The sequence below is a fragment of the Anabrus simplex genome, chromosome 1, assembly GCF_040414725.1.
Source record: "Anabrus simplex isolate iqAnaSimp1 chromosome 1, ASM4041472v1, whole genome shotgun sequence".
Taxonomy (NCBI): domain Eukaryota; kingdom Metazoa; phylum Arthropoda; class Insecta; order Orthoptera; family Tettigoniidae; genus Anabrus; species Anabrus simplex.
This window is the reverse complement of record NC_090265.1, coordinates 1097659978-1097948335: the sequence shown is the minus strand read 5'-3', so window position 1 is coordinate 1097948335 and position 288358 is coordinate 1097659978. Positions and strand designations below refer to the sequence as shown.

The window sequence follows — 288358 nt, the reverse complement described above, 5'->3', positions numbered from 1 at the left end:
AGACTCGCGGACGACTATCTGACCGATAGAATGCGAAACGGGATGTATCCGAGAATAGTACAGGGTGCTAGTGCCTTTGCTGCCAGCGCAGAGCAAACTTCAATCACCTGCAGGTAGGCTCCTACTTGCGTGGGTCATCGGGATCTTAAATTGGCCTCTTGAAGCCAGTTTTTTACTGTTTCTTTACTGACTCGTTCTCCAGAAATCTGCTGTAAGTCTCGTATTGCTTCGTGCTGTAACTTGGCAGTTGGGAAAATTCATAGAGGCACAAAACGATCCTGAGCTTCGGATATTTAGCTTTGACGGCCAGTCACAAAACGATCCTGAGCTTCGGATATTTAGCTTTGACGGCCAGGCACAAAACGATCCTGAGCTTCGAATATTTAGCTTTGACGGCCAGTCACAAAACGATCCTGAGCTTCGGATATTTAGCTTTGACGGTCAGTCACAAAACGATCCTGAGCTTCGGATATTTAGCTTTGACGGTCAGTCACAAAACGATCCTGAGCTTCGGATATTTAGCTTTGACGGCCAGTCACAAAACGATCCCGAGATTTGGATATTTAGCTTTGACGGTCAGTCACAAAACGATCCTGAGCTTCGATTATTTAGCTTAGACGGCCAGTCACAAAACGATCCTGAGCTTCTTATAATTAGCTTTGACGGCCAGTCACAAAACGATCCCGAGATTTGGATATTTAGCTTTGACGGCCAGTCACTAAAAGATCCTGAGCTTCGGATATTTAGCTTTGACGGCCAGTCACAAAACGATCCCGAGATTTGGATATTTAGCTTTGACGGCCAGTCACTAAAAGATCCTGAGCTTCGGATATTTAGCTTTGACGGCCAGTCACAAAACGATCCTGAGCTTCGGATATTTAGCTTTGACGGCCAGTCACAAAACGATCCTGAGCTTCGAATATTTAGCTTTGACGGCCAGTCACAAAACGATCCTGAGCTTCGGATATTTAGCTTTGACGGTCAGTCACAAAACGATCCTGAGCTTCGGATATTTAGCTTTGACGGCCAGTCACAAAACGATCCTGAGCTTCGATTATTTAGCTTTGACGGCCAGTCACAAAACGATCCTGAGCTTCTTATAATTAGCTTTGACGGCCAGTTACAAAACGATCCTGAGCTTCGCATATTTAGCTTTGACGAACAGTCACAAAACGATCCTGAGCTGGGGCTATTTAGTTTTGACGGCCAGTATCAGGGCGCCTGGCACCTCCTTCAGTCCCCTGAGAACACTACATCAAGTGCCAAATGTTAGTATAAATCAACCATAGCATTCTGGCAACGAACTTCTGCGAGTAGCCTTCTTGAAGCATTATAAAGGCAGGAGTGGCTTCATTCCGTTATGTAAATAGGATTTGTTACAGCCGTAATGGTCAAATAGAAAATTAGAAAAATCTCCAGACTAAACAGGAAATTATACTCTATAAAGAAATATTAAATTGGAAATACAATTCTTTTACTCATAAATATGTCCCTTACCTCTTACAAATTATCGATTTCATCTAAATGTAAGGAAATGAAATTCGTAATTTATGGTACACTACGCATCGTTAAGAGCAAGAAAACGTCCTCTTCTTCGCCCAGTGTATGAAGTGACTTCTAATTAGTGATCATTTTGTTCCTTTAGAACGGTTACCTCGAGTGTCTTCTAAAATAAAATGTTATAACTTGATTACGAGTAGCCTCCGTGGCTCAGACGGCAGCGCATCGGCCTCGCACCGCTGGATACCGTGGTTCAAATCCCGGTCATTCCATGTGAGATTTGTGCTGGACAAAGCGGAGGCGGGACCGGTTTTTCTCCGGGTACTCCGGTTTTCCCTGTCATCTTTCATTCCAGCAACACTCTCCATTATCATTTCATAGCATCTATCATTCATTAATAAATCACTTTGGGAGTGGCGACCTCATCGTACTAATAGCCTACATATGATTCATTCATTACATCCCTGACCCGTTCAATGACTAGAAAACAGGTTGTAGGTTTTCATTTTCATTTTCAACTTGTTTACGAAGGACACCTAAGAGCATATGCAATATGGTAAACACGAATGTTGACATGGTTGCACGTTAATATGAAAAAAAAAATGAAAAAAGATTGATCACTTTTAATTCGGTAACCACTCGCTTAAACCAACACGTTTGTAAGAATAAATCACCAAAGACCTTACTACTTTATGTAAAGCAAATCATTACAAAGAAATGTGTGGATATGTCTTCAAAAGATTTGCGACCTTATTTTATGTGAATTTTTTAAAGGAATTAGGACGGGAAATGATTAACGTCGGGACAAACTATGGAAATGTAAACATCGTAGATATAATGCCATATCCAACAACAGACGGTAAGCATATCATGCAAATGAAATACAAAATAAATGAATGTCACAAGTTATAACTGCAATAGAAGGCAACGCATGCGTTATGCGGTGTTGTTTCTTAGGCGATAGTATATTCAAGCGGTGGGGGGGGGGCATTAAATGTATGGCTGAGTACAATCAACGTATTACGTTTGCTAGCCGGTCGACGTAGAACCGAGAAATCTAAATCGAACCCACATCCTTCTGGGTGAATCGCCTCAGCAAAGCAGGCCTCCTTTCATATGTGTTTACGTGTATTCGAAAAACCTATCAGCAGTGTGGATATGGAATGAGAGTCTATGACGCTGTTGATGGTGATTCGTCCGTCGGATGGAGACTTCAAGACTTGAGCAGACCGCTTGATTCTACTCAACAAGAGTAAGATATGTGCAGGCACCAGGTTTAACTCTCTCTCTCTCTCTCTCTCTCTCTCTCTCTTCCTACTACCATCTGTCTGTTAGGTCATCAGCCCAGAGGCTGGTTGGATCCTCAAATAGCACCACCAAAGGTTATGCAGTTATAAGGAAACCCCAAAAACCAATGGCAGAACCAAAATGAGGCGTACTAGGCAAGATGAGGAGTGAGGTAGTTTGCCATTGCTTTCCTCACTGGGTCAGAAAGTACTTTTGCAGCACGACTGACCCTATGAGCAGCACCCACTGATCTCTATACATGGATGGCTGGTGGCTTGGGTAGCAGTAAGCCGAATAGATGATGACTGGCGTAGTAAGATGGCATCGAGCGCACGGTGCAGTAGACCCATTGAATAGACCACGAGGGGCGCTTGCTTTGTTTTGCTTAGTTCAGTGACGCCAACCCCTTTGATTGTAGTTCCACGGGTGGTCTGTGCTGTGTTATTTCAAAAGAAATAGTAGTGTATTTTATGAATTTAGGTTTGTTGTCTTGTAGTATGCTTGTAAATTCGTTCGTTCGTAATCTGTTTATCCTCCAGGGTTGGTTTTTCCCTCGGACTCAGCGAGGGATCCCACCTCTATCGCCTCAAGGGCAGTGTCCTGGAGATTCAGACTTCCAGTCGGGGATACAACTGGGGAGTATGGCCAGTACCTCGCAAGGCGGCTTCACCTGCTATGCTGAACAGGGGCTTTGTTGGGGGATGGGAAGTTTGGAAGGGATAGAGACAAGGAAGAGGGAAGGAAGCGGCCTTGGCCTTAAGTTAGGTACCATCCCGTCATTTGCCTGGAGGAGAAGTGGGAAACCACGGAAAACCACTTCCACGATGGCTGAGGAGGGAATCGAACCCCCCTCTACTCAGTTGACCTCCCGAGGCTGAGTGGACCTCGTTCCAGCCCTCATACCACTTTTCAAATTTCGTGGCAGAGCCGGGAATCGAACCCAGGCCTCTGGGGGTGGCAGCTAATCACACTAACCACTACACCACAGAGGCGGACACTGCTTGTAAATTACAAAATTAAATTTAAATGTGCATGCATTTATGTGAAATCCGAATGAAGAAACATCCTACCGGGTATTAACATAGCGCAGTGTTCAGCTTATGGATGTACAAACAGAAACGATCAGCAGAAGGAAAAATCATTTCATCGGTGAATAATCTCTCTAGGGTAGTGTTTTGAGTTTTAGGTTTATTGTATCTTATTTCGCATATTCTGGGAGCAAAATGGCAATTTTTCTAGGTTTCCTTTCTCGAAACCCGAACATCTAAGATCATGAATTAGGAGTATCAGGCGGGAGATTTGGGAGCCTCCTAAAACAGCTGTTCTCTGCTCCCATCACTTTGAGGAAGACTGTTTAGATAAAAATGGACAAACTGCACGCCTTAGAAATGATGTATAGCCAACTGTTTTCAATTTTACTGAACATTAACTGCAAGTAAAGATTTACTTATATTTTTATTTATTTGTCATAATTAAACTGACGGTTTTAATGAAATAATTGACGTGACCTTATAACAATCTTAGAAAATGAAGTCTGGAGGAATTCTAGACCTTATTTACATCAGTAATAATTACGGGTTTCAGACACTGGAGTGGTGGGAGAAGGCAATGTGTGGTGGGTGTTTTAGGCTATCCCATTATACTAGTTGTGGTATTTGGTGGCTCATTTAACGGGTGTTACATATTACTGATGATGACCATCAATATTGCTTTGGTAGCTGAATTTAATTAAAGAGGTCTGTAATAGTAAATTAAGCTGCAGGTAATGTGATATTTTGACGAGTTTTGAATATTTTCTGGTTTTATGAATGTGTACATTTGCTTCAATTATATTTTAATTTGATAAACTGCGCGTTATTTCATAGAAACAGCAAACAGGAATTCATTATCAAGCACCAATTATGGTGTGTCGAATCTAGGCCTGTATAGTGAGCTACGTTTATAGGTACATCATTTTAAGAATGCATAATTTCGTGACATACATGTATACAATTTACAGCAATGTTTCCAGAAACTGATTTTCACTCGTATTGTGTTACAGATCGCTAATTGTATGTATTCAGCATCTAAGTTAATATTAGTCGGCCGTTATTATACACTCATTTTTATTGCTATCCCGGAGATTTACTGACCTAGGAACGACGTGTCAGTGATCCCAATGTCCTTATGCTTTGAATGAACATGTCCCTATATTTTTAATTATTCCAACGCGCCATTAATTGCGATTTAAAATTGACTATATTATCATTGCTTCCCCATAAGGAGAGCTCTAGGTTGGGTACGCCAACATGGCGAACCGCGCGCTCAACTTGGCGTACTTTCTCCTGCAGCGGAGAGCTGCCATCAGCGATCCATGTATAGAGATCAAGTGGCAGCACCTTTCATAACACACAGATGCACTAGTCATGCTCTGAATGTCATTACTCAGCACTACCCACACCCCAGCAACTTCCATATTGTCACAGCCATGGATGTTGACTGGGACTTCAGTGGAAGCTACACTTTACTCTGGCCTGTGCCAAGAGATGGATGCAAAAGTACTGTATCCATCAAGAAATGACAGCAGGCTGTATACCACGACATTCATTTCATCTCTGATGAGGGCATCCGGTCGTAAAAACTTTCTACAGGGATTCGTCTTACTACAAACTTGACCCCGCAGAGAAACGGGACAAGGGTTGGATACACACGCGTGTGCGTGTGTGTGCTGAATATAGCAAAGGCTGTCGTACTGCGGAAGATTACAAACTCGACATCCACCTTGTTCCTTGGGTAGAGCGCAAAGCCAGGGTGAGTAACCCTAACGATGCGCACGACTCGAGATTCTCGTGGCGACGTGAGCTGTGTCGCGCAAGAAACGTGAACAGGCACAAACAATCTAGCGCTCTTCATCGTGAACACATCCGGAACGACCTACGATAAGGCCATTCCCACGGACCGAATACTATTCATAGATTTTGGTATTAATAACTAATAACACCTAGCTTATACGATATTCTCCAGCTATGACTTCGTTAACTTAGCATATTAAAACAGCATAACTACTACTACTCCTGTTATCTATATAAATAAAATTGTTTCTGTTTGTCTGTTTGTCTGTCTGTTTGTCTGTTCCACCATCACGTCGAAACGGCTGGATAGATCTCAACCAAACTTCATATTTAGAGTATACTGACCCCGGGGAAGGTTTCGATATGCATATCATTTTAAAATCTTTGAAAAGACGGGGGTTTTATAGGAAAAACGGTTTTCCTCCATTTTCTCTTATACTATTATAGGCAAAATATCGAATTTGTCGTATAAGGACGAGACAAAGCTCAATTTAATCCTCTTGACGCAAAGAACAAAACTCGGTAAGCCCTACGGGCCCGAAAACCATGTTTTAAGGCCCTAAAACCAACCGTTACGGAGATATTGGCACCACACTACCCCTGCTCTAGGAATCGGATAAAGAAATGAACTGCCGTAACCATGGCAACGTCAGCTCCAGGATTCTAGAGCAGTGAGATTATGCATGTACGTTTGGGCATAGCTGTCAACCAAAATAGGTACAAATAAGACTTAATATCTGGGAAAAAAATATACTGTTGTGTAAGGGACTCATAGGACTCCTTTGGGCGGGGATGGAAAGGGGGTGAAGAACGAGTGTAAAAATCTATATAAATAAAATTGTTTCTGTTTGTCTGTCTGTTTGTCTGTTCCACCATCACGTCGAAACGGCTGGATAGATCTCAACCAAACTTCATATTTAGGGTATACTCATCCCGGAGAAGGTTTTGATATGCACATCATTTTAAAATCCTTGAATAGACAGGGGGTTTATAGGAAAACCAGAATGGTTTTTCCACCATCACGTCGAAACGGCTGGATAGATCTCAACCAAACTTCATATTTAGAGGATACTCATCGCGGGGAAGTTTTCCATATGCATATCATTTTAAAATATTTGAATATATGGGGGGTTTATAGGAAAATCAGAATGGTTTTTCCACCATCACGTCGAAACGGCTGGATGGATCTCAACCAAACATTGTATTTAGAGCATACTAATCCCGGGGAAGGTTTAGATATGCATATCATTTTAAAATCCTTGAATAGACGGGGGGTTTATAGGAAAACCAGAGTGGTTTTCCCACCATCACGTCGAAACGGCTGGATAGATCTCAGCCAAACTTCATATTTAGAGTATACTCATCCCAGGAAAGGTTCCGATATGCATATAATTTTAAAATCTTTGAATAGACGGGGTGTTTATAGGAAAACCACAGTGGTTTTCCTCTATTTTCTCTTATACTATTGATTTTCTGTAAACTTCGTTTACCGTACGTGAAACGTCTCTTCATTATAAACAACTTTCGTTATGTTCATAATTTACCTTACTCTTCACATGACGGAGAAATTTACAATTTTCTGCTGGTATCATGCTCTGCATTTAGTGACCGACAGACCGACAACGAACCTACAGGTTACCATGGCAACGTCTCTGACTGCATGCCAGTAGGGAAGTAACGTATTGCCATTTTCCTCATCATGCTTTTAAATTCGTGGTTGTTCCTTGGGTAGATGGCAAGAGAGGCATCAATCGGCTCATCTGCGGGATATTGGCGGAATATCGTTGGAGGTTATAACCGCCCTCGAATAGATTAAGTAATAACACCATTAGTCATCTTCATATTTGTTTACCTAAGAATCACTGAACCTAAATTTCTCCTCTGTTAGCGCTTTATTATATCCATAACTCACGGCATTTATTTATTTGTCGTTATCCGGCTGTCCTCAGTTATAATCCATTTTCTATTAGTTTCAACATTCTTAACTGTATTATTTTCTTCCTTAATTACGCCGTATGTACGTGAATGCTAGAAACTACTGGATGCATTTCCACCAAGATTCGTATTTAGAATACACCTGTCCTTGATAGGTTTCAGGGCAAATATTGTTTCTAAATCCCTGAACTAACTGGGGGTTTATACGAAACCGAAACAGTGATTTTGCACTTCCAAAAAATATACACAACAAAAGTTTATGGAAGTCTACCTACCTTGGTAGAAATTAATGTCTAAACCTTTTTTCTCATGTGCATCATTTCGATACGAGGATCAATAAGGGAGATATCATTAAAGGACCGTTTTTCTGTACAAGTCCCATCGGACTTAACTCACGAGCGGGTGCGTGTAAAGCGTATTCCTTACAACTTGAAAACTACTGAAGACATTCGAAACAAAATTTATATTTAGCATCCACCTGTCAAAAGGTAGGTTTTAAACGTAAATAACATTTCATGTTCCGGAATGGACTGGCGGTTTATAAGGAACCGAAATGGTGATTTTACTCTTCCACAATATATACAGAACAAGACCAACCTGACTGGAAATCGACCAAACCTGATGGAATTCCACCTCTAAACCTTCTTTTTTCATGTGCATTTTTTCGTCAGGAGGATTAATAAGGGAGATATCATGAATGGTCACTTTTGCAGGTTAAGTCCAGCGGACATAGCCCAAAAGGTGTTTTACATGGAGCAGATTCCTTATCTATATAAATCAAATCGTAACGACTGTGTACCTCTACACTGACTATTTTGGCGAAATTTTCGTACAGCTTTCCGTTTAAGGGGTAATAATAACAATCTCCATAATTTTTGATTTCCTGAAAGTCCTAATTTTTACCCGCCTCGCCCAAAATCCACATTGTGGCATAATCTGCCAGAAGAATAAGAAGATAATTGAAATTTGACAAAATTATACGTTTTAGCCTGTAACAAATGAAAAATCCTATATCATTAAATTTTTCATTTTTTATCCCCGAAGAATATCGAAATATGCAGGCAATTTTAATGATGGTGCAGACCTTCGGAAATTCCTATCACGTAACGGATTGCACAATCTCCGTTCAATTTGGAATGATCTACAACCTTGGTCTTATGACTTTATGCCGTATCTGTATCCCTTTTACGTTTGATTTTTCTCTATTAATCGATGTTAAGTCAATTTGGAATTTTCACATGCATTATTCATACTTTCAATTACTTATATGAAATACAGAATCATCAAACTCTTCACGAAAATTGGCCACTCAGTAGCCATATGTGAGCCAAATGCTACGTATGTAGCTGTCACATTATTATCCGAAAAGTAATGTAATGTGAGATGATCTTACAAAACCTTTACCCTGTTCCACGTTTCTAAATCTGACCCAAGAATAGATGACATATCATTGGACCAGCCATTTAGGCCACTAAATCCGGCGTGTCTTATGGTATAATCCTTTGTCGATATGACGTACGTTTAGTAGCAGTTAATCTGTAAATGAAGGTCTTCAATATTGTAAACACGCATATACTTTCGTATGTCGATCTATATATATTCACTGATGTCGATTTAGCGATCGAGAAAGGGTCGGTCTGCTATTGTAATCAGTACTCCCCACACCGACTTTGACTGGCAGTAGGAAAGGGTTCCTTCTCCAACTCCTGTGTAACTGTCATTAGTAAGGAAGGCCTACAATTGTAATGAATAGTTCCCTTCTCGATTTGACTTGCAGAAGGTAAGTGAGCATGCAGTTTTGTTTAAAACTCCCCTACCCGATTGTGTTTGGCAGTAGGCAAGGGTGCCCGCCATTATAAAGAAATGTACTCATCTAAAATGTGACTGGCATTAGGCATAGTGGCCTGCTATTTTGATGGAAACTCACCAACTTGGTGTGACTGGCAGTACGCTGGCTGGCAGTAGGAAAAGGGGCCTGTCATTATAATGATAACTGCACAACTCAATTTCGAGTGATAGTAGGGTAATTGCCTGCCATTATAATAAAAACTGTAATCTGTCTGGAGGTAGGAAAGGGGGGCTGCCATTTTAACGAAAACTCCCCAAATCGATTCTGTCCGCATAGTAGGCAATGGGGCCTGCAATTATAATGTAAACTTCCCAACCTGATTGTGAATGCCAGTAGGCAAGTGAGCCTGCCGTCATATCACAAATCCGTAACAAACACTTTACATTGGAAACGTACGGGGACCTCCCCATGCTCTTTCTCGGATAACGCTAAGAGGCATGCAATTTTAAAACTATCTTATTTACTGCATGTACACTATTTACTTCGATATTCGAATACAATGTAGAATACCGTAGCGAAGCACGGGTACATTCGCTAGTATCAAATAATATTAGTATAATAATAAATAACCAACACAAACACTGTCACTTATCTTCACTGATGTTCCAACCTTACACCACGGAAGACAAAGTTCTGCTGGCTCTTTTTTTTTTTTTTTTGCTAGTTATTATTATTATTATTATTATTATTATTATTATTATTATTATTATTATTATTAGCTGATCCGACAGACGTCGTTCTGTCAACAAGAAATGACAATGGAACGAACTGAAATTCAGTCAGTACTGCACGCAAAAATCAGAATAATGCAAATGACTACATTATCAACATCAAATGAGTTAATTTTCTACTGCTGCCAAAAGTTAGTAACAAACTACTGGAAAAACGTGTTTTCATTTCCTACAATATTAATATCTTGATTGCGAATAAGAAAATGCTCAAATAGATCACAGCAAATCACTACCCAGAAATGACCCTAATTGACTGCAACGTAGATGGGAACTGTTCAGCACGTCTTCAAATCCCTCACAAAGCCATAATTATCCCCCGTTTCAAATCAAGTAATTTGATAAGTTGATGGCGTGAAGATAATGTGGCTAAAGTTACTCCTCTTTCTTCGTAGGAAATAACTATCATAGAAAACGCTGATTCCAATGAAATGAAATGGCGTATGGCTTTTAGTGCCGCGAGTGTCCGAAAACAAGTTCAGCTCGCCAGATGCTGGTCTTTTGATTTGACTCCCGTAGGCGACCTGCGCGGCGTGATGAGGATGAAATGATGATGAAGATGACACATACACCCAGCCCCAGTGCCAGCGAAATTAACCAATTAAGGTTAAAATTCCCGACCCTGCCGGGAATCGAACCCGGGACCCCTGTGACCAAAGGCCAGCACGCTAACCATTTAGCCATGGAGCCGGACACTGATTCCAATGAACATTATGAAGATATTTTTCATTGTAAAGCTTTAAGGTACACGATATTTTTGTTTGATTATCTGGCGCGTAAACAAACAAAGTTGATGGTTTTCCAACACGGGAACAGGTAACATACAACTGGCCATGCGAGAAACATGACTTTTCAAGATTAATGCCGCGAAGACTCAATGACTGCCCCTGGGATTTATTCATGGTCATAGCAAAAGCGAGCCGCATCGGAAACTGCAGTTGTTTAAATTCAAAGTGATAACCATCTTCACCTTGCCAAAATATGATGAGATATTTTAGCGCATCGTATGAGCGGTGTGTTTCATACACACGCTGTAACTGATCATTCCGGCGATGTAAAACAATATCACGGGCTTCTGAATTTTCTCCAACTATAACAATGGCTATTTCATCAATTGTTGGCGCATTGAAACGTCTTGCATGTTGGCCGATAGGAGTTTTATCAGCTCTGATTACAATTTTGTGATTATCATATAGCATGAGATCCAGTGCAGTTTTGAACGATGTAATCAACTGGTTGTGTTGATGAAAGAAAGTTTGTAATTGTTCTACAATAGATCACTTCACTGAACTGTTATGTGCACAACGCAGATCAATTTCTTGTATTGAATTGCCCATGAAATAAATTTGCAGGAATTTGAAGTCGCCATCCAACACCGGCAACAGTCAACCTGCTCTGTGATATATTTGGCTTTGTGTCTGTAAATTAAGAACAGGTTTATTATTTTTGTCACAAAAACTATAAAATAAACAAAGCAATATGGGGGATAAGTCCGTTTGTTATATGTTAAAAGAAAGCAACGTTATATGTTACCTGAAAGTTGGCATGAAATTGTCCTGAAGTACATTTGTTGCCCCAAATGAAGTCATATGAAAGCATTTGTTATATTTTTGTATATTTGTAAGGAAATGTATGGAATCTGTTCCTGTTCCTGAAACCAATGAGTACAATGGATCTGGTGGTGGAATCAATAGCACTAATTTCACTTTGCCATTTGCGCGCAACACAAGCCAGCGGCTTCATTTTTGTATTTCAATCCCTTACAATTTTGGCAAACTGAGTTCATAGATCCAATAGCAACGCATTGGTAGGCACTGTAGTCAATTGAAACATCGTAACTGAAAGCAGCTCGATTCAAACTTACAAGATTAATAGCTGAACGACGCGCTCCGCGGGTTTGTGATATTCGAATCCTTTCAGTTTTACTTCGCTCTCCACGTTGTTGTGCAGTCCGATTAGACTGAAAATTAGCTTGGCTTGTAGCATTTCGAGTTCTTCGACCGAAGTTGCTCCGCCCGCTTCTTATAGCCGGCATGAGTCTTGAAATGAGTATACTGTACCGTATATGGAAGCACACACAAAATAAACCACAGATATCGATGAACTTGTTTGTTGGGAAGCGAAGATTTAAAAACAATCAGGGTGGACAAAGATCTTCAACTATAACAAAACACGACACTGCATGCGACTGTCTGGAGAGCGTGTTTGGGAGATCCGTACCGGCAGTCGAGGCAGCCAGGCAGCCAGCCAGCCTCACGCGCGAAACCAAACCTCAAGGATATATTCTTCCTGTCACAAACTGAGAACTAAGCGTGATAAGAACTTGGGGTTTGTTTTAAAAATAACTTCCATATCTGAAGACAATTTGCCTCGCTTTGACCACCCATGCAAATCCAATAGCAAAGAAGTTGGCCAGCGACTGACATTTCCGTGCCTGCACATAAAAATCTCTGAACATGACTGAAAAGAAACACAAATAGTGCATGTTCTTATCATTTAAATTTAAAAACAAACTTATCTACGTCGAGCTGAAATGTTCCTTTACCAGCAATTAAAAAATTACAAATATAGTGAATATAAAATAGGAGTTATAACATGATAAGTTCTATGCAATGAAGATTTTGCATTTGAGGTAACATTCCATTATATTAACATTTTCACACTCAATTATTTTGTAAACTTTTTTTGTTAACGGCATCAAATGCGGTTTGAAATTTTCAACATAATCCGACATTCACCCATTTTAACCGATAACATTCAGATTTACGGACATTTGGCAAACGCGCTGGATTAGAAGAGGACAGCGCTAAGCGCAAACTTGAGAGAAGGAAAGAGAGACGAACAGTTTGAATGGAAAAAAGAGAAATGGGGCTTTTACGTTTTTCCAGGCATTTTTCCAATTTTTCTCTTCGTAGAAACCTTACTCGGACTTCGACGAATATTTGAAAAAAGAATTAGCCGAATTGGTCCAGCCGTTTCCGAGTTTTGCACTTAGCAACACATTTAGCGATTCATTTTTATTTATATAGATTATTATTATTATTATTATTATTATTATTATTATTATTATTATTATTATTATTATTAGACTTTTTCCTAATTTATCTGCGTCGGTATTTGAAGTGTTTTTCGCTCAATTTTCCGGCCGGATGTCTTTCCTGATGCCAACACACTACGCGGAGTGATGTATTCACTATTGATTGTTTCTGTAGTACTTCGTAGTATGGTGTGTTGCGTGCAGCTGAAGATGGATATTAAGGTGAACACAAACACCCAGTCCCCGAGCCAGAGGAATTAACCATAAGCAGTCAATATCCCCGAGAGCGTCGGAAATTGAACCTAGGACCCACTGAACCGAAAGCCAGTAAGCAGGTGATTCAGCCATGCATCCAAAAGTATTATTATTATTATTATTATTATTATTATTATTATTATTATTAATGCGAATAAGCTGATCAGACTACGCAAAGTACTTAGAGACATGCATTTGCCTTGCTTTGTGCCCATATTTATTTCATTCTTTTACTGTAAGTTTCGTTTCTGTCTTCAGACCAGGTTGTTCGAGTGTTCTCGTTTGGTCTTTCCTCTTGGTCTACTTGCTGTTTTTGAATTTGAGATCTGAAGTTTACCCTGTTTTGGACATCTGTTGGTGTAATTCCTGCCTGTTTCAAACCGGTTTTGATTTTTCCAATCCATTTCATTGTGTCTATTCTGGCTTTCCTCCTGTTTTCGTAGAATTCGACTATTTGGTTTGTATTCATAAATCTGTCTGGATGCATTATTTTAATATGTCCATAGAAAACCTGCGTTTTCTAATGTCACTGTGAATATTTTTGTATTATTTTGATTTCCTGTCTGCCTCTGAGTCATATTGCCCGTCAGCAATTATTCTTATGATTTTGCATTCCTTTTTTTTTTTTTTTTGAATGTTTTTAATATCTGATCTCCTGTTCAAAATTAGCGTTTCTGACCCATGAAGATATTCTGGTATTCTGGTTTAATGACTGTATTGTAATATCTTAGATTTGCGTGGTTGGTGATACACTTTTGTTGTAGATATTTTGGGTTAGTAGTCAGTAAGCAGTTTTCATTTTCTGGCATCTAATTTCATTGGCTTCGAGTCCATTTCCCTGAAGTGTTTCACGAAGATACTTAAATGTTGGCACTAGTTTAATTCTGCCAAATTTCGTCTCCAATCATTTTGGTGCTTGTTTGTTGCAGTCAAGTTTTTTGTCTTTTCAAAGGATATCAGAAGGCCGACATTTTTCGCAATTTTTTATTATTATTATTATTATTATTATTATTATTATTATTATTATTATTATTATTATTTTAAGAGTACTGGTTAGGGATAGCGAGCCTACCTCCACGGGGAAGCCCCGGGTTCGATACCAAATCAGGTCGGGCATTTTTATCTAAATCTGAAGACTGGTTCGTGGTCTACTCAGTCTAAGTGAGGATTCGTCGCGTTGACCATGTGTCAACTGTAATCTGCAGGTCTTCGGGCTGAGCAGCGGTTGCTTGGTAGGTGAAGGACGTCAGGGCTGTACCATGGGGTTTGGGTATATTTGATGTTTTCCTCAAGCCAACCTCCGGTATGATGACTTAGCTGCAGAAGGACACTGTACTGGACGATATCATCTCTGGCCTGGCCTAGTGAGCTGAGAGACAATTGTAGAGTCAGGTACAGTAACACCGTGGGTTCAGATACATATCCTCGTCAGCTGAGAGTGGATAGCGGAAATTAAGACAGAGGAACATTACCATAATTAGAGGGGGACAGGTCGCACTTAACGGTGAAGGTTATGAAGTCCAGGAAATGAGATAAATGTTATCAACGCGCACGGACAGCTTGCTCTTGCACAGACATCATGGGAACTGAGAGTAGCGGGGTCAATCGAGCGAGCAGATAATATTACGTCTAATGAAAAAATGAAAACTTTCTTTAATTTCTTCTGTTATAAAATAACAGTGTAGATGATTTTGAAATCCTCATAGACTCGTAGTTCTCCATGGCCAGTTTATGTTGTACTAGCCTTTTTATTTCTACATAACTACATTCTTCTATATAAATTATAATCTACTTTCAATATTCATGCTTTGGTCCACCCTAGAGCTCTACGTCACTGCATACCAATACCTTCTTGCAAGTTGCTTTACGTCGCACCGACACAGATAGGTCTTAAGGCGACGATGGGACAGGAGAGGGCTAGGAGTGGGAAGGAAGCGGCCGTGGCCTTAATTAAGGTACAGCCCCAGCATTTGCCTGGTGTGAAAATGGGAAACCACGGAAAACCATATTCAGGGCTGCCGACAGTGGGGTTCGAACCTACTATCTCCCGAATACTGGATACTGGCCGCACTTAAGCGACTGCAGCTATCGAGCTCGGTGCATACCAATACCCGCGCTATCCCTGAATTTAAATGCCGAAGTGCAATAAAATATATTCAGCCACTTGTCCGTGATGTTGCCACAGAAAAACAAATAGATAGATAAGCGGGCATCTTTGTGATCAACATGGGCTGATGACTGGTTTTTGCATCTTATAAAATAATCACGATATAAGTTAATGGCACCGTGAATCAACATCAGCAGTTAACTTGACTCTATGTCGTCTTCTTCTTATGTCCTAGCCGTATACAGAATGTAACAATAAGATGCAGTCAAACTTTCAGGACACATTACTCAAATGCAGAAGAAGAAAATATTTTATATGGGCATGGTTCATGGTGTGGGTTACCGTAATCACGTCCTAGTTCGTGAACCATGGGCAACAGCTGAGTGGCCTAGTAACTGGTCCTGAGAGTCGGGATATCAGTTGCTATGGAATGGGAGTAGGCATCTCGGACATATTCGGAGTCATGGCTCAGACGGCTAGGACTATACAATCCACCAGTGCTCCCTAACACGTTAGAGGAGAGATCCTCCCTTGGACTATGAGTAAGTAGGGTAGCATCCTGCTTCACGAAATTTACCGAGCTCAGAACAGTTTAAGCAAGCCTCGGACCTATGGGAGTAACGGAGTCCCATTACCATTTGACAGGAGAAGGACTCCTTGGAAACAACTTGACAAACGAAACGGAATTCGATGGGGAGCTATCCATATAAACTGGACTTATAGAAGAAAGAAAGTAGAACTGGCTGAGTCAGCAAAGAGGGTGCATCTGGATGTGCTAGGAGTAAGTGATATTCGGGTAAGGGGAGACAACGAGAAAGAGATAGGAGATTATAAAGCGTACTTGACGGGTTTTAATAAGGGAAGGGCAGAGTATGGGGTAGGACTGCTTATCAGGAATACTACTGCAGGCAAAATAGTTTCTGCCAGACACGTAAATGAGCGAATGATGTGGGTAGATTTGGCTGTTGGAGGAATTAGGGCGAGAATTGTCTCAGTTTATTCACCATGTAAGGGTGCAGATGAGGATGAAATTGACAAGATTCATGAAGCATTGAGTGACATCGTAGTCAGGGTCAACAGCAAGGATAGGATACTGCTAATGGGCGATTTCATTGTGAGAGTTGGAAATAGAACTGAAGGATACGAAAGGGTGATTGGTAAGTGTGGGGAAGATATGGAAGCTAATAGGAGTGAGAAGCGTTTACTGGACTTCTGTGCTAGTATGGGATTAGCAGTTACGGATACATTCTTCAAGCATAAGGCTATTCACCACTACACATAGGAGGGTAGGGGCACCAGATCCATAACAGACTATATCTTTACCGACTTCGAATTCGGGAAATCTGTTAGGAAAGTACGGGTTTTTCGGAGACTTTTCGATGAAACAGACCACTATTTGATCTGTAGTAAACTAAGTATCTCTAGACCTAGGACAAAGTGAAATCTGTCTGCAAACGAATAAGGGCAGAAAATCTCCAGGACGAGGAAATTAGACAGAAGTACATGGATATAATTACTGAGAAGTTCCGAACAGTGGACAGTAAGCTGGTACAGGATATATAAAGAGAATGGGTGGCATACAGGGATGCAGTAGTAGCAACAGCAAGGGAATGCGTAGGAACAACTGTGTGTGAAGATAGGAAGTAGCTAACATCTTGGTGGAATGATGAAGTGAGAGCAGCTTGTAAACGTAAAAAGGAGGCTTATAAGAAATGACTCCAAACAAGGGCTGATGCAGACGGGGAATTGTACATAGATGAAAGAAACAGAGCGGACAAATAGTTATTGAATCCAGAAAGAAGTCGTGGGAAGATTTTGGTAATAAACTGGAAAGGATATGTCAAGCAGACGGGAAACCTTTCTGGACAATAATAACGAACCTTAGGAAGGGAGGGAAAAATGAACAGTGTTTTTGGCTTAAAAAAAATGGTGTATGGCTTTTAGTGCCGGGAGTGTCTGAGGACAAGTTCGGCTCGCCAGATGCAGGATTGCAACAACTATGGAGGTATCTCATTGATTATTACACCAGGCAAAGTATTCACTGGCATCTTGGAAGGGAGGGTGCGATCAGTGGTTGAGAGGAACTTGGATGAAAACCAGTGTGGTTTCAGACCACAGAGGGGATGTCAGGATCAGATTTCCAGTATGCGCCAGGTAATTCAAAAATACTACGAGAGGAACAGACAGTTGTGTTTATATTTCGTAGTTCTAGATATAGCACATGAAAGGGTACGGAGGGAATAGATGTTCACCATACTGGGGGACTATGGGACCAAGAGTAGATTTATTAAAACCAATCAAAGTCATTTATGTTGACAATTGGGCTGCAGTGAAAATTGATGGTAGAATGAGTTCTTGGTTCAGGGTACTTACAGGGGTTAGACAATGCTGTAATATTTCACCTTTGCTGTTCGTAATTTACATGGATCAGCTGCTGAAAGGTATAAAGTGGTAGGGAGGGATTCGGGCAGGTGGAAATGTAGTATGCAGTCTGGCCTATGCTGATGACTTGGTATTAATGGCAGATTGTACCGAAAGCCTGCAGTAGGTAATAAATTCAACAGAATTGAATGTCAGATTGGTGATACAAAGCTAGAACTGGTAGGTAATTCCAAGTATTTAGGATGTGTGTTCTTCCAGGATGGTAATATAGTAAGTGAGATTGTATCAAGATGCACCAAAGCTAATGCAGTGAGCTCGCAGTTACGATCAACAGTATTCTGTAAGAAGGAAGTCAGCTCCCGAACGAAACACTCTTTACCTTAGTCTGTTTTCAGACTAACTTTGCTTTACGGGAGCGAAAGCTGAGTGGACTCAGGATATCTTATTCATAAGTTAGAACTGACATGAAAGTACCGAGAATGATTGCTGATACAAACAGGTGGGAACAATGACAGGAGGGCATTCGGAATGAGGATATAAGGACTAAGTTAGGAATGAACTCGATGAAGCTGTACGCATAAACCGGCTTCGGTGTTGTGGTCATGTGAGGCGAATGGTGGAGTATAGGTTACCTAGGAGAATAATGGATTCTGCTATGGAGGGTAAGAGAAGTGGAAGTCGACCAAGACGATGATGGTTAGACTCTGTTTCTAACGATTTAAAGATAAGAGGTATAGAACTAAATGAGGCCACAGCACTAGTTGCAAATAGAGGATTGTGGCGACGTTTAGTAAATTCACAGAAGCTTGCAGGCTGGACGCTGAAAGGCATAACGGTCTATAATGGCGATGTTTTTTTGCTAGCGGCTTTACGTCGCACCGACACAGATAGGTCTTATGGCAACGATGGGATAGGAAAGGCCTAGGAGTTGGAAGGAATCGGCCGTGGCCTTAATTATGGTACAGCCCCAGCATTTGCCTGGTGTGAAAATGGGAAACCACGGAAAACCATCTTCAGGGCTGCCGATAGTGGGATTCGAACCTACTATCTCCCGGATGCAAGCTCACAGCCGCGCGCCTCTACGCGCACGGCCAACTCGCCCGGTATAATGGCGATGTATGTATGTATGTATGCGTCCGAAAACACTTTATTTCCATGTTAGAACTCGTTTTCTACAACTCTTCATAGTACACTATTCATGTGAAATACACAGCGGTTTGATGCAACTAAATGCTAATGGAAGGTATTTTGAACATTTCATCTAATAATAATAATAATAATAATAATAATAATAATAATAATAATAATAATAATAATAATGTTATTGGCTTTACGTCCCACTAACTACATTTTCGGTTTTCGGAGACGCCGAGGTGCCAGAAGTTTGTCCCACAGCAATTCTTTCACGTGCCAGTAAGTGTCCCGACACGATGCTGGCGTATTTGAGCATCTTCAAATAGGCCTACGATCAGACTGAGCCAGGACCGAACCTGCCAAGTCTCAACGGTCTGAACTACTCAGCCAGGCTGAGAAAGAGTTTCATGTGGCGTTCCGTTCTGTGTGTTTCCCGTGATTAATGCACTACGTACAGTTGAAGAAAACAAGTTCTAACATGGAAATAAAGAATTTTCGGACCCATGACCAAGTAGCATATTTTCTTCTTCTACGTGTGCGGAATATATCCTGAAAGTTTGCCTGTACCTTATTGGTACGCCCTGTAGGTACCCATAAAATGGCACTCCCGAGCTCACTCCGGGTGGACTCGTCTGACTCGGAGAGACTATGCCCGATGCTGTCGCACGAGATTTAGCGGCACTTCACTCTTCCATAGCAGCCACAGCAGTTCGTTAATTTCCATGTTACCGGGCGAGTTGGCCGTGCGGTTAGGGGCGCGCAGCTGTGAGCTTGCATCCGGGAGACAGTGGGTTCGAACCCCACTGTCGGCAGCTCTGAAGATGGTTTTCCGTGGTTTCCCATTGTCACACCAGGCAAATGCTGGGGCTGTACCTTAATTAAGGCCACGGCCGCTTCCTTTCCACTCCTAGGCCTTCCCTATCCCATCGTCACCATAATATCTATCTGTGTCGGTGCGACATAAAGAAAATAGTAAAAACAAACAATATAACCTTTGTAGTGAACCCATAACTCTACGATGAGAATTTTTTTTATTCCAAATATTTATTTCAGCTACAAACTACTTTTTGTGAGCAGCCATGTTTTTATTTCAAGAGTCTGGCTGTCTCGTGGGAACGAACTCCCTGTGACGAGCAAGCCGCGAGCTCGTGAAATACCGGGACACTTTGGTGGACTTCGAATATTGAACAATTTATCAAATTCAAGAAATTCTTCATAACGAGAGATTTTGGTGATATGGTAAATCCAGGAATAAAGAATCTAAATTATTCATAAACCATATGTGAAGATAGAATCCCCAGGGTAAATATAAATGCAGTTAAGCCTAGAGAAGAGTTTGCGTCCGGCTCCCAAATTAGCGGCACGTGGCAAGGCCAATGGATGACGAAAAACCCGCGAAACGCCCTGGCAGAAATAATTCATTTCGCCCGTTGCGAGTATGGGAAAAATATGAAATTAACACCACAATGAATCGTAAGTCTGTCCGAAGTTATGGAACAAATTTCAGGAAAATTGCTCTATTGGATGAGGAATTAGGATATTGCACAACCAAGCTTCATGATGAGGGTAGCGTCCTCCTAGGGGGTATAAAAGAAATCTCCCTCCGTCTATTTCTCACACCTTATCCGGTTGTCTGAACAGCGAAGCTCACGTCACTGGTCTGGAAGAAAGTGCGGGGTTTTGTTCTCCAAGTAATTTGTTACATGTGCGTGTCAACGGTTCAAGTAAAAATATTAAAGTAATGGGTGATATAAATTTTCCTGAACTGCCGCAGGTGATAACTTTCAAGGTTTATGTAGTTAGCTAAAATATGTAGCTGAGAGTCTCCCTGTATTACAAACAGGTGCGTTTAATATTTGTTAAAAGTGAAGTCTGGGAGGTGGCAGCGAGGTCCGATTTGTCTTATCTGTTTGGAACACCTGGCCAGTAGTAGGGCGAACGAAAGCAGAATCTTGGGGAAACAGTGGTCGTTGCCATTTGAAAAGAGTGCTCGTCGCCTGTTAAACGTGTTGAAAGTGCGTTGTTTGCGGTGTCGATCGACCCCGAGTGTAAATTGTTGTGTAATTTAAGTTTTATGTATAAGAAGATGATGGTAAATGTAGCCATGGAAGGCTAGGCGTAAGGTCTGCTGGCCTAAGAGCAGCCAAAAATCCAGGATGACGGCTAAGATCACAGGTCTGTAACTTCTTTTATCAATGTTGTAGTTAGAATATTGTTTGTCCCAACCAATTTCCAATGTGTGTGTCGGGTTGGTATTTAACAATGATAAGACGAATGTATTACATTTCTGGTCGTCGTGTGAAACTCTTCAGTGCTGTAAAATTCGCGTCAAGAAACTATAAAATGCGAAGTTTAAATAATGTGTTAATATTCATGGAGATATTGTTCAAATAGAGTAAAATTAGGAAGATGATAACGATAATGTAGTCGTGGTGAATGTCTTAATTTCAAATATCATATGAATTCAGAATTTTTTGTCGAAATAATAATAATAATAATAATACTTTAATGTTTACCGCGGGATAAAATTTTCTATGTTAAAAGTGGATTTAACAGTTATGTTCAATAAGGTTTGCGTGTGTCTCGAAATCCAGCGAAATCTGATAAAGTTATGTTTTATTCATGGGAAGTAAAATTTTGTGACATCGTGTATGTCGGTGATATAGGAAATCATGGTGTGTTGTTGTAATCCTGAGGTCCGAAAGTTGAAGTAAAAATAAATGAAAAGGTATTTTATAAAAGTTGTTTGTCACGAGAGGATTGAGGTTTGAAAAGTCTTGGAACATAAGAAAAAGGATTGTGTCGGAATTTTTCATATGTTGAGATAAGAGGTGTATAGATAATGAAGGCAAAGGAAGCCTGGATTTCATGTAATACCGCCGTGAGAAGGCGATGAGAATGAATTTTTGGTGACAGGCTATATTTGTTGATGGCGAAGAATTTTTGAGACAGGCTGTATGTGGCAGGCTGTAGTATATTCCGCTAACAATCCGGAACAAGCTGACCAGGAGAAGGTTGGTTCGAGATGAGTATGCATAGTAAGATTTCAAGTTAAGATCCCAAGTGAGAAACAATTTCTGGTGAAGATTGTAACTCTTGGTAGTTAAATCCAAGTGACTGGTTTACGTAAAGTCTGCATAATGAATATTATAGTAATATGACCTCAAGGGTAGAAGAGCATTCTGAATACACGGTTGGCGTTATTTGACTGTAATGACAAGTTTCCAATCCGTACATTTCATAAAGTACAGATGATAAATTATCATTAAATCGGAAACATTGTGGGATGAGATATTGGACGTTATTAAAGCGATAGTTTGGCTGTGTAGATTCATTGGATTTCGCTTCACTGGATAGTCATGGATGTGGATATTTGGAATTATGAGATGGTAGGCGATTTGAGGGCTTCACCCTAAAATTACAGCGTGGATTTTGTTTTGGTGGTGATGATTATTGTTTGGCGATAGTCACGTAATGTTAGACGTGTGTTGGAAGTCATTATTATTTTTCCAAACGTCACTGCGCATGCTGAGATCGTGTTTGAGTTGTGGATTGCTTGCCACGCGTTATTTATTTTCAATTTCACGTTTTAGTAACAAGATAGGGACTTAGTTGCATTTCCCGACTTGCGTTAATTCTGTGGCAAGATTCGTTTCGTTGTGTGTTATTAGTTTCGACAAGGTTTACAGCTAAAATATCTAAGAGTGTGTTTGAAGTTCCGATTTCGCCTGATATGCTAGAGGAAGCGTATACGACCCAATTTCCGCTCGACAATAGATTTAGATCGTCACATGTTATCCTAGGAGTATATTGATGATGAGGCGTTCTAGTTCACACTCAACGATAGGTTTAGGAAGGTGTGTGTGTACATAGAGGTTAGTGTTAGGGTATGCAGATATTAGGTAGGCCCGACGATAGGCCTGGGATGTCAGCTGTATATACTCAAGTCTTAGATTAGATGTTTTTTTAGCCGGGCTGAGTGGCTCAGACGGTTAAGGCGCTGGCCTTCTGACCCCAACTTGGCAGGTTCGATCCTGGCTCAGTCCGGTGGTATTTGAAGGTGCTCAAATACGTCAGCCTCGTGTCGGTAGATTTACTGGCACGTAAAAGAACTCCTGCTGGACTAAATTCCGGCACCTTGGCGTCTCCGAAAACCGTAAAAGAGTAGTTAGTGGGACGTAAAACAAATAACATTATTATTTGATGTTTTTTACGAAGTGACTTGAGCGATGGTAGTGTCTGCCGTAGTGCATGCAATGCGAAGAGTTTTAGCTGAGTAATATTAATGCCATGCTTGCGCGCAGCCCTCATCAGCTGGAAGGTGTTTACCTAAGATTATGGAACCACTAATGGCATGTGAGGGTTGTCCAATATTAGGTACTGAGTTAATGGTGATTAAATATTTACTGCAGTTCGCCATGCGTGTTTTTGAGTTCAATGAACTTCAGTATTTTTATTTTACGGATTTAATTGTTTTGTCGTTCTGACGTCCGAGTGCTTTGCTAGTGTGCGTGTTGACACTTAGTTCGATAGGTGAGACTTGAGGAATGCGGGTTCGATTCATCAGCCGGTAATACATTTTTATTTTTCAATTTTTGTCGTTCTTTCATTTTTATACGTAGTTGAGTGCGGTCAATTGATAACCTTGTAGGTAGTGTGTTGGGACAAACAATAAGTAGATGGATCTGTGATGGTAGTCATTGTCAAAAAGGAAAGAATTCTTAGGTTTTCATTTTTATTTTACCATGTGGACTTGTAATTTTATTAAGCGTAACGTAACCATTTATAACCTGAAATTTGGTTTTATAATACTATTTTTCAAGTGATTTACCACTTTTTATTTAACTTCAGTGTTCGGCATTTCTTCTAAATGCGTGATGAATAAGTGTTTCCTGCATTTCGCAGCTTTGTTCCTTCAGAACGACGTAACGTAAGATCCTCTCGGATCGTGTTGCCGTTGGTTCCTTCTGAACAGCTGTTTGGGTGATGCACGTTTCAGCATCGGGATTATTTTATAACTTAAGGGTGTCATGAAATGACAATACATGGTGGAATTTTGTTTTCAATTTTAAATGCTGCTGTTAACTTGTAGTGAACACCATGCTTTCCAATAATATCTCGCAACCTATCCAAAGCAACTGATAGTCAATTTGGTTCGATTAAGGGTCCATTCGGCAGGTGTTTCTATCCGACAGGGTATTCGACTGGTGGATAACCTTAATTAAGAGTAAATCCGGCATTCTACTTGTTGAAGGTCAGATTTTCCACGGATCGTGTGGATTAATTCTCAGTTATCGTTTGGATCAATAGGTGCCCGATTTTCAGGTTTTCTTTTCACTTTTTCAGTTTCGCTGTCCACTAATCTGTGAGATTTCTACTTTTCTCCGAAGAAAATTCTTCGATATTGTAATCAATAAAATAACGCCATGAAATGTGACTGCGTTTGAAACATTTAATAAGTTTTTGATCAAGGATTTATATAAATAACTTTTTTGTGCAGTTAATTGATTCAATAAAAGTTAGTAAGCACATATTTGCTCCTCATTTCAAGTAGTCAGGCTCTCTTCTGAACCCCATCGTTTGGTTAAGATCGTGACCGAATTATTCCCGCAACGACCCCAAGATTTAAGAGTTCAATAATGCTCTACTGCAGCGGCTGTGGCCGACCAACGATGGAATGGTAAGTTAAGGGTTCAGTATGTCCTGTGCCTCTCTGCGGCTCCTCGATGGCATGAGCTTTCTGTACTACATGGTGTTTTACACATCTTCTGACGTGGCCGTTCCAGCGAAGCTGTTTTTCCTCCATCTCGTCAGTGACGGGCACAACTTTAAAAGATGTTCATGTATGTTTATTGCGCACTTTGTCACATAAAGTGACGCCCGACGACAATCACTGCATTCGCATCTGTGACATGCATTTGATGGTCTTGACTCTCCTACCTTGCACAACATTCGGAGCCGTACATGAGGGCAGGCCGGGTAGTGGTTTTGAACACTTGCTCTTCTACTTGACTGGCATCCGCTTATCACAAAGAACACCATTAACGGACCGCCATGTCTTCCAAGCAATACTCATGCACTGCTCGACATCTGCGTCAAAATTACCATGAGTTGTAATGACTCATCCGAGATACCTGAAATTGACGGTCATCATTATCTAGCAAGGAAGACGATGTTGTGTTACAATTGAACATAAATATATGCAGTAGATGAATACGTAGATAGAAAATAAAATAAATAAAATAAATTAATAAGTACATAAATAGACAGAGAAACAATGAACTGAACCTACTTTCGACTACTGCAGCCCATACCTAATTCGAGATAAAAAGTATGCGGAAAAAATCTGAAGTGTACAGACAAAATGATAATTTTACTCATATAGATAGCCTATTTCTCGCCACTTGAAACTGGAAAGGCCTGGTCTTCACTGTGCAATGTCGTAAATCAAGCACAGTCACCCCTGTATGGATTATGGAAGGCTTGGAACCTCAGCGCGAAGTAAACTAGAATGGTAAACCTAAGTCCTCTCGCCTTTGACCCTAATAATAAATAGGATAATAACGCTGAGTGAAATCCAGAGTTAAACTCGCACACCTTTTGTCCGGGTTTCGAACTGTACTCGCCGGGCTGAGTGGCTCAGACGGTTAAGGCGCTGGCCTTCTAACTCTAACTTGGCAGGTTCGATCCTGGCTCAGTCCGGTGGTATTTGAAGGTGCTCAAATATGACAGCCTCGTGTCGGTAGATTTACTGGCACGTAAAAGAACTCCCGAGGGACTAAATTCCGGCACCTCGGCATCTCCGAAGACCGTAAAAGCAGTTAGTGGGACGTAAAACAAATAACATTATTATTATTACGAGCTGTACTCACCTTCGCGGAAAGCTAGTGATGATGTCAGGGGCCCCCTTCCTCTCAGAAGGCTCTTCCCTGCAAGCAAATTACTATGGACCTCCAGTAAAACAAATCAGACAGAACTCAAAACAATTATTGTGTAATTAAACATTGAATATATTGTTTTGTTTTGTTTCGTCTCAAAATAAACAACAGCTTTTAAAGAAGGAGAGGATGACAGGCTTCCAGCTCATGGCTCGAACTCTATTCCTGTCGTGTCTCTATGCAGACGCAGTAACGTTTAGATTTCAACACACATTGATTAACCCTCAAACACACGCCTATGGGGTGGAATCCACCCCAGGCCATTTTATTTCCCAGTGAAATGTACAAATAACTTTTCTGTCCGCTCTTGTAACTTTCTGGCTGGATCCCCGCAGAAAGAGTCATTCTTACATAATCTATCTTAAAATCACCAATTCATACAGTGATTCATATTTTACAATACAATGATATGTGGGGTGGAAAGCACCCCACGCGTGTGTTTGCGTCCTAAGATCTGGTGCGTGTGCTTGAGGGTTAAGAACGCCATTGTACGTAGTCAGGAGAATCGCGGTATTTTGATTATGTTCAACAGACATGCCTAACAGAGTAATTTCGATGATGACACTCACGATCTGCTTTTATAGTTTCATTTCCTGTTTAGGAACGGCAAGTCTAGTTGAAGCTAACTTCTAAAGAGAACCTTCCTCCTCGTCGTGCAAGATGTCCTCTTAGGACCTTGAGATACCGTATTGGCCGGTCAACAGCGTCTTCAGCCTAGAGTGGAACATCTTAGCAACGGTGAAACTGGAAGCTATCGCTCTGAGAGCTTGTCCAAAACTAGCCCCATCTTATCTTCCCTCTAGTTGATGACCCATCAAATTGGCGTAAGATGGCATGGTTTGTGACAAGCTTGTGGAGGTATATGTATTTTATCCAACAGGGCAATCATAATATCATTATCCATTGTTGCCCATCAGCACTCACTGAGCTAGCGTCTTGTAGACCGTGGAATTTAGACGGAATGGCGGTCAATTGTCAGTTAGTAGAGAGGTGAATTCCCGCCAACACTCATCCTTGCTGACACATTGCCTCTGATGCCACGATCACCATGGATTTGGAAACCAAGATAGCAATATCCACCTATTTCGTCAGGGTTGAGTACGTCAGAAGTAGAGAGCTGGGCTTCTGAAGGATAGTTGGTGGTTTCGATCCGACTCGGTCCAGTGATGTATAAAGTTGTTCAAATACGTCAGCCTCATGTCAATAGATTTACTGGCACATGGGAACTCCACCAGAAGAAAATTCATCGGGCGAGTTGGCCGTGCGGTAAGGGGCGCGCAGCTGTGAGCTTGCATCCGGGAGATAGTGGGTTCGAGCCCCACTGTCGGCAGGCCTGAAGATGGTTTTCCGTGGTTTTCCATGTTCACACCAGGCAAATGCTGGGGCTGTACCTTAATGAAGGCCACGGCCGGTTCCTTCCCCCTCCTAGCCCTTTCCTACCCCATCGTCGCCGTAAGACCTGTCTGTGTAGGTGCGACGTAAAGCAAATAGCAAAATATATATAATAATATTAATAATTACAAATAACTTGAAAATTTATCGAAAATTTCCCTTGATAAATAATTACTCCTCGTGCTGCCCAACTGGTCGGCTGAATGGTCAGCGTACTGGCCATCAATTCAGATGGTCCTGGATTCGATTCCCGGCCGGGTCGGGGATTTTGACCTTTATTATTTAATTCCATTGGCCAGTGGGCTGGGTGTTTGTGCTGTTCCCAACATGACTGCAACTCACACTACACACATAACATTATCCTCCACCACAATAACACGCAGTTACTTACACATGGCAGATGCCGCCCACCTCCATCGGAGGGTCTGCCTTACAAGAGCTGCACTCGGTTAGAAATAGCCACACGAAATTATTATTACTCCTCGTCCTATAAATAAATATTTGCCCCAATTTGTCTTCTTCAATTCCAATTTTATCTTTATATTATGATATTTCCTCGTTTTAAAAGCTCCGCACCGGGCGAGTTGGCCGTGCGCGTAGAGGCGCGCGGCTGTGAGCTTGCATCCGGGAGATAGTAGGTTCGAATCCCACTATCGGCAGCCCTGAAGATGGTTTTCCGTGGTTTCCCATTTTCACACCAGGCAAATGCTGGGGCTGTACCTTAATTAAGGCCACGGCCGCTTCCTTCCAATTCCTAGGCCTTTCCTATCCCATCGTCGCCATAAGACCTAACTGTGTCGGTGCGACGTAAAGCCCCTAGCAAAAAAAAAAATAGCTCCGCATCAATGTTCATTCCACATGTCTACGTCTCACACGAAGTTAAACGACCACAGAGCACGGTATGTGTGTGCTGTGCACACTCAACAATCTGTTTTACATCTCTGTTCAACCTTGAACAATTAGAGTTGCCATATTGGGAAGCACATATGGTGTGCCAGAGGCCACCACCGGTATCTACTACACTCGTCCACCGTTAACAACTTTTCACCATACTGAATTTTATAGCACAGGTTCATGACAGTAACGATATGTCCGTTCAGTAGGGTTATTCATTAGATTGAGAAGTGGCACTTCTTTATTTATCATCCTATAGATACATCCAACGGCCCGGCTCCTTGAATTGTCAGCGTCAAACCCTTCGGTTCAGAGAGTCCAGGGTTCGATTCTCGTCAAGATCGGTGGTTTTAGTTGTGTATAGTTAATTCACTTGTTATTTGTGTGTGTCTTAACACACATCATTTCAGCTACACAAAACGAACCACATTGCCAACGACCATAGTAACACGCAATAGTAAGAACGACCTTCAACATAAGGTTGGCGTCAAGAAGGGCATCCGGCCTTAAATGAGGCCGAAGTCCACATGTACAAATCAGTTCGCACCTGCAACCCCACCAGGGTTTGGGAAAAGCGGTAGAAGAAGAATATAGGTCAGCCGTCCTGAGGTACTCAAGTGGTTGAGGCGTTGGTTTTCTGAGCCGAGGTTGGCGAGTTCGATCCCAACTCTGTCCGGTGGTATATACAGGTGCTCAAATACGCCAGCGTCATGTTGGTAGATTTACCGGCACTTAAAAGAATACTTACGGAACAAAATTCTCGCCGTCTAAGAAACCCGTAAAAATGGTTAGTGGGACATAAATCCAGCAACATTATTATTATTATTATTATTATTATTATTATTATTATTATTATTATTATTATTATTATTAGTAGTAGTAGTAGTAGTAGTAGTAGTAGTAGTAGTAGTAGTAGTAGTAGTAGTAGTAGTAGTAGTAGTAGTAGTAGTAATGTTTACAGATAGCTATCTCAGTAGAGTAGTGAAAAGGCATCGGATCCCATGATCAAGATTTTAAGCTAGTTGGATCTTTGACGAACAGAAAACGCTCTGTTTTACACTCCTTATCGCAGGATGTTAACGATCTCTGGTAAAATGTTCGAAGTTTACCCCCAAAAATAAATTGATACCAATAGTGTACCTATCACAATTCGAGTTTCTCTGTCACCTGATGGAGTAAAATAGAACCTCAAAGTTGACACGTAGCACACGGTAGCTAAGTAGGCGTTATTAATAATAATAATAATAATAATAATAATAATAATAATAATAATAATAATAATAATAATAATAATACTCTGTTCTACACTCCCTATCGTAGGATGTTAAAGATCTCTGGTGAAATGTTCGAAGTTTACCCCCAAAAATAAATTGATACCAATAGTGTACCTAACTACTTTAACGGTTTTCGGAGACGACAAGGTGCCGGAATTTAGTCTCGAATAAGATCTTTTACATGCCAGTAAATCTGCCGACACGAGTCTGGCGTATTTGAGCACCTTCAAATACCATAGGACTGAGGCAGGATCAAACTTTTCAAGTTGGGGCCAGAAGGCCAACGCCTCAACCGTCTGAGCCAAACAGTCTGGCTATTATTATTATTATTATTATTATTATTATTATTATTATTATTATTATTATTATTATTATTATTATTATTATTATTATTATTATTATCGTAGAAATGACATGGTTTTATCATCAACACAGGTACACATTTTAATGCAATGTCATGTTAAAACAGGCTGACTAGTGCAGATATTTAGTAAACACCCTGTGAATGCCAGTACTGCTATCACAAAGGCTGATTAGCAGAGCTCTTCATGAACATCCTATGAATTGAAATAATGCCATTTTAACACAGAGTCAATAGTACAGATACTTACTGAACACTCTGTGAATGAAAACTATTATGATATAATAGGCTGTAGTCTATCCTGTAAATGGCGGTAATGCCAATTTGAGATAGAGCGAATTGTACAGGTATTTACTGAACACCTTGTGAATGAAAACTATTATGATATAATAGGCTGTACCCTGTGAATGGCGGTAATGCCAATTTGAGATAGAGTGAATGGTACAGGTATTTACTAAACACCCTGTGACTGGCGGTAATGTCACCAAACGAGCGAGCACGTGATGAGTAGTATTATTTCCAGCAGCACTGTTCTGTACAGTTACCAAGTGAGGACCGTTAACAAAGGGAGGAACCTGGTCGTCACACAGCCTCCACAGGTATCACTCTCAGATCTCCGACATTCTCATCTGTTCCCTCTCACTCGGTCACGGTTCCTACTATCACTCATTACCAGCTTGGAACCAGAGTTGCGTTTTATTGGTCTGATAAGAAAGTATCCTTCTTACGACACCCCGTTCTATGTTAACCACCGGAGCTACTTGTATGCTTGAATGAATAAAGCAGGAATGGAAAACTGAGCGCTAGGTGGCAACGGCTACATTGAGTTTATTTCCCACGATGGCTAAACTCTTTCATCAGAAGGTCTTCCTAACAATATCCGTACGAAATTACTGAAGGACAAGTCATCTCTGCGCAGGCCATGACAGCCCCTGGAGGAATAGAAAATGTCCCAAACGTCGGCACTAAGTGAGATAGAGGGGCCGTACTTACCACCAGGAATAAACCTGATACTGCTATTGTAAGCTGTGTGAACGCCAGGGTCAAATGGCTCTCCAAAACAGGCAGTCTTCTTTCTAAACTGTCAGCTTCATAGAGGGGACTTAAACCTACGTCCATCTGGCTTTACTGAGCAACGCCTAACTCCCTCAGCTCCTCAGACATTATTATTATTATTATTATTATTATTATTATTATTATTATTATTATTATTATTATTATTATTATTATTATTAGCCTCCGTGGCTCAGGTGGCAGCGCGCCCGCCTCTGGCCACAGAGTTCCCAGGTTCAAATTGCGGTCACTCCATGTGGGATTTGCGCTGGACAAAGCGGAGACGGAACAGGTTTTTCTCCGGGTACTCCAGTTTTCCTTGTCATCTTTCATTCCAGCAACACTTTCCATTAACATTTCATTGCAACTGTCAGCCATTAATCATTGCCCCGGAGGAGTGCGACAGGCTTCGGCAGCCGGCACAATTCCAACCCTTGCTGCTAGATGGGGGCTTCATTTATTACATTCCTGACACAGTCGAATGACTGGAAACAGGCTGCGGATTTTCATTCATTTATTATTGTTATTATTATTATTAGCATTATTATCATCATCATCATCATCACAGTTGTTCGTGGACTGGGTTCCTGTTGTCACGTCCTAGTTTGTGAACCATGGACAACGGCTGAGTGACCTAGTAAGTGGTTCTCAGAGTCGGTACCAGTTGCTATGGAGTAGGAATAGGTATCATGTACTGTATCATGTATCATGATCCATCGTCTTCCCTGTGCTCAGCCAGCTTGAACTACATAATTTACATAATGTTAAAGTGCAAATTATCACTGGGACTCTTTCTAAGTAAGATTAGCACTCCACTTCACAGAAATTCATTGAGCACTCCCGCGTGCGTGTTAATTCATTGAGGCCTACAGACTGAAAGGCATAACAGTCTATAATGAAGTTGTATGTATGAATTAGTGACCAGCCCTAGCTTCGCACAGTAATTTATGGTGATAAACCTGGTAAAAAATCCTTGTAGTCGGCATTAAATGTTTTTTTTTTCGCCTAATGTATGTACTTAGCTCAGTGTACCGTTTTCAGAACGTCCTTCCGACCGCCTACCTGTCACCTCGCGTTCTCTCCATTGATTTTTAAACCACCCCTGAGCATTCACTAAAACGACGATGACTACTAAACTATTCATGAAAATTATATGTTGTAAAGGGTATGTTTATCCTGATAAGATTATTGAGGCGAATAAACCACCTTTGTTGATAAGGAGTACATTGGATATGGAAGAAGATGACCAAGACAGGTTGAACACAGAATTTTTAAAAATCTTGAAGAAAGCTTAGGAAAAGATGGAGGACTCTTGAAAGAAATGACCACATATTAACACATTCAGTTTTTGGAAAATATAATTGAAGGATAGATCCTAGGGAAGAAAGGAACAGGAAGACCAAGAAAGAAGTACATGAATGGTATAAAGAGGAGAATGGATTTCAGGAGTTACTGTACGAAGAACTGAAAAGAGTGGCAGAAATAGGAAACAATGGTTGCAGTGACAAGGAGTAGACTTTAGTCCACGATGATGATGATGATGATGATGAGGAGGAGGAGGAGGAGGATGGATGGATGGATGGATGGATGGATGGATGGATTACATTATTAATATCAAAATGTAGTTTCTAACTTCAAGATTGATTTTTCGGTATAAAATACTGTATAAAATGTGAAAGATTATAAAGTGCTACCATTTACAGATAAGTGCATATCTTCCAGGATTGTTTGTAGAGCTTTTTATGCTCATCAATTCTTTGTAGACAGCATAAGTCAAGAAAGCGCTCTGATAGCCGTTATGTTCTTCAACTTTCTTCACTAAAATCACATGTGGCCAACTTTTGTTGTTTAATGTTCCATGCGCTTAAAACCTTCCTCAATAATAATGTTTTATACAACGGCGAAAACCACATAGCCCGTACAAACACACTCAGGGCGATTTTATTTTATAATGTGCATAGATGTTTTCGACCAACGGCCAAGTAATGCTGAAACACCAGACGTCGTGAGATCTCCTACGTTAAAGAACATTGGGCGTGATCACCACTTGAATGTCCGACTCGTTGGCTGAACGGTCAGCGTACTGGCCTTCGGTTCAGAGGGTCCCGGGTTCGATTCTCGGCCGGGTCGGGGATTTTAACCTTAATTGGTTAATTCCATTGGCACGGGGGCTTGGTGTATGTGTTGTCTTCATCATCATTTCATTCTCATCACGACGCGCAGGTCGCCTACGGGAGTCAAATAGAAAGACCTCCACCTGGCGAGCCGAACCCGTCCTGGGATATCCCGGCACTAAAAGCCATACGACATTTCATTTACCACTTGAATGGGTAGGCACATACTGTTGATAAGAGAATAGGAACTGGTCTACCTATCGCAAGTAAACTGTGGCTCAGGATGTGTGATTATCGGACCTTGGCCTTGCTAGTGGCGCTGACCAGGTCGCCAGAGTCCAGATTTGGATAAGGCACTTCGTGGATTGATGCATACAAAATCAATGAGTACGGGATCTCGAATACGTAAATAGGCATTCCGCTTTTGAGATAGTAGGTTCGAACCCCACTGTCGGCAGCCCTGAAAATGGTTTGCTGCAATTTTCCATTTTCACACTAGGCAAATGCTGGGCCGCTTCCTTCCCACTCCTAGCCCTTCCCTGTCCCATCGTCGCCATGAGACCTATCTGTGTCAGTGCGACGTACAGCAAATAGCTTTTGAGGAAACTCTTCACCGTAGTTCTGTCTCACGATCATTGTACTGAATACAAAGACACCTTTGCAAAGCCCGCAAGTGTGCATAAAACAAAGACGTTAGACTAAAACGTTTCATTCACTGCATGCAAGGAATGTTTCGTAGATACTATAAATATTTAAAAAATTTCACTTCAATGCAGCTAGCCGAGAAATACACAGTTGGATCGACTCCCGACAAAAATGGCCTTACCTTCCGAGTAATGAGGACGAGGGGAGTAATTAACGAAGGACAGGAGTTGTAAAGATAAATATATACCAACTAGGATAGAATAAAGAGGATAAGTAGGATGAGCTAGAAGATTAACAACGAGAGAACTGCCTGCCTTAGGGTTGGAATCATAAGAAAGCGACGAAGGCCGGTTAACTGCTAGAACGTGAAGTTGGCCTAAAAAGCTTGAACATAAAACGAGTTATATAAAAGTTATATTAGAAACCAGGTGAATATCTCAGTAGTAAAATATGAACATAATCTTTGTAAGAAATTGGAAAGTAGAAGTATGCAACAATTAAAATGAAAGTGAATTCCTAGAGAAGTGACATGGGCAATAAAATAAAAAATTCTAGCTTGCTCATCCCGGCACGAGAAAATTATATTCATTTTGTAGCGCCGCAGGTGATCAGTCTATTTAGTCTCAAAGTCAGAAATAAATAATGTGACCGTAAGTTCTGGAGAAATATGTAGTGAGTCGAAGATAAATATTACAATATCCTAGAAGTAGAATTGAAGTGAAGCGCTTTGCTTGTCGGGAAACCTTTAGAATTCAAGTATGAACGCGAAGCATTGCTTACATGCAGGCTTGGTTTGTTTTTTTGTTTTGTTTTGTTTTGTTTTACTTTTTAGAAGAATTGTTTGTATAAACATGAGGGGAAAATGGCAGGAGGGCACTCACAATGAAAATATAAAGGCTATCGTACAACTTGAAAAAATAAAAACAAATCAGGTATATATTGTCATAAGTTTGTGACGGTGGCTGTCCCTTCTCGTTGCTCTAATCGCAGCGGTGGCGGTAATGAAATCTTTACCTCTGCTGCGGCAACGAAAGTGACGCGGTTAGTGGTACCAAAGTGTCAACTCTACTTCGCATTCTCTTTTAAAACCACCGTGTACTCCTGATCGAATGAAGAAAGTTCTTATCGTTTCATTTCTTATTTTAGGATATGAAGAAGAGTCAAGCTTTATAATATTTTTCATGCCGGTACCTTTAATGTTTCTTCTTGCTATGCAGGGGTTTTGTTTTCAGGAAGAAAATAATGTTGGTTCGCGACATACATCTAGAGCGCAAACACTTGAGAGACAACTTCGACAGGATAAAAACCGCTCCTACACGTATTTTAGAATAACGAGTGATTGTTTCGATGAAATACTATTTTTTAACAAAGAATACATTACAAAAATGCACACAAATTATCGTGATGACGTATCTGCCGAAGAACAACTTGCTATAACATTAAGGTACAACAAATATGTTTTGTAAATTTTGTTGCACAAAAAAACCAATTTTCCAAAGATCACACGCTAGACAATTACTGCCCAGAACAATTACTGAAGGAGAATAACAATTAAAACACGCATTTATGTACCGTAAATTACAAAATATCTTTATGTAGATCCATCCTGTATGTGATTTTTTAATCCAGGCATAATTTGAACAACCGAAATTGAATGAGTTAATTTTATGTAGAATGAATCTGCTATACTTGCCAATTTTATCTCTTTTCAAGTTCATCCATGAAATTATGACTAAATCTCTTCTAGCGTCTTGGAAAAGCGTGGCAATCCAACTGACGAGCCCACACGACATAACCAGGATGAAATGCAACACACACACACACACACACACACACACACACACACACACACACACACACACACACACACACACACACACACACACACACACACACACACACACACACACACACACAGCCTATTGCTGTTACTTGTTTAAATATCTTCTAATAGCAATAAGAAGGCTGTTAAATAATAAATGAAAGAAATATATAAGTGCGAGGTAAGCTTAGATGAAGTGCATATTATCGTTTCGCCCGTAAAAACCGCTATGTGAATTATTTCAGCTTAGAATTTTGGCCGGTTGAGATCCGTCATTTATGGTTCAATATTGTGCGAGTATATTCAAAGAATTCTCGCTCTGGATGACGTGTGTGTTGCGGGTCAGTATTTCTGCTACAACATTATCACATAGCGGCTTTTCCAGGTGCAATGACGACATTTTGATTTGGAAACAGAAATAGCTTTGTTCTGCATCTATAAATAAAAGTACCGGGTGAGTTGGCCGTGCGCGTAGAGGCGCGCGGCTGTGAAGCTTGCATCCGGGAGATAGTAGGTTCGAATCCCACTATCGGCAGCCCTGAAAATGGTTTTCCGTGGTTTCCCATTTTCACATCAGGCAAATGCTGGGGCTGTACCTTAATTAAGGCCACGGCCGCTTCCTTCCAACTCCTAGGCCTTTTCTATCCCATCGTCGCCATAAGACCTATCTGTGTCGGTGCGACGTAAAGCCCATAGCAAATAAAATAAATAAATAAAAGTAAATATTCTCAGTATTATTTAAGGGTTTCTTTTTTGTTTTTGTTTTTTACCCCCGAGGTAGGCTGAGTGTGCCGGGCTGAGTCACTCAGACGGTTGAGGCGCTGGTTTTCTGACACCAAATTGGCAGGTTCAATCCTGGCTCAGTCCATTGGTGTTTGGAGGTGCTCAAATACTCCAGCCTCGTGTCGGTAGATTTGCTGACACGTATGATATGATATGATATGATATGATATGATATGATATGATATGATATGATATGATATGATATGATATGATATGATATGATATGATATGATATGATATGATATGATATGATATGATATGATATGATATGATACGATACGATACGATACGATACGATACGATACGATACGATACGATACGATACGATACGATACGATACGATACGATACGATACGATACGATGATGCTGGATTTAGAATGCTCAAATAAGTAGATTTACTGGCACGTAAAAGAACTACTGCAGGACAATATTCCGGCACATAAGCGTTTCCGAAACCCTCAAAAAGTAGTTAATGGGACGTAAAAACAATAACCTGATGAGGCTTAGTGTGTCGAAAATTACTCTCACGAATAATGCCTGCTACAAAGCATCTTTTGTCTTTCTTTCTTAATCTGTTTACCCTCCAGGTTCGGCTTTCCCCTCGGACTCAGCGAGGGATCCCACCTCTACCGCCTCAAGTGCACTGCCCTGGAGCGTGAGACTTTGGGTCGGGGGATACAACTGAGGCCGCCTCATCTGCTATGCTGAACAGGGGCCTTGTGGGGGAATGAGAAGTTTGGAAGGGATAGGCAAGGAAGAGGGAAGGAAGCAGCCGTGCCTTTAAGTTAGGTACAATCCCGACATTTGCCTTCAGAAGAAGTGGAAAACCACGGAAAACCATGTCGAGGATGGTTGAGGTGGGAATCTAATGCCCATCTACTCAGTTGACCTCCCGAGGCTGAGTTGACCCCGTTTCAGTCCTCGCATCACTTTTCAAATTTCGTGGCCGAGCCGGGAATCGAACCCGGGCCTCCGGGGGTGGCATCTAATCACACTAACCACTACACCATAGAGGTGGATTGCGGAGCATCCTGGAGAAAGTTCGGCTGGACGTGGGTTTTTGTTTGGTCAGAGATAAAGAGCTAGAATAGCCGGGCCAAGAACCTTGCTTCCTCGTCTGTAGTGAGAAGTCCTTTTACCCTGCTAAGAAACATTCTCCTTATCTGTGCAACGGTACGAGGCTGCAGATTAAGTCCCTACACGAACATCTCGTAGAAGCGACCATTTTCTAGGTACTGGGGGTGGAGAAATTTTATCGTTTTAATATCACGCATTCCTCTCATCCAATCAAATCAGTCCTTTCAGTTTAAAAGAGTCCAGTTCCCTATTAAGGTCTGCATTGCAGTGGCTGCAAGTAAAAACCAGGAGCGGTCTCTAGGGGTGACTAGCGTGAATTTGAGAACTGACTGTTTCTCCCACGGACAGCTCTACGTGGCCTCTTGAGTGAACACCGCCACAGCTTGGTAACTCGCCAGCCAGAAGGAAGAATAATTTCATATTTTAAGGAAGTTCTGATAAATTTAGCGCTAGTAGTGGTAGCAGATGATATTGTAAGGGAGAAGGGTCATCAGCCTATACAATTAGGAAGTTAAATGAAGACTTCACACCCGTTTTTAAATGAGAGGAGCTGCTTAATGGTAGTAAAATTTAACGACTCCCTTGGCACGAAAACCTAACACCATCAGGGTTAGAAGATAATAAGAGTAGACCAACAGAGTGCAATAGGAGAGAGCCTGGTACAAGCAGAAGCAATACCAGACGTACCTAGGAACCTGTACCACATTACCAGTTTTTCCTCCTGATATTAAGTTACCTTTTTTTTTTCTCCTACTGCAGGTAAAGTGTGTATTCTACAGGCTTCAGTGAAAGTGAGATTTCCAAAATGTCTTAATTTGAATTGTTTAAGGAACCATACGTTTAAAACTGCAGTGAAGCACGGATATAAAATTTCTGCGTTTTGTTTCTTGTACAACTGGAAGCGTGACTTAGATGGTGCTGCTTTGACGCCATTCGCTGACATCTTAGGCCAACACCTTCACTCTTTTCTGAAGTAATAATAAAATCTCCAAGTGATAAACGTATACACGATGCTAGAAAAAGGAAGCTGCGAGCATTCAGTGTAACAACGTTAGATGAGGATGTGATTCGATCCGCTATCACCATGATTTTGCGAACTGATAGAAAAAGTAAGAAGAGTGTGGCCAGGGTTGTAGACAGCTCAAGGATTTCAGATTATTTATTTCAGAAACTAACATTAGAAGAGCGAACCACATATCACAAAGTATTAAGGTTAACGTTTTGGAAAATTGAATAGGTTTTGCAGCGTGTACACTCCACTTACACAAGACAAGGATACTATATTACACTACTGTATTTGTTTTCGCCCTAATTATTTATACGACATTCGAAAACGTCGAGGAACTAGAGGTTGGAGTATTTGCTAGTTTTCGTCTAACACTGCAATTTTAGCATTCGTGAGGCAGCGATTGGGTGTGACATTTCACCGAGGGTAGCTCAGAAATGGATACAGCAGTGGCGGGTGCCGGGAGACATTGGATGTCTACCGGGCACTGATTTAAAGCAGGTTTCTACTAGGGAAGAAGACATCAGATTAGTTGAAACTTCACAGGAGAACTCGTTCTTAAACTCGGTGGAGCTCATGTAGGTGACCAAATTTCCTGGATGTTCTTACACAGTCCATAAACGATTACGAGAAGCCGGACTCCATTGCAGAAAAACTGCCAGCAAATAGTCTCTCTCCGATGAACAGATTGTGACTTTGTCGTGATGGATTTAAATCATAATTGGGATCATGTGATCTCTGAAAAGACTTCTTTCAGTTCGGCGGAGATCGGGCCGGTTCATGTTTACAGGGCCACAGGGAGGCCGGTACAACAAATGATATATAGCCGTGCGTTCACTCAGGGACCTGTTATCTGTGTGTCGTGTTGGGTGTGCATATCGTCTGATGAAGCTGGATTTCTTTATTGGATAGATGACCATCTCACATTGGTCCAATATTTGAACATTCTTCATAATATTATGGTTTCGAGTGTGAGAGATGAAGCAATACAGGTCTTGGAAGACATCTCCCCAATCCACACGATCGGTCGTGTTCGATGATGCTTTTCTGAGTTGGACTCATAGAACTGCTCAATTGGGTCCTTTGTGCTCCAGGCTTGAACCCCATTGAACATGCGTGCGCAAGGTGGAAACGCCATATAAACACTGGCCTCACCCTCCCCCACGAGCGGATGATGCTTTATGGGGCGTTATGTTGGACGCATGGAAGGAGATCGCCCTCGACGAGGAATACTTTAGGAAGCTTGTTGAGTCAATACCACGTCGGCTCCGACAAGTTGTTCAAGCGGATGTATACTGGACTAGGTATTAAGATGTCAAAACAGTCCTTTTCAGGACTAACATAATTAGAACGTGTCAGATTTCGCAATGAATAGAAATACACACGTATTTGATTAACGGACACTCTATAAAAGTTTTAGAAAAGTAATTCATAGAGAAAGACTCGAACCCTGTTTCTCACGCTCCCTCAGAGCTAACGGGCATCCGCATGAACACACGTAATATTGTAAGGCTACTCTGCGCTATGCATGGCACGTAGCATATTTACATCTCTGTAACAGTCCTTCGAGTGGCCAGTGATGATAAACTACGCGCTCATTGCAAGCATTTGGAATGAAAATGCAAAGACTCTTAGTATGGTGCAGTTACACAATAGAGTAACAGAATTCAGTAAAAAATTGTTGTTATTGATGTGTCCTCGGATACAATTATGAAAGAGCCCAGTGTTCTTTGAGCATACCACGCTGATTCGACGCATTACCTTATGTTTATGACTTCTGAATAATGTAATTTCCGAGTGAGTATAGAATTCTCTATATAGGCCTACTAAGATTATTTGCGTGCTTTAATTAGATGCCATAGCTAAGATGCATATATGATTTGTATGTCTGTTTTATTATTGTGTGTTGCAAATGCATGCGCATTTTTCACCTATGTATATTCCTTTCAGATTTGGATGCTGCTAACGATTAATTTTGCTCGTGTCTTGATGTGCATTTGATTCGCCATATTTTTAGCAGATTCTTGTTTTTTTGTGACAACGTTGATATTTTATTGTGCTTCTACTTTATTATTGTAGTGTACATCATCGAATGCCATTGCGTTGCTTTGTTTATTTTATGGATCGCGTCTCTTTCGAATTGTCAATCTTACTTTATGCTTAATTGCATATATTCCTTTATTTTGCAAATAGGAATTACGGAAAAATAACGACATCCGAAATCTACTCTGTAACTTCGAAATGAAATATAAAAAATAACAAATTATAAAATGCATACGTAAAGTTAGATGAATTCCAGAACGATGCTGTGTGAAATTCCTTCTTTGCTTTATGTTGTGGGTTGTTTAGTGTTTCGTGAATTGGGAAGACAATTTTTATCCAATGGCACCAAGGTACGAGATGTGTGATGGCCTGCGGAAAGGCCATAGAACCACCAAAATACGGATGGGGAAAACTAAACAAGATAAGCGTGCAATTAGACCTGCAAGGCTGAAGGGTATCCAGATAAAACACACCAGGTTTGTCCGTGACCTAATTTGTGAAGTGTGTGGTCATGTACCATATGAGAAATGAGCGATGGAGTTATTGAAGGTTTCCAAGGATAAGAGAACTCTGAAATTCCTGAAGAGGAGGTTGGGTACCCACATCCGGGCCAAGAGGAAGCGTGAAGAATTAAGCAACATTCTTACTCAGATGAGAAAGGCTCAAGCGCAAGCTAAATAAACACTTTGAAATGTACATCTGTTTTCTTCAATAAAAACTAAATTGGTGTATTTAAAAAATCTCAATCTAAAGATTATGGTCTGATGTGTTAGCTAGCTATGTTTTAAAGTAATTCAGTTAAATATTTTATTTACAGCATGTTATTTGAAACACAGACCGGTTATGGAATTCAACAGCCACTGATACTATTATTGCAGACGTTGAATAATTTATAGAGGTAGAGTTGAACGAGTTGAATTTGTCTTGAGATCAGTATCAGGGATTTCTTTGTAATCTTTGCTGATAACCTAACTGTCCATCCACATTTTTAAAATTTTTCTTAAATATGAATAAATGGTGTTATAATCGCCCGTTTTAGTGCACGCGTTGTGTTATTATTTATGGTATCGTCGACGTACCCTCTTCCATACTCAATATTGGTCGTATAAGTATACCTTCGCGCGAGACATCTCTTCGACCATACATATTTGGCCTTCTACCTTTATCCATGTTATTCACACCTGAGAAAGAAAGAAGATGATCTTGAAGAAGAAGTTAAAGGTAAAGGATGTGAAACCTACTGAATATCAGAGGCATATTTTATGTGCCGATACTCCCAGGCTATGAAATGGCATACTATGTATGGCCCGCTTCTTTGGAGGCTGCAGGTTAGATCAGTGAGAGCGAAAATGTTGGACATGTTATTAGTTAGTGAATGTTGCACGCTACAATTTCACGGTAAGGCTCTTGTGAAAAAGTAAGCTACCTGCTAACGAATCGGCCAGCAATTAATGAAGCATCTACTAAACGAATAAATACACTAGCGTGTAAATTACTTTTAAAGACAATTTAAAAATATAAAGAATTAATTATTTTAATTTATTCCGTACAGGTGATGCCAAGATTTGGTATTTATAATGAGGTCTCTACTTAGAAATATTATTGTCTAGCAAAGAAATAATTTAAGGGCTTTGCAAAAGTGTTGTACAGGTCTTTTACATTGTTACATCGTGTTTTTTATGAGTATCAGAGTTTACTGAAGGAGTACGTAAGGGGTGCACTGTGCAATTGGGAGTACAGATGTAAATGAAATATGCCAGAGTCACACGTCCATAAGTAGCACTCGAAATGCACCAACTATGCTTGAAGTGGGTTTTGTTCTTAGAGTTTCAACGGAAGGGCTCATAGATAGATGGATGAATACACGAATGAAAAAACTGGAGGGCGAATGGACGCATGAACAACGGATCTGTTCAAGAAATTCGATGAATCCATTGGCCAGCGATGATTCTACAAGCATATTTCCTGTCACATAAAGTGATCGGGTGAAAGTGATTAAATCTCCTATTGCAACCACAACCTATTTTATCTAAACTTTGCAAATAAAAAGATACACTTCTCTCCTTTTAGAGCGAATGTATGTGATAGCATTCACTACATTTTTTCGTAAACTCTGCTTGCCACTTTCCTAACATAACACAACTACACAAGTTGTTCGGCAAAGTGTGTATTGAACAAATGTGTAGTGAAGAGTAAGACAGGAGCGTACAACATTCGACGCTGATTTTTCCGTATACGAGTCTCTTCAATTTTTGTGTCAGGAAGTTTATTTTTGCAATGTTTCCTTCTCCCCATTGTTTATTATTGTTATACATTATATACCTAAAACATGTAACTAATTTCACTGATCTTCGCGCAGTACATCTCATTCCTTATTGTATAATTATTTTACCATAGTACGGAGTTGTATGCTTATTGAAATCCTATATTATTCCCATAGAGACTGATAATCTGATGGAGTCTGTCTCTTGTACTTTCTTCACAGGCGGCTTTTTCCTTGTTTCCACGCACAGTCAGCAGGAACCCGTCATCATATTTTATTTTCACAGCAGTTATTTGTCTATATCGTCGAGTCTCTGTTACTTCTTCATTCCATACCATCTTTGCAAAGTGCAGCTAGGTCAACGTTATCAGATCCTTTTGAATTTCTTTTATATTTACATTATTGCATTATTTCCGCTAAGCCGTGCGCGTAGAGGCGCGCGGCTGTGAGGTTGGATCCGGGAGATAGTAGGTTCGAATCCCACTATCGGCAGCCCTGAAGATGGTTTTCCGTGGTTTCCCATTTTCACACCAGGCAAATGCTGGGGCTGTACCTTAATTAAGGCCACGGCCGCTTCCTTCCAACTCCTAGGCCTTGCCTATCCCATCGTCGCCATAAGACCTATCTGTGTCTGTGCGACGTAAAGCCCCTAGCAAAAAAAAAAAATATATATTTCCGCTAAACAATTCTCCGTCTCATTCAAGAAGCTATGCTTAAGGTTCTGTAGTTGTTTTCCTAAAGCATGCAGGGATATGATCACAAGTAACTACGCGTCCAGATGGCACATGTTCTTATTGGCTAATACTAAACTGACGTCTCTATTGTGACCAAGACGTGCCTTTCTTGCTATTTGCAGATCTCTGATAAGTCGAACGTTATTATTTGCTTACAGATGGCACTGTCTTCTTCCTGGGTTCTAGCACCTGTTCGGCTTCTATAGATTTAATGACTCAAACAGCTGACGTCAATAACATGCACGACGTTAGGAATGAAGCAGATTAGCTTTTAACACCTATACACTACGTAGTTGTATGTTGAAAATAGTCGTTGTTGCTATCTCTTCTAAAGTATGCCTGACCGAGAGTTAAAGGCGTGCTCAGTTTACTCGCAAGGGCGTGGGTTTGATTCCGCGTCAAGAAGTTGTAAATGTAGGAAGGAGATTTCCACTTCTGGAAAGGCACATGGCCTTGAGGTTCACTCAGCCTGCACCTAAAATGAGCATCATATTAATTCCTGAGGAGGGACAAACTATCCCCATTTAGTGGTGGATGCCTTTATCTTCCACTCCTCCATGAGCCTGTATGGCTTACACGAAGACGGCTTTACTTTTCGGTATCTCTTCTACCAAGACTTCTAGAAAATCAATTAGGATACAGTAGGAGAGTATTAAGGCTAAACATGTGTTAAATTTTTAGAATTGAAGGCTATTAATATAGTTGACGTCAAACAGTAAGTCATGCAGAAAATTGTTGGGATTAATAAACTTCAAGGAATTACCAAAGTACCTAGCCATATTATTATAAGTGTTTACATTTCTGGGATTATGAAGTAATTTGTAAAGTCAGAGTCATTTGTCTGGAGCATACTTCTCAATGAATATGAAAGTTAGATGTTAGGAAAACATGAAAAGCAGTAGAAATGTGTATGTACCGCAAAAAATCAAGAACTAGATGGACAGAAAGGAAAATAAATAGACGAGTAGTAAGAGAAGTAGAAATGGAGAGAAGATGGTTAGAAGAAATTGAAAGTTAAGAAGGATATACCATTAGCCATAACGCCACCTTCATCACCACTATTTTCGAAAGCGAAATGTTAGAGAATAAAGGCAGCGCTCAAGTTAAAAATATGCATCTAGAAGACATCAAGATGAAACGAGTAAAAAAAAAAAAAGGCAGAGAGGAGTGGAACATGAATAAATGAATAACATATCAGTTTGTTGATTTACATAATTCGCTTATATTTTTTAAACTTGTCGATGAAATTTAATTAATATTCTTCCAAAACTCCTTATACACTGACTGACAGAGCAAATGCAACACCAAGAAGGAGTGGTCAGAACTTTATGCCAATTGCAGGGTAGACTGACGTCACTGAGGTATGCTCATGATGTGAAATGCGCCGCTGTGCTGCGTATGTAGCGAACGATAAATGGGACACGGCGTTGGCGAATGGCCCACTTCGTACCGTGATTTCTCAGCCGACAGTCATTGTAGAACGTGTTGTCGTGTGCCACAGGACACGTGTATAGCTAAGAATGCCAGGCCGCCGTCAACGGAGGCATTTCCAGCAGACAGACGACTTTACGAGGGGTATGGTGATCGGGCTGAGAAGGGCAGGTTGGTCGCTTCGTCAAATCGCAGCCGATACCCATAGGGATGTGTCCACGGTGCAGCGCCTGTGGCGAAGATGGTTGGCGCAGGGACATGTGGCACGTGCGAGGGGTCCAGGCGCAGCCCGAGTGACGTCAGCACGCGAGGATCGGCGCATCCGCCGCCAAGCGGTGGCAGCCCCGCACGCCACGTCAACCGCCATTCTTCAGCATGTGCAAGACACCCTGGCTGTTCCAATATCGACCAGAACAATTTCCCGTCGATTGGTTGAAGGAGGCCTGCACTCCCGGCGTCCGCTCAGAAGACTACCATTGACTCCACAGCATAGACGTGCACGCCTGGCATGGTGCCGGGCTAGAGCGACTTGGATGAGGGAATGGCGGAACGTCGTGTTCTCCGATGAGTCACGCTTCTGTTCTGTCAGTCACCGCAGACGAGTGTGGCGTCGGCGTGGAGAAAGGTCAAATCCGGCAGTAACTGTGGAGCGCCCTACCGCTAGACAACGCGGCATCATGGTTTGGGGCCCTATTGCGTATGATTCCACGTCCCCTCTAGTGCGTATTCAAGGCACGTTAAATGCCCACCGCTACGTGCAGCATGTGCTGCGGCCGGTGGCACTCCCGTACCTTCAGGGGCTGCCCAATGCTCTGTTTCAGCAGGATAATGCCCGCCCACACACTGCTCGCATCTCCCAACAGGCTCTACGAGGTGTACAGATGCTTCCGTGGCCAGCGCACTCTCCGGATCTCTCACCAATCGAACACGTGTGGGATCTCATTGGACGCCGTTTGCAAACTCTGCCCCAGCCTCGTACGGACGACCAACTGTGGCAAATGGTTGACAGAGAATGGAGAACCATCCCTCAGGACACCATCCGCACTCTTATTGACTCTGTACCTCGACGTGTTTCTGCGTGCATCGCCGCTCGCGGTGGTCCTACATCCTACTGAGTCGATGCCGTGCGCATTGTGTAACCTGCATATCGGTTTGAAATAAACATCAATTATTCGTCCGTGCCGTCTCTGTTTTTTCCCCAACTTTCATTCCTTTCGAACCACTCCTTCTTGGTGTTGCATTTGCTCTGTCAGTCAGTGTACAAGCAACTATATGAAAGTGTAATGAATGAACTTGAATTTAACATGTTAACTATTAAAATAACTTAAAAATCAATTCTACAGTGTCTATTATCATCAGTGTTGTTGGTGTCCGGCTCCATGGCTAGATGGTTAGCGTGCTGGCCTTTGCTCCAGGAGGTTCCGGAATCAATTCCCGGCCGGATCGGGGATTTAAAACTTGATCAGTTAATTTCCACAGCACGGGGCTAGGTATATGTGCCATCTTCAGCAATAGAATTCATTATAGGTAGGTTCCCATCCTCAAAAGACTGGGAGGTAAGGTATCAACTCAGAGCCAGGATCCCTGCATGTCGCAACTTAAGTACTATCCAAGTGCTTGGGAAACAGAAATTCAAGACTCTTTCTGCTCGGAGGAAAGTACCCGACCTAAAGCTGCTATACAAAGCAGCTAATGGTCTATTTAGGTCTCCAGATTTAGTTTTCCTTATTCCCCCTCCACGTCCCATCCCGTTGTACTAGAATGAAGACCCTATTCCATATTCCCTACTCCCGGCTTTCTCTCACCCAAAAGTCCCTTTCTGTACATATTCCACCAATGTTTAATACCTTATCTATCAACAAGAACTTAGATATCTTCGTAACATTTCCTTCCTTCTGTCATGATATTTCTCATTTAACTTAATTTTCCTTCTTGTTCTTTCCTGTTCTGCTCCTGTATTTACTGTAAATGTACTTTCCTTTGTTAACGTCGTTGTTTATGGAAATATGTATTAAATATGAATGTACAGTTTTACTGTGTATATTTGAGTCCTTTGTAAATAATTATATTTCATTTTAGATTAATATCTATTGTACATAGCTCGGATCTTTGTAATTCGGCGTTACGGTATTGCTGATCCTGAATAAATAAATAAATAAATAAATAAATAAATAAATAAATAAATAAATAAAAAGACCTTCATCAGGCCTCTTCGGAGGCCGCACTTCATTGTTGGTATTTTATGTGTCCTCCTTTTGCATTAATTATCGTCACAATTCTCCACGACATGCTTTCAATGAATCTCGGGATGGTGGTGTTGATGTTTTAAAAGCAAAAGAATCGTGTTAATATTCAGAGAACTCAATTTATCTGCGAAAATTACAACATTCGAATTTGATAATTACTAAGACATTGAGCATTATTCCATAAATGATACCGGGACGAACGTCCATCGAGATCCGTGGGAAATGCAGGTGAGGTATATTCTAGGTGTAAGTGTCTCGGTTTGAGACGTGTGCGGTAGTGGTGTTGTGAGTTCATTAATGGTCGAGAAGACCTTAATTTTTTTTTTTTGCTAGTTGTTTTACGTCGCACCGACACAGATAGGACTTACGGCGACGATGGGACAGGATAGGGCTAGGAGTGGGAAGGAAGCGGCCGTGGCCTTAATTAAGGTACAGCCCCAGCATTTGCCTGGTGTGAAAATGGGAAACCACGGAAAACCATTTTCAGGGCTGCCGATAGTGGGGTTCGAACCTACTATCTCCCGAATACTGGATACTGGCCGCACTTAAGCGGCTGCAGCTATCGAGCTCGGTAAGACCTTAATTACAATGAGCGGTAGGTACAGGCCAACACCTTCTAAGGCGTTGGACAGCATCGCGCCACACTCACATCACCACGTATTCGATCAGGTGAAGAAGTTCCTGGGAAGTCAGAGGTTCATTTTCAACAAAGTAGTGAATACATTCCTCTGTATAAGGTTAGCGTAAAGCTGAACCAAATCCATGTCAATTGCCGACCCCTATAAATTGAGAAAAAGGCCAGGAATAATAATAATAATAATAATAATAATAATAATAATAATAATAATAATAATAATATTTAAATTTAATTGACCACATTTTTTCCATTTTCACTTCCACGCAAATGCCGGAACAGTTCCTTTCCATCGATCACCGCCGATTCCTACCACCTCCTCAGCCATTTTCATCACCATTATCCGGCTCCATGGCTAAATGGTTAGCGTGCTAGCCTTTGGTCACATGGCAGGGTCAGGAATTTTAACCATAATTGGTTAATTCCGCTGGCCCTGGGGCTGGGTGTATGTGTCGTCTTCATCATCATTTCATCCTCATCACGATGCGCAGGTCGTCTACGGGCTTCAGATCAAAAGACCTGCAGCTGGCGAGCCGAAGTCCTCGGACACATCCCGGCACTAAAAGCCATACGCCATTTCATCACCATTATGCATTTAATCTTCATTGACTTCTGAATTGAGGGATCCCACCTCCACCGCCTCAAGGACAGTGTCCTGAAGCGTGAGACATTTGGTTGGGGATACAACTGGGGAGGAGGGCCAGTAGCTCTCCCAGGCGGCCTCACCTGTTAAGCTGAACAGGGGCCTTGTGGAAGAATGTAAGATTGGAAGGGATAGAGAAGGGAGGGAAGGAAGCGACCATGGCCTTAAGTTAGGTACCATCCAGGCATTTGCCTGGGGAAGAAGTGCGAAGCTACGGAAAACCACTCCGAGGATGGCTCAGGTGGGATGCGAACCTCTCTACTCACTTGACATCCTGAGGCTAAGTGGACCCCGTTCCATTCCTCGTACACTTTTCAAATGTCGTGGCAGAGCCGGCAATCGAATCCAGGCCTTGGGGGGGTTGGGGGGTGGCACCTAACCACACTGACAACTACACCACAGAGACGGACCATATCAAGAACATACACTAGAATATCATATTCTTTCAGAAAGTTCTTTTTTGATACCATTCGCATTTATTCTCGAACTTTTTCAAATGTAATTAATTACTTTATCACTTTTTTGACAAATTGCTTTCGCACCGACACAGATAGGTCTTATAGCGACAATGGGATAGGAAAGGCCTATGAGTGGGAAGGAAGCGGTCATGGCCTTAATTATTGTAGCATTTGCCTGGTGTAAAAATTGGAAAACACGGAAAACCATCTTCAGGGCTGCCGACATTGGGATACGAGCCCATTACCTCCTGAATGTAAGCTCAAAGCTGCGTGACCCTAACCGCACGGCCAACTCGTTCTGTACCTGTAACAAAGAAGAGAACCTAGAGCATGCTGTTAGTGTAAATAAAATAGAAAAAATTGAAACTTTATGGAAATATATTTCATAGTTTTCGAACTATGGTGAAAACCATATGTAGAAATAGAAGTTTTAAAAAATGAGCAACAAACATCTGGCAGAGTAGCATGTATCAAATGAACATTTACAAACATATATTTTGAAAAGGACTCGCATATAAGTTACCACTAAAACAATTGAAAAATACAATTTTTTGACCCATAAATATCCATCTTCCCTATTGAGTGAGAAATGAGCCTTTTCTCTAAAATACGGATGTGTTTGTTGCGTTTCATCGTTACTCGAACAATGTAAAGGAAACCATAAGCCTTCCTTGATAATACTGCCACCGAGCTCGATAGCTGCAGTCGCTTAAGTGCGGCCAGTATCCAGTATTCGGGCGATAGTGGGTTCGAACCACACTGTCAGCAGCCCTGAAGATGGTTTTCCGTGGTTTCCCATTTTCACACCAGGCAAATGCCGGAGCTGTGCCTTAATTAAGGCCATGGCCGCTTCCTTCCCAGTCCTAGCCCTTTCCTGTCCCATCGTCGCCATAAGACCTATCTGTGTCTGTGCGACGTAAAGCCAATAGCAAAAAAAGGAGATAATACTGCCCTTTCCGTGATGGATGTAGATGTGGAAATACGGGAAATAGTTTATCTTTCAAACAGTCCCACAGAAATTAAAATCGCGAGGATTTAAATCTGGGCTGCCGGGAGGCCAAAAAATGTGATACGATGGCGCTGTGGGTAACAATGGGATACGATTACGGAACAACAGAATAGTCTTCTCAGCAAAGACAGTTCAAAAAATATGAATCCTTTATTGCCTCGAACTGTTAAAGATATATGTGACTGGAACACGGGGAGATAAACGAAGATTTGTGCCGGAAAATCATCAGAAATATATCCACTCACCTTGAAGGCGCTGGACGCCGCAAACGAGGCCGTATTCTACACATGTGATATAGTGAACTGTATTTACAAGGACCAGTGTGCCTATTGGTGAAGCATAATTGTTCTATTTTATAAAATAATGTTTTTATGAAAATATTAAATGCGACACCTCTTCGTGCGCCGCCATGAAGGATGCTTGACAGTCATCACGAAGCACATGAACCTTTCCTTCTTCACAAAAATGTTGTTTCGTCCATTACATTTTGGAGGAAAGTGAATTGTAACTATTTCAAAATTTAACGAATAATGACAATATCTATAGAATATTTGTGAATTTTACTGTCCTTACCGTCCAGTTTTCCAATAGGTTTTGAATCTTCATCACAGCAGTAAGAGATTTTAGAGGGCCGGGTGGGATTTCTAACCCTGTTTATTCAATCTTCGATGTTCAGTTCTTGTAGATACCATCACATCATTGATATTGAGTTTACTATTACCTTTCCAGCTTTACTCACGGACTGTCGGTATTTTAGTATCATTATGATCTGAGTGCATCTCATTTTCCCACACGATAACATTCTAAACCTTTACCATTTTCTTTTTTTTTTTAAATCTGACAGACTCTATAGACTCATTCTTCTGGCTAGTATCGAAATGGCAGACTTTTCTGGGTTAACTTGTTTGCTCCCATCACAATAAATAAAATGTTTGTCCATAAAGAATGAGGAAATGCATTGTCGTATGTAGAATTTCTTGAGAGTCGGTACGAAGGATCGGTATATCCTTTGGCTGCTATTAAACAGCAGCTACTCTAAGCAAGAATTGCCTACTTGTTCTTTAATATCTATATATAAACCAGCCACATGTTAATTTAATATTGACAAGACTTTATGTTTATATTCTTAGAACTCAAAGACACCTGTGTGTTGAATATTGAAGTTTATTATTTTCACAACGTTGTGACCAACTATGGAGCGCAATTGAACTTATTTAGCAGATGAATTTGCTTTCTTCTATTTCCAGAGTCTCTTCATCCTGTCGCTGTGATTTTTCTTCCATTCCTCCGTCCATGCAGTGGTGGTTCTCATCTTGGGTATTTCAGCAAAATTATATTTGTTCACCAACGTTCTAAAGCTAGGCCTGTCCCATAAAATGTCATCTGTTATGCTAATTTCTTGAAGGTCTCTTTCAGTTTCGATCATCCAATAATTATGCTTGACTTTTAGTGAGGAGGTATAATAAAAAAAATTTAGTAAGTCTTTCGTTGTCCATTCTTTGAATATGGCCATAACTGTCAGCTTGCATTCGGGAGTTAATGGGTTCGAGCCGCACTGTCGGCAGCCCTGAAGATTCCATGGTTTCCCCATTTTCACACCAGGCAAATGCTGGGGCTGTACCTTAATTAAGGCCACGGTCGCTTTATTCCCACTCCTAGCCCTTTCCTGTGTCATACTCGCCGTTAGACCTGTCTGTGTCGGTGCGACGTAAAGCAAATTGTATAGATGTATTATTATTATTATTATTATTATTATTATTATTATTATTATTATTATTATTATTATTATTTCCTGTCACAGGTTAACTTTGAATGTGAAGAACTATTACAGAGATTCAATATATTTATTGTTTTATGTTTCAGTTAAAAAGAGAAGTTCAAATGATCATGGGAGGGAGGTTATACCTGGTAACCCTCACCCCCTTGCCTACGGCATGGAGAAAAGTATAAATTAAAGGTAGTTTAGCAGGAAACAAACGCGAATACTCTTCAGTGTATCTCAAGCAAGAATAGCCTACCTACAAAAGCCAGACCCTCACTGAAACTGATACGGGACTGAATAAACACTTACCAAGAGGAGCTAAGCCACTACAAGTGCAACTGTTGTCAACAAAAGAGCGTAAATAAACTTTTCAAAGCAACATTTACATCTAGAGCAAACATGATTTCAATAGCTCATAAATCAAAGAAATGAAGAATTTATATGATGAGAGCTACTTATCCGAGGTGGCAAAGGTGTGCTCGGTGCACTCGGAATGGTACGGGCTCGATTCCCTCTGGATTTCATTCAGCTTACTTCAGAAATTACTACCAGTTTAATTACTGGAGGCAAAGGTGGCCGAGCATGCCACTTAGTACCAAGGTTACGGATAGTGGAATCCTTTGGCTTTCGAGACTTCGCCTTTATGGCTGTGCGTGATTCTCTACTTGCACTCTGACTCTAGCTCCTACGCCACTCCTCTTACCCTTCATAACCTTTTGTTACGTAGCCTATCCTGGGCTCACATTTAGAGACATACAATATGTCTGGACGAACATAGACATTACCTTTCAAACAGAGTGGATTATTTTTATCCCACAGAACTTCATATGGCGCTCCTCATACAAAACAGGTACAGTTAACCTCTTAGTGATATCTGTATTTTCATGTGCATAATCCTGCATCACCGATCCAAGATATTTGGTTACCTCTTCACTCATGGAGAAATTGCAGCAGAGATAAGAACAAGTATAAAAATTTGATCGATGGTTTAACAAAGCAGAATTGTAAGCAAGCTTGTAGTTTTATGTGACTGTGAATATCATAATCATAGCCATAGAACCTCCATTTTTACCTGGAATCCAACTCATTGGAGCGTGGGATTTAATTTTTAAACTCCCACATTCATTGGCCGGGACTCGAAACGTGGCTGCCTTGGTGAGAGGCCAGTGACTATGGCACTTGTTTATCACTCCCTACATCAGATCGGTGTTCTGTGTTACGCCGAGTGATAAGAGGGAAACTGTAGGTAAACTTAATGTTTATGAATAATTTGCATAGATTCAGAATTAAACCACGACTTTACTAACAATGCTGAACTTTGAATTCAATAATTTCTCCATTGCGAAATGGTATCCTCGTTCGTCACTGGATAACACAAATTGACACACTATATGCCATTATATACAGAAAACTATTTCACGTTACAATATTTTGATTTATAATAGTATTTATAACATTATAAATTATTATTTGTTTTTAAGGGATCTCAATACGTTAAAATGTTTCTCCACAGGACTTCTTAAAACAATGGATGCTGCGATTCATGTAAGCGCACTATTCTTAATGTCACCAATATCAACAGGTATCAAACCGATATCCATCAGGTCAGAAGAACAACGACTAACCGACCATGTCACTTAAGTTAACCAGTAACAATGTTATAAATATATAATTTATTCTATTGTCTACAATTATTTTTCATTATTATTATTATTATTATTATTATTATTATTATTATTATTATTATTATTATTATTATCATCATTATTATAATAGTCTACAAGATCTCTGGACATGATATGTCGGTTTTTTTTACAATATGTTTCACGTCGCACCGACACAGATAGGTCTTATGGCGGCGATGGAATAGGAAAGAGATATGAATGGGAAAGAAATGAACGTGGCCTTAACTGAGGTACATCCTCAGCATTTGACTGGTGTGAAAATGAGAAACCACGGAACTTATTGTTTTTCTTGTAGAGTGTATTTTCTGTCACTTTAGGTTTATCGTCACTCTAACTCAGATTAGATTTTCGGCGACGATGGGACAAAAAAAGGATTTGGGCTAGAATGAAAGGGCCCGTGGTGCTTGACACGTGGAAAGCAACGGATAAAGAGCCTCAGGGGTGACCATAATGGGTTCTAGCCCACCATCTTCTGAATAGCTCATAACTACGCGGCGCGTTCTTCGTAGCCAACTAACTCGATCTGAAGAGTGTGAAGAAACTTGGATATAATACAGACAAGTACAGTCAATAAATATCCAGCTCCTTGGCTGAATGGTCAGTGCAGTAATCCTCGGTTCAGAGGGTCTCGGGTTTGATTCTCTCGCGGACCGGGGATTTTAGCTGCGTCTGGTTAATTCCTCCCGTTGGGGGGCAGGTGTTTATGATCGACTTAATTTAGGGCCTACATCTCCATTCACATACAACACATCACGCTACAAACCACCACAGAAAACATGCAACAGGCGACACATCTCTCCACATAGGGTCGTAAGGAGAACATCTGGCGTTAAAATAGGGCTTAACCCATTCTAGTGCCGACCCCACATAAGTGGGTATAGGCCGGAAAGGATGAGTAGAAGAAGAAGAGGAATAGTCGATAAGTGTGACCGTAATTGGGTTGAACCATGAACTTTAGCTTCCAAGTCCTATCATGGAGTATATCTTAGGGTGAAGAAAGGTGGGATTATAGATGATACGAATAAGTTTTCAGACTACCTCGCTGGTCTTGCAAGTGGCAGCACAGGATCTGTTCAGGAAATAGGCTTCTGTCCCGTGAGGACACTTCTAACAGGCAATGGCTACGACCGGCGGTAGAATACATCGTGTTGATCGTATGATGTCCAGTCATTCTCCAAAAGGTCAGCCATGGGTTGGCAGGCCAAGTATCTAAAGCAATCTTGTAGACATCCTGAGGATTGGCTTTACTAACACCTTCAGATTCAGCCAATAAATAAATCAATAAATGAATAAATAAATAAATAAATAAATAAATAAATAAATAAATAAATAAATAAATAAATAAATAAATAAACCTTAACAGAGTGAGTTGACGTCACGGTGCGGGCCGTATAGCTATTAGATTGAGGAAGGTTATCGGCGACAATATCATAGCAAAGTGTTAGAACTGGGAATGAAGCAACCGTAGCCTTAATTCAGGCATAGCCCCAGTTTACATTTGCCTAGTGTGAAAATGAAAAACCCCGAGAGACAATGTTCAAGGCTGCCGATATTCAGGTTAGAACCCATCATCCCACGAATACTGACTTAATGAGTCATTAAACTTCTACAAACAAAAAGCAAAACAAACCCCATAGTGCTACAGCACTGATGGGTGTTGGCCTACAAAGCGACCACTACTCAGTTCAAAGGTCTGCTTGGTCAGAGTGATAAATCCCTTTGGCCATTATTCTTGGCTTTCTAGACCGGGGCCGCTACCTGACCGTCAGATAACTCCACAAATGTCCTGAATGGAAATCGAATTAGCCCTCAAACACATGTAAAATTCCCTGATATGGCTGAAAATCGAACTCTGGGCTTCCGGGTCAGGGGCAGGCTTGCTACTCCTAGATCACGATGTTAAAGTACTAGAAAAGAATTATCTCGTACTTATGAAATTTATTGTCAAAACTTGCAATTAAACTTCACATAATTGGTAGTTCTGGTGGGCATTATGTATAAAATTAAAGGCAACTGGGCAATAAACTCTCGAAAGGAAACTGAGAGTGAAGAGTCAGTACCATGATTTAAAGAACCCTTCACAATAGCTTCAATACTTGAGAACACTTCAGCATCCTTCAGTCTGTAACGACTGTCTTGTAAATGTGCCATCATATTCGGTTGACATCAACTAAGTGCTCATTGAAACTTCACGACTGAAATTCTGTTTCTTCTTTCTTTTTTGGAACTATTTTTGCAGACTGGCAGGAGACTCTTGTGTGGAGCAGAATCCAGGAAGTGAGTCAATGTATGATATGCACCGACCATGACAGTGAAAACAGTTTTAGGAGCATCTCAAAAGTAAGCGGCACCTGTAAAGCTCTCAGCCAATGAGAGATGCTCCCAGGCGCAGTTTAACCAATAAGATGCTTCTCAAGTGGCCCTTATAAAAGAGACCAGTGTGGAAGACAGGCTACAGTCGCTCCCCGTCCGCAGGAGTGAGAACAAGGAGTGTTACGTTCTTAGTGTGTGACCTGAAGAAGCCGGCACCACGGTAGGCACATCTCCAAGTACAGTGAACGACCAACTGCTGCATTCATAGTGACAGTGAAACAGTGCTACGTGACTTAAGTGTTTTCCCAATACATAGAGCTGAAAAGTTTGCCTCGTCCTGGACTTACCAAAGCGCCAACCAGAGAAAACTTGGGATTTAGCTCAATGTATTTGGAAAATTCAAAATCAGATGTGATCTAAAAATCAATTTTAGAGTCTTCTTCGCTCAGTTTACATGGCCTTTGTCAAATTTTATTCACATATTTGCCATGTACAGTACATTTAGAAATGTGTTTATTTTGGCAAATAACTTACGAGCGAAGAAGACACCAGAGAATGTAAGCGGTTGGTCACCATACTCATTGAGAGACTCTGTTATTGTGTTCTGTTTCGTAAACTATACGAGCATCTACATCGTATAAGCTTCTCATAATTTCATGATTTGTCACAAAATATATGTATTTTAAAGTCGTTTGGTAACTTACACGAGTAATAGTACCATACAGCGTATAAAATTGAATATATATGAAGTTGATATAAATTATGGGAAGCCAGTTTTGAGAGTAACATCTGAACAGCAGATAGTTCTTGTAGAAAATTACACTTTTTTTTGTCTTTTTAGAAACAGGGCAGAAATAGTTACCAAATATTTATCCTTGTAGTATAGAGAAGTTATTCAATAAAATTATTTTAACTTTAATCTAAGTGAAATGAAAGATAGCTATTCGTAAAAAACATGGAATTTCTCTTTGAATATTCCTTTTACAAGAAGCAGGTCTATTAATTCAACTTGAAAACTCCAAATTAGCTAATACATATGCGAACTTTTCGATCTATTTTATTGCGAACTGAAGTTCTTGAAACCCGATGTTTCGCCCTTATTTGAGATGGTAGTTCTCATTTCTAATTAACATTGCACGACGAAATAACGTACTGAAACGTATTACTTATTTTAAATCAGGTCGTAAATATTTACTCAGTAAGACAGCTCAAATGAGATAGGAAGGATAGCAGATAAACAGCGACACAAGGAAGAAAGAAGTCCACGTTAAGATAATAATATAAGTAACAAAATTAGACAATAGCGTTCACTTTGATTAACCTCTAGATCAATGTTTGGAGTTCGATTTTAAAAAAGGAAATTAGCGAAAATATTCGGAAAAGCATGGCAGGAAACGAAAAAGGATTCCTTCTATAGTGCACAATTGCAGTCTGTTTGATATCACATTTCCCCAGTATTCGAAACCTATAAAAGTATAATTCATATTTTTCATTTATATTTTCTATTGTTGGCATAGTTTGCCAATTTCTGTGCCATTTTGTCGAAAAGCGAACTCCTGTAACCGAGAATGTCTGCATAACCGTCTACAGTATGTTTGGTAAACTTTCTTCTCCCGTTTGAAGTCCCAAAATGCATAACAGATTATACAAGAGTCTGCTGTAGCAGAGCCCATATGAGAACCCGGTCATCCACTTGGAGCTGTAACTTATAGTATTCTTCTTACGGTGCCATCTGGTGGATGTATCTCTAAATTAGGATATTATGTTTCGGATTCAGGTTCATTTATTTTATTTTATTTTATTTTATTTTATTTTATTTTATTTTATTTTATTTTATTTTAAGATGTTTTCATTCTTCTAGCTGTTAAACGTTGTGCTAACACAGTCACGTTTTCGGCGAGGCAACGCTAGGAGAGGAAAGAGAAGGTACTGGTCGTAATTTTAATTAAGATATGCTTGATATGAAAATGAGGAACTTTGGAAAACCATCTTCAATGGCTGGAGGATAGGACGGGGTTCGAACACTTCATCTCTGAAATCTAAGCGTCAACTATAAAACCGGTACCATGTAGTCAATTCTCCCAGTTTATCTTACTTTAATACTGAAGTATTATTATTATTATTATTATTATTATTATTATTATTATTATTATTATTATTATTATTATTATTATTATTTGACAATATGTTGTACTCTATATTTCAAGTTTTACTAAAGGCGCTAACATTAGTATAATAACAACAGCCAGGAAGAGAAGAAGAATGTTTATTTAAATGTATCTAGGCCTACGCAAATAAGCAAGCTCACAGTTTTTATTGATTTGATATCATGAGCATAGCCATGGGACCTCCAGTTTGACGAGGACTTAACTTTTAATTTAAAAATACCGTACCAAACCTATTGCTTGCCTTAATGAGAAGCCACCCGCCTAACATGCCCCTAAGTTTCTACTCCTTCACTTAAACCTAGATTAATTTTTCGACATTATCCTGCTTACATTACTTCCATTGTATCCCATTTTGAAAACAAAAGACAATAAGCTACCCAAGAAAGGAAAGAAGCGCACATTAAGTCCACCTTAGCAACACAGCAAGGAACTAATATTTACTTGACTATGTTTCGATCTGCCGGCCCCGTGGTGTAGGGTAGCGTGCGTGCCTCTTACCCGGAGGCCCCAGGTTCGATTTCCGGCCAGGTTAGGGATTTTTACCTGGACCTGAGGGCTGGTTCGATGTCAACTCACCCTACGTGATTAGAATTGAGGAGCTATCTGACGGTGAGATAGCGGCCCCGGTGTAGAAAGCCAAGAATAACGGCCGAGAGGGTTCGTCGTGCTGATCACACGACACCTCGTAATCTACAGGCCTTCGGGCTGAGCAGCGGTCACTTGGAAGGCCAAGACCCTTCAAGGGCTGTAGTGCCATGGGGTTTGGGTTTAGTTTATGTTTCTACTCCTAAATAAGTAAGAATAGTTAAACAAGGTCAGAGCTAATTACTGAGAAACTGTGCCAATACGAACACAATTTCTCGGTACATCTGTTTATTTTGAATTATAAATTAAATGAATGTCTTACGCTTCGTCTGAAAATAAGTTGACTTGGAAGCTCGTCAGCTCCTGTATCTCTTTATTATTCATATTCATAACACTGCACACTCGCGGAAGACATTAACACCAGCGGCCGAACAGGTTTCTTTGCGATCATTGCTTTGTGCGAAGACACTCCACACCAGTAATGGCAAGTAGCCTACTTCTGGTATTACATTTATCTGATCGGCCAGTTCAGAATGAGATAATCAACACCACTCCGACCACTCTTACACGTGTGGGTAATTATTCTCTCGCATTCCTTACCGCACTTTCTTCAAGCAGCTAAGTGAGTTACGATAATCAGAGTCAAGGTAAGGAAAAAAAAAGACATTCCCCGCGTGCGAATCAACGACCTCCTGCATAGAGAATCGTCTGGCAGAGGCAAGTAATAGGATTCCTCACACGTAATATTAACACACAGTTTCATAGTTCAATATAGAGAGTAAATCTGTCCAGTAAATTGTTTAGGGACCGAGCGAGTTGGCCATGTGATTAGGAACGCACAGCTTTGAGCTTGCATTCGGGAGATGATTGGTTCGAACCGCACTTTCGGCAGCCCTGAGGATGGCTTTACGTGGTTTCCCATTTTTCACACCAAGCAAATACCGGGGCTGTACCTTACTTTAGGCCATGTCCCCTTCCTTCTCACTCCCAGCCGCTTTCCTATCCATCGTCGCCATAAGACCTATCTGTGTCGGTGCGATGTCTTACAAAAGACTGCTTAGGAGAACATACTAGTATAAATGCATCCGGATGTAATCTTCGTTGGAAACCGATGCGGATATCCTCCAGTAGTATTTAGCCTGGTCTCAGAAAGAGGGGCTACCCAGCTGAGGCGGTAAAGGCGTGCTCGGATCATATGGAAGGACATGGGTTCGATTCCTCGTCAGGAAGTCGAAAATTTTAAGAAACGAGATTTCCACTTCCAGAGCGGCGCATGGCCCCGAGATTCACTCAGCCTACACCAGAACTGAGTACTAGGTTAATTTGTGGCGGCAAAGCCGGACGAGCGTAAGGTTATGGATACCTTCCACTCCTCCAAAGACCTTCATGACCTCTAAGGAGATGACCTTCCTTTTGTTTACTTTGCTGTTCTCAGAATGACTATCAGGGGAAATTTATTTTCATCTCCAACCATTAATGACAATAGCCGAATGACTATTAAACGTCACAATCCGGACTCTTGGTTGTAGGGGCCTTCGGTTCAGAGGGTCCCGAGTTGAATCCCGGCCGGGTCGGGGTTTTAACTGTATCTGATTAATACGCTTGGCTCGCTGACTAGGTGTTTGTGTTCGTCTCAGAACACACCTCCTCATATATACACAACACATCGCATTACGATTATGAATATTGCTCTCAGATGTACATTGTTATTAAATGTGGTTAAGTGTAAGAGAGGACCATGAGTCCTAACTTCGCCACTACAAATAAAGGCAAATATAATATAATTACGAATCACCACAGCACACAATAGTTAATATATTTCTCCACAGAGAGTTGGCATCAGGATAGGCATCCGCCAGCAAAACAGGACCAAGTAATCCGGTAATCTTCTGCGACTATGGGAAAGGAGAAGTCACGCCTCTTGTGATTGGTTTAATATTAAAATACAGCGGCGGCATTTGCCTGGAGTGAAAATGGGAAACCACAGAAACACATCGTCACGGCTGTTGATGAAGGGGCTCGAAACTGCCATCTCCCAATGCAAACTTATAGCAGCATGACCTCTACCACATTGTCAATATGTATTGTGCCAAATTTATACTGGACACGCCAATCTTAACCATCTCAAGAGGGAAAATGGTAGGCATACGGAGCTGAAGATTACAGGAGACATACTGTAGTATTAATTCCATATTGTTTTACATTAATGGAACGTTTATCTAGGTCTTCTTGGGAATGTTTTCTGTTGGAATATCATTTAGACATAGTCCTGCACTACAGATAAAGCAAGAGATAATTATTTCTTATAAAGCACGTATTCTGAAATCTGATACTTTCCAGACTCCGCCTGTTGCCATTTCTTGGTGGATGCTGTACTTTAGCATCTGTCCCATGGCAAAAGCCAGAGCAAACTGTAGCTTCCACCGGAGTCCCAGTCTCAACAATGGCAGTGACAACATGATAGCAGTAGAGGTATAGGTGGTGCTGAGTAATGACATTCAGAACACGGTTAATTCGTCTGAGTGTTATGAAAGGTGGTACTCATAGAGTCAGTGGTGCTACAATAGCACTTTCTGGCCCAATGAGGAAAGCAATGGGAAACTACCTCACTCCTCATCTTGCTTATTACACCTCAGTTTGACGCCGCCATAGGTTTCTGCGGTTTGCCTATAACAGCATAACCGTTGGTGGTGCTATTTGATAATCTGGGCTGATGACCTAACAGGCAGACTTTCCATACGAACGAATTTCTGGCCCCAAGAAGTGTCTAACTTGCAGGCAAGCTAAACAGAAACATGACTCGAACAATATCTGCATTCATTTCATTTCCTTTCATTAAAAATGTATAACCTACAGGTATACGAGCAGTTAAATCAACTTTTTGAGTTTAAAAAAAGAAAATACCGGGCGAGTTGGCCATGCGGTCAGGGGCGCGAGGCTGTGAGCTTGCATGGTGGGTTTGAATACCACTGTCGGCAGCCTTGAAGATAGTTTTCCGTGGTTTGCTATTTTCAAACCAGGCACGTGCTGGGGCTGTACGTTAATTAAGGCCACGGCTGCTTCCTTCCTACTCCTAGGCCTTTCCTATCCCATCGTCGCCATAAGACCTATCTGTGTCGGTGCGACGTAAAGCCATTAGCAAAACAAAAAAAGATATATTTTTGAAAAAATAATATTACAGACTTCCCTTAATTGAAAGCAAGTCCTGACATTGTCCTCAGTCTTATTCATTTTATCTTATGGCTGCGAAAAGTGTGCAAAGGTAAAACTTAAAAGACGTATTACCGAGCTCGATAGCTGCAGTCGCTTAGGTGCGGCCAGTATCCAGTATTCGGGAGATAGTAGGTTCGAATCCCACTGTCGGCAGCCCTGAAAATGGTATTCCGTGGTTTCCCATTTTCTCACCAGGCAAATGCTGGGGCTGTACCTTAATTAAAGCCACGGCCACTTCTTTCCCACTTTTAGCCCTTTCCTCTCCCATCATCGCCGTAAGACCTATCTGTGTCGGTGCGACGTAAAGCAACTAACAAAGAAAACAAAAAAACAAATACGTATTATTCCTACAGGGTGGTCGGGAACAAGGTGGAGCGGGTATATGAGGGTTAGAGGGTTGGACATACTGATAAATAATTCAAAAAAAAGTAATTCGATATCTCACGCCGTTGTATAAGCTGCTGAACTTAGACAATCAGATCGTTTCGCAGGCGAAATTTTTCAAATTATTTAACTATTTAATTTAATTATTTAACTACAGTATTTCATTATTTATTTATTTAATTATTTTACATGTAATGATCGTTTTCTTCTGATAACGGTTGAAAATTAAATCAATGACTTGTACTATGAGAACCGATATAACATGACATAAATTTTTACTTCCTGGCACGAAAGATATATCATTACATTGTTTGGCAAATTACACAAAACGCTAGCGCCTGTGTATTATCAAATCTCTATTTAAACACCAATGTTATCTAGAGGTTAAAGTTGTCTCACCCAGGAAGCTCAAGTTTCCCTAGAGTACAGTATTTAAATTTACGATCGATGTGTATTAAGCCTCGAAATGACAGCTTAGGAAAGAACTGAGTTCAAAGCCTACTCACGGCCATATACTTAAAACCAAGATGAATGCTAGGTAGTTACCTAACATAGGTACCAATTGCGCCTACTTCGTTTCCAATCCTAGTCACAATTAGTCAATTATTAGATATTCATCAGAACAAACACCTTACCCACCCAGGTTGACTCAAACGAACTTCATGCGTGCACATCGCAGTTGACCACGATGGTGGTCGTAGTGATTGTTGTTTTAAGGTAAGGTAAGGGTTATTCTGCCCGAAGGCAGGTCCGAACCTCCGCAGAGGTGTTCCTGAGCCGGAGTTTACATGCGGTAGGGTGGCCAGTTCCTTTCCGCTCCTCCATTCCCTTACCCCCACCAACAGCGCGTGGCAACCCATCCAACTCCTGGCCACGCCCAATGTTGCTTAACTTCGGAGATCTCACGGGATCCGGTGTTTCAACACAGCTACGGCCGTTGGCGTTGTTTTAAGAGAAAGTAGAGAAAGGTAGTCCTCACCTCTTAACTCTAATTAGAGAAATAGAGAAAGAAGTTTATTTTTTATGACCATCGTTCTTAGGACATTTGGTCACCAACAATGTACAATGAATAAAATATTACAGCAAATAAAGAGAAAAACAATTGGAAAAAAGTTGAGGAAGAAATACATCGAAGGATTAAGGTATCAGCAAAATAAAAGAAAGACGTGAAAATGAAAATCTCCCTAGGCGTCGTAAATCTAATACGGTTGTTGTCCGAGGGAAACAAGGTTTGACTACAGGAGGTCAGTTAAGAAAGATGAAATGAAGTGCCCGATACAAGTCGATGGGAGCAATGCTAGACCAACGAGGTTCGCCACTTGACGTTCCCAATTTGACGGCCCTATTTTCGTCTTCAGGTTGGCATGCCACTCACAAGATGTCCGAAATACAAAGAGGTTAACCAGCAACAGCAAAAACAAGAATAAAGTTGATAGTTGAAGTTTATCGTGCTTGTAGGCCGTCTCCAATGTCTGCAAATTGAGTAAACCGGATCTTTGAAGATACCGAACGTAGTTTTGGTCGATACCTCGAAAATTTCAAATAACTTCTTCTTCTTAATCTGTTTACCCTCCAGGGTCGGTTTTCCCCTCGGACTCAGCGAGGGATCCCACCTCTTCCGCCACAAGGGCAGTGTCCGGGAGCTTCAGACTCTGGGTCGGGAGATACAACTGGGGAGGATGACCAGTACCTCACCTGCTATGCTGAACAGGAGCCTTGTTGGGGTTGGGAAGATTGGAAGGGATAGACAAGGAAGAGGGAAGGAAGCTGCCGTGGCCTTAAGTTAGGTACCACCCCGGCATTTGCCAGGAGGAGAAGTGAGAAACCACGGAAAACCACTTCCAGGATGGCTGAGGTGGGAATCGAACCCCCCTCTACTCAGTTGTCCTCTCGAGGCTGAGTGGACCCCGTTCCAGCCCTCGTACCACTTTTCAAATTTCGTGGCAGAGCCACACTAACCACTACACCACAGAGGCGGACACTTCAAATCATACTGGACTGTATCCTTTAAGTATGCACAATTTCTATTATATCATTGAAGCAACAGCAACAATAAAAGTTTCGACCCGAGCAATGAAAGCGAATAAAAATTAACGTCAAGGGAACATTTACAAAAAATCCTTCTCGAACTTTAATATTGGAGTCACTCAGGGGCTTCTATAATAACTGCAGCATCTGATAAGCTCACCGTAAATATGGTCATCGGTGTCTTTCGGCTCGCCCTACGTTGTTGAGCACTAGGTTCTACTCCACTCCCATACAGCCTCGTAAGCTTACCTACTAGGTCATCTCGATCCAAAAGTCAACGAGAGGACTCTTTAATGTCTGTCGAGCTCAAAGCAATAACGTATTTTTAATTAACCTAGAGTTTGACTGCAGAAGGCGAGCCGCACTTTCAAACCAAGCGCCCACAAGTAGAGTATGGGGACTCGATTAGTAACAAGAGACGGAGAGCTATAAAATAGTCCTAACTGTTGATCTCCATAGCAACGCCACGTGGAACAATACGGGCGCGCTGCAAGTTCAGTTCAACGACTGCTCTGCTCTGCTCTTGGGCACGAATTGACCTGTGCAGTGCTCGCAAGAATGTGTGCATTCTGCCTTCACTTCATCTCATCCGAGAAAAAGTATATTTCATTATTATTGAAAAATGAAATCATAAAATGAAAATGGAGGAGATTCACTGGTTATACATTAATGCAGCCCTCCTTAAAGTTACTGTAATCTTTCAAATCTTTATCGAGAATACAAGCTTGTAGTTTTGTGTCTGTTAATGCTATAACCTCTAGTTTTATGCGGAATTAGAACCACTGAAACGTGAATTTTTATTTCAAAAATCTCAAAAATCTATCCTTAAAGAGTTTCCCTCAGAGCCTCCGTGGCTCAGGCGGCACCGCGCCAGCCTCTCACCGCTGGATTCCGTGGTTAAAATCCCGGTCACCCCATGTGAGATTTGTGCTGGACAAAGCGGAGGTGGGACAGGTTTTTCTCCGGGTACTCCGGTTTTCCCTGTCATATTTCATTCCAGTAACACTCTCCAATATCATTTCACTTGTCTTTCATTAATCATTGCCCAGCAAAGTAATTTCCAATTTTTCCACCAGGCCTTTCTTGCTCATAAGGCATTCCGCTGCATTATTATTATTATTACTATTATTATTATTATTATTATTATTATTATTATTATTATTATTATTATTATTATTATTTTTGCTAGGGGCTTTACGTCGCACCGACACAGATAGGTCTTATGGCGACGATGGGATAGGAAAGGCCTAGGAGTTGGAAGGAAGCGGCCGTGGCCTTAATTAAGGTACAGCCCCAGCATTTGCCTGGTGTGAAAATGGGAAACCACGGAAAACCATTTTCAGGGCTGCCGATAGTGGTATTCGAACCTACTATCTCCCGGATGCAAGCTCACAGCCGCGCGCCTCTACGCGCACGGCCAACTCGCCCGGTATTATTATTATTATTATTATTATTATTATTATTATTATTATTATTATTATTATTATTATTATTATTATTATAGCCTAAATTGTCTTTAAACATCATAAACACATAATATTACAATATTGGTCCACATACCGGTAGTGAATATCCGCCATCTCTACTGAGAGCAACACGTTCCACCGTTTTCGTAGCGAGTTCGAAGTGGTGAAGAGGCTCGCCTGCATTGGAGCGTTACAATTGCTTTCCGTTCATTATCCAAACAAAGAGCCATTTACTGTCCTCCACTGAGGATAATCGACTTTTTCTCCTTCTTCTTCTTCTTCTTCTTCTCCTTCAGTAAAGAAGACTCGACAAAACAAACACAAATATTTCCTTTTCATTTAACATCCAACGTAATAAAAGGGAAAAAGAGGATTATACTGGGAAGGTATGTTTTACTATGACAGAAGCGCTTCAGCATAAGTTGAAAGTACGGATACTTTAGTGCAGAGTAAATATGAAAGGGTGAGGTAGCTAAATGTGTCCAAACTCATCCTCTTACTGTAATTTAGTGTAATTCTCTGACTGCATCAATCTTAATTACTACAGAAACGCTATTAACCTTGCCCCCACAACATTGCACTTGTTCATTTCATTCGCTGTTCCATCGAGTATACTGTAGAGTAGTGATTCACTAACTATAACGTCTTGGATTTTATCATTTGTAATTTAAATTCGTGTACTTGGATACTCCTCTGCTATCAAGGTGGGATTAGAAGATAAGTTCCTTAGGTTTCCGGTACCGAAGACCTACGGTGTCATAGTTGGCTATGTTCCTGGTCAGAAGATTGTTACTCTCTCAGCAAGCGCGTCATAGAACACCTTGGACTTTTGCCTTTGGAGACATGTAAAGTCTGTCGTGTGTTTGACTGCTGTTGATTATGAACCAGCCGAAAGGTCGGGTAGATCTTGAATTTTGCATGTCCGGACTCATTTTGTCTCCTCTCTATGAAAATGAAAACCTACAACCTGTTTTCCAGTCAATGACCAGGTCAGGGATGGGATGAATGAAGCCCCCACCTTGCGGAAGGATACGAATTGCGCCGGCTGCCGAGGCCTGTCGCACTCCTCTGAGGCAATGATTAATGACTGACAGATGAAATGAAGTGATAGTGGAGAGCGTTGCTGGAATAAAAGATGACAGGGAAAACCGGGGTAACCGGAGAAAAACCTGTCCCGCCTCTGCTTTGTCCAGCATAAATCTCACATGGAGTGACCGGAATTTGAACCACAGAACCCAGCGATGAAAGGCCGGCGGACGGCCGCTTGAGCCACGTAGGCTACATGAAAGTTAGAAGCCTGGCAAAATAAAGCAGAAGGAACGTCAGACTCAGACTAGCCCATCCTCCCTAGTTGAGAGACCTTGGAAGAAAAATGCATGTATTTTTCAATGACTCATTCGCAAAGTAGTCTGTGATTTTAAAAGTACCTTGAACATTTCAGTCATCACTGTACTGCACTTCAATATTTAAAAGAGATATTGGGGGTGGATATCCTTTGAACAGTTGACTCTGACTCGACTTTAGAATCTCCATTCGGTCACGATCGCTGGATGGGGAAGAACCAGAGGTTAAGAAAAAACAAGAAGTGGAGTTCTTTTTTTTTTTCTATAGGACTAGACAGGACGCGGACCGAAACGGGCGTTGCTCCTGTCGCCCGAACAGTGCCATTGACAAGGTCTCAGTGCTCCATTCACGTAATTTCCCGCGTAACAACGATATTATAATAACAACATCCCTTCGACTGTGACAGATTCTGAGAGACGATAGAATTTTACCTTGAAAGGAGATTCTTTAATGTGCTAGGAAATGTAATGCGGAGGTTTCTAGCATGTAAACTATCCTGAATTTTCAGCGACTGAGCCGGATTCGATCCTGAAATCAAACCATATCTCAGTTATCGCTTTGCTGACTTTCTGACGTGATGACATCTATTGTTATCATTGTTATCTAAAGGAAAACCATGTAACCTATAAACTACTTCCCATCCCTGCAAGAAAGTACAATTATCTCTGATACTGAACGTAGATCTCGCCAGCATCAGATCAGCATTGCAATCGTCTATAAACAGTGTACTGTCGAACTCAAAATTCTCAGGAGGCCATTTCTAACAGTAACGATGTCGACAATACTGTAGTTCTCCTCTCCAGACAATAACTTTGCTTTCGAAGACATGTCCTCAACAGGAAGTTAGAAAACTCCTCTTAGTATGCAGACATCACTTCACCAAACACAGAAATGCAATTCACAAGAACAAATTGTTACCGTAAGAGGCATTGCCCGCTGTCACACAAGGTGAATAGAATCTCTGTTCCACAATACAAGAGCTTATACAGTGTATACAAGCATCGTCCTATGTAGTTTTGACAAGAGCAGTTTTTCATTCTTAATATCAATATATCAATTCACTGATAATAATAATAATAATAATAATAATAATAATAATAATAATAATAATAATAATAATCATCATCATCATCATCATCATCATCATTACTGTTATGGGCGTATTAATATTACTTTTTTTGCAAGTTTGTTTACGTCGCACCGACACAGTTAAGTCTTATGACGACGATAGGAGAGGAAAGGGCTAGAAGTGGGAAGGAAGTGGCCGTGGCTTTATTTACGGCACAGACCCAGCATTTGTCTAATGTGAAAATGGGAAATCACGGAAAACCACCTTCAGGGCTGCCGACAGTAGTGCTCGAACCCACTATCTCCCGAGTACTGGATACTGGCCGCACTAAAGCGACTGCAGCTATTGAGCTCGGTTTTATATTAAAAGTTGGAAGAGTGATTTCAATGCACGTATCTTAACCGAACCTTTTCTTGACTACAGATTACTTTTAGGTAACTTTTCTAGACCCACTTCAGTATTTGAGAACATTAAGTGATACTTCAATATAAAACAGGGAAACCAAAGTTAAGTGTATGATTACGAGACAATCATATGCTGAATATGGCCCCTAAGCAGCAACATGAATTTTCTGTAAACTGTACGAATGACCTTTATTTTAAGGTGATGAATGAAATTAATATCTAAACTTACATTAACTTACAGACACAATTGCTTCTTTAAGCCGAGTTGTTATAATAATAATAATAATAATAATAATAATAATAATAATAATAATAATAATAATAATAATAATAATAATAATAATAATAATAATAATAATAAAGCCATTGGTTTTAGTTCACATTAACTACTTTTACGGTTTTTGAGAAGCCGAGGTGTCCGCCTCTGTGGTGTAGTGGTTAGTGTGATTAGCTGCCACCCCCGGAGGCCTGCGTTCGGTTCCCGGCTCTGACACGAAATTTGAAAAGTGGTACGAGGGCTGGAACGGAGTCCACTCAGCCTCTGGAGGTCAACTGAGTAGAGGTGGGTTCGATTCCCATCTCAGCCATCCTGGAAGTGGTTTTCCGTGGTTTCCCACTTCTCCTCCAGGCAAATGCTGGGGCTGTACCTTAATAAGGCCACGGTCGCTTCCTTCCTATTCCTACGCCTTTCCTATCCCATCGTCGCCATAAGACCTTTCTGTGTCGTGCGACGTAAAGCAAATAGCAAAAAAGATCTATATGTGCGACGCAGCTCGCATTCACGATCCCACCGAAGTGGCAGAAAAATAAGATTAGTTGAGAGGATGGTTGGCCAGTTGTACGCCCTCTTAAAAGAATAATCACCACCATCACCAGCACCCTACTTCACCTCCAAATTAACTGTCTCGAGTATCCACAGAAGAACGGTGGTTAATGCACAAGTCATGTGTAACAGTTTAACGGTTTATGTCTTGTCATGTCGGTATTCAATAGCCTACACTGTGCTCATCCTCCTTTTTGTAATCTTCTTTGAAATGCTCTCCAAGTTACAATGACCTTCAAGGACTTTTCTCATAAAAGTAGTCTAACGGAGCTAGAGAATTGCTCGATCACGAAGCTGTGTGCTGAACACTTCAATGAGTGCTCGCCCAGGACGACAGGTAATGTCATTATAGACAGGATCTATCTTTTAGCAAGTCACGTGCCTACAGGGACTGACAAGACGTTCACTCCCACACTCCTCAATAATAAATGAAGATCTCACTCTTGTATATCAAAATTATAACCGAGAACACTCGTGGGTTTTCATATTCCAGCCCCAGAATTCCACTGTAGGCTACTGTAGAATGTTTGTAGGTCGCGTGCATCCGCTTTAATATTAGCAAATTCCTCCTTGTTGCTATTGCTGTCGATTCATACTAGGGATTAGGGACAAATTTGATCCTAATCTCTAGATGCATGTGAAACTTGCAACTGTATGACAACCTGTCTCATTGTAGTATCTATAGTAGTGTGTTTAACAGTAATCACTAGAGTCAGGAATTTAAACAAATGTACCTGGAACATCCGAACATTTCCAAAAGTGAGCAATAAAATCATCGTTAGGACGACCGACAAACTTTGCCTCATGGATAAAGCTATTCAACTTGTCTTTTAAGTCCTATCAAGGTGGAATAATAATAATAATAATAATAATAATAATAATAATAATAATAATAATAATAATAATAATAACTTAGTGATCAGCCGGGCCGAGAATTTTAGCCGCGTTTGGTTAATTCCTTTCGATGTGGGGGCTGGGGGTTTACATACATTTACACTATCAACCACCACAGAAACACACAAAGATGAACACTCTACATAGTGTTGGCGTCGGGAAGAGTCTTCGACCATAAAACTGGCCTTAATCAACATATATATAATCCAGAAATGTTATAAAGTAATGGCCATGTGTACGGCCTATCAACTGTACATATCTCCGCTGTATTTTTTCGGACAAGTGAAATAGCCGGGACATTATCTTTTATACTAGATTCTTAATGTACCGTACAATGTTTAGTATTTCCTGTGATGACGAAGGTAATTGAGAATACAGTATATTTCAAAATTTTCTCTAAACTATTCTGCAATAATCAAGTAACTTATGGTCTGACTGCCATCAGCCCTATACCTTAACTTTTATATAGAGTTTTGTAAAATTACAACCAGTCTTTTAGGTAATATTTTGACAAACAAATAAACACCGGGCCTAGTTTTGACCTTTGCTTTCCTCCTCTGCGGCAAAGACAAAACTTGGAACAAATACTCAAAGTTTACATGTAATATTACAGTATATGTTTACATATAGATATCGTTTGTTGAATTATAACTTCCAAGATTTGTTAAGGGTACCAACTCACGTTGTTCAACTTTCAGGACTCTACTGACACCTTGACTATGATAGATGTAATGTTAAATGAATGGAGAAGAGTCCAGTGTTTGATCGCTCACAATCTCCCCTGTGGGAGAAAGAGACGCCAAGTGCTCTAAGAGATCACTCATTTCCTGGCCGCAAAGTTCTTAAGAAGATGAACGTCATACTGTGAGGGACCACTCGAGCCTACAAAGGCAAACCGTTTGTTGCTTGTGGCATGACTTTGCAGGGAATGACGGCCATTGACACTGCCAGCATGACGTACGTCTTTTGTACTTACAAGAACAAAAACATTCAAAGGGAAATAGAAACTTCATTTCAAGAAATTTTGTTTTATTTTACTGTTGATTTCTCTCTGTGATTATCAAGCTTCTCATTTGTATGAGTTAACTTACTACGTCATATACACGGTGAGTGCATCCCACACACCCACTCACATTCGTTTCTGTCCTGAAAAAATCCCATTATTTTTATTAAATAATTTAAGAATTAATTGTCTTTACATCGCTTTGTTTTGAAACCAACTCTACTGTGCGGGAGCGAAAGCCGGTTCGAATCAGGGTATCATATTCAATTCTTCGCTCGGTGCTCCACGGGAGTCAGAAGGGAGTGTTCACCGACCTTGAATTCCAGGCAAAACTCTATATTTTCGGAGTTATGGTCTGCTACCAATGATTACGATGTTGCAAAAATGTACGGAGGGGCGTAAGCAACAAAAGACGGAAATACGTTCCTACCTAAACATTGGTCGCAAATCTACTAGCGTGTTCTATTGTCTTATTTTGTAGATGGGGCATATCTTACGCAAGAACACGTCTTCAATGCCTGTGATGCAATTCGCCAACAGCCAAGAGTGTTTCAAAGAATGCGTCGTTCCATGCGACGTAGGGTGAAAGGCTGCATTGCAATGGAGGTGGTCACATGAAAATATGGTGATCATTGATAGTAACGGACCGTAACTCTTGGTTTGCGACCAATGTTTATAGGATCTTTTTTGCTTCGTTTGTTGAGTGCTTCCTCTTCTTTAAATATTGGAACCTTTTTTTAAGGACACCCTGTTTACAAAATAAGAGTTTTATCGGTACATTGCTCAGATTTTTTTTAAAAAATGGTATTTCTGTATCAGTCGAATCCACAGTAACAAGGAAATGCACTTCTTAATTTTCCGTCATGTCTGTCTGTCTGTCTGTCTGTCTGTCTGTCTGTCTGTCTGTCTGTCTGTCTGTCTGTACGTGGATCACGAGAAAACAACTGAAGACAATAATAAAAATCGGTATGTAAAGTTGGGGAATAAGGCACAACAATCTAGGTTATAAATCATTTTATTCATGCTGAGTGAAATGGTATTTTAGGGGAATACCTTGAATTTAATTCTCAAAAATCTATGTTGTTGGTGGTCCTGTCGATAAATACTACATAAATAAAGTTATACAGATTTACATTACAGATAATTTATGTATTATTTACCTACTTAGCGTATGATGCTACAGTTGATAATCGACTATGTACAAGTTCTTAACAGGCACTAATTTATGTATGATACAGTTTTACTGTAGTGGCTATGACAACAGAGGTATTCATGAATTTCGATTTTTGCTGCTAAATCCATATCAACGCGGAGCCGCGACAAAATGGGTTAACAAAATTTAATAAAAATCGGTATGTAATGTCGAGGAATAATGCACCACATTCTAGGCTATAAATAATTTTATTCGCGCAGGATGAAATGGTAGTTTAGGGGAAGGTGCCAAAAATTAAGACCGGGCGAGTTGGCCGTGCGATTAGGGGCCCGCAGCTGTGAGCTTGCATCGGGGAGATAGTGGGTTCGAACTCCACTGTCCGCAGGCCCGAAGATGGTTTTCAATGGTTTCCCATTTTCACACCAGGCAAATTCCGGGGCTGTACCTTAATTAGGGCCACAGCCACTTCCTTCCCACCCCTAGGTCTTTCCCACCCCATCGTCGCCATAAGACCTATCTGTGTCGGTGCGACGTAAAGTAAATTGCAAAGAATACAAAAATCGAGATTGAACCTTAAAGTACCCTACAAGTGTCTCCTGGGTGCTGTTAAGAATGCAACACAATTGGCAATCAGACAATTCTTGTGATGTCCTCTCACATTTCACATCACAAACTGAGGATCAAAAAGATGCAATATTATATTAAGGGACATTTAAAAAAAATCATTCTCATTTCTTCAAATAAGAGAAGGAAAGGATTATTAATTTTAGTCTAAAAGACTGCTTATGTATATCGAATATTTGGTGCTGTTCTCAATCTTAACCTGTACGAATTGAAATCCTGCTATTCATGAATCCAGCCCAATTCAGGGCCAATTACTCCACAGTCTACAACTTGTTTCTTGTGCTACAAATATCTGGAATGGATCCTGAGAACTCAAAATCTTGCATGCGAAAGGTTCTCACAGATGTATAGTTAGACCTGAAAGTACGGGAGGTCAGCAATTGCAGGTAATTTCCTTAAGTGTGCTCATTTCTGAGGCTCTATTGTGAATACTGCAAACCGCAATTTTAAAAAGCATCACAGATGACTTGCGCTTTAACAAATAAATGTTTAATATATCTCTGGCCATCAGACTGTCTTCACAAGCTGGCCACCTGTCGCGGATCATCTGACAAGGGTGCAACAACCGCAGAAACAGGAAGTGGCTGAGGTATGATGTTAAACTCCGTAAATATGAAAAGTCTAGCTTCGCACGTGCAGTCCTTATTCTGCGTGCCTGACTTTCAACAACGGGAACGAGAAGTCACAGGCAGTAAAGTTGGTAGTCCTATTGCTTACTTATATAAATACTATACACATATAAAAGGCTTTAACTAAGCGGCAATGAAAATCACCTGGAATGGACAGTGCTACAGTTTGATCAACTTGATGCTGTTCCTATTTTCTTTCGTATCTGAGCTCGCAACGTCCCGCTACGAATAGGAAGCTAGAGTTGAGTGGATCAATCTGAACCAAATTGACTTCCGGAATCGTCGCGATTCACTGTAGGAAAATTACTGAGTTAACAAACGTGCACTTAGATATTTTCACCTGCACACATATACATGAATTTTGCACTCAGTATGTTGTATTTGGCTAAAATAACTTCAAAATATTAACAAAAAATGTTTAGTATGTTTTGCTAGGTTGTTTAATGACGTGCAGCATATATGCTACATCAGGTCTCGGAGGTGGTTTTCCTACCATTATTATATTTTCTCTTTTTTGTATTGTACTAGGCCTATTGTACATACACAAAACCGCATGTAGAGTATATGCTACCTACGGACTGAGGAGGTTACAGACTACTATGCCTTTCAGTGTTGTCTACAGGTCTCTGTGAATGAACTACACACATATGCGATCTTCTTCTTGCAATTACCTCTGTAGTCTGGTTTAGTTCCACACCTCTTCCCTTTAAATAATTTAAAACTGATTCTAACGATCATCACCTTAGTCTTACTCTGCCGTTCTTACCTTCCATGGCCGAATCCATTATTATCCTACGTAAGCTATACTTCTTTATTCAGATTACATGGCCCAACCACCGAAGCCGGTCCATGCACACAGCTTCATCCATTAAGTCCATTCTAATTTACCTTTTATCTCTTTATTATTGTAAAAAAAACTTGATTAACAGTGTGTCCTGTCACTTTCCTTGCCTGTTTGTACCAGAAATGATTCTCGCTACTTTCATGTCTGCTTTTGCGAGCTTGTGGATATGGTACTCTGAATGCAGCCAGTTTTCACTCCTGTACATGGAAGTCTGCCTGAAAACAGAGCGATATAAAGATAACGTCTTCGGAGTTCCCTTCTTTCTTACAAAATATTATTGATCGCAAACCTTGCAGTACTGTAGACTGTTTGTCCACACACAGGTTCATGAGGTTGACGACTGAAAATGTTCCTGGGAAAATATTATCCACAACAGCATATAGCTGCGCGGATATACAAAATAGTATCCGCATCCGCAGTTCTTTCATCCGCACCCGCATCCCCAAATGGTTATCTGCATCCGCGAATTGTTATCCACATCCGCGAATTGTTATCCGTGGATACTGTAAATATTTAACTACGTTGCATTACACCCAAGTTATTGTAACTGATAGATATGTTAACATAATATAACCGGGTGAGTTGGCCGTGCGGTTAGTGTCACGCAGTTGTGAGCTTGCATCCGGGAGATAGTGGGTTCGAAACCCACTGTCGGCATCCCTGAAGATGGTTTTCCGTGGTTTCCCATTTTCACACCAGGCAAATGCTGGGGCTGTATCTTCATTAAGGCCACGGTTGGTTCCTTCCAACTCCTAGGCCTTCCCTATCCCATCGTCACCATAAGACCTATCTGTGTCGGTGCGACGTAAAGCCACTAGCAAAAAAAGAATACAATATGTCTGACACCTGGCACCAGAACTCCTACAGTCACAGTTTTATGACTGGTTTTCTCTTGCGACAACTACCAACGTATTGAACTTTGATCCTTCCTTCCATTAACTGCGGACAGGAATCAGGTAGGTTCAGGTCAGATTTACGGCTTTATAGTTTCAAGGCTCTTTATATATCACCATTTCCGCAGTCGCCTAATCACGAGAAAAAATACGAGTATATCTGAGTGAAAATCAATAAACGTCATTATTTAGAAATTATCAGCAAAATTATCCGCACTGCCATACAGTTTGTATCCGCCAAGACACTTTCGCGGATATATGCGGGGCTGTACATATAGCCTCATAGTCTGGTCATTTCTTCCTACACTACTGGTGCCCATTCTCCTGCCGCCCTCCATGTCCTCACTACTAATTTCCTCTACATCACCTTGCCATCTCATTCTGGGTCTTCCTCTCCTTCTCTCATTATCAGGCTTACCCTCGAACACTCTCTTTACAGCGCTTTCCTCTGGCATTCTCATCCGATGTCCCAATCATTTCATTCCAAGCCTGCCACCCTCAGTTTCGGGTAATATTTTTCAGATAAACTAATCCAAAGCTAGAAACACTAGGTGAATATGAATATGAATATGAACATCTCTTTATTGCCCACCCTAGTATCCACCATCGGCTTACAGGCAATAAAGACAACAAAACACACAGAAACAAAACAAAACTTTAAGCAAACAATATCTAATCTATGTCTCTTAAAACTACTAACTACTTACCCTAACTAATTTGGTGGCGTAGCCCAGGCGGATCCCCATACCATGGGCTGCGCCACCCTACCCTAAACTAACAAAATCTACTATATTTCTCTTAAAACTACTTAACTCTATAAAACAACTTATTCCATACTTAAACTAATTTAGTGCTGCAGAGGCGGATAGCCGGACCATAAGCTGCACCACTCTTCACTAAAACTAAAAATTCTACTCCCTACAACTAACTAACAAAAGAAAACAGAGACACCTGACTGATCGCGGTATCCCCTGGTAATGAGGGAACCCCTTCCCGCCATGATACCGCTCTCAGCCACACCCGTGGGTCAGATGTCATCCCCACCTAAACCTCTATGACAATGTGTAGAAACACTAGGTGAGAGAAGTAGTGCCAAACATAAACCTGGGGCCGATGACCTGGATGTTAGGCCCCTTTGAACAACAATAATCATTATCATCATCATCATCATCAAACATAAACCTGAGCACATATCACGCTGCTGCTGCTGCTTTCATTGTAAACGTCTTCTGGTAACTAACTCGTTATGAGCACAGTGCTACAGTTTGTGATTTCATTCAGGTACTTGGTGTGCCCTATTTAGTGTCTAACATTTGCCTCGCAGCAGTGTCGGTACGACATTTGTTAAGGCGACACTGCGGAGATAAAAAGATGTCTTTACCTAATGCATGGATTTTCACGAAACTTTGCTGGAATGTCACCTACATAAAAGTAGAGATATCACGAATATTTCTTTCATATACAATTAATAGTTTTTCCAAAATACTTTTTTTTGAAATTTTTATTTCATTTTTTCAGGAAATTTAATTAACATGTTAATTTAAATTCTTAATTAGGTAGATAATACTTCTTTTAAAAGCACTACGTATCGACTTTTCTGTACATATTTTTATAGAAGGAGATATACCGTAGTAAAGTTTGTGTAATTTTTACGTTCTAAAATTTTGGACGTAAAAATCCCTACTAATTGGAAAAAGTCTGCAATCCATTTTCTATATGTAGGTTTCTTAACATAGCTGTGATACATATACCGTACAAATTTTGTTACATTTGGCAGAATATTATGGGAGAAAATGGGATTTAAATGTAAAATTACAATTGGCAAACAAAGCATTATTACAGTGATAAATTGTTTGAATTCAGCGGAGTAACTTCGTGACAAGAAAAAAAAACTCAATTCTTTCAATTTCAGTCATAAAAAATTTCACCAAAATAGCAAGAATATCGATTTTTATATCCGGAGTGTCGCCTTCTCTCACACCCTTCTCCTCAGAACACTCCCGGCAGATCTGTGCGTTGTCAGGAAAAGAAGAAGTAGGAAGTGCAATAATCAGTTACACATGCATAAATGCTCACGAACTCGTAGTTCTGCTCTGTAAACAAGAGTTAATCAACTCAGGAGAGACCCACGATGCTCGCTCTGGGAATACAACTCTTACAAATGGGAGCAGAATCTTAGTCACATTGTTATTGTTTGAAAGTGATTTAAAAGTGTTTATCTTGGGTGCTACAGGTCTGAGGGTCAAACCAGCAAATGGCGATCGTGGCTTGAAGGATACCCCGCAATAAATTCAGACTTGAAGTAAAAGGGAAGATAAATGTCACCACCGGTTCCCGTTAAACATATTAGTGCGGTTGGCAGCCCGGAAGATGTTTTTTTCCGTGGTTTCCTGTACTTGTATAGGACAAACTCTGGGGCTGTACTTTAACAAAGGACACGGCCGCTATCTTCTCAACCTTAGCCCTTTCACACCCTTGCGTAACCTAAAACCTTGGACGTTTAATGCGGCAGTGAATCACTAGTAAAAAAAAAGAATGAGGACTTGCATTCAGCTTCGCCGAGCTGGTTGAACGTTCGTACTTATGAACCGCGATAGTTCCGATTCTGGAATTGATATAGTTTGGGGTTCTTTCTTCTCACTGAGTTAAAATGGCAGGGTAATGTCCAGGACTCTCATCTCAAACTTAGGTCCTAATAGTCTAATTCAGCGTTTATCAACCGGCCGCACACGAACCACTGGTAGTACTTGAATTGTTGTGGGCGGTACGAGGTGGCTGGGCAAAATTGTATTTTAATAAAACCTTAAAATGATATTAGAAAGTGCTCATTTTTATAAATAATTGTGGCATAGTCTTTAATATCTTAATTTTTCATAAGTCTGCTACCTATTAGTAGACGAGCAAATGACATGGCAAAATCTCTTTTCTAAATATATTATTTCTGACTTCTAGATTAAAACGCGGTTTGACTATTCTGAGCTTACCGGGAGGGCAATAAAGTTCTTGGTGCCCTTTTGGATGTCATTTTCAACACTTTTATTTATCAAAGACAAATACCGTAAATGCATGTGGAGACCGATCTAATTCTAATACTGAACAAAATTCATCCTGATGTATAAACTGGAGTCAGTGGTGTAAGCTCAAGTTCTACTCACGTTTTTGAAATCACAATATAAATTGCGAATTACTTATCTAGCCATTGAAACAAGAATTATTACTTATTGTTATTAGATTACGAGTCAGTCATTATAACATTATTTTCTCTAGAATTAAGGTATCGGTGGTACTTAAGAAAACTGGAACAGGAGAAATGGTATTTCACACAAAAAGGTTGAGAAACATTGGTCTAAATGTTTTTCTCACACCTTCTTAGCTCAAGTTGGCAGGTTCGATCCTGGCTCAGTCAGGTGGAATTCGAAGGTGCTCAAATACGGCAGACTCGTGTAGGTAGCGAGTTAGCCGTGTTGTTAGGGCTACTTAGCTGTAAGTTTGCTTTCGGAAGATAGTGGGTTCGAATCCCATCATTGGCAGCCCCTAAGATGGTTCTCCGTGGTTTCCCATTTTCACACCAAGAAAATTGTAAGGCTGTACCATAAGTGAGGCCACGGCCGCTACCTTCCCAATCGTAGCCCTTTTCCATCCTTACTTCGCCGAAAACCTTGAATGTGTTACTACGGCGTTAAAACCAATAGCAAAAGAAAAAAAAAGCTCATGTCGGTAGATTTACAGGCACGTTAAAGAACTTCACGAGAAGTCAACGCGTTTTCTATTCGTGTCCTTGGTGCTCTGTCACTTCATAAGACCTTCACTGTAGCGTGAGGATATCATCATTGATTTCAAAGTTCATTCCTTGAATAACTGGGTTACAATTCCCTTTGACAGTCCCTTTGAAGACCAGTGTAAAGTAGACTGTGTACTGGTCCATGATGACCAACAGAGCAGAACCTAGAGAAACTATCCGCTGTAACCAATGTGGAACAAGCCTGGGAACAACTCTAGCAGAGATACGATTTTCAGGAGACAAATTATGCATTGTTATAAATATTCTTTTAACATTACCCTTCACACAATATCTTTAAGAAACTTTCAATTAATTTACTGAAGAAGTCAGTAAGAAGGAAACAAAGACAATATTGTTCGAAATTTGAATTACCGTAAAACATTTTCGATCGTAATCTTCCCTCATGGTTCCTTTCTTTACCTAAGCACAGATATTCACAAGCTTAGCGTATATAAATATTTGTCTTGGGGCTGTGGGATTTCAGTGTGCAATACGACGGTTGAGTATGAAAAGGAACACATGAGGTGGGAGAAAAAGGTTGGGTTTTTCACGGAAGATACATCGGTTAGTGTAAAGCAAAACAACGAACTTTCGAGGGCAGATTTTGTTATTCAGGCCAGAGATATGCCGTTACCTGATTCGTAATTGAAAACCAGAAAGAAAAAAAAAGGACCAAAATTTCGCTAACCGCTGTACAGTCAAATACTAGCCCGCAACACATGCTCATTGAAGGTTGATAACACCTAGACTTCGGTTTGGAAATTGTTATGCGTGTTGCATAACGCATTCACTCGTTCACCATAACAATATAATACGGTTGAAAATGTCTTAATTTGACCACGTGATATTCCAGCTTCTCCAGGTCATTTGGCTAGAAACCCGTAGTCTTGGCAGGCCAAGGTCCAAAAATGGGCTGTGTGTGCCACGGGGATTCTTTATATCGTATATGCAACTGCATATCTGGGATAGTTTTCCTCCTTTAAGAGTCCATTTTAATATATTATGGACAATGCATGTTATTTATTTGATGTACGTCATAGCAAGCTGTACATTATTCGTTATCTCCTCCCTTGTTCAGGAAGATGAACTGATCTGATAGCCGCTAGATAGATGTGGTTTATCTGTCTGCAACTCAGTTAGATAAGAACTGATTTCTGGATTTATTCTTATAAGAAAGTTGACATTTTCCCACTTAGCGAATATCATTGCCTTCCGCACACCATTAGTTTTCCTCACTCTCAGGTTGTTGTGCTGGAACAAGTTTGTGGTCTATAACACTTAATTTACAACGCCTAAGGTGGAAAGAAATATTAGTGAAGTATTGAATGCATAATTTCAGGAATTTATATAATTTTTAACAAGTGAAAGAGTTTTGTTTTGCAAATGTTGGAGCACGAATGTATTAAGTTCTGCAGTATCTTCAAATGACGTCGCACAATAACTTGAATGCGATCTATCTGAACAAAAACGCCAACATATTGCCACTACAGTTTTAGTTAAACCTGGAGCAACGCGAAGTAAATTCAGTTAAGATCAATACAAAATACTTATCCTAGCAAAAATACCATTGGTTAAGATAATAATCTGCATGCCTGCGGATCTGTTCTTTGCGTTCAATTATAACTAACTGGTGGTAGAATTGGATTGAAAGTGACGATATTCTTTATGATAGGTTTCTTCACAGCATTCTCCAGAGTTTGAAATCTCTCGCGTGGCAAAGAAGGAAATCGAAATAAGTACAACTGAACGGGATGCTCTTATGCGACTATGGCTCTGTGCAATAACATCGATAAGATATTCGAAACGATAAACTGTCAGTTTTACATTTAAAAATAAGCTATATCCAGAAAAGTGAGTTCCTAACAGTTTATGGAAAACTGAATCGTTGCCTTAACTTAAAATAGATATGAAAGTTCGCAGGCTAGAAGACAGATAGCATAGATCAACTAATTTTTGAGCAAAATAACATATAAATTAGCAGCTCTTCTTTTGTGTCCATAGATTTTTTTTTTACAGTTCACTTTACGTCGCACGGACGCATAATAAACATTATTTTCACATTTCATAGAGCTTACGGTGACGATGTGATGGAAAAGACCTAGGAGTGAGAAGAAAATGGTATCGCCCCCCAGCAGTTTGCTGGTTTAAAAATAGGAAACCACGTGAAAGCATAGTGAGGGCTGTCGACAATGTGATACGAACCCACTGCTACATGACGCAAACCACGCAGCCATTCGCTCGGTTTCAATATTTTTTACTACATGAAATATAGTAGAACTCAAAAACCACATTCAACGTTCACTGATCGCTCTAGTAGGATGTAAAAACTGCTCTCTTGCTGCGCCATTCTGTTCGTCAGTGATGCAGAACGTTCTTTAAGACCATACTGCCAGAGTTTATAACTGTTAACTCAATTATTTTACGCCAGAAAACCAAGACGAAAGATCTGCTGAGGCAGGGAAAATGAACTTGCTGGGAAGTGTTAGTGTAGCAATGTTGCAAACTATAAAAATGTATTCCGCGAAGTATGAACACAATTATGCAAAAGGAATGAGAGGGAAGGTGATTTCTTTTTATCGATGCATTGAGACATTTTGAAGATATAGGTACTTCTTATCCTATCAAGCCTCAAACTTTATCTATGTCACTATTATCAGGTGTCATTGGGCAAAGGATTTCTTCTTCAGATATCCAACGAAATGTCAGCTCGAGAACACTAAGAGTGTGAAGAACACATTATTAAGTTACTAACGCAGGAGTATCCAAGCGAAACAGCAGAGGGTTTATACATGTCCCATGGATTACTATTCTTAAAAGAAACTAAATCCGTGTTGGAAGTTGGAGACTCAACTCACTCCTGGTGATTGGCCTGGGAAGCTCTATAGTTCAGAGATCTTAGGCTTAAATCTCGATGCTAACATGGTTACATTAAGTAAAGACTGTTTCCAAAATGTTCCCACATTCACTCAATAAAATAATTACATCCTTATATCAAGGTCCGAGCATATTAGTCCCAGATAGTTCGCTGTCATCCATCCACATGGGACCTAGACCAAAGGTCTCTCTTATTCCCTCACATTCACAAACAAAAGTGAATATTAAAACTTACTTTTAGAGTGAATACTTCAGTGAGTCACTAAAGTGAATCTTATTTCCTAACTCTCTTTCAAACAACAGATGATACGATATACAGACATTACATTTCTTGCTCCGAACTTCTAACTACTACTTTTCCTAAATCATTAGTTGTTTAGCTTGCATATAATATGATATTACTTTTTTGACAGACAGCAAAAGTTATGAACAGTTTGCAGTGTGGGACGATATGCGGGTATTGACAGCTGTTATTGTTTTTCCAGATGTAAATAGAGATCGATCCAACTGATTATAGAGTAACATCTCATTAACAACACGTGCGGGTACGGTTTAATTCATATCGTATACAGAGTGATCGTAACTTCATGTACATCATTTGAAGAGTACATTCCTTGTTGAATTCTATATCATTTTAACCCAACATACCTTAGTACTAATCATCTTAGTTTACGAGGTGGACAAGCCTTTAGTTAGGAACTTTGGATGACGATTTCCGTAATAGGGCACTAATAACCACATGGCAATAATCTATACAAAAGAGCTATTTGAAAAGATACAGAAAGAGCTGACTAAAGGAGGTCGGATGGAGTAGGTTACACTGTTGATCACTGGAATTCTGAGCTTGATCCCAGCTCAGTCCAGTGATATTCGAAGGTGCTCAAATACGCCAGCTTCATATCGGTAGATTTGCCGGTAAATAAAAGAACTACTGCGAGTGCAAATTCAGGTACGTTGGCGTCTCAGAGAACCATAAAAGTAATTAGTAGGACGTAAAAACAGTAAAATTGTAATGTCAATGGAAACAATGCCAGATTCAGCTATAAGTCCAATGGTGCTGCTCTACACTTCTACGTTGGTGTTCCTGAGGGGAAATAAATATTCAATGGACGCATTACAAAAGCAATTCCGGGCCTTGCAAACCCAATAGTTCATTTTATCTTTGCCAGTGGATTAACGTTATAATAATTCGGGTAAGATTTCGGCGACGATGGGACAGGAAAGGGTTAAGACTAGGAAGGAAGCTGGCATGGTCTTAATTAAAGTGCAGCTTCAGCATTTACCTGTAGTGAAAATGAGAAACCACGGAAAAGCATATTCAGGGATCGCGTTGGTGAGGTTTGAACCCACCACCTCCCAAATGTAAGCTTACGGCTACGTGACCAGTACCGCGTACTCAACTCACTCTGTAAGCCTAAGAGCGTCGTAATCCGGAGAAACAACCCTTGACCGAGGGTTTTCGGACAGGAAAGAAGACAGTGACCTCCTGGCACAAGTAAGAACTCAACTGGCAACCCGTGGTCACCACGGTTGGACACCAGAGGAGAGGATCCCAGCCGTAGGTCTCAGTAACTGTCATTCACAAGTCGTGGGAGCCGTAGACTGTTCTAATTTTAGTCCCAGCGTTATAATGACTGACCGTACGTGGTGCCCGCACCCATACTCGGCCCGTTACGGTCAGCTGAACGTGACGGAGGGATCACTCCCGTTAGCGTGCCGGCACGGCAGCCTCGGTCGGTCCGTTCACACGCACTTGTTCGCCATGCACACACGTGCCAGCGTGATCCAGAACTTCACTTTGTGCTGCTTCTGAATACACAATGATGTCGTCTCCATAGAAAACGACATCGTCAGTCGTGACAGCACTACCTGTTCAGAGTTCATAACAAACACTCCATTGGTGGGTAGTGACGGAGTCGCAAACAACTTCTCCCAAAATTACTCGACAGCTCTGTTGTTTGTAACTGAACACGTGACAGTGGCTCTGCATACTTAACAAGGAAGACGACTGTGGAACTGTAAGCTCCCTCAGCTTCTTCAAAATCCACATAGCAATTACAATAGCTATACAACGAAAACAATGTCTTCTTTTATTGGATTTAAGTCGCACCAACTTAGACATGTATTATGGCGTGGCAAGGATAGGGAAATATGCAACCGTGGACAGCCCCATTATTTGTCTCGTGTGAAAATCGGAAACCACGGAAAATCATTTTCATGGTTGCCGACAGTGGGGTTCGAACAGACCATGTTCCGAATATAACTACACGGCCCGAACCACACGCAGCCATCTCCCTCGGTCTTAACACCTGAACTTTTTTTTCCGGCTATTTGTTTAACGTCGCACTAACACATCGAAGGTTTTCGGCGACGGAAGGGTGGGAGATTGGGAAAGTAGCGGCCATGGCCTTCATTAAGGTACAGCTCCAGCATTTGCCTGGTGTGAAAATAGGAAACCACGAAAAACCATCTTCAGGGCTGCCGACAGTGGGGTTCGAACCCACTATCTCCCGAATGCAAGTTCACAGCTGCGCGACCCTAACCGCACGGCCACTTGCTCGGTACCTGACCTGTTAGACGTATCGGCATTCTACTTTCATCTGGATGACTGGTAGTAACAAAATCTAACATAGCAACATGGAATGTTTCTCCTTATCGTTATGAATAATTCTTTGTAGAGCCTGTCCCGCCAAGGCCGTAAAGACATGCTCGGTTCACCCGGAAGGACCTGACTTCGATTTATATAAGGAAGTCAAAAAAACGTTGGGAGAAGCACACGCCTATAGCGGTCTCTCAATCTACACCAGAAATGAGAAGCAGGTTAATATCTGGGGGTAAAAGCGGTGAGACATGTAGCTAACCACTTAGTGCCGAGGTTACGAATAGTGGAAGCCTTTAAGTTCCACTCCTCCAAGGGTGTTCATGACCTGAACGGAGATGGTTTTACTTTTCTCTCACGTTCTTTTTTTTAACTTAAATATGAATACAGTTGGAGTGATTTCTGTCAGCCCACAGTAGTTCCTGAGTATGCAAATTTTACATTGGTGCCACTTCTACAATTTTAATTTCGTGTGGCTATTTCTAGCCGAGTGCAACCCTTGTAAGGCAGACCCTCCGATGAGGGTGGGTGGCATCTGCCATGCGTAGGTAATTGCGTGTTACTGTGGTGGAGGATAGTGTTATGTGTGGTGTGTGAGTTGCAGGGATGTTGGGGTCAGCACAAATACCCAGCCCCCGAGCCACTGGAATTAACCAATGAAGGTTAAAATTACCGGTCTGACCGGGAATCGAGCCCGGGACCCTCTGATCCGAAGGCCAGTACGCTGACCATTCAGCCAACGAGTTGGACACTTCTACAATGAGACAAATGCTCTGGAAGGAATTGTCGTTAGTACACTAAGTTAGCTTTCCTCCAGGTTCGCCTAGTTTCGATTAACGGCTCTGCTATGAAAAATGTGGGGATTGGAACAAGGTGGTCTTAGCCTCACAAGGATAACTTAGAAGGCAAGTAGGTTTCAACCCCACCCACAGAAATCCTACGGGAAAAATCTTCAGCATCAAAATGCAGATAAAACTGACCATGAAAATCCCTGAAAAGAACTTTGCTAAACATATCAAGTAACCCAGAAAGTATACTGTATTTCGTCCTTAGCAATGAAAATCTTCCACTGTCATTGGGGTCGGCTTCAGAAGGCCGAGTTAATGAACCAGGAATGACGGAACAGGAAGGGAGAATATTCACGATTAAAGTATGTCATAACACTTGCTTACTCACCAATTTACGACGAAGTAGTCCCAGTCCGTTAGCTCCTCGTTTCAACACTATAGCGTAACTAAAATTATTACCGGCTTCTCCTGTGACAAATGATATAAAATTGCTGAGGTTTCCAGTTAAGTAAGAGAAACAACAACCTTTGACATCAATTTATGAAGAAACTCGGAAATAGTCAAGAATAACTGCACGAGCTAACAAGTTGCCCTAACGGAGGTATTTCAAGCCACTGCTTGAGTAATGGTTCTTTTTTATATACAAAGGAAATGTTACAGTGACGTCCGGGAGATGTACAAAAATAATATTATATGCAGCATCGTCTACTTCATGTCGTCATTGCAGAACGGTACATTGCATGGTACCTTCTGAATGTTCTAGAATTCTACACACATTTTTCTAGTTAATGGCGCACTAGCAGGTGGTCTGTTGTGTTGCCTAATGTATATGATTTTGTTTATTTATTTACTAGCAATAGCCGTGGCTCCACCCGCATTGAAGTCAGAACTAGAAATCAGATTTGACACCTGTTGGTAACAATAGCGAACAGTCCAATGACGACTTATCTCTGACCGAGCGAGTGGCCCCGCAGTTCGGGTCACGTAGTTATCAGCTTGCATTCGGGAGATAGTGGGTTCGAAACACACTGTTGGCAGTTCTGAAGATTGTTTTCCGTGGTTTCCCATTTTCACACCAGCACATGCTGGGGGTGTACCTTAATCAAGGCCACAGCCGCTTCCTTCCTAGTCCTAGCCCTTTCTTATCCCATCGTGGCCATAAGACCTATCTGTGTCGGTGCGACGTAAAGCAAACTGTAATAACGTACCTCTGATCAACCTCCCTGTCACGTTTTATCTCTCTTCTCAGCTTCTACATTAACTGGTGTGTCAGTTTCCGTAGCTAAGGAGCATTGCTTGTACTTCTAACAGATTAGGCAGTGTGTTCTATTTTAAGGATTCCAGGTATACGTACAGTCGTTCAAAATAAGCGCAAGTCACTCGTGGGTACACCTTTCTCAGAAACAATTGAACCTATGGATGTAGTATTTGTTATGGATATCCATAGATATGTATCCACATGGTAGGTGAATTATATTTTGACAATAATTAAAATTAAATCTGATACAATGTTAAATTCGAGGAACATACAGCATCATGCTGTCATTCACCTTGCTCCTCATTTTTTTTTTTTTTTTTTTACTATTTGCTTTTCGTCGCACCAACACAGATAGGTCTTAAAGCGACGATGGGATAGGAAAGGGCTAGCAGTGGGAAGGAAACGGCCGTCGCCTTCATTAAGGTACAGCCCCAACATTTTCCTGGTGTGGAAATGGGAAACTACGAAAAACCATCTTCAGAGCTACTGACAGTCGGGTTCGAATCCATATTTTCTTCCATTGCCCCCCACCTTAACAAAGTTTCTGTCACAGAATAAAAAGCATAGCGATTTTTGGACTTACAGTACTAATCGATACCCATAACGATTTGCACCCTAATTCAATCAGCTGTACTACGCTCGACATGTAAGTCCTCGAAATCCTCCTTTAATACGTAAGAGCGTAATTTACTGGTTAAATTCAGAAGTGACATATAATTAGGAATGCTAGCTCCCACTGGATCAGTGGTAGAATGTCATTTTAACCTCGACAGAAGAAAGCCCATTCGGCACTCCATGCCGTACGACGTCAACACGTAAAAGATCTCTAGTGACGTACTCTTCATGCTTACCCGCCATTAGTAATTGAAACTCACCGATAAATTGTACAATAGCGTTGACCCTGATCTGCTATCTGGTAGAGTAAAGCGTTACGCAGGCGGCCTAAATGGTTTCAGATCAAAATGCCTGGGTAGCATAGGGTAGCAAAGGTTATATTATTATTATTATTATTATTATTATTATTATTATTATTATTATTATTATTATTATTATTATTATTATTATTATTATTATTATTATTATTATTATTATTATTATTATTATTATTATTATGAAATGAAATAGCGGATAGCTTTTAGTGCCAGGAGATCCCAGGACGGATTCGGCTCGCCAGGTGCAGGTCTTTTGGTTTTACTCCCGTAGGCGACCTGCGCGTCGTGATGAGGATGAATATAGCAATCAATATATAATTCACATTCAGGAATAAAAAGGAGAAGCAAGTGACTGATATCTTGTGTATAAGCACAAGACCATCACTATCACGACGACGAGACTTTTCATTTCACGTGCACTGACCAGGATTCGAACCGCAGGTACCACAACATTCGGGACTAAGGTTCGGTTAGGTGTTTCGAGAGTTGAAGTAAGCTTCCTTCCAGCGTTTACTTTCACTTAATATGGAAACATTTAAGAGCAAGACACAGTCGGGATAAGGACTCTCTGCGCTGATATTCGAATCTTGAATCTCTGAATAGTACAGCTCAATCCTACCGTCCCGGGCGAGTTAGCCGTGCGGTTAGGGGCGCGCAGCTGTGAGCTCGCATCCGGGAGATAGTGAATCCCACTGTCAGCAGCCCTGAAGATGGTTTTACGTGGTTTCCCATTTTCACACCAGGCAAATGCTGGGGCTGTACCTTAATTAAGACCACGGCCGCTTCCTTCCCATTCCTAGGTCGTTCCTGTCCCATCGTCGCCATAAGACCTATCTGTGTCGACGATCGGATAGGAAAGAGCTGGCCTTAATTAAGGTTCATCCCCAGTATTTACCTGGTGTGAAAATGGGAAACCACGGAAAACCATCTTCAGTGCTGTCGACAGTGGGGTTTGAACCCACTAACTCACAGCTGCGCGCCCCTAATCGCACGGCCAACTCGCTCGGTCAAACATTTTGTACTCATTAGATCTCCCAGCTAGAGACAGACTCATTTACAAGATGCCTCGCAGGATAAGCGGAGCAAAGAAGATCTACTTTATCCCGCATAGTGCCGAGATTGGAGATAATATAAGGCTTTAACTTCCACTATTTCAGGGGTCTTCATGGCCTGTAGTAGGTCGAGGGAAATTATTTAGTCCTCGGGATAATGCAGCCACTCTTGGGTCAGGGAGACTATCTTCGGAATATCAGGCAGTACAAAATACAAACTATAATGGCAGCCCCATTCTCCTCGAGAGGTTATAAGACCCACGAACACATTGCGTGCGTTGATGATGGTGGAAGCAACCGTACAATCGACATGATTGCTATAGACCGTGAAAACGGATACTATGCTTAGGCTATACTGGATCCTACCATCAGAAGTGAGGTCATCTCCAGTCAGCCAGAAAACCTCGATGCAGGGGTACGGGCAATATACGAATCTATCTCCGCGTACTTCAAAGATACGTATGCCTACAAAATTTCCATCATAAGGATTATGGAAATGTTCATAGGAACAACAGATACAATATCAAAACCTTATTTACCTCATTTTTATTGTGTGGATTCTTCTAAGAATATATACGCTGATCTAGCCATTTTAGCCGTCAATGGTTCACAAATTATTTACACCTATACAATGTGATTATACACTTGGATCAAATTTAGGCCCTACTGCACCTGTAAATACATTTACTTTATTTCAATATGAAATTGACATTAGTGGAAGGGCCAGTGACTTTGACGTTTGGCTCCAAAAAGTCGGGCTGAGTGGCTTTCCAATCCCAAGGTGGAAGATTCGATCCTGGCTCAGTCCGGTAGTATTTGATGGTGCTTAAACACGCCAGCCTCGTGTCAGTAGGTTTACCAGCACTTAAAGTAACTCCTGCGGGGCAAACTTTCGGCATTTTGACGTCTCCAAAAACCGTAAAACTAGTTAGTGGGACGTAAAACTATTATTGTTATTATTATTATTATTACTATTATTATTATTATTATTATTATTATTATTATTATTATTATTATTATTATTATTATTATTATTATCGGCTCCATAAGATAGGATTCCTCATGATGATCATTTCAGCACAACATTTACATATTCAGTTAATTATAAGCTGCCAGTCAACGCCTGTCTGTAAGGTCATCAGCCTAGAGGATGAATAGATCCTCAAATAGTACCACCAAAGATTATACACTTGGTTTTATGGAAACCGCAAAAACCGAAGGTGGTGCTATAATAAGGCATACTCTGCAAGACGAGGAATGATTTTTCCTTACTGAGGCAGAAAATGTAAGTACCACTGACGCTATGAGTAGCACCTTTCACAGCATCCAGGAGTGCTAGTCGTACTCTGAATGACATTACGCACTTGTTAGCACCACTCATACCTCGGCAGCTTCCATACTGTCAGAGCCTTAAATGAGATTGAGACTCTCGTGGAAGCTGCACTCATAACCTGTTCATGTAAAAATACTGCATCTATCAATAAATAGTCACAGGTGGTTCAATAAGTGTATGAATTACAAATAAATGAATAAGAGATTTACAGTAGTTCGTCACAGATCATTTGACATGACTTTTATTGGTCTGTGTGACTTTGCTATGAAAGATTATTAGCAACAATAAATTACAGTAAATGAAAGATGAGACGTCTGCAAGAGTGTTCCGAACTCCGATTACGACCGGCATTATTAACATCGTGGAATGCATTTCTCTGTTCCCACAGCACCTGCTCTGTTGTCACAAGCTTCAAAGATTTTATGACCTCAATAAAATATATAACTCTGGAACCTATTAAGCAATTTATAGGATATTATGTGTCAGACATAAAAACTGAACTGATTGGTGTCATGTGTCAGGATGGGAACTGTGCTATATAATGGAGAGAGGTGAGTGGAACGAACGTTTACAACATTTGTTTAATACTGGGAAAATATATTTACTTACAATAGCTTATCACTTAGTTAGGGATTTTAGAGCTGAATACATAAGATTAATATTTTCTAAATAGACCTAATAATTAGTTTTAACAAGTTTGTATGTTTAGCGGGAAAACGGTGATATCTTCCATTACTACCAATAAAAGCGAAGGAACAACGATGGAACATCTCAAAGAGTGTGAATATCGGCTAAAGAATAAGGAAGGTCAAGAAAGGCTCCCTGCGCCTCATTCATTTTGGGATCGGAAGGACTAAAAGAAGGTAGGGTATATGACGGAAGAGCCTTAGCAGAAGTAGTAACGCCACGCTTTCCACCTCAGGGATGGCTCATAATGAGAAGAAGCCTGACATAACAACCATTCGAGTTCGTGTTACAAAGACTATTCTTACTAGCATCACAAATGATAAAGTCTTCCTTTGATTGAAGCTGGTGTGCGACCCAGCACACTAGGTTCTTAAATGTCCGGATCCTTGCCTGTATGGTCAGCGTAGTGGTCTTCGGTTCAGAGGGCTCTGGGTTCCATTCCCAGTCGGCTCGAGGATTCTAATCTTAAGTATTGTTAATTCCCTTGGCTCGGGGACGGGATTTTTTGTGCTGTCTCAAACATCCGTGTAAAGCGGACACCTCACACAACATTATTCTCGACCACAATAACACGCAGTTTCCTGTACACGGCAGATGTCACCCACCCTGGTCGAAGGGTCTGCCTTACAAAGGCTGAACAAGGCTAGCAAACACCTAACGAAATTATTATCATTGTTACGTGCTTAAATGCGAAGTACGTGTTTAGGATTAAGATGGTTAGTATGCCTAATGCATTTGCCTTAGAAAACGGTAGAACATTGAAATTAAGACATTCGAGAGATAAATAACAGTTGTTGTTTATCAGTCTGAATAATCTATAATTTCACGGGGAAACCTCCTTTATTCTTACGACCAGCAAACAATTATAGTGCATATAACAGGTTCCTTTTTTCTGCACATGGCATTCGATGAGAAGAATAACCTCTGAATTTCAGCCAGAAATTGGCGTCTTCTTATGAGGGAGGAAAAAATATGCTACTCTAAAATTTTATTGGAGCTAATTCACACTTCCCAACAACAAGAACAAATATTATTTGAGTTTACCGCAGTCAGCATCCATGTTAACTGATGTGCCTTGCGAATTCTCTTCAGCGTTTTACTTGATATGTTTTAGTGTTTAGTTCAGGATAGCGCGGGGCTGATGATCTAGATGTTACGCCCCTTTAAATAATAATCATCACTATCAGGACAATGTTAATAATAATTAGCCTTCCTTCAGTTGTAATACAGTTCATAAGCCTACGAATGTTATATTTCATCGTTCTTCAGTACTTTTATATCATTGCCATTGGTGTTTTAAGGTAAAATAAATTTAAATTCCATATGTTTATTACACCCGATACAGCCCTCGTAAGGCAGTTCCATAGATTAGAGTGGGCGGCGTTTACTGTGTGGAGAAAACTGAGTGTCAGTTTAGTCCATTCACGGCTGAAATCTCACAACCCGGGCAGGAATCGAACTTGAGACCCTGACAGCCAACGACCAAGACGCTGCATTATAGTGAGTCTGTGCTACAAATATGTTAGGGACTGAACAATCACCTACCCTCTTAAACCACACGAATTAACCACAAGCAGTTAAAGTCCCATGACGCAGCTGGAAGTCGAACCCGGAATCTCCTGGTCCAAATACCAGAATACTGACCAATCATCCTCGCAGTCAGGCTGTTTTGAGGTAATCTTTGCGCTTAGCTTCGCGTAGATAACTCGTTTTGCTGGTTATTATTGTTTTAAAGGGAAATACAACTGGGCAACCATCCTTCTGACAACTTGTTGTGTTGTCCGTATATGGAAAAACAGTAATTCTTCAGAAATATAATTATTCAATACGATTATTATTAAGTCATTCAATGAACGTTCCTCGCCGTACTTCTGGTTCGTCGGTCTGCAGAAGTTCTTCAAAAGATGCGTGACCTGTAAGATGTCTGGACATCCTCGGACGTACTTTAATGAAGTTCTCCGTATCCAACATTCTTATCCTCTGATGACAATATAAAGTGTACAGTTAGGATCACGTCCGTTATTACCAGTTTTACATAGCTGAGGCGCGCTCAAGCAAGCCCAGTTATTAACATATCACTACTATTTCCCGTTTCTTTACAGTAAACTTGCTACTGACACTATATAATCATTTATTAATTTATGTAATATCGGACTGAGTGGCTCAGATGGTAGAGCGATGGCTTTCTGACCCCAACTTGGTGGGTTCAATACCGGCACAGTCCAATGACAGGCATATTTGAAGGTTTCAAATACGTCGACCTCGTGTCGGTAGATTACTGGCACGTGAAAGAACTACGGGACAAACTTCTGAAATTTCGCGCTCTGTAAAAGTGGTTATTGAGACATAAAATTATTATTATTATTATTATTATTATTATTATTATTATTATTATTATTATTATTATTATTATTATTATTATGTACAGGGGGTGAAACTGGAAGATAAGTAAGATACATGAAAGTAGTGAGAATTATCGCTGGTACAAACATGTGGGAACAATGGCAGGAGGGTACTCAGAATGACGAGAAGTATTCTTACGTACATAGAAAAACTAAAGGGAGACTGTGTGAATGTGCCAAATGTGCCAAATGTGCCAAATGTGCCAATTTTCTATGCTGTTATTGGCCGGGTGTGATGAAGGAAAGTTTACTGTTGTGTCCGATAGAGCTCGCGTTACGTCTGGTCTCGGTGAAAATAAGAGACACACCCAGTTTCAAATTATTGCAGACGAATGGTCTCGTCACTAGGCGGACTTAATCTAAGCAAACCAATGATCTAATCTCTAACTAAACCAGACCCATGGCCTAAGCAGACCTATATTGTTGTGCAGGTATAATTCAACTTTTGTCCATTCTCGAACACACAGTGCACTGCCGTGCCATGTTTTTGCTGTACAGGTTATTGTGCCAATGTTGGCCCAACGTCGGAGGGTCGGTGCATGCAGAGTGGGTCTCGGCCCACAAGTGAATCGCCGAGTCTTGTAGTTGATATATAAATTACATGTCTGAAGCAGGGATGCACGGCTGGTCCGTGGTCCAACAGCTCTACACTCTGACCGGCCAACCGAGCAGAGGAGGGGTGGTCACGGCTCTACTGTGGCTCTACGCCTCTGTATTTGGGAGACGGGACAGGGCTGGTCCCCACCGTCGGCTGTCCTGAGAATGGTTTTCCGTGGTTTTCCATTCTCCTGCATTAAGGCAAATGCCGGAACAGTTCCTAGTATAGGCCACGGCCGCCAACCCCATCACCTTCTCCGAGCATCTCCTTCATCGTCACAAATCTCCCGACCTGAGGGACAGCGTTACCGTCTAAAAATGAAAACAGTTTAGTGCTAGTAGCCATCGTCGGCTGCCTTGTTTACAGAATGTTGACGTCGTCCGAACCGCGCCATTTCTCGGTGGATGCAGTGTCCCTTGACACAGGCCAGAGCAAATGTAGCATTTATCAAAGTCTCTGTCTCATTTATGGCTGTGACAGTATGAAAGCTGCTGAGATATGACTGGTACTGACCACAAGTGAATCTGGATGTTTATCCTGCAATAGCATTTTTTTTTTCTTTGGCCCGATGATGAAAGCAGTCACAAACCACCTCACTCTTTGCCCAGAACGCCTCATTTAAGTGTCATATTTGGTTTTGTGGTTACCGGGCGAATTGACCATACGGTTAGGAGCGGTAGCTCTGAGCTTGCATCCGGGAGATAGTGGATTCGAACACCACTGTCGGCAGCCCTAAATATGGTTTTCCGTGGTTTCCCATTTTCACACAGCTGTATCTTAATTAAGGCCACGGCCGCGTCCTTCCCACTCCTAGGCCTTTCCTATCCCATCGTCGCCATAAGACCTATCTGTGTCGATCGGACGTAAAGCAAAGTGTAATTTTTTTTTTTTTTTTTTTGTGGTTTCTCTATAACGACATAATCTTTGGTAGTGCTGTTTGGAGATCCAACAAGCCTCCAGGCTGATGATCTAACCAGACAGACGTAAGGCTATTTCGGTTCAAATAAGCTGGGCTTTTTACTTCTAATTTCTTCAATTACTCCTATAATAATACAAGAGAGTTCCAACCAGGCGATCGCGTGTCAAAGTGTAGAGTTTTGAAATTACAGTGGAGAATGTCAGGTGACAAAAAAATCCAGTCCATTGTGGTAATAAAGAGCCCTGAGCACTACAGAGACGAATAAGAATAACAAGACCATGTAGCCACCTTAACGTGCAACATTAAGGTTAAAGTTCTATTCACAAATAGCATGCTTCCTCCGATAACTCATACAAGTTCAAGAGTGTACACAGGTAATAGAATAAAGTGCATAGATACCTTCATCTAAGAGAGTCATCTATTTGTATCTCGACGCATACTGTATCTTGTTAGAAATCAGTAGCCCATTGTCGTCGTAGATCTTGAGTCTCTCGCTAGTACTGGGCCTGTAGCCTTGTTGATGCGGTAAATGCAAGCTCGGTTCACTCTGAAGAACTTGGGTTCGCTCCGTCAGGAAGTCGAAACATTTAGAAATGAGATTTCCCCTTCTGGGGAAGCGCATGACCCTGGGATTCACTCAGCCTACACTAATTCCTAGAAACAAAGGTGTCGGGTACAGAGCTAAACCCTCTATCCCAGTTAGTGCCGAGGTTACGGACAATGGAAGCTTTTACCTTCCAATCCTCCAAAGGCCTTGATGACCTGTACGGAGATGGAACTTGGACAATTACGGTAACTATTTTAAGTATTTTTAGTGAGAACGCTGTCCTGCAGTTCTTCTTATTCTGAAGTGATGTTTCACTGTTGTAGAGGCAGAACTGCATACTAGGCAAACTAAGAAATTTTTTTCACTCACGTTTTGAATAATATAAAAAGCAAACCCCATGCCACAACAGCTCCGAAGGAAAGGTATCGGCATACCAAGCGGCCGCTGCTCAGCCCGAAAGCCTGCAGATTACTATGTGTTATGTGATCGGCACGTCGAATCCCCTCGGCCGTCATTCTTGGCTTTCTAGACCGGGGCCGCTATCTCACCGTCAGATAGCTCCTCATTTGTATTCATGTAGGCTGAGTGGAGCTCGCACCAGCTCTCAAATCCAGCTAAAAATCCCTAACCTGGTCGGGAATCAAACCCGCGGCCTCCGAGTAAGAGACAGGCACGCTACCAACTGATAGACCGGAGGACCACGCTACACCTACAAAACAAAACAATTCAGCAACTCACTTTGCGAAAAATGTTACTTTAATGGTTTATCGTCCCTTCCATTGGTATACAATTTTAGAGAGTTCGAGGTGCTGTTGTTTGTTTTCTCATCCCACCGCCCCCCACAGGAGCTCCTTAATGCGCTAAAAGTCGATGACACAGAATTATCGCACTTACCTGCAATCTCGGTCGGTATCGAACACACTATCTTCGGATCAGAATGACAATGACAAACCGACTGAGCGAGCTGGCTGCATGGTTTGAGGCGTGTAGCTGTCAGCCTGAATTTGGAAGATAGTGGATTCGAACTCCATTGTCGGCAGCCCTGAATATAGTTCTCCATGGTTTCTCGTTTTCACATTAGGCAAACGCTGGAGTTGTACCCTAATTAAGGCCATGATCGCTTCCTTCCCATTCCAAGCCCTTCGATATCCAATCGTCGGTGTGACGTAAAACAAATAACAAAAAATCCGAGTGAGGTTGTGAATTTGTTTATTTCAGTGTAGAAGATCAGTAAAATTAAGGCATGATTAAAGCCCGGAAGTTCAGGCATTTATTTTTTCTAAAATAGGCAGGCAAATGAGCACTTAACATTTAGGAAATAGGCAGTAAAAGCATTAAAATAGGCGTTTATAATGACAAAAATAGACACGAAAATATTGCTTTAATGTAAGCTGCGTAACACACATCTGCATCACATATTAGTACTTAATTTTACATCCCCCTGTGGGTGGGGATGATGGAATAACGTCAGTGGTATTCCCTGTCTGTCGTAAGGGGAGGCGAATAAAAGGGCGACCAGGGCCTCTCAGCTTGCGAGTGTGGGTTAGCGACCACGGTTCCCCTAGCTGAGTCTGGCGTTCCTTCCTCTTACTTGTGTCAGGTTCCTCGCTCTTGCCTTTCCTGTCTGACCTGGCTTGGTCAACTCTTCTTCTTTTCCGACCCTCGAGACCACGCTCTTCGTGGTCCTTCATTTTCTTTTGCCGATGCCTTCATTTTTCGAAGTATCGGACCTCTTCCATTTTTCTTCTGATTAGTGTTAACAGAGGATGGTTACCAAGTTGCTCTTCCTCTTAAAACAATAATTACCATCCACACTTAATTTTGCATAGCAAGGACGGGACGTGGCAACCCTCTCGACCATTTGGCTTGTGGAGGTTTCAGTAGAGATTTGTGTAAAATGAAAATATCGTTTGTGTTAATGTTATTTCTTATCTATTATATATAATTAATTTTTCTTTATTATTAATACAGTACAGCCTCCGTGGCTCAGGCGACAGCGCGCCGGCCTCTCACCGCTGGGTACCGTGGTTCAAATCCCGGTCACTCCATGTGAGATTTGTGCTGGACAAATCGGAGGCGGGACAGGTTTTTCTCCGGGTACTCCGGTTTTCCCTGTCATATTTCATTCCAGCAACACTCTCCAATATCACTTCATTTCATCTGTCAGTCATTAGCCATTGTCCCAGAGGAGTCAGACAGGCTTCGGCAGCTGGCACAATTCCTATCCTCGCCGCTAAACGGGGGCTTTATTCATTCCATTCCGAATGACTGGAAACAGGCTGTGGATTTTCATTAATACAGTACATTGGAATTATATCTTTCCACTGATTAATTTTTATACATAAATAAATAACAGCAGAAAATATCCACAACAACTTAAAAAGGCAAAAAAATCTTTAAACTGTCAAATACGGAGGACATAACACTTTGCTAGTGGCTTTACGTCGCACCGACACAGATAGGTCTTATGGCGACGATAGGAGTTGGAAGGAAGCGGTCGTGGCCTTAATTAAGGTACAACCCCAGCATTTGCCTGATGTGAAAATGGGAAACCACGGAAAACCATCTTCACGGGTGCCGACAGTGGGATTCGAACCCACTATCTCCCGGATGCAAGCTCACAGCCGCGCGACCAACTCGCCTGGTCACAAATAACTATCCACACTGAAGAGAACATAACGATTTGAAGGTCCGCCTCCTGTAACAGTGCAGAGCCCTTCGAGAAAGACGTCACACGGACAGCCCCGGGATATTTTCAAAGCAGTCATCCTCTTTCTTAACCGCAATGTCATCAACAACTACTTCACATTCCGAGACTGCAGCACTTCCGGATTGTGGACGCTTACCGCAACACAACACACCGCACTCTATTGCATCGACCAAGAGATTCCCGTCACGCTCTGCACGTACGGTTAAATTTCACCTCGAGTTATTTATATTGCAGTAACCTTGCTCTGAGTTGAATAACCACACACTCCTCCACACAGAGTGTTCCAGCGAGCAGGTGAGGTATTATCGCTTTGGACGTTGCTTCACGTACAACTCTAGCTGCGAGAAGTACATTGCTGATTGTTGTGTAGGTTCAAGCAGTTGATTTCACGGTCAGGTTAAAGATCAAAGTGAAGCTTAACAGCTGCACTACAGAAACAACGGTACACCTAATCCAAGTAACCGAACACACCGAGAGAAATAGCTATTTTAGGTCAACCGAAAATTGAGGAGGCGTTCACACGGTCTAGGGGTAGCGATTTCCACTCAGCCTACGTGAGAGCAACTGAGGAGCTATCTGACTATGAGATAGTGGCCCCGGTAAAGTCAAGAATAACGACCGAGAAGGTTCGTAATATTGACCACGCGTCACTTCGTAATCCGCATACCTTCCAGCTGAGCAATGATCACTTGGTAGGTAGCACCATAGAGTTTTGAAAATTGAGATCTATGAAGTTTATTAATGAGTTCTTTAAATAATTGTCAGACTATTCAACATTGGAGGGATGTGTTGCTTGTTTATGTAGTAGATGGTAGTGTAATCTGTTGTACGTAATAAACGCCCAGCTCTCAAGCTAGAAGAATTAATCAGTTCTGCTGAGAATCGAATCCGGGGCCTTATGAACCGAAGGTCACTAAGCTCACCATTCAGCCAAAGAGCCAAATTAACGAAACACGGCTGTAACTTCTAATAATATAAATATCCGCCACACATCCGGATATATTATATTTCAGATTGAAAGAAGAAACATACACACTTCATTTAGCTGGCTGGTAAGATACTCAGGTTATAAAGCAACATTTAAGAGTACTGCGAATAGCAGAATCCATGTGTGAGGAAACTGAACCTGTGTGTTCAAAGGGACTCCCTTTCTTCTAAAGCTTGTCTTCACAGCTCACACTTTCGCTCAAGGGATGGGGAGTGGTAGAGGTCGATGACCTGACAACCGTGCAGGTAGAAGGGCCTGCCTGTAGCTTAGGAGTCTTCTAAAAAAACTCTCGATTGTACAGTGTCACATGTCACGACATTCGAGAAGCTACAAAAAAGGGTTTCAGTTTTATTAGTTTGCTCTCCTCCTAGTTCTGACCGCCGCTTGAGGACAAAGCCTGTATGACACCTGTTATTGATTAGAAAAGTCCGTAATGTAGGAAATAAAACCAAACTTATTCTGGCAGTTCTTTATTGTTACTGGAATATATACCTTAAAAATAACGAAATAATTTAATACCACATTTAACCGTTACACAAAATTATTATTTATTTATTTATTTATTTATTTATTTATTTATTTATTTATGTATTTATTTATTTATTTATTTATTTATTTATTTATTTATTTATTTATTTATTTATTTAATTCGTTTACCCCGTGGTACGAGGGCTAGAACGAGGTCCACTCAGCCTCGGGAGGTCAACTGAGTAGAGGTGGGTTCGATTCCCACCTCAGCCATCCTGGAGGGTAAGCAGATTAAGAAGAAGAAAAGAAAGAAGAATTCGTTTACCCTCTAGGGTTGGTTTTTCCCCCGGACTCAGCGAGGGATCCCAACTCTACCGCCTCAAAGACAGTGTCGTGGAGCGTGAGACATTTGGTCGGGGATAAAACTGGGAAGGAGGACCAGTACCTCATCCAGGAGGCCTCACCTGCTATGCTGAACAGGGGCCGTGTGAGGGATGGAAAGATTGAAAGGGATAGGGAAGGAAGAGGGAAGGAAGCTGCCGTAGCCTTAAGTTAATACCATCCCGGCATTTGTCTGGAAAAGAAGTGGGAAATCACGGAAAACCACTTCGAGGATGGTTGGGACAGGAATCGAACCCCTCTACTCATTTGACCTCCCGAAGCTGAGTGGACCTCGTTTCAGTCCTCGTACCATTTTTCATATTTCATGGCAGAGCCGGTATCCGAACCCGGATCTCCGGAGGTACCAGCTAATTTCACTAAATACTTCACCACGGAGACGGAATATACAAAATTATATCGGTTAAAATACAGTAGATTGAGTGTATCGTGTGATTTACAACTCATGCACTCAGAAGAAAGAGAAGAATATGTTACAATAACTCTTACATTTCAAATCATCAGTAAGATGTTAATGATGAGCGACATCTAGATGTCTTCTTACTCCCCCCTTTGATAGTTTTTAAAAGAGTTTCTGGCTGAGAAGAAGTGGTCGTGCTCTTACTTAATTAAGGTACTGTTCCAGCAACATTGGTCTGATGTGAAAATAGAAATCAGATAAAAACCGTAATTAGGGCGGGTTTTTTTTTATGCTAGTTGCTTTACGTCGCACCGACACAGATAGGTCTTATGGCGACAATGGGACAGGGAAGGGCTAGGAGTAGGAAGGAAGCGGCCGTGGCCTTAATTAAGGTACAGCCCCAGCATTTGCCTAGTATGAAGATGGGAAACCACGGAAAACCATTTTCAGGGCTGCTGACAGTGGGGTTCGAACCTACTATCTCCCGAATATTGGATACTGGTCGCACTTACGCGACTGCAGCTATCGAGCTCGGTCGTCGGGCTTCTAATCCACCATCTTCTGAATGCAAGCTTACAGCTACACTACTCAAACCACGTAGCCAACTCGCTCATTGTAAATTCTAGACGTTTCTATATTGATCTTTGCCAGTTTCAAGATCTGCCTATATATTTTTCTGTTCATAGACCCACTTTTTTTTAATCCTTACCTAGTAAAAGTGATAATATTCTTGAATTCATTTAGTTTCTTTCTGTCTTTCTGATGCGTATGTGGAAGAAATAAAAGCTATTTTTTTGTACTTGTTTTCAACGTCACATTAATACATCGAAGGTTTTCGGCGACGGAGGGGTGGGAAACTAGGAGTGGGAAGGTAGCAGCTGTGGTCTTAATTAAGGTGCATCCCCGGCATTTTGCCTGGTGTGAAAATGGAAAATCGAGAAAAACCATCTTCAGGGCTGACGACGGTAGGATTCGAACCCACTATCTCCCGAATTCAAGCTCACAGCTGCGCACAGCCTACTCACTCGGTAGAAATGAAAGACGAGTACCGGTACATGAACATATGGATTGATATCCGAAGTTTACCAAAGTTAACACAGCGTTTCAAGTTTGCAGTGAATGAATGGATCCCTTCCAAATATTAAGCTGATTCTATCTTATTAGGAGAAGAGAGCGAGATTTACACGTTTTGATAACATTTATGGTGAGTCTAAATTTGAATGCGTAGGGGTATGATGCTCACCCGCCGTACAAAACGTCACTACATATTATTATTATTATTATTATTATTATTATTATTATTATTATTATTATTATTATTATTATTATTATTATTATTATTATTATACAATAATAGTACAAAACTGAGATGACCTAACCTAAAAGTATTAAAATTTTATAACCTATTATTATGTTTGTGATGAAATAAAACAACGTAAAAAGATGGCCTCAAGAACGTCCAGTTTTCAAGCAGTGCACCTAAGGCGTACGACTTTAAACCTCAAAATATTAAACAATTCTCAGCATCCAACTTCTGAAATAAGCGTGCCTACCGTATCAGGTCATTAAAATTGAAATAATATAATTCCAAAATAACAGCGAGCTTCCCTGTATTATGTATCAAGCAATATAGAGAAGGACTTGTCTTGCAGTCCATTCGGCAATCAAGTCCCTTCAGAAGGAAAACAACCGGCGGTCTTTAGCGAGCAGTTAACGTGCCACAAACAAATACTACAACATTGAGAGACTAAGGCGTTAAAATAGGACGCAGGACCATAAACGACAGAACTAACGGGTACCTTAGCCCTCGAAACTTAGTGTCATTGGAAATTCGAAGAGATCAAGGTATAACCAAGGAAGATCAGGCATTGAAGTCTGTGCAACCCTGGTAGGCCTAACGGTGAGGTCTGCATTCCGCTACTGGTGTAACGGCTCAACGAGAGTGTCACTGCTGACTTACATTCGCATTTCTTGACCTGTTTGTTGAGAGTAGAACACGGCTTAAATGCTATTTAAAATATATTAAATAGTCATCCTATTTTCTTTCTTGTTGGTTATCGTAAAACAAAGTGAAGTAAATCTTTTTTTTTCAATTTATTTTACGTCCCACTGACACAGATAGGTACAGATAGGTTCAGATAGGTCTTATGGCGACGACGGGATAGGAAAGACCTAGGAGTGGGAAGGAAGCGGCCGTGGCATTAATTAAGGTGCAGCCCCAGCATTTTCCTGGTGTGAAAACGGGAAACCACGGAAAACCATCTTCAGGGCTGCCGACAGTGGGATTCGAACCCACTATCTCCCGGATGCAAGCTCACAGCTGCGCGCCCCTAACCGCACGGCCAACTTTCCCGGTGAAGTAAGTCTAACCAGTGTCTATTTGCTGGACAGGTAACATATTTGAATATTTAGAAGCCGTTTTTAGTAAATTCTCTAATTGTTTTCAGAAATACAGTATATACTTCTTCTTAGAAAGACAAAGGAATTAAATGGATTCAAGAACATGTATGACATTTACCATGTAAGAATCACAAAAATTACTTATGTCTATGTATAAACATGCCAAAGAACAAGTACAATTCTACAGAACATGTACAGGGATGTAAAGATGGGTACACTGAGCTAATTACTTTCAAATTCATATGATTTTAAGTTTATTTATTTATTTATTTATTTATTTATTTATTTATTTATTTATTTATTTATTTATTTATTTATTTATTTATTTATTTATTTTAGAAGATTGCACCGTTGAGTCCTCAGCTCTTTTAGGAAAAAATATTGCTAAGCCTACGATTTGCACGCTATATACATCTTGGACATTCGTGAACTTAGTCTACCTTAATCTACAGTATTTTGCCCGTAGCTGTCATCTTGCATTCGGGAGATAGTGGGTTCGAAAACTCCACTGTCGGCAGCCCTGAAAATGGTTTTTCGCGGTCTCCCAATATAACACCAGGCAAATGCTGGGGATGTACCTGAATTAAGGCCATGGTCGCTTCCTTCCCACTCCTAGCCCTTTCTTATCCCATCGTCGCCATAAGACCTATCTGTATCGCTGCGACGTAAAGCAACTTGTAAAGTATGAACGTATTCCTAAATCACCAGGAAATGCTGAGACTGAGACCAGAGGCATTTATTCCAGTCCCAGGCGAAATAATTACATTTGCCGTATGTCAACCTAATTCCTCAATTTCACAAGTTATCTAACAGTTGCTAAGATGAAATTTGCCAATTGTAGGAGTAGCTCCCCGATATGACACGCTATTCCGTACCTATCGTTTGAAGCTGACGTATTGTGTCTACTATTTGAAGCATGCCGGAGGGTTTTGTAAATGATACAACTTCGTGTATTGAAGTAATTTGTTCACATTGTGATGTAGCCACTGAGTGACTGGGGTATTAATCACCTCGTCAAGGAAAATATCAACGCGTTGCTAGTTACTTTGAGCGACATAACAGAAGTTCCCGTTGCCGCTGTTACTTCTGCAAATATCTGAGCGCAGTGGAGTCGCGGCCAAGTTGAAGGGCACAGTGAAGGGCAAGGTCACTTCGCGTTCCCAGAGAATTATATAACACGGCAGGTGTCGACCCTACCCTTTTTTGTGCCCCGTTTTCAAGAGAGGGGAGAAGACAAGAAAAGAAGACCAAGCCTCATGCTACTTCTCGACGAAGTGGGATGAAGACAAGAAGTCACAGACTCTACCAAGTTCAAGTTCTCCAGCAGATATTCGTCTGATAATACCATCAGCTAAATCCAAGAGAGTTTGAATCCCACTGTCGGCAGCCCTGAAGATGGTTTTCTGTGGTTTCCCATTTTTACACCAGGCAAATGCTGGGGCTGTACCTTAATTGAGGCCACGGCCGCTTCCTTCCAACTCCTAGCCCTTTCCTATCCCATCGTTGCCATACGACCTGTCTGTGTCGGTGCGACGTAAATCCACTAGCAAAAAAAAAAAAATCCAAGAGACCAAGGACATTACATTGCTAGTGATATACGATTCTTACCTCATGGTTTCCATTCGGGAGACATGAGTTCGAATTCAGTCGGTGTCCTTGAAAATAGTTTACTGTGGTTTCATTTTAAGGCAGAAACAGGTTCAAGGAAGGACATTCAAGGGATCATTAATGAACAAGGGGAGTTTATATGCGAGGGCTTACATAAGGCAAAAGAATTCAGTCAGCAGTATGTAAAGATAGCTGGATGCAAGGATAGTGTCCTAGTAGAGGTGGTGACTAATACTTGCAAAGTATTGAGATTTGCCTATGGTAATAAATGCATTTACCGGCCCCACGGTGTAGGGGTTGCGTGCCTGCCTCTTACGCAGAGACCCCGGGTTCGATTCCTGGCCGGTCAGGGAATTTTACCTGCATCTGAGGGCTGGTTCGAGGTCCACTCAGCCTAAGTGATTACAATTGAGGAACTATCTGACGGTGAGACAGCGTCTCTGGTCTAGAAAGACAAGAATAACGGCCGAGAGGTTCCGTCATGCTGACCACATGACACCTCGTAATCTGCAGGCCTTCGAGCTGAGCAGCGGTCGCTTGGTAGGCCATGGCCCTTCGGGGCCGTTGCGCCATGGGTTTTTTTAATAAAGACATTTACAAAAAAGATACAAACATTGAAAGCTAGACAAGCAGCTAGGATTGATAAGATTTCGTTGTGCTCGTTTTCCTATGCTGACGGGTAAGCGAAAATGAAGCTTACATGCATTATACACTAGGAGTGCTTAAATACGTCATGCAAACATACCATATGTTCCTAAAGTACAGTACAGTAAGGTTCATTTTTCTTTACACATTAGTATACGAAAACGAACACAACAAATATTGTTCTGATGGACTGCATATCCATATGTGGCTGAGAGGCGTGACCAGTCTTAAGGAGAACAATGAATACGAAGGACATTGTGGGATATGAGGTTTTGCCGGTGCAGCGACGATATAACAAAGGCAATAGTTTGGGATGTAGCGCAGTAAGAAAATCCACAGACTGTTTCCAGTCATTCGACCGGGTCAGGGATGGAATGAATGAAGCCTCCATCTAGCGGCGGGGATAGGAATTGTGCCGGCTGCCGAAGCCTGTCGCACTCCTCTGGGGCAATGATTAGTGAATGACAGATGAAATGAAATGATACTGGAGAGTGTTGCAGGAATGAAAGATGACAGGGAAAACCGGAGTACCTGGAGAAAAACCTGTCCCGCCTCCACTTTGTCCAGCACAAATCTCACATAAAGTGACCGGGATTTGAACCACGGAACCCAGTGGTAAGAGGCCGGCGTACTGCCGCCTGAGGCACGGAGGCTCATGTAGAGCAGTATCTGAAATATTTATTTGACTACTGTTTGCATGAAGTATCTATATCAAATGACTGGAAAGTTGCTATAGTAGCCCCAGTGTACTAAGAAAAGGGTGATAAACCTAAGGTGGATAATTACAGGCCAGTCAGTTTGACACGTGTTACTTGTAAGCAACGCGTTTGAGAAATGAATACAGGATTCCAGCAAGATATAGCAGATATTTTAGATTCAAGATTTTATGTTATTGATTTACGTCTCACTAACTACTTTTGCGGTTTTCGGAGATACAGGATGCCAAATGGATTGTGTTTTGACCTATTCAAGGATATTGATGGGGTAGATCACGGAAGACTACTGACAAAAACGAGGGTCATTGGACTAGACAAAAGCGTTACTTAATGGGTGCCTAAATTTCCAGAAAATAAAACTCGAAGAATAAAAGTAGGTGAAGCATTATTCAATCCTGTAATTATTAAGAGGGGGCAGGGGGTTCCGCAAGGCAGTATTTAGACCATTTTGTTTTCTTTTTTATATATATATATAAGTAAAAATGGAATCACAGATAAGGCTTTTTGCGAATGAAAGAATAGGCCTACTGTATATAGTAGTAAATAAGTTACAGGATTGTGAGTGCGTGCAAAAAGACTCCGACAATATTGATATTGTGAGATGGACAGCAGACAATGAACGAGATAAAATGTCAGGTTGTAAGTTTCACCAAGAGGAGTCCTCTCAGTTTTAATTACTGTACTGGTGGGAATCACTGTAAGTATTTAGGTACTGAGCTCGATAGCTGCAGTCGCTTAAGTGCGGCCAGTATCCAGTATTCGGGAGATAGTGGGTTCGAACCCCACTGTCGGCAGCCCTGAAGATGGTTTTCCGTGGTTTCCCATTTTCACACCAGACAAATGCTGGGGCTGTACCTTAATTAAGGCCACGGACGCTTCCTTCCCATTCCTAGGCCTTTCCTGTCCCATCGTCGCCATAAGACCTATCTGTGTCGGTGCGACGTAAAGCAAATAGCAAAAAGAAAAAAAAAAGTATTTAGGTGTTAATATGAGGTAAGATCTTCATCAGAGGAATCACATTAACGAGGTTGTATATAAAGGATAGAGATCTATTCATATGGTGATGAGGGTGTTTTGGGGTTGTAGTAAGGATGTAAAGCAGGGAGCGTGTAAAACCTCAATTAGAATATATTTCCTGCGTATGGGGCTCACACCAGGACTACTTGATGCCAGAACTGGAAAAGGTCCGAAGGAAAGCAGCACGATTTGTTGTGCGTGATTTCCGACAAAGGAGTAATGTTACGAAAATGTTGCAAACTTTGGGCTGGGAAGACCTGGAAGTAAGGAGACGAGTTGCTCGTTGTTGCTCGCTGTTCCGCGCTGTCAGTGAAGAGATGGCGTGGAATGACACTAGCAGACGAATAAGCTTGAGTGGAGCTTTTCAAGGTAGGAAAGATCAGAATATGAAGATTAAGTTGGGATTCAGGTGGGAAAATTGGGGCAGATATTAATTTATAAGAACATAAATTACGGATTGAAAAACATTTTCAAGGGATTTGTTTGATAAATTGTCAAGTCCTTTGAAATCATTTAAAGAAAGGCAAGATAAACAAAAGAGAGGGAATCTGCCACCTTGACGGCAGCCCTAAGTGGGGATGATTGATTGATTGATTGATTGATTGATTGATTGATTGATTGATTGATTGATTGATTGATTGATTGATTGATTGATTGATTGATTGATTGATTGATTGATTGATTGATTGATTGATTGATTGATTGATTGATTGATTGATTGATTGATTGATTGATTGAGCAATAAATAAACATAAATATTTCCACAAAAGAAAAAATACTTTGTACTTCAAGTTTATGTAGATTGCTGTGAACTGATGAGGCCTACTTGGTTTTCCCCGAAGAGCATGGGTTCGATTGTTCTTCAAAAAGTCGAATAATTCCACTTCTTGATAGGCACATGTCTTTGTGGTCCCAAACTGAAATGAGTACCAGGTTAATTTGTGCCAGTAAAGGTGGCCGAACGTAGAGTTCACTCTATCCTAATAAATATCGAAGTAGCAGATAGTGGAAGCCTTCATGACAAAACAAAACAAAAAATGGATTTCCTTTTTTTTTCAACTCGTAATGCTGCATAATTTTTATAAACTTCCCACACAGTTGTACCTTACCATCTCATTCTGCAATCTACGAATCTACGTCCGAACTCTTCTAGTTAATGTCACCTTTCTTAATATACATAACAAACCTCTGATTGCTAACTAAATCGAAACTTGACTTTGCACTGACCACGAATAAAGAAGACTGTTGACCCGTACCAGAAAGAGACAGAAGTGTAGGTCGACCTTGACGGAACTTGGTAACGAGTGCGTAACCCACTTATCGAAAACTGACATCGCGCACAAAGTGCTTCCGGAATTTGTACAACCTCCAGCAGTGAACTACAATCACTGCCTTCGATTCCGAGAAGTGGAAAGGACTTTTTGATGTATCATGATGTTTAAATGAATCCCGGTAGGAAAAGGAGAACGAGGAAGAAAAGAATAGAACTAGTAATGCGGACTTCCTTGTCATCAGTTTCCTTTGTATGTTCTATTTGGCTTAAAGAAAAGTTACTGGCTCAAAGTAGTAATGAAATTCATTCAACGATACATTCTCAAAGTTTTACGTGTCCATCCATGGGCCTTAGTGCAGGTTGAACGCGTGTGGACGCCTTTCTCGAGATATTTTCAGCAGGGAACTGCTTTTTCCATGGGAAACATAATCTCCTGGCTCTATTAGCATTTTTCTTAGTTAAACGTTTGACATCGCTGCCTGAGAAATAACTAAATGAGCAACTGAGATACTCCTAAACATGCCGAATTCGTTACTGTTTCGTTCCGGTGGCCAGTAGGCCTATAATTTTTAGGTGAGTCCTCCCCCATCAACCTGCCCACTTTGTATTAGGAATTAGACCCTGTGTACACCACTCTCTGATTTCATGAGGACTTTGTGGTCGGATATACTCGTATTCATGTGAATTGACAGGTCGAGGTAGACAACGACTGGTAGATTAATTCTAAAACACACCTTATTTAGGACCACGATAAAACAAGGGCACTTATAATCGATGTTCTTAAAATACTGCAGCGATGTATTCAGAATCACAATTAACGTTTTATTGGTCATCGAAGTAAATTATTATCTATAGTTGTCAAACACAAGGGAAAGGGAAGGACGATCATATGTGTCTTAGCGCCGTATGGTAATATTTATTCCTTTAATGAAATAACTTTATTATGGAGACTCAGTACCTTTCAGGTAGGTCGTCATGGAACATTATACTAAACTGCCCTACATAGAATTGTCCCAGGCTATTAGAATAGCATTATTGTATGAGGAAGCCAACTTTTTCTACTTCAAGAAAGCAAAGCCATCTCTGTACAGGCCATAAAGGCCCTTGGAGAAGTGGAAGGTAAAGGCGTCCGCTATTCGTAACCTCGGCACTAAACGAGATAAGTTGGGTAGCTCTACGCGCGGCCGCTTTTACCCCACTGGTATTCACTGTTTGTGCAGGCTGCGCGAACTTCAGGCCCCTGTGCCCTTTTAGAAGTGAAAATGTCCTTTCTAAATTGTTTCGAATTCCTAACAGGAATCTAACCCACGTCCTTGCAGAACGCCTCTACCGCCTCGACTAGGTAGCCTCTTTCTATGTCAAAAAGCTGGATATAGGCTACTCACCACGTGTTAATCTAATTAATCCACATGCATATAATAATCACTTCATTTGCCTTAAGTACACAGAATGGAGGTACTTTTCATAGTTTTCATTTTGAACAACAGTGAAGAATTTACACCGTACGCCGCAGCATAGGAAATCCTTGGAATGTTGCCGTGCACTTCAGGGTTATTTACTGTATTATCATAGCTCTTTGAATCCACCTGTTTCCATACCTTGATGGAAGCGTAATTTTGCATCTGTCTCTTGACAGAGATCAGAGCAAAATGTAGCTTCCACCGAAGTCCCAGTCTCATTGATGGCTGTGGCAGTATGGAAGCTGCCGAGATATGGGCGATGCTGGGTAATGACATTCAGAGCAAAACTTGAATGTGTAAGTGTTAAGAAAGGGGCTATTCATAAGGCTGGCCGTGCTGCAATAGCACTTTCTGGCCCAGTGAGGAAAGCAATGGCAAACTACCTCACTCCTCATCCTGCCTTAGTACGCCTCATTTTGGCACCACTATTGGTTTCTACAGTTTCCCTATAAACGTATAGCATTTTGTGGTGCTATTTCACGATCCAATCAGTCTTTGGATTGATGACCTAACAGATAGACAGCTCTTCGACCACGCCGTGTGACAAAATATAACTGTTATTGATTTAAGGATATTATTTGCTATGTATTTATTACGTGTGGGTGTAGAACCTCTCCTAACAGCTTGTATCAAAATACTTAAACAATACTTAATACTTAAAGCATCTTTAGAAGAATTTGCTTTACGTCGCACCGACACAGATAGGTCTTATGGCGACGATGGGATACTAAACGTCAGGAGTGGGCCTTAATTAAGGTACAGCCTGAGCATTTGCCTGGTGTGAAGAATGGGAAACCACGGAAATCCATCTTCAGGGCTGCCGACACTAGGGTTCGAACTCACTATTTCCCGAATGCAAGCTGATAGCTACGTGACCCAAGCCGCGCGATCACTTGCTCGGTCTTAAGGCATCTAAGCATATATAATTAAGCTGCGGTTCAGAAGGGCGTATTCCCCTCCAATTAAAATAGCGCACAATTGCCTGAATAATAAATAACAAGAGAATAGGTCATGTCCAGGCTATCGATGGCGTTAATAACATTATAACTATGTATAGAACAATGTCAACGTTTTATATGTCAACATGTTGTCCACATTCCCACAAGTTACCCTAATTAACTGAGACTCCGTTAAGTCTCACAACAATAATGCCCATGAATGAGGCTGCTAGTGGGTGGCTTTTACAAAATGAGGTACCTCCGTAATTGTGGAAAGTCTTGTAGATGCGCATTCAGTGGAGCGAAACACTTTTTTCTTTCGTATTGTGTTGGCAGGCTAATGTAACGGGTCCTTGGCCTTCTTCCTGCCAAGCAGCCCAACATAATGCTGTCTTCCGCGTCTCCTACTTCAAGCAAGTTCACTTATTGTAGAAATTATATAAGCAACTGTACTATTTGTTCGCAGTTAATAAAGTTCAGTGAACTAATTCGATGGACAAAGGAGATGATACGAGATCTTACTTCGCTTTAGTTGCACTTCAACGCTGAATTTCACCATAATGTCCTTTAAGATTAAAGTAAAGCAGTTGTTCTTGTTTAATTTGTTTCAAAGTGTCATTGGAAACAACCCAGCATAATTATCGTGTGTATCACTAGTTCACTTTAATATGTTTAGACGTCATAGACACGGTGGCAAGAGGTATTGACAACATAGCTCTGAATTCCTATTAACTATCTCAACAGGATTTTTTCATTTTTTGTCAAAACTGATCTACTTTAAGAATATAATTGTCTGATACACCCCTTCTACAGCAGCTTTGTGTCTCAAGTTTTAAGCGGTGTGATAGCGTAGTTGTTTTTCACTCAGGCGGATGTCATTTGAATTCCAGTCAGTATGCATATTTTCGAAAAGAAAAATCATATCAGTGAGGTTTTGACCTATGATCTCAAGATATCTACAGGCACGAAATACCCAAAACTTGTTTTCCTAGTGCTCGACACTGAGGTCAAGATGAAAAAAACCTGTTGACCTCAATCGGACAGAAATTTGTTGACTGGGGTTCGAATGCTATTCCCTTCTATTCCGATCAGTTCCATATATTCTGCTGAGAGTGAAGTTTTACTATTTAGATCTACCCACATACTCTTTCTTTCGGGATATTTTATTACTGTATCTTAGGGACTGGCCTTCATTTTCCCTGATGTTTGTCTTAATTAAAAATATATGGATTACTCCCAAGTAAGAACATTCTTGTGGACAAATAAATGGTTCTTCTACTTCGTAGTAACTCAGAGAACTGCACACTGAGATAGTTCTGTACGTTCTTGCCTCTAGCAGGCGGCAAGCACCACAATGTGCCTGCGGCCAACAGGAAGCGAGTACGCATAGTCTCACAGCACGCAGCAAAAACAACCAAGCGCGTGCTGAACTTTATGATTGTTGGTAACTAGCTTCACCTTGAAAACAATAGAAGACGTAATAGTACAAATCTAGATTATAATTAGCCTTTACGAGGTTGTGGTAAACAATTTAGATTAACTGACACCAGTGGGTTCGAACCCCATTATCGGTAGCCCTGAAGATGGTTATCCGTGGTTTCTCATTTTCACACCTGGCAAATGCTGGACCTCAACCTCAATAAAGGCCACGGTTACTTCCTTCCCAATCCTAATCCTGCCCTATCGCGTTGCCACCATAAGACTTGTCTCAGTCGGTGCGACGCAAAGCAAATAGAAAACAATGTTGAAAGAACGGGACAAATACCTCTGAATTTTGTACAGGCAGTAATTCTACCATTGCTTCGGGCGGAAATAAAAAACGCCACTCAGGTTTTGAACCATTGGACTTTTGACTTCAAGGTTTACACACATGCGTAATAGTTTAGGTGCAATAAGTGTAATAGTTTAGATCGGCATTCATTTCAGTAATCAGTTACATATTTAATCATCCTGTTCAACTCAAGACGTTTCTGACCGATTAGAAGTCATGCTATTCGCGGCCAACTGGTTAACACCGAGAATATTTAAAGTTCACAGTCCGTCGAACAGAAGTTCAGACATAAGAGCTGAAAAAGACGTTATTAGAATAGAATAATTTGATTGCCATTAAACAACATACAGCTGTAACTGACATAGCCTATCGCATAGCAAAATAGTTGAATCTGTTATGTACATGTAAATACATTAATTGCTTATTTTATATTAATGGGCAAAGCTAGTCAACAAATTATTGAATTATTTTGAAGCTGTTAAATGTATGGTTAAATGCACTTTATAATGGCGATGAACGAAAGGAGGGAGGGGATAATATTATGGCATTAGCCGTGGCAGTTTAAAAAGCTCAAAATGGCAATGACAGACTATTCCTAAACATATCAATGTGAAGAACTAAGTATGGTTTTAATTTCAGTCTCGTACCGGAAAACAGTTTTCGATGTATCGTACGATCGTTTGTTAGTTTAATATTTCTACCTGTCAGCTAGATAGTTATTGAACTCTTAACGATATTATACGAGAGAAATAATCATAGGAGACTTCAATGCGTGTTCATAACAGAAGCTTTTACTTAACCCGAAACTAGAGGAGCAATTAAAACGAAGTCTCATCACCACATAAAAGCATGACTATATGAACTACTCCCACAATTTAGTGGTGTTCGTATACTTTTTGAGGTTATAGTCCATTAGTCTCACCATGACATGACCTTAAAACAAGTCGGTCGAGTGAAGAAATAGGTCAGTTTACTACAAAGATCAGGGGAGGTCACAACAAAATCTTGCAGCTACTAAATGAAGTGCTCTGACCCCGCATTGTTGCACCGACGTCCATAGAATAAATTATTTTCAGAGAAGTAGGCAACTTTAGTAAAGTTAATGTTGATTTGCAGAGAATTTTGAATTGTAGAGAAATGTGCCGGAAGTAATTACAACAAAACTTGCGAGAAGAATATGACTTTATCATTACTCCGTCTTCTGTTATGCTGTGATGGTACTTGATGTTAATCACAATTTCTGGACCTATAATTGGGCTACACTACATGCATGAAAACAATACGCATTACTTAAGACAAACACATTCCAATACTAATCTCATAGTCAAGCGAGTTAAATAGTGAATCATGAAATAAACTAGAATCTGAAGCCTTCGGGTTCAAATCCTCGCCATGGTAACATGTATCGGCCATTCTAAATAAGTATGTACTCTTCGGTTTCGCACCACTAACGCATTAGAATACAATAGGCTACTTACGTAAAGTCTCGCGGCAACTCACCAAAAAAATATTCACACACTGGTAAAGACACTGCAGTAATACATATTATACATGCACGCAGAAACTACAAGGTCTTACTGATGACCACGAAGTCGCTAGTCCTGAAATTAAGCAACAGAAAAATGCAGTAAAGGTTGAACGAAAATTAAGTTCTATTTAGAGTGAAGCGCTGTAGTAGTAATAGTAAGAGGGGGAAGTGGAATAGCAGAGATTAAAATGTAGTGTTACTTTGCGATGCCTTTCCATGCAACCTTTTCTTATGTACGGCAGTAAATTGTCCTGTTGGTCTCATTCCAAGATTATGGGTAGAGGAATGTCTATTTATTTGACAGAGACAAAACCATTCAACTGTACGTTAAAATTTTAAGTTAACACGAAGTTATGTGAAAGAAATGAGGGCCCAGTGAGATGCTCTTGGTATGACTTGCACATGTGCAGATTTCATACACTTGTGTGCAGTGATGCAGAACCCAGCCACGAACTCTTACGGAATATTTGTACAAACCACATGGAAGTGGCCTACTTGAGGCATTTCCTCGTTTCAGTACCAAATGTAGTGGGCGACACTGTAAGTAGAGCACAAGGACGAGTTCGCGACTCGCCAGTTTATAAGACAACTCTTTCCTAATGAGCGGTGTGAAAGGTCATTGCTGACTTCCAATAGGTAATATAGGATAGCGAAAGGGATCCGTTGCTAAAGTTTGTTAATATTATGACATTCAATTAGAGTTTAATAATTCGCCGTAATACCTGGCAATCCCAGGCTTTTCAAAATGGTTTTCATTGATTTGAAGCTTGATTCTTACCGCTACTTGTACTCGTTTATCATCATTGTTAATTCCTTAAATTACTTTTATAATTATTATAATTTCAAAACGGGCATAGTGGTAGTTTTATAGGAATGTGAGTGTGAAATATGCTAACTTTTGAGATTAAACAAAATGAATCAAATGACCTACAAAATCTTACGATGTCCTAATTTTGTACAAAACAAAATAACGCTGAAGTCGAGACCGTTCTTCTACTAATAGTGAACGATCAAAACCTGACCAACATGCTTAAGAACAGAAATCTCTTTATCCATGCTTTTTCATACTTCAGTATGTTATTTGTCTTAACGCTCGCTAAAAGCTTATGATACTCCCTAAAATCTTACGTCCATTAAGGACCCTGAAAGAATAGTGGATAGTTTTTCTAATTCTGTGATGCGTATAATAATGAACCTCCTTGAGGCCGTACAGTATATGGACAGTATAACATTTCAGAAGCTCAGCAAAACGAATGCCTTCTCTTACTGCCATGCCTAAAAGATTTGTTATGGAATTCAGAGGCGTTTCTCCAATTTCTTGCACAGCTATGATGCTACTATGCTTAGTTCTTAGAAAAATAAACATTCATTCAAAGAAAGTGTTAAGTTTAGAAGTAAACTTATACAATTTTTCTGATAGAAAGAGAAATTAGGGATTGAAATAATCCACCAAGGGAGATCTTCGATAAATTTCCAACTTCTTTGAAATAATTTAAAGAGAGACAAGGTAAACAATTGTTAGAGAATCTGCCATCTGGGCAACATATCTAAATGCAGAGATCAGTGGTGACGGATGATTAATTACCCTCTTACACATGGATGTTCTGTCCTTAGGAAAACAAACAATAATTCATTCAAAGGAACTGTAAAATTCAAAAGTATACAATTTTGTAGACATTCGTATAAAAATATGGAAATTAGACTGGTAAAGACTGTAACGAAGTAACAAGTTTAACTAATAGCTCACAGAACGGCAATTACTAGTCTAGAAACATGTGACAAAGCACGGCGGTGATAGAAATTGCATAAACCTCTCAACTCCATAACAAAACTTTTAGATATGGCAGTAAGAGACTTACTTCTATATCTTCAAATATTTTACGCACCGGTACATCTTTCTTACTTCCCGTTTAGTTAACAGTTATTTAATATAGGTACGGAATTTACCACATCGTCATTAATTCCGCACCGTATTGCAGTACTTCCACTCCTGTCGCGAGCTCAAACTTCGTTAGCTAAATGCACTAAGTCACGACTTCATCTCTTACCAGCTCAAGGCGTCGACTGCAACAATCATTTTATACCATATCACACTTAATCGAAGATAGCCCATGTCACTGTCGTTAATTAAGCACTTTGTTTCACTAATAAAATTCCATTGTAGTTCCAGTCTTCTTCAGTTTCAAATAATATCCTAGAGAACTAAATTCTAAAATAACACGCGGTGTATAAAAATGGGACTAGAACGGTTCAGAACTGGGCAGCCAGTTTGAGCATGAATCAACTACGTTTTGTAGTTTAGGTTAGTCCGTAGATAGGCTCTTCGTCAATATGAAGAATACTCAAACTGAAGGTGAATATCTGGCGAAGTTTTGTTATCCAATTTTTAATACCAATTAACATATTCAAGTATAGGCTAAGTGAATGGTTCAGAAAAACAGTATAACAAGCCAGATTAAGTGATATACGAGAAACTGAGAATTCGTTGCTCATGAATGAGAATGGAGACTGACGAAGACAAATTTCGGTTCGATGAAATATGGAAAACAGTGAGTCCTAACCAAGTCGACGTTCCTTCCAAGCTGTAACTTCTGGAGACTTAAACGTTTGAAACAAAAGTTTAAGGTTGTCGGAAAGTGTAAGATCAGTGGACTTTAACTCGTTGACCTATTTTATAACAAAGTTAACACCAATAATACGATGCAGAATGGTACCGGAATGTGACCATATAGTGTAGGCGCGTGCAATGACTTCCTCTAACCAGTAACGGGTCGTCTCCACTACTGACCTACATGTTCCAAGATGACCGCATGTCCCGTTGTACGGCAGAGGAGGGCGGGTACAGGCGGCGGGGCCGTTCACTTCTGGGTCTTGAGACAGTCGCACAGATTCAGGTGAGGAGTACACATCGTGAGTAGCTCGACATTACCTACGAGTGTATGTGAATGATCGTGTGAAGTGATAGTTCTTCATGTTCGTAGTTGGAGCATCTCTTTTCCGCATACTGGTGGCCAACTGTAGTTGAACAGAGCTTCAGGAATTCTCCAAGAAGTTTTACCATCAGTTAGTTACTGGTATCAATAGTATTAAAGTTTCCTTTGTTTTGCATATTACTCCACAATACTCAGTTAAACGTCCTGCAGCGTAAAAATTCTTCAGTGTGTTTACTGTTTGACGTGAACTGATATGCAGCAGTAGAGTGCATAATTATGCACAAACTTTACTCTGCAGAACTTGTTAATATTATTGCAGATAAGCTTAAGCAAGCTATCTCCTTACAGTCCATAAAGGACCTAGACTTCCCTATCTGTTACGTCTGCTCTTGTGGGACAGAGTGGTTTGCTCTATGTCCTGCCACTTTTGCCCACCATGAATCAACGTCGTACTCATTTTTGGTGTAAGCAGAGTGAACATTAGGGCCATGTGCCTCTCCAGGAGAGGAAATCTCGTTTCTAAAATCTTCGACTCCCTGACGGTGAATTGAACCCATGTCCTTCCAGGTGAACCGAGTACGCCTTTATCGTTTTGTCTAGGCAGCCCTTCTTATTGTAGATAACAATGCCAAATAACTCCTTGCAACTTTCTCGTTACGTATTCGTTAAGTCCAGAGGAAATACTGTACAGTTGACATAGTTTGAGGATTGACTGGTGTTAAACCAAGTCCGACAATATTTCCATTCTTGCAATGAGAATACTTTGTGACATTGAAGTATAAACCGTAAAAATGGAACCATTTAGGAATATAAAAGAAACTGAGGATTGTGGCTCTTATTTTCAACGTGCATGAGGCACAGTTAGAGTACTCAGTAAGGAAGTGGACTCTCGTAACACTGCTTTTCGAACAATGTATTTGTGCTATAAAAAGATAATGATAATTATAAGATGAACCCATTTACAGAACGTTCCTTCATAGTAAATAACTCACGTCTCCGTAAGACCTATCTATGTCGGTGCAACGTAAAGCAAATAGCAAAAAGAAATAATAATAATAATATAGTTACTATGGATGGACTTGTATAGTTGTTTTAAACGCAATTAGTAACGATAGTGATATTAGCATTTGTCGAAGAAACTTACTATGAAATGGTTTACCGAACTTCCTGTGATAAGAATAGTGTTTTAAGCCTTTATAATCAATATGTTATTATTTCCCAGCAAGGGTTAACTGATCGATGGAATCTTAAGAATGTAAGGCCTCATAAGATGTTCAAAGTTAACTTGCTTGTAGCCTAGTCTCCGTGGTCAGAACCGAAATGACAATTCACCATAGAAAAGCATTCAAATGTTTTATGAATAATATCGTAGGGGTTGATCAAGAGCTACGGACACGTTTAGTCAACCACCTCGTATCGTATGGTATATGTATTACTGTGTTATCTATAGAAATGTATACAGATGCTGTGCTAAATAGTTCCTTATTTACAGTTAGTACCTTTGTTGTTTATTCCCATAAAATAGTCCCCTCCGCCATCGTTTTAGGCACTAGCTGTAAGAAACTAGTCAACCCACAAGCTAAACACATTTCCACAGGTACCGGTAACACTCTATTTTTATTAATTTATGGCCAATGTTACATTTTATCCGGCTTTGTCAAGATAGCCCATCGCTATTTGTTCCAGTTAATTTGTTCAGAGAGGATGGTTACCTAGTTGTACTTCCTCTTAAAAAAGAAAAATTGCCACCACCACCACCTTTCACACTCAAAAGTTAATCAGAAACCTCTTTGATTCCATCGGCTGCTCATCTTCTGTTAATAAAACTGGGTTGCAACGGGTCAGTATTTTCGTGGCGGTTGTGGTTCTGTCAGTGTGTCGTACCCATGATTCAGCCGATTGCTTAGTGCTTACTCGCTCTGTTTATCTTCATCCAGTCACATCATTCAATACAGTGGCCATGACCTCAAGAAGGCTGTTAGAACAACGAAGTGTCCGAGTCACTCAGATGTTTTAAGTTCAGCAGCGAACGAAAGTCATTAAGAATAAATCAGTCTCTACGTCCATATCCGAATGATGTAGACCAAAAATCAATACAGCCAAGTCCCCCTTTCTATCTTCTGGTCCAATTTTCAAATTTTCCCAAAGAGGTAAAGGCCCTGTGTCAACGCACTTAAACTGTCTAAATTCAATTTTGTCCGACTCCGTGATCAATGTCTTGGCTTTCGGGTCTTGGGTTCGATTCTCGGCTGGATCGTAGGCAGGCCAGCACACACGATTCTTTTTAATGGGGACGCGGGGGGTTGGGGGATCAAATCAGAAAGCTAATTTTATCTAGTCTGGCATTTGATATTGTAATATAAATTAGATTCGGTTATGCCTTACTGTTGGATTGCAGTAACACTTTTAATATTTTTAATATACAAAGACAAAATTGTATTATCATGTTTTTATTTACAATTAGTTGTACTTGCCCACCGTTATTAACCACACAGACGAAATGTAAAGACATATTTATTAAAAATGTAGTCATACGTTTTTTCCCGGAAAATGTATTTTCTATAATATATGGAATATATTTACAAATATACTTTTCATTTTTCGCTTCCTAGCAGCAGGGGGGCGCTTTCCTGTCTAGTGGGGTTCAGTTGGCGCTCTGCTCGTCTTTGAGAAATTTTAGAAATTTTATCCTATCGAAATTTTGAACAGAACAGAAGTTGTAAATTAAGTTGTAACCACAAAACTCGTATCAAGGCAGATGTTTTAAAATGTTATGTTTTATGCTTTTTTTACTAAGTATGGTAGAATTTAGATTTTAATTTTGAAACAAAATTCACACTGAACTTCAATCTGAATACAAAATTTCTTGCATGATAATACAACTGACAGACAGATATGAATCGATTTCCTACCGTCATTTGCCTTAAATGGATATGAAAGGTGTAAGCAAATATTTTGTTAAGGAAGGCATACTTTCCAGTACCATAACTTAAAAGCTTTTCAGTCTGTTGAACAAAAATTCAATAAAAGTATTAGGCCCTACACTATAACATATCTGTAAAAAGCACACTATTGAACAAGGAACAAAAATACATGGTATTAAACAAAGAATGATATGTTTCTTTCTTAAAAGAACATCATCAGTTTCTATCAAGTCATACTCGGTATTTGGAAATATTTATGTTTATTTCTGTCCAAACACCTAGAATTTGAAACTTCTCTTAATGAAGTACAGATAGGGAATCTGCCACATGGGCAACAGTCCTAAATTCAGATCAGTGGCGATTGATTGATTGATTGGTTGATCAGTAGTTAGTATCAGGTAAAGCACTGAAAAATGAGATCATTGGAAAGTTGCTAATGAGGAGACCTTGATGAAGGAGGTCCCATTTACTTCCACTTGTAGTGTACTCAAAAGTTTGATGGAAGAACCACATACACTTAACTTATCTTACATTCAGTGGTCTTTTCTGGCATGATCATTGGTACCATACTCCTTGCATTAGATAGAAGTCAGAGAAGTGTTATACTGTACAGTACTGTGTCATTAAGGGATAAGTAACCACAACAAATGTTGAGTTTTGAACTTGTAAATTAAACTAAAATATTAGTTATTGCTGAACTGAGTTGCCAACTTTGTGTGAAAATAAGTTCATAATACTGCAAAGGAAGTTACCCTTACAGATAGCAAATATGTTTCTAGTTTCTCTTCCTAGAAGATGTTTATATACAGACAAAAGCTATTTTAAAAAATTGAATCCCATGGTCTTTTACCTGGCCTTAAACTTAACATTCTTGGATTTTAATCCTGAATTAAGGGTAACAATGTGGTTCACCCAATCTTTCAACTTACCAATAAGCTGTCTGTCATACAAGGCAGCGAACTCAGTCTCAAGAGTCAAACAATATTATTGAGGAATCGGCACAGTGATCAAATCACATCACACAGCAAGCAGGCCCAAGCCCCTTAAAAGGTAATATGGGCCATGAGTTCTTTTTTCTTAGTGACTACACTTACCTGATTCTTCATTTTCCATTTTGTACCACCATTTATTGTAGCCATAAAGTAAGAGATGGATTACAATTAAAAAATTAAATGGATTTTGCACTGAAAAGTGCAATTGTCTAAATATGTTTTCATTAATTTCAGTTAATTCTGACATGGAGAGGAATGGTACAGCCAAATACATTTTGGTAGACACCTTACATTGTTCAAATATAGAAACATAGTATATTAGAGACAGAACACAGAAATATTTGAACATCAGAAAATGAAAATAGAAAACAAGTTATTGTACACAATATCACAAAAATCTATTATCCTGAGAAAAGGGATTGAAATTCTTAGCATAACAAAGGCAAGAGATATTACAGGGAAAGTCAAATACTATAATGTTTTTAATACTAACAAATTGGTTACAATGTAATTACAAATATGCAAAATTTTATTGGATACCATAAAAGTTAAAATCTATGAAGTACTCACTGTATGGCATAATATAGTAATAGTTCTAGAAACAGAATCAGGAAATTGTATTATTTTATAAATTACTGTAACAAAGCTTCTTCCTGCATCACTAATAATATAACAATAATTTTGTCTGCAGGTCACAATGGAGCGCTCTGGAACACCAATGTTCAGGTGGACAACAGCTGTACTACTTCTGTCATGCCTACTGCCAGCATGGGGTATGTTACATTAGTTTATATTTTATGAAAGAAACCAAACCTTTCACTTACCAATTTAATAGCAATTGAAGTACTAGCACTATCTTCAAGATCAATTATATTTTCATCTCATCCTGGCTACTCCTGTTTATTTTTCAACGCATCAAAACATAAATAGAAATTCACATTTTGTAGACAAACGATAACAGAAATGAACTTAGCGAGCTCAATAGCTATAGTCTCTTAAGTGCGGCCAGTATCCAGTATTCGGGAGATAGTGGGTTCGAACCCCACTGTTGGCAGTCCTGAAGATAGTTTTCCGTGGTTTCCCATTTTTATACCAGGCAAATGCTGGGGCTGTACCTTAATTAAGGCCATGCCCACTTCCTTCCTACTTCTAGCCCTTTCCCGTCCCATCATCGCCAAAAGACGGTGCGACATAAAAAAATAACTTGTAAAAAAAGAAATGTACTTGGTTTGTTCTCTGTTTGGGTTGTATAACTCTAAGTTTAGATCATGTGAACTACCTATTTGATTTCACCACCATCTACCAAATTATGTTCTATATCAGTAAAGTACTGACTGACCACCAGATCAGAAACTACACAGCAATCTGCATTCTCTAGCATGTTCTTCTCTTGCACAAGTAAATCATTTTTTACATCATATTCTGTACTGCCATTTTATGATACTCCTCTATAAACTGCACAGGAGGTATGAAAGTAGCATTGTTCTAATGTCGTGAGTACGGTAATGGAAAGAGTACATTGGAAACTTCTAATCAGGACTAAATTTCAAGTTGAGTCACAATCCAGAGATATTAGGTGTGTATTAAGAGTGGATACCTTCAAGCCAGCACTTCCAGTTCCTTATTTATAATTCGCAGTTTTCCAATTGGCACCACTGTATTAACTAAGAATAATAACAAATAGAACAAGTTTTGTGTTTATCATCTTCCTGAGTAACAACTGATTACAACTGATTTGTGTCATAGGTCGGGTAGCCTTTGAGAAGCTGACTGAGATGGACTACCGAGGGACCACATACTACACAGTAAAGAACCTCACCCTGTACGAGTGTCAAGGGTGGTGTCGTGAGGAACCTGATTGTCAGGCTGCATCATTCAGGTAAGATGTTTATCAGTAGCTTTCATCATTCAAAACTGAGTACAAATATTGATTCACATTCATAAACCTGTTGTTAGCATGTTGTGCTTCAGTGGTGAAAACTGTTTACTTCGCAAATGAAAATTGCATTTTACAAGCAGCATTTATCCAATTCACATCCTGGTATGCTTGACGATTACAATTTAATAGCATGTATAATTATGTGTTGCAGTTTTGTAGTGAATCCCCTGACACCAAAGCAAGAGACATTGTGTCAACTTCAGAATGAGACATCTGCGACAAACCCAGCAGCTTCTCCACAGCGTTCAGTCAACTTGTACTACATGGTAAAGATGCAGATCAGATCAGGTGAGAGCTATTGACTGACTTGAGGTTTTAGAACATGATTATATAAGCTTAAATGTAATATAAAATTTCAATTTGGCCATGTGGAATTTTACAGATAATGTGTGTCTACGGCCATGGGCCTTTGAACGAATTCCTAATAAAATGATTCGTGGACTGGATAATGCTCTCATCTATACATCCACCAAAGAGGCCTGTTTGGCTGCATGTCTTAATGAGGTAAGAGAATAATAGCATCATATATATCACCATTTATCCCTAGAAGATAAGGCCAAGATCCTTACATAGCTCAATATTTATCTGAATCTCAGACAATTGTTAATAAAACCTAATTACCGTATATCTAATTACACTATCCACTATTCGGTTACACTGTTCTTACTCTGACTAACCCTGACACATGTTGTTTCATGGTTTAATAGATTGAGGTATGCAAAACTAGCTGGTAATTTGTCTTTTGACCTGAAATTAGCAGTATGGTGGAATACAATTTGTAACAGATAGATCATGCACCAAAGCCTGGACTTAAAAAATTCTAAACCTTACCCTGGCACTTATGATACTTTTACTGCTAATGCATCAATATTGGGATGTACACTGATGTTCTTCAACAATCAATCATGAGGAGAGTCAGACTTTGAAGAAGAAAGATCACAATTCAAACAAAATCAGCTTGATTATTTCTGCTCGGTTAGGCTTTCATAATTCAGTTCATTTGTTAAGTTAATTCTTCAAATATTTTTCAATTATGCAGATAAATTTTGTTTGACCAATAGTTTCCAATTTCATATTGTTTCTGGCCATTATATGATTGCCATTAAACTTGTGATTCACCATGAATATTTTATACATCTTACTGTAGTATGGGGTGAGCCTCCGTGGCACAGGCAGCAGTGCACCGGCCTCTCACTGCTGGATTCCGTGGTTCAAATCCCGGTCACTCGTTGTGAGCGCAGGTGGGACAGGTTTTTCTCTGGGTACTCCAGTTTTTCCTGTCATTTTCATTTCTGTAACACTCTCCAATATCATTTCATTTCCTCTGTTAGTCATTACTTATTGCTCCAGAGGAGTGCGACAGGCTTCAGCAGCCGGCCCAATTCCAATCCTTGCCGCTCGATGAGGGCTTCATTCATTCCATTCCTGACCCAGTCGAATGACTGGAAACAGGTTGAGGATTTTTTTTCACTGTAGTATGGAACTGACCTAACATCTCAATTTTCTCTCTTCTACTTCTGTGAACTATTTTTACATACAATAAAAGATAAATTTTAAAACTTATATAATATCCTCCTAAACCATGTTTTGCAAGAGGAATCAGAGGATTATTTTCTGTACCTACTCTGATACTGAGATGAGGTTTTGTAACCAACGCAGTGAACTATTTTTCATTCACGGCTCATGTTGCAAGTTAAAAGCCTCCTTAGATCATTTGGAAAAATATAATTCCTGTATCCTATAGATCATTCACCTATCCAGAGGAAGATTTTTTTTTTTTTTTTGCACCTCCCTAAGGAAAAGCTTTCATCATTTTCCAGTAGGTAAGGTTTTCCATTAGCAGCTAATATTGCATCAGCAAATAAGACATTATGTGGTGCTTCCAAAAGTATCAAAAACATTATGTTTCATCAACCCTGAAGTAGGATAGGTTCCTTGTTAGTGTATGAGTGAAGCCTGTCTGATTCTTTTTTGTTACAGTCTCTGTGCTAGTAGGTGCTTTTGTAATTAGGTAGTGGCTGTAAGGCTAATTTAGACAAGGAAAGTTTAGAAAAGTCAAGCACATGAAGCCTCTAAACCTGAATCCAAGTAGAGTGCACACAGAAAGTTTTGTGGTGTTTCATTGGTTTTATTAGACCAAATTACTATCAAATAGGTTGTGAATGTAAGGTGATAGGCATACAGTAAGTCTGACATTAAAATACCTTAAGGTCATAATCCAAGCACAGTTGTCCAAAAGGTACAAAAATGTATCAAGAGAAAGACTAGGAAGAGGAAAACTTGGGGTTAGGGTAAGGGTTCATATGCAAGACATGCATGAAACCTGAAAAAATTGGCTGCAGAGCATCCCATTTCCTATATGGTATGAACCAACAGTTCAGTAATTCAAAAATGTTAATTTCTTATGTATGCTTTCAACATCAACAGAGTCTGGTTTTTCAGTTCAAGGACAAGCCTCTCAACCATAACTTCCCACTTGTTTCAATTTACATAGTCACTGTGCTGTACATTCCACAAAATTTCATATTTCTTGTGCACTTTTAAGAAATTAACATTCTTTACTCATTTTTGAAAATGCCTTTGAACATCTTGATAAAGTCACGTGAAAAGGACGGCAAGTTGAGGTCTATACATGGACAGTAGTGGAGTAGAATTTGTCATATGATGGGAAAATAGGCACGAAAATAGACTGCTCCTTAACTTATTTTCTGCTCCAAGGTAAGTTATCAACTTGACCATGTTCTCCTGTTTGCATGGGGAAGCTTGGAGGTACTTCCTTGCCACTTGATTCATCTAAACTTTCCGTGTGTAAATTAACCTTTGGGTACTATCCCAGTATTTCCCTGCAGTTAAAGATTTTAGCCCACTTCCTTTCAAAATTGCCTTGTGTGAGGTTGATACACTGATCTCAAACCAACATTAAATTTTTGACCAAGTTGGGACTGAATCTGAGCCAACCAGTGGGAACCTGTGAACCATGGTACTGTATTGGACTATTTAAATTTGTATGTTTACTCATGGCATGTTTCCAGTAAACATGCAAAAATAAAAAATAAACTAAAAAACTGTAGGAAGGCAAATCAAAGTATACTTCAGAAACACGATATTCAATGACCAAATATAGAATTAAAATTTAGATTTAAAATTAAATGAAATGTTTCTATAACACCATCATCATCACTAGGGCCCAAATTCTTATGTAGAGACATAGGCTACTCCATTCCTTTACTTGTCGACAACTTCAAGTGAAAAATGTTTGCAAATTGTGGTTCTGATATGGTTATACCTGTTTCATTTTACACATTTTTACATTTTCTTAGTAAAATTATATATTTTTACATATTATGTGAAGAATGTACTTAACATTTTTGTACATATCTAAGTAATTCATTTAAAAAATTTAAAAAATGTGTCAGCTCATTTAATTTTCAGACTATATTAAAATAGTAAGCAAATTTTTTCCCATATAAAAAATACTTTAATTGCTTAAGTTAGCTTTCATATTTTTTTCAAAATCGGGATTTCTAACGCTTTATCTGTGAAAGATATTAGGTCTGAGCACCTCAACTGCATACAAAAGCACTAATCCTAGCTAGGTGCCTTTCGTACATCAGAGTTTCTAACTCCATGCAGTCTTGAATCAAAATCTTAGGTTATATAACCTCTCTGTCCGTTTACAGATCATTAGTGGTGAACAAGAAGAGCACCAGGTAGTCATTATTTCATGCAGGTAGTTTTATCTTTTAAAATATGCATCAGCGACTTCCTACGATGGTGAACGGTCCTACTCAGCCAACAAGAGAATTTTGTTGGATCAGCGCTGAAACATCACAATGGAAAACAGGAAGAAATACTTGGTGACACACTGCGTAACACGATATATTATTTGTGTTACTTAATAGGGGTTTAAAGAAAGTTAAAGCTCATTATATGAAACGCATCCTTGGTATTGGGAAGACAGCACCGTCAAGACTGACCTATGTCTTATTAAAAGAAACTTTCTTCATAGAAGACATCAGAATGCAGACACACCTGCTAAACATTAAGGTCTATGAGAACACATTCTGAACTCTCAGAAAAACACAGCTATATCTGGAACAAATTCAGCAGATGCCATAATAACAGATATAATAACAGATAACAAGCAAATTACGAGCTTCGACACGTAATAATGCGATATGCAATACAATCATGGTTTTCATCACAAGTTCTGCCAAAATAAGAGATTTCTTCACCCGAATGAAAATTGTGTGTGTTAATTGTGCAATGAACATTGTGAAGATATCATGCAAATATCTGTAGTAAAAGACAAATATCAATAACAAAACTAGGTCTAGAGTAATGTAATATAGTTTTGTATTTTTCACATTGTGCACATTTTTGCTAATAATAATAAAGAGAGATTCCATATTAACTTTATTTGTTTCATTTTTAGGGCATGAGAGAAACAGGAAATTAGCTACAACAATACATCGTGTAACATACTCTGCATTGTGCAGTGCATAACATTATTTTTTAACATTTGAAGTATTTTGATTATGCCTTTAATTTGATTATTTACTAATGTCAAAATTACAAAACAGTAGACTAGATAAATTATCTAAAGCAACAGCATTGGCTTTGTCATAAAATATGGAGGTATTTAAAACAATTTTTTGGGTTATATGTTAATCATAAGTCATAATAAAAAGAAATTATGGAAATGTTTGAAAATTTTGTGCTTTAATCCCATATTTTATGAATAATACATATTTCACTAATATTTCACATTACATAAAAATCCGGGCCGTAATCATGATATTCTAGCTTGAGTTATGTGATTACTGATTTGATAACATATTATTATTATTATATTATTATTATTATTATTATTATTATTATTATTATTATTATTTTAATAATTACAAATAAGAATAAGCTCAGAAAAATACCTCACTGTGTTGACAGGATCGCTTCGTATGCCGGTCGGTGGAGTATAACTACGTCACTCTTCAGTGTCACCTGAGCGAGTCAGATCGTCGAACTACAGGCCAATATGTCCAATTTGTCGATGCTCAAGGAGTCGATTATTTTGAGAATCTCTGTCTCAAAGGTATGTAATTACATTTTTAACAAATTAGCTTCCATTAGGTTTCTCCACAACTATGTTTAAATGCATAAAATTGTGTAAAATACAACAAATATTAATCCTTAGTTGCAATTCAGTCTCCATTCATTTCCTTTCATTAAATATTGCAATCCAAACAGGAATCTAATTGAGGTCAGATCATAACAAACAATCTTTTTAGGATATTCAAACTACCAACTTTCACATCTGTAACAGCTCCAGTTTTTAAGATAAAGTATCCTCATTAACATATTTCAACTCCTTATTTACTTATTGTCAACCCCACACCCCCTTACGTCAACTTTCCAAAAAAACAAAAAACAAAAAAATGCATGTTTCTTTATTTTTTAAAGGTGATTCCAAATACTAATTTTCACGTCTGTAACATCTTCATATAAGTATCCTCATAAATGTAATTCGACTCCTTTTTCACCCCCCCCCCTCCTACCCGTTAAGTTGATTCCCCCTCCCCAAAGTGCATGTTTCTTTACTTTTAGAAGAAGATTCCAAATACCAATTTTCATGTCTTTAACATCTTTAGTTGTTGAGATGTAAGTATTTTCATACAAAGAATTAAACTAATTTTTCAATTAATTCACCCCCCTTAAGTGGATTTTCCAAAGACAAAAATTACGTGTTTCTTTACTTTGAAAGAAAATTCCAAATACAAATTTTCATGCCCGTAACATCTTCAGTTTTTGAGATATAAGTATCCTCATGAAAAGAATTCAACTCCTTTTTCACTCCACCCCCACCCATTATGTTGGTTTCACCCAACCCCCAAAAAATCTGTTTTTCTTTATTTTTCAAGGAGATTCCAAATACCAATTTCCACACCTGTAACCTTCAGTTTTAAGATATAAGTTTCTCCAGAAAAAGAATTCAATTTTTTTCACTTCCTTTCACACTCCCCACTTAAGTGAATTATCCAGAAATAAACAATACTCATTTCTTTAAAAGAGCTTCCAAATATGAATTATCACAACTGTAACATCTTCAGTTTTTGAGATATATGTATCCTTGTAAAAGGAACTCATCTCCGTTTTCATCCCCCACCCCCCAAAATGTGTGTGTGTTTATTTTTAAGGGAGATTCCAAATACCAGTTTTCATGTTTGTAACATCTTTAGATTTTTTGGTATATATATTCATACAATTGAACTAATTTTTCAATTCTTTCAACCCCCCCCATTAAGGGTTTTCTTGAAAACAAAAGAATATGTGTTTCCTTATTTTTAAAGGGGATTCCAAATACCAATTTTCACGTCTGCAACATGTTACATTTTTTAGATATACTGTAGATATGCTAATTTTAAAAATTCACCCCCTTTTTCAGTTCCCCTTAAGTGGATTTTCCAAAACAAATATGTATGTTTCTTTACTTTTACAGGAAATTCCAAATATCAGTTTTCAAATCTGTAATATGTTACCTGTCTGAGATAATTTGCAGATATATTCCTTTTTAAAAATTTACCCCGTTTGTCACCCCTGTTCACCCCCTATTCAGCGGATTATCCAAAAACACAAAAATATGTGTTTCTGTATTTTCAAAGGAGATTCCAAATACCAATTTTCATGTCTGTAACATCTTCAGTTTTTGAGATATAACTCTCCTCATAAAAGGTGTTCAATCCCTTTTACCCCATTTTTCACCCCCCTTAATGGGATTTTCTGAAAACAAAAAAATATGTTTTTCTTTATTTTTAAAGGAGATTCCAAACACCAATTTTTACTTCTGTAAACTTTTAATTTTTTGAGATATAGATATCCTCATTTTAAAAATTCACCCCCCTTTTCACCTCCTTAGCGCTGAACTATCCGAAAATCCTTCCTTAGTGAGCACCTACATTCTAACATAAATATATCCCCAAAATTTCATTTCTTTATGTCCAGTAGTTTTGGCTCAGCGATGATGAATCAGTCAGTCAGTCAGTCAGTCAGTCAGTCAGTCAGGACATGTTATTTTATATATATAGATATTGTTATCAGCAATTAGGTCATGCAGGCCCATTATACATTATGTACATGCTATACAAATATTTAATACAGATCTGAAATGGAATGCCACAACCTTGGACCAAATCCATACTCTCCTTGTGAGAAAATCACTCAGCCAATCTTGCTCTGTTGGCTGAGGCTCCTGGTTTGATTTCAGGTTATTATGTGCCATTTTATATCTGTTTAAACATCTGTATAGCTGGTATGTTATGTACACTGCATGGGCTAATGGCTCAAAAACATCAATATGGACATGAAATTTCAATACTTATTTTATATTACTTATTTCAGCTAATCAAGCATGCAAAGGATCTCGCACATACCAAGCTCCAAGGATTGGTGTAGCCGATGATAAGGTGTCCCAGTATGTCAGTCTCCATTATTATGTGGATAAGGAAATGCAGGTAAGTCCACTAAATATCTTAATATAATGCAAAGGAAACTGACGGAAAGCGATAACTTTCAGATTACACTATACAACAAAATACTGCCAACACTAAAAATAATGAAATCTTCATGATTTTATGTAAACTGAATTTGAAAATGCATTCCTTTTTTCTGTATCACACAAGCTTTTTGTTCAGTAATGAAATCCCACTTTATGCTAATGCTTCACAGGGTGGGTGCTCTCAGTTTAGAGAGAGAGAGAGAGAGAGAGAGAGAGAGAGAGGGAGGGAGGGAGGGAGGGAGAAAATTGCATTGCTGGATTATCCTTAATGTTTCTTGCAGTGAAGGATAAAGTACAAAAAGTAAAGTGACTGGGCTAAAGTATGGTTACCCTCAAGAAATATTTTGTTTAATTACAATTACTTCTTCAACAAGTAATCGGTAAAATGACAGTTATTTCACAGAATGCCATTTTTAATGAAATCAGTGACTTTTTTCACATAGCCTTGGAAAAATATGGAAGTTTGCAAGGAAAAAAAAATACCGGTAGTAACTTACGGTAATTCATTTTGTGATTTTTTTTTTTTTTAGCACGGTGATATTAAGTACCTATAATAACTAAGCGAGGAAACATTATACCATGGTACTCGGCCTTAACCTAAATGCCTAATTAGGAACTTTTTAGCATTTCATATAAAGTGCCATTCATTTTACAAAGTGCGGAAACTGTTTCTTAAAATTCCCATTACTAAGCCTTAATATCTTGGGGCAAAACATCTTTGCATTTAATGCAAAGATGCTAAATGCAAAGATGCTCTCCAGTGGCATTTAAGAATATCCCCAGCAGTGATGGATATTGTAGAATACTGTTTGATGTCTTCAGAAGTATTGGAGAGATAAAAGAGGTAGCTCATCTAGCACTGATAGTTTTGCTGTAGTAGAACTGAGAAGTTATCTTCATCATTACTTAATTTTTTTCCCCCATTTCTGCTTTAACAAGTTGCCTCAACAACCATGGAAATTTCATAGGTGCAAAATTGTTCCCTGTTTCAGAAGGGTAACTGCTTCTTACTTCTCTTTTCTAGTCATGAAAATCATCATCAATCACTACCGATCTGCATTTAGGACAGTCGCCCAGGTGGCAGATTCCCTATCTGTTGTTTTCCTAGCCTTTTCTTAAATGATTGCAAAGAAATTGGAAATTTATTGAACATCTCCCTTGGTAAGTTATTCCAATCCCTAACTTCTCTTCCTATAAACAAATATTTGCCCCAATTTGTCCTCTTGAATTCCAGCTTTATCTTCATATTGTGATCTTTCTTACCTTTAAAGACACCACTCAAACTTACTCTCTACTGATGTCATCCCACGCCATCTCTCCACTGACAGCTTGGAGCATACCACTTAGTCGAGCAGATCGCTTCCTTTCTCCCAAGTCTTACCAGCCCAAGCTTTGTAACATTTTTGTAACGCTATTATTTTGTCGGAAATCAAGTAGAACAAATCAAGCTGCTTTTCTGTGGATTTTTTCCAGTCCTTTAATCAAGTAATCCTGGTGAGGGTCTCACACACTGGAACCATACTCAAGTCAGGGTCTTACCAGAGACTTATATGCCCTCTCCTTTACATCCTTACTGCAACCCCTAAATACCCCCATAACCATGTGCAGAGATCTGTAACCTTTATTTACAATTCCATTTATGTGATTACCCCAATGAAGATCTTTCCTTATACCGTATTAACACCTACAGTAGGTACTTACAATGATCCCCAGAAAGAACTTTCACCCCATCAATGCAGTAATTAAAACTCAGAGGACTTTTCCTATTTGAGAAATTCACAACCTGACTTTCAACAAATAACCAAGGGAAATGTAAGGATCAAACCTGCTGTTATGATCAATTTCTGTTTGTCACAGCCGAGACAAACCTCCTTTGCACACTTTCAATTAAAACCTTAAAGCATGCAACCATAAGATGGCACCTATTTAATATGTAGGTATTTACTGAACTTGCACAAGTTCTATTCACTAAAAACCCAAAATAATAGTCAGATGGTTAGTCCTATCATCAAATCAAGCCTAGTATCTGACTTAAAATTTAGTGTTCTACAAAAGAAAGGTGATATGCATTTTCTTTTTTAACTCTAATTGTTCTCCAGGAAATTATACTTTTTGTGTCAAAGTACACATTCTAGAGCAAACACTGGCTGATCAACATATGGTTGGGTTTTTTCTCATGTGGATTCACCATTATTATAATGGGTGATGGGGTAAAGTACAAAATAAAAGTACCGGTAACTGGGCTCAGTTACATTTACCTGTGAAATATTTTGCTTAATTACAATCCTTACTTACTTTTCAACATATAATCAGTAAAATTATAATTACCTTTCACAGAGCTTGAGTGTTTACAGAAAATCTCTGACACGCCCTTCAAAAGATACAGTACTAAAGTTTGCTAGGAAAAAACATTAGCTCATTTTGTGTCTTTTATTTGTTTTATTACTTGTTTTTAAGAATGGAAACAGTAAGATGCTGTCATCACTAAAAGACATAAACTTTCAAAATGATTGCTCCCAAGTAAATTTGCATGTCACTTTTGTGTTTTCATTATTTTCATGCCTAACTAATTCAAAATATTTATTCAAATAGGGGAAGGGAAATTCCTTAACTCCTTTCTTGTCACATGCTTATTCCTTATTCTGGTTCCATTCTCAACCAAGCAGTACTCGATTATCCAAACCTCAACCAGTAATCACAGCAAACTGTGATTAAATGAACAAGTATGTGTCATAACCTTGTTTTTTGTACCCTTGATGCCATGTTTGCGAGTGCTGGGGCTCCAAAGTTGCCAAATACTCGATGTGATAAATATCAATCACTACAATGTAACAGTTACAATTTTATTTCAAGAAGTAAATTACGAGTAAAAATTACATTTTGTGAAAAGTAAGAATTAAAAATAAAAATTACTAAGGAAGTAATTGTTATAAGTAATTTGATTACTCATACTCAGTTACTTCCCAAATCTGATTATAATGAGCCCACCTTGGCAGAATCGACCCTGACTCAGTCTGGTGGTATCTGAAGGTGCTCAAATATGTCAACCTTGTATCGGTAGATTTACAGGCACATAAATGAACTCCTGCGGGCCAGCATTTTGGTACCTAGGTTTCTCCAAAAACCAAATGTACCTAGTAGGATGTAACATCGCCGGCCCCGTGGTGTAGGGGTAGCGTGCCTTCTTCTTATCCGGAGGCCCCGAGTTTGATTCCCGGCCAGGTCAGGGATCTTTTACCTGGATCTGAGGGCTGGTTCGAGGTTCACTCAGTCTACATGATTACAATTGAGGAGCCATCTGACAGTGAGATGGCAGCCCCGGTCTAGAAAGCTAAGAATAACGGCTGAGAGGATTTGTTGTGCCGACCACATGCCACCTGGTAATCTGCAGGTCCTCACGTTGAGCAGCAGTCACTTGGTAGGCCATGGCTCATTGGGGCTGTTGTGCCATAGGATTTGGTTTGGGATGTAAAATCAATAACATTATATCTGATTATAGTGTATCAAGAGGTCTTTGGAAACTAATTGACAGAGTTGTAAACTAAACTCGTTTCGTTGCCAGTGACTTAAAAATAGCAGCTTACACGTTAACACGAGTAGAAACAGAAGTCAGTACATTGCCGATATTTTGTAACTAGAGTACCAATTCCAAAATATTGTATTAAATGTGGTATTGCAACATCCCTATGTATCCTTGGCTTTATAGTTTATACCTTTGGCGTGACGTCTTTTGAGTGGTGCTGGGGCTCCAGTGTTGTCTACTCTCAGTTCTTCTCTTAATCGTGCTGTACACAGCTAACATGCTGGCTGCATTGTCATAACCCTGAAATAAATACTGTACAATACTTGGATAATGACAGTCATGCTTCAATTCTTTACTAAACTGAATTTTCTAGTCTACTTACAGACTGAAGAAAAATCCTTTGCAAATGTTACTTACTTAAACAACATCAATCTTGTGAACTATTCTGGTTAGAGTATTACATTCAATACCACAAACAGATAAGGCTGCATAGGTTCAATGTACTAAATGGTTACAATTAAAGTTTCCCTACTTAACCGTCTATCAGGATAACTGAGTTATTACATGAACAGAAAACATAGTGGGAATATTACCAAGGACAAGGGGAAGAGAAATAATCAATAAAAAGCAATTATAATGAAACATTTTTAATGTGTTGACATATCACACAATATGTCTGGTTTCTGTGAATATAACATCCATCTCGCTAAGAAAGCATAGGATAGCTTGATGCACAGAGCATCTCTGTAGGTTTGCCTGATACTGCTTGATGATCATTGGTTGCATGCAGCATTGTCTGCCACAGCAACAGGGATTTCTTCAATCATCTATGATACACCAATCATGGGCCTCTTCCTCTAGTGACAATCAACACTCTACTTCATTCAAACTTCTTCATTAAATCAGGTATTGAAAAGGGCCCCTCCTTACTCCTTTCTTGGGGCAACATTTTATAATTACAGCCACAGTGTTGCTGTTATTTTGATAAAACAGCTTGACCAATGAAGCCCTACTCTTCTTGTCCAAGCCCACGTTGACTTTCTGATGACTGCATTTCCTACTGGTCCATCAGGCTATCAAAACCAGTGTGAGATAATGGCAGCTAGTGGTCAGTCATAGTAGTAATGGAAATGGTGAACCAAGCAAATCTTGTAGATTATAATCTAGACATCATTCTTACCAAGTTTGGTACATGTACTAGTAGGCAAAGTTTAATTATAACCACCCAGTAATTCTCTAAACTAATATTGACTTAATCAGAAATTTTTTGTCTATTGAATTGATATACATTTGTTCTCTTACTATATTTTATAGGTAAACAGCCAAGATGCCTGCAAACTTGCCTGTGAGATAGAGAATGAGTTCTTGTGCCGTTCCTACCTTTACCGTGGAGCTCCTGTTGGCAACAAATATAACTGTCAGCTATACCATCTTGATCATAAAACGTTACCAGATGGCCCCAGCACTTATCTCAATGCAGAAAGGCCTCTCATCGACAATGGAGAAAGAGTTGGCCATTATTATGAAAACTTCTGTGACAGTAAGTTTGACACTTAAAAATTCTAGTGCAGTGAACCAAATGGTAGGAAGCAATCATAAACTATTCCATTTGTCACTTTCACAGTTTGTCACAGTTTCCTTTTATTGTAATCAGTCTAAAGAACACCTTCATTCTATCTTATTCCATATATGACAAACATACTGTATAATGAACTAGTTTATAACTTCTTGTCAGATTAGGAATGAAATGAATATTCATGGTACAAACCAATGTTGTGATTTATATTAGATCATATTTTGGTATAATTGGGTTACATTCCAAATGAGATAAACAAATGTTTGTATTTTATACATTGATACCTTAATTTTAACATATCTTATTAGCTTTTCTGATAGGTGGTAGTAAATACCAGGTAACATTCCTTGACCATGATACCTTTCACCCCTATGGCACACTACAGCCCCTCTGAGCCTACCAAATGACTGCTGTTCAGCCGAAGGCCTCCAAGTTATGATGTGATGCATCGTCAGCATCATGGATCCTCTTGGTTGTTATTCTTAGCTTTCTGGACCAGGGCTGCTATACCACCACCAGATAGCTCCACAATTATTATTCTCACACAGGCTGGGTGAACCTCGAGCCAGCCCTCAGGTCCAGGCAAAACTCCCGGATGATGATGATCATGATGATAATTATTTATTATTGGTACTATTCATCTTGTGTGCGGCTCCATGGCTAAATGGTTAGCATGCTGGCCTTTGGTCCAGAGGGTCCCAGGTTCCATTCCTGGCTGGGTCATGGATTTTAACCTTAATTTGTTAATTCCAATGGCTCGGGGGCTGGGTGTGTGTGGCATATTCAGCATCAGAAATCATCCTAGGTAGGGCCCCTCATCTTCACAGACATGCAGGTCGCCTAATGGCCGTTTACGAGAAAAAGGCCCGCACCAGGCCTCTCCGGTGGCCATGTATTATTATTATTATTATTATTATTATTATTATTATTATTATTATTATTATTATTATTCATCTTGTCCCAGACTTTCATACTTTCTCTACAATTTTATTCCTATTCTTAGGAATTATATATTTGAAGCTGCTTAATGTACCGGTAAACTATAAGAGGCTCACTTTCAACAAAACTTTACCTTATCTTTAATATTAAGTCATTTATTACTCATTACCTTCATCGGTGGATGAGCAATAGACTATCTAACACTCTTCCCATATGGTTTTAATCCCAGGTGAGGTAGTTGACTTTTGAAGGGCAGGAAAAAATTCTGGCATGCTGTATCATAATTGCTGACATTATTAAGACCTCTAGTGGTGCATTTGGCATCTACCTAATAAATTCACTTACCCTCTTAACAATCCAGTAGAGTTCCACTACTGGAAGGCGATATAATTGAAACACCAAGATTGGCATGCAGGCTACCTAAAAGGAACCACTTCAAGAGGTATTTTGTTATGTGGTCCTCCTATGATATATCATCAATGTCAGTGACCTTGTATATTTTTTAAATTTGTGCTTATCAGAACAGATTTTCCCCAAGAATTTTGGCTTTTATTTGTCACTTTCAAATGCTTTTTCATGTGTATACATTCATAACTGTGTGAGAATGCTCATGTGAAGCATGGTCTATGGTGTGGAGCGATAATAATATTTAGTTTGAAAAAATAGGATCAGGAGAACAAAACAACTCTCTTAAAAGTTTCTCTTCCATTTGTGATCTATTTATGCTTCATGTTTCCATTTATGAAGTATAACTCTAAGAAATGATTTGGTATCAAAATGTTACAACCTTGGCCTGACAGCTGTAATGTATTACAGTATAAAAATAAATGGTTCTCATCACATTTCATCCTTCCCCACATGAAAGTATTGGATGGAAATGATCAATATTAACATAATAATTATTGTAACCTGTTCCCACAGAGAGTGCAGCCCCAGCAGCAGCAAACCAAAATGATCCACTACCTGTTGTGTTTGATAGCACAGAAGATCCTGCTCTGAATAATCTTACTCGCAACGACATTAATTGTGACGCCAAGGGCACTTGTTACGATGGTGAGTACTTCCTTATATTTGTATTGAAAATATTTCTCTTACAGCTGCTACATGAACTAATAATAATAACTGTATTTGCTTTACGTCCCACTAACTACTTTTACGGTCTTCGGAGACGCCGAGGTGCCGGAATTTAGTCCCGCAGGAGTTCTTTTACGTGCCAGTAAATCTACCGACATGGGGCTGTCGTATTTGAGCACCTTCAAATACCACCGGACTGAGCCAGGATCGAACCTGCCAAGTTGGGGTTAGAAGGCCAGCGCCTTAACCGTCTGAGCCACTCAGCCCGGCGCTACATGAACTCCTCAGTACTTTTTGCTAGCTTTGCTTCATTTTAATAGCTAGAAATTTTAAGATCATCATGCTCCACATTCTTAGAGTATTGCATGACATCTAACAGAGTTGCAAGTTGTGGATTTATCTCTGATATTTATTCAGATTTAAGGAAGATTAACATTACATAACCCTTCTTATGGTGCAAGAATCAGCTTTAAAAATGGGAGAGTTAAAAAAAGATGACAGAAATGAAAATCTCCGTAAGATTTTACAACTAACCATAATCGTTGTCAAAAAATACATAGAACTGACCAGTAAAATCAATGCATGTCACAGACATGCAGGTCACCCAAGGATGTCAACTTGAAGAGCTGCACCAGGTCTCTCTGAAAGCCATATTATTATTACAAGCTGTAAATCCCTGAGCAGTGAACTGATATGCCTATGTGACGAACCTAGTCACATTTTTTTGTATGAGTTAATTGGAACACATCTTTACAATGTTATTTTATTTCACCTCAGCATATTTTACTACAGACATGATTAAAGTTAACACTTAAGTGGTTAACTGCTAACCTGGGGTTGATTACTGGTTCTCCTAAAGATTTGTGGTTTCTGCAATTAACATGTAATGAAGTCTAATTTCCAGGAATTTATTTTATACTACCTCGAATAACAGTAATCCTTATGTATACCTACAATAAAAATGTTATAAACCAGGCAAGTTGGCCGTGCGCGTAGAGGCGCGCGGCTGTGAGCTTGCATCCGGGAGATAGTAGGTTCGAATCCCACTATCGGCAGCACTGAAAATGGTTTTCCGTGGTTTCCCATTTTCACACCAGGCAAATGCTGGGGCTGTACCTTAATTAAGGCCACGGCCGCTTCCTTCCAACTCCTAGGCCTTTCCTATCCCATCGTCGCCATAAGACCTATCTGTGTCGACGCGACGTAAAGCCCCTAGCAAGAAGAAGAAAAATGTTATAAAACAATTTTATGCAAAGCATTAGCAAAAATAGCCTGGCCGAGGTGGTAAAGGCATGCTCGGTTCATCCGGAAGGACAAGGGTACAATTCCCCGTCAGGGAGCCAAAAAATTTAAGAAACAAGATTTCCACTTATGGAGGTGCACATAGCCCTGAGGTCACTCAGCCTACACCAAAAATGAGTACCAGGTCAATTTATGGGAGCAAAGGCAGCCAGTAATCACTCTACGCCACCAGGCGCCAAGGTTATGGATAGCGGAAGCCTTAACTTCCACCTCTCCAAGGGCCTTCACGTTCTGTTTATAAATTCCTGACTTTAGCAAAATTACTAGATACAGCATTCAAGAAATCAAACTGTTCATGGGTTAAGTAGCATACCGTAAGGATAGAAATAATGACTAATAAGTTCATTTAGTAATCTCTGTTCATGTGTTTCACAGTTTCAGTGAACTGCAAGGATACCAGAATTGTGGTCCAAGTCCGCACCAACAAGCCTTTCAATGGCAGGATCTATGCTCTGGGTAGATCTGAGACTTGTAACATTGATGTGCAAAACAGTGATCAGTTCAGACTGGACCTTACCATGACTGGTCAGGATTGCAACACTCAATCAGTGGTAAGTTGTGGCTTATTCTTTATCCATATACTAGTAAGGTTCATGTTCCAAAAAATAAGATGCAATCATACACTGCTCCACATTCTACATACATTCTGAGGTCTGTCAAGATGACTCTTCAATAGGTGAAGATTTCTGCTCTCCTGATGAAGTTGGGAAGCAGATGCAAGCTTCTTAGAGGCTGAGAAGAAATTGATATAGAAGAACTGGGATTGATGAGAAAAGAACCAATTGATCTTTCTGTATATGTCTTGATTTATCACTTGTTAGCCCTCTTTTATTGCTTATTTTGATCCATTGAAATCTTTTTCTCCTTCTGTATTTGTTTTGTGTTCCTTATATCTGTGGTAATTTTTACCTTTTTTTTTCTCTTCTCTTATCTTTTATCCTATGCTTCACACATCATAAATGAGGATCTGTCAAGATGGCCCCTCAGTGTGCTGATGCTTGCCCTCCAAATGAAACTGAGAAGCAGAAATTAGCTAGTTAGGGTCTGAGAAGAAAATCTATCAGTCATTTATCATTGCCCCAGAGGAGTGCGACAGGCTTCGGCAGCTGGCATATTTCCTATCCTCGCTGCTAGATGGGGGCTTCATTAATTCCAATCCTGACCCAGTCGAATGACTAGAGAAAGGCTGTTGATTTTCATTTCATCGTAGTGTCTTATTCCCCGAACTGAAATACAGATTTTCATTAAATTATGTTCAGCCATTTTCCCATGATGTGCATACAGACAGACAGACATGACAGAGAATAAAAAAATGCCTTTTTTTTTTAGTGTGGATGTGGCTAATACAAAAATACCATTATTTTTTTTTAATTTCTGGGCAGTGTGCAGACAAAACTCTTATTATATATACCAATATAGGTATGTTCCTGTTCATGTTCCTGTCTTTCCATATATGACTAGAGTTCAATATTTGTTGATCAGCACTTCATACTAACAAGGAGGAAGCAATTTTGGAAGCTTTTCTTTTTTCCCTCAGATTATCTCATTATATGCAAATAATTTTTGAACATCCTTCTATAATACTTTCAAGTTAAGAAACTGCAGGGAAGTTAGTTTAAAATACATGAGGTTGCTTTAAGAGAAGCAATGGTTGAAGTGAAAGCCAGGAAAAAATCAATATCCTGGAAACCTTAAACACTAGGCTTGATACCTATAATATTCACTCAGTACGGTACCGAATAATATTAGGACCCTTCCTTCCTTCCATGAATAGTCAACAGAATCTCACTAGAACAGCTAAAGTAGAAGTGATTATTATTAAAATTGAAGTTACTAATGAGTTTTGTCTCCTTTCCTTTGTTCATTGTAACAAGATCAATTTTCCCTGTCCACAGACTGGAGTCTACACCAACACAGTGGTGTTACAACATCACAATGTTGTGATGACCAAGGCAGACAAGATCTACAAAGTCAAGTGTACCTATGACATGTCCTCCAAAAACATTACGTTTGGCATGATGCCCATCAGGTACCAGTATAATTTTTTAATTAATATCCACAAAAATATTATGAAATAACCCTTCTGTGTCTTTTAATAATTAACTTCTGAACAAACAGGAGTTTAGAAATGTATTTGGTTGGCCATCACATCACACCAAACTAATTTATTCATAAATACATTTAGACTGTCTGTATTCACTCCTGCACCCACCTGGTTTTGAGTCTAGAATTTTCAAGTCTGTGTATCAATGAACTTATAAGCTGATCTCAAAATTCCATACATAAAAACTGAATCAAAAACTCCTGATGTTCTCCTAATCTTATTGAATTGTTGATCTTTTTTTCTTGTTTATCATGCTTCAGTATGAACTCTATTCCTGTAAGTTACTAATATCATTCTTAAGCTAACATGTGTCAACAAACAAAGGTAATTTAATAATAACATAGTCAAATATAGAGGAAAAACAAGAAAATAAGAACAGTTCAATAAAGTGAGGATGTCAAAGGGATGTCAGTCTCCACAATTCTCATTTATCAAGATATTATGAAATATCGGTATTTATTTCCCTTTGGTCTCTTTCTGAACTAAGAACTTTTCTTAAATCAATTGTTTTTCTGCTATCTTCTTCATGCTTTCTTTACCCTAATGTCCTTTTAATACAAAATCTATTCTCTTCACTAAATTAACAAATTGAAATAATCTAAGTACGGTACAGTAATAGTACTGTACTTTGAGTTAAGCCTAAGAGGAACTTCTTTGCCTTCATATGGCATTATTCTTCTATTCTTAATGAGAAAGGTAGGAACTACAATTAACAGGACTACACATCATTTTCCAGAGACCCCGAGATGATCAGCATCACATCTGCTCCTGAAGCTCCTCCTCCACGTATTCGTATCTTGGATAACAGAGGCCGTGAAGTGGAGACTGTGCGCATTGGAGACAAACTTACATTCCGTATTGAGATCCCTGAAGATAGTAAGTACTATAGTTTGTCTAATGTCATTAGTATAAACATATTTCTACATCAGCATATGTGACAATATATTCTCCTTTCAGCTCCTTATGGCATCTTTGCAAGAAGCTGTGTCGCTATGGCTAAGGATTCCAAGAGTACATTCCAGATCATTGATGACGAAGGGTAAGATATGGATATACACTCATAGAAATAAAAATATATTTTCATTCAAATAAAGACTGATTCTTCAACAAATTTCTCTTTTTCAGCTGTCCAGTTGATCCCACTATCTTTCCAAGTTTCACTCCAGATGGCAATGCTCTGCAGTCTGTGTACGAGGCTTTCCGTTTCACCGAGTCATACGGAGTCATCTTCCAATGCAATGTAAAGTACTGTCTGGGACCATGTGAACCGGTAAGAATCATACAGAATGTAATTAAAAGTTTATAGGGGAAACGATCTGTTCAGCCCCTTTCTTAGGCCCCAAGGGGACTCAATTCATAGCTCTTACAATACGGTATGTGACTTGAGAGAATAAAAATATAAAAATATATTTTCCAGGCGGTGTGTGACTGGGGCCATGAATCTGTTGAGTCCTGGGGAAGGAAAAGGAGATCTATTGCATCAAATCACAGTGAATCAGAGTCTGAGAATGATGACATGACTCTCAGCCAGGAGATTCTTGTCTTGGACTTCGGTGATGATAAGAACAGTCAGTTCTTAAGAAGTGAAACTCCATCATCAGAATTTGGAAAAGGTAGTAAATTTAATCACCTGCTTTACTTTTTTTTTTCTCTTCTAATTAAATGGTAATATTCTCTTACATACTATCCCATACCAGTTGTTTGCTCTCTTATTGGATATAACCACCCCAACAGCAGTTAATGCACACTTTCATAAGGAGCAACATATTTACATATTTATGAACAGTGTGCTCATCACAGAATGGAGGATAATTAGCAAAATACATAGCACAGTATAGCATTAAAATATTTTATTTCCAAGCATGTCAAAATCATACAGAAGCAAAGCTAATTTAACTACTCAGTTTATTTCCTACAAAAATCTCTCTACAAAGCCTAACTTGTTGAATGCTGGCCTTCCAAGTTCTGGAGTTCAGAGTCAGATTAATGGACTATAGTTTCATCATGGAAGAATTATCATCACACAAAATAACTCTCAGGAAAGTTCTACAAACCTGGAATTTTTTAGAACTGTTAGCAATATTGTAGGTGTATTTAACCCTAAATTTTACGACCTCCTTCAAATCTTTTAAGCAATGTTGTTTATAATGCTGCCAGAAATGCTTAATATTATGTAGACTCAATTGTAAAGTGGCAATTTCAGGAATTCTGATAGTTGATATTAATACTCCCTAGAAATAAGCTGCATAACTTCTCAGCCAAATTGTGTTAATGGGAAACACACAACCAGTCTTTCCAAATACATTTTTTTTCTGAGCACTATAAGCTACACACTGTTAAGAGAATTAAAACATGAAGACAATGGGGAATAAAATTCTGAAATAACAAACATTGTCTTACAGGATTAGTTGCTGCCCTAAGTGTAAAACATAACTGGGTTGTAAAAATAGGAGAAAAGCATTTATGTGCATATTTAAATAAAATACTAGTACCTGATCAGTTGTACAATATGAAGAATAATTTTCTAAACTCACATTTCTTTGTTTCCAGATAAGACTGTTACAATTGTCGAACCATGTCCTACCAAGACTTCAGTACTTGCTCTTGGAGTAACGTGTGCTCTTCTTGTCCTGTTGTATATCAGTACCATCTTCTGTTATTACATGAAGAAATGGCTGTCCCCTCGCAAGGTGCTTGCTTGAACAGAAACATACACTTATTTACTGTGATATCTGAATAGTGTACCTCCAAGTCCGGTGATCAACACACTCAGCCGTTTGAGAATGCTTCCATCAGCATGTATGATGCATTATACGGCAGTATTATGTGTGAAGGTGTTTTAAGTGAGTGATGAATGACAATGCGTCCTTATGCAGATGGAAATGGTGAACAGCTGAGTTGACAAGTGGAAAACTTCAATGACTATTAAAGAACAGATAGCACCATGTCTATGTACAGTCTTCTTATGACTTGCTGCTACAGACTGTTTAATATTAAGCCTATTTATTATTCATATGACCAGGCTACAAGTCTTTGATCCATTGGTATTTAACATTATGATTCGTATAAGGTAGCCAGCGATTCCAACATCAATGGAAAGTTTACAAAACAAGAACTTAATTTCTGAGATATTTGTGCCCATTATGAAATTTGTTATAAAATTGTGGGTTATTATCAAATGTTGTATGCTTGATATTGATGTTTATGTCAGTGCTAAACAAGATAATTTCAAGATATTAATGAAGTTCTGAGTGTACAATTGTTCATAATATTGATAATGTTATTGATGTTCGTAAATTTCTAACAATTTCTGTCAGGTTGATAAATTCCATCTTTCCTAGTCTTTATGTTGAAGACCAGACACAATAATCTGAAATATCTCTGTAATATTTTAAGTTTTTAGCATCAAACTAAACAGTTACTAGCAAACTATGGTATCACTATTAGACTCAATTTACAGTAGCATTATAAAATATTTAGAAAAGATACTTGTATACTTGTTACTATCAATCTATATGACTACATTTTAGCATTGTATGTGGTAGGTAATACATAGCATTGAATAATCTGTTTACGACAGGGTCTGCTGTCATTCCATTACAGCAGATTATGTGAAGGTAGCTCTCACCATTACAGAGAGATCTACTAATAATGCTGCGAGAACGCAAGGCTACCCCTACAGAGTTGCATATCAATGTTGAATCAAAGATATGGGTCTTGTACATATGGAGCCAAGCCCACTAACAAGTTGGAAGTTTGGCACAGGGATACGGTGAATGGGAGATAATTTTAACATTACCATCATTGTTGTACATAATTTACCTCACATTATTTATATTACCATTTTGTAGTAATAAACAATTTCTTAAGAAAAACTGTGTTGAGTGCTTTAATCTACATAAACCAACTCCTATATAATAGGCCTCTCTGAATTAACAACCCTAACTCATAGCTACCCTACTCAGAAATCAATACGGTATGCCAAATCCTATTACAAATAGACCAGTCTAATCTACAAGTATTACGGTACATACTGGTGAAATACAACTGGAGTCACTAAATTTTCTTGTTTATATTGTCAGCAAGCTATAAATATCCTCTGAGCATAAGTTCAAAGAAATGCTGTACATCAAAGAGTGGAGGAACATGACATTGATTGTGTAAGGTACCTAAGGTACCGCTAGTATAACGGAAAATAGTCAATAGAGAGGACTGATCACTGTCTCGTGGCCATTATCATTAAGGTATGCTTTATGGTCTGAAACTTAAGTTAACCATTTGAATACCATGGGCAGAAAAAGAAAATCAGAAAAAAGAACAGCCAAAGTGGCATAAACCTGTGATTTAGAAAAGGAGAATCGCCATTTGATCATCAAATTCAAAATGTTTGCTGGCAGGGTTTCTATGCAGCTTTTCTTGAGATTTCAGCTCCCTAGTCCTGACACAGTAATATTCAGTCAACATCTTATGTGGAGTGGCAACAATGAAGTGTGAAGTGCACACTGACCACTTCAAAATATTGTGATTTTACTTTAGCTTATTTTCTGTAGTTCATCTGAAGTGATTAAGAGAAATGGATAATCAATATGGCTGAAGCTACACTACTCATATCACATGCACCTCAGAAACCCCAAACTCCTCCTCGTAAAGGTCCTTGTACAACTGGCCTCAGTGAAGGCAGAAAAATAACAGCCAAAGTGGCAAAATGCTGTGATTTACAAAAGGAGAATCGCCATGTGATGATCTTGCTCAGCAAGTCTACAGAAAAAGCTGCTGTTTATATGGGAAAAAGTATTAGCACTACGGTATCAGAAGAAACAAACCATTCTGTGCATCTCATACCAACGAATAAACAAATATCCAAATCTCAGAAAATGAACGTGTTCTGAGTAAAATAATAATACATTTCTTTGTATTCCTGTTCCATATTTTTATCATTCTTTTATATCATAGTTCTTTGTATTAAAAACAAAGTCATAAATACAAAGCTTTCAAATCTAAAGTTAATTTTGATGTTAATATTAAATAAATATGTTTAAACATGCTGACTTTGGTTACCGACTGAATGGCCATAGCCAGTTTCACTTTTTACATAGTTTGACAAAGCAGCTTTTGACACATGTTTTTATTATGTTCAAAATACTGTAACTAATTAGCTTCAGAATAACATGAATAGAATTACATTTATAAGTTGACAATAATTATAAATTTAAAAATAACACAAATATCTGTGAGATTAATACAAATTCAAACTCTTCTTTAGTCACAAAACTAGACTAATACAGCTTAAGGAACTGTTTTTTCATACAGTTGGTTCTTCACATTTTTCATTAATGTCACGCAAACTATCATCATCCACTATTTCACCATGGTTATTACCGTCATTAGTTATCAAATCCTTATAATAACTCAGTCTGATCATCCTGCTAGTCTTGTCCAAAAATGTTTCTCACGCAGGTTAAATACATCTTTTAACTTTTCCTTCTTGATCATAACTTGAGGAATTAGTTGTATCTGGTTCATGCTGATACATGTTTTCCCCCTTTTGTTGATTCCAATGCCAGCCCCGTGCTGAAAGGGTAGCGTGCCTGCCTTTTACCCAGAGGCCCCGGGTTCAATTCCTGGTCAGGTCAGGGATTTTTACCTGGACCTGAGGGCTGGTTCGAGGTCCACTCAACCTATGTGATTAGAATTGAAGAGTTATCTGACGGTGAGATAGCGGCCCCAGTCTTGAAAGCCAAGAATAACGGCCGAGAGGATTCGTCATGCTGACCACACAACACCTCATAATCTGCAGCCAAGGCCCTTCAAGGGGCTGTAGTGCCATGGGGTTTTATACTGACCAATATCAGTTCTGTAATTTGGTTCACCTGTGACTAAAATACTCCCAGTTTTTTACTTCTTAATGCAAAAACGACTGGAAGGAAGGAATTTAAAATGCCAAGCTCTAGGTGATTTAATATATTCTTCTTTAAGTCATTTTCAGTCATAAATAATTGTATCTTGTCCATGTTTCCGCACTGTTCCGTGATCCAGAAACACTGACTCATACTCTTCTGGAAGAACTATTGTAGCCTTCTTTCATAGTGCCTTTTCAATTTGCCCAAACACACTGTTCGGTGGAATGTACGAATGACCAACCACAGGAAAAATTAGTTGAACATAGCAAATGTTATGTTGTGCAACAGGGATAAGCCAGTAAGAAATCATTGTAGGTAATCATAGATGAGTTCTTATTCTGGCTTCTGCAACTGTCAGATATGACTCTAACTTCTTCATGATTGTCATTAAATTTAGTATTGCAGAGGCAGTCATACACAACCAATTCTATTTCATTTCCTCCTTTAGCAGCATTGTTTTCTTTTTATACATAGAGACATATGTTTTCTTTACTTAGCTGATCTTTTGAGCACCCCATGCACACTGTGAAATTATAATAGTAAAACTGCCTAGAATAACAAGTGGATTGACCCAGGACTTTGAGCATGACCAAACTTTTCTGACAGTCATATGAGAACATAACACTCTTCAGCCTTCCTTGGAATGTCATAAAAAGCATTGGCCCTAAGCTTATGTATTCTTAATTCAGTCATAATTTGTGTGTTCTCTTTATTGTCCTTGACTATTTCAACCTAATACAAGTAGAACATGCATTGGTAGCTGGAGTTCCAAAACCAAGATTAAAATTATGATTGAAAAAAAATGTGAAAGTCAGATTTTTTTCACCTTTAGTTAAGTACCAACAGAATTATTGTAGTCTCCATAATTTTGCACTGCGTAAATCACATGATAAATACTTTCTAGAAGCAACATCCCCCTGGCAATAATGCGTTTCAACAGCATTCAAATTCTCTATGAATTGTTACATTGATAATTTCTTTGATTCAAACTATTTCCTTTTGCGGTCACCACCGTGAAGTTCTCTGGGAGCTAAACCAGTTAGTAAATGTCTCTTGTGCTCTGTCCTTGGAAATTTAGAGTATTCCAAGGAAGGCTCCTCTACAAACTTGAACTGCCATTAATTTCTTACCTGGAGTCAGCACAGCTTTCTTTCTTAATTGAACAACCTTTCTTGGCTTTCAAATCCAGTGTCTTTCTTGATCTGGGCCTTGTTATAGGTGCCGTTGAAGTATATTTTAAAATCAGACAGTCCTGTAGGCTTTTTTTGGTTACAGTGTTCCAGAGAGGGGAAGAAATGTGAGGGGTGAATGGCTGGACAAAACATAAACCAAAGTTTATTTATTGCTAACAAAATCAATGAAAAATTATTTCTTTCTTTTCCTATGGACTGATTTCAATAACAGCAACAACCGTATAACAAAGGAAAGTTTCACCCTAAGAGCTTAGAAGTTCTGATATTTACACAAGACAAGCTTGTAAGCTCAGAAAATTTGCAATATTTGGGGAGGAAAACTCCCATCTCAGAAGAATCAGTCAAAGACCTGTAGGTCTCATAAATTAACATTTAGAAAGGATAGACTAGCCTTTTATATATCCAGGAAAGTACATGTCAGAGGAAGAAGCCGTAGCTTCTAGAACAATTTATGTAACATGGGTCTCAAACCCTGGAGCTCAATTTACAATTAGTTTTACAAGGCACCCATTATTGGGCCAGTAGACTACATTAATCACAGTTGTCTGACATAGCAGGCACTTGAAACAGCTAATGCACTCTACTGTGATAAGTAACTACTGTAATTTAATACCTTTGCTACCCTCGAAAGAAGACTGAAAGATCCCTAAGTAATCAGAGGAATCAGGCCCACACTACTCGGCCATGAAAAGAGAGAGGAAAAAAGGAAAGTAATACTCAAAAAAGCCAAGAACAATATGAGAATGGAAGCTGAAAACGAAGCACTCCAAAGTTTAAGTTCAACATTACATACTTAAGTGGGCATAAGGCCTGATGACACAGGGGCTAAGTCATACTATAAGATGACTGATGAAAGAAAATTTTCAAGGCCAAAAAGAGAATAATTTTAGAAAAATTAGAAAAGACTTGGTCATCCAAAAATGAAAAATGAAGAAGGGAAACTTGTGCATCCCTACATTTTACCAAATACCCATTAGTGGAGAAAACCTACATTTAACCTACATTTAATTTAAGTTAAATGAGAAAAACCTACATTCAAATTAAAGAAAAGCTGGACGACCTAACAGTTACATATCAAAGGGAAACACTGGAATATTCCCTATTTCACATGTAGCCAAGTTCACATAATTTTACTTCTGACATACCTTGTTTATTGCCGCTTTTTCATGCCAGCCCCTGCTCCATCAATCTCCAGAAGGAGATCTCCTCACTCATGTAGAACACTCAATAATATACTGCTGCAAGACCCTTGTTTCAAAAAGATCACCCCTTTATATGGGACTGGCAGATAATTCTAGATCAAATTAAGTAATGTCAATTTTGTTAGGCTGATATGATTTTGATATCAAGCCATATCATTGGTGGATCAATTTAATTACACACTGATAACTCCAAAGAGCCAAATAAATAATTGAATATTGATTAAGTTACCCAACTTTTAAATACAAACATTCTCGATGGTAGTCAGAGTTTCTGAACACCAGGTACCACCAGAAAATTGATGCTAGGGATATCTGGTCCAAAAAGATCAAACTTTTGCAATATACGATAATTCAGACAGTTGAAAATAGATAACATTGTTGGAAATTGGCAGCATTTTAAACTGACGGGAAGGCCAAACTCATGGTACATACAGGATAGAATATTGAATGGAAACGCTTTATGTCATGATTGGTTAATGTGCTGCATTGGCCACATACAGGTCGTCTTGATGGATTTGATCCTGAATGCCTAAAACAAATGAAAATGACAATAGTTGTATTGCACTGTAAAACAACAATTATTTTACTCAGTGAAGTATGATAATTATATAAATAAGTTAATGAACAAAATTCTTATCTTAGTCTTTTTTAATGTTTGCTTTCCAATTTTCTTCATTCTTCACTTTCTACAACCTCTTTCAGGCGTAGCTCTCACTTTAGAAACATCTATAAGTTAGTTACTACAAGTCCTTATGAACAGATTATTCTGCTGACAATGAACAAACTTAAATACGACAATGGCTAACTGATTTTACTAACAGTATGGAAATATTGTAGTGCTAAAATATGAAAAGAAAATAATGGACAATTTTGAAAATAAACATATACCATAGTTGTAAATTTATTTCAAATGGGACATGGCAAGTTTTGAAGCCACCATGATGTAGTCAGTTCTGTTACTGATATGCACATGAACATGGAGAGTTTTGATAATGACTGCTATATTCAACATTAAATTTTACAGGCTTATAGCAATTTTTGTTACACATAAAATTTATTCTGATGATCAGGTCAACAAACTGAAACAAATTTCATTATTAACTTTTCTTTCATAAGAAGTGGACATAACGAGTTTTGATTCTAGCACCCTCACTTATTATCCATTATTGACTAATGAATAATAACGTTATTTGCTTTACGTCCCACTAACTACACTTTTACGATTTTCGGAGACGCCGAGGTGCCGGAATTTTGTCCCGCAGGAGTTCTATTACGTGCCAGTAAATCTACCGACACGAGGCTGACATATTTGAGCACCTTCAAATACCACCGGAGTGAGCCAGGATCGAACCTGCCAAGTTGGGATCAGAAGGCCAGCGTCTCAACCGTCTGAGCCGCTCGGCCCGGCATTGACTAATGAAGGTTGTTTAAAAGTTTTACATATTCAATAAGTAGCTTACTTATTAAATTCAAAAATTTTATAGCAGAGTGAAGTATGTTGGAACAAATTTTCTGAACATTGGAACAAAATATAACATCATGTAGCAAACGTTTTGAATAATTAATTCCCCTTGAATTTGTCTAATATCTTGACCTGTTAGTATTTTAGTGATTTTATATTTAACTTGAGAAAAGAAACATTATAGTCCAGAATTATGATTCCCAATGTACATATTTGTTACTGTACCCGACCACCTGTCCTAAAGTGCGCCTGGTTATGTTCATCGGTAGACATGGTGGAGCGTCCGGAATGGGTCTCAGAAACCAGAAGTATTCAGTCAGCAGTATGTAAAGATTGTTGGTTATGAGGAAAATGGCTAGGTACAGAAAGTGACTAATACTAACGAAATATTGAAATTTACCTACAATAACAAAGACATTTATAATAAGATACAAAAGTTGAAAACTAGAAAAGCAGCTGGAATTGATGAGATTTCTGGGAATATACTAAAGACAATGGGTTGGGATATAGTACCATATCTAAAGTACTTATTTGATTACTGTTTGCATGAAGGAACCATACCAAATTAATGGAGAGTTGCTATAGTAGCCCCTGTGTATAAAGGAAATGGTGATAAACATAAAGGTGAAAATTGCAGGCCAGTCAGTTTGACATGAGTTACATATAAGCTTTGGGAAGGCATTATTTTTTATTATATTAGACATGTTTGCAAAATTAATAACTGGTTTGATAGAAGGCAGTTCAGGTTTAGGAAAGGTTAATCCACTGAAACTCAACTTGTAGGATTCCAGCAAGGTATATCAGATATCCTACATTCAGGAGGTTAAATGGACTGTGTCACGATTGATCTATCCAAGGCATTTGACAGAGTAATCATGGGAGACTAGTGGCAAAAATTAGGGCAACTGGACTAGACCAAAGAGTGATTGAATCAGGGACTATATTTCTAGATAATATACCCTAACTCAGAGATTTTTTTTCTATTTGCTTTACGTCGCACTGACACAGATAGGTCTTATGGCGACGGGATAGGAGAGGCCTAGGAAGTGGAACGAAGCAGCCGTGGCCTTAATTAAGGTACAGCCCCAGCATTTGCCAGGTGTGAAAATGGGAAACCATGGAAAACCATCTTCAGGACTGCTGACAGTGGGGCTCGAACCCACTATCTCCCGATTACTGGGTATTGGCCGCACTTAAGCGACTGCAGCTATCGAGCTCGGTACTATTCTTTAACTCGGCGAAGTAAAGGCAAAGGATTAGTCGTTTGAACTGGCTAGTTGGTATGATGCTTGACAGGTGTTTAGAAAAACGGCAAGTTGTAGTTATGGTAACATAAGCAACGTTGACATGTTTATGGCGCTAAACCGAGTGTTTATTACTCATCACTTGATGCCCTCTACCAGCAAATTCCACTTTGTACTCGTTGTGTGTTACGTTATATTATTTTTATCATTGTATGTGCGTACATTACTTGTACTATGTACCGGTAACAAAAACTTTTCAGTCTGTCAAACAGACAGCAATTTCAATATAAATTATAACACTCTAAACATACCTGTAAAAATACATACAATTATACAAAGAATGACATGTTCAGACTTCTATCAAATCACTTAAAACATGTGTATTGTAACCGTTCAAGTTCGAAGAAATGTTGTAGATGTGCCTCGGCCTTACTCAACGGTGAGCGTATTTACAGGTTTTTATGGGCGTATTTACAGGTTCAATCGGGCACCGATTACAATTAATGGCAATCATTAGCACGTTATCATCGTCATTATGAGAATCTGTATCTTATAATTATTTGAGGCTATTTTAACTCTTAATCTACAAATGACAGTACTAAGAACCAATTTTAATTGGAAAGATGTTCCGCTTTAATGAAATCAATTCATTGATAAAATATAATTAACAACAATAATAAATAAGATCTTGCGACATGAATGGATAAGTCAAATGTTTATCATAGTAATCATCATCATCATCATCTGTTTACCCTCCAGGTTCGGTTTTTCCCTCGGACTTAGCGAGGGATCCCACCTCTACCGCCTCAAGGGCAGTGTCCTGGAGCTTCAGACTCTTGGTCGGGGGATACAACTGGGGAGTATGACCAGTACCTCGCCCAGGCGGCCTTACCTGCTATGCTGGACAGGGGCTTTGTGGAAGGATGGGAAGATTGGAAGGGATAGGCAAGGAAGCGGCCGTGGCCTTAAGTTAGGTACCATCCCGGCAATTGCCTGGAGGAGAAGTGAGAAACCACGGAAAACCACTTCCAGTATGGCTGAGGTGGGAATCGAACCCACCTCTACTCAGTTGACCTCCCGAGGCTGAGTGGACCCCGTTCCAGCCCTCGTACCACTTTTCAAATTTCGTGGCAGAGCCGGGAATCGAACCCGGGCCTCCGGGGGTGGCAGCTAATCACGCTAACCACTACACCACAGAGGCGGACATCATAGTAATCAACGAATGTAAAAATAAATACTAATGCACTTTTGTTGGTTGTCACTTCTCACTCGTAAGGCGCTACAATTTTATATAACCAAAACAAATGTGTTGGCCACCGCCGTCTCGATCTTCTTATACTGCCTGCTCTATGCTAGAGCTGGGAACGGAGCTGTTGCTCCTATGACTGCAATCGGTAGTGCGAGTGCAGCGCTCCCTCCGGTATTCTCCAGTAGTCAACTGTTGCTTGGAAACCAATCAGTGGTTTCGGAGGGCGAGCGGAGGGCGAGCGGAGGACGGAGCAACAGTACTGAATGTGTGCTCGCTTGCACTTCCAGTAGTGGGGCGCAACGGATGTGGTAGCGACGTAGTAAATACTGCTTTATAAGTATGAAGAAGGCGAATATATCGATACCTTAAAGCACACAAGTGCTATCAAATACAGTAGAGACAATACACGACACTTACGGATTTCGCCTTGCTAAAATGGGAGACAATTCGAAGGTGGCGCTCCTAGTGACTTGACCTGAACAAATCGCGCTAAATTCAAATATCAATGGAAATGTATATACGGAAATGGATAAATAAATTACGTCTAGAAAGACAGTGGTATTGAGATATTAATTTCGAAGTTGCTAAAGCAATTCTGGATAAATGAATGAAGAATTATTTAAAAGGTTATTATTCAAAGACTGAAATTAGACATATAAACAAGGTGTGAAATGGACTGCTGTGACATGGCTTGATCTTTCATTTATGCATTACTTTTTCAGCTTTAGCATACCTGCCTGAAATCTTACGGTTGGATTTGTCTTTTTTCCTCATTTAAAAACAATGTATCATCACATTAAGACATTTGTCAATTAAAAATATCGGCACATTCCTTACACATATGATGCAATGAATTAACATTTTATAGCTGGACAATTTTTCCTCTTAACATGAAGCCTACTAACAGAAAGAAAATCTATAAAATCCCGGCTTTAATCTGAGAAGAGCGATAAAAGAAAGAAAAGTTTGAAAATGTTGTCGATAGTGATGCTTTGAGGAATATTTACGTACAATTATAGTAAAAATGTAACATACCCTTGGCTGTATAGTCGAGGATTTTTAAAGTCGCTGGCCTGGAAATGATCTGAACAGATCTTATAATTCTTATACAAGCGTAACGTCCCTTCTTTCTTGTACACTTTATCCAAATCGCTTCTGTGACATTTCAAAACCCACAGATCACACCTACAACAACACATCGGTATTGAAGGTTAACTGCTGCACTATACAATAAAATATGCGTATTATATTTTAAGCCCGTTAAAACATGGGTCGAGCAGGTCAGAAGATTATGAAGTACTATAAAAATCTCTATCACTGGAAGAATATATATGCAAACACAATATTACTTACATGTTCTTGTCACGAGGGAACCTGAAGAACGACCGCGCATTTTTCTCTACTTCGTAATTACTGCAGCCAAACACAGCACATACCTTTCCCCTCATGTTGAGAGGAGATATCAAGGAATGACACACGCTACTATTTAATTATGTCAACTCACTGAAAACGCATAAATAACACCAAAAACTTCACACAAAAATACACGTGCTCTTATGACAGAATCAGTACCGTTCAGGTCTATCCGCTAGAGTGAGCTCCAATAGCTGTCCCTCGATATCTCGCTCAGTGTCGTGTATTGTCTCTACTGTATTTGGTGCTATGTCCACTTTTTTCGGATATCGACATATTGGTACCACCAGATTAGTCATGAGAAACGGCATTGAATGCACAGTTGTTCTTTGTCCATATCAAGTGGGAAATACGAGAAAAATCGAGAAACCTAAAATTACTATGTCCTACCCTGTCTTCTTTACAAGCGCACACAAGTACTATGTCCTGATATCTTCCTTGTTGTCAGGTCTGACGTGCTCAATTGTGCTATGTCCGGACATAGTATCCGTGTGCATTTACTTCACGAAACAAGAATGGACGTAGATCACGTTCTTGATTCATTATTGGCCTTGGTACGTGTTGCTTTGGCGGTCCTTTACAGCAGATTGTTCTGGCTCGCATAACAGCTGTAGGTGTTATTCGTGAATGAGTGACATGGTGTCAATATTGACTGTGAAGACTGCTTTCATAGCTGTTATACTACATACTACAGCGGTAAGTAGTCATCTTATTAAACTCATTCTTTATCTACCAAAACAACCAAAGTCTCGTATTTGTACTGAAGGCTGTACTAATGTATTTATTTTGCATAAGATTAGAAATGAGTGCAGAGGCAGATCAATTGTGTAGGTGTTTGGATGAGTTGGAAGAAGAGGAACGTGAAAATAACACCTCTGTTAAGGTCCAAACTAACTCTCAAAATAATGCCACTGCTATAGATGTACTAGGACAAGGGGAACGCAGCTTTGCAGTATAAGAGCCCTCACGCATCCTACTTAGGGCGAGATCGGAGGGCTGGGCGACCAGCTCCAAATGCAACTCCAGAATGAGTTGTTCGCCACGTTCGTGCCTTCATTAATTCGTTTCCGAATGTTCCTGCTCACTACTGTAGAAAGAAACGCAATCGTCTCTACTTGGCACCGGACATAAACATACGAACCTTACCTTACCTGTACAGTAAGGATGCGAATCGCCCTCAGGTGTCAGAATCTGTATTCGGGGCGATTTTTATTAAGTTCGAACCACCCTTAGCCATTTTCAACCCGAAGAAGAATCAATGCTCGAAGTGCACCGAGGCAGAACGCACCAAGACAACTACCACCAACTCGGACTATTTGGACCACATCACTCGTAAGCTTCAAATACGAGAAATGAAGGAAGAAGATACCAAAACTGCGGCTGACAATCCGAAGTTTGTGTGTGGAAGTTTTGGCCTGCAAGCGATACTCCAAATACCCTTTGCATGGGACTGCCAAATTCACTGAGAAAACTCAGTTTTTAACTTTACAGTTTATGATTCATTCAAGAATGGAACCTGTTACTTGTGGGATGAGACCCATGGTTGGAAAGGGAGTGTAGAAATTGGCAGCTGCCTGCTGAGTTACATTAATCACTTGTATCTGGAAGTTAAGCATTTAGTCCTGTATGCTGATACATGTGGTGGGAAGAACAGGAACCAAAACGCAGTTTCTGCTTTGCTCTACGCAATGAATACCAAAATGCACCCTAAGTTGAAAACCATATACTTGAAATTTATGGAGAGTGGACATAGCTACCTTGAGGCTGACTCAATTCATGCCGCAATAGAGAAATGTCGAAAACACAAAACTATTTATACTCCTCACGAGTATAAACTTCTAATCGAAATGGCCAGAAAGAAGCCTCGGCCTTACACTGTCATTCAACGGAGCTACAAGAGCGTGTACGACTTAGAACAGCTGACAAAACAAGTAATGAAGAATCGAACAAGAGTTTCTATGAATGAGAAAGGTAATTGGCTTCGCGTAAAGTGGTTTCGTTTCTAAGAAAATTGTTCGACAATTCACTTCAAGTATGGTGTGAAGGACGATTTCCATGAGCTTGTGGTGAATCCTTGTACAACTGACTGGGTAAACATTTCTCTGAAAGTAAAATACAGTGCTCAGCTGCTCATATCAATTAAGGAAAAGAAAGATTTGTTGAATCTGGTGAAGAATGGTGTAATCCCATCTGATTACAAGGGCTTCGTCAACAATTTGCCTTCTGCAAAGGATGTCTGTAAAAAAAAAGGCGTACGGTTTTTAGTGCCGAGAGTGTCCGAGGACAAGTTCGGCTCGCCAGAGGCAGGTCTTTTGATTTGACGCCAGTAGGCAACCTGCGCATCGTGATGAGGATGAAATGATGAAGACGACACATACATCCAGCCCTCGTGCCAGCGTAATTAACCAATTAAGGTGCAATTCCCGACCCTGCCGGGAATCGAACCCGAGGCCCCTGTGACCAAAGGCCAGCACGCTAACCATTTAGCCATGGAGCCGGACAAAGATGTCTGTGATGAAGCTGTATGGGCACCGACAGCGGGCAAGGATGATTAGAATGTTCCAAGAATATTCCAGTGGTGGCCTTTCTGTTCCGTGTCTTTTTACATTTGATATTCCAGTGCACATTTTATTGTATTCAAAGTGCTAAAATGTCATAAATGTTTCCCTTACGGTTAAAATATTCTTTTTATTGAAAATATCCTGTTTACGCCTTTGTGACTCATAATAAAACTGTTTGTACTACGTCCAAAAATGGTATACTTGTTAGTGCTCAGTTGTGCTATGTCCCGACTTAAGTGCAAAAAACACATTAGAATAAAAAAATATTGAGAATTTTCACTTAAATTCTTTAGAATTACGGCTCAGATACATTATGCTTCATAAAAAATCAGTGCAATCGCATATAGGAACAATGGATTATGACGAAATATCAATTTCAAATTTTGTTTTGCGATTTCCCACAACTTATTAAAAGTGGACATAGAACTAGTGTGCTTTAAGGTATCGATATGAAATACATACATTCGCATTTATCGTTAACGTTTAATAATATATATATTTCCGATAAAAATCCATGCAAATAAAATAGACCTTTTTCATTATATTACCTTTGAAGTGTAATATATATGATAGACTAAGTACTCTCGTACGCGGTGTTGGGGCCAACACGCCCGCCTATCGCCGGGCGGCCCCGGGTTCGATTCACAGCTGGGCCGGTTTTTTTAAAATTGTAATGAATACAATCCAGTCCTGGGGACTGGATGTTTGTGACGTCCTTAATCTTCCTTTCCTCACACACAACGTTCCACACTACCGCCATTCCAATTACACGCAGGTTCATACAATATGGTGCCTGTAGGGGCAAAAGATCCACATGGGTCGACGCCCCGAACAAATAGCATTTTGAAGAAAATAGCCAGTGTTGAAATACAACGCGAGAAGCGGGACTCGATCCAGTGAACCAGCGCTTTCGGAGCTTGAACGCTAACCACTCGACCACCGCCGTTTCGTGTTCGTGAACCCAAAGCACCGGTACATATTCGACGCGAAAAGTTATCTTGCGATTTTCTCGAGAACGCCTTAGTAGTACGCCGTACTACTTGCACATTATGTTGTCCTAATGGACTACTAAATGTGTACAAAGTTGGAAGGTAGTCCGTGATCCGAACGCCATGTCCTCCCCTTGTAAGTGTATTGTACCTGTATTCAGTCTGTGCGTATTAAATTTGCGTCTATATTTCCTCTGCTTGTTGTGTTGTGTAGGTAATGCAAAGTATATTAGAAAATAATTGTGGTATTGGTTTGATATTTAATCCCGTTTTTAGATGGTATTCGTGTTTTAGAATATTTAAAGGCATTTAATAAATTTGTACAGAAATTTGTACCACAAATGCCACGAAGGCCGTCTGATGCATGGCATTTCTTTGAAATTACCGATGATAAACATCAGCAAAATGCACATTTTGCGGTCGCATTTACGCGACGGGTGGTAATCGGCTTCAGCAGAAGAAAACAACATTGCTGTATTAAGTGAAACAGTTATGTTGTGAGAAAAGGGCATTGAATATACGGGTGAAATACCTTTACGTTGTCATGCCGCTACAGTACATTCATCATCATCATCTGTTTACCCTCCAGGTTCGGCTTTCTCCCTCGGACTCGGCGAGGGATCCCACCTCTACCGCCTCAAGGGCAGTGTCCAGGAGCTTCAGACTCTGGGTCGGGGGATACAACTGGGGAGGATGACCAGTACCTCGCCAGGCGGCCTCACCTGCTATGCTGAACAGGGGCTTTACGGGGGATGGGAAGATCGGAAGGGATAGACAAGGAAAAGGGAAGGAAGCGGCCGTGGCCTTAACTTAGGTATCATCCCGGCATTTGCCTGGAGGCGAACTGGAAAACCACGGAAAACGACGTCGAGGATGGCTGAGGTGGGAATCGAACCCACCTCTACTTAGTTGACCTCCCGAGGCTGAGCGGACCCCGTTCCAGCCCTCGTACCACTTTTCACATTTCGTGGCAGAGCCGGGAATCGAACCCGGACCTCCGGGGGTGGCAGCTAATCACGCTAACCACTACACCACAGAGGCGGTTAAACTGTTTACTATTAATAATATTGTAAATGCATTTGCAATGGTATAATATGTGCCAATATTCAATCTACAGTATTCTATCCACCTGCACCTATTGCAAACTGAATGACAGCAGATCAAAATCTGTTGTTCATAGCGTAACAAATAATGCGGCGATCTTGAAACGACTACACCATTTGAATGACAAACGTGGGGGAACACATGCATCTGTGGAATTAGTAATGAAATTTAAATTGTAATTCCTCCTAAGCGAAAACAACTGCTCCGCTCCGCTCCTACCGTTCCCAGCTCTAGGTGAGATGCAAATTAGGGTCAAGGGCGTTCTAGGGTGGTGGTGGTGATGGTAAGGAAAAGTGAGGTTTGGCTGTAGCCAATTCGAAATGTGTGATTCCATCATGACAGATGTTATTGGGCTCAATATGGAAATAATAAACAAATTAGACTTACCTTTATCATGTGAATTCTTTTGTTGGGCATTTTGAGATGTCAAGGGTAATATGCTGTACATTTCCGGGTATACACTAAGGACAATATCCAGAAGGATAAGCTGTGACACTTGTTTAGGTCTCCTGCAGAGTAATGAAACAGGTGATCCCTATTTTGAAGAACTTCAGAAAGGTGAGTTAATGGTGCCATCACATTGTTTTGTGTGTGACTGCAGAACAGTGGTATACGAAGACTACATGGGTTGTGAAAATTATAACGAATTTATGTTTTTTCTATCCTGAGCTGCTTTAGGAAGAGATGACAATCAACAGTTCTGGTTTGAACGCCGTCATTGTGGTCGTGACAATAATGGCGCGATAGATTGTTTATTGTCTACATTTTCCAATGTCGTGTTAAATAAGTGCTGAAAGCAGATGAAGAACACGAGTTATGTCAGCAGTGAGGATAAAAACACTAAGCGGATGAAGCTGTCAACGCTCCACAATAATCGAGCTTGTGAATACTGTTCTTAAAGTGTTTTGTTTTTATTTATGTAAAATGCGTATTTCTAACTTCAGTGAATGTATTTACTGATATGTGTGTTTCTTAGTACCATTTTACGAAGAGTGTGCATTTATCATAATCATCGTCTTGATCTAAATGTACTGAATATGGGTAAAGTCAGTCAAAAACGGACACACCCCCTTTTTTCTCGACCTCCGCTTGACAGGTAAGTACAGCGTTGCCAAGCGTACCTTCCGGCTTTAACTGTAGATGGCTCTGCTCTATTGGTTTCAGTCGTTGCCTACGCTATAATCTAGTAGGCTAGTATCTAGTAGGCTTTGTTTCAGTTTGGCTAGCGGATTACCGTATGGTTGGACAGCCTGCATTGGATAACAACAAAACTGCGCTGAAGCGAAGCGTTTTGGTTATTGTGTACGTAAAGTACAACACATTGATTTGAACGTCTATTTATATTTACCACCTCCTGCAAGATGAGTATAACTATATCCGCTGTTCGCCCTAAAACAAGTATTTTAGATAAATCACTCAGTCGGGGAAGAGGAGAAGTTAGTTTAAGTTGTTATGCCCTACTATTTTCTGAACTGGTTCAGTACTGTCAAAATCGTGTGTATACTGTGCCAGAATTACAAAACAAGTGAGTTCCTTTCAACTGCTTATTAGCTTTAATTGATTTATTTTCAACGTAAGTACCTACATTTAAACTGCATTTTTATTTCTTTCGAATAGTGACGTATATCATGTAGGTCTACATATTGTGTATTTTAGACAGTTCTAACCTGCCCCTATGAAATTCATTAATCCTAAGTTATTGGGTTACAGAAATATGTTTTTTTTTTTTTAAATTATTCAGTGGCATATTAGGTTGTGGCCCTCTGTTAACCATTTACAACGAAGGTAAATGGAATGTTAAGAGGATTGGAATGCTATCCAGGCATCAGGATTGGCCAACACAAGAAGAAAACTGAAGACTGCAAAAGGAAAAGTGATATTTCATTTAGGGACAAGTAACATCAAGAATGCCATTAGCTCGAAACAAGTCGTGGACGAAATATGCGATTTGCTTCTTACTGTGAAGGATATATATTTTTTATTGTATGGCTTTTAGTGCTGGGGGTGTCCGAGGACATGTTCGGCTCGCTTGATGCAGGTCTTTCTGTTTGACACCCATAGGTGACCTGCGCCTCTGGATGTGAGATGATGATAACGAGGTAAAAATAGGGTCTGACAAAGCACACACTTTGGCACGACCAGGTACCTTTAGGGGATGGACAGCTGATGGGTAAACATTAAAAAAAATATATATGTTTGTCCGTGGCGTCGACTTCTGCAGATCTTCTGCCACTACTGTCGCCATATGAGAGGAACCTGCATGTAAGTGTAATTGCGGAAGTGTAAAGGTGTTGAATGCGAGAAAAGGAACGTTAAGGACGACACAAACACCCAGTCCCCAGGCCAGGGATATTAATCATTTACAATTAAAAGCCCCTCACCTGGCCGGAAATAGAACCCGGGGCTGCCGGATGACAGGCACGCGCGTTGCCCCCTACTCCGCGGGGCCGGATGTGGGTAGACTTCTTTTCCTGCCCATACATTTGTGGGACGTGAAGTTCCCGATCAGCTCTCGCACCAAGTTGTGCTACTAAGTTGTGCTGGAAGTTCAGATGTCTTTCCATGAGCTGTGAGAGCTGGTCGGTTACTCATATTGTAAAGAATGTAGGTAAAACAACCAATCGCATATAAATTAGAGCTCCTACATATGCTCTTATTTCATCAGCATTAGCGTTTTGCCAGGTAGTATCAACAGTGCCAGTTTTTCTTTGTAAATACTCTGTATGAATATTAGTCTGCTCTGCTACTAGCTCATAAAATTCCAATCCCACAAATAATTCTGAACTCCCGGAAGATAAATAATGATTTGGACCGGCATTGTTTTCCCGTGTTTTCAGTTCATCAAATCGAATGTGATTCCAGATATCACTAGTAATATTTCTTTGTAATCCTGTCCCTCGATCTTCACACAATATTTGTTCACGCTCATGATTCTCGGAATCGTTATCAGTGCTACATTCATCAAAATACAGTTCTGAACCACAACTAGAAAGCTCACTTTCTCCACTAACTCCTAACGTATCTTCAATTTCTCATTCTTTCATACCTTTCGACACAATTCCGTGATTAGACGTTATGGTGTGAACTTGAAAAAGAATAATCTCTAACTGAAAGGTGATGTTTATAAAGTAGGTTTGCTTGAGAAATACACACAGGAAATGCTGTCAACAATTTCCTGACAGCTTGCTGAGTCAAGGGAATACAGCGTGGTTTCACAAGACCCTTCAGTATTTCTCTCAACACACTTTTTTTTTTTTGCTATTGGTTTTACGTCGCACAGACACAGATAGGTCTTATGGCAATGATGGGACAGAAAAGGGCTACGAGTTGGAAGGAAGAGGCCGTGGTCTTAATTAAGGTACAGCCCCAGCATTTGCCTGGTGTGAAAATGGGAAACCACGGAAAACCATCTTCAGGGCTGCCGACAGTGGGGTTTGAACCCACTACCTTCCGGATGCAAGCTCACAAGTGCACGCCCAAACCAAACAGTCAACTCGCCTGGTCAACACACTTCTAATGAACGTGAGTGTAACAAGCGCTTTGGAGCGTTCAGCACAGCAGGCGGGTGAGAATACTCGAGCGCTGTGGAGCGTTAGGGACAGCAAAGAGTTATACTACCTATCACTTCAGTTTTTCTATCAAGCTTATCTGGTTTTATTAGCACCATGTCTAAAATGTTTTTCCCTCTAGTTGGTTGCATCACTTTCTAATTCAGCTGTCCTTTGCCTGATTGACCCATTTTTCAATACAACCCAATCAGTGAATATCATGTTACTAAAACATTAAACATGTTGAAAAGAGTAGTGCATGTTTTGTCCCGTAGTTTGGGACATCTTCAGTTACATACAATGCGGGACTAATTGATATATGATTAAAATTTACCTTAATCTACAAAATAAGGATGCGAATTTTAGTCCCTCTATGTTTTTGACTTACAGGTAAGAATGTGTATTAACTTTGCTAATTGTACTTTTTGGTGATTTAAAATACACTGGAAATTATTTAAAAAACTGTAACTTAAATAGGCCTACATAAATTATAATGAGTTCTTATTCAAAACCCTTTTAGGCTGTGTGATTTGGTAGGCCAGACTGGTAGAAGCTTTACCATCAGATACCAGGAACACCATAATGCTAAAAAATATAATAGATTTTCTGCCATGAGTGCCCAGATTAGATTTCAATCATTCTTTTTCTACCTTATGTCAAGATCTTAGCATACTTTGCATTGAAAACAAAGGCGTGTTTGTAAACAGTTTTGAAAATATTTTTTATCTGCGTAGATCACATATTTAACCCAACAGGAAGCCTAAATGAAATCTCAGAAAAACATAATCCTTTTTGACAAAATATTTAAAATCGTTAAGAAACAAGATGCCTCCCAGAATGCAAGAAATATCACCACACATACTTTCTCCTAGCTCTAAACTTGGCCTGCCCACTCCAGTCCTTCCTTCCATTCCCTCTGCACCCGCCTCAACAAGCTTAATCTGACCCTGTAATAATTAAGAGGGGAATTACTCAAGGCAGTATTATTGGACCTTTGTTTTCTGATAGGCTTATATATCAATTATTATGGGTAAAGTAATGGAATCGGAGATAAGGCTTTTTGCAGATGTTATTCTGTACAGAGTAATAAATAATTTAAAAGACTGTGAGCAACTGCAAAATGACCTCTATACTGAGCTCAATAGCTGCAGTCGCTTAAGTATTTGGGAGATAGTAGGTTCGAACCCCACTGTCGGCAGTCCTGAAGATGGTTTTCCGTGGTTTCCCATTTTCACACCAGGCAAATGCTCAGGCTGTACCTTAATTAAAGCCACGACCACTTCCTTCCCAGCCCTTTCCTGTGACATCGTCGCCATAAGACCTATCTGTGTCGGTGCAATGTAAAGCAACTTGCAAAAAATAAAAAAATAAAAAAAACAAGAAGCAAAATGACCTCAATAATGTTGTGAGATGTACAGTAGACAATGGTATGGTGATAAACGAGGTTAAAAGTCAGGTTATGAGTTTCACAAATAGGAAAAGTCCTCTCAGTTTTAATTACTGCATTGATGGGGTGGAAGTTCCTTCTGGGGATCTTTGTAAGTACTTAGGTGTTAATATAAGGGAAGATCTTCATTGGGTTAATCACATAAATATGATTGTAAATAAAGGGTATAGATCTCTGCACATGGTAAGGAGGTATTTAGGGGTTGTAGTAAGGGCATATAAGTCTCTGGTAAGATCCCAAATAGTAGCATCTCAATTCAAGAGTTTAAAGATTCCGGTTAGCTGTTCACTTTTACTTCATGAGAGATGTTCTCTGTCATCGGAGCCCCACATTGCATTAATCTATTATTTATTTGCTAAAGTCTGTTCAACAACAGAATTTTTTAAAGCCAATTAGAAGTGAACATTGGACTAGCAATTTAATTGAAACTTCAACAAAATGTTCATGACCTAATAGAACAACCGTGCATTGTATAATATTTTACTTCTACAAAGTATCACAAAATAATGCAGCCTAAAAGACTTTTAAATATGAATTGATTATAATTTAGGGCCGATGACCTTCGATGTTAGGCCCCTTTAAACAACAAGCATCATCAAGCGATTATAATTTAAGTTTACTTTTTAAAATGTTTTCCAGTGTATTTTAAATTGCCAAAAGTACAGTGTGTTAATACCACTTTATAACAGCAATGTTAATACATGTTGTTATCTGCATGTCAAAAATATAGAGGGACTAAAATTCCCCTGCTCATTTTGTAGATTAAGGTTAATTTTAATCCTGTATCAAATAGTCCCACATCATCTGTAGCTGAAGACGTCCCACATTATGGGATGAAACCTTCACTACTCCCTTTGGTGTGTTTAGTGTTTTACTGATCTAATATTCACTGATTATATTAAAAAAGTTGGACAGTTACACCTCTCAATTAATTGAATAGTTGAGATATGAAATATATTTGATATAGTACCATTTTTTGATCATACTTTCTGTCATTCGCATTACATTCCTAGGTATCATTTGGTAAATTGAGATCAACCGCTACAATAATGCTCCTTTCTGTGCTATTCCCTGCATATCTTATGAAATAATTCTGCCCCAGTGCCAATTTCAGTTTCACTTAGTATTGTTCTGTTCCAGGGGAATACAAATACTGTACCTACTAAGTACTTGAAATGATCCACCTGTTAGCTAAGAAGGAAGCCATACTTTTCATTGTCGACTCAGTTAAATGTAACTTAAAATCTGTTCAGTCTGTCGAACATACAAGTTCAAGGAATAGTGTTTTCTTTTTCTTTTTTTCAGGTATATTATAATTATTTATATTGAACTTGTGTGTTTGACAGACTAAAAAGCTTTAAGTTACATGCTCTACATGTTCAAGTTTTGTATTTCTTTCCTGACGTTAAAACCTCTTAGATTTCTTCCCTAATTGCATCACTTTATTCATCCACCTTTGTAGCGTAATGGTTAGTGCTATTAGCTGCCCGTCTTGGGTAGTCGGGCTGGTATGTGGTCAGAACGGTACATGCAGCTCACCTCCATTGGGGGTGAGTCTGAAAAGAGCTGCACTACCTCAGGACGAGGACATGAGTTTACTTTGCTTATCACTTTGTTCTTGGAAATGCTAATTTTCATATCATACTCACTCACTACACCTCTTTGCAAGCTCTAAGATATTGGATCAATACTTTGGACCTCATTACCACTTTCTGCACACAATACATGTACATGCGGAACGACTGTAGTTTGTCTCTCGTGGCCTTCTCGCAGCGGGCGTATTTGAGTGGTGCATAAGGCTGCCACACTGTGTACTTAGGAACTATACACGGGAAGTGGGGGCATAAGCCCCCAGGCTGAAAGCTGCAAAACGGCCTAAAGCCTCTAGCTTCCTGTGGAAAAGACCCTTGGTCTGGACTAGTTAGGGTAGGGGCTGGAGAAAACCATTGATATGGAGACAAGCAAAGTGCGTAAACACCCAGGTTAGAAGCCGCAAAGCGGCCTTTGGCCTCAAACTTCCTGTGAAAAAGACTATTTGTACTGACCTTTACAGTAAGGTAAGTTTCGTATAACGTTATTGCTGTTCTGTCATCTACGTTATTTCCTTTATATGTTTTATTTACTTGTGCTTTTAATCTGCTGGGGGTTGGTAACGTGATCCAAGTAAAATCATTCATGACAATATCCCGTGACAATTTCTGTTGGCTAATAGGAATGCAAGTTGCTACATCAGCAATGAAAATGGTATGTAATGCTCTTCGTTAGGTTATTAAAGTAAATGTATTTCTGGGGGCGGATAGTGGGTTCCCAGACATCGCTATGAGTACATCTCTCCTCTGACTCTCACTCCAACTAAGATTTCTTTAATTTTTACTTTCTTAGAATGTTAGAAACGATATGTAATGAGGGCTGAATATTTACCAATATTGGATTGCAGGCTTTCAACATGGAATGTGGTTTTGAAGCCCCTCTGTGGTCTGAAACCACAGCATTAACTCGTACCACATCTAGACACATCCTCTTTGTTGATGCGTTCTTCTGTAAGTCCTGTGAATATTGATGGCACCCTATCAAATTCCATTTTGTTTGCCAAGTTGTTTCCATAGAGTCTCTGGGTTGTCAAATGGAAGCGAGACTTTCACTTCCACATGTCCAAGACTTGCTCTAAATATTCTGAGCTCGGTAAATTTCTGTGCAGTAGGATGCTACCTTACTTGCACATGGCCCCAGTGAGAATTTTTGCTTTACCACCAGTGGACAGTTTAATACTAGCCGCCAGAGCTCAGAGAGGGTCACAACTCATATGTCCGAGATACCCACTCGTATTCCATAGCAACTGGTGTCCTGATTCTCCGGACCACTTATTAGGTCACTCACTCATTGCCCATGGTTCACAAACTAGGATGTAATTACTGTAACACACACCATGATATTTTGTGATAAAATATTTACAAATTCTGGCAGCGCCTAACATAGTAAATTTTTTTTGATCACACCACTATCTGACCTGCAGTGAACCAAGTATCACTAGGCTTAGGATAGAGAAAGTGAATCTGCAAATAAGGTAACCAGTTAATCATTAATTTCTGTATAGGAATGGTTATAAGCAATGTAGATTCTTCTTCTTTTCCTACCGATTTTCCCACACCTGTGGAGTCACGGGTGCAAACCGCATAGCGCATGTGGGTTTGGCCCTGTTTTATGACAGGATGCCCTTCCTGTTGCCGACCCTATATGGAGGGACGTAATCACTATTGCATGTTTCAGTGGTGGTTGGTAGTGCAGTATGTTGTCTGAATATGAAGAGGAGAGTGTTGGGACGGACACAAACACCCGGTCCCCGAACCAGAAGAATTAATCAGAAGCGATTAAAATCCGCTACCCTGCCGGGAATTGAGTCCTGGACCCTCTGAACCGAAGGCCAGTACGCTGACCATTCAGCCAACGAGTCGGGCTATGTGCAATTTAGATTATATCAATAAATTGTAGGGAAAGTAAATTCTGTGTGTTTGAATTGGAAGTCAAGAGCTAAAATTCACAGATTGTGAAATCATTGTGTGAAATAATTAAATTCTGACTGTAACCAGTCTAAACAAAGTTAATAGAAACTTTATTGCACTAAAATGGAAGACAAATCAGTATGACACAAGGCAAAGAAAGACCTGAGCTTAAAACATATAGGTTAGTCAGTTCAGCTTCAAAACTACTTGGTGAGGAGGAGTGAGTGTGGAGTGGATGACCTTGGGACCTCAGCTGAATCTTTCCTTACTTCCACTTGTTGGTAATAAACATTGACATTAGTTGTGCTGGGCTCTCTCATCTTACCTATCCAACTTCCCTTGGTTAATGTCCGTCTCCGTAGCATAACAGTTAGCACTATTAGCTGCCGTCCTAGGAGGTGCGGTTCGATTCCAGCTATTGCCAGAGATTTAAGAATGACAGGAGGCCTAGTAGAGGCCAAGAGATTACACTGTCACAAGTAGCCAAAATGTTGGAGAGAATAATAGAAAGGAGAATGAGAGGAAGGGTGCAAAGAAATTTAGAAGAGCAGTATGGATTTCGACAGGGCAGGTCAATGATAGATCCTATATTTAGAGCCCTGCGCAGATATACAAAATAATATCTGCATCCGCAAATGGTTATCCGCATCCGCAAAGCAGTTATCCGTGGATAATTTAAATATTTAACTACAGTATTATACCCAAGGTATTGAAACGGATAGATCTGTTAACATAATATAATAGGTATAATAGGTAATAAGTATTGAAACGGATACATCTGTTAACATAATATAATAGGCCTGACACCTGGCACCAGAACCCCTACAGTTGCAGGTTTATGAGGGATTTTCTCTTGCAACAACTACTGACATATTGACCTTTGTTCCTTCCTTCCATTAATTGCGGGCAGGCGCCAGTTAGGTTTAGGTCAGATTTATGGCTTTATGGTCTCAAGGCTCTTTATATATGTGTTCTCCCATACCAATGTCAAGGGTTGCCTAACCACAAGCAAAAATAAGAGTATACCTATGTGAAAATAATTAAACATCATTATTTAGAAATTATCAGCGAAATTATCTGCACTGCCATACAGTTTGTATCTGCCAAGACATTAACTTTGCAGATATCCACAGCCATGCAGGGCTCTACCTATATTTACCATGAGATTACTAATGGAAAAACAGTGGAAATATGGAAAAGATCTGGTGATGGTATTCCTTAGATAAGGCATACAGTAGTGTGAATAGAGAAAAGGAATGGGATACCCTGGAAAAAGGACGCAGAAGGCAGTCGAGGGAACTAGTGAAAGCAGTGTATAAGAATTGTTCCAGTTGTGTCCAGACTCCAGTGGAGGGAACAGATTGGTTTAGAAACCAAATTGGACTAGGACAGGGAACTGTATTGTCTCCACTTATGTTTATAATGGCTATGGATGAAATTCTAAAAGAAACAAAGGCAAGATATGGAGGGGATATGAAAATGTTGTGTGTGGATGACATAGTGTTCTGGGGAGTGAACAGTACAGAAGTGCAAATCCAACTAGGGGCTTTAAATTACAATATTGAGACATATGGTATAGAAATCAGTGTGGAGAAGAGTAAAACAGTGGTGATGACAAGAGGAGAAAGAGAAGGAACCATTAGTATAGGGGACAAAACCTTGAGGTTGTTGAATACTTCAAATATTTGGGAAGTGAAAATAATACAAGATGCGAGGTCGGATAAGATCAACAGAAGGGTACAAATGGGATATACGTTCTACCAGAATGTAAGGAACCTGGTGTGGAACAGAGAAGTTCCTTTGAAATGTAAAGAGATAATGTACAAGATGTACTATACCCCTGTATTAACGTATGCAGCAGAGACTTGGGCTTTAACAGCAAGAAATGTGAGTAGAATTCAGGCCAGTGAGATGAAGATCCTGAGGAGTTTGGTAGGGAAGACAAGGAGAGACAGATTAAGAAATGTTGAGGTCAGAAAATAGATAGGGGTAGAAAAACTGAGTGATACGATGGGGAAGAATAAATTGAGATGGTTTGGACATGTTATGAGGATGCAGGAGGGAAGGATATCAAAACAAATCTTGGAGGCTAAGATAGAAGGAAAAGAGGACAAGAGGGAGGCCTAGAGCAAGATGGATTGACTCCGTCAAGAATTATAAGAAAAAGAAGACTGTACTGGAATACAATTACTGGAAGGAGAGGCAACGGTGGAGAAGTGCCATCAGCACTCCGACCTGGCAGGAGCTGGACAAAGGGAAATGAAAATGATGATGAGGAGGAGAAGGCATATGACAGCATTGCAAGAGAGAAGATATGGGAATTCCTGAGAAAAATAAATGTGCCAGAGGAACTGGTGAGGAAAGTTCAGATGCTGTATGAGAACTGTACCAGCTGTGTGCGATTGGGTGACGGACATTCATCCTGGTTCAAGACCGAAAGTGGAGTCCAGCAAAGCAGTGCACTATCCCCATTATTATCACCATCATGGATGACATAATGAAGGACATCAAGAAAACCTCTGGTGAACTAAATGCAATGGCCTTCGCTGATATCATCATGATCTGGGGAGAAACTGAGGAACAAGTACAGTCAAGACTCAATGAATGGAAGGTTAAGTTGCAGGAGTTCAATCTCAAGATAAGTGAACTCAAAATAGTAGTGATGGCAATAAACAGAGAGGGACGACCAGCGAACATCATGCTAGGAAACCATCCACTAGAAAGTGTGGAAAGCTTTACATACCTCGGCAGTGTAATATCTCAAGATACACTAGCCACAAAGGAGGTGGCAAATAGAGTGCAGAAGAGCTCTCAGTTTTACCAGCAAGTATGAACACTCCTATGGGATCCCAAACTACCAACAAAATCAAAGCTGGTGATGTTCAATCAGTACTTCATATCAATCTTAATCTAAGGTATTGAAACCTGCACCCTCACTAAGAAAGACTCATTAAGGTTGCAGGCATCCGAGATAAAGTTCCTTAGGTCCACAATTCAAAAAACCAAAGCGGACAAGTTAAGGAATGATGTGGTTAGGAAGGAAGCTGGGATTGTTACATCATTGTTAGATCGGGTCAGCATGTCCATACACAGATGGTTTGGGCATGTAATGAGGATGGAGCCAACAAAGACAGCATATGTTAACTTGGAGAGATATTGGCAGGGAAATGGATTGTGGGAAGACCAAGAACCCATTGGATGGACATCATAAAGATGGACATTGCAGATCGAGGAAGGACACTGGAGGACGTCATTAACAACAGAACGTATCTCAATAAGACAGAATGGAAGAGGCTCGCCAACAGTACCTGGGAAACTGGAACTGTAAAATGATGATGATGAGGAGGAGGTGGAGGCCTGATATGTGGTTAAAATGGTACATTCAGCTCACCTCCGTTGGGGGTGTGCCTAAAAAGAGCTGCATCACCTCGGGACGATGTCACAAATCTAATTTTTTTCCTTGGTTAATTATTGTTCTCTTTCAACCCCAAGAATATTAGTTTTGCGAGGCTTTGGAGAGTCTTTTGTTTTCCCATCTTTAATGGTCCTTCCCATTCCTTAGCCCAGCTAGCATCAACTCAGAAAAACGAAACTACTTCAGAGCCGGTTTGTTCCCCGCTGTTGAGGAACAAGAACAGCTGAGTGAGCATGGAGGGGAAATGCATGACGTAATATTTACTGTAGGCCTGTGGGAATATACGTTTTCTCACTCCACACGACGTTCAAGCCTAGTCGGTAGATGTTGCATTCGCTATGGAAGAGAGTTCTGCACAGCACAGGCCATGAACGCCAACATATTTCAGACCTTCATAGGAAGAAAATTATTTAATTGTTCAAGAAAATAACATAGCAAAATGTTTAATATATAATAAAATATTGAATCGCATAAAAAAATTAATCTGCATCGTCATTACTCCTCGTGTCATGCCAACAAGTAAAAGTAATGATAAATATGAAAGCCTGGAAAGGATAGCTTTGCTAGAAGAAATTAAAAATAATACATTTGAGGAAGTACGTAAATTTCATATCTTGAACTATTTTGGACGTGCACATTGAATAGAATAAATCGTAGATGTACATCTGCCACTTTTCTTTCATTCACGGCCTCTTTTATTCTTTGATTTAGTTTCGAAATGTTGACTTTCTTTCTGCCGGTTCAGTCAATGACAAGATGGAGCACCCGCGGAATATGGTGTTAGCTGACGACGATATTTTAGAAGAATTATATGCCGATGATCGTTCAAATGGAAATAGTCTAATGAATTAGTGGAAACTGAATGTGAGTGTGATAGTGGAAGTGATATTCAAGCCTCTACAGGCCATAATTTACCTAGTGTACTTATTTATTCAAGTGATTCTGACGACGACAACGATGTAAACATTAATGGTGTGCTAGGAATTGACACTGAAGATGGTTTTGTAAAGGCAGATCCACTACTACTAGGGGCATTAGAGAGTACCCATACCAACTTTAAAGATAAACCATTGACTGGTTTAATATTTATTTACATTTTTATAATCAAGTGCACCCTAGTATGCTTAGTAGAAAAATGTCCGGTCCACAAGGTATGTAACAAGCTCAAGCATCTGGTCAGCAATGTGTTAATGTGTCCTATACCAACTGTCTGGGTACACTGTAATAAGCTTTCCCAATGTCAATAAATGTCATCACTGTCTTTTCCAAACTCCCATCTTTTCTCCATCATATGTCTTAATGTAAAGATCAGGTCAAATGTTGATCTGTCTTTCTGGTACTGCTATCAATATTATTTTTAACAGATGGATATGCATTCCAATTAATCTGCTATTTGGCCCAGCTACAAGTTTGCTTTGCAGTTAGGACATACTTTGAGACACTTCAGTTAGGGTGTACTCAGACCGAGCACACAGTATTTGTACTCTGCACTACAGCAGCTGCCTCGGCCCAACTTATGTCACATGCGGCCGCCCTGCTTTAAGCATGTATACATTCTTATATGAAATCTTACCTTATAAAAGAAGCTGAAAGTATCATCCTTCATAATGAGGGACTTCATAAACACTATTAAGATTTTCTGCACATCAATAACAAGAGTTATGTCTGTTCACACGACCATTAAAATGAAACCAGGCCTCATCCGAAAAGACACAATCTGTGGGTCGAATAAATGATCATTCAATGATGCAAGATACCACTCACAATATCTCACTCTTGTGGCTGGATCAGCAGGTTTTAAACAATGGGCCCATGTAAACCTGTACGGTTTGGTGTGTAACAGCTTTGTAGCCTTGTATGCAGAAGAAACAATAGCGTGGATATTAATGACACCTCGCAACTTGCTATTTTTATCAGGGGAGTAAGTAGTGACCTTATGGCAAGGGAGGAACTGTTCGTTATAGTGCCAATGAAACATACTAACTTACAATTGATTTTGATACATTTGCAAGTTTTGAAGTGGCAGTGGAGAGTTTTGGCCTTCCATGGGGAAAACTAGCGTCCTTAGCAGCGTATGGGTCAGCTACAATGTGTGGGAAGAATACGGGAGTAGTAGGACCTCTCTGAAACGAATAAAAAAAACTTTCATCAACATGATCTTTTGCTTGTGCACTGAATTATACCAATGAAATTATGTGCGAAGCAGATCCAGCTTGGAACTGTCTCGGATGTATTTACTAAAACAACTAACTGATCAAGGCGACTGAAGAACAGGAAATTTCAAGAGTTTTTTTGTGACATTGAAAGTGAGTATGGTGATATTCCGTATTATACAAATGGGTGGTGGTTAAGTAGAGGAAAATTTTATATCGCTTCTGTGCTCAGTGGAAAGAAATAGCTCTCTTTGTGAAAATGCACAATGAACCACTAGAAGAACTGAACGATGGAAAATAGATAATGAGATTTGAAATCTGTCAACTCCACCAGCCACATTAATGATCTTGCAGTTATTCACATCTTTGACTGTATAAAAGCTTTTAACAAGAAGTAGTTACTGCTGTGGAAAAGTCAGTTCAGCACATTTTCCCACTTGACTGCAGATTTGTGTCTAGCTCCAAACGGTTCCAGTTCAACATTAAAAGAATATAAAGAGGTAATGAGACGGTATGACGGATATGAAAATAGGTTCCATGATATTCAGTCATTAGAAAAGGATTTGGAGGTGTTCGGCAAACCTTTCTAAGTCGATGTGCAAGCTATTAGACCAGAACTGCAGCTAGAGCTGATTGATTTACACTGCGATACTGAAATGTAACATAAGTTTGCAAACAAACAGATATCCTGAATTTCATATTCGTTTTCCAAGGGAGGGGTTTCCTAGATTGCACAAACATAATGCACATATTTTAAGTATATTTGGATCAACTTATTTATATGAACAGCTGTTTTTATTAATGAAGATTTGTAAATCTAGACTTAGAAGTAGGCTCACTGATCAAAACTTGAAATGTGCTTTGTGACTTGCCAGTACGCAAATAATAGTACCAAACATTGACACAATACTATCTAAACGAGCCCAAAGGTCCCATGGAGTAGTAGTATACCTGTGATATGTTTAAGTTCATGTGTTTAGTTTGTTTTCATAGTTATAAATGCCATATATATATTGAAATGTATATTAAAGCAAGTGCAAAAAATATGTACAAATTCTAAAACTTGTATTGTCTTTCAATAAATGCATGTGTCTCAAAACTGTAGTTACTTAATTGTGAACATTTATTTATTCAGGACATATTACATGCTGCTGTATTTTTTCCTTCATCAATGGAAATTTTCCTGCTCTGTTATACTCTATAATCTGTGTCCTGTTCGTTCTGCATGATCCATGCTTCAAGTTAATTATTATTATTAGTGCTGTCGATTTAATCAAACCGATTAATCTAAAAATACGATTAATCAATCAGTGTGCTTTAGACAATTACTCAAACCGATTAAAATTGTAGTGTGGTTAAAGGGAAAATAACTATTTTTCATGGCACAAAACCTGTTTACTGTATTATTATTTGGTGTGCTAACCTCAGCTAGTGTGTGACTGACATGTCATTAAAGTAAGCTGATGTTTCTTACCTTTCTTTCAGAGGGTGAAATCAATAATACCTCCTTAATTGCTTTCTTAATCATATAGAAATTACCCCATCAATGACAAGTATGACAGTATTACATTATCTACAGTTTATGAAAATATATCAGAGTACCGGTAACGAAAATTGCAAGGAATGTTGAAGGAAGTTCTTTAGCTCCAACCTTGGCGTGGAATGACATAAGTAGACGAGTAACCTCGAGTGGAGCTTTTAAAATTAGGAAAGATCATAATATGATGATAAATTTGGAATTCAAGACGACAAGCTGGGGCAAATATTCATTGATAGAGTGAGCAATAAGGGATTTGAATAGTTCATCAAGAAATGTTTGATAAATTTCCAAGTTATTTGAAAAACGTTTAAGAAGAACCTATGTAAACAACTGATAGGGAACCTGCCACCTGGGCAACAGCCCTAAATGCAGATCACTGGTGACTGATTGATTCTTGTAAAACGATGATTATGGTAATTGCTTTTACAAACTATTGGAAAGGAAATACTGGTCAGGCTATTCTAGTATATTTGTGGACCTTCACAAAAGAGGGTGGCGGCATAATGGATAGACGTGGGGAAGGTACTTGAAGAGACTATTATTAAGGAATGTCCAGGTAATGTTAGAATGGACAGATGCCAATCGCTAGAAAGACATAGTGGAAAACTTGACACCTTAAACCTGAGTTCGTGTATGGTTGTTATTCAAAATTCACATTCAGTGTTTGTGAACTTCAGTCACAAATATGGCTTATGAACCGTTGCCAGGAATCTTGGTGAAATTAAACGATTGTTATTAGGTGACAGACAGAAAATTAGTGTTTTGTAAGAAATGTGTAAAATCGTACAGTTATGCTCGAAGTATTCTTCAGTACCATCTTAAACTAATTCATCCCTTCCAAAGTGTTGTAATATTTTCTTGATGATAATAATAAATAAAATCATGAATAAAATATATAAATAAAATTACTCAAAAACTTAATAAAATTAATAAGCATAATTAACCGAAATGTCCGTAGTGTGGGCGCCAGAGTTCACCAGAATGGATCCCTCGAATTTAGATAAGAGCATGATAAACTGTATATCCCAGGGCGTGTACATAATGCTGCGTACTGGTACATCTGCTGCAGGCCTTACCTAACCTCCTGAAAACGACTAATTAGGTAGGAACTGCACCTAGGTTCATCAATAACACTGATTCTAAAATAGCTAACTATATTCTTAACAAATTCCGTGCATGAGCACCTCATCAACATACAACATTATACATATAATACACACATAAAATATTGCTGGAAGACTCCATATTTACAACAACAACAAAAATAATGAAAATCGTGGGAAAACGAAAGCGAGAACTAAGCTGCCATTTGTAGATAGTCCGATGAACAATGTACATGTGTGAAGATAAATACCCTTCACTGTCTCTATATCAATTCGACTTACCGATTCTCATAATCGGCAGTTATCACATCACACAGATACTGTACCTTGTACTACTGTGTTCACATATTTTAACACTTGTTGTAAAGATATATACACACGTCTGTCGATCCTCAACATAAATTATGGAAAGTCTGAGATAGCTTTCACCAACATATAATGCTAGGCCGCCACAAGTGCTACAATACTTAATGCGCAAGCACTCTCCACAATCAGCCACTTTCCACGAACATAACAAGACTACGCTCCACGAACGTTTGAAGTCCAGTCCATTGCAGCCGTGCCACTCCAGTACCGTGTATCAGCACCACTTCCTTCCCGTACAGTGCGTCAGTTGTAGTTCTCTTATACAGTGTCAGTGGTTGTAGTTATCTTCCTTCTTGTTCCTTTACAATCACCTTCACATGTCCCTTACAATGTTCCCTTACAATCTCCCCGGTTGCCGCTTTTTTTTTTTTTACGGTGGGCCCCCGTAGCCCGCTCCCCTGTCGTGACCATCGACTCAATCTACATGGCCTCCGACATGCTATTAATTTCTAAGTAGAAAAGAGATAGCTGGGTAGAGTGGGAAGTGATACAAGGAGTATCTGCCTGTTTCCATGTCAGACACGTTACCAAGCGAGATTGTGTTAGGTATATGGTATTGATGTATGGTATTGAAGGGTCAGGGAAAAACCACATAGGCAGAAAGAAGAAAGAGCCTGCATGTAAAACCTGACATCTTTTGATAGCACATGCAAGGATGTGGGCTGGATAAAGACCAGAGGTTGTGTTAGTTAGGAATATGTGTCATGCAGTCATAACCATTTCCTTGCCAATTTTCTGTTATTGAGGGGATCAGTCCTTCTTGTCACTGCCTGGTGCGGCTCGGGTCTGGTAGCGTCTGGGCTCTGGGCCACAGGTTTGTCCCATTGCCCAGCCGCCAGCAGTCCCTGGTGCCAAGTCTCCTTTTGGAGAGGGGGGAATTAAAGCCAAGCCTTACGTAATGCAAGGGGCTATCTTCTTCCGCCTGTCGATGTCCCTCTATGCGGTGTTATTGGAACACACTTGTCTCTGCAACAATTTGTACATATATACATTTAAAATTTAAAACTTTAGAGTGCGGGCCGCTCTCTTCCGCTCTCGTGTCCTGTGAAGCAAGTACATTGTAAGTTAAATGATATTATCAGGGGTGGGTTATCTGTCCACTCCCTTGTCGCTGGCAGGGGGCGGGGGTGGATTGGGTCGTCCCTTATTAAGGCTGAGTTGCCTTCGTCTTGATGTATTTCTTATCTCAATCCTCCCTCGCTTGATTACCGGTGGTGGCTAGGTCTGTAACATAACATAACAAAAACATAACATAGCATAGTAATATTAGTATAGCTTAATCTAGGATATAGGTGATCAGGTATTTACATATATATAGGTGTTGCAGTGTGGTGTGTGGGCGTAATGTTAAGTGGAGCGGTGTCAGCTTAGGAGCGAGGGCGGCTTTGGCCCCCCGGCCTCCCAACCCTGTGGCTGAACAGAATGTGTTTCGGCGTGGGGTATTTTGTGTATAGGTCGACGTCATAGCGTCCGATTCCACTGACAAGTGGGTTGACCTTACTACCCCATAACTTCTTGTACATTCGGAGTGTTTGCTTTCGAATGTGTTGCCTTATCGAGCTGACTTTCGCAATAGAGCGTAGTTGGCGTATTGGCGTGTCGTACGGGAGTCTAGCCGCTGCTCGAATGCATTTGTTTTGTATTAGCTCCAGCTTATCCAGATTTGTCTTAGCTGTGTAGCCCCAGGCGGGGGCTGCGTACGCTATTATTGGCCTAATTAGGGCCTTGTACATGTTGATTGCTACTCTCTTGTTAATACTGGATCTTTTGTTCAGTATGGGATAGAGCTGTGACAGTCGTGCGTGTGTTTTCCGCTGGATCTCTTTAATGTGATATAGCATGGTTAGTTTTCTATCTAGGACTACTCCTAGATATTTGACCTTGTCGTGCCATGCTATATCTCGATTGAATAGTTTGAGCGGTTTTATATTGGCTGGCCTGTGTGTGCGTCTGTTTTTCCTAGTGAACATTACAGCTTGGCATTTGTCTACATTGACCTTGATACGCCATTTGGTTAGCCAGGGCTCGAGGGTTCGCAGTGCTACTTGTAGTCTCTTTCGGGTGCATGCTAGTAGAAAGTATTGTACTGTGATAGCAGTGTCATCCGCGTAGAGGTGCGTGGTAGTGAGTTCCGCTGTCGGCATGTCATTTGTAAATAGAATGAACAGGATTGGTCCTATTAGTGACCCTTGGGCTACGCCCGCCCTGATCGGTCGCGTGCTTGACAGTGTGTTATGAACGTCTACTTGGAACTCTCGGCCTTCCAGGTATGATTTAATCTTATGTACCCTGGGTGGAATTCGAGGTCTATTAATTTCGCTAATAGGCCTTCGTGCCAAACTTTATCGAATGCCTTCTGGATATCAAGGAATACCGTGCCTGTGTCTCTCCGCTTGTTTAGTCCGATGGTCGCTTGTTCTAGGACCCGGGTAAGCAGTTGCGGGGCGGAGTGGCCGTTCCTGAAACCGAATTGTTCGTTTCGAACGATTCCTCTTTCCTTGATATGTGCTATTAACCTTTTCAGCAGTATTTTCTCGAATACTTTGCTGAGGGCGTCCAGGAGACTGATGGGCCTGTAGTTATTAGGGTTAGATTTGTCCTTGCCTGGTTTGCCAAATACAAGGATTCTCGCCTTTTTCCATTGTTCTGGATAATACTGCAATTGGAACATTGCGTTGTATATTTTAGTGAGTAGTGCGAGGGCTTTCGGAGTTAGCTTTTTTAATATTATCTTCTGTATCTCGTCTGGGCCGGGTGCCTTCTTCGGGTTAAGGTGGTCTATTATCCACTTAATTTCGTGGATATTAGTCTTCTTAACCTCGGGCTTAGGTGCGTTTGCTAGGAATTCCGCTACCTTGGCCTCTGTTTGCCTAATGAAGGCGGGGTCTGACGGTTCGTCATTGCGCGAAAAGGCCTCTTCCAGTGAGTCGGCTATCACCTCGGCTTTATCTTGGTTTTCGTATACTGGTCCGTTAGGTCCCTTAATTGTTGGGATCACGTGTGGTTCTCGCGTGAAATATCTCGCTAAGTTCCACACCGGTCTGGTATTAGTGTCAAACGTACTCAGTTTGTTATTCCAGTTCTGAGACCTATACTCCACTATTCCGGTTTCGATTTCGACCCTGAGTTCATTTTTGCGTATCCGGTCTTCATCGCGGTGGTATCGGGCCCAGTTGCGCTTGTGTCTGTTGCGCTGTCGTATTAGATCTTTAATGTGGGCCGGTAATTCAATGTTAGTGTTTTGTCTAGGTTTGTGTACCGGGATACTCGCAGTTGTGGCTGCCTGGATCGCATTTATGAGTGTTTTTAGGGATTCGTCCGTTTGGGCTGGGTTTACTATTTATATGTCCTCAGTCCCCTGTAGGAGTGTATCGAGTTTTCTTTCAAATTTACCCCATTTGGCTGCTTTATAGTTGAGTCGGCGCTTGGGGTTATTCTCATATTCCTCCGGGTTCGCTTCCAGTGTAAATATTACTGGTTGATGCCTCGACCCTAGGTCGTTAATGACCTTTATGGTGTGTCTTTGAGGAATATTTCGCAGTAGGGCTATGTCTAGAATATCATCGACCTGTTCGTTTGGCGCTAGGAACGTGGGTTCGCTGGGGGCTGTTACCACATAGTCCTGGGATAGCATGTGGTTATACAGCCTTGTGCCGTCTGGGTTAGGTTTCAGGCATCCCCAGCTGGCGTGTTTCGAGTTTAGGTCTCCGCCTAGTATCGTGTTTCGATTTAGCCTTAATACCGATTCTATGTCTTGTGTGTTTAGATGTTTAGGTCTGGAGTATGCCGATATGACATTAACGAGTGTTCCTCGCACTGGCATGGCAATTCCGCATGCCTCCAGCTCGACCAGTTCTGGTAAGTCAATTTCCATATGTTTAATGTCCTTCCTTACCAGAACTGCCACTCCTCCGACTTTGTTTGCCTTGTCGCTACGGTGTATTTTATAGCCTCTTATGGTGAACTTCTTCCCCGGTGGGAGGAAGGTTTCAGTTAGGAGGGCTACGTGTATGGTGTTCGCGGCTAGGAATGCTTCGAGTTCATATTTCCTAGACCTGACGCCCTGGCAGTTCCATATTAGAACTCGAAGCTCCTGCGTGTTATTATTATTATTATTTTCTTCGTTGGGTTCTTCAGCCATCCGGGGTTAGGAGTTCGGAGATTGCATTAGCCAGGTCCCTTAGCCAGGGATAGGGGAGCATGTTGGCCATCATAACACCAGTGGTTATGGCTACCGAGAGGTTCAGGTTCGGAAAGAAGGTTTTCAGGATTTCTTCTATCCTTTCCCTGAACGCCTTCACTGCCATGTTCCCCGCTGGCTGTTGTGCCTGTAACTGTGTAGTTGGTGAGTTTGGTGTGGTGAGAGGGGGGGGGGGTGGGGGCGAGGGGGGTGGTGGTGCGGATGCCGGCTGGCTATCGGCAGGTTCTCTGCGGGGGGTGGAGCTGGCTTGGGGCGGGCCCTCTAGCAGCTCGGGAGGTGCTGGCGTGGACTTAACCTGCCTTTGTTTATTTTCATGGGGCTGGGCCTTCCTGTTGTTGTTGTTGTTTGAGGTCTTAGCTCGGACGGAGGTGGAGGCTGGTTGGGCTGAGGGCCCGGGGTTGTGTTTACCTACCGTCCGTACGGGCTTGAAATTTAAGATGCCTCCGCCTGATGGGCGCTGGTTGTCTGAAGGACCTTGCTTTTGGCCCTTTGTGCCTGACGGGCCTGCGAGACCTGAAGGGTCCTTTTTGCGTGAAGCGCCTGAGCCTGAAGGGCCTGCTTGGGACTTAGGGTTGCCACGCTTGTTACCCTTTGGTCCTTTGCCTTGATGGGCGGCTTCGTAGTCCTTGCGGCTAGGACAGTCTTTAAAATTGGCCGCGTGTTTTCCCCGCAGTTAGCGCACTTGGAGTACGCGGGGTCGTTGCCGTGGGGGCAGTCGCGGGACAAGTGGGAGGCGGCGCATCTGCGCTCCAGTCGGCACGCCGCCCCTGGATGGCCATGCCTCTGACACACTCCACATTGGGGGCCAGTGGCTGGGGGGCGGTATGGCTCGACCGACACCAGCATGTTCGCGAGCATCCGCATTTTCCGCAGATTGTCCGCGTCTGGGGTGTCCGCCACGGCAACTAGGAATAGGTTGCCCTTGGCTGGCCTATTCCCTGCTCTCATCCGCACAACGGAGAATGCGGGGATATCCTGAGCCTTCAAGGCTAGCTGGATTTCGTCCGCATTGCTTCCGTTAATGGGGGTCCTCACTACGAACCGCCTCATAGTGCTATTGGGCAATACTCTTACGAAGTTAATATTTAGCCGTCTTAGCACCACGATAGCGGTTTCATAGCTCTCAAAGCTCGTCATGTGTAGCCGGATCGCTTCATGTGCGTCTACTCTCGGCCTGGAGAAATAATATTTTCTCTCATCATGCGGCAGCTTTTTGAGGAGCTCCATTTCAAGTGTCTTCGTGTCTTTGGTGTATACCGTAAGAGGTGGGGGGTTGACCCCTTACGGGTGACCTGTTTCTTTTGTTGTGGTGGTGGAGGTGGGCTCTGACGAGTCTGCCTCTTGTGTGTGGAGTGCTGGGGTTGGGTTGAGCCGATAGATGTTTCGGTGCTACTATCGACTCGGGTACTTGGGTTATTTCTCCCACCTGCCTGGGCCTTGCGGCTCAGGGGCTGGGTTACTTTCCCTTTCCCCTTCCCCCTCTTCCTCCCCTTTGCCTCCCTGAAGCCGTCACCCTAGTTTCCCGGCTGGGTGGCTGGGACCTCGGGTTCGGTCACCCCGTGCTGGCTGGGTCTCTCTCCCTCGGAGCTCTCAGATTCGGCCTCCTGGGATGCGCCTGTAAGGTCGATCACCAGTGAGGCCTCGTCCGACTCCGAGTTTCCCGCTCGCCCGGGTGGGGGTTGGACTTTAATTGGCGCCATTCGCCGAGTCCGCTTCTTCATCCTCCTCCCTCCCTTGTGCGCTGATGCCTCTACGCTCAGGTTGGCGGAACTGGGTCCCGCTTTCCCGGCGTCCGGCTGGCTGACCACTGGGTTGGGTGTGAGGGTTCGGTTCTTGTTAGGGGGAGAGGTAGCCTCCAGTTTGTGTTGGTGTTGCTCCACAGTCACTGCCTCAGCGGAGGCATGTGACTGTTCCTTCCCGTGCTCGGGTTCCGGCACTTCGGGGCCTAGCTCCGGTTCCCGTTCGACCGAGCACAACATCACGCACCCCAGCTCAGATTCCAGGCATCGCCTGCTCTTATTTCGGGGTTCAGCCCTGCGGCTGGCCGACCGAGTGGGGAGCGGCTGCACTGGTATGTGAGAGCTGGCCTGTGCTGACGGGGTGGTTATTGGAGATGTCGTGGTGGTGGTAGTGATGGTGGTGGTGGTGCACGCATAGTTGCGCATAGCTTGCCCCGTCAGGTAAACGTTTTCCCGTCAGGTTTATTAGCTGTGAGTCAGGGGTAAAGTCTGCTCTCAGCTCCTGTACTTTCCGTTCCCTGCTCTCGGAGCACGCTAGGCGCTGAGTCATCCCCAGCTGTCGCTCGGCCGGGTCACTGACCGGAGCGAGGGCCGGTAGCGTGACGCTATGCGCGCTGGTAGTGTTGAACCCTAAGGACGTGTTCAATACATTGCTACTGAAAAATAATATATTGCCCATGGGTGTTATTGGCGGGGGGCAGCGCTGTGAGAACTGCGATTTGCCCTCCGCTGATGAGCTGGCGGCTGTAGAGTGAGAGCGCTGTGAGAACAGCACTTCATTCACGACCGGCGAAATGACGCCCGCTGTTTGGGTAGAGTGCTGTGATAACAGCTGCTCCGCCTTAGCGGCCATCTCTGGACGTTCTCGGCGATCGATGAGTGTCTGTGTGGTCCCAGGCTCATCGACAAATTGCTCTTTTGGAAAGAATGAACCTGGTCCCGTGTGTGTAGATGTGGGGAAGAGCTAATGCGAACTAGTGAACGCGGGGTGATCCGACACGAACGGGCCCCTGGCTCACGGCAATCCCTGACTAACCCTAGGCACCGAGAGGCGGTAGCCGGTTGGGGCGAGTGTGTGTCTATCTCGAAGTTCTTGACGGTCTCGATGTGGGGCGAGTAGTGCATAGCACTGCCCGCAGCCGTTGAGAGGGGAGAGAGAGCGGAGCGATAGGCACGTAGGTCCTCTCGCTAGCGCAGTCGAACTCGTCCTCCCCGCCCGGTTGCCGCCGTATCATCAACCTTTATAGACATCAACATCCCCCTCCTCTCAGATGATACGTCTGGATTGGTGCTTGCCAGCCAATCATGAGTGAACCTCTTCTTTCTCCCAAGTTATAAACAAACACTCGGGAGTTTTACATGAATCATCAAATTTCCCTGGTACAACAACAAGCTCATCTCATCAGGCTGGGATATATACATGACTAATGGAGTTTCCTGACACAAGTACATCACAACAGACACTGGGGTAGCCATATGACTCATTCAAATTACCAGAGTTATTACAGCAATGTTTTCCCACTCGTGCAAAACAAATTACTCATACCTACATATGTGGATATCTTCCAGCTTACCAATATAAATGGCAAAATATACAAATGAAATACTTATAATAATAATAATAATAATAATAATAATAATAATAATAATAATAATAATAATAATAATAATAATAATAAGTCGAATACTGACAATAATATCTCTAACTTCTACATATAATTCTGGGGTGTGATATATGTACTATCACAGTGTATCCGCATCTATCAGTGTCTCTACTAGTTCTTCTCAGTCAACGTTGGAGCACTTAATAGTGAAGCCTATGTGCTCTAGTGCGGAAACTGAAATTATGAAAACATTAGTAAAGTGGCTTGTGCAGGATAGTAGGCAGTGTTGTCCTTGATCGTGGTATTGAAGAGACCGAGCTTGATAGCTGCAGTCACTTAAGTGCGGCCAGTATCCAGTATTCGGGAGATAGTAGGTTCGAACCCCACTGTCGGCAGCCCTGAAAATGGTTTTCTGTGGCTTCCCATTTTCACACCAGGCAAATGCTGGGGCTGTACCTTAATTAAGGCCACGGTCGCTTCCTTCCCACTCCTAGCCCTTTCCCGTCTCATCATCGCCATAAGATCTATCTGTGTCGGTGCGGCGTAAAACAACTAGCAAAAAAAAAAAAAAAAGTTATTGAAGAGGATTTACGGGAAGCTCTCATTTCTCACATACCACCTTACCTCCACAGGCACGGTAAAAAAAATGTTTTATGACTTAAAAGGTCAAGATCTATACTAATATTATAAAGAGGAAAAATTAGTTTGTTTGTAACGAATAGACTCAAAAACTCTGAACCGATTTTAAAAATTACTTCACCTATAGAAAGCTACATTGCGAGTGAGTAACATGGGCTGTATTTGATTTTGAAAACAATTCGAGGTGGGGGGCACGGGGGGAGATATAAAAATAATAGGCTAATATAGGCAAGCCCTATGGGCCCGAAAACCATGTTTTAAGGGCCTAAAACCAACCGTTACGGAGATATTGGCACCACATTACCCCTGCTCTAGGAATCGGATAAAGTAATGACTGCCGTAACCATGGCAACGTCAGCTCCAGGATTCTACAGCAGCGAAATTATCTACAATAAATCACAAAAACCTAACATGTTACAGACATGAAAATTGATATTTGGAATCCCCTTTAAAAATAAAAGAACACAAATATCGTTTTCAGAAAATCCACGTAAGTGGGGGGGGGGGGTGAAAAGAAGTGAGGAAGGACTTGAATTATTTATATGAGGATACATATATCTCAAAAAATGAAGATGTTACAGACTTCAAAATTGGTATTTGGAATCTCCTTTAAAAAACACACTTTTTATGAAACATCCACTTAAGGGGGTGAAAAGAATAAAAAAGCGGGTGAATTTTTAAAATGAGTATCTTCTTCTTCTTCTTCTATCGCTTTACCCACACCTGTGGGGTTGCGGGTGCGACCTGTGTCGCAAATGTGGATTTTGCCCTGTTTTACGGCTGGATGCCCTTCCTGATGGCAACCGTATGTGTAGGCATGTAATCTATACTTCTATACTAATATTATAAAGAGGAAAAATTTGTGTATTTGTTTGTAACTGATAGACTGAACCGATTTTAAAAATTACTTATCTTATAGAAAGCTACATTGCCAGTGAGTAACATGGGCTGTATTTTATTTTCAAAGCAATTCGAGGGAAGGGGGGGGGGGGCGACGGGGAAGATATAAAAATATTGAAATAATAGGCTAATATAGGCGAAATCAAATTTGTTGTACAAGGACGAGACAAAGGTTATTTTAAGAACCTTGACGCAAAGAACAAAACTCGGTAAACCCTTCTGGCCAGAAAATCATGTTTTAAGGCCCTAAAATCAACCGTTGTGGAGATATTGGAACCACACTACCCCTGCTCTAGGAATCGGATACAGAAACGAACGGCCGTAACCATGGCAACGTCAGCTCCAGATTTCTACAGCAGCTAGATTATGCGTGTACGTTTGGGCACAGCTGCCAACCAAAATTGATACACATATGACTTACTATCCGGAAAAAATAAACTGTTGTGTAAGACGCTCATAGCACTCCTTTGGGCAGGGATGGAAAGGGAGTGAAGTATAATAATAATAGCCCCGGAGATCTCCATAGTACAGCGACACGACGGGCCTCCGTTTTTACGTACTGGCTTAAGTTTCAGCATTTTGCGGAGTCCGTTACCTATAGTTTAAACTATTTTCTATCAAATCATGGCGTAGTAGGATCACTGATGTTATTAGTGCCGATATTTTGGTCCACTTTTACGATCATTGTAACCATGAAAACAACCTATATACTGTGCACAATTGTCAAGATGGTGCGCCCACGACTTCAAAAAAAAAAAAAAATTTCAACAATTATACTCAGATTCATTATGATGTGCGACATGAGTGACAAGCCCTGAGAATTATAATTCTCGATAATTACAGTAGTTTCTTTTATGCATCGCATATTTCCTTGATCATTTTTAATAGTTACGAAATGTCGGATCAAACAAATAATAATAATAATAATATTGTTTGCTTTACGACCCACTAACTACCTTTTAAGGTCTTCCGAGACGCCGAGGTGCCGGAATTTAGTCCCGCAGGAGTTCTTTTACGTGCCAGTAAATCTACTGACACGGGGCTGTCGTATTTGAGCACCTTCAAATACCACCGGACTGAGCCAGGATCGAACCTGCCAAGTTGGGGTTAGAAGGCCAGCGCCTTAACCGTCTGAGCCACTCAGCCCGGTGATCAAACAAATACATTCAATAATATTTGCATTTGTGGTAATATCTAGCGGAAGTATACTTACACTAAACTTGCAGCTTTGTGAAGGTAGCAGATATATCTACGTGGGAATGAAGGAAAAACATGGTAGCAAAAGATCTAATTAGACGTTAATTAGGAACTAATATTTAGAGACCCTCATGAAGAAAAGAAGAAGAAGAAGATACACTATAATTCCAAACATGACAAATAATTTCTACGTACTTAAGTAAATACACCAGTGATAGCCTATAAATATCTAATGAAGTCAGTCACACCGAAAATATGAGTAACTAAAGCCAGTTTCTGATAACCCGTATGAAGAACGGGTACTTCTGCTAGTTATTAGATAAACTGAAACAAGCAGAAATTGTTAATCTCACAGGGAAGCTTTGGTCTTCCGTATCTAATCGTAGGTATAGTCCTCTCCGTGTAAGGACATACACTAAGGGTGCAACCTTACCCTTTCTCCCCTGTAATATTAAGGTATTGGTTTATAGTGACTTTTCTTGATGTTGGGTCTTTTTCAGTGTCGGTAACCATACAGTTTAGGGACCCTACTTGCCGATACGACGTCTTACTGTTACCGTTAATCTGGCACGTTGGCAACGTTCAGTCACTGTTCTAGCGTGAATTGTGTGTTGCCACCGCATTGCCTCTAAAGTCACTAGCGATACATTTGCGAGAATATTTAAAGCATATTTTCTTTTTCTGTGGGATTGTAAATCTATTTGGCTAATACCAGGTAAGTAGAATTGTGGCATGTTCGGATAATGCATTTAATAACATAGTTTGTGTGAAATGATGAGCACATCATTTTATTAATTACGTTCCTATTTCGTCCCATACTTACACGAACAGAATTCGATTGGGATGTCTAAGAAGGAAGAAAAATCTGCAAAAACTCCTCCGAAAAGGAAACCAAGGTTACGTCCTTTACAAGCTTCAGGTCAAGAAATGCTTGTACATTGCTACGAGCAATTGAAACAGGAAGACGACGAAGAAGGTATCAGACGTAGTGATACGAAGCTAATGGCAAGAGTTTCATTATTAACTGGGGTAAGTGTTCGTTTTTATCTTGTTTCTATGATAAGTTTCTGGCATAATGACAATCAGTTGAAAAGGAGCAGTATTTCATTCTGAACCTAACCTAACCTAACCTGATCATTTAGGCCTAGGCCTATACCGGTACCATGTCTTGTGTCGACTTCGATACGGTTCGTAGACTTAACCTTTGTGTATTCATGTTGACTTATGGTATATGTGTATGTAATATATTTCTGTGTGTGTATTCTTACAGTGTAGTTTCGGTTTAGTCCGAAAAGTAATAGGAAATTTCAAGAAGGGAGTTGAATTTTCTACACCAGGTAAACGCCGAAAGCGTGAACATCCAGTGACCGGCATAGACAGTTTTTCTAAGGAAGCGATAGCAAGGTTTATTTATGATAAATTACATAAAGGTAAGGTGACTTCATAAGGAATCTATTGCAACATTATTTATAGAAATTGGCACGCAGGTGAGATAAGCTCCCAGAAATGTTTTGTGCATGTATTGTCATACAGCTCTTTTGAGTCCCTTGTAACTCTCTTTTTTCTTCCCACAGGAGAAGTCGTAACTGTAAGAAAGATTTTCGACCACATGAAAGCAAATTATGACACTTATTTGTACAAGGGTTCCGAAACATCATTAAGAAGAATTTTGAAGGCCATGGGGTTTGTGTGGAGTAAAGGTGATCCCTATGCGTATGTTAGAGAAAATGAAGACATTTGTTTTAAGAGATCCTGTTTTCTGAGGGAATACATGCGTAATAAGGACAGTGAGAAACCAAAACCTGTTGTTTTCTTGGATGAGACTTGGATTTTTATGAATGGTGAATATATATGTTATATATTACATTTTATATTTAAAAAATCTTGGAATAATTTATCTTCATCAGGTGTCTTTGGTTTCAATTGTGCATTTGTCTTTCAGGGTCACCCACATACTCCTGGAATAAACCACACAAATCTGGACATGATGTTCAAGGAGTAATTCGTCGACCTGTGTCTGAGGGAGGAAGACTGGTTATTGTTCATGCTGGAACGAAGGATGGCTTTGTACCTGGTATGTTCTTAATTTATTTTACTTCATTTTATTGTAGTGAGGTGATCTCTCTTTACATAGTTATGAGGGTATTTAGGGTTTGTAGTACGGATGCAGGGGGGGGGGCACATAAGTCTCTGATAAGACCCCAACTTAAGTACAGTTCCTGTGTATGAGACCCTCACTGGGATTACTTGGTTTGAGAATTGGAAAAGTTCAAAAGACAGAAGCACGATTTGTTGTGGGTGATTTCTGACAAAAGAGTAGCGTTACAAAAATTTTGTCGGGTTTGGGCTGGGAAGACTTGGGTGAAAGGAGACAAGTTGCTGGACTAAGTGGTATATTCCGAGCTGTCGGTGGATAGGTGGTGTGGAATGACATTGGTAGACGAATACGTTTCAGTGGTATTTTAAAAGTAGGTAAGATCACAGTACAGTGCTAAAGTTGATGAAAAGTGGGGCAAATATTTGTTTTTTTTTAAGAAGGGAGTTAGGGATTGGAATAATTTACCAAGGGAGATGTTCAATAAATTTCCAAATTCTTTGCAATTATTGAAGAAAATACTAGGCCTATCCCTGAAACTACATCTTCTGTCCTAAGTGCAGATCAGTGGTGACTGATTGATTGAAATTGACTGGCACTAGGTCGGAAGTGGCATTATAACTTACCGCTCATTGAGCTCTGTACGTGGTTTTTGATTTTGACTTCTCCACTGTTATTAAAAAGACTTGCAGGTATTCACTTTAGGCCAATGATTAACCTTAGAGAGGTATTTCAATCAAAACTTACTCAGTGTATTTTCATATAATATTACTGGATATTTGTATCAGTAAATTACTTGTATTGTAGGCCTATTTATTATGTTTATTCTGCATTCGACAATCTCCACCTGAATCAGTGCTTGATACCTGACTGTTGAACACCTTCCAAGCTTCTTATTTCTTACTGCCTGATATAGGTTCAGTGTTCGCAGCAATTACATTTGTTCTAAGGTATTGAAATGGGTGTTTATACTTATATCTTTTATGCAAGTGATCGTGGACTTCTAATCCAGATATAGGCCTACTAATGGAGATACATTCATGAGAGATGTTACGATAAAGTAGTGTAAGTAGTAATTAATTGACTTCATCATCAGGTGACTTTGCTACACAGTAGTTGGTTTTACTTAAAATCAGACAGCTTTTTGTATCATTCAACAGAAATCACATTTTTTATTAATAGGCCTATACTTTTTTTAGAACAAATAACTTCATACTAAAACTTAAAATTCTTACAGGTGCTGATTTGATATTTGCTACAAACTTGAAGAGAAATCAGGATTACCATGGTGCTATGAACAGCGAGAAATTTCAGATGTGGGTGAAGACGCAATTAATCGTAGGATTAAGAAATATAGGACCCTGTGTTATTGTAATGGATAATGCACCATATCACTGTAAGCTTGTTGAGCATCAACCAACAACGAAATGGAGGAAGGATCAATTAGTGGTAATTATACTTAATTGAATATTTCCTTCTACTGAATGATGTTTAATGATGTTACAGAAATTAATTTTTATTTTTCCTTGAATTTACAGTCATGGTTAAGGCAGAATGGAGTTTCTCCACCAGAAAATGCCACAAAAGATGAGCTGCAAAGGTTGTGTAATATGAATCGAAGTCACTTAAAGAGGTACAGAAGCACGTAAACATAAGTTTAGATAATGTTGTTTACACTCGTGTATTTGACTTTCATGTATGCATAACAATATTTCTCTGTTTCTTTAAAACCAGGTACATTGTTGACAAGACTGCACAGTGAAGGCCATACTGTCTTACGACTTCCTCCATACCACTCATTTTTCAATGCCATCGAATTTGTATGGTCTGTGGCAAAACAGTATTATAACAAAACAGTGGCTTCAAGACCTGGTCACGGATTGGACAGAGCTACAACTGTGTGGAAAGAATCTCTTGATCAGGTAGGCCAAGTGGAAATGTTATTTATTGGATATATGCAAGTGGAGTTTATAATATACTTGTCAGGTTGTGATACTTCAATATATCCTATAGGCGACAGCAGAGATGTGGAGAAATGAAGTAAAACACAGTGAGAAGAAGATTGTCGAGTTCTACAATAATGAGGTGAGAGGTCTTCCTGAAGTGGAGGAACTAGTCATTCATCATGGAAGCAGTGAATCGGAGGAGGAAGATGAAGAAGATGAAGAAGAAGAAGAAGAAAGAAGAGAAGCCGAGGAGTTAGCTGTACCATTGTAAGAGCCATTCCATGAGATTAAGAATGTTATAACTTTGCTGGGAAATAATACATTTCTGATTGCCCCGTCCTTTCTGATATAACGAAGTTACATTTCAAAATTGTGGGAATTGTGTATCTACAAGTTACAGGGCGGTATAGATGTGCAGGTGGGGATCAGTGTCCAATCGGAGTGGAATTATCTAGAACTGCTGTGGCGCAATGTGATGAGGAGCGGGCAAGGGGGGGAGAGAGAGAGGGAGACAGCACTCTGTCACCAATACATGATGTAAACATTGTACGCCTGTTAAAATACTGACATAACTTAAATTTTATACACTATCTAATGGTTTTCCACAGTTCTCTGAAAGTCACAACTCACGTATACTGTATATATATAGAGAGAATTACATATAAAAATACCTGTGTACACAATAAGTAGCCCACATATTAAATATAAATCAATTTGCTTTATGTCGCACCAACACAGATAGGTCTTATGGCGACAAAGAGGATAGAAGAGATAGGAAAGGGCTAGAAGTGGGAAGGAAGCGGCCGTGGTCTTAATTAAGGTACAGCACAAGCATGTGTCTGGTGTGAAAATGGGAAACCACCGAAAACCATTTTAACGGCTGCCGACGGTAGGATTTGAACCCACCATTCCCCGAATGCAAGCTCATAGCTACGCGACCCTAAACGCACGGCCAGCTAACTCGGTCATCTTTGAAAATGTCTTTTTCTATCAGCAGAGGCTTTTTTAAAATCGTCATATTTTGTATAGGCTACAGGAGATGTACAGTAGCCCACTGGTTTTCTGATTAAACATCATTTATTTAATCTATTGCATCAGTCTACTTACATACTCACTGTCCACGTACATCGGTAACCTCGTGATTCGATTATTGAAGTATTGTGCAATGATGCGACATACAAACTAAGAGAATACCGAGTGGTTCTTCCAAATATAAAACAGACAATTTCGAGTGGTCATGAGCATGACTCATAGTCATAGGGTAGGCTAAATAATAATGTTATTGGCTTTATGTCCCACTATCAACTTTTAGGTTTTTTTTGAGACGTCGAGGTGCTGGAATTTAGTCCTGCAGGAGCTCTTTTATGTGTCAGTAAATCTACTGACATGAGGCTGAGCACCTTCAAATACCACCGCACTGAGCTCGGCCCTGCCAAGTTGGGTTCAGAAGGCCAGCGCCTCGACCGTTTGAGCCACTCAGCCAGGTGTGGAGGCTAGAGAGCTGAGTTTAAGTAATTGTCGAACGTCAACTACTTATAAAGATACTGATTGATTAAACTAATACAGTAATTAGAATAACCTAATTGACTACCTACTTACAACCTAGGTACTTTGGAATTGTGTTCTATCTTTTTAACACTGCAAATAAATCCATGTATTGTTTAAAACTCCCTGTAAGAAGAGGACAGTGGATGCGAATAGGTATTATTTTCAAATGAGCTGAGCTCGAGAGTCCATTATAGCATACGATTTTTTCAGTGTACCATGACTCTGTATGTATTGCTTCAGAGGAAGTTCGGCTCCCCGCCAATGTCCAGTGTACCGATAATGAACCATGTGTGTGTTGTGTCTCACTGATCCATGACTGCGTACGATTCTTTCAGTGTGCCATGATTCACTGTGGCTCACTGCAGCGAAAGCTCGACTCCCCGCCAGTGTCCAGTGTGCCTATAAGGAGCCGTGTGTGTCGTGTGGCTCACTGAGCCGTGATTGTGCATGATTTGTGGGCCATGAGCTTGCCGTTCCTGTGAATCGATTCACTCGGACACTGAATGAATCGATACACTGCTTCGAATCAAGCACTCAGTAGCCTACACTAGTAGAGGTACATAGTACATTACCATTAAGATAGATAGCATTGCAAAGTAATTTGTCTTTACCATAATAACAATAATAATAATAATAATAATAATCGTATGGCCTCAGCTACCATGTGCAGACATTTCAAGTTGACGCCATCTGGCTGTCTGCTCGTCAATTTTGACGTTCCGTTATACTCTAGGCCCACTAGATGGCAGACCGAGTAAACCGAAACTCTCTTGGGCGTCTGTGGCTGAGATTTAATGAATTTTGTCGGGTAAACACCAAATGCGTCACCAGAGATCTTTTACATGCCGACATCGTACGACATGAAGTGTCGAATGGACTTTTTTCTGCCCTTCAAAAATCCGACTACCTCTGCCGGGTTTGAACCCGCTATATTGGGATTCGGAGGCCGTCACTCTACCACTGATCCACAGAGGCAGCTGTCTTTACCATGAAATACATCGTCGTCGTACATGACTGAATTACTATCAATATATCTTAGAGAAACTGTAATGTACATGAAACCGAAATTGAGTTAATTTCCACGATACATTCTTCCTATATAAAGGAGACCATGTAGCTTATCCACCTTCATTTCAGCCACATAAATATTCAGCAAAAATTGCAAAATCACATTAAAGGACAAATACAATTTTTTAAGTAGAAATAGTCTGGAACATAGATTAGTGAGGTTGGACATCCTGCGCGTCATCATTCAGGAGTCGCTGTTGAACATACTGTACTTGTCAAAACTAGTAAGTTTCTATTTTACACAATAATAGTGAAATGTTGATGAAGACGACATACACCCAGCCCCCGTGCCAGAGAAATTAACCAACGGTGGTTCAAATTCCCCACCCTGTCGAGAATCAAACCCACACCCTGTGACCAAAGGCCAGCACGCTAACCATTTAGCCATGGGGCCAGACAATAATAGTGAAAAAGCATGTTCACTGCAGCTATTGTTGACAGGATATTTCTTCTCTTTAAAGAACAATGAGTACCACGAATTAATATCCTGTTTTGTTGATTCCTGTAAACTTTGTATGTACGGTTTTGGTTCGCCAGTTCCTAGCGTATCTACTGAATGAAAACTTTGTAGACCAATGGATTCAGTTTTATGTTTATTGCCTTCAGTCGTCACGACAGTTTTTTCAATGACAACAGTCGCTCAATTACAAATCCTGTCAAACCTAACCTAACCCTGCGACAATCAGTGGTTTTCGATGGATCACTACCTAACCGGTCATTATAATTTGTTTTCGGTGGATCACAACCAAACCTGTCCCTATCAGTGGTTTTCGGAAGAATACAGTGGTTTTGTCACAAGTCAATACAGACTCTTGAATCAATGTGTGAAAATGGGAAAGTGTAGAAAACCCTCTTCAGGAATGCCAATCTCTAAGTCCATAGTCTTTTCAGCGTTGTCACACAGCTGAAATTCACTTTAGAAGTAATTGTAAAAAGTCGTATATAGGCTCTACAGATACATAGTACATTACCAATTCCATCTCGATTGCTATGATACGCACACTGCATAGCGGTTTTGCTCTATAGATAAATCATATTATAGTGAAAAAAAATTTGTTTAAAAAAAAAATCTGTCTGGCATGAAGGTCCAGAAGGAAAATACTTTCATTGAATTCTTATTTATGTGCTCACCACCCTAGTAGGTTTAAATAAACCTTATAAATACGTTGTAAGACCCATTCTCGAATATGGATCTGCATGTTGGTTTAATAAATTCCCTAGAGAAAGTTCAAAGAAGAGCGATGCGTTTCGTAACTGGGAATAGAAGGAATACCATTAATTGGGAAAGTCTTGAATCTAGAAGAACTAGAGCTCACCTGTGTGGTCTTTATAAGAGCTATACGGGAAGGGCTGCTTGGAGTTGTATTAGGAATAGGTTATAACCTCCCTCATTGTATCACTATTTGCAGCGATAGCCAGGAAGCGTTAAAAGCACTATGTGCAGTTAAAACAACATCAAAAATGGTATGGGAATGCCAAAGGATGTTAGATCAGCTGTGTGAATTTAGCTCAGTTACCCTATTACGGGTCCCTGGGCACACAGGTATCAGTGGAAATGAAGAAGCTGACAAACTAGCGAAACAAGGCTCAAAAGGTCCTTTTATAGGACCAGAGCCCTTCCTGGGAGTGTCACTCCGAAGCGTGAAACTGGTAATATCCCAGTGGACAAACCAGTCTCACTTAAGACATTTGGAAGAGGTTAACTATAGCAAGGCAGGCACGTGAACTTATCAAAGGGCCTAGCCAAAGTTATAAAAAGGTCCTGATAAATTTGAATAGGACCAGAATGCGAATGGTAGTTGGACTGTTGACAGGCCACAATACCTTACAGAGACACCTACACATCATGAAAATCAGTCAGGATCCGATGTGTAGAAGATGCGGTAGGGAGGAGGAGACCTCCGCGCATGTGTTATGTCAGTGTGAGGCTCTTGCAAGCACTAGACATCGATACCTTGGCTCACATTTCGTGAGCCTGGAAGACATCAGGAATGCCAACATCCGGGCACTGGTATCCTTTATAGGAGCACTAGGTCTGGACTAGGCAAACCCGTTTAAGGGACACAAAGGGTCTTCACAGACCTACGTGTGGAGCCCTGCGAAGGCAGGGTTCACCCATTCTTTACCTATCTATCTATCTAACCTCCCTCATACTTATCGAGAAATTATCATAAGCATAAAATTAGGGCCAGAAACCAGCATACGGATGTATTGGAAATAATTAAATTGTGTATGAAACTGTACATGATGCTGGATTTAGAATGACTAGTAGTATTTCTTGTAATATTTTTTTCCATGGAATTCCTTTTTGTACTTGAGTTGTTGTAGTTGTTGGGTAGTATGATTTAACTTTATTATCACTTGTAGTGTTAAGCTAGTAGTAAGTTCAATCTATAGTATTGTAATTTGTAGTGTTAAGTACTGGAAATACTTAAGTTGTGTGTGAATATGTATATAATGACACTGGATTTAGAAAGTTTAATTAGTAGTATTTCTTGCTTGTTGTAATGTTGTTGTTGTTGTTGTTGTTGTAGGGTAATTACGGTTTAACTTCACTTTATTATCACTTATAATGTTAAGCTAGTAGTAAGGTCAACCTATAATATTGTAAGCCAAATTGTTAAGCACTGTAAATACTTAAGTTGTGTGTGAATTTGTATATGATGTTGCTCGATTTAGAATATTAAACTAGCAGTAATTCTTGTTATATTTTCCTTCCATATATCTGCTTCTTGTACTCTTGTTGTTTGTTTGTTTGTTTGTTTCTTTGTTGTAGTTGGGTAATTATGTTAACTTTATTATCACATTACTGTAAGTGACCGTTGCCACCGGGGTATTTCCCATTTGCAATTTATTAATAATAATAATAATAATAATAATGAGTGACAGAGGTTTAACGTAATTTGGAAGGAATGTTTTGCGTATGATAAATGAGTACCAGTTAACTATTGGGGGCAAAGGCGGTCATGCGTTGAGCTAACCACTCCACCCCACCCCACCAAGTGCCAACGTCATGGATAGTGGAAGCCTTCACCTTCCCCCTTTCCAATGGCTTTCATGGTTTGTACGGAGATGACTTTGCTTTTTGCTTTTTAAATATTAGTATTCATGTTTATTATGTTTGTTTATTCATACCCCTGCTTTGTAATTCAGTGACCATGGAATGGCTCTAAATGTTGTAAATTATATTTATATTTACTTGTATTTATTTCCTTTTTCCTTATTGCACACGTTTGTTGTTGTTATTGTTATTACTACTACCAAATACAGTAGAGACAATACACGACACTGAGCGAGATATCGAGGGACAGCTATTGGAGCTCACTCTAGCGGATAGACCTGAACGGTACTGATTCTGTCATAAGAGCACGTGCATTTTTGTGTGAAGTTTTTGGTGTTATTTATGCGTTCTCAGTGAGTTGACATAATTAAATAGTAGCGTGTGCCATTCCTTGATATCTCCTCTCAACATGAGGGGAAAGGTATGTGCTGTGTTTGGCTGCAGTAATTACGAAGTAGAGAAAAATGCGCGGTCGTTCTTCAGGTTCCCTCGTGACAAGAACATGTAAGTAATATTGTGTTTGGATATATATTCTTCCAGTGACAGAGATTTTTATAGTACTTCATAATCTTCTGACCTGCTCGACCCATGTTTTAACGGGCTTAAAATATAATACGCATATTTTATTGTATAGTGCAGCAGTTAACCTTCAATACCGATGTGTTGTTGTAGTTGTGATCTGTGGGTTTTGAAATGTCACAGAAGCGATTTGGATAAAGTGTACAAGAAAGAAGGGATGTTACGCTTGTATAAGAATTATAAGATTTGTTCAGATCATTTCCAGGCCAGCGACTTTAAAAATCCTTGACTATACAGCCAAGGGTGTTACATTTTTACTCAAATTGTACGTAGATATTCCTCAAAGCATCACTATCGACAACATTTTCAAACTTTTCTTTCTTTTATCCCTCTTCTCAGATTAAATCCGGGATTTTATAGATTTTCTTTCTGTTAGTAGGCTTCATGTTAAGAGGAAAATTGTCCAGCTATTAAATGTTAATTCATTGCATCATATGTGTAAGGAATGTGCCGATATTTTTATTGACAAATGTCTTAATGTGATGATGCAATGTTTTTAAATGAGGAAAAAGACAAATCCAACCGTAAGATTTCAGGCAGGTATGCTAAAGCTAAAAAAAGTAATGCATAAATGAAAGATCAAGCCATTTCACAGCAGTCCATTTCACACCTTGTTTATATGTCTAATTTCAGTCTTTGAATAATAACCTTTTAAATAATTCTTCATTCATTTATCCATAATTGCTTTAGCAACTTCAAAGTTAATATCTCAATAACTCCTTCTAGACGTAATTTATTTATCCATTTCCCTATATACATTTCCATTGATATTTGAATTTAGCGCGATTTGTTCAGGTCAAGTCACTAGGAGCGCCACCATCGAATTGTCTCCCATTTTAGCAAGGCGAAATCCGTAAGTGTCGTGTATTGTCTGTACTGTATTTGCTACTACATATCGCTTAACATGTAAATAAACTAATATTTAATGCAGTAAATAATGCTTATCTCTTCGGATTCATTTCTTCGTTGCGTATTCGTTTTGCTATGACAACATGACTTCTTTATGATATAAATAAATATAAAATAAAAGTATTTCTTCCCAAACATATTTGTTATACGTGCACCAATCAGATAACCAACTAGGGAAGTACCTCTTACTAAGGTGCATAATGTTTTTGCATACATGTATAATTGAAGAATTGAAGATCCATATACAGGTAAGTGGGTCGCCCATGTGGTAGGCCTATTACGCGTCATAGGAAACTGAGTGAACTGGCTGTGCAGTTTGATCACATTGCTGTTAGCTTGGTTTCAGGAGATGGTGATGTATTCGAACCCCACAGTTGGCAGGTCTGAAGTTTTTTTTTGCCCGTCATTTTCATTTCAGGCTAGTGCTGTGTCTGTACGCTTATTTACATCTTAAATCCTAGCCCTCTTTCCTATCCAATTCTTGCATCACAACCTGTCTTCATGTGATTTAAGCCAATATATATGTAAAAATCTGGTAATGTTGTAAGCTTGAGATACACCAACTTGTAAGCTGAAAATATGTTTAAAATGCCAAATGCCGAAAACCGTAAAAGTTCTTAGTGGGATGTAAAGCTGTTAGCATTATTATTAAAAGGAAGGACATATGTCTTATGTGTAAGTCCTTGAACTTGCAGAAACCGCAATGAATTATTCAATCTATATTCCCTCCCCCCTTTCTTTAAGAATGCAGTTATAGTAATGCATACATCAGAATCAGAATAAAGGCAGGAAATGTTTAACATTATTTTAAGCGAGTGAAGGAGAGAATGTATGACTAGCTCATGTTGGCGGATTCGAGTTCGGCGGTATTTGAAAGTGCTCAAATACTCCAGCCTCATGTCTAGATCTACTGGTACATAAAGAACTCTTGCGGGACGAAATACTGGCACCTCGGTGTATGTGAAAACGATAGAAGTAGATAGAACTAATATTCAATTGTGCAGTGAGCTTGAAGCTGACCTAATTTCCGTTCACGTAGCTTGGCACATTAGTATTCCTATATGTTTCCTGATAACCGTGAAGATATAACCAGCCTGCAGGCTGAAAATATGCCCAATCTCTCTCCTTAGGCTACGGGTTACCGGTATTGAAGAGAGAAGGAAATGTTCGCGCAAAAGAAAGGGAAGTCATTGGACTTTCGAAAATCACACTGCAAAGACTTATTAAACAAATTGCATCGTTTAACACGCCCCTATTTTCAAGAATATGGTTATAGTACGCCTACTGCATATCAAAATAAAGACAGATATATGTAACATTAATTTGAGTGAGAAAGGGTGTTTATTTCCTAAATTTCTCATTGAGCGTGGAAACCGACTTAATTATGAATATCTTGATTTATTTCATCTTAACTTTTATCATTTACTAGGGTAGGGAAACATTTATTATCGGTGTTTACATTGAGGTTAGTTTGTTTGGTTATGTCTGGTGATTTTAATATGTAACCAGGCAGGTTGGCAGCAGTGATCAGCCATTACAAAATAGAGAAAAGAAGAGCATCGGGCGGCGATATTTACTTTCTGGGGTATTTCGTTACGTGGCTATTACTATACTTGGGGCTTACAGCTCACTAGATTGATTCAACTAGGGAATATCGTAATTCAACATAACAAGTTAAACATGCTAGAGAAAACCACAGTGCCGCTAACTGCACACAAGAGTTTGAAAATGTAGTTCGTGACTGGGGTTTGGAAGGAAAAGTTATCACTGTTTCCAGGAGCTGAGAGGGCAAACAATGAAAATTTTTGGTGTGCAGCCCATACTCTACAATTTATTTAAATAAAGCTGTCAAGGATACTGTGTGAACCCGATTAAAATTTGATTAATCGTAAAGGCATTCAGTTAACTGATCAAAATTTGTATCGATCGACAGCTCTAATAATAATAATAATTATTATTATTATTATTGTTGTTGTTGTTGTTGTTCAAATGGTAACAATATCTCCGCATGGATACTGCAAGTATCACCACGGTATGCAACCCGCCTGTCCGCTGCTCTCTTCTCATGCGGCAGCCAACCATCTTGAGCAGAGCAAGTAGCGCCTGCTTTCTAGAGCAACTACGTGATGTCTGCCTTAGCAAATTACCTTCAGTTTTCAAAGGTTTGGACTTTGGTTTCTCATATCACTAGTCTTAAGGGAGGCAGAAAATCCTGTTGTTTCCCCCCTTAAACAATCACCACCCATATTCTTTTGTGTATTATGTTTATTCCTGTCTGTAACTCTGACAATACTATCCATAATGAATGCTGGATTGTTTCCTTTACATGTACCTCTTTTGTTCGTTTGCAGACTTGGCGACATGGGACAAGAAGTTGGAGTGAAAATAATTGATCTTTTCTTTGTTCGTGAGAAAAACTGCAAGCGTGAAATCAAACTGTTAAATATGCTCCTGTTTATAAAATCAACCCTGTGGAAGGTATGTACAAAAGTAGTCTGATTATCTTCTGTATCAGTAATTAGAGAGGTATAGAGAATAAAAAAATAGAGAATTAAAAAGTTAAAAAAAAAAAAAAATTGGCAGAACACCAGTATGGATTCAGAAGAGGCAGGTCCACATTTGACTCAATATTTACATTGCATCAAATGATGGAAAGGTATTGGGAATATGGAAAGGACAGGGTAGTAACGTTTCTAGATATTGAAAAGGCATATGACATTGTACCGAGGAATTTGGTATGGAAAACATTGACAGAGGCGCAGATTGGGAATGAAACAATGCAGATGGTAAAAGCATTGTATCAAAATTGCAAAAACTATGTTAGAACTGAAGTGGGTCAAACTGAATGGTTCAGAGTTGAGACAGGCTTAAGACAGGGAAGTGTATTGTCTCCCTTACTCTTCATTATCATCATCGATAGAATTCTACATAATGTCAAGAAGAAAATGATGGGCGAGCAAGTAAAGTCTATGCTCTTTGCTGATGACATTGTAGTTTGGGGAGATAATGAAGAGGAAGTACAGGCACAAGTTGATGTATGGAATGAGGAGATAAGAAATTTTGGAATGAAAATTAGCGCTGTGAAAAGCAAGATCATGACGAGAGGTAACGGAATATCCAGGGGAGTGATAAGAACAGGAAATTAATGTCTTGAAGTAGTGAAAATTTTTAAATATTTGGTCAACATGATGTCACAAGATGGAAATTTAGGTGGAGAATACAGCAGTCTGTAATTTTCTACCAGTGTGTGAGAGATATTGTATGGAACAATGATGTGCCAATGAAGTGCAAGAAGGTTTTATACTCGTCATATTATAAACCTATACTGACCTATGCTTCAGCAGCCTGGACGTTGACTAAGCAGAACCAAAGTAAGATACAAGGAGCTGAAATGAGGTTCTTGAGGAGCATACAGGGAAAGACAAGATGAGCTTGAATATGAAATGAGGAAATAAGGAGAAGTGTGGGAGTGTGTAAACTTCAAGAAGAGATTGATATAGCAAAGCTGAAATGGTTTAGACACATGAGTATGCCAGGAGAGAGAATGCCAAAGAGAACATTCGTGGATACAGAGACTGCGAAGAAGCCTAGGGGACAGCCTAGAATGAGGAGCTCTGTTGTGGACTGTATTGCAAATAGAAGAGTCGATAGCAATAAAGTACTAGAAGAGGAGTGGTGGAGGGCTTTGGTTCACTACCCTACCCAGAGAGAATCTGGAAAAGGGAATGGTTGAATAAGAAGAAGAAGAATAGAAAACTTTCGTCTTCTATACTATAAACTACTCTGAATCTCAAAATATATCCTAACTTAAGGTTGAATCCATAATAATTTAGACTTTGATACAAAATAGATATTAACTACACTGAATCTGGAAATACAGTATATCCTAATTTAGGGTTGAATCCATAATAATCTAGACTTTGATAGAAAATAGAATGTATAACATTTGTTACCAACATTCCCTTCGTCGTCACACCTGTATCATCCACTCTAGGTATGGGTGAGGTAAGTTATCTATCCATTATCTCTGTTGAGAAACAGTGTTTTAGTTTCTCTCCATATTTCACTATGTGTATGTGACAGAGAGAGAGAATGATTTTTTTTTTTTTACTTGCTCAAACTGCACCCTTAAATTTGTTTGTTAAAGTAATTTTTTTGAAGGTATATTTTACATACCTAAAACGTTTTTGTATCTTTTGGTATTAATATTATGAACAATAATGATGACTTTACTTCTGATTTAAAGCGAGGTTACCAAAGTTATTTTTAAACAAAACATGTTCAACAAGCACATCCATTCATTGTATACATAAGTACATACATACATACATACATACATCTTCATTGTAGACTGTTATAACTTTCAGATTGTATATATATATATATATATATATATATATATATATATATATTTTTGCCACCATTTCAGAATGTCACTGGGTTTACTTAGTAACATATCATCCATTCCCTGTACAGCAGAAGTCCATTATAGCGAGAATTCATAACGGTAATTAATGTACTCGCTATAACGGATTTTTGTTATATCCAATATTTTGTAAAAGTCGGGAAAACCCCACGCACATTAAAATCAGTATGAAACAGCAATCAATTTGTTCAAAACTTGTGTTTTCGCGAATGATATACACACTATGGCTTACTCGTTTGTTATTTTTTGAAATACGATACTACATGAACTGTATGTTTAATTTCATTCTGAAAAAATTGTATCACTTCAATGGCCTCTGTGGCAAATGTTTCAGTTTTCTTCTTCGAGTAGCATCACCTAACCTAACCATATAATGTATGGATCATGAAATCATATTTGAAGTGCTCATAGAGAAATGATAACCTCCTTGCTGCAAATTTACTTGGGAACAGCCTTTCCGAAATTTAACTAGACGCAAGAAAATATAAACTACCCCCTGAATCAGTGATGTACTCTGCCATATCTTGGGGTGTATCACATTCTTACTTACTTAATTTCTGTATATAATATTAAGCGATCGTATAATTCAGCCTTTATTTCTAACAAGTTAACAACTGCTATTGGCCATGTTATTTAATGCTTTAATATGAAAACATGTTATCCTCTTTCATTTTGAATTTTCTTTTAGAGAACAGCATTCGATGGGTATTACTAATCGACTCTGACATCACCTTCGAATGTTGACAATAGAGCTCGCAAGTGTACATAGCAAGAAAGGAGAAAAGGATAAAGTACCGAATATGATCTATCGCATTTTGTGGTAAATGTTTCAATTTTCTAATTCAGACAGTGTCACCTAACCTAACTTAACCATACTATATGTATCTTTAAAACATATTCCAAGCACCAGTAGAAAAATAACATTCTTGCTATAAATTTACATGGGAATATTCTCCGAAATTTAACCAGATGCTAGAAAATATAAACTAACCTCTGAAATCAGTGATGCACTCTGCCATATCTTGAGGTGTATCACCTTTTTACGTAATTTCAGTATAGAGTATCAAAATTAAGCGATAGTTTACATAGCCTTTATATCTAATGAGTTAACGACTGCTATCGACCACATTATTTATGCATTTGTTATGTAAACATTTTCTCCTCTTTCATTTTTAATTTTCTTTACAGAACAGCAGTTACAGACTATGAATCTCATTGTTGAATCCGTACTGACGGTTGAACTTCTTACAAAATAATACAGAAACTATTTTAATCCTCCTAGTCAATACTATTGCCTTTGCTGGCAGGACCTAGTGTTTACAGTCTTCTACAGTGTCTTCTGGTATGGGCTTGAGTAATTTTGTTACTTTCATTGATCTGTCTCTATCTTATACTTGGCTTTGACAATATGAAAGTGACTGAGGTATGAGCAATGCTAGTAGTGCCATTCCTTCTGCAGCCAGTCCCTGCTATGAATGGTGTGAAAATGTTGCTCATAGGGTCGGTTGGTGCATGTATTTCAGTGGGCTTGGCAGACTGATATGTAATAGCAACTTCTGGCTTGGTGAGGAAAGCAACGGGGAACTGCCTCACTCCTCATTTCCCTAGTACGCCTCCAGTGATGCCTAGGCCATCTATGACAGCTGACGGCGGAGTTGTTGAGGATCCAACCAGCCTTAGGGCTGAAGACTGAACATACAACAGTCAGTACTATATATTTCTTACGTCCAATTAAGACTAAAGAACACACATAAATAGACATGTTTCGACCCGGCATTGGGTCATCCTCAGTAAGACATGTATAATGTATTAAAAACATAGGACACACACAATGAAATGTTATTTGAAAAGTTTTAAAAAACATGAAAGTTAAAAAAACTAAAGAAAAATATGGCACATTCACATTTAGCAATAATAATATACACATAATCACCAATGTCCTAAGAAAACAGAACCTAAAAATTGCTTTCAAAACCAGAACACTAATGAAAGAATATTATTTAACTCTCACACAGTAAATACTAGCAATAAATACACACATTCTGGGATATATAAACTGGAATGTTAGGAGGTCAAGTTACGTCGGACAAACTGGTAGGAACTTCCTCATAAGAAATACAGAATATCGCAACGCTTTAAAATATAATCGTTTCTCTGCCATGAGTAACCATCACAAAGACTATAATCACAATTATACTACAATAGATCAAGATCTAAAAATTCTATGTGAACAAAAAGGTCCACTACTCAACATTTCAGAGAATTTTTGCATCAGTATGGATAAGAACCCAGCCCTCAACTTAAATGAGACAAATACTCCAATTCTCCCTCAAGCCCCGCCCAATTTCCCCACTCCACTTCCTTGCAGCAACACGTCTTGCGTCTCAACTGCGGGAGCAAGTCAGTCGAGAACTGGACTCCACAATCAGAGAACACGGGTGATACAAGCGGGCCACGTAACGTAAGTTTATTTTTCGTTCTTCATAACTTAATCAAAATGTTGTTCCTGTGAGTCACCACTTTTTCAAACTTAATTCAATTTGTATTATCCATTTTAAGACTAAAATCAGAAGGTTCAACTTCAATAATGCTTGTGTATATCAGCCCAGGTCGGAACACAAAAACTAAGCCAACAATATACAGATACCAGTTGATCCACACCAAAGGACAACAAAAAGCATTGAAACAGAAAGACTTCCAGCTAAAGACTGTTTTTAATTATCAACATTTCATAGTTTTAACTTCATGTTTTTTAAACTTTTTAACTAACATTTCATTTTGTGTCTCTCCTATGTTTTAAATACATCATACATGTCTTGCTGAGGATGACCCAATGTCGGGTCGAAACATGTCTCTTTATGTGTGAACTTTCATCTTAATTGGACCTAAAAAGTATGTAATATTGACTAGGAGGATTAAAATAGTTTTGGTACTATTTTGTAGGAACAGCAGTTGATGGTTATTACTGATCGACTCCGACATCGCCTTTGAATGTCGACAAGAGAGCTTGCAAGTGCACATAGTGAGAAAACTACACCGAAGGTCGGATTTTGTGGCAAGCGCTTCAATTTTCTTATTCAAGCAGCATCACCTATCCTAACTTAACCGTAGTATATGTATCATGAAAACATATTTCAAGCGCCAATAAAGAAGTGATAAACTTCCCACTATAAATTTACATGATAATAGCCTTTCCGAAATTTAACCAGACATGACAAAATATAAAACTAACCTCTGAAATCAACGATGCATTCTGCCATATCTTGAGGTGTATCCCGTTCTTACTTAGTTGCATTATTTAGCATTAAAATTATGCGATTGTTTACTTCAGCCTTTATTTTTAATGAGTTAACAACTGCTATCAGACACGTTATTTATGAATTTATTACAAAAACATGTTCTCCTCTTTCATTTCCATTTTTCTTTACAGAACAGCAGTCGAGGGGTATTACTAATAGATTCTGACATCACCTTAGTTGTGAATGCTCTATTGGTGAATAATATCTAATTCCCTCCATGGGAATTTAGAATTTTCCATTCACCTTAGAATGTCGAGAGAATTCGCTGGTGGACGTAGCGAGGAAACAATACCAAAGATCAATCGCATGCAATATAATCGCTGGGTGCATAAATATCTGTAACAGAAAAGATCGTGCACGCTTAACCGCTCGTAATAATGGATGTGTCAGTGATAGGGCTCTCATTGTAACCAAAGGATAATACACAGTTTAGTATAGAAATTTTGAAGGGACTGAAAAAAAACTGTTGTTATAATAGGGTTCTTGTTATGTGCCGTACTTGCTATATCGGACTTTGCTGTATTTCCATTCCAGTTCTCCTTTTACCATCAAACATCAGTTCCATAGCCATTTCATACTTCCCTTCTTTTTCCAGCTTCTCTATTACTTCACATTTCTCTTCCAGCCATGATTCTCTTGCCTGTTCTGTTTCTCTCTTCAGTTCATTATTCGGTCTTCTGTACATCTGTTTCCCTTCTTCTGTCCCCATAGTGTTCCACTTCCATCTTTCTTCCATCCTACTCATCATGTTCTTTGTTACCCATTCTTTTCTTATAAGTTTGGACTTATCAGTCTCAAGTACTTTCCCTGCAGCTTTATTCCATTTTTCATTTACCATTTTCTTCATTGTCTCCTCTGTTCCAATCAACCATAAAGCTGCCTTCCAAGTCTTCCTTGCCTTTCTCCTTTAGAGCTTCTAGATCATATTCCTCCCTTGGTTTACCTTTCCACATTCTCTTAAACTTGACACATATGTCACCTATCACCAAGTTGTGATCTGAGTCAATATCTGTTCCAGGTTATGCTTTTTTATTTCTAGTCAGTTTCTGTCTCTCTTTTGTTTCATGATGTAGTCAATTTGGTATCTCTCTCCAGTCAATCCAGATGCCCATGTATAATGTCTTCTTTTATGATGTTCAAACAAGGTGTTACCAACTACTAAAGAGTTTTCTTTACAAAAGTTGACCAGTCCTTTGTCCCTATCATTCCATGTATCCAGTCCAAAACTACCCACTGACTCGCCATCTCTTCCTTCGCCCACCTCAGCATTCCAATCTCCCATGACAATAATACACGCACCTTGCTTTTCATTCTCCATAAGTTCTTCAATCTTTTCATAGTGCAGGGCTGAATGGCTCAGATGGTTGAGGCGCTGGTCTTCTGACCCTAGCTTGGCAGGTTCAATCCTGGCTCAGTCCGGTGGTATTTGAAGGTGCTTAAATACATCAGCCTCATGTCAGTAGATTTACTGGCATGTAAAAGAACTCCTGTGAGACAAAATTCCAGCACCTCGGCATCTCCGAAAACCCTATAAGTAGTTAGCGAGACGTAAAGCAAAATAACATTGTTATTCTTTCCATAGATCTCCTCTACTTCGTCATCTCTGTTGACTAGTTGGCATGTACACTTGGATCAGAACCATATCTTTTTTCAAACCCTTTAATCTTAACATTATATACCTGTCGTCAATATAGTCCACTTTCACAATCTTACTTTTCAGCCAGTTTCCTATCATTTCTTTTTTATACCCACTCTTTCTTTACTTCCTCTTTTCTCCTGAGTAAAACATTGTATAATCTTCACTTTCCATCTGTTAACTTCCTCCCCACCTCACTTCACACATTCCCAGTATATCCAATCTATTCTTCTTCATCCCTTGCTTGGTATTTTAAGAGTTTTCCAGCCTGTAGAAATGCAAGGACATTCCACGTTCCAATTCTTAATTAATATTCTTTCCTGCTATTCTTTATTCACTGTTTTTCCTCCTGAACTCCATCTGATCTCAATGCAGTCCCCTCCTGGAGATCTGAATGAGGGGGAGTTTTACCTCTGGAATTACGTAGTTTTGCAAAAAGAGCCTTTCTGTGTGTTTCTAGGGAATATAATGTGGTAGTATCCTGTTACTTTCCACATAGCAGTTTTATAGCTGGTTACCAACCCAGCCAAACCTCCTCCTTTCTCATCCTAGACTTGGGACCAGGCAATGGCGGAAAAGAAAACAAGAAAAATTAGATTGATTGGCGCAAAGAAAAGTAATGTAATGTTAAAAGGTGATTGTTGAGTACATCACATTACTTCATTTCTTTTAGACTCTCGTTTTTCTACATGCATCAGCAATTTGCCTAACATCTTTTATCGACGTAATAGGAGTTCTTTCACTACCTTGCTTCAAGAATATTCTCTAAAGAATTATTTTGAGAGGAGTTCTCCCCTGGTTCTACTCTTAGCAACTACATAGCATCACTCCTAGGAACATTTTGCTGTATTTATTTGAAATTGTTCCAGTTTCTACAAGCATAGCTTATAAGTACTATCTTCAATACCAAAAACTAGATGGTTTTACTATGGACTATTTTATGAAAATCAGCCACAATTAACAACATATTATTCATCTTAGAACATTATATCATCAGTTATTCTTATTTTATTATTATTTCTTTTTTTTTAAAGGACACAGTTTTGTTAACTACTGTAAATTGCAAAATTCATTGCCCCATATGGGCCCTTTTGACTGTTCACTACTCTCAAGATGTTATTTCCAAAGATTTTAATGGAAGATACTCTATTAACATTGCAAAATATTTGTGATTGGACTGAGCATCGAACTGTGTTACATGATTTTAACTTGATGTACATCCTTTGTGTTTTGGAATGATATTTATCCAATAAGTGGCTGAAGATGTCCCAAAAGAAGGGACAAAACATGTTCCACTATAATCCAATTGTATTTTAATAGGTAAGTTACATATCTTACAGTAATGAAAAGATGGAACTTCCCTCAAATATATTTAACACTGTCAATATGGGGTTTTTTAACCATGAAATTTATCTCATGCATTAAAGTATGCTTGCTGGGCTGAGTAGCTTGGACGGTAGGGCATTGGTTTTCTGAACTCAACTTGGCAAGTTCGATCCTGGCTCTGCCCGGTAGTATTTATAGCGGCTCAAATACGTTAGCCTCGCATCAGTAGATTTACCGGCACGTAAAAGAACTCCTTTGGAAGAAAATTCTGGCACCTCAGCATCTCCGAAAACCATAAAAGTAGTTTGTGGGACGTAAAAACCAGTAACATTATTAAAGTATTCTTCATTATACAACAAAATCAGCCAATACCAAAACTCTGTCAGTGAGATGTTCTATTCAAGGAAAGTTTGACTCTTATAATTTGACTCTTATAATTTGTGCATTATGATTTGTTCACGAGAACAAAAATGGAAAGCATTGATTTTTATACTTGTCTAAAGGACATAAAGGATGCAATCAATTGCATGTACCATACCGGAATGATATTCATACTGATGGCTTTTACGGGAGAATGCAGGAGATTTAACAAGTTAGTCCATCATTACTTCCCAATTTACAGCAATAGCTATATGCCTTCAGACAGAGTGTTTGGTAGAATGGGTAATGCCTATTGTAGAAAAGGAAGAAATTATGTCGACAACTGAATGCTATGCAATTCTGGAACACCCTGGCACTGTCAAGATACTAAGTAAAGATTGGGAAGCAAAGAATCTGAAGTCCGGTGTACTAAAGGTTTTGCAATCTAAGATGCGTTTCAAAGTAACTGCCCAAAGGGTGATGTTTTACGAAAAGTCTAAAAAGAAGATGTTGTCAGCATCATACAGTGGAAGTCCTGTTGAGGGAAAGCAGCTGCTTTGCAAAAGAACAACATAGTGACCAAGGTTAAGAAGCAGGATGTCTTACAGTTTGTGAAGTTTTTTGAAATACCAGGAACAGAAGATTTTTTAAGGATGTTGTTGAAAGACCATTAGGTTTCCAGTTTTTGATAATTGGAGTTTGTATTTTGTTTTGTATTTTTATAATGTTATTATTTTGCTATTATGTTTATCAAACTTCTTGCTTTGTATTTTTATAATGTTACATTATTATTTTGTACTTATGTTTATCCAACTGGTATGGAACAATGTGAACTGTATTTTTATGCAACATGAACAATAAAGACGAGTACCATAGCGGACATCGGTGACTATTTTTGGATTTCCTGCTAGGCCATGGCAGACATGGGTGTCCACTTGCATAGGATAAAAGTAAAGTTCTGGCCCATGGAGCAAAATTTTTAAAAAATTGGTGCCTAATGTGTTATAATATATGTTGAAAACATAGAAAGAAAGAAAGAAAGAAAGAAAGAAAGAAAGAAAGAAAAAAGACATTTTGGAGCACCTGCCATAAAACACATTCCACGCGAAAGGTGGCAACACTGTTGTTATGTATCAATACTGCCATCGCTGTAGTAGGAGAACTGAATAGTGACAACTCACAAGTGTGCTGGAGTACGCGAAGCTGCATATCTGCTGTGTGTGGTGATCACTGCATGTCCATGACGAGTGTGGAACCGCAATCAATGCACAGCGCTATTAAGATTCTAAGCAGAAACTGTGCCACGGCATAAAGTCAAAATGCCCTGGAATACTGTCGGACGGAGTCGTCCTGTTTCATGATAATGTTCGCCCCCATGCTTCCAATCTGGCAAAGGCGATTTGGTTGGGAAACACTTCAGCATCCTCCATACTGCCCAGATCTTTCACCTTGTGATTTTCAAATTTTTGGCGACCTGAGAAAAGACATTCGTAGATATCTGTTTCATTTGGATGAGGAAGTGTGGTTGTGGATCCATCAGTGACCTACCTCTTTCTACAAAACTGGAATTGATCTCCTTGTCTTCCAGTGGGATAAATGCATTAACACTTTTGGTAATTACTTTTGAATAAAACCATTCCTTGGTCACGTTGTAGCAGGTGTTCAGTTTTCATTTGATGCCCCTTGTATATTAACAGAACTTTTAACATCCATCTTTGCATTTATCGACTTCTGAAAAACTTCATTTCTGATGTCAGAATAAGAGGGATATAATTTTGAACATTTTAGAAATGTCAAGCACATAGTCAAATTTGTTCTTTAAAAAGTAGTGCAAATGTTAAAATATTTTGTTCATAGAATTAGTTTTTTGAAAAAAATGCTCATTTGCTGAATGGAAATTACTGGTTTTGGTAAATATTTATTCTTGCTGCAAGTACTAATCATAATTATGCATTACCTATGTATTTTCATAGTTATATATCTAGCTGTAAAACTTTAATGTATTTGACTTTGGCACAATGGGGCCTTTGTTGAGTAACAAAAAGTCGCATCACCAAGCACCTTATTCTGTTAACACGTAATATCTTCAGCATGTAATCAACTTTATGTTGCAGTCTCTATTCGGCAAGGAGGCTGATAAATTGGAGCATGCTAATGACGACGAGCGCACCTATTACATCATCGAAAAGGAGCCGCTAGTCAACAAGTTCATCTCGGTACCCAAAGACAAAGGAAGTTTAAACTGTGCTGTCTTTACTGCGGGGATAATTGAAGCAGTGCTCAATGGATGTGGTTTTGTAAGTACTAACTCCAGTCATGCATTTGAGGTTGCTGAAAGGACACGCTAGCATTGATTGGCAGTGTTGAATTTCTTCAACCTACTTTTTTTGTATTTAGATTGTTGCTTTTACGGCCCGTTAATTGTAGACACGGTAAGTGTTTGGGCTTTTGCCCTGTCAAAAAAAAAAAAAAAAAAAAAAAAAGGTGAAATTCTTCCTTCTGAAGACATGGGGCAAGTTTCTCTGTAAAACATAAAAGAATTTGACCTTGTTTTCTGACATGACTAAAGCCCAAAAGCTTATTATCATGTTTACACTTCTTGTAGTTATTGAGACTAGCAGGTTTAAAAATAAAATAAAAAAAAGACCAATTATCATATTTACTCGCGTATTAGAAACCCCCTTTCCCCATTTTTACAGCCAAGAAAAGTAAAGGGTGGTCCAGTATGCGCCAATATGCGATGACCTTAAATTTTGTGCAGTGAACACCTGACTTCTAGGCTATAAAGAGCTATAAATTGTACATGTATACATTCTACATGGTTCTTTAACAAACCTGTGAATGTATGTGAGCTATACTAGCTATTTTCATTGGACGGCAGTATTTCTAAATGTAAAACGTCAATAAATGGTGAACACAACTTTTAGCCCTACATATAAAGTAACTATAATTCGTTTTTTTATTCAGCAGCGAGCAGTCACAGTGACCGGATGTGCTTTGTGTTTGCGGCAGTACTTCTCTTTATTTGTGCTAGCAGTGACGTGTGTGTGCTGCTTTTGTGTGGCCCTAGTGGCCAGAGTGACGTGTACTTGTGCCTGACAGTTGTTAGTCATCGTTATGCAGCTGTGAGTACAAGTGCTTTGTGCAGTCCATATTGTACCCTTCCGCACACTTGGATTTGTATTGCACCCTTCCGGCCAAGTATTTATCTCCAGTTCCTGTGAACTGAGAACAACTTTTTTGAGATGTTCGACCCTCTGCCAGGCAGAGGGGGCCTTCCAGATCCGCTGCCGTTGTCTGCCTCACCACAGTCATCAACTCAGGTTACCTTGCCGGCCAATGGACAGTCAGCTGTAAAAACACCTTCTGGGTCTCAGATCCATATACTCCCAGACATTTCAACTACTGTGAAGCAGATTGTACTTTGTCAGGCCATCCTATTGCCTCATCCACACCAAATATTGTGGTTTCCCACCCCAACTCTAAAACAACAAATTCAGAAACTTGTTCTTTGGACGAAATCTCAAATCTCCCAAACCCAGTCAACAGATGAGGGCATCGCCCTGCTCAAAGGGCTCCTTAGGACCAAGAAGCCGAGTACTCGCTTCAAGTACAGAGGCCCCTGGCTCCTATACCAACCAAATTCATCTTTTGGCAATCACTACTATATACTCAAAATTCTGTTTCTTCAAGGCCCCCCCCAACCCACCTAGTAGTTACCAATGACCCAGCGAGGGGGTTTCATTTCTGACCTACTACAGTAGGACAGAGTGATTTTTCCCCCACCAGCGTAGTAATCACACGCTTTTTCTGTTCATCAGACACTCCACGGATACTGGTGAGTTAGAGGGTATTTTTTCGCCCGGGGGCTCCCATCTGTTCTGTACCATAGAAAAAAAAATCTGTTTTAGTTGCTCATATCACATAATTCGTTTCATCTCATTAATTCCTCCGATGAGGTCGACATCAGGAAGGGCATACGATCATAAAAACTTGTTACGAAGATTCGTCTCACTTCATACTCGACCCTGTAGAGAAAAGGGATAAGGGTATCGTATTATGCAGTACTGATACAAAATAACTCAGTGGCCAGTCATTTGTCTCTGTCAGTTGAGCAGTAAGCCTACCACACAGTAAACCTGATCACTGCTTTTATTGTAATTGTCTTGCGCCGCTAACTTCCCTGCTACCGGCGTGTCGTCATTCCAAGTGACGTCATCTACACTGCCATCTTGTCAGCCATGCACTGCAATCGAGACCGAGAGCATTCGAGGTCCCGTCTTTTTGAACCTTTTACAAATAGTTTCATTCCTGACTATAGAGTCCAAACTGTGTGATATTCCCAGATGGTTTCTGGAGATGGTCTCTGATATTCCCAGCTGGTGTATGTGTAGCAGAAGCCACTCCTGAATAAAGCAGTGTTGTTGAAAGTGTGCCAAACCACCAGCTGATAACTAGCGTATCTTACGAGTTGTATTTCCGAATGTAATACATAGTGACTGGAAGCATTCTTTTAATAACTGCGGCTGTTGAAAGCCAGACCCTTATTTTTACATATATTTCATGCTTTTTCTCTACATTTATCACATCAGGATTTACCTAAACAGCTGTAAATGAGATAAGAGAGACCACATTGTTTAGGTTAGGTATTGTATTGCCCAGATAGTGTCAAAAGTTCCATGACGGAAAGAATAAAAATAAATAACAGGAAAGTTTGCCACATTTATGGATATCTACAGGTGTGGCGGTAATGCATTTTATTATTGTAATGTTTAATTTTGTACGTTCGTTGTCTCCATTTTTTATTAACGCATACCCTAGTATGTTTTGTTTGGCGTCTCCGAAAATTGTTGAAAGTAATTAGAGACATTAACCCTTTCCGGCCCTTACCGCCCTAAAGCGCCCAGCTGCATTATCAGGACACGTCTGCAATCTGTGCGATAGTTTTGTATTTTTTTCGGCAGTGAAGTGTTTATAAGGCATTTATGAACACAGAGTACAATCTACAAGGCTTGTAAAATAAAAGAAGAGTGATTATCTGTCTTGACGTTGCCTAGGCAACGGTCTCGAACTTCCACCAGCGTGGGTCAACTGTTTCGTTCGTAAACATGGCGGGATTGAATACCATGGATATTGAAAATGAGCTGAATATAGGTGAAGAAAATGACACAGAATCGTTGAGTTGGGGTGGAGGGGAATCTTTAGTGAGCGAATAACATATCAACAAAGATAATTTTAGTGATAACAGTGATATAAGTGGAAGAGAATATCGAGAAATCGGACTTGATGGTGATGCCATGGCAATTCAGGTTACACAAACATTTCATTTCGTTACTCCAAATGATTATATGGATGATATTGAACCTGTACATAATTTGGAAAGAGTATTGCATGAAACAGCATGTTTTTTATGTATGTTAGGAGGAGACAAACTATTCAGTGACATAGCCAATTGCATATATATAAATGCAGCATTCAAACAGGCACATTCCGTTAAAATAGATAAAGAATGGGAAGACACTTGCCCAGATGAAATAAAATGTTATATACATGGGCTTCATTCCACTTCCAAAATCACGTGATTGTTGATTTGGAGGGATTCAGACAACATGAGAATGTGACAACTGCCGCCTACCTCTGTGTCAATTATCACCCGTAGGGGGAGGGGTACGGTGGTGGTTTGGATCAACAACCTTATGGCTCTGTGAAAAAAGAAATGGATGTGATGGTAGATTTTCTAATATTATTGAAAATTTGAATTCGTTGTGATCAATCGTTTTTATTATATTTGAAATAATGCGCTCTGTTTCAGTTTTTCCTAAATAATAGGTTGAAACCTGGGGATAAGCGGAGTGAAAATGTGAACGGGAAAGGGTTAAAAATCAATAGTATTATTATTATTTGTTAGGTACGTTGGCGCGTAAAACAGTTGTGATTGAATTGTTTTCATCACATTATAAAACTCCTTTCCCCAAAAAACCTATATTGGCCCGAGTTACAAGATATTAAATAAACGATCGCTTTGTTAACGATCTCGCCTGTGTATATTAATAGGCCTAGCAACAACTGTGAATATTTCTTAACTAAAGTAAACTAGTTTCCTCATCCCGATGTGGTGCAGCTCTTTTTTTAGACAGGCCCCCAGTGGAAGGGAGTTGCATGTACCATTTTCACCGCAAATCATCCTTCTTGCCATTCGTAAATCTCTGGCAATACGGTACTGGGAATCAAACTCAGGCTCCCGAGAACAGCAGCTACAGTAATTGTGCTAACCATTACGCTGGCGGAAATTCTTAACTACAATGCACAGACATATATACACGACTGATGTGTGCTTGCAATGCGCGCGTTGAACACGGAACTATTCACCTATTTGTGCGACGTCATCAGAGCTGCAGTAGGCCTATGCTATGGAGGTGGACATATTTTAACTAAGAAACACAGATGTACCGCATGACTTCAACGCGTGTTTTCATAGCGTGGGTCGTATGGATGAAACTATTCACAAATTTGTGTAATGTCATCAGAACTGCATAAGGCTTGTAGCCGCTTCGAAGCAGAATCGTTATTCTTCTCTGACAAATTACGTTGGGGGTCTTGTATGCAAGATTTTTTTTTCATTTTCTTCATCTCGAAAAGCCAAGGGGGGTCTAATACACGAGTAAATACGATATATTGTTATTGATAAATTCAGTAGCTCAGCTTTAGTACTCTGCATATAACCTAGAATTATTGTAATCTTAATCACTATTTTGGTGTTAGGACATTCTAAGGTTCACAAAGTGTCCTGGCAGTTGGATGTACTTGAATGTTGTTGACTGTGTAGTAAGTTACATTTTATTTTATTTCACAGCCTGCTAAGGTGACAGCCCACTGGCACAAAGGTACAACGTACATGGTGAAGTTTGAAGACTCTGTCATTGCCAGGGACAAACAGCTAGAAGATCGATAATGTTATATTCTTTATGTACTGTTATTATTAAATACATGTTATGCTTACTCAGTTGGTTATCGTTGAGTAATTTTCAATGACATTATTTGTCAAGCATTGTCTTATTTATAAGTTTTGAAAAACTTATTGGTAGAAATGTGACAAACGCTCTCAAAGGAATCAAATTCCATCTATACGATGACTGTTCTATTGAATAGAAAGTTACTATACCTTAAGGTCCAATCACTCAAAGTTAATGATCATTAGTGTGCAGATATGCTCCCGTGTTACAAAAATGAGGACAAAGATGTGCTTACTTAATACCATACAAAAGTAAAAGAGAAGTTGGAAGTTCTTTTATCATTCTGACCAACTGCAACAGTTGTTCTCAATTGCCTCATTAGGTTTATGTTTACTCACAAGTCTCTGAAGTTTGTAATTATTTGAACACTGATTCTCATAGTGTAATAGGATATAACATGAAAGAAAGCTAAAAATATCAGAGATGGCAACTGTATGTAAATGTTAGTCACTTAATACAAATCCCTGTGGAATATATATACTGTATAATTGTGTGAAAACTTCTTCATACTTGGACAATAAACTGTCAAAAGAAACTTAAGACTGACAGTAGTGATGGAGATTGTTTTAAGGGAAACTACTACTAGATAATCATCCCCTCTTAACTTTAATCTAAAGAGGAAGAAGTCTGATCTTTGAAGATAGCAAGTATTGGCAAAAAGAAAGTGAAGCATGAAGCATGTAAAAATAAGACACCCTTAGCTTCAAACACTTTATACCACAGTGGTTGGAGGGAACAAGTGTTGACCAAGTGAAGAGCCTAGGACAAGTGGAAGTAATGCTACATCTAACAAGGTTTCTCAGTCATCAACCCACGCCCTCCGTTTTGGTCACCTGAGGGCTGATGATTAACCCTTTGGATGCCGACCCATAATAGGTTATCATATGCATAGAATGCCAAGCTTGTTTCAATGGATTTTGCATCACTGTATAAAAAATGTATTTACGTCTCAGTGTAAAAGATATGGAGGTAAAATTTGGTACGTGAGTTTGATATACTCCAAGGAATATAAACATGTGACTTGCATTTCAAAAAACAAAATTTTGTGGATACTGTGCACAAAAATATTATTAATTTTTATTTAAAAAAGGAAAAACATAATTTGAAATCAATTACCACATTTTACACTAAATCCAAAGTGACTAAGTGAAGATATTTAATCTTAACTCTTATCTGGGATCATATATACCAATTTATATCATTAATGTAGGTCTACTTTCCAATTTATAAACTAATTTCCAAAAAACGTTGAACATGTGGAGAGGAAGACACCAACAGTGTAACCTGTCAACGATTGGATATTTTATGAAATTTGAGAGAGTAATACTAATCATTTGAGAGAACTGTGTCTTGTACCAGTATTTGTTACTACAGAACGGTTCAGAAAATCAGAACAATGTTCAAAATAAACTAATATTGTCAGGAATGAAAGTGTAAAGAACAGATTGAAATATTCTATGGGTGGAGCATCAGGTTGAGATAGGCCTACATGTTTTGGCCCTGGGATTTCGTAAACATGGTGGGGATGGACAACATTACTTTCAGGGAATATGCATTCAGTCCAAGAATCATCTATTCACTGTCATTTTCAATTAGCACTGTCACTATAACTCTTTGACATTGCACGAAATGTTGTAAGCCCATCAGCCAATGGCATGGCTCCATCAATCTCTGGTGCGCTATTTGAAGACCTAAAAACATCATAATCATCACTTTCACTAAAAATATAGTCGCTTACATCTTCAAAGCAAATAAAAAGTTCTCCCGAAATAGGCCTACATGGCGACATGCCTTGTTGTGATACATGTACTATTTACAACTTTACTACGACCTAAATAAATTGCTATGTAAATATAACTACAGTAGAAATAATAATAAACTGAATATATTATGATAAATAACTCAAATATGTCAATTAGAACTAAAATTATTGAAAACAAATCACAACACGCAGACATAAACAAACAAGGAGGCTGCCATATTGGATCATAGACATCAGGCGCTCACAGATCATACACTCACAATTGACGAGTAAACTAGCAAAAATGAAGCTATGTCAGTGCCATCTATTGATATAAGAAGGAATTACAAACATTCTACCTTCTTTCTACTTGATTTGTGGTGCAATCTAGCACCTTACTGCATAACTACACCACTTATAAGAGGGTACCGATCGAATCGGCATTCTGGCATTTTTCGTACAGAATGTAAGTGCCGATGCATCGGCATCTTGGCACTGTAAGAGTTAATTTGGACAGGTGGTTTTTGAATTTTACCTTATTAACAATTAGCCGTAAAAGTAGTAGTCAAAGATGAGACTTGCAGACAAGTCCCTGGAAGTAGTGGAGACGTTCAAATACCTGGGGAATGAATTAATGGAGAATGCTCGACTGGATGCTGAAATTAGTAAGAGGATTCAAGCTGGAAGCTGTTTCTATCATAGTGTAAGAAACATGCTATGGGACAAAGTTGTGCCAGTGGAAAAGAAACTATGTACAAGATGTATTATGTACCCATAACAACTTACGAAGCAGAAACTTGGACGATGACAAAGAAGGATGAGAGTCGAATACAGGCAGCCGAAATGAAGTTCTTGAGGAGTATGATTCAGAACATCGCAATGCTTTAAAATATAATTGTTTCTCTGCCATGAGTAACCATCACAAAGACTATAATCACAATGATACTACAATAAATCAAGATCTAAAAATTCTACGTGAACAAAAAGGTCCACAACTCAACATTTTAGAGAATTTTTACATCAGTATGGATAAGAACCCAGCCCTCAACTTAAATTAGACAAATGAAAAAAAGAACGTAATATGGGAAACTTTTATTCCGATCATTTGTAGTAAAAACAGGAACATAAGAACTCACAATTATTGCATTCGGTTTCAGTCACCACCCCCATTATTCCGTATACTTCAGTTCTCCCACAAGCCCCGCCCAATTTCCCCATTCCACTTCCCTGCAGCAACACATCTTGCGTCTCAACTACGGGAGCAAGTCAGTCGAGAACTGACTCCACAATCAGAGAACACGGGTGATACAAGTGGGCCACGTAACGTAAGTTTATTTTTCGTTCTTCATAACTTAATCAATCTGTGTTAATCTGATTTTGTTAAGAATTAAGTGTAGATTTCACCTACCAGTATGATCTTGAATTCAAGTAATTTTGACATGTGTGTTTCTGAAATGAGACTTCAAAGGGAAACTTTTTCTGTAAATGATTGTCAAAACTATACCAATTTTAAAATAATTTGCAAGTATTTCCTTTATGAGCATCTGTTATTTATGCATGAAGTAGTGGTTATAAAATACAGCAGGAGCTGAAATCACAATTACCAAAATTTTGGAAGTTGGAGTTCTGTAATGACTAAATATTCACTTCTAAGGTAATTTCTTAACACCAGAGGGTTCTAAATGCAAGAACACTTGTGTCATCTGCATCATATTATTATTTCAGACATTTCATTATTTATGTGATTAAAGCTCCTTTCACACAATCCACTGATGTGGACCCATTTTTGATAAGCCTTCTTTTTACATTTACAAGCTTCTCTCAATTCATCATTCCACCAATAAGTTCACTTTTTCCCATCTTTACACACAGTTGTTCCTAGGTAATCCCTTGCATTTTCTACTACAGCATCCCTGTATGCCACTGAACCTGCTTACTGTCCACTGTTCGAAACTTCATACTAATCATATCCATGTACTTCTGTCTAATTTCCTTGTCCTGGAGATTTTCTACCCTTATTCGTTTGCACACAGATTTCACTTTCTCTACCCTAATCCTACAGATACTTTGTTCACTGCAAATCAGATAGTGGTCTGTATCATTGAAAAATCACTGGAAAACCTGTACATTCCTAACAGACTTCCTGAATTCGGAGTCGGTTAAGATATAGTCTATTATGGATCTGGTACCCCTAGCCTCCCATGTGTAGCAGTGAATAGCCTTATGCTTGAAGAATGTATTTGTAACTGCTAAACCCATACTAGCACAGACGTCTAGCAAACGCTTCCCATTCCCATTAGCCTCCATATCTTCCCCACATTTACCAATCACCCTTTCGTATCCTTCAGTTCTATTTCCAACTCTTGCACTGAAATCGCCCATTAGCACTATCCTATCCTCGCTGTTGACCATGACTACGATGTCACTCAATGCTTCATAAAACTTGTCAACTTCATCCTCATCTACTATAGTCTATCAACTTCATGGTCCATATTGATAGTTTGAGCACACAAGTATGAAGGATGAGAGTTTTCCACCTAATTAATACTTTATTTACAAAGTGTCTAAAATTTTAATTACATTAAAAGATAGTACCGGTTTCGACCTGTTAAATGGGTCATTGTCAGCTGTTGATGAACCTGCTTATTCAATAGTGACTACAGAATAAAACACTTCTAAGATTACACATGAATGCCACTATTCTAATAAAATGCTTAATATTGAGATATATACGTATGGTACAGTTTTTGAAGTTAAAAGGCTTCGACTTCCTGAAGTCCCATGAATGCCACAATTCCAAAAATTATATTTGCTATAATGTTAAAAAATAGGATACAATTCTTAAGAGCCTTCTGAATAGCACTCTGCACTCTCCAGTCTGACCAGATGTTCAGTGGCAGACTGATGATGCTTGTTGTTTAAAGGGGCCTAACATCTAGGTCATCGGCCCCTAATGGTACGAAATGAGACGAAGTGGAATGACAAATTAAAAGTCCAAAATCCTCCACTGACCAGAATTCAAAATGTGAGGACGAAGAATGAATAGATGGATATGAATTTAAAACAATCAGTGCATCCGACCCGCACTGCCTCACATTCACAGAAACTGACGTGAAACATTAGTATTACTGTGTCTATAGCATAATACTGAATCGATGATGCTTAGTCTAAAGGAGTCAAAAATCCAAGTCATCGGCCCCTCATAATGGTACTTATTGCTAGGAAAGTAGAACCATGGTATTTGTCATGTTGCGGTACTAATCAAAAGTAGCGTAGACTCACGACATTCCACACAGTATGGTACTACACACAGGTAATGAAATTCGCACATGGAATACAGACCTATGGTGTTTCACACATTGCAGCACCATTTACAGGCAATGCAAACCTATGGTGTTCATCGCATACGTGCACTAACCACAGGGACCTGCACTGTCCCATAGTGATGGTGTCGCTCCCAAAAACGTACTAATCACAGATACTATAGAAGCTGGCAACGCACTCTGTTGCTACTAATCACAAACCTATTTGGTACCTAACACAGTGGTACTACATGCAAGTAAAAGCGACCCATGGTGTTCCCCGCGTGGTGGCACTAATCGCAAGTAGTTTCATGGTTCTAATACAATCATCCCTTGGTCACCCCCTTTAGTCACCTGTTACACCAGGCAGGGGATACCGTGGGTGTATTCTTCTTCTGCCCACAGGGGGTGTTGGACTGATGAGAGCAAAAACTACACTGGTTGTTAGTCAAGATACATCTCTCTTCCATGTTCCACACAAGTAGCTATTTCACAAAATATTGAGAAAAAGCATTCCCTGCTCCGACTTGGAAGAATCGGAGGGACATGAAGTTCTCAATAAACATTGGTAAATTACCCCAAAATCCCCACTGATTTAGTGTGGAGGTAATCTCATACAGCCAGATAGTGTCGTAAGCTTTTTCCAGGTCAAAAAACCCAGCAACTGGGTGTTCCTTCTGAAGAAAGACATTTTGAATGACACTCTCCAGTCTGACCTGATCGGTGGCAGACTCATGAGAACGAGAACTACACTGGTAGTTAGTCAAGAGACCTCTCTTCCATGGTATACACAAGTAGCTGTTTCACCATCCCTTAAAATAGCTGACAGAAGCCATTTGTAAGGCATATTGGCCTGTAATTATCCAGAAGCTTTGGATCTTTACCTGGCTTGGGAATTGGTATTAAATTCCCCCATGCCATTGAGATGAAAATGCTCTCTCACTTCAAATTCTGTTGAACATCGGTCACTCAAATGTTTAAGCACTTGATTGTGGATTTACCCAAGATTAAGTGAAAAACTCTACTCTATAACCCAAATTTTTCTTTTTACAATTGGTTTTATGGCGACAATGGGATAGGAAAGGACTAGGAGTGGGAAGGAAGCGTTTGTGGCCTTAATTAAGGTACAGCCCCAGCATTTGTCTGGTGTGAAAATGGGAAACCACGGATAACCATTTTCAGAGCTGCCGACGGTGCGGTTCGAACCCACTATCCCCGGAATGCAAGCTCATAGGTGCACACCCCTAACTGCACAGCCAATTTGTGTTGACCAAAACTTTGTGTTCAATGCACACTTAAAGTAACAAGTGTTATATAGGACCAATTTCTTTCAAAATGTCAATAATTCAATTCAATGTATTAAACAAGTTCTTCCTGCTACTAATTGAAGAGGAAAAGATATTTGGATGATATGTCCTACATGATAGTGCTATAGTGTATTCAGTATATGCAGTGCACACTGTTTTCAGGGGCAGAGTAATATAGGTTGGTGGCTACCTTATTTTTCCAATTTAACATCTACTCTTTTGTGGGATAGCTTAACCTTTTCACTCCTGAATTGTGTTCAGTCTTGTGCATGAAGATCTTTCTGGATGTTTTGGTAATATCTGAAATGGGCTAACAAATTGTTTACATTTACAAAAATACAGGACAGTCATGAAAAAGAAACATTAACGATACAACGAACACAAATTCTTTAGTGTGCGAGAACTGAACTTAATTACACTAATGTCCATAAAATCCAGGAACACATTGAAAGACTAGAGATAAGAAGTTCATATTCACAGGACATGTGCATTAGTATGTTCTGAAGAAATTATTAGCATCTGAACCATCTCAGCCCTCAGGTTCAAGGTCCACATCAATTACTACGCGCACTACCACCAACTGGTAAAGTGTGCCTGCGGTTCTCCTTGTCTCTATGAACTGAAGGTAATGAATCAATGTGACTTGAACAGATGTTGCAGGATGCCTTGCAGACGTATGCGAGAACCGTAACGTCAAATGAGTGAGTTTGAAAGTGGGTGCATTATTGGCATGAGAGTACGTAATGCATCCATCCGCGAAATTCCTGCGGCCGCACCACCCAGACCCCCCCCCGAGAAGATCGACACCTCATCCGAATGGCATTGCAGGACAGATCTGCATCCTCCTTGGATCTGGCGCAACAGTGTAACACATCGTACACTATCAGGACTGACAGTCCGTCGCCGTTTATTGCGGTCTGGGTTACTGGCGCGTCGTCCACTTCTCCGCCTACCTCTTTGACTAATGTGCATAAACATGCTAGACTGCAATGGTGTATGGAACGTCACTGGGGACAGGAATTGCAGCAGATAGTGTTTTTGGACGAATCCAGGTTCTGTTTGTTTGAAAATGATGGCCGCATTTTGGTTCGCCACAGACAGGGGGAGAGGCATCAGACTGACTGCATTCGCACAAGACATACAGGGCTATTTCAAGTTCTTATGATGTGGGATGCTGTTCGAAACAACCAACAAATCACAGTTGGTTCGTGTCCAGGCCACTGTGACTAGTTTGACCTAGGTGAATGACATCCTGCGACCCGCAGCCATACCCTTTCTGCACGACACCCCAGACGCCATATTTCAGCAGGACAATGCACAACTATATGTTACTGCATGAACATGTGCCTTCTTGTTGTCGCAGGATGTCAGACTGTTGCCCTGGCCCGCCCAATCACCGGACTTGTCGCCAATCGAAAATGTGTGGGATATGGTGAAACGACGGGTGCGACGTTGTGACCCAATGCCAACCACCATGTGGAACCAGGTGAAGTATGGATGGCTATACGCCAGGACGCCACTCGCGCCTTATACGCGTCAATGCCATCATGCATGGAACAAGTTATCAGTGCCCATGGAGGACCGAGCGCCTACTAGGCAACAGGACACATGCTGAACCTAGGTGACTAAAATGCTAAAATGAACTTCCTATCTCTAGTCTTTCCAGGTGTTCTATTTTTATGAACATGAGTGTATATACCAGTGGCGGCCGGTCAGTACGTGCTACCGGGCTCCAGCACGTAGCTTGGAACTGTAAGGAATATTATTTATGTACAGTACAATTATCCTGGTGCCTTTTCGTTGTTTTGAGTACGATATGAATTTGTGTTTTATGAAAATCAGGACGAGATCTGTCGAACACCTAGCGCCGTTCTCCCGGGGAACAAGGCTCGTGCTCATGTGAAGTGAGCCCTTGCCTGTAGCCTGAAGGAAGCAATACGCAGGCGCAGCCAAGCTTGCAACACTCCCCCTAGCCGGCGGAGTATACCGTAAACCGGGATCAACTTTCACTGATCCCGTTTATAGTTACTTCCTCTCCCGCAAGGGGGTAGAATTACTCGATATCTCCTGCTACCCGGAGCGCAGCGAGGGATCCAGTCGGCTGTGCTTATGTTGAACGTGGTAAGCGAATCTGCCACTAGAGAGTAGCATCGTCTGAGTTCGAAAGTAAAGCGTAAGTGGAGGCAATCTATCTCACACATGCTTATTAAAATATCTATCTTCCTTTTGTGTCAAAAATAAGGAATTCGTAGGTGAGTCAAAGAATCTTTGACTGACCCTAAATGTTATCCCGCATTACAATGTAATTTACTCTGGTGAAATGAAATAGCGTATGGCTTTTAGTGCCGGAAGTATCCGAGGACATGTTCGACTCGCCAGATGCAGATCTTTTGATTTGACGCACGTAGGCGACCTGCGAGTCGTGATGAGGATGAAATGATGATGACGACAACACGTACACCCAATGATGGTTAAAATTCCAGACCCTGCCGGGAATCGAACCCGGGATCCCTGTGACCAAAGGCCAGCGCGCTAACCATTTAGCCATGGAGCCGGAACATTTACTCTGGTAATAGGGGAGGTCTCAATGAATCAGTTGGCAGCTCTTTCAGTTGCTTTGTGCGGTTTTTAATCTCGCGGTTATATTACTGGTGCGTGTTTTTTCTGTCATTGTGTTAGTGCTAAAGTTTATCAAATTATTTATCCACTGCAGTGTATATAAAGTGAAATTAAATTAGTGTTCTTAGTGGGGATCTATATTCCCACGATTCTATTTGCACTGATGTAAGTTGCACCATTAGGTTAGTAAAAACAATATTTCTCCAATGAATTATTTGTCTCGTAGAAGACAGTTGTCGAAGAATTCATCTGCTTCCAAATTAATGTTGTTTTTGTTTGTTCTGAGTTATAAATTGTGAGAAAAGTTGTATTATTATTATCATTATTACTATTATTAGTAGTAGTAGTATTACGAAGTTTGAAGTATGCGTTGTTCATCATGGCAATATGCAGATTTAAAACAGCGTACTTAGCTTGTTTTTTGTAGCACGTAGGACGATTTTTTCACGAGCCGCCACTGGTATATACCAGATTTAATACAAGCTTCCTGCACCTATTTAGTTACTTTTAGTTCTCAAAATGGTTGCACTTAGCAGCCAGACACATATCACAACAGCAAATGGTTGTTTGAACAACATTTGATCAGTGTGTCTGCAGGGATTTGTGTGCATGCTGCTGTTATTTCTTAACGAAGGTCCTCCAGCTTAGTTGGTTTCCTACAATACACGGCATCTTCAAGGCCCCACAAAAGTAAAAATCCAGAGGCGTTAAATCTGGTAAACGTGCTGGGGATTCAAATGTGCTTCTTCATCCTATCCAGTATTCCAGCAGATACTGCAAATCTCCATTTCTACAATCAGGATCGTCCTTATTTAATGCATGGAATAATTTTGGTACAAACACTTTTCATTTAGAGGCTTTCAGAATACACTGGCACTTTTCTACGACTATAGTCAAAAAAGCAGGACTTGGAGATGTACGAGGTCTTCTGGGTCTTGCCGTGTGAATATCACAAATAGTATCATGCATCTCAAACTTATTGCAAAGCCGTGTCATTTTCAAGTACATTGGAGGTTGTGTTGCAAACTCACGCCTCCGTGCACGTTGAACTTCAGCAACATTTTCAAACTTGAACCACCACTTTAAAATGAGCTTCCATTTTTCAAGTGTGCCCTGGCCATTTTGATTCACTATCATATATCACATGTTAATCATAAGAGCCATGTGGGTACAGGCATCTGTTGAGAAAACACCATACGCCTACTACATATTCCACAGGTAATTCAATGCACCTCTGAAAACAATAAGCAGATACCATCTGTTAAAGGAGTGTAGACTTTTTTGATGGACCCTATATATGATTCATCACTGCAAATTCATCTTCACTATCTTCATAAAAGTCAGGCTTAGTGTTCTCCCTAGGACCTTCTTAATGGACGCACTGTCCTGCTGTTTTTTACAGGCCGCCCAGCTATTATAGGCCTAACCTAGATATGTGAAGATTACATAATATTAATACATTTGAGTCATTGGGTGCTCCAAATTAACATGTAAATACTGTAAAACTGTTAATTTAAATGATAAATTGCTGTTGTCAGCATAACTGCATCAATTATATAGAAGATCAAATGCTCAGCTTGTCCACCACGAAGTGTCGTGCACGACCAGGGTCTGGATTAACTTGGAATCGCATGCGAGCCCTCTATTTTGCACATCACAAACCCGTACGGCAGTCCACATGTCCTCAGCAACCGAGTGATAGGACTAAGTCCGCTGTTACATGATTTGAAAGGAGAAGTAGAACATTAGAAGTTCAAAATACTCTATTATGTCTTGTTCGTGATAACACTAAAATAGCTCAATTTTGCAGTTAATGTTTACCTGTCTGATATTGTTAATACCCTGAGGAGAAGGAATTGAAATTTTTTTCATATTGAAGTTTTACGTAGTATTCCCTGCCCGGCAACTCATTCCTGTCACCTGGCTGACGAAAATTTCTGGGGAGAACACTGAGACTTATCATTATTACCAAAAATATCTCCCTCTGTCGGGATTTCTTGACACCTGGATGCAGCCCTAGGTACTATCACATGGTACTTTCTCATGTTGAGCAACAGAACAGCAGCTTCGAAGTAAACTCAGACGGAAAAGGATAAAAGACAAAATTGGACAGCAGTAACCTTTGCACAGTAGACCTAAAAAATGCTGTTCAGAGTGAAAATACAGCAGAGGGTAAACTAGAATAATAATGAGTCGGCTACCATGTGCAGGCATTTCAATCCATTGCCATTTAGGTAATATTATTGGCTTTACAATTGTAACGGTTCAAATCCCGTTACAAGATGATATCTGTATTTTTATTATTGTATGATTTTATCTGTATTTTATTATTATTATTATTATTATTATGTCAGTATTATTATTATGTTATCTGTGATATTGTACTATTATTGTAATTATCCGTTTTATTCAATTTTGCAATTGCCTGTTGCTTGCAAGATTGCACTTAGATGTATGCATATATACGTATGTGTAGTATAACACTCAATACCTGTACAGTGAGAATTGTTGTATATATCAGAGATTGGGTATGACGTTGGTGCATTGTGCAATATTGTTGGCGATTCTGCCAAGTCATCGCCAAGTCTTGGCTACGTCATCGTATTTATTTAGCAATGCGCTCACGGAGTTAGCCGCCTCCGGGCTATTTCACCACTGTATGTAATATTTGTCGCGTAGGTGGGAGTATGTCATTGTTATTTCTGGAGATTACGTAGTTGTGTCAACCAACGTCTATATAAGGTAGCTTCATATTGTAGCGTCAGTCATTACTTATACGGATGCAGTACAGTGAAGTAGTCTACTAGATCAAGAGGCCTTAGGTGGTCAGCCAACGAGTGTGAACGAGAGATGGAGAAGACTCAGTGAGCCATTAATTATTGGTCATTGAGAGAGTGAGACCAAATGGTTGGTCCGTCACTTAGTGGAAGACGCGGACGCAAGGCTTACCAAGGAGTCAGGGCAACCCTGGACCTGCCGAGAGGTCATACCATATTGACTTACAAAGAAGTCAGATGATATGGAGAAGAAGCAGTCACAAGGATGTATCACCAAGTTAGGCGTGACACATCTACAGTAAACACCAGATCAAAGGAATACGTCGTAATTACACTAAAAGTGTTGAAGGTACAGTCAAGTGAATCAGTGAGGGAAATATTTCGTATAAATTGTTAAATGTCCGGTCAAGAAGAATTCAAATTCATGCCTAGTTTCTTTCAGTTGCAATGTCATAATTTCATATTCTTATCTGTTTTATCGCAACAAGACTCACTATTTTTTGATATATTATTTAAAGAATATATATTGTTCTATCAAACGAATTCATAGTTTCATTTCATTGAAAGTAAAATATCTTAACCTCAAAATTAATGGGGAAACCGAACGCCAATCTCCTTTTCCCAGAACTTATATGGTATGTTGTCAAAAGTAAGCTTATTACCCCACACCCTAGAGATAGTCAAGAGTCTCGTTCTATTATTGCTGTACTGAGTGACAGCTGGCGCCCTTCAAATAACGTATGTGTAAGTAAGCAGGTAACAAGTAAGTGTGAGTACAAGGTTCGACGAGTGTGTAATTTATTTAATGAATGTTAATTTTCATAATTTCCATTTTAAATGCAGATATTCAGATTTTTCAAGTTAAATGCAGATTTATATGTTTGTAAATTAGTCAGGCATTATAACAAAACCTCTCAAAGTGGCGCCCAACGTGGGGCTCGAATAAATTCAGAATTTGTTCTGAATGACAGCATATCATAGGTTCATTTTGGGAGGAGTGTGCGCATTTAAGCCAACGGAAATTATTACCGGTAAATGTCAAGAGTGTAATTTTGTGATATATATTTGTATTTTGGGGATATGTCAAGGGATTTGAAGAGGGAAATTAATTTGAGATCGCGTACTATCACTAGTGAACCAAAGATGGACAAGGAAGACAATAACAAGTCATGTGAGGACGAGGTCATTGCTTCTGCGGACATCCAAGGTGAAATTCAGAGTAGGGAACAGGTGAATACGATGGAAGCTTCTGGGATAATTCAGGAAAGTGCAGAAATTGAGAAGCACACTGAAACTCAAAAGGAAATCGCGGGGGGAATGAACCAAAATTTTTTAAATTTGTTCATGGCCGAAATGACCGGGCTCAAGAAACAAATGGAAGAAATGATTTTTAGTAGTATTGAAAATAGTCATAAACGAATGGAGGATACGATTGATATTTATTGTGAAGATAGGAGTAAACAGATGAAAGAATTAATTAGTAGTTATAACGAAAATTGTAATAAACATATTAACTCTGTGAGTAGTAAGATGGAAGAATTAATTGGCAGTAATAAAGAAAATTGTAATACGATCATTAGTAATAGAGATACTAAGATATTGGAGATAAATAATCAAACATCTAAATTAGAATCTAAGTTAGAAAATAAGCTAAATGAAGAGTGTGTTGAAATTGAAGGTGAAATGGAGTCGAGTCGGAGCGATGTTCATTCTCAAATTGAGCATGTCAAAGAAATATGTACAGAGAATGTCGTAGAATTAAGTGACAAAAGTTCTAGTAATCGGGAAGAAATTCATGACGTAGTCGAGAAAAGATTGGACAAGAGTTACAATGCAGTTGGGGAAGATACGAGGGAACAGATTAGTAGAAATGAGCAAATTGAAAGCAAACTTGTGGAGGTCACTGAACTACGGAACGAACAGGAAATGCTATCACAGCAGGTGAGAGAGAGAGAGGAAGAATTGCAGGAAGACGTGAGAATAGTGGAAGAGAATTCTGAGAGAGCAGCGGAAGCAGAAGAAGAAGAAGAAATTTTGAGTTGCCAGGAAGTGATACGGCATGAAGTTACAGGTAAAACGGCGGTAGAGGTGCTAGTAGTGAGTGGTTTGTTCAGTAGGGATCGTGATTTAACCAAGTTTTCTGGAGAACAGTTCAGTTCTGTAGAATTTGTAAAAGTAGTTGAGAAAAGATTTGCAAGTAAGTTGAGGGATAATATTATTGAATGGGAATATGTGTTGGAGATTTTGTCTAATGTTTTTGTCGGTGAAAGTAGAATATGGTTTCTAGTATACTGGAATAATATGTCTAATTTAGGAGAATTTAATGTGTTCATTGATAGGCTTTGGAAAGAATGTGTGCAAGGGCGCGCGCGAGAGAGAGAGCGTATGATGTCTAGGGAAAGTAATTTTGTAGAGAGAAGGGGGAAAATGTTAGCAGTGTATCAGAGGAGAGGGATTGATTATGATCCGCAGAGGATTAATAGTTGTGTTGAAGGTGATAGTGGTCGGAAGAGTAATCAGAGAGAATCGGAAGATGGGAGGCGTATGTATTTGAGTTATGAGAGAGAAGGTCAGAGGAGTAATCAGAGAGAATCGGGAGATGGGAGGCGTACGGATTTGAGTTATCAGAGAGACTATGATAGTCTTAATATGAATGTTATCCAGGTGTCTTTATCGAGCCAGAGTATTTCAGATTCACAGGGAATCGGGTAAGTTAAGTGGACAGGCTGAAGGTAGAAGTTGAACAGGTATGTAGTATAAGTAGTTGTCTAGTGAAAGTAGATTTAAGTATAGTGTGAGTGTGACCTAAGCAATGTTAAGTGAGATATTTAAGTAGCGACGTAGTCTTAGATAATGCAGTAATTAATGGTAGCAGTAAGTTAGACGTAAGAAGTGTTCTGTTAAGTGATGTAAGTACTTGTAATGCCGAGAATATGACGTAAGTAGTGAGATAGTAACTCCAATGATGGAAATTGTGATATGAAGAAGGTAAGTGAAGGTACTATTAGATATCATAACAGCCGTTGGGTAAGTCAAAGTGAGTAAATAAGATGATAGCGGTACCAATCATAATTGAAGATAATTTTAAGTTTCAGCCATGCCTTGTTGTACCAAAACTTGTGTATTCAGTTATTATAGGAGCTGACTTGGTTGCAAATCATGGAAGTAGAGTAGACTTTAATTTAGGTAGTGTGTGTTTGTTCTGGGAGTAATCTAGCAAAGAAGTACGTGTTAATTATGATGGTCTGAGGTAAGTGTGTTGGTGACGTGTGTTCTTTGAAATATGAGAGGTAAGTGAAGTTGTTTCTAGTGAGAGGAAATGTTTTGTTGGGTGTGTTACGTGCCTGTACAACCTGTATCCGAGGGATAGTCGGTATGAGGCAGTGACGTGAGGTAATTTGAGTGAATTCCAGGAGGAGTAATTGTGTTCGATGTTAGGTAAGCATCGAGATGTATTTAGTGGTAAGTAAGGAAGAACACGTATATGAACATAAATTTGTAGTAAATAACCATTGATCATTTGTGGGAGGTATGTACCCCATTCAACTTAAAAATGCTAGTGAAGTCTAAGAACAAATAAACATTATGCTGGATTACGGAATAATTGAACCATCTTGTAGCCATAGTATTGATTCTTTAATTATTGTTGCCAAGAAGGATGTGATTTATTGAGATATGTAAATTTATACAGGGCAAAATTGATTCAGTTTGAGTGACAGAGTGCTACTCAGAGTTCCATTTCATCATCTGCAGAGGCGGGAAATATGTTGAAGTTAGTTTTTGTATCAGGGGTATTTCACTATTGTGAGCCGTATCGGGAAGTGTGCATATTCCTTAAAAGATCAGGAAGGGGATATTGTCGCTATTTATAATATTATATATGTAAGGAAGTATTTCACGTGAGATTTGTTCAGATAAGATTAAGATGATTAATTTTTGTAAGAAACTGGCAAAATAAAACCAACATCTGCGATATGCGTGTGAACCAAGTGTCGTATTGGTGTATTGGAAGAATAAGTGCTACATTGTCATGTACTGTGTGACAAAAAAAAAAAAAAAACGGAGAACAGGACATTGGACAGTTATCTGCGATAACAATATGCGAGAACAGTTCTCATATAAGTGAATTTTCACAAAATATTTTGATATGTTAAAAAAAAAAAAAAGGAGAAGAATGTTGTATATTGATTGAAAATTATTTGTGTGTGTTAAATTAAGGGCTATGCTCTTGTGAATTGTATGAGAATGGGACACTGAACAGTTATCTACGATGGCAATGTGCGAGAAAAATTCTCATATGTGATGTATTATAAAATGTATGGATGCTGAAAAAGAAAATTATTGTTGTATACTCATTTAAAGTGTTTATATGTGTCAGTGTTATATTTGTATTATGTTGTTCATAAATCAATCAATTCTTTGTTCTTCGATTTATTTATGAGGGAGGCGAATTGTAACGGTTCAAATCCCGTTACAAGATGATATCTGTATTTTTATTATTGTATGATTTTATCTGTATTTTATTTTTATTATTATTATTATTATTATTATTATTATTATTATGTCAGTATTATTATTATGTTATCTGTGATATTGTACTATTATTGTAATTATCCGTTTTATTCAATTTTGCAATTGCCTGTTGCTTGCAAGATTGCACTTAGATGTATGCATATATACGTATGTGTAGTATAACACTCAATACCTGTACAGTGAGAATTGTTGTATATATCAGAGATTGGGTATGACGTTGGTGCATTGTGCAATATTGTTGGCGATTCTGCCAAGTCATCGCCAAGTCTTGGCTACGTCATCGTATTTATTTAGCAATGCGCTCACGGAGTTAGCCGCCTCCGGGCTATTTCACCACTGTATGTAATATTTGTCGCGTAGGTGGGAGTATGTCATTGTTATTTCTGGAGATTACGTAGTTGTGTCAACCAACGTCTATATAAGGTAGCTTCATATTGTAGCGTCAGTCATTACTTATACGGATGCAGTACAGTGAAGTAGTCTACTAGATCAAGAGGCCTTAGGTGGTCAGCCAACGAGTGTGAACGAGAGATGGAGAAGACTCAGTGAGCCATTAATTATTGGTCATTGAGAGAGTGAGACCAAATGGTTGGTCCGTCACTTAGTGGAAGACGCGGACGCAAGGCTTACCAAGGAGTCAGGGCAACCCTGGACCTGCCGAGAGGTCATACCATATTGACTTACAAAGAAGTCAGATGATATGGAGAAGAAGCAGTCACAAGGATGTATCACCAAGTTAGGCGTGACACATCTACAGTAAACACCAGATCAAAGGAATACGTCGTAATTACACTAAAAGTGTTGAAGGTACAGTCAAGTGAATCAGTGAGGGAAATATTTCGTATAAATTGTTAAATGTCCGGTCAAGAAGAATTCAAATTCATGCCTAGTTTCTTTCAGTTGCAATGTCATAATTTCATATTCTTATCTGTTTTATCGCAACAAGACTCACTATTTTTTGATATATTATTTAAAGAATATATATTGTTCTATCAAACGAATTCATAGTTTCATTTCATTGAAAGTAAAATATCTTAACCTCAAAATTAATGGGGAAACCGAACGCCAATCTCCTTTTCCCAGAACTTATATGGTATGTTGTCAAAAGTAAGCTTATTACCCCACACCCTAGAGATAGTCAAGAGTCTCGTTCTATTATTGCTGTACTGAGTGACAGCTGGCGCCCTTCAAATAACGTATGTGTAAGTAAGCAGGTAACAAGTAAGTGTGAGTACAAGGTTCGACGAGTGTGTAATTTATTTAATGAATGTTAATTTTCATAATTTCCATTTTAAATGCAGATATTCAGATTTTTCAAGTTAAATGCAGATTTATATGTTTGTAAATTAGTCAGGCATTATAACAAAACCTCTCAAAGTGGCGCCCAACGTGGGGCTCGAATAAATTCAGAATTTGTTCTGAATGACAGCATATCATAGGTTCATTTTGGGAGGAGTGTGCGCATTTAAGCCAACGGAAATTATTACCGGTAAATGTCAAGAGTGTAATTTTGTGATATATATTTGTATTTTGGGGATATGTCAAGGGATTTGAAGAGGGAAATTAATTTGAGATCGCGTACTATCACTAGTGAACCAAAGATGGACAAGGAAGACAATAACAAGTCATGTGAGGACGAGGTCATTGCTTCTGCGGACATCCAAGGTGAAATTCAGAGTAGGGAACAGGTGAATACGATGGAAGCTTCTGGGATAATTCAGGAAAGTGCAGAAATTGAGAAGCACACTGAAACTCAAAAGGAAATCGCGGGGGGAATGAACCAAAATTTTTTAAATTTGTTCATGGCCGAAATGACCGGGCTCAAGAAACAAATGGAAGAAATGATTTTTAGTAGTATTGAAAATAGTCATAAACGAATGGAGGATACGATTGATATTTATTGTGAAGATAGGAGTAAACAGATGAAAGAATTAATTAGTAGTTATAACGAAAATTGTAATAAACATATTAACTCTGTGAGTAGTAAGATGGAAGAATTAATTGGCAGTAATAAAGAAAATTGTAATACGATCATTAGTAATAGAGATACTAAGATATTGGAGATAAATAATCAAACATCTAAATTAGAATCTAAGTTAGAAAATAAGCTAAATGAAGAGTGTGTTGAAATTGAAGGTGAAATGGAGTCGAGTCGGAGCGATGTTCATTCTCAAATTGAGCATGTCAAAGAAATATGTACAGAGAATGTCGTAGAATTAAGTGACAAAAGTTCTAGTAATCGGGAAGAAATTCATGACGTAGTCGAGAAAAGATTGGACAAGAGTTACAATGCAGTTGGGGAAGATACGAGGGAACAGATTAGTAGAAATGAGCAAATTGAAAGCAAACTTGTGGAGGTCACTGAACTACGGAACGAACAGGAAATGCTATCACAGCAGGTGAGAGAGAGAGAGGAAGAATTGCAGGAAGACGTGAGAATAGTGGAAGAGAATTCTGAGAGAGCAGCGGAAGCAGAAGAAGAAGAAGAAATTTTGAGTTGCCAGGAAGTGATACGGCATGAAGTTACAGGTAAAACGGCGGTAGAGGTGCTAGTAGTGAGTGGTTTGTTCAGTAGGGATCGTGATTTAACCAAGTTTTCTGGAGAACAGTTCAGTTCTGTAGAATTTGTAAAAGTAGTTGAGAAAAGATTTGCAAGTAAGTTGAGGGATAATATTATTGAATGGGAATATGTGTTGGAGATTTTGTCTAATGTTTTTGTCGGTGAAAGTAGAATATGGTTTCTAGTATACTGGAATAATATGTCTAATTTAGGAGAATTTAATGTGTTCATTGATAGGCTTTGGAAAGAATGTGTGCAAGGGCGCGCGCGAGAGAGAGAGCGTATGATGTCTAGGGAAAGTAATTTTGTAGAGAGAAGGGGGAAAATGTTAGCAGTGTATCAGAGGAGAGGGATTGATTATGATCCGCAGAGGATTAATAGTTGTGTTGAAGGTGATAGTGGTCGGAAGAGTAATCAGAGAGAATCGGAAGATGGGAGGCGTATGTATTTGAGTTATGAGAGAGAAGGTCAGAGGAGTAATCAGAGAGAATCGGGAGATGGGAGGCGTACGGATTTGAGTTATCAGAGAGACTATGATAGTCTTAATATGAATGTTATCCAGGTGTCTTTATCGAGCCAGAGTATTTCAGATTCACAGGGAATCGGGTAAGTTAAGTGGACAGGCTGAAGGTAGAAGTTGAACAGGTATGTAGTATAAGTAGTTGTCTAGTGAAAGTAGATTTAAGTATAGTGTGAGTGTGACCTAAGCAATGTTAAGTGAGATATTTAAGTAGCGACGTAGTCTTAGATAATGCAGTAATTAATGGTAGCAGTAAGTTAGACGTAAGAAGTGTTCTGTTAAGTGATGTAAGTACTTGTAATGCCGAGAATATGACGTAAGTAGTGAGATAGTAACTCCAATGATGGAAATTGTGATATGAAGAAGGTAAGTGAAGGTACTATTAGATATCATAACAGCCGTTGGGTAAGTCAAAGTGAGTAAATAAGATGATAGCGGTACCAATCATAATTGAAGATAATTTTAAGTTTCAGCCATGCCTTGTTGTACCAAAACTTGTGTATTCAGTTATTATAGGAGCTGACTTGGTTGCAAATCATGGAAGTAGAGTAGACTTTAATTTAGGTAGTGTGTGTTTGTTCTGGGAGTAATCTAGCAAAGAAGTACGTGTTAATTATGATGGTCTGAGGTAAGTGTGTTGGTGACGTGTGTTCTTTGAAATATGAGAGGTAAGTGAAGTTGTTTCTAGTGAGAGGAAATGTTTTGTTGGGTGTGTTACGTGCCTGTACAACCTGTATCCGAGGGATAGTCGGTATGAGGCAGTGACGTGAGGTAATTTGAGTGAATTCCAGGAGGAGTAATTGTGTTCGATGTTAGGTAAGCATCGAGATGTATTTAGTGGTAAGTAAGGAAGAACACGTATATGAACATAAATTTGTAGTAAATAACCATTGATCATTTGTGGGAGGTATGTACCCCATTCAACTTAAAAATGCTAGTGAAGTCTAAGAACAAATAAACATTATGCTGGATTACGGAATAATTGAACCATCTTGTAGCCATAGTATTGATTCTTTAATTATTGTTGCCAAGAAGGATGTGATTTATTGAGATATGTAAATTTATACAGGGCAAAATTGATTCAGTTTGAGTGACAGAGTGCTACTCAGAGTTCCATTTCATCATCTGCAGAGGCGGGAAATATGTTGAAGTTAGTTTTTGTATCAGGGGTATTTCACTATTGTGAGCCGTATCGGGAAGTGTGCATATTCCTTAAAAGATCAGGAAGGGGATATTGTCGCTATTTATAATATTATATATGTAAGGAAGTATTTCACGTGAGATTTGTTCAGATAAGATTAAGATGATTAATTTTTGTAAGAAACTGGCAAAATAAAACCAACATCTGCGATATGCGTGTGAACCAAGTGTCGTATTGGTGTATTGGAAGAATAAGTGCTACATTGTCATGTACTGTGTGACAAAAAAAAAAAAAAAACGGAGAACAGGACATTGGACAGTTATCTGCGATAACAATATGCGAGAACAGTTCTCATATAAGTGAATTTTCACAAAATATTTTGATATGTTAAAAAAAAAAAAAAGGAGAAGAATGTTGTATATTGATTGAAAATTATTTGTGTGTGTTAAATTAAGGGCTATGCTCTTGTGAATTGTATGAGAATGGGACACTGAACAGTTATCTACGATGGCAATGTGCGAGAAAAATTCTCATATGTGATGTATTATAAAATGTATGGATGCTGAAAAAGAAAATTATTGTTGTATACTCATTTAAAGTGTTTATATGTGTCAGTGTTATATTTGTATTATGTTGTTCATAAATCAATCAATTCTTTGTTCTTCGATTTATTTATGAGGGAGGCGAATTGTAACGGTTCAAATCCCGTTACAAGATGATATCTGTATTTTTATTATTGTATGATTTTATCTGTATTTTATTTTTATTATTATTATTATTATTATTATTATTATTATTATGTCAGTATTATTATTATGTTATCTGTGATATTGTACTATTATTGTAATTATCCGTTTTATTCAATTTTGCAATTGCCTGTTGCTTGCAAGATTGCACTTAGATGTATGCATATATACGTATGTGTAGTATAACACTCAATACCTGTACAGTGAGAATTGTTGTATATATCAGAGATTGGGTATGACGTTGGTGCATTGTGCAATATTGTTGGCGATTCTGCCAAGTCATCGCCAAGTCTTGGCTACGTCATCGTATTTATTTAGCAATGCGCTCACGGAGTTAGCCGCCTCCGGGCTATTTCACCACTGTATGTAATATTTGTCGCGTAGGTGGGAGTATGTCATTGTTATTTCTGGAGATTACGTAGTTGTGTCAACCAACGTCTATATAAGGTAGCTTCATATTGTAGCGTCAGTCATTACTTATACGGATGCAGTACAGTGAAGTAGTCTACTAGATCAAGAGGCCTTAGGTGGTCAGCCAACGAGTGTGAACGAGAGATGGAGAAGACTCAGTGAGCCATTAATTATTGGTCATTGAGAGAGTGAGACCAAATGGTTGGTCCGTCACTTAGTGGAAGACGCGGACGCAAGGCTTACCAAGGAGTCAGGGCAACCCTGGACCTGCCGAGAGGTCATACCATATTGACTTACAAAGAAGTCAGATGATATGGAGAAGAAGCAGTCACAAGGATGTATCACCAAGTTAGGCGTGACACATCTACAGTAAACACCAGATCAAAGGAATACGTCGTAATTACACTAAAAGTGTTGAAGGTACAGTCAAGTGAATCAGTGAGGGAAATATTTCGTATAAATTGTTAAATGTCCGGTCAAGAAGAATTCAAATTCATGCCTAGTTTCTTTCAGTTGCAATGTCATAATTTCATATTCTTATCTGTTTTATCGCAACAAGACTCACTATTTTTTGATATATTATTTAAAGAATATATATTGTTCTATCAAACGAATTCATAGTTTCATTTCATTGAAAGTAAAATATCTTAACCTCAAAATTAATGGGGAAACCGAATGCCAATCTCCTTTTCCCAGAACTTATATGGTATGTTGTCAAAAGTAAGCTTATTACCCCACACCCTAGAGATAGTCAAGAGTCTCGTTCTATTATTGCTGTACTGAGTGACAGCTGGCGCCCTTCAAATAACTTATGTGTAAGTAAGCAGGTAACAAGTAAGTGTGAGTACAAGGTTCGACGAGTGTGTAATTTATTTAATGAATGTTAATTTTCATAATTTCCATTTTAAATGCAGATATTCAGATTTTTCAAGTTAAATGCAGATTTATATGTTTGTAAATTAGTCAGGCATTATAACAAAACCTCTCACATCCCACTAACTACATTTAAGGTTTTCGGAGACGCCAAGGTGCCAGAATTCAGTCCTGCAGTTCTTTTACGGGCCAGTAAATCTACCAACATGAGGCTGACGTATTTGAGTACCTTCAAATACCATTGGACCGAGCTAGGATTGAACCTGCCAAGTTGGGGTCAGAAGGCCAGTGCCTCAACCGTGTGAGCCACTCAGCCTGGTGCACCATTTGGGCTGAATGTGCATCAATTTTGATATTTGTTTTACTTTACCAGATAACAGAGTAATCTGGATTTATCTTGGATAATCTTTGATGTTTTTAATTCATTTTGTTGGTGAAACACCAAATGTGTCACCAGAGACTTTTTACTAGTGATGGGCAACATTCTCGCTCGAGACTGACGTCACAGATTTCGAGACCGATTCTCCTGTGCTGCGAAGTTCTAGTAACTACGAGTGTAAGCTTGATAGTATATTGACAGTTATTGCATTAAATGTTCTCACATGGAAACGTGTGTGCCGATAAATTTTGTACAAAGCCTGGAAAAGTACTGCATGTTCAACTATGAACTCCTTAATACCATTAACGAAAGTGAAAACAAAATGTCAGAATCTTAAACTGTTCACTACTTATTTCAGGTGGACATCTTAGCTGAATAACCCTGTATAATTTTTGAATAACTCTGGATAGGATGTACACCTATCTGGATACTAGAGGCGTGCATTATTCATACATGAGATGGGGCAAGATGCGCCTTGCTGTATATGCAACCACCATTATGAATGAGTGGAACGTGTAATCTAAAATGCCTAAGTTTGCTCTAGTTCTTGTGACAGGGTAGTGACGGAAAATGCTCTCGAGACCGATTCTCGAGTGTTGCGATCTGTGCAACTTCCCAGAAACTACGAGCATAAGCTCCATAGTATACCATCAGCATTCTCATATAGAAACGTGTGTGCTGATAAATTTTGTCAAGAGCCTAGAAAAGTACTGTATAGTGAACCATGAGCCCATTAATAACATTAACAAAAATAAAAGTACCTTAAACAGTTTGAGTTATTTGAGATGGACATTTTAGCTGGATAACCCTGCACAATTTGTGAATAACTGTAGGTAGGATGTTCGCCTACTTGGATACCTAGCAATTGTTGTCGACAGGATAGGTTCTTGTGATGCAGGCCGGACCGTAGGTGTTCTCAGTGATGATTCCCCTTCAACGAGAGTGTTTTTTCCCAGATCATCCCAGAAGTATTTCTGCTGACGTATTTTACTTCATTTGAATAAACAACACAGCAGGCTGTGCTATGTGGCATCTCTTCAAAATAACCTACATCCACAACTTACGGTGCGTTTCGGACATCTTAAAGTTGTCGTGTACAATTAGACATTGCACTGTCGTATACCGAAGTACCTAATTATGACGCAAATACTCTATAACATTGTAAGGAATTATTTTCTTTGTAACCAAAATATTGGTAAACACACGCAGTGGTCATATGATATTGAATGTGGGATTAGATAACAATGTACACCTACCTGTCGAAAGAATTGGAGCAAACTCAGGCATTTTAGATTACTCGTTCCACCCATGCGTAATGGTGGTTGCATATGCGACAAGGCACACCTTGCCCCGTCTCGAGTTCAAATAATGCACGCCTGTAGTATCTAGGTATGCGGCCCTAATGTATTCGTCAGTTTCTCTACTTAGCCTACTCATTCGTGTACTTACCGCTGCATACAATGCCAGTATCCTTTATAATTGAAGACTTGACATGGAAAAGGATGTAAGTGCCAAATTTGTCAAAAATCAGATTTTGCATGGTCAACAATCTATGTATCATCCCCAATGGCCTGGGAAGAGATGGAAGTGCCGTGTACCTGCTTTGTAGTTCGTAGATGGAACTCCATGGTTATTGGCATGGAGAAGGATGCAAATATCATGTCATGTTAGTTGAAGCAACACTGTGTGTTACATTCTTTGTTTATCTTACTCACTGTTACATTTTCTGTGGTCTTGTGAAAAGTGTCAAATAACCTGTGTCTGGTGGTTAGAGGATATTATTCCACTGAACTGAAGTTTCTACCAGGCGAGTTGGCCGTGCAGTCAGGGGCACGCGGCTGTGAGTTTGCATCCGGGAGATAGTGGGTTCGAATCCCACTGTCGGCAGCCCTGAAGATGGTTTTCCGTGGTTTCCTATTTTCACACCAGGCAAATGCTGGGGCTGTACCTTAATTAAGGCCACGGCAGCTTCCTTCCTAGTCCTAGGCCTTTCCTATCCCATCGTCACCATAAGACCTATCTGTGTCAGTGTGACGTAAAGCAATTAGCAGGGGAAAAAAAAAAAACTGAAATTTCTGGTCTCCGGACATTCTTATACACCTTGTGATTGCGACTTTGGCTTTATGGAGAAACGAAAACAGGTTTGCAAGGTCATGCTGGCTGAAGAAATTCAGAATGTAGTGAGAACAGCATGACTTCCAGCATTCCATTTCGGGTGGTGACAATGGGAAAATAAGATTTCTTCGATGCAGCTGATGTATTTATAAACACATCATTGCAGATCACTAACAAATTGTGGATCAAAATAACAGTGACAGATTAACCAAAAATTAAAACAAAGAAATCTTTCAGTAAAATGGAAGAGTGGGAAGACCATGCTGTCTTCAAGAAGGAAAGATATGCAGAGTTCAGGAACATAGAGGCCTTCAGAAATAATACATAGGTAATATCTGTGATGGCAAGAAAAAGACTTGCTGGCGATGCTGGATAACATGAATGCCCAATATCATGACTTCTCCAAGGAAATCTGTTCTTCCTAATTTTGTATGTTCAGGATAATAATTATCCTTTTTTATGTTCAATACAAATTATTGATAATATTATTAGTGATACTAGTTCTAAACACAAAACAAGACTGATTATGCATGAAAAATACACAAATAAAGCATTGTTGAGATCCGAACTACATTTTTCCTTTCTCCTGAAAAATTTACTCAAGTCTTCAATTATGTTATACTGCATCAAAGTAGATCTCTGTAGAAATGAAAGAAATGAACACCTTAGTAGCTTGTTGACACGTATTCACAGAATGGATAAGGCCCATAGTTGGCTATTCGCATACTTGGCGCAAACAACGTTCAGCTCCGTGTCTACCTGTAGGCTTACGACACACTGCTCACCAAACAATGCGGGAACAATGCTCTCAAGATCTCTCGTGAGAAACAGTGCCTGCGCTAGTCTTGAGAAATCTTGAGATCCCGTCTCGGACTGCCCATCACTCCTTTTTTACATGCCGACATATGATGTGGAGTGTCAAATGGACCTTTTCTCACTCTTCAAAAACACAAGATCTGGAGGCTGACACCATACTACCAGTCCGCAGAGGGAGCTAACTTGCGTTACATCATTTGCCTGCAAGCTAAGGTGAGCATTCCGAGTACCTGCTGTAATACGGTAACATCCTCCTCCACCTGATAAAATCATTCATAACAGGTGATATTTTTTCCTATTCTACATTCAGTTTATGCAAACAGGAAAGACAAGTTGATTTAACGATTCACCCTGTGGATGCTATGGTATGGAAACAGTCACAAATCCTTGTTAACGGCTGAAGAGTGTAGGTTTTCATATTCCTTTTATCAGTTTAAAACATCTAATATGAAAAATGTTGTTTTTTATGTCCCACTAACTACTTTTTCAGTTTTTGGAGGTATCAGAATTTTGTCCTGCAGGAGTTTTTATGTGCCAGTAAATCTACCAACACAAGGCTCACGTATCTGAGCACCTTGAAATACCACCGGACTGAGCCAGGATCGAACCAGCCAAGTTGGGCTCAGAAGGCAAGCGCTCTACCACCTGGATTACTCAGCCCAGCAAACATTTTTAATGGTTTTTAAACTATATATATGGTAAATTTCTCTCTAAAACACTGAATTTGTGCAGCTATATTCGATACGTAAAAACTCCCCACCTTCATAAGTTAAAATTTTTCTTATCTTCCAATATCTTAATATGGAAAGTACGGATGGAATTCTTTGAAGTAGTTTTATGCTGAATTTGTTGCAAATACTATACTCATTTAAAAAATATAATTGATTTCCTATGGAGCTGTATGATTAAAGCAATTTCTTTTCCTGGCATAGGAAAGGGCTAGCAGTGCAAAGGAAGTGTCCATGGCATTAATTTGGGTGAAAATGGGAAACCATAGAAAACCATCTTCAGGGCTGCTGACAGTGGGGTTCGAACCCACTATTTCTCTAATACAAGCTGACAGCCTGTTCCATTGACACGGATAGTTTTTCGGTGACAATAGTGCAAGAAAGAAGTAGAAGCAGGAAGATAGCAGTCATGACCTTAACACAATCAGTGCAGTTTATAAGCAGCTGCAGAGAAAGTGCTTGACACATCACGGGACGAGTGCTGGGAAGTGTGAATCACAAGATTCCCCGCATGATAAGAAAGGCTTTCCTCATCAACACGCACATTGTGGAAGTCCGATCTACCAGCAGGTTCATCCATAGTCAGACTTGTGAATGCGTATTCTGTTTCCTGTGTATTTCTTCTCAGTTTTCACCATACTTCATTATTCTTTTGAGGATCTTTGAGCAAAACACTTCAATGTGAGATAAGATCTAGAATTTTCTGTTGATTGTGATTTCAAGAAAATTCAGAGTGATTCAACTTTTGTAATGACTAACTTCCCGTACTGGCAATAAGTTCAGTAAAAGGACTGAACTTGTAACTTATTCCTGCATCGCATTTATGAGTAACATGAAGGAACAACAAGCAAAGTAAAATGCTGCAAACTTTAGGGAGTATTATGAGTATAAGTAATGATTTTAGAACAAGTTTGACTTCTAGATGGTCGTTCTCTTCGCTCATTGTTTAACATTACTATAGTTCCCTCTGTTCACTAAAGGACGACTGGATTGTCGTTACATTGATTAATCATTTGTGCTAGCTATAGGGTTTCACTTTTGTTATAGTGATCACATGCATTAGCTGAAGGGTTTCATTTTTGTTTGTCCAATGCTATAATGGAGAAGTATAAATATGAATACAGTTATCTTTGCAATCATACTTTGTCCATTTGTTTGTTATTCACGATAAATAGTGCACAGCAATCTACCCAGGCTCCTGATGAACAGTACTACCTCTTGATTTCAACCACTGTGTGGGTCACACACCAGGTGTGGGAGTAGGATAAGTCCACCAGCTTGGTACAACTTGTTTCACTTACGTTCAAATTTCCAATTATTACAACTTTTAAAGAGTTCCACACAAATATGTTGCTCACGTTGTTGGGTATGCAATGCTCTATTAATACACAGTGAATGTACTGAAGTACAGCTCTGGCACTTGCCTAATATCAAAATGGGAACTCGTAGAAAACTATCTCCATAGCTCCTGACATGGGAGGTTAAATACATCATATTATGAATGCAAGCTTACAGATTCACAATATATACAGCATAGCAAACTTGCTTGGTAATCTAGCAGTGTAACTGTACAAATCAACCTGAACTCAAGTATTCAGGAAGCTCTAAAATTATTACACACCCCCAGAATTGATTTTCTGTTGGTTAGTCAGAAGAATAAGAAATATGTACATGAAACAAACATTTTAATTTTCAGAACTTAAAGCGCTCTTATCAACATATGACAAATATCTTTTTACATGAATTCTACAAAGTTAAATCACATGATAATCTGGATATATATTTATAGCTATTAACTACATAACAGGTATAAGAAAAGTTAAATAAACTTGAATCTCCTGTCACGATATGAAACTTGTCCTGTACGGTACAGTTTTTCTTGAGCATCCTGAAACAAAAACATTAAGTCAGTTTCAATATGTTAAAAAAAACCATTACATGCATCCAAGTAAAATTTTATTAAACCCAAATATAATAGTAGTTCAGTCTACAAATTTCTTTCAAGTTAAGGAACCGAAATTTTAAAGATCCTATGTTCATTCAAGGTAGAATTTGACTGATGACATAAACAAAACCTTGTAAGCACATCAACATTAACAAAATAAAAAGGAAATTGGCTAATAAGAGCATAAACCTGTATGTTGTTCATTCATGGGATAGTTGACAATCACCGCTAAGGATTTAATGTGGCTTCCATAGCTGGCATCACAATAATAGAAATGGTCTGACCTTATAGGCTGTGCTCTAATTAATATTTCAAGGGTCTACTCTCTCTGCAGGTCACTAACTGTTGCAGTGACAACACTGTTCCAAGAGTTCCATGAAATCTTTTTCCTAATGGTAAACAACCTGATATTCATAGATATAGTGCACAAAGTTCTCCTTGGAAACTGTAACAACAAATGTATTACAACTCCTTAAATATTTATCCTGTCCAAATTGCACCATACCAGTAATTGCTGGCTTATTTCTGCATTCTTCCATCATCTTCTGTGAGCTCTAGGTTAAGATGCAGCATTAGCTAGCGATTCTGGCATTACTGTCAAAACACGTCTGCCATGCAACAGTGCGCAACTGATTTTAAGTTTTGTGAGGCATAGAAAAACTACCTGTTGTGTACGAAAACCTGTCACTGACGAGTCAAAATAATGTCATCTAGTGGAGTTGAGTAGCAGCAGAAGAGACCAAGCACACCAATTAACAATAATATTCAGTCAGTGTAATGTTAAGTTTTTTAAGGGCTTAAAGGACATTGTAGGCCATCATTTTCAGTTTTCTTCTAGCACAGCAATGATATTATGGCAGTAAAGGTATAAGCTTTCAACACAAAGAAAGCGGATATTACTAAGCGAGATAACCGGATGGGAATTACTCTGCCGTCGGTGCCCAGCCAGGTGCTTTCAAGCAGCATTTTAGAACAGGTGAAGGATATTGTTGAATTATGCCTTAGGAAGGAACAGGCTGGCTTCCACTAGCATCGACAAAACACCCTCTACCTGACTTTTATTGATTTTGAGAAAGCTTTCGACTCTCTCAACAGAAGAGTTATGTGGGGAACAGTTGAGGAATATGGTATACCATGAAATATCCTTGTGAAGGATATCATATGTATGAAGGTTATAAATGTCAGGTTCTGTATGCTGGAGAGCTTACTGACCTTATAGATGTCACATCTGGAGTATGACAGGGTTGTATTCTTTCTCCAACATTCTTCCTACTTATGTTGGATAGTGTGATGAGGAGAGTAAACAGATGTCAAGAAAGGGGGATTCAGTGGGGCTTACAAGACAATTTAGATTTTGCAGGTATCTGCCTGCTGGCTTAACACTATGCGCCCGGCAGTGGTAATATTACTACCACGCGGCATGTGCCTGAGTGGAATAATATCAATAAGTTAATTTATTGAATTTACCACCTAATCAATACAAAGTGTCATACTTTAGTTGGTTTACTTTGGCACATTAACTAAAATGAATTCAGGCATAATCAGCCATTATCTTAACTTAAAAATAGAAACAGGCATCTGATTTATATACCGGTATACATGAAATAAAATTAAAAAACCTTGGAGAGACTAAAATTACAATTAACATATAGTAAAAGAATTAAAGTTAAGTTGGTTATAAAGATATTACAATGAGTCAGTAAAATTACAAGTGGTGAAAGTAATGGTGATATGACATTAGAAGGTTTCTATTATAATTAAAAAGAAAGAACAAAGCAACAGTTTGTCATAAATGAGTGATAGGATTGCTAAAAATTTATGTTGGCCGACCAGCGGTTACAACGAAAATGACAATGATGGTCGTATTTAATAAAAATGTAGCATAAAATAATAGTGAAATACGGTCATGTGACCATCAATACTTGTTGACTAGAGATAAATCGAAAGTCAATGGCATATGGTGATATGGTTCAGTTTAATAAAAATACGAAGTTGAATAACGATGTTTAAATAGGGCCTTTATGGACCATCTCAATTTGTTGCAAATACTTCAATGTTCTTAAGAATGTGTGGAAAATTGACATTCGAGTCGATACAGAAGTGTTACAGTTGAATCATTAGACTAAGAGAGGGTAGTTTGTTACGTTATTAACTGAACGTTATTGTCAACTGTCTGCTTCTTACTACGAGTGTTGTAACAGTATGTTGAAACATTCTATTTTTAAGTTAAGATAATGGCTGATGATGCCTGAATTCAAGGCGAAACATGTACCATTTTAGTTAATATGCCAAAGTAAACCAACTAAAGTATGACATTTTGTATTGATTAGGTGGTAAATTCAATAAATTAACTTACTGATATTATTCCATTGAAGTATCATCAATACGGATCAAGAATGATATTTATCACATGTAATGTGCCTGAGTGCCGCTGTTAGTAATATTACTACCATGAAATTTGAAATTCAGTCACTCGAAAGCTATTCATGTTACCATATTAGCTTTTGTTTTAACGTGTTGTTGATTTCCTTTACTATTGATAGGTGGCGTTATCGATCGATAGTGATTGGTGGTGCACGTGACTTCACAGATTTAGAATGCAAGTCTAGTGAGTCAGCAGTCTGCAATCATCTTTCAAGTAATTGATTTATACTGTATATTGAGATATGGATTCCGGACCTAGTACAAGAAAAGGAAATCCTACGCTTGCATACAGCCCACGGATAAGTGAACAGATTATTACGGAACTTGTAAACGATTCAGATTCTGATCTGTATGAAAGTGATTGTGAAGAATAAAATGAAAATCTACAAGCCCCTCAGGATGATGAATCATCAGATTCATCAGCAGAAGAACCAGTCGCAAAAAGGCGAAGGGAAGTGAGAAGCATGCAAACACAATGGAAACAAGATATTGCTGCTGTGAACAGGCCCGATTTTTCGTGAATGTTTGGCAAACGATTTGGTGAGTAGTGTTGCTACTGAAATTACTGAAGAATCATGAGCATCATCTGCGGGAAGGCTAGTAGGTAGAGATTATTTTCCACACAGAATAATATTGCACTGGGCGTGAAGAAGGAAGGACACTCACAGCGTACGTTCAAGGTTTGCTATGACGAGTCCAAATACAACACCGACAGTGCTGTGAAGAAAATGATGATCGTATATTGCCGTAAATATGATGTAGGTCTTTGCATAGGAGAATGTTTTGAGTGTTACCATACCAAAGCTAGGTACTGGGAATAACAATGTGTAATTCTGTTGTTCAGTGACGGAAAACTATCGAACTTTTCTGAGTGATTTAGAAATTCAAGTACATGAACAACAAGGATAACAGAATGTACCAATATTGTAGCCTGATATTATTTCCAATGCTGAAGGTACGCATTTTTGAATTGATTTCATGTGATGGTCCACTTTTTCTAGAATATGTATATAAATTTGTTTATTTATACTGCAAAAACTGACAAAAATGTGATTTATTCTGACAGTTTAAATCACGCCGGCACAGGGTAGGGACGCTATCTTGACTCGCCGGGCTCAGTGTTAATGGTTCAGAGACATGGTAGAGAAGATTATGTTACTGAAGGAGAAGGTAGAGGCTGTTGGACTTAAAATTACATAGACCAAGGAAATGAGGGTTTACTTCAAGATTGATGATAACTTGTCTATACATGATACAGACACAGAACAAGTAGACTCCTTCCTATATCTTGAGAGAATTGTTACTACAAGACATCAAGAGCTGTATCACGAGAGCAAATGGTGCCTTTCTTCAACTGTACCTGATTTGGAGGAACAGGAATATTTATAGAAGGATTAAGTGAAGACTTTTAAACACAAATGTTAAAACAATTCTCCTTAACAGTTATGAAACCTGAAAAGTAACCCAGAAGACTGCTCAACAACTCCAAACCTTCATGAATCGTTGCTTAAAATGCATCATCAACAGAAGATGGCCGGATTTCATATCAAATGAAGATCTATGGGAGGAAACACATCAGCAGCCAAATGAAATCCACTGGATAGGCCACACTCTAACAAAGCCCATTAGAGCCATCATAAGACAGCACTCAACTGGAACCCCCTCAAAGTTTGGTGAATGGCCTTACAAATGTTTGCAGACATGCAGTATGAGTGCAATACTTCAAGCCCAGCCAGATAATCTGGAAAACTAGCCTAAATGACCATCTCTCCACAGCAACAAAGAGTAAGGGTCTCTAGCCGAGTCAGTTGAGTCTCAATCTTAGGTTACGCTGAAAATTTATAGCTGATGTTAGCAGACCCATCATTGGAATGGATTTCCTCCCACATTATAACCTGCTAGTTGACAGTCAACACCGCAGGGTGGGTTCCAGTTTCTAAACTTAATCTGCCATGTTGGCAAACTTCGCCATATAGTCACTGCTCAATGCATTGTAACCATGTTGACTTAAATGGTTCATTGACTTTCTCATCAGCTGAATTCCTCATTTTGCACAGTAATTGGGACAGTTTACAATCATCAAGTTCTTGTTCCATTAATAGTTTCTGTGTTCTTTGGGTCTCACTGTCTGCAAAAAATAATATAAATCATTCTTTAATGCGATCACATTCTCCATGTCAGCAGAACTCACCATTGTGTCATATTTCATCTGAATGTGTGTTATGTTGCTTGTACGAACTGAGCTTCAAGTTGTATAAACCATATTTTGAATTTTTGGATCTGGTTTCCATGAACAAATGCTATTTTCCAGTATTTAGCTACTTCATTTCCCAATCTGTTTCCTTGCGACATCACGTTGGTGTCACCAGTGTGGGTAAAAATAATTATCTACAAGAAGCACGTAAGTTCTGTTACTATTTATTTGCATTACTTTCTCTTCCTTACTCAGAACTTGCAAGGTAAAAAAAAAGGAAAAAAAAAACTAGAAAAAGCAAAATGAAAGGGGTATTCGTTCACAATTCCATGACGCAGGCAATGTTATTAATCTGGACATCTTTCGAGGTTAGGAGTTAGTTCACCCCCACTGCAAAATAATATATAGCATAGTGCTGCCCTTGTTTTCCTTCAACTTGCATACGGTATTTTGAGAATTTCTTTCAAACTACACTACCATATAAGCTGCACCGTCAAAATTTTGGGGGTGAGGGATGGATGGGAAAGGAAAATACCAAAATATGAAAAATACCAACAAAAAACACAGAAAGAAAGGAGAGGAAGAGAGAGTATGGAGAGGTAAACTAACAATTTTATTTTGCAAAATTTGCACAACACAACTACCATTTAACTCATTCATTACTAATTATGGTATATGATTACAGACTACAGTGACAAAAAATGCATTCTTGAAGTAAAGAGTATACCAGTATTTTTATTGTATGTACCAATAACACGTTTTTATTGTGCTAATCACTGTTGTCATTGCTAACTTCACTATTCACTTCATCACTCAAGTTTCTTTCGCTGTGAACAAGCTGTTCAAGGACCACCTCTAGAAATACTATTCAGGTTGGTTTCTGGATTGAGAGCATGTCCTCACACCGTTCAGCAAGATTGAGAAGCCTACACAGAAGGTCAGCATGGGAAGAAGCGGGAACAGTCGGCAACAAGAACATGAAAAAAGAAATGTGTAAATTTCTCTGCTACGTGGAAAAGCATAAAACCATGAATATGCTTTTGGATTTAGAAGACGAGAGGGCGAGTACAGATTCCTTGGTTGTTCCCCTCTTAGTAGCCCTTTAGCATCCAAAAAAAGGGGGGGAGTGGGTGCAATAAAGCCCCTTTACCAAATTCAGTTGTCTGCTTCTCGTTAGTGGTGGTTTGTAGTTCCCTGTCCCCCTTCCCTTCATGTTAATTTTATATTGCCTTCTAGAACATGATGAAATGCCGGAGCAGCAAAACGGGGAAGCAGTAGGGGCCAATACCGTGACAGGCTAATTTTTGTAGAACCTGCTTGGTGGCCATGATCATTAAGACATCAAATCTTTATGACATGACACAGTTTTTTGGCCAGTTCAATCCCCGTTGGAAAAATTTTGCACCATCAGAATGATGGCTGGTGCGTAGGAGAGGTGGTATATAATTCCTGATCTTTAGACTGTAATGCTGATGTGGAGAGATGGCATATGATGCTATTGACGACGATTCGTCTATCGGATGAATATTTTAAGCCTTGAGCAGATACCATGATGTTATTCCACAAGAGTAGGTAGACTAGGTGCCAATACTGAGTTTCAGTCTCTTCCTACACCACCACCACAGACTACACACACACGTAACCTGCAGTCATTACACTGGGCACAGAAACACAACTTTGCCTTCTGAGCACAAAGATGGCTTGCACAAATAAATGAAGATTCCAAAACTGTCCACCATTATGGCAATAGACTTGAATCCAAGTGCCTAGTCACTACAAAATATACACTCCCCCCCGCACACACACAAAAATACTTCTGCAAAAGACGACGACTTTTCAGACCAAATAGTTCTTCTACACATACTTGGGGAGGGGGGTCTATTGTTAATGTAAACGCAACAAACATAAGGCAAGAGTGTGCTTGGACGGCCTGCTTTATGCACCGAAAGAATATAATGGACACCAAGAAGTCTTGGACAGCATTAAAAAATTTCTGTTGAAATTAAACCTATTCCTGTTTTCCCAATTTTGTTATCTGCATCTTCCTATATTCCTGGACTACATAAAAGATATCCACAATACAGTTTCAATGAGGTCTCTTGGAAATCAAATCACTCTTTCAAGATAAGACAGTGTCTACTTTGTTACTGGTAACTAATAGTTGAAGGTTAATTTTTTTTTTTTACAAACTTTCCAAATGAATTATAAGCATAGACGATTTGGTTACCAGAAGCTGGCCATCGCCAATTTACTTGTAGGCTCTGTGAAATGCTATTAGGTATAAAGTAAAACCTAGTTAAGATGTTTCTGCAGGGGACAAAGAAAAAGAACATGTTAAGCAAGGAAACATACTGAATTTTCTCGCATAATTAATGCACTTTTTTGATGAAAAATATAGGAAAAAAACTTTGGATGCGTAAATTATTCGAGGAAATCAGAACTTAAAAAAAAATTTACAGTTCATTTATATTTAAAAGGTACATCAAATATAATATACATGCAATTGGTTCAACTTATTTGCAGTTAATAGTCATTTGGTGTAACATTCCAGTGTGAGATTTTTTTCTGAAAAGTCGAATAGGGTACACCAAGTAAGTTGGACACGTGGACTTGAAAAACCGACACTGGAAAATGTTCTTCCCGTTACGAGCTGACAATACGACCTGAAGTGAAATAAACGTGTATTAATAAAAGTACAATTCATGTAAGAACATAATAATGACATGCTGGCAAAAAAGAGAAAACTGTCCAACAAAAGAAGGGCTGGACATCGAAGGAGAGACCCCAGCTATATTCCCCCGAACTGTTCGTATCTGATCTTGTACGAGTGACATATCCATCCACCCTTGTTCTTGGATACGAACGTGGATCCCTGTCGGAAATTTAGGCATTGGTTTTCGTTATTGAACAACATAAGGTGGAAACTTTCTGCCATCACCTGTTACAGCAAGCATTGCCAAAGAGAAGAGAATTACAGTACATCGTTCCTTTTTGCTTCTGGTAGTGCGCACGATAACACTCGATGTCCCTTTCTTATCGATTGTTCGACTTTGTGGCATGCGGAAACTGATTGGCGTCTGACCTGTGGTTCCTATTTGGGAGAGCAAATATTCCTTCACTTTACGCTTCTCGATCACAAAACAATGAAAATTTATTACTTTTTTGGTTGAAATCATTTGGCATTTTGTGGCAGAATGGTGTTCTTTGTTGAAAGTCCATTTCTCTTCATAAAATTTATCATCAAGCCTTGGCTAACCTTCAAATCCAAGACACATTCCATGTGCAGCAGCTATTTCTCGTCCTTTAAAATACAGCATTTCATGAGAAACGGCACCTCCAACGTTGGGTAACAAAATCATATATTTAAGCAGATCCTCCTCTACTTTCAGAAACTTGCCGCCTTTTGGTCCGCGATATTCTTCGCAAGACTTGTTGGTCGCTTGACGTGCGCTTCTCCGTTACCGCGGTAGCGCACGTTGCATTCAGACACGGAATACTTGCAGCCCACTGCCCTATTCCCGTATGTTTCAACGTTACTGATCAAGCGAGAGTTTATATGATTTATACAGTCGAATACTTGCTCACTGTGAACTAACAATTTTGAGGTCAGAGAAAAAGCATGTCCCGTACCCGAAACACTCGTAAAATACATTTGTACCAGACTGGAAAAGAGGGTCACTAGTCACTTCTGCGCTGATTCTCTCACTGAACTAGTGCAGTGGTATTTCCTACCAGCTGATAACAGCACGTTGCTCAGTATTTGGAGTGCCCAGTTTTGCAATAGGAAGGCGCTACCGGAGTAGTTGATATCTGTAATTCAAAACGCACGCGGAACTGCGTGATGGATGTTCGAAGAAGTGGGTGCGTCAAATACGTGAACGTTATTACTTCTCTCTTCGGAAACAAAAATATTGGGGTGCGTAACTTATGCAAGGGCGTTAATTATGCTAGAAAATATGGTAATACTGAATACAAGAATAAAAACTATCCAACAGAGATATGAAACACTAGATACTATTATTTCCGACTTGAGGGCATTTTACATCGTGTATCCGAGGGTACAATAAAAACTACATCTACCATTTCTAAACATGAGAAGGGAGTATTAAAAGGTGTGAAAAACACAAGACAACAAATATGAAAACATTTACAAGGAGGGCCATAAAATTATCAAAGAATTATTTCAATAAATGTTAGTAGAAGCCTTTTATTTTGGACCAGTGGGTTATTAAACATTATTTTCAGATCACACTCATAGACAATGAATTTTAGGTTACACTCGACTAACGACATGAAAGATATAGACTGCTACCAGCTGACTTCTTTGAATCTACTTGAACTGCTGGCGGCCATGACACTTGAAAGCAAAACAAATAACAGGTGTCATGGCAGAGTGACTGTACTTGTATAGACGTATACATTAAATACATTATTCTTTGTGTCATACAATAAAACCGGCCTTAATTATGATAAAAATCTTTTAAAAATACATTAAAAGTACCGTTGAAGCTGTGTGATAACAGTGTTTAACCAATGTCAATAATTCGTTTGTGGTTATATGGCAACAGATATCTGTTAAACAATAATATGTTAATGAAATAATGTTAAATAATCAAAGTAAGTAGGGAACCTAAATAACAAACTAGAAGTGCACCCATAAGGTGTATTGTAATTATGCAATATTAAATCCTTCTCTCTGCGATGCAGTCCCAGGGAAGGAGAGTAGTGGTGATTATTTTTTTATTTTTTTTGCTAGTGGCTTTACGTCGCACCAACAGAGATAGGTCTTATGGCAATAATGGATCAGGAAAGACCTAGGAATTGGAAGGAAGTGGCCGTGGCCCTTATTAAGGTACAGCCCCAGCATTTGCCTGGTGTGAAAATGGGAAACCACGGAAAACCATCCTCAGGGCTGCCAACAACAGTGGGATTTGAACCCACTATCTCCCAGATGCAAGCTCATAGCCGTGCGCCCCTAACCGCATGGCCAACTCGCCCGGTGATTACTGGTTTTTTTTTTTTTTTTGCTAGTTGCTTTACGTCGCACCGACACAGATAGGTCTTATGGCGACGATGGGATAGGAAAGGCCTAGGAGTTGGAAGGAAGCGGCTGTGGCCTTAATTAAGGTACAGCCCCAGCATTTGCCGGGTGTGAAAATGGGGAAACTACGGAAAACCATCTTCAGGGCTGCCGACAGTGGGGCTCGAACCCACGATCTCCCGGATGCAAGCTCACAGCCGCGCGCCTCTACGCGCACGGCCAACTCGCCCGGTGATTACTGTTTTAAGAGGAAGTACAACTAGGCAACCATCCTCTATATAACACTAATCGGAGAGAAAGAATGGAAGGGCTCCGACACTTCGAAAAATTAAGGAATAGGTAAAGGATAGACAAGGACCATGAAGGGCATGAAAATGGCAGACTCCCCATGCCATGAATGCTCTAATATCGTCGGGGTAAAAAAAATAACAAGACTTCACCAAGAGAGGTTGGGTAGGATAGATGAAAGTGAGGAGCCTGGCACAAGTAAGTGGAAGCAATGTCAGGACTCGACTAAGGGCTCCATGGTCACCAACCCACTCTCACAAGTGCCTCTTACGACAGGCAGGGGATATCGTGTGCTATTCTACCACCAGCACTCACAGGGGGAGTTCAAAAGAAACCAAGAAGAAAAATAATATGTCATAATTAGAATGGTCTATGGGATATGAAATCGGGTTTAGGCCTCTACTAAAATAACCCACAAATAATTGTTCATACATAGGGCCTACTTTTCAAAAGTATTGTTAATGCCTTTCTGATGGCGACTGGTGAAGTTAAATGGTGCACGTGACATGGGCATCAGTATAAAGAAAAACACGTAGCCTATTATCACAAATTAATAGGGCCGATTGCAGAAATGATGACTAGTTTTAAGCCTTAGACGTCTACCTAAACAACGTCTAAGCTGTGCAGTCTTCCACTGCATAAACGATGTTCAGCCAGCGTTTAACTAGACACTGTTTAAAGTTTCAATATAGGTTCAAAAATGGAGACAGAAGCATCTTTCACGTAACTCTTTACTTGTTGCAACCAATGAAATTCGTCTGTGAGCGCGCTGAATGCTAGGGGCTGTGGTCTTCTATGCATTATTCAAATATGGCTAAGCATGACTTGCCCGCAGATAAGAATATCGCTTATTTTTTTCATTTTCTTTGCCTCAAAAAGCCAGGGGGGTCTAATACGTGAGGGGGTCTAACACAAGAGTAAATATGGTATGCACATATCCGCGGTACGTAATGGGTTATTGAATAAATGCCTACCATGGCGTATACATTGAGGGCGAGACTATGAGTTCCAGATGGTGTAGTCATGGAATATAAATTATTGCTTTATCTTTCTTCCTTTAAACTTTCATGTACTTAACAAAAAATTGTCTTAAGAGCTATTCCCTGAAGGATCCAGTGAGATGTCTAACATGGCGCAGCGTATTCAGTTGCCGACGGCTACCAATAATTGTGATTAATTATGTACATCGGTTATAATAGGTAACGAGTGACAATGAATTAGATATTTCTAATGATTAACACCTAACACTAAACTGGGAATAGCCATAAAGAGAAATACTTGCATACTTGAAAACAATGGCACTAACACTGATTCATACTACACTGTGCTTAGAAAGACTATTAAATGGAGCTACAAACGGTATTGCTTTGAATTAAAAGTATTACAATGTACAGACTACAAAGAAACCAAGTGAGTACATGTTCCAAGTTTGAGGTCGATATCTTGAATACATTACGAGTTCTCTTTTTTTTTTTTTTTGCTAGGGGCTTTACGTCGCACCGACACAGATAGGTCTTATGGCGATGATGGGATAGGAAAGGCTTAGGAGTTGGAAGGAAGTGGCCGTGACCTTAATTAAGGTACAGCCCCAGCATTTGCCTGGTGTGAAAATGGGAAACCACGGAAAACCATTTTCAGGGCTGCCAATAGTGGGATTCGAACCTACTATCTCCCGGATGCAAGCTCACAGCCGCGCGCCTCTACGCGCACGGCTAACTCGCCCGGTGATTACGAGTTCAGCAGTGTAATTTCTTTCTTGGAGGCTTGAATTATCCAGTCTACGTGGGGTAGCAGCCTCCATTCGGGGCCCGTTGTCAATGTGTTAAATGAAACAATGTACATCGTTAGTGGAACAATACGATCGACCCCCACTTATTGGCTGCCTGTTTTGAGTCGTATACCACCTCCACAAGATAGAAGAAAGAGTGCCCTTGTTCGGGAATATCGGAAGATCGTTGACCTACAACTGCCTGTTCTTACTGACATTCCGAACACTGAACGAAACATACTTAGATCCAGACACCCAGCCATTCTCACAGCAAAATATTTATACGATTATGAAGACTTCAACTTGAGCAATTCATGGAAACAACAGTGGCTAGAAAGTTGTCCCCCACAATGCAGAACTTTACCATGTTTGACAAGAAAACCACCAGGATTCGATCAACCTCACTCGGTTTGGTCCACTCCACTCTGAATCGCCTCCGTACGAGCCATGGTAGATGGGTTTTTTTTTTTTTTTGCTAGTTGTTTTACGTCGCACCGACACAGATAGGTCTTATGGCGATGATGGGACAGGAAAGGGCTAGGAGTGGGAAGGAAGCAGCCATGGCCTTAATTAAGGTACATCCCCAGCATTTGCCTGGTGTGAAAATGGGACACCACGGAAAACCAAACATGGTAGATGTGCTGATGCCCTCTTCGAATGGGAGAAAATACAATCCCCACGATGTGACTGTGGGGCTGATACCCAATCTGTTTGGAACATAGTGATGGAGTGCACCGAGAGAGTCTACAATGGAGATTTCCGTGACTTCCCGAATGCCATGCCAGAAGCTGTAATTTACATAATCCATATGGGCTTATCTTTATAGTACTCAAATCTTTATTTTGTGTTATGTTGTTATAATTTATATTTACTGATTTGTATATGCCATACGATAAAGGGTGTTGATCAAAATTTAATCAAAATCATATGTGAAAAAAAAGTGGAAAAAGCCTTTAAAATGTTGGTATTACAGATTCTACAAGAAATCTGCTTACGTACCTATAAAAACCTTCATAAAATATTTTCAAGTACATGTTTGTAAGTATAACATAATTTTTTTTACAATTTGTTTTACATCACACCGACACAGATAGGTCTTATGGCAAGGATGGGATAGGAAAGGTCTAGGAGTGGAAAGGAAGCCACCGTGGCCTTAAGGTACAGCCCGAGCATTTGACTGGTGTGAAAATGGGAAACCATGGAAAACCATCTTCAGGGCTGCCGATAGTGGGGCTTGAACCCACTATCTCCTGGATGCAAGCTCACAGCTGCGTGCCCCTAATCGCACGGCTAACTCGCCCAGTGGTATAACATAATTGAAAAAGATAATCACGCTACTGGAAATCTTGAGGTTCTGAAGAAGCAAGTTTATTTACGAAACATTATTTAATCTGTACTTCACTGGATATCTAAAGGTGCGCTTTCCAATGACTGGGGTCACCAAATATGTTGGCGACAGCAGCCGCAAGCGACGAGCACGTGGAGCGTTTTTTTAGACACACTGCAGCCGCCAGTCGCGCAGTCCAGTCCGTCAGAAATGGACGAGAGCACAGGCGATTTCGTTAGTAGCAGGGCTTTCCATGACATTTTATTGGAAGAAGAAGAAGACAAAACATTGTTAATGTGGTATCTCGGCCTGAAAAGAAGGGAAGTCAACAGTATATTTGCATCGCATTATGAGAAAGGATGCTATAACATTTTAATTAACAGGTATCTTTTAAGTGCTGAGACAAGTTCAGAAAGTATTTCAGACTGAGTGTTAGTCAGTTTAGTTATATTCTCAAACTTATAGAAAGTGAAGTTTTGAAAACCCTGTGGAATCGGTACAAGAAGCCCAACAGCCCAGCTGAGAAACTTGCACTCACTCTCAGGTACGGACATTTTAATCTTATTTTAACAGTGTTTAGCTCAGCTGAATAAATGTTTTTACAGTAAGACAATGATCAGTAAATCTATGGTCGTAATAGACTTAAAGTTTTTTTTGCTAGTGGCTTTATGTCGCATCGACACAGATAGGTCTTATGGCGATGATGGCATAGGATAGGCCTAGGAGTTAGAAGAAAGCAGCCGTGGCCTCATTAAGATACAGCCCTAGCATTTGGCTGGTGTGAAAATGGAAAATCACGGAAAACCATCTTCAGGGCTGCCGACAGTGGGATTTGAACCCACTATCTCATGGATGCAAGCTCACAGCTGCGCGCCCCTAGCAGCACGGTCAACTCACCTGGTAAACTTCAAGTTTAACAAACCCGCAACTTAATTGAGTGACAACATTAATTGCACCAATATGTTAATTATTTACATACTTAGACATGCCATTCCATCAGTGTAATTTTGTGGAATTGAATATAATTTAATTATGCAGTTACAAAACAGCTGTCTAGCATACTACTACTCAACCTAGGGAATGAAGGAATCAATAAAAAAGCATAAAAATGATAATGCAGAGTGGAATTTACATTTTATTTAAAAGTACACATTACACTGTATATTCATTCCTATAAATTATGACCCAGTAATCTTGACAAGACATCATGACTGTTTACATCTGTGCACGGCTCGGCTCTTAGCGGCCCTTGATTGACAGAGGAGAATGCTTGTGGAGATGTTGAGCAATAGTCACTTGCTTTAAATCGTACACACATTTATGCTCGGAAACTAAGTGGCAAAGAGCTATATCATGCCAGTGACTGAACATTCCCTCCACTTTTCGTTGCTTCGACATCGTACCCAAAGTCAATAATTAACTACAACACAACAGATACTTATATCAACTGTCGTAGCGACTGCTGCCGCCAGCACTGTTCACTGCACCAGTGTGGCCGCTCAAGCTGCAATCACCGCGAGTCGCAGACCAAATTCAAACCGCATGTGCGGAGGAGGAGACTGCTGTCGCCGTTGCGGCTACAATCGCACCTTGGAAAACGCACCTTAAGGAATTCTAGTTTTTTTTCAGTAGCTGAAATTCTGGTCTATACTGTTGGCACCAGTTACTTTGCTTGCTATCTCTTATTGTATTCTCGCTAATTCAGTTAAGAAAGGGCACAGAATATTATCTTCAGAAATGTAAATACAATCAAATACATAAATTAAAATACTCACCCTGCTACTCTTAAGCCACCAAGCATACAACACTATTGGTGCTACAATTATTAGACCCCAAGCAGTGGATCGTGGTGTTGGCTTGAAATGATCATAACCAGACACGGTCATCGACATGAACCGCTGAATCCCAGTATCAAACTGAAATCAACAACAGCCAAAATTATGATTAGTGCCAATATAAACAGCCATTCCAAAATAAGAGAATATAGCCATGAAACAACTGCTTTATATAGGATAAACAATAATTACGGAATATTACTTATACGAAAAATCACTGGGAAGTTATCAATGACGTCTTAGCAACTAACAGCAGCAATTAACCTAAAAGTGCAAAGTAACTTGATTACAAGCCCTGAAGAAGTTGCTATGATACTCAATTGTCATTTCGCCAGTATTGGTAATACTCTTGCAAATAAAATTCCCATTAAACCTAATTACCTACACCATATAAGATACAATTATTACAAGAATCAAGTGAAGATGTTTTTGACCAAAGAAGTGTATTTCTTTGAAACTGTAATGGAGCTGTCAAACCAAAATCTAAATTTTTTTTAGAACACAGAAAATATTTTCATCAGATGAGGCCTATTTCTCTCGTAGCAAACCTCTAATCCTGACATCCCCTGTCTTAAAGCTATTGATACCAGTAGGTAATTAATTTCTACATTCTGACTTCCAGTGATTATCTAACAAATGTTGAATAATGCAAAATAATTGTGCCAAAATTAAAAAAATATATATATATTCATACACAGAATTGTGAATAGAGTAAAAAGAAATATATCAATAAATGTGCATTCCTATTTGAAAAATATTTTTATTGCAACACCCTGTAGCCTACATGTGAACTTTTTTTTTCAAATTATGTGCATAATACCAAGAAATATATCATTAATAACTTATAAATTTATTGTTTTCAATAAAACTAAAATTTTGAAAGTTATAAGTAACTAGCTGTTACCACAGCTTCGCACGTGAGGATTTCGTAAGTTGATAAAATCAATTGTTCCTCTGTACTGCACTAAGACATTATCTGAAAATCTCTAAAGTATAAAAACTCGCCGACAAATTTCATTTCATTTACACCAGAACCTCTTTGTAAACCACGTTTGTGGCATTGCCTTTTGTGGCTAAGATGACCAGGCTACTGGCAGAGCTAAATCTGAAACATGCGTCATGGAACTCTACATGTGAGAAACAGTCCTCTTCTAAAAAAAAAAAAAAAAAAAAAAAAAAAAAAAAAAAAAAAAAAAAAAAAAAAAAGATTTCTTTATTTCTAAAGAAGATTCCAAATATCGATTTTCACGTCTGTAACATCTTAGTTCTTGAGATACAAGTATCCTCATCAAGAGAATTCAAATTCAACTCCTCCTTCAATTATATTTGATTTCCAGCTTAAGTTGATTTTACGAAAACAAAAAGTACGCGTTTCTATATTTTTAAAGGGGATCACAAATACCAATCTTCACAGCTGTAACATGTTAAGTTTATGAGATATACTGTAGATATACTCATTTTAAAAACTGACCCACTCCTTCGCTGAGTGGTCAGCGTTGAGCCCTTGGGTCTCAGGGTTCCGGGTTCGATTCCAGACTGGGTCGGGGATTTAAATCGCGTGTGAATAATTAATCTGGCTCAGGGACAGGTTGTTTGTGTTTGTCCCAACACTCTCCTCTTCATATTCACTCAACACACCACATTACCGACCACAACAGGAACACGAAATGGTAATTACATACCTGCACACGGGGCTGGCGTCAGGAAGGGCATCCAGCCGCAAAACAGGTTCAAATCCACATGTGTGACACAGTTCGCACCCATGACCCCACAGGTGTGGGAAAAGCAGTAAAAGAAGAAGATGCTCATTATAAAAAGTCACGCGCTTCGCCCCCTTAAGTGGATTTTCCAAAAAAAGTGTAATCATTTATTTTTAGAAGAGATTCCAAGTACCAATTTTAACGTCTGTAACTTCTTCAGTTTCTGAGATACTGTATATGTATCCTAAATTCAACTCCTTCCACGCTTCTTTTCACCCCACCCCCTTCCTCTTAAGTGGATTTTTTGAAAACAAAAAAATGGTGATTTATTTTTAAAGGAGATTCCAAATACCAATTTTCATGTCTGTAACATGTTAGGTTTTTGTGACATATTGTAGATAATCTCAATGCTGTAGGAGTACTGGAGCTGACATTGCCATGGTTACGGCAGTTCATTTCTTTATCCGATTCCTAGAGCAGGGGTAGAGTGATGCCAATATCTCCATAACGGTTGGTTCTAGGACCTTAAAACATTGTTTTTGGGTCCGTAGGGCTTACCGAGTTTTGTTCTTTGTGTCAAGAGACTTAAATTGAGCTTTATCTCGTTTTGTACGACAAATTTGATATTTCGTCTATATTAGCCCAGTATTTTTACATCTCCTCCCATCACCCCAACCCCCCTCAAATTGTTCGAAAATAAAATACAGCCCATGTTACTCACTGGCAATGTAGCTTTCTATAGGTGAAGTAATTTTTAAAATCGGTTTAGTAGTTTTTGAGCCTATCCGTTACAAACAAATATACAAATTTTCTCTCTTTATAATATTAGTATAGACTAGCTGATGTACCCCGCGCTTCGCTACGGGATTCTCAGAAAGACTGACTTTGTGGTTTGCCTAACTGAAATCAACGTAGGTCATTACAAAAACGTGAGTATGAATGTAGCGATTAAAAGCAATGCTATCATATAAAATACTCGATCAAATGGAAAGCCGCACGTTTTATTACTTTAAACGAACAGTGCTGCGGTTAGATGGAGGTGCCAATCTAATAGTCCAAAGTTCCAGAGCTGGGATGACCAGGCCTCAGATTGCCATGAACACTCATCTGCCATTATTCTGCTAAATATGCACACTGTTAATTCCAATCAGTGCCTCAAAAGAGGAGCTGAATAGCCCGAATGCTATGACGATCCAGTGTGTTACGCACCAGTAGTATCAAAAAATTTATAAACCAGGGGAATGGCATGCTAAAGAAGAAAGTTATCTAACTCCCCAGCTACTTCCCATCAATATTCAGGCAGGCTGTTACACTCTGTACGACTGGGCGAGTTGACCGTGTGGTTAGCGGTGCGCAGCTGTGAGCTTGCATCCGAGAGATAGTGGATTCCAACCCCATCGTCGGCAGCGCTGAAGATGGTATTACGTTGTTTCCCACTTTCACACCAGTCAAATGCTGGGCCTGTACCTTTATTAAGGCCTAAGGCACTCCTAGCCCTTTCCTATCCCATCGTCGCCATAAAACCTATGTCGGTGCGACGTAAATCAAATAAAAAATACTCTGTATGCAGCAGTAATCCTATCTACCGGAGATGAGGGGCAACAGAAGCCACAAAGCACATCACGACAAACAATGGTCAATGTAATGTTATTGTTGATCAACGTTATGAGATTTCTATATTGTAGGTCTTCACATTTAGTTTTCTTTCGACTCTGTGATTTGTAAAATATTTTATACCGTAAACTGTAGTTTCTTATTCTCCGATTTTCATTAAATACTGTTTACCCATTTTCTCGTTACTCGGCGCTGATATGGACTTAATAACAAAAATCCAAATTTATGAATATCTTTGTGATCATAGCCAGTACAGTAACAATGTATAAGACATGAATAATAGGAAATTTAATACTATATAACCTTAGTTATGTAGCATTCATCGATTACACCTCTAATAAGAAATATTTGAGATTTAAATTTTAGGCCTTACCCTAAACTACCATTTCACTCAGCGTGAATAAAATAATTTACAGCCTAGACTATAGCGACTTATTTACTGACTTTGCATACCGATTTTCATCAATATAGGACTACTAATAACAACAATATTTGAGAATTAAATTTTAGGCCTTCCCCTAAACTACGATTTTTCGCAGCGTGAATACAATTATTGATAGCCGAAATTGTAGCAACTTATTCCCCAACTTTGCATACCCATTTTATTTAAAATACGACCACTAATAATATAAATAGTTGAGAATACAATTTTAGGCCTTCCCCTAAACTACCATTTCACTCAGCGTGAGTAAAATGATTTATAGTCTAAATTGTAGAGGCTCATCCTCCAACTTCACATACTGATTTTCATTAGACCACTAATAACATAAATAGTTGAGAATTCAATTTTAGGCCTTCCCCTAAACTACCATTTCACTCAGCGTGAGTAAAATGATTTATAGCCTAGATTGTAGAGGCTCATCCCCCGACTTCCACACACCGATTTCCATTAAATTCTCTTCAACCGTTTTCTCGTGATGCGTGTACAGACAGACAGACAGACAGACAGACAGACAGACAGACAGACAGACAGACAGACAGACAGACAGACAGACAGACAGACAGACAGACAGACAGACAGACAGACAGACAGACAGACAGAAATTACGGAAATGTAAAAAGTGCATTTTCTTGTTACTATGGACATGACCGATACATAAATACCATTATTTTCAAATTCTGAGCAATGTACAGACAAAACTCTTATTATATATATATAGATATATTCCATAATCACTGTTCACCCCGTATTTATTTCAACCAATGCTGGAGATTTCCTTTTACTGCACATATATTTTCCACACCAATTACAGAGACAGTATTTTAATACACAGCTCCATATTCAAATCTTTTCCAGGGATACATACGATCTTGCAGAGATGGGAAGGCTTCTGTATACCAATGAAACAGGAAGTCAAGCTGTAGGTGCAACCATATCACATGGGTATCTGACAACAGATCAAATTAACAAATTATTCATCGAAAGGGATAGCTGCCGTTTGGAAGTTGCAAAGGTGACAGTCTGTATGACATACTGAAATGTCATTGTAACAATTCTCAGCATGGGTTACCTTTGTTGATAATGCTGCACAGGTGGAAGCTATGTGAAACTACAGCCCTAACTCCTGAGGACATGCATCTCTATGTAAAATTTTAAGATGTATTGATGAAGACTTCCTCCAGGTAGTGGTTTGTGGTGTGAGTTACTGTAGTCACATCCTAGTTCATGAACTATGGGCAATGGCTGAGTGGCCTGGTAAGTGGTCCTGAGAGTCGGGATACTAGTTGCTTTAGAATGGGAGTGGGCATCCTGGACGTATTCCAAGTCATGGCCCGTCCTGTGCTCAGGCGGCTAGGACTGTACAATCCACTAGTGGTACCTAACCCTTTAGAGGAAAGATACTCACTGGGACTGTGTGTAAGGTTAGCATCGGGCTTCACAGAATTTTCACTGAGCTCGCTCAGAATGTTTTAAGCGGCCTCGCACCTATGGAAGCAACAGAGTCCCACTCCCATTTGACAGGGAAGGGAGTCTTTGGAAACAACTTTGCGAATGAAATGGAATTTCACAGGGAGCTATCAATATTAATGGGGCTTATGGAAGAAAGTAGAACTGGCTGAGTCACCAAAGAGGATGCATCTGGATGTGTTAATCATATTCAGGTAAGAGAGGTAACGAGGAAGAGAGAAAGTGTACTTCAAATTGGACAGAGTGTGAGATAGGAATGTTCATCAGGAATACTACTGCATGCAACATAGTTTGTTGGACATATAAATGAGTGAATGATGTGGGTAGATTAGGCAGTTAGAGGAATTAGGACGAGAATTGTCTCAGTGTATTCACCATGTCAGAGTACAGATGAGGAGGAAGTTTTATGAAGCATTAGAGTGACATTGTAGTCAGGGTCAACAGCAAGGATAGGATAGTGCTAATGGACGATTTCAATGTAAGAGTTTGAAATAGAACTGGAGGATATGAAAGGGTGATTAGTAAATGTGGGGAAGGTATGGAAGCAAACAGGAATTGGAAGCGTTTGCTGGACTTCTGTGCTAGTATGGGATTAGAAGTTACAAATACATTCTTCGAGCATAAGACTACTCACCGCTACATATGGGAGGGTAGGAGAACCAGATTCATAATAGGCTATATCTTAACCCACTTTGAATTCAGCAAATCTGATAGGAATGTGCAGGTTTTCTAGGGATTTTTCGATGATACAGACCACTATCTGTCTGCAAACGAATAAGGGTACAAAATCTCCAAGACAAGCAAAGTCGACAAAGTACATGGATATTATTAGTGAAAAGTACCAAAAAACAGACAGTAAGCAGGTTCAGGAAGGATGCATAGTAGAAACAAGAAGAGAATGCCTAGAAAAAACTGTGTGTAAAGACGGGAAAAAGTTAACCTTGGTGGAAGTGAGAGCAGGTTGTATAAAAAAGAAGGCATATCAGCAATGGCTCCAAACAAGGGCTGATGCAAGCAGGGAATTGTACGCAAACGAAAGAAGAAGAGCGAAACAAATAGTTGTTGAATTCAAGAAGAATTTGGGGAATATTTTGGTAATAACCTGGAAAGCCTAGGTCAAGCAGCAGGGAAACCTTTCTGGACAGTAATAAAAAATCTTAGGAAGAGAAGGGAAAAAGAAATAAATAGTGTTTTGGGTAATTCAGGTGAACTCATAATAGATCCCAGGGAATCACTGGACAGGTGGAAGGACATTTTGAAAATCCTCTCAACGTAAAAGGAAATCTTCCTAATGATGTCGCAAACAACTGAGCTCATGGGGTGGAGGACAATGATGTTGGTGAAATTACACTTGATAAAGCGAAAAGGATGGTAAATAAACTTCACTGTCATAAAGCAGCAGGAACAGGCGAAATTAGACATGAAATGGTGAAATATAGTGGGAGGTCAAGGATGAAATGGCTCCATAAGAGTGATAAAATTAACATGGAGTGTTAGCAACATACCTTCAGATTGGACAAATCCAATAACTGCACATATCTATAAGCAAAGGAACAGGAAAGACTGCAACAACTATCGACGTATCTCATTGATCAGTATACCAGGCAAAGTGTTCTCTGGCATCTTGGAAGGGAGAGTGTGATCAGTGGTTGAGAGAAAGTTGGGATGAAAACCAGTGTGGTTTCAGACCACAGAGCGGCTGTCAGGACCAGATATTCAGTATGCGCCAGGTAATTTCAAAATGCTACGAGAGGAATAGACAGTTGTGTTCATGTTTTGTAGATCTAGAGAAAACATGACAGGGTATCGAGGGAAAAGATGTTTGCCATACTGGGGGACTATGGGATTAAGTGTAGATTATTCAAATCAATAAAAGGCATTTATGTTAACAATTGGGCTGCAATGAGAATTGATGATACAATGAGTTCTTGGCTCAAGGTAATTACAGGAGTACTCTTTCACCTTTGTTGTTCATAGTTTGCATCGATCATCTGCTGAAAGGTATTAAGTGGCAGGTAGGAACTCAGGTGAAAATGTAGTAAGCAGTTTGGCCTATGCTGACGACTTGGTCTTAATGGCAAATTGCACCGAAAGCCTGCAGTCTAATATCTTGGGACTTGAAAGTGCAATGAGTATGGTATGAAAACTAGCCTTTCCAAGACTAAATTGTTGTCAGTAGGTAAGAAATCCAAGAGAAATAAATGTCAGATTGGTGATACAAAGCTGGAAATGCTAGATAATTTAAAGTATTTAGGATGGTAGTATGACGAGACTGAATCGAGGTGGAGCAGAGCTAATGCAGTGAGCTCACAGCTGCAATCAACAGTATTATTTAAGAAGGAAGTCAGCCCCTAGACAAAACTATCTTTACAGTGGTCTGTTTTCAGACCAATTTTGCTTTACAGGAGTGAAAGCTGGGTGGACTCAGGATATCTTATTCCTAAGTTATAAGTAACAGACATTAAATTAGCGAGAATGAATGTTGGTACAAACAGCTGGGAACAATAGCAGGAGGGCATTCGGAATGAGGAGATAAAGGAAAAGTTAGGAATAAACTCGACGGATGAGGCTGTAGGCATAAACCACCTTCAGCGGTGGGGTCATGTGAGGTGAATGGAGTAGGATAGGTTACCTAGGAGAATTATGAACTCCTATGGAGGGTAAGAGAAGTAGAGGGAGACCAAGACAAAGGTTTGACTCATCTTCTAATGATTTAAAGATAAAATTTATAAAACTAAATGAGGCCAGAACAAATAGAGGATGGTGGCAGTGGTTAGTAAATTCAGAAAGGCTTGCAGACTGAATGCAGAAAGGCTTAACAATCTATAATGAAGATGTATGTATGTTCCTCCAGGGAAATTATTCTAGAGGTTATATAGTTTGTGTTCAGATCTCCAGGAAGAGACTACACAAGGGGGGCTTTCAGGAAGATGATCACTGAAATTCTACATGTTGGAGTGTGGGAAGTTAGAAGTTTGTATCACCATGGTATATTACAGATTCTAAAAATATAAATGGAGAGACTAATGCAAGATGCAGTTTGTATAAGTGAGGTAAGTTGGTAGGAAGAATAGGAATTTTGGACATGCAGGTATAGATTTAATTCAAAATCAAGTAAATTTTTTTGTTGCTAGTGGCTTTACGTCACACCGACACAGATAGGTCTTATGGTGACGATGGGATAGGAAAGGCCTAGGAGTTGGAAGGAAGCGGTCGTGGCCTTAATTAAGGTATGGCCACAGCACTTGCCTGGTGTGAAAATGGGAAACAACAGAAAACCATCTTCAGGGCTGCCGACAGTGGGATTCGAAACCACCATCTCCCGGATGCAAGCTCACAGCTACAAGCCTCTATCCGCATGGCTAACTCGCCCGGTAAAAAGATCAAGTAAGAGAAATGCTGGAGATGGTTTAACAATGAACAGGAAGCTTGGGCAACAGGTAAATTATTATCACCAGCATAATGATATTTTATTTCGTAAAAATAATTCTTCGTACAAAACAGACTTATTTGTTTTGCCCTATTCAATGAAGTACGAAGTATCTGAATGCAGTTCAGTGTTTTTTTTTTTTTTGTTAGGGGCTTTACATCGCACCGATACAGATAGGTTTATGGTGACGATTGGATAGGAAAGGCCTAGGAGTTAGAAGGAAGCGCCTGTGGCCTTAATTAAAGTACAGCCCCAGCATCTGCCTGCTGTGAAAATGGGAAACCACGGAAAACTATCTTCAGGGCTGCCGACAGTGGGATTCGAACCCTCTATCTGCCGGATGCAAGCTCACAGCCGCGCGCCTCTATCCGTACGGCCATCAATGTGTTCTTTTGTTAGTTGTTTATGCCATTATAAGTCATGAGACCAACTGTTAAGGAGATGTTTACTTACTGGTCTAGACAGATCTAGCTTGTAGAGCTCATGATCTAAATCGTCAGGGGAGCATATTAAAGAGTTTCCCCCACAATGGTAAAAATACAGCCCAAGTATGAACCTTAGCAGCATCATTAGGAAGTAGAATTTATGCAAATCGTTCTTGGAATTCCTTTTAGAAGAGAGATGTGTTCATTGCAATGTCCTGGAACCCACCATCCCATCCCCAGAAGTGCATTTACTTATATAGCCTAATAAAGAGCAGCACTCACCATTGTCCATTGCTGAAGTAGCTACCTGCATTCCTATTGGCCAACGTAAAGTCATATGTCACACTGTTCCCGTCAATCATAATAACTACTGTAGATTCTATTACCAACCCGGGCAGAATAAAAGCACAATCAAATAGAATTGATATAGCCAAGGACATGTCGAATTGAACATACAATGCTCTGCTATCGCCCTAGGCCAAATAGAATGCCTGTTATTGCCCTGGGACAATGTGCATTTTCAAAAAGTATGGAAAAATGTTGTAACTCAGCTTTTCACCACTAGACCCTATAGTGTGTGCTGTAATCACTCCATGACAATCTCAATCATAAAAAAAGTAATTATCGTTCTAATTCAACTTTCGACCACTAGCCCACATACAATGCGCTGCTATCGCCCCAATGCTACGCTAACCAGTGTTACAGGGGAAGCTAGAGGCCTAAGGCCGCTCTAACCTGGGGGCTTACGCCCCCCAGACCTCCTGTTCCCAAATCACTGCTCTTGTCCAGACCCTACCAGTGCAGACCAATGGCATTTACACAGGAAACTAGAGGCTTAAGTTCGCATTGCGGCTCTAATATGAGGGCCTATACCCCCATACCCCCTTTTCTTGTCCACATATCACTGGTCTTGTCCACCCCTACCCTAACCGATCTAGGCCAGTGGTGTTTACACAGCAAACGGACTTGTATTACTTTAACTTCCGTCTTTCCTCTCCTCCTGGGCGCTTACGGCTCCTATCTTAGTTCTTAACTAGAGCGGTTAGCAGCCTTGTCGACCATGTCCTCCACAAGAAGTAGACAAAAGACAGTCATTCCGCGTGGAGCCGAGGCACTAATACTGGAACTTGCAGACTGTAGTATTGATAAAGAATTTTGCTGCACACTCATAAGTAGTGTCAATGTGTTGCTGCTATCTAGAGTATTTATGTGCAGATCGGAAAGCCGACCCTTAAGTTGTTTGTTAGTTAATGCAAGCACATCTGTGTGTAGTCCTACCTATAGGCAATGGAGAGGTGCAACTGTTACACCTGAACATCACTGAACCTGTTACAGATGTTTAAGAAACCAACTCCCTAGAACTGGAATAAGGCATTGCTTGCCAATTAATAGAGGACATGTCTGAACCCAGATAATTGCAGAAGTTTTTTGGAGGGAAACAGGTAATTCCACAAATCTTGCATACTGACATATGCACAAGGATAAATAATAATGTAATTGGTTTAATGTCCCACTAACTACTTTTACAGTTTTCAGGTACTTCGAATTTCAAGGACTGGTAATAATTTTGTGTGGCTATTTCTAGCCAGGTGTAGCCCTTGTAAGGTAGACCCTCCGATGAGGGTAGGTGGAATCTGCCATGTGTAGGTAACTGAATGTTATTGTGGTGGAGGATAGTGTTATGTGTGGTGTGTGAGTTACAGGAATGTTGGGGACAATAAAAGCACCGAGCCACTAGAATTAACCAATGAAGGTTAAAATCCCCGACCCGGCCGGGAATCGAACCCGGGACTCTCTGAACATGAATAGGAAGAATTATGCCAAAAAGAATATTTGGTTTCTCAATAATTTAAATAATACTGTAATTTGGATTGAGGTACTGTTCAAGATGAAAGTGAAGGTTTTTCCAAAATGTTAAGCATTGGACCTTTTTCTGTTTTTTGAATGGTTAGATCTTGATTGATAAACGTAAAATTATGCTTGGAGTCTGCCAAACATTGTCCCATTGCCGAAATCCGATTATACATAACAGCATTAACTTGTTCCATATATCTTACTTGAGAAACTGCGACCTGTTTGTTCTACATATAAGGTCCTGCAGTCTTGACATCGTAGTTTGTAGATGCCTGATTGAGAAAATTTGTCACTTCAATTGATTGTGCGTGTATTGTAAAAAATAGAAAAAACTATTCATAGTTTTAAAAGCTATTCGTTGATTATACTTCATGGAAATATTGGCAACTTTGACTTCCAAATTTATAGAAAACCAACCCACACCGCAATAATAAAAAATAATTACATCCAAAATCCCATATAAACTAGCTACCTTCCATAGTTTAATTTACAAAGCCTTAAAAATCCCTCTATCACCTAAGAACCTAAAAGATTAACTCAATTACATATAAGATTTGGCAAAAATTAATGGGTATAAACCAGGAACAACCATTTAATCAACAAGATAAAACTCAAATTAACAACAAACCTCATCCCTGACAGACCCAAAAAAATCCAATTTCATTACTTTCACTTACAACAATCCAGACATTTACCAGGTTTCGAACCCCCTAGAAAACCAAAACACTTACATAGCCTTTAGAACAAATAACATCAAACAAAAATTATTTTTCAATCACAAACAGTCAATTTAAATAACATTTACTCAGGTTCAGGCATTTACAGACTCACTCGTACCCAATGTGGCGTCTCGTACATCGGGCAAACTGGCCGCAGCTTTCTCATTAGATACTTAGAACATTATAATGCCTCCAAACACAACAAATTTTCAGCTATGATCTCTCACATGAAAGAAGCAGGTCATCATTTCACTACTATAGATCAAGATCTCACTATTATTAAAAAAGTAGGTAAAGGGAAATTAATGAACGAATTAGAAAACATCTATATATTTTTAGACCAATATAAAAACAAAAATTTAAACTTTAACGATATTATTGATGTCAAAAACCCATTATACAAGATTTTACCAAAATTGTTGCAATCACTAAAACATAATAACATAATAAACAATCTAAAATTATCATCTTCCAGGACCCATCCCATTTTAAGAAAAACAATTCCCTCCCCATCTGCCCCCACAAGCCAACTGCATCCAACAGCACGTAAACTTAACGCCCCGCCCAACCCATACAATCTCACATCGATATACACTAGAAGCGCAAATGTCAGTCATTCAAATGCTACCATGGCAACTAATTAACATTACAACAGTCGAAAAGATAAGTTAAATTACACACAACATATTTTCTTCAATGCACCTCATCTTTAACCAAATTAACATCACAACTGTCGAAGGGGTAAGTAATGTCACATGCATCATTTTTTCTTCGTTCTCTCCTTCTCCTTTAATTTTATTCCGTAACAGTTCACTCTCCTCTTGTTTCAGACATAACACCACTAGCTCTACTCAACCTCGCACATTTTCCTTTCGACTTTTAATATATGAAGTTACAACCACGTCTACCTGCTAATATAAATGTAGCTACGTTCCTGACGAGTACTTGTCCTTGCTCCTAAGTGCTTTAAGAAGTTTGCCGTCTTATCTTCTCAAAGATTAACAACTTCAACAGACAAACAACTTTGGATTTTAATTTAACCATCACTAAGAGTGACTTTTATCCTAAATATTAAGCTATTGTAAGCTCCTTACGCCACCTCCAGAATAAGGCACCATATTTACCAGATATCATTTCAACGCAGCAATTTACGTATTCATTTTGAACTTTTAACTCGCTACTTGTTAGAACATTTAAAAACAGGACATTCGTAAAAATGGATTATAAGACTTTATCATAAGAGTACTTATAATACTGTCTTTCACTTGCTAGTAGTTTTTAGACATTTGTACCTACAACAGTATCCTCTTATTATATTTTAGACCTTCCTTAAAAACTACAAATAAGAACAATCAGGATCATGGTTTTTCATTCTTTCAGGTATGAGATTTTTAGGCCGATGATGCTCTCGTTATGGGCGAAACATGTCAGCGTATCTAATATGTTAAGATCTATTTCTTAAATTTAAATAAAAAACTCATGTACTGAATAGGTGGAGTTTATAATCTAGTATAATTCTTTGTCTTTTAAGTACATTTCAATACGGACCATAACGTGAGATTTGTAACGTACCATACCACTTAGTCGAGCAGCTCATCTTCTTTCTCCCAAGTCTTCCCAGCCCAAACTTTCCAACATTTTTGTAATGCTACTCTTATGTCGGAAATCACCCAGAACAAATTGAGCTGCTTTTCTTTGGATTTTTTCCAGTTCTTGAATCAAGTAATCCTGGTGAGGGTCCCATACACTGGAACCATACTCTATTTGGGGTCTTACCAGAGATTTGTATGCCCTCTCCTTTACATCCTCAATACAACCCCTAAACACCCTCATAACCATGTGCAGAAATCTGTACCCTTTATTTATTTAACAGTTCTTCAGTTTTCTTTTCCATACATTCACTTCATACGGAATATTGATGGATCACTCCACCAGATCAGAGGCCGCATATTCATAATGTAAATGTCCCCATAAGTATTACAAAAATGGTGGTTTGCATGTTCTTATCAATAATTACAACTTGAGTATCAAATATGGGTCAACTTTTTAATACCAACACTAACACAAAATTAGAACCACATCAAAGGACATCGTAACAAATATGTTTATCGGAGGAACATTTTAAAAGTTATTTTAACCTCCTCCATTTCAACTGTGCAGTGTTTACATTGTAATTTGCTGTTTTACATCAAATATTTTCTTGCAAGGACAAGTGACCCCAATAAATTTTAGATTCATGTGGAAGCAACATCAATTTGAATAGACTCATATGTAATCATAAACATATTATGTCAATATGTCAAGACATACCGTCTGGGGAACCTGTTAACCCCTAGAGGGCGCGTCCCCAGGTGGCGGATAGGGGGACCCTACAATTCAGTAGGGCTGGTTGAAATACCCAATACAACCCATGTACCAACAGGCAGTCCAGTTCCTGGGGGCTTTAAAATACTGGGACACCCTCCCTCCAGGGGTCACAAATACGGAGGGCCCAAGTGCAGCATGAGACAGCTGACGGAAAAGAACTAGGAATATGGAAAGGATCTGGTCATGGGAAAAAGAATCACGAAGGAGAGGAACTAGTGGGGTGAAGACCCCAAAGGTATCAGTGGCGGAGAAGATGGACTTCGGTACGGCATCGGTGGCGGAAGAGGGAAACTTGTAGTGTCTGTACTCCAGGGGAGCGGCTACAGAAAGTGCCTGTACTCCAGTGGAGCGGCCTAGAATAACACCTGGCAGTAGGTATAAAATACCTTTGGGAGTGGCGACCCCATTGTAATAACAGCCTATATATGGTATGGTACTAGGAAAACAACTCGGAAAAGGCTAGGGCGTCCCCTGCTTAAAGCAACGTGCAGTTCTCAGGGTACTGGGGGAACTATGAGAAATGGGCAATCCGTTACCAACATTAAGACAGCAATAGTAAATCTTATGACCCCGACAGGAAAGGTGGAGGAAGTAGTAGATTTCATGGAGAGGGAGACGGTGGAAATGATGGGGCTTAGTGAAGTGAAATGGAAAGGTAACGGAAGGAAGAAATTGAGGAAAGCATACACATTATATGGAGTGGTGGCCAAGAGGCAATAAACGGAGTGGGACTAATCATTTAGAAGTAATTGGAGGAGTATGTTGAAGTGGTAGAATGTGTTAGTGACAGAATAATGAAGATTGGACTAAAGACGAAGAATGAAGTGATGGACTTCATACAAGTGTATGCACCACAGACGGGAAACAGGGAAGAAGATATTGAAGGATTCTTGGAGAAAGTAGAAAGAGAAATTTCAGATGTGGAAGAGGTGGGAGATCTGAATGCACAGGTCAGAAATGAGACACAAGGAAAGGAAGAAGTCATTGGACCATATGGATATGGGAAAAAGAATCACGAAGGAGAGGAACTAGTGGACTTCTGTGAAAGGAATGGACTTATAGTGGGGAATACATGGTTTCGAAAGAAAAACAGCAGGAAAATTACGAGATATGGGTGGGATGACAGAAGAACAAAATCAGTAATTGACTACTTTTTGGTGGAAAGGACTAATCGCAGGAAGTTGATGGATGTGACAGCTTTACCAGGAGAAACATTTGATGGAGACCATAGAGTTGTGTTGGCAAAATTACGGTTGGGAAAAATGGAAAAACTACAAGAGATAAGAGAAAGCAAAATAAAAGTATGGAAATTGAAAGACAAAAATGTACAGGAAGATTTTCTGGAGAGATTGAAGCAACAAATTCCAGTTACTGAAATGGAAAATGTAGAAGAGGAGTGGGCCAATTTTAAAAAGGCATTTGTTAGTGCAGCAGAGTGTGCTTGTGGCAGGACATCTACAAGAGTGAAAGAAAAAGAGACACTATGGTGGAATGAGCAAGTCAGGAAAGTGGTGAAAGAAAAGAAGACAGCCTGGCGAGAATGGAACCAAGATCAAACATAAGAAAGCAGAAGTATCTCTCTCTCTCTTTTTTTTTTTTTTGCAAGCTGCTTTACGTCGCACCAACGCAGATAGGATGGGATAGGAAAGGGCTAGGAGTGGGAAGGAAGCGTCCGTGGCCTTAATTAAGGTACAGCCCCCAGCATTAGCCTGGTGTGAAAATAGGAAACCACAGAAAACCATCTTCAGGGCTGCCGACAGTGGGGTTCGAACCCACTATCTTCCGAATACTGGATACTGGCCGCACTTAAGTGACTGCAGCTATCGAGCTCGGTCAAAAGTATCTCAACAGCAAATGGAGATGTAAGAAGGTGGTAGGAGAAGAAAAGAAGAAGAGTTGGGAAGAATTTACACAAAAAAATGGAAGCAGATGTAAGTGGCAGTAAAAGGATAGTGTATGAACTTATAAGAAGTAAGAGGACAGAAAGAGTTACCACAAAGCTAGTGAAAAAGGAAGATGGGGAATTGTTAACACACCCAGAAGAGGGAAGGAATATTTTGATAAGCTATTGAATGTGAACTGTACTGGTGAGATAGAAGCAATACAGTGTGAAGACTCAACAACAGAGGATGATATAGCAATGCAGGAGGTGGACTTAGCAGTACAAAAGATGAAGGTGGGAAAAGCAACAGGGATGGATAAAATAAGTGTGGAAATGATAAAGGCTGCTGGACCTGCTTGTATGCAATGGTTGTACTGACTACTAAAGTGTATATGGAAACACAAACGTGTACCAGAAGACTGGAAAAAAGGAATAATACCAGTGTTTAAGAAAAGGGACAAGAAAGTTTGTGGTAACTATAGAGGAATCACACTTATATTGCAGGTAGTTAAAATAATGGAAAGGAAATTAGAAAGAAGAATGAGAAGAACGATTGAAGGAGAGTTACAACTGGGAATATTGAAAGGATCTGGGTCATGACTTTCATAGATATAGAAAAGGCAGAGAGAAGGTTTGGGAAACTATGGATTAAAAAAAGACTCAGAAGAGAAATGTTAGAAATGGTGTAAGCAATGTACAACAACTGTGTTAGCAGAGTACTGACCCCAGTTGGACAGACAGAATGGTTTAGGAATAAGACTGGACTAACACAGGAGAGTGTGTTGTCACCTCTTTTGTTTATTATAGTCTTAGACAAAATTGTAAAGGAAACAAAAGGAAGCCTATGGATATAAAGAGATGAAGATACTGCTATTTGCAGATGATGATGTGATCTAGGGAAAGAACAGCAAAAGAGTGCAACAACAACTAGATGTACTGAACATAAAAATTGAGAAGTATGGCATGAAAATCAGTACAGAGAAAAGCTAGACTATGGTGATGTTGAGCAGGGAAAGGCAAGGAAAAGGCATTATGAAAATTGGAAGTCAAGAGTCTGAAAATTGTGGACAGCTTTAAATACCTAGGAAGTGAATGAATGCAAAATGCTAGGTTGGACATGGAGATTAGCAGGAGGGTACAGGAGGGCAATGCGTTCTACCAAAGTGTAAGAAAACTTGTTTGGAGCAAAGTACCAAGGAAAAGTAAAGAGATAATGTACAAAATGTACTATGTACCCATACTGACCTATGCAACTGAGACTTGGACTTTAACTAGCAGGCAAGAAAGTAGAATTCAAGCAAGTGAGATTAAATTCCTAAGAAAGACAAGGAAAGACAGAGAGAGAAATGAAAATGTTAGGAAGTTGGGATAGGAAAGATAAATGAGAGAGTTGAAAAGAATAAACTAAGGTGGTTTGGAGATGTAAAGAGGAATGAGAAGAATAGATTCCAAGGCAGATGCTGGAGGCAAAGTACAAGGGGCAAGAGGAAGACATAGAACAAGGTGGATTTTTTTTTGCTGTTGGCTTTATGTTGCACCGACACAGATACGTCTTACAGCCCCAGCATCTGCCTGGTGTGAAAATGAGAAACCACAGAAAACCATCTTCAGGGCTGCCAACAGTGGGGTTCGAACCCACTATCTCCCGAACATTGGATACTGGCTGCACTTAAGCGACTGCAGCTATCGAGCTCGGTGGATTGAATCAGTAAAGAGCAGCATAAGACGAAATTTAGACTGGGACAGGATCGTAGAAGAGGAATGGTGGAAAGAAAAAGGAAGATGGAGAAGTGCCATAAATACTCCGACCTGGCAGGAGCTGGATAAGGGGAAATGTGATGAAGTCAAGACAAACCAATTGTACTATATTATGTTATTTGTTACTAATTTGCATACGTAATTTCTTTTCTAATTATGAATTAAAGCTGAATATGACCCAATATAATAGTTTTGAAACTAGTCCTGATATGTAATAAATAATATCAAAATAACGGTATTGAATAGGTGGACCTTCCCATTCCTGTTGATAGTAATAAGTGCATCTCGAATTAATAGAGGTTGGCAATGAGATGGAACCACCCATGGACAGTATTAAGAAATATCCTGGCATGAACCCAGAGTTGAAGTCGAGAAAACCAATTTGGAAACAAACTAGCGGTTTAACATCGTACCAACTCAGAAAGGTGTTTTGGTGATGAGTTAGTAACGTGCTAGGATGAAGGGAGCGGCTATGGCCTTAATTAATGGTAGAGCCCAAGCATTTATTGGGTGTAAAATGGAATGTCATCTTCAGGGCTGCTGATGGTGGAGGTTAAACTCATCATCTTCCAAATGCAAGCTAACAGCTACATACCCCTAATCAAGCAGTCAACTTTTGTGAAGAAAACAGAATAGAGAAAGGTTTCAACCCATTTGTCACAACTGTTACCCAAGTTTGAATATAATTATTTCTCCTTGTGAAAATGCTTCTGCTTCCCTGGTTTATTGTTATGTTGTTGGTTAGAAACTGGGAATGAGGAACAACTATGTGATGTTCTTACATTTGTGAGAGCACTCCCTCTAGTCTTAGCCCATTCCATCATGAGGGATCAGAACAGTTTTATTGAAATCTAAATGCACTGGATAAAAGAAGAAAGCGACAATATCAAATCCTTATTACTTATACCCTCATTTAGACAGAGATTTATGTTCAGTTAGGTCTCAAATCAATAAATCTCAATGTTTCTCAAGATAAGAGTTACGGTACCTGCAGACTGTACAAATCACTTCTAAAGACAGTTATACTATTTAACCCATAACCCAGAAAGAAAGAGAAAAATAAAATGTTTGGAGATGGTGGTGATTATTGTTTTAAGAGGAAGTACAACTGGGCAACCATCCTCTATATAACACTAATCAGAGAGAAACAATGGAAGGGGTCCGACACTTCGAAAAATGAAGGTATCGGCCAAAGGAAGACAAGGGCCACGAAGGGTGTGAAAATGAAAGACTCCCTAGCCCTCGCAAACCTAATAGCGTCGGGGTCGGAAAAGAACAAGAGTTGACCAAGAGAGGTCGGATAGGATAGATGAAAGTGAGGAGCCTGACATAAGTAAGTGGAAGCAATGCCAGGACTCGGCTAAGGGCCCCGTGGTCGCCAACCCACGCTCCAAAGTTCAGAGCCCCTGGGGCCCCTTTTAGTCGCCTCTTACGACAGGCAGGAGAGACAGTCTGAGTTACGATTATTATGTCTGGTAGCCTGTGCACTAAGCAATAACATGCTTTTATTAATTCTGTTCCTTAGGTCTTTGAAAGGGAGGATTAGGTAATATATAATGTTAATGTTATTTGCTTTACGTCCCGCTAACTACTTTTACAGTCTTCGGAGACGCCGAGGTGCCGGAGTTTAGTCCCGCAGGAGTTTTTACGTGCCAGTAAATCTACCGACACGAGGCTGTCGTATTTGAGCACCTTCAAATACCACCGGACTGAGCCAGGATCGAACCTGCCAAGTTGGGGTCAGAAGGCCAGCGCCTTAACCGTCTGAGCCACTCAGCCCGGCTAGGTAATATATATCAATAGTTAATTCTTAAATGCAACATACATCAAGAAATGTGTGTCTTGATAATACCGGTACCACTAACACGGGAATGGAAACATGGGGCATGCAGTGCCCCAAAGAAATTTCTTTCTGCTATAATTTTATGTCGAATCTGTCTGTGAACGCTACATGATGCGACTTCTTCAGAGGGAGTCAGCATTTTAATATAATGATCTGTTAGTATGCAGAGCACTGCTTCCGTGCACTGTGGTAGCTTAGAGGTATGCAGTATCCCTTGTTTCAATTTACGTAACTTTGTTGTGGTAGGTGTAAGTTTAGGGTGTATTGTACGCGCACTTTTTAGTGATAGATTTTTGTACTGGATTGAGGAGTAAGAAGAGAGCACTGCCGGTTCCGGTAGTACTGCCAACTGAATGGAAATGAAATGTGAATTGAATCGATAATATGATCGGAATTTTCTAAACCTTTATTATCTTACACCAACAACTGTGTCACACACACAATATATAATACTATATAACATTTCCTGATGCGAAACGTGTTCCTAGCATGAATTCTATAGTTTGGCTTTGCTGTGTAAACAACAACAGTACGAGTACTTGAAGTGTATGCCAGATGTCGCACAGCGATGATAAGCGATTCTTAGTTTGTGTTTCAAAGGTTGCCAATACGAATCTCGAAGATAACCAAAGTCAACCGATTCAGTACTAGGGTGTAAATCTCTTGCTAAAAAGTGCGCAGATAATACATGGCAAGCAAACCAGAAAACTATGGTCTGAAGATCACGATTTTATCTGACGCCCGCACAAATTGCCTTCTAAATGCCTACTTGTATACTGGGAAGGACAGTGATTGTACTGGCTTGACAAATGAAGAAAAGAAGTTCACCAAACCAACTCAGTGTGTATTGAGATTGGCAAAACCACTTAATGGCTTGAATCGTATTTATAGCCGATAATTATTTTGGATCTATGGAAGTGGTTACAGAGTTGAGGAATCGGAACCTGACATACGTGGCGGCACTACGGAGAAATAAGGTAAGGGTTATTCTGCCCGAAGGCAGGTCCGAACCTCCGCAGAGGTGTTCCTGAGAAATAAAAAAGAAATACCACCCGAATTCCAGCCACAAAGGAAACTAATTGTGGGTTCAACAGAGTATGCATTTACAAATGATCGCACTCTAATTTCTCATGTCCCAAAAAAGGTAAAGCTGTCATCTTAGTTTCCAGCATGTATCACTCAAGAAGTACCGACCCTGAAACCGGCAAGGAGGAAATCATTTCATTTTATAACAGTACTTAAGGTGGAGTAGATTCTCTTGACCAGAAGTGTATTACGTACAGCACAAGTAGACGGACACGTAGATGGCCCCTTGTTATTTTCTACGCCATGCTGAACATAATTGTATTAAATTCATACATACTACACATATCATTCAAGAAGTACACTCCTATTTCTTGATTTGACTTCATAAAAAGACTGGCTACACAGCTTTCTGAAGCGTATCTCAACGAAAGACTCATCAATAACCGGCTACCAAAGGAACTCCGTATGGTGATCTCCGGGATTTTGAAAAAGCCTTGTCTTAAACAGCAAATATTTGCTCAAGGATTAAAGAGGAAACGATGTGCATTGTGCCCCCGTTCTACTGAGAAGAAGACCAACCTGTATTGTGTCAAATGGGATCGCCGAGTCTGCCAAACTTGTCGCTCTGTAGTGTGTAGTGTGTGGAGATGATATGTCAAGAATATTGAACACTTGCAAAATCAAGCTAAAAGAGATTTAAATCTCTTTATGTATAACGTAACTGCAACTATTACACTTTAAAATTGGGTGATAATTATCATATTCATAATATATTTTTTAAATATTTGTGTTCCATCGATTAATTTTCAGTCATTTTCTAATAACCTTTAATGTTACTTCTTTTATGAGAATTTTGTTAAAAATACTACAAATTATTCTGGTGTACATATATTACAACATAATTGATTAATAGTTATGATACAAACAAAATAAAGCATGTTAAAAACCATTAACCCTCCAGTGCTCACGTGGGGTAATAAATTACCCCAAACTTTGGAAAACAGCCGCCGATTTTTTTCTATCATGGACTGTACACTGGGCTATTGTGTACCTTTCAAAGAAACTGTGTGGCGGCTCCTGAGGTGTCATAAATTGTCGTGCGTCAGTACGTTTCTGGCAGTGACACAAAGTTGACTGGGGTAACATATTGCCCCACGCGAGCACTGGCGGAAGTAAATTGGCAGACTCATGTTTTGTTAATTTTCAATCTTGTGTGTGTGTTTTGTGAGAATGACTAGTTACTTTAGTGTAGACGGTAAATATGAGTCGTGATAAAGCCGAAAACATTAGCAAGGACCAGGAATGAAATTTGTCAACTCCTTTCTGAATTATGTGACGAAGAATTAGTGGATTTGAAGATGATGGTGAAGAGGACAACATAGAAACATCAGAGCATGATTCACTCTCACAACAGGATGATAGTGACTTACCTGAAGAGTACTGTGCCAATACATCAGGGAGTGAAAATGACGCTTCAAATAAGCCCTGCCAAAACTACATATATGTACGTGATGGTGTGACTAAATGGAGCACAGTAGTGCCTCCTAAAAACACTCGTACTCGTGCTCACAACAAAGTTTCATCATACTTGCCTGGTTCTAGGCTGAACACACATGGCGTTACGGATCCAGTGCACTCTTGTGGCATACAGGCATACACGCTGAAGAAAAACAAGATGAGAGCACAGAGGGTCAAATGAAGCCGTTTATAAACACTTTCTACAACGTAATGAAGGGGGCCGTAGACACGGTGGATGGAAAGAGCACAGCATATGAAGTTGAAAGAAATACAAATCGTTGGCAAATGAAAATATTTTTTCACCTTCTGAACATTGATGGTATTTATAGCTATGTTGTTAATGTTGGAAACAACCTTGAAAATACTCTCCCTAGAAAAACATTCCTAAGATCAATTGCAATGGAACTGGTGAAACCTAGGATAGCTGTTAGAGTGGCACAAACAAGTTTGCCTCGCAGTATCAGAGTGAAAGCCTTGCAAATGAGTTCAAATGGTAAGGAACAAATTTCCCTGACTTCTCTGACTCCACCCTTGAAGAGAAACACTAAGCTCATCCGGACGATGTGGTTTATGTCCTAGAAGTCAGGACAGAAAAAGCAGAAACACTTGTGTGCTGTGTGAAAATACGTAGGCCAAGACCCTTTCACTACAGTGTGTGAAGAATGCTTCAAAAAGAAAACCGAAAGTAACTAAAAGAACTAAACGTCATTGTTCTAATAGTAATAAATTGATTGATTTTCATAGTTCTAGTTTTTAAGACTACATGAATTCGAGTGTTATTATGAACAAGATTGCCTGCTTTGAAGTTATGCAAGATTTCTGTTTTGTGCGTGTATATATTAATGGCAATAATGGGAGTTATTATTAATTGTGTTTTATTTATTTACAGGGCCCTTAGTCAGGTGAGTCATGAAAAGAACAATTTACTTTTTGAGTTACAGTAATACATGAAAGAATGGGGTAGTATTTTACCCCGCGCGAGTACTGGAGCGTTAAGTAATGTGGTATCATTTTCAACCCCACAACAACGTATATTTAACAGATCAGCTACAACGTTTGAGGGTTAAAAGTAATAGGGTTACAAATGACCAACGAAGTTGGTACATCTTATAACACTTACAATAACACCACCTTCTCCGGTTGCATGCCTGTGTGGATTTGTTATCTGTTTAATATATTCTTGACGCAATATCGCTCTTTGTTTAGCTTTATCTTCCAATAATCTTCGCTTAGCTGCAGAAACATCATACTGATCAGCCGCCATGTTGCCCCAAAGTGTTATCCAAGGAGTAAATAATAAGAGAAAAGTGTTGCGCTTCCTAGTCCGTTTTTAGCAAAGAATAACAGAACCAAAGGAAATCCTTTTTGGTCGCCAACTAGCAAAGAGAATGTCTTCTTCTTCCACTTCTTCTCCTTTCTTAAGGCTTATGCGCTCTTTTACTGTTAACCAGTCACTACACTTATTAATAAATGCAAATACGGTAGAGACGATACGCAACACTCAGCGAGATATCGAGGGACAGCTATTAGAGCTCTCTAGCGGATTGACCTAAGAACTACTGATTCTGTCATAAGAGCACGTGTATTTGTGTGTGTGAAGTTTTTGGTGTTATTTATGCGTTTTAATTGAGTTGACATAATTAAATAGTAGCGTGTGCCATTCCTTGATATCTCCTCTCAACATGAGGGGAAAGGTATGTGCTGTGTTTGGCTGCAGTAACTATGAAGTAGAGAAGAATAAGCGGTCTTTCTTCAGTTCCCTCGTGACAAGAAAATGTAAGTAATATTGTGTTTGAATATATATTATTCCAATGACAAAGAGATTTTTATAGTACTTCATAATCTTCTGACCTGCTCGACCCATATTTCAACTGGCTTAAAATATAATACGCATATTTTATTGTATAGTGCAGCAGTTAACCTTCAATACCGATGTGTTGTTGTAGGTGTGATCTGTGGGTTTGATTTAATTCAGGAAAATTTATATGCATGTGAGTGTGGCTGGTTATGTTCCAAGTTATCCAATTTGGAATGCCGTAAAACGTTGTTAAGCACTGATGGAAAATGGGTGATTTAAGAAATGTACATATTTTGTTTAAACAATATGATGATACAAATTTGCTTTACCCTAATGTAATGGCATTATGGCAAGCATTGCTTATAGGGAAAGTTTGAATGTTTTTGAGGCTAAATTTACAGATTTGCTTTCTGTTAGCAGGCTTCAAGTTAAAAGGAAAATTGTTCAGTTCTTAAATGTAAATTCAGTGAATCCTGTGTGTAATGAATGTGCCGATATTTTTGTTGACAAGTGTTTTCATATGATGATACAATGTTTTTAAATGAGAAAAATGACAAATCTAACCGTAAAAGTTCAGATAGGAATGCTAAAGCAAAAAAAAGTAATGGATAAATGAAAGATCAAACCATTTCACAGCAGTCCATTTCATATCTTGTTTACATGTCTAATTTCAGTCTTTGACCAATAACCATTTAAATAATTCTTCATTCATTTATCCAGAATTACTTTAGCAACTTCGAAGTTAATATCTCAATAACACTTTCTTTCTAGACGTAATTTATTGATCTATTTTCGTATAGCATTTCCATTGATATTTGAATTTCGCACTACTTTTCAGGTCAAGTCACTAGGAGCGCCACCGTCTAATTGTCTCCCATTTTAACAAGGCTAAATCAGTAAGTGTCTCTACTGTACCGTATTTGATAAAAGGAATCACGCAAAAATAGGAGGCATTTAAACGCATACACAAATAAAATCTTTCACATATTGAATAAGATATATAGAAGTGATGGAAACTGTCAAGATTGCCAAGTTATGCATAGTTTACTTACGTAAAGAATCGTGCACACGGTTCAGATGGAAGCAGGAGCGTACTATTTGATGGTAGACAAATGAAGTATGAAGGTTACAAAATCAATTTGAGCGTCATCAAGAAACTGATTAATAACATGGATGTTGGCGGGAGAAAGGCCAAGTAACAAACAGGTAATACTAGTAAGGAAAGAAATTTTTATCCGTGTAAGACTAGTGAGGAATTTACGACGAGAGAGAAGATATGCAGGGCATTGGAAAAATAGGTGATTAAGATCTCCCTCAGAATCACCACACACACAATAAGGCAGATTAACCAAACGAAAGCGGAATTTATGTTGCAGGGTAAGAGCATGATTGAACCTTAATCGTATAATGTTTGTAATATGTCTACGGGAATATATACCATTGGAAAACCATGGTTTCATGGGTAGAAGTGATAATAATAAGTACCGGTACCTTTAAGACGTGGGGACTGGTCCTATTCGTCTTGCCAAGATCGGTAGGTAGTTTCTTTAAGACGAGTATAGAAATAAAGGGGCGGTATGACTGCTGTAAGAGGAGGGGTGTGGAGACGGCTGGCTTCTTTGGCAGCATCATTACCGGCAATGTTAGAATGTCCAGGTATCCAGACAAGCGTTATATATACTCCATCTCGTTCACGCTGGTAGAGTAAAGATTTGACATTATATAAATACCAATTTAAAAGAGGGGGTATATGACGATAAAGCTTGTAAAACGCTTTGAGCGTCTGTATAGATAGTAACTTTTGGGAAAGAATGTTGTTGTGCATAAATTCAAGCTTGTTGGATGGCAAACAACTCAGCAGAAAAAAAATGAAAAAGTAGCCGGGAGATGGAATTGTTCAGTCGTGCGGGAATTGCAAATAAAGAAAGCAGCACCAACTCCTTGGGAATGTTTTGAGCCGTCAGTGTAGATATTAACTCCAGAAACAGAAGGGTTTATGCGTAGTTTTCACGACGGAGGAAAAGGAGGACCGGAACTAGGCGTCGTTCCAGAGAATAAAGATTTATTAGAAATTATAATATTGGGGGTATAGAATAGGATAGCAAAGGGAAAGGAATACATTGGAAGTGAAGGAGTCCTGAGAAACGAAGTTCGGAAACCGTTTAGGGTAATATAGGCAGTGTATATAGCTATAGCAGTGACTCGCCCTGAACGAGGAGAGCATTGTTGATACTATTCCTGTAAGAGTTGCAACTTCGGTAGTAAGGAGGAGGACGATAAAGCAAGACATTTAAGCAAGTATTTCTGTGCAAGCATGTGCCTTCTAATTACAAGTGGGAATTCACCTGTTTCTACCAGTAGTTCGTTTGTAGGAGTCGTTTTAAGGGCTCCAATGCAGAGACGTAAGGCGTGAAATTGTAAAGTATTAAGCGACATAAAAGATGTAAACGATGCAATGTCTGTTATATGAACGCAATAATCCAGATAGGTACAGATAGTCGCTTTATATAATGAGAGGGCAGAGATGGGATCCGCGCCCCATTGACGACGTACGACAGTTTAAGAATTTTGAGATATCCGTCAGCTTTTTGACATACCGGTAGCGATTTGATATGACGCTGCCAAGTAAGCTTTTGATCATAAATTATGCCAAGATACTTATGATGAGTAGTAAAAGAAATACTATAACCATCGAAAGTAAGAGGCGAATGGTCATAAGAGCGCTTATGAGAAAAAAGAAAGAGAATGCCAATAAGCACCAATACGAAGCGGTGTGGATAGGACAGCTGCGATCGGCGCGACATCTTGCTGTGAACTTTTCTTGCCTTCTGCTGTGCAATGGCGGAATGGGGCGTGTCTTTGAACAGCTGTTTTCTAGCCGTGTACTTATAAAACTCACCGTAATAAAGACGTGTAACCACATATTTCCATAAGTTATACAACAGAATTAGTCTAAGTTATGTACGGTAGTAAAAACTGTGTTCGGAACACTTGATTGTACAAAATATATTGCTTATAGATTATTTTTAATTAGTGCACATATTTTGTGTGAGGGAAGGAGATTACGTAAATGGGATACAACTAATATTACTTTATTCGTACCAATAGAGTATTTAATAACATTCACTGAAATCTGCGTACTGTACAGAAAAACGTCAATGTAGGCTATATATACACCGTCTTACTAATAACAAGTCCTTATACAGTTGTTTAACACTTGTAGTTATACAGTGAATAAACCCTGTATAAGCGTTGTACATTTTTGTTACTAATAAACGTGATATACGCATTGTATTCCTACACAGCACGTATACACTCGTTCCAAGGCGCAGGAATTTCTTCCTGCAGTTCACTGACGTATTTCGCACGTTTACCGCCTTTATGATCTCTTCTGCTGGTTATCTACGAGCAAACTTTCCGGAAAGTCGCGCAGTAGCATGGCATATAGAAAAGGCAGTGGCAACACAAAGTGAGACAGCTGGAAGTTGGCTTCTACTGATATCAACATTTCTTCATCTTGCTTGTGTAATGAACGCCAAAAAAGCAATAGAAAAGCGTAATCAAATATCAATAGCTCCTAACAGGGATAGTACGGAAAACGTAAGCAATTGTAATTGAATCGGCGAGTTGAAAAGGGTACACATTCCAAACTCCTTACTTTTCAGGAGAAAGGAAAACCTGTTTTGTAGCTAAAAGAAAGGTTTGATAAAAAAGTTTCTATTAGACATTCAAATCAAAATCTCTTTATTTGCAAATGAGGTGTCTACCTCGGTGGCAAATGGTACACTAAAATACATTATTGTCAAGCACTAAATTTTAAATCAACAAGAGACAAAGAAATTTTCCTAGAATACAATATTATACAATTTACGCTAATAATTTGTTCTATTAAACACATACATCATCCTTAATAAATTTATATTGTTTACAAAATTCTACTTATAATATCTTACAAATATAGTCAACCCATATACAGTATGTGAAATTACTTCTAATAATAATATACAACTGGTATAAGATTAAAATTAACATTGAATTTATTTACATATATATATTTTACCCATTTTGGAACATAAGTAGCATAACGACCTGCTGCGTCTTAACCAGAACCCCTTTCGCTACCACTTTTCAGAGTTCCTGAAGGGCCTTCACAGCTACCGTAGCGGTCCCAGGGCCCTCGAAGTCCCCACTGTACTTCACCCCTACAGGCAGTCCCCTACTTGGGCTGTCCAAACTCCATAGACCAGGGGATGGAATTAATTTAATCACACACATTTTTTATTTACAATATCCTGCACTGGTCGAATGCCCTCTAACATTTCATTTATTTTCTCTGTTGTTATTTATTCTCTTCTTGAATATCTGTACAGATTTTGGAAAAGGATCAAACACTACCCCTGGTAAACTGTTCCACTCCTTCACGCCCTTCCCAATGAATGAAAATTTACCCCAATCGCTTCTGCTAAAATTCCTTCTAATTTTGTACTTGTGGTCAGTTCTACCAATATAATTATTTTTCAGCTGAAGCCTCTCACGGATATCTCTCCATGCTTCTTCTCCTGTATAGGCTCTATATAATCCTATAAGTCTAGTTTTCTCCCTTCTCTTACTTAAAGGTTCCCAACCAAGTTCCTTTAACATTTCTGATACACTACTCTTTCTCCTGAAATCCCCTGTTACAAACCTTGCTGCTTTCCTCTGCACACCATCTAGTTCTTTTATTAGGTATTCTTGGTGAGGATCCCAAACACTGTTTGCATATTCCAATAATGGACGAACCATACTTAAGTAACTTTTTTCTTTTAATTCTTTGTTGCATCCTTTAAGTAGCCTCATTATGACATGTAACGATCTGTATGCTTTCCCAACAATGTCATCAACATGACCCTTCCAGTGCAAATTACTTTCAAATCTCACACCTAAGTATTTGCACTTGCCATCTTTAGGGATAACTACCTCATTCAAAGTATATTCAAATTCAGTTTTAAAGCTCCTGTTTGTAAATGTTGTAACAGTTGATTTGCCTCCATTAACCTTCATATTATTTTCTTCAACCCATTCTTGGATACTCTCAATGTCCCTTTGTAATTCTGAGCAATCCTCAATGTTATTTATTTCCCTATAAACAATTATGTCATCTGCATACAATCTTATTTTCGATGTTATATTGTTCCCTAAATCATTTGCATATATTAAGAAAAGTAACGGACCGATTATACTACCCTGTGCAATTCCCTTCCAAACTTTCTCTTCCAGTGATATATTATTTCCTACTTTGACTTTCTGAACCCTTGAATTTAGAAATGTTCTTATCCAACGTATAACCCTTACGTCCAGTCCTATTCCCTCCAATTTCTTTAATAATATTCCATGTTCCACTCTATCAAAGGCTTTGGAAAGATCTATGGCTATGCAATCTAACTGGCCTCCTGAATCCAACTGATCTGATATGTCCTGCTGAAATCCCACCAGTTGTGCCTCACAAGAAAATTTCTTTCTAAATCCATACTGGCTCCTCATGAACCAATTTTTATCATCACATATCCCTCTGATGTACTTTGCTATTAAACTCTCCAGTATTTTACAAACTATACTGGTCAGGCTGATTGGTCTGTAGTTCTCTGGTTTCCTTTTATCACCCTTTCCTTTATAAATTGGTATTATTATAGATTCCTTCCATTCCTTTGGTATTACACTATTATTTATGACATAGTCAAAGAGAAATTTTAAATAAGGCACTATATACCACCCCATCGTCTTTAATACCTCCCCAGTAATTTGATCACTTCCTGCTGCTTTTCCTTGCTGAAGCAGTTGGATTTCTCTGAAAATATCTTCATTTGTGAATGAGAAGCTTCTTGTTTCCCTATGTGTCTCTCCCTCTCTATCTTCTGTTATGGTCCAAGTCCTGACAATCTTCTACTGACTCTCTGAATTCCCTACTGAAGAAGTTTGCTTTCTCAGTATCTGTTAAATAGTGTTCACCCCCTTCTCCCACCATTGTAGGAATTTGGATTCATTTTCCTTTTTGATTCCTAATATATGAATACAGCTTTTTCCATTTCCCTTTGTGGTCATTACCCTCTTGAAG

At 39.5% G+C, this 288358-nt stretch overlaps 3 protein-coding genes and 1 pseudogene across 3 annotated transcripts; 3 read left to right on the top strand and 1 right to left on the bottom strand.

The window, feature by feature from the left end:
• The first annotated feature begins 40730 nt into the window (after positions 1–40730).
• LOC136876520 (large ribosomal subunit protein eL36-like) lies at positions 40731–41188 on the top strand (annotated as a pseudogene).
• Positions 41189–116216: 75028 nt separating this feature from the next.
• Positions 116217–143989, top strand: tyn (trynity). The gene is made up of 16 exons (XM_067137285.2): positions 116217–116304; positions 120782–120863; positions 121837–121969; positions 122181–122317; positions 122412–122533; positions 126977–127121; positions 129425–129537; positions 134419–134644; positions 136541–136672; positions 138371–138546; positions 139891–140024; positions 140836–140975; positions 141057–141138; positions 141225–141369; positions 141517–141712; positions 142650–143989. The coding sequence occupies exons 2-16, from the start codon at positions 120788–120790 to the stop codon at positions 142799–142801; spliced, it is 2109 nt and encodes a 702-aa protein (XP_066993386.2). The 5' UTR covers positions 116217–116304; positions 120782–120787; the 3' UTR covers positions 142802–143989.
• Positions 143990–159672: 15683 nt separating this feature from the next.
• Positions 159673–215024, top strand: Trs31 (trafficking protein particle complex subunit 31). The gene is made up of 4 exons (XM_067137286.2): positions 159673–159941; positions 199326–199452; positions 210136–210318; positions 214875–215024. Exons 1-4 carry the CDS (start codon positions 159778–159780, stop codon positions 214971–214973), a joined length of 573 nt encoding a protein of 190 aa, XP_066993387.1. The 5' UTR covers positions 159673–159777; the 3' UTR covers positions 214974–215024.
• A 28246-nt stretch (positions 215025–243270) lies between these two features.
• On the bottom strand, positions 243271–281755 carry ND-B15 (NADH dehydrogenase (ubiquinone) B15 subunit). The gene is made up of 3 exons (XM_067137284.2): positions 281590–281755; positions 258365–258505; positions 243271–243490 (listed from the first exon to the last, which is right to left on the bottom strand). Exons 1-3 carry the CDS (start codon positions 281731–281733, stop codon positions 243422–243424), a joined length of 354 nt encoding a protein of 117 aa, XP_066993385.1. The 5' UTR covers positions 281734–281755; the 3' UTR covers positions 243271–243421.
• Positions 281756–288358: the final 6603 nt, after the last annotated feature.

Coding starts and splice junctions, on each gene's coding strand:
- tyn (XM_067137285.2), top strand. CDS start 120,788: ATGGAGCGCTCTGGAACACCAATGTTCAGGTGGACAACAGCTGTACTA. Junction 122,318..122,411: donor AAAGATGCAGATCAGATCAG/GTGAGAGCTATT, acceptor GGAATTTTACAG/ATAATGTGTGTCTACGGCCA. Junction 138,547..139,890: donor ATTGCAACACTCAATCAGTG/GTAAGTTGTGGC, acceptor CCCTGTCCACAG/ACTGGAGTCTACACCAACAC.
- Trs31 (XM_067137286.2), top strand. CDS start 159,778: ATGAGTATAACTATATCCGCTGTTCGCCCTAAAACAAGTATTTTAGAT. Junction 159,942..199,325: donor GTGCCAGAATTACAAAACAA/GTGAGTTCCTTT, acceptor GTTCGTTTGCAG/ACTTGGCGACATGGGACAAG. Junction 199,453..210,135: donor TAAAATCAACCCTGTGGAAG/GTATGTACAAAA, acceptor TTTATGTTGCAG/TCTCTATTCGGCAAGGAGGC.
- ND-B15 (XM_067137284.2), bottom strand. CDS start 281,733: ATGGCGGCTGATCAGTATGATGTTTCTGCAGCTAAGCGAAGATTATTG. Junction 258,506..281,589: donor CCGGAGAAGGTGGTGTTATT/GTAAGTGTTATA, acceptor TGTTGATTTCAG/TTTGATACTGGGATTCAGCG. Junction 243,491..258,364: donor GGTGGCTTAAGAGTAGCAGG/GTGAGTATTTTA, acceptor TTTTTGTTTCAG/GATGCTCAAGAAAAACTGTA.